General features: G+C 45.2%; 4 protein-coding genes across 7 annotated transcripts; 1 reads left to right on the top strand and 3 right to left on the bottom strand.

Moving 5' to 3' along the window:
- Positions 1–64,458: 64,458 nt before the first annotated feature.
- On the bottom strand, positions 64,459–70,423 carry LOC149439252 (NACHT, LRR and PYD domains-containing protein 3-like). Its single transcript, XM_089659257.1, has 3 exons — positions 70,288–70,423; positions 69,446–69,685; positions 64,459–66,178 (listed from the first exon to the last, which is right to left on the bottom strand). The coding sequence occupies exons 1-3, from the start codon at positions 70,421–70,423 to the stop codon at positions 64,467–64,469; spliced, it is 2,088 nt and encodes a 695-aa protein (XP_089515383.1). The 3' UTR covers positions 64,459–64,466.
- A 1,564-nt stretch (positions 70,424–71,987) lies between these two features.
- On the bottom strand, positions 71,988–103,853 carry LOC149439251 (uncharacterized). Its single transcript, XM_089659256.1, has 8 exons — positions 103,801–103,853; positions 89,875–89,963; positions 86,202–86,291; positions 84,614–84,774; positions 81,731–81,908; positions 75,507–75,572; positions 72,409–72,490; positions 71,988–72,192 (listed from the first exon to the last, which is right to left on the bottom strand). Exons 2-8 carry the CDS (start codon positions 89,906–89,908, stop codon positions 71,988–71,990), a joined length of 816 nt encoding a protein of 271 aa, XP_089515382.1. The 5' UTR covers positions 89,909–89,963; positions 103,801–103,853.
- Positions 103,854–109,967: 6,114 nt separating this feature from the next.
- Positions 109,968–181,194, bottom strand: LOC149439250 (NACHT, LRR and PYD domains-containing protein 10-like). Of its 4 annotated transcripts, XM_089659247.1 has the most exons (15): positions 181,078–181,194; positions 166,072–166,175; positions 162,604–162,764; positions 158,538–158,715; positions 155,053–155,118; positions 149,949–151,656; positions 145,827–145,991; positions 145,440–145,604; positions 142,487–142,651; positions 128,181–128,345; positions 127,816–127,980; positions 126,258–126,422; positions 120,935–121,099; positions 120,555–120,710; positions 109,968–110,472 (listed from the first exon to the last, which is right to left on the bottom strand). In XM_089659247.1, exons 2-15 carry the CDS (start codon positions 166,100–166,102, stop codon positions 110,397–110,399), a joined length of 3,531 nt encoding a protein of 1,176 aa, XP_089515373.1. In that variant the 5' UTR covers positions 166,103–166,175; positions 181,078–181,194; the 3' UTR covers positions 109,968–110,396. The 4 variants fall into 4 exon arrangements, with proteins under 4 accessions (XP_089515373.1, XP_089515374.1, XP_089515375.1 ...); XM_089659248.1 differs by lacking the exons at positions 145,440–145,604; positions 145,827–145,991; XM_089659249.1 differs by lacking the exons at positions 120,935–121,099; positions 126,258–126,422; positions 127,816–127,980; ... (2 more) ...; positions 145,440–145,604; positions 145,827–145,991.
- Positions 181,195–190,711: 9,517 nt separating this feature from the next.
- Positions 190,712–267,145, top strand: LOC149439249 (NACHT, LRR and PYD domains-containing protein 3-like). Its single transcript, XM_089659251.1, has 11 exons — positions 190,712–191,667; positions 196,141–196,293; positions 198,235–198,395; positions 215,403–215,574; positions 219,240–219,305; positions 223,092–224,796; positions 237,744–237,908; positions 245,104–245,268; positions 256,393–256,557; positions 261,608–261,772; positions 266,802–267,145. The coding sequence occupies exons 2-11, from the start codon at positions 196,251–196,253 to the stop codon at positions 266,887–266,889; spliced, it is 2,895 nt and encodes a 964-aa protein (XP_089515377.1). The 5' UTR covers positions 190,712–191,667; positions 196,141–196,250; the 3' UTR covers positions 266,890–267,145.
- Positions 267,146–288,358: the final 21,213 nt, after the last annotated feature.

The raw sequence follows: 288,358 nt of genomic DNA, 5'->3' as shown, positions 1-288,358 counted from the left end.
AGATTAAGGGGGGATATGATCTCCATGTATAATACATAAGGGGGGATATGATCTCCATGTATAATACATAAGGGGGGATATGATCTCCATGTATAATACATAAGGGGGATATGATCTCCATGTATAATACATAAGGGGGATATGATCTCCATGTATAATACATAAGGGGGGGGATATGATCACCATGTATAATACATAAGGGGGGGGATATGATCACCATGTATAATACATAAGGGGGGATGTGATCTCCATGTATAATACATAAGGGGGGATGTGATCTCCATGTATAATACATAAGGGGGGATGTGATCTCCATGTATAATACATAAGGGGGGATGTGATCTCCATGTATAATACATAAGGGGGGATGTGATCTCCATGTATAATACATAAGGGGGGGATGTGATCTCCATGTATAATACATAAGGGGGGGATGTGATCTCCATGTATAATACATAAGGGGGGGATGTGATCTCCATGTATAATACATAAGGGGGGATGTGATCTCCATGTATAATACATAAGGGGGGATGTGATCTCCATGTATAATACACAAGGGGGGATGTGATCTCCATGTATAATACATAAGGGGGGATGTGATCTCCATGTATAATACATAAGGGGGGATGTGATCTCCATGTATAATACATAAGGGGGGATATGATCACCATGTATAATACATAAGGGGGGGATATGATCTCCATGTATAATACATAAGGGGGGATATGATCACCATGTATAATACATAAGGGGGATATGATCACCATGTATAATACATAAGGGGGGATATGATCTCCATGTATAATACATAAGGGGGGATATGATCTCCATGTATAATACATAAGGGGGGATATGATCTCCATGTATAATACATAAGGGGGGATATGATCTCCATGTATAATACATAAGGGGGGATATGATCTCCATGTATAATACATAAGGGGGGATATGATCACCATGTATAATACATAAGGGGGGATATGATCTCCATGTATAATACATAAGGGGGGATGTGATCTCCATGTATAATATATAAGGGGGGATATGATCTCCATGTATAATACATAAGGGGGGATATGATCTCCATGTATAATACATAAGGGGGGGATGTGATCTCCATGTATAATACATAAGGGGGGGATGTGATCTCCATGTATAATACATAAGGGGGGATATGATCTCAATCATCTCACAGGCGTTTTGCACTTTCCATTTCTTCTCCTGTGATTGGCTGAGTGAAGACTCACCATTTCCTTCAGAGCTGCCCCGCATCCAGTAATTAGCTGAGAGAGCTTCTCACCTGTTACCTCAGATGTTCCCGCCTCCCAAATACTCTCCTGTGATTGGCTGAGAGAGATTGTCACCTGTTACCTCAGGTGTTCCCACCTCCCAAATGCTCTCCTGTGATTGGCTGAAAGGAGTGTGTCATTTACCTCACAGGTGTACCAGTCTCCTAGTTCCTCTCCTGCAAATGGCTGAGGAAACCTGTAACTCACCTCACAGCCATCACAACTCCCATCTACTCTCCGGTAATTGGCTGGGAGAGCTTGTCACTCACCTCACAGCAGTTACCTCAGGTGTTCCCGCCTCCCAGATTCTCTCCTATGATTGGCTGAGGAGACCTGTCACTCCCTTTGGAGCTGCCCTGCCTCACACCTATTCTCCTGTAATTGGCTGAGAGCTTGTACCCTCACAGCTGTGTTCCCACCTCCCAGATACTCTCCATCACCCTCTTATAGTTATAACCTCAAATGTTCCCCCTCCCAACTGCTCTGTGGTAATTGGCTGAGCAGTTCTGTCACTCACCTCACAGCTGTTCCTTTAAGTGTTCCCGCATCTCAGCTCCTCTCCTGTCATTGGTTGAACAGTCCTGCAACCCCCCTCACAGTTCACAGCAATTCCCTCAAGTATTCCTTCGTCTCAGCTCCTCTTCTGTGATTGGCTCAGTCGTCATGTCACTCTCCTCACAGTAGTTCTCTTATGTACCTCTCAGTTCCTCTCCTCTGATTGGCTGAGCAGTGCTGTCGCTCACCTCACAGTTCCCAACATGTGTTCCCTCTTCTCAGCTCCCGTCCTGTGATTAGCGGAGCAGTCCTTGTCCCTCTCCTCACGGTTCCCAGCAGTTCCCGCCTCTCCTGTGATTGGCTGAACAGTGCTGTCACTCAACTCAATTCCCAGTAGTTCAGTGCATGTGTGCCCTATTCGCAACTTCTCTCCTGTGATTGGCTGAGCCATCATGTCCCTCCCCTCACGGTTCCCAGCAGTTCCCTCAAGTGTTCTCACCTATCTGCTCCTCTTCTGTGATTGATTGAGCAGTCCTGCAACTCCCCTCACAGTTCACAGCAGTTCCCGCCTCTCCTCTCATATGATTGGTTGAACAGTCCTGCCATTCACCTCACAGCAGTTCCCTCATATGCTCATATGTGCCCGCCTCTCAGCTCCTCGCCTGTGATTGACTGTCCTGTCACCTCACAGTTCCCTGCTGTTCTCTCATGTGTTCCCGCCTCTCAGCTCCAGAGGATCCCCCTCCCCTCCCATGACATCTTTTGGGTTACGGCGGTGCGTCACTTTAACCAACAATTGCGCGGTCATGCAACGCCGCACCCAAATGACATTTACGTCCTTTTTTTTTTCCACGAATTGAGCTTCGGTGGTATCTGACCGCCTGTGCGGTTTTTATTTTTTGCGCTATAAATAAGAAACAGACAATTTTGAGAAAAAAACAATATTTTTGACTTTTTGCTATTAAACATGTCCAAAAAAAATGTTAAAAATCAAATTTAGGCCAAAATGTATTCTGCTCCGTGTCTTTGCTGAAAAACAATCCCAATACGTGTAAATTAATTGTTTTATGTGAAAGTTATAGTGTTTACACATGGCGGTATATACACCAGAATTTTTTAATTTTTTTTCCTAGTAATGGTGGCGATGAACGACTTATAACGGGACTGCGGCAGGCATTCTGACACTGGGGGGGGAACTGACTTGGTGTCACTGATTGTATGTATTCTGCGTGTCTTTGCTGAAAACAATCCCAATACGTGTAAATTAATTGGTTTACGTGAAAGTTATAGCGTCTGCAAATGCCGGTATAGCCCCCGGAATTTTTTTTTCCTAGTAATGGCGGTGATCAACGACTTACAGCGGTACTGCGGGGGGGAACTGACCTGGTGTCACTGACATCCCCGGTGACACCAATACAGTGATCAGTGCTAAAAAAAAAGCCCTGACGCTGTACTAATGGCGCTGGGCGGGAAGGGGTTTACATCTGGGTCTACCAAAGCCTAGGGGCTTGATTGTATACACCTGTGTCCATGGAGGGGATTGGAACACCTTAATCACATGATATGGAGGGGATTGGAACACCTGAATCACATGCAGGGGCGGACTGACCAATTGAGCTCTCCGGCACTGCCCGAGGTCAGTAGGGGGCCCCATGAAATGCCCCTGGTACCATTTTTTATAGGCTTTTTTCGAGTGTGGGCAAGGACACAGGGGCCCCATGATCCCCTAGCGCCCCATGAGTTGTCAGTCTGCCACTGATCACATGATTGGGCCAATACTTTTGGAAATATATTGTACATTCACATCAGTCCCTTACCCTCAAGGGGCATACAATCTGAGGTCCCTAACTCACATTCATACATACACATACCGGGACCAATTCACCTCCCAGCATGTCTTTGGAGTGTGGGAGGAAACCGGAGTACCCGGAGGAAACGCACACATGCCATGGTTGGGATTTGAACCCTCATCCCTAGTGCTGATAGATGGAAGTGCTAACCAGCCACTTTGCTGCCCACAATATGGATTCTATGAAACGTTCATATTTTTAGTGGCGTTTTTATCTCCTTCCTCATTACAAAAACGAATCCCTCCCCGTCCTGTCCTGGTGTATTCGTTCATCTGTGATGATTCATTCTCCTCTGGGGTCAGGATTGCTCTTCTCTATATCTCATCCAGAGCGATGTCCCGGCTCCATGCACAGCTGTAGTCGAGTCTCCTCCCCCGGGGTCACCTCATGTATATATCTTCAGTTCTGGTCGGAGCGTTCCCGGCGTTTCTAGTTCTCTGCTTGCTTCCTCTGACAAGGAGTTGTTCCCAATCCTAGAAGAGACGATATAAACAGTCATGAGATCTCAGCAGAATGTTCTCACAGCATTTCCCAGCATCCTCCAGGATATCTGATAAACACCACACACCAGGGGTGGACTGATCATTTGGAAACTCGGGCACTGCCCGAGGGCCTGGGGTCAGTAGGGGGCCCCATGAGATGCCCCTGGTACCTTTTTCATAGGCTTTTTTGAGTTTGGGCAAGGACACAGGCCCCATGATCCCCTATTGCCCGGGGGCCCCATGAGTTGTCAGTCCGCCCCTGCCACACACATTACAATCTGATTGTACAATCTCTGTTAGATCTTCCAACAAGTCTGCAGAGTACGGTTCAATCTGATTGGATAGTTTAGGTGGGTCCTCATATTACATCGTTTTGGTAGATTGTAGAAGTTGATTGTACAGAGATTGTACGATGAGGTTGTACTGTGTGTGATGGACCTGACACCATCCTGTCACCTTCTTGTAGGACTTTAGTAACTGCACTATGGAGGCTGATGGGAGATATCAGACTATACAACAGGAAATATTCCTCCTCATTGGTCGATTCTCCAGTAAGATCTGTTCTGTGATGTCCCAATCCCACCAATCACATTCACACGTCTCTCTTTCTCCTCCAATGAGGGACACAGCGGCTCAGTTAAGTTCGGTATTAGCGATGGGCCCAACACCCCCCCTCCCCCTCATTCGATTCGCTGTCGAACATCCAAACCTACAGAATGTTCGACTGCAAACTCCGAACACGAACAATATAGCGAGCGATATCTTCCAGCATCTGAGTGTGAGGTGAGATATCGGCCGTTACTACAATCTGGCCGGAGTTCCATGATGAAGTCATTCGGTATTTTAGTAGTGAGACATTCATTCATGTTTCTGCTGTCAGTGGGGTTCCCTGCCGACAGCCGGATGTCAAAACAATTGTCGCCATTGCCCAACAATTACATTAAAAAAACAAAAAAACACACAGCCTGGGGTCCCCCCTCCCATCAATACCAAGCCCTTCAGGTCTGGTGTAAATTTTGAGGGGAACCCCAATGCCAAATTTAAAAAAAAAAATAGTGTGGGGGTCTCCCCCCTCAAATCCATACTAGACCCTTATCGAAGCATGTGGCTCGGCAGGCCAGAAAAGGGGGCACGACAAGTGAGTGCCACCCCCTCCTGAACCATCCCAGGCCACATGCCCTCAACATGGGGGGTGCTTTGGGGCAGGGGGCATGTTGATGGGGACAAGGGCCTCTTCCCCACCACCGTGGCTGTGGGGTCTGCAGGCAGGAGGCTTATCGGAATCTAGAAGCCCCCTTTAACAAGGTGGCCCCCAGATCCCGGCACCCCCCATGTGAATGAGTTGGTGGTACATGGTACCACTACCCATTCACAAAAAAAAAAAAAAAGTGTACTGTAAAAAACAGACAGAAGTCTCTGACAAATCATTAATCAAATTATTAAAAATAAAGACTTTAAAAATGTCCCCCAAAATAAATCCATCGTCAGTCATGATGCACGCCGCTACCTGAAAAAGGAAAAACCGCGATGCTGGCTCCCGCCTTCTGACAGCTGCGCCCCCCGATGACCGTTCTTAAATACTGTCATGATGTCACAAGTGGTGAACCCCGCCCCCTTGTGATATTATTCTATGCTGTGATTGGCCAAAGTATTGCACCTGACCTATGGTCAGGAGCATTGCTTTGACCAATCACAATGCACTGTCAGGGTGCAGTCCATTGCGGGGCACAGCGTGTGAATAGCCCGTCGAACGCCCGTACCATTCATGTGTTCGTCGAACACACGCATGACCCATGTTCCAGTCAAACTTCGGTTTAGCTCCACCATGTAGCCCATCACTATTGGGAATATATTGCCACCTAGAGGAAAATGTGACAATGGCATTCTAAAAAATTGGGGGCCAGGCCAGGATAATCCCTCCTACTCCCAGCATGCCTCAGTTTTCTGCTGGTGTCCTCGGGCGGATGAGGTCTTTACTCTGCTGAGACAAGTTTAAAGCAAACATTTCTTATATTGCAGCTGCCAAATCTTAGATGTGATGGCTGGAATACGTTTCCTTGTCTTCTATTTTCATCTGGTGAACCAGCCAGCAAGTCTTTTCAGAAGCACAAGCTCTCCAGCAGAATGTATCAGTTTACATGGATGAGACAAACCATTTACCACTGGCAGCGGTGATTACTATGATCAGCTTTTATTTATTCATGCCAAACCTTTATCATCCCGAACGCTGTTTGCTGTAAATGACTATAAAGTGTGAGCTGGAGGAGTTCGGAGTGTGAGCTGGAGGAATTCGGCTTCAATGTGATAGCGGTTCTAAATCTGCGAATACATTTAACACTACCCTTCCCCAGACTTACAATGCTGCTGTGCCGCCTGTGCTCATTACTCCAGAGTCGTGTCAGGAGGTGTCTTACTGACAGGATCACCAGGTGAAAACAGAGGAGAAAAAGACAAAACTAATGCAGCCACCACATCCAATGACTGGTGAGCTGCAATACAATACATTTAGGGTTTAGTACGGCTTTCACCTATTTGCAGCTTGTTTTTTTCATCAGACTTTCTTCCCTTCAGTAAAGATTGTTGCTCCATTATTGCTGAGTTGGTCTCTGCATGCAGCTACCCGGATCGCCCCCATGACACCGCACATGTATGAAGTATGTGCGTGCTCCAGGGTCTTGTCTCTGTCACCTCCTGTCTGCAGGAACTCTATCGCTTCGCTGGTCTGAAGTCACTCTGCAGGTTTTAGTGGTTTCCTCTCATCTGCTCTGCATTCCAGCTTTGGATATCTCAGAGTCGGTGCTGAATTATGTAAGAGCAAATCTAGTGGCTGAATGGCTGCTGGATCGCTTTCACATGTGGGAGAAGGGGGTCCCCACCCCCCACCACTTTCTGCTGGCGATCGCACCACAAATGTAAGGTGATCCCATTAATGTCATAGCGAGAGCGATAATCCCATCACCGGCCCTCCTGTGTGACTCTAATCTGCTCACCTGGAAAGGATGTTAAGGCGTGGCCGATGGAGATTTGTAAGAATTGTAATTTGTCACATTTCAGGAGTATGCGCAATTGTAACGCATGCTAGTTTGTGATCCATTCATTATCCCTGTATGGGGATTGTACCATACACACTCACACTGACCTCTCTAGGCTTTGAGGTCCATCCATCTGGTAAGTCTTGGATTCAGTTGTGGGGGATCACTGTGATGGTCACAGAAGTCTCACTCATGTTGTGGAAACTTGAAACAAAGTAACACAGTTGCACTTTGGGATTTTCTTTGAACGTTGTGATGGAGGATTTTTATATTGTAGTGTGGAGGAGTTTTCATTATTACCCGTTTTATTTGGAATTGTTTTTATTGAAGAGTCTCACTACTATTGCTGCACTATTTTATACACGCTGTTTATAAGTTCTTTCCGTTAGTTGCACACTGGATGTTTTTGCTCCTAGGGGTATCAGGCATTTTTCCTGCCTCTAAACCCCCCTCCAGTTAGCCAAGGAATGATGAAGTCATGTGACATCGTGGTGTAACGCGTGGGCTCGTGATGACACAACTTCCGACGTGCTGACTCAGCTTCCGGGGCGGACGCCATCTTGGAACTCCTATTGAGGTCAATGTATTAGTACACCCACAGCATGTGGATAGGTACTAAAAGCTTATAATTTCAAGTTAACTGTGAGTGGAATTTGATACTTTTTTTTTATCCATTTTGAGTCATTAAACGTTCATACACTATGGGAGCACTTTGCATTCTCTTTCTCGGGGCGAATGAGGAGCTATCACTTCTAGAATGTTGGTGGGTGGACTATCCACTGTTGATTTATGTTTGTGGATATACGGAAAGTGTGAAGCGGTGTGAAGTCACTTATTTTCATGCTTATTCAGAATCCCCATTTGGGGTCACAAATCACGTTAGTATCTATAGGCATTTAGCCTAATTTTTGGTGTTCACTTATACCCAGTAGGGGGTCACTAACGTTTTGTTTCACAAATCATTTTGAGCATATACATGTGTTTTACCTTTTTGATTCCTCTTTTTTTTTTTTTTTTTTTCTTATGTTTACCACAAGGAGTGGTGTCACTGATTCACTTTGATTTTTATCCCCTAGTGGGATCACTATTATTTCTTTCAACCTGCTTATCCAGGACATGTAAAGTTTACATGCGTTTTATGTCACTTTATTCACTGGTGTTGCCGTACAGGAGTTCATTCGGCATCACGGCATTTAATATATGTGTATAATTATTGTGTATGTATGTGTGGAATGTTTTGTTTATGTACTCACTTAGTAGGGATGGTGTAGAGGTATATATTGGGGTATATGTCGTATAAACAGTGGCACAGTGGCTAAATGGTTAGCACTTCTGCCTGGCAGTACTCGGGTCATTGGTTCGAATCCCAACCACGGCACCATCTGTCTGGAGTTTGCATGTTCTCTCTGTGCCTGCATGGGTTTCCTCTGGGTACTCCAGTTTCCTCCCACACTCCGAAGACATGCTGGTAGCTTAATTGGCTCCTGCCTTACACAGTGAATAACCCGCTGCCGATCAATCTCTTTACACGGTGAATACCCTGCTGCCAATCGATCTCCATACATGGTGATTACCCTTTTGGAAGGTCATTTACAATTAGCAAACAATATGAACCAAAGCAATATATAAAATATCAACAGTAAATGATCTTTATTATTAATAACCCTAAAAAATATGTTAAATATAAATAAAAATTAAACAAATATAATATAATGAAAAATAAATAAATTATATAAAATATATATAAATATTTAAAAAAATTAAATATATAAATGAATAAAACTAAAAAAATATAAAATAAACAAAAAAAAGTTAATAATCTCTCTCTCTCTCTCCCTTTCCCTCTCCCTCTCCCTCTCCCTCTCCCTAAAAATATAAATACAAATTTAAAGAAATAAATTTCATTCTTCAATCATGTAGAACTGATTATCCTGAGGAGGAAAAAGAAACTCAGAGTTTTAGAAGAAAAAATTCACGCTTTCAAAGAAAACAATTATGCCATTTGAGAACAACACCGACTTTACAGAGAGAATGAAATCATTGCAGGAGGAGAGTAAATAAGTGGAGGAGGAAACACAAAAGAAAAAGATGAAGAAGTATTATAGAGACACACAAGACTAGAAACAGAATGGAGTCTATAAACGGGCAGAAGATGGAGCTAAAGATAATGTGGGTTCAAGAGCATCCAGTGAGGAGAGAGATTGTCATAATGATAGAACCCGCCCTCCTTCACCACAGAAAAGTAGAGGTTCACAAAAGGAAACCCTCAGGAGACAGAGTGAGGGGAGTCATAAAGGTGAACGAACCCCTTTCTATAGGGTACCGCTGCAAAATAGATTTGAACCTCTAAATGGATGGAGGCAGTCACCATCCAGACCCTACCCCCACCCAAATGGAGGGGTTTTTCAGAGGAGAGAGTATGGGGGTCCTCCATGGAGGGGGAGGGGTCCATCATGGAGGAGGTCCTTACTTCAAGGGGAGGAGAGCCCCATTTTTCCAACCAAGGAGAGGAAGAGGGGGTTGGAGATCAGATCCCCAGATATCAGCAACAGGCCCCTATATGAGAAATGGAGAAAAAGGAGGGGGTGTAGAGGGGGGGGGGAAGAGGAAAAAGGAAAAGAGAGGTTGAAGTCGGCATGTTTAACCTGAGTGATGTAGAGGTCACTGAGGACCAACTGAACGTTTTAGAATGAGGATTGAAATTCGCCCCAGATAACCTATTGGACATGACAGATATAGAGATTTACAAAAATTCATTCACAAACTTAATGTTAGAACATTTTGGGATAAAAAGGGATCTAATGAGCATTAGGACGAGTGTCGGTATTTACACACCAATTTAGGGAATAAGTCGATGTTCAATCCCAAAATCAGCGATCATTTCTGTGTAGACACTTTTTTAAAAAATGAGTTGATGATTTGGAAGCTCTCACTATTTCCCTTACCAGGAAAAAAGAGATTTACTTCAGGGGATAGATCTTGTAGAAACAAATAAAGAGATTGTTATAAGAGCGGCAGACAAAGGGGGAGGGGGGGTGATTTTGAACAAAAAGGATTATTATGAAGAAGTCGAGGGATGACTTAATGATCAGGAAATCGATGAGGTTTTGAAAGGGAATCCAATTAATAAATACAAAACTAAATTACAGAAATGAATCACCAGGGGGGATAAAGAAGGCTTGTTGTACAAAAAAGAGAGAAGGTACCTTGTCCCTGATGCTCCCATTACTCCTGTTATATACCAACTGCCTAAAATACACAAAGATGTAATAAGCCCCCTGGGGGGACCCATAGTGAGTGGGGTGGGCTCTTTATCTGCGAGGGGAATATTTGAACCAATTTCTCTAGCCGCTTGTTCAGAATTTTCCAGCCTATATGAAGGACAGCGGAGATGTCAATAATATTTGGAGGGACATCGGGACTGACAAGCCTGTATGATGGCCAGTGTGGATGTGACCTCCCTATGTACTAATATCAGGCATGATAGCAGGGAGGGGGTAGAAGTGGCCGGTAGGCAGGGAGGGGGTAGAAGTGGCCGGTAGGCAGGGAGGGGGTGGAAGTGGCAAGTAGGCAGGGAGAGGGTAGAAGTGGCCAGTAGGCAGGGAGGGTGTAGAAGTGTCCGGTAGGCAGGAAGGGGGTAGAAGTGTCCGGTAGGCAGGAAGGGGGTAGAAGTGTCCGGTAGGCAGGGAGGGGGTCGAAGTGGCCGGTAGGCAGGGAGGGGGTAGAAGTGCCCGGTAGGCAGGAAGGGGGTAGAAGTGGCCGGTAGGCGAGAGGTGAAGGAGGTACACAGGAATGGATACATTCCAACCCATATCTGTCACTACCAAGGATGGCTTACAGCTTCCCAAAGGGTCAGTTCATGCCGATCAAACGGAACTGCAATGACCTCAGCGATTACCAGGAACAAACGGATATTCTGATTGGAAGATTTGAGGAGAAAGGGTATTGGGGTGGGGAATGGAGGAGCATCAGGGACAAAATAGCGAGTATGGAAAGAAATGATTTACTGAAGAAAAAAGATATAGAAGGGAATCATTTTGATTGAACCTTCATAACCGGCTTCTCCAGGCAACATAGGTTGGATGAGAACATCATTAGGAGTCATTGGTGGATTTTGCTGCATGATGAGGCCCTGGGGAAGGTCTTACCCAGACAACCAAAATTCATCTATAGAAGACGCCTCATCTTAGAACCAGATTGGTAACAAATGTCCCGGATCCGCCATCTAAGATGGTTACATTTGTAGATCAGATCGGATTTTACCAATGTTTGAGATGTATTGCATGTAGAACCACGGGAGCGAATAGTAACAACACGCTGCGATTCCAATCCCAGCCAAAAGGGAAGATTCACAAAATTCCTACATTTATTTCATGTGATAGTAATCATGTTACATACCTTATGGAGTGTCCTTGTGACTTGCAGTATGTGGGGAGAACAACAAGGAAACGTGCTGTAAGATTGGGGAACACATTAGGAGTTTTATAAAGGGCTTCAAATATCATAGTTTATCTTATCATTTCAGGAAGTTTCATAATAGAGATCCATCTTTGCTCAAATTCTGTGGGATCGACAGGGTCAAACCCCATTGGCGTGGTGGTGATATGAGGAAGTCGATCTCACAGAATGAGACAAAGTGGATTCTTCAATTAGGTTCTTTGGCCCCTAGGGAGCTGAATGTAGACATAGATCTAAATTGTTTTTTTTGTCCAGTTGGTAACTTGGGGTATTTTTTCTTGAAGGATTTTATAATTTTTTATTAGTTTTGTATTTCTTTTATCTTTTATTTTTTCTAATTTTTATTTATATTTCTTCATTTTTTTAATGTAAATTTTTTTTATTTGTATTTCTATTTTTTTTTCTATTTTATTATTCAAATATTTTTTATTAATTTATTTTATTTTCCATTTTTTATTTTTTTATTTTTTATTTTTATTCATCTATATATAGTCAGGTCCATAAATATTGGGACATCGACACAATTCTAACATTTTTGGCTCTATACACCACCACAGTGGATTTGAAATGAAACAAACAAGATGTGCTTTAACTGCAATAAGAATAATCATCCTAAATCAAACTTTCACTTTTTAATACTTGGTTGCAAATCCTTTGCAGTCAATTACAGCCTAAAGTCTGGAACGCATAGACATCACCAGACGCTGGGTTTCATCCCTGGTGATGCTCTGCCAGGTCTCTACTGCAACTGTCTTCCGTTCCTGCTTGTTCTTGGGGCATTTTCCCTTCAGTTTTGTCTTCAGCAAGTGAAATGCTCAATCGGATTCAGGTCAGGTGATTGACTTGGCCATTGCAGAACATTCCACTTCTTTGGTTGCTTTTGCAGTCTGCTTTGGGTCATTGTCCATCTGCACTGTGAAGCGTCCAATGAGTTGTGAAGCATTTGGCTGAATATGAGCAGATAATATTCCCGAAACACTTCATAATTCATCCGGCTGCTTCTGTCAGCAGTCACATCATCAATAAATACAAGAGAACCAGTTCCATTGGCAGCCATACATGCCCACGCCATGACACTACCACCACCATGCTTCACTGATGAGGTGGTATGCTTAGGATCATGAGCAGTTCCTTCTCCATACTCTTCTCTTCCCATCACTCTGGTACAAGTTGATGTTGGTCTCATCTGTCCATAGGATGTTGTTCCAGAACTGTTAAGGCTTTTTTACATGTCGTTTGGCAAACTCTAATCTGGCCTTCCTGTTTTTGAGGCTCACCAATGGTTTACATCTTGTGGTGAACCCTCTGTATTCACTCTGGTGAAGTCTTCTCTTGATTGGTGACTTTGACACACATACACCTTCCTCCTGGAGAGTGTTCTTGATCTGGCCAACTGTTGTGAAGGGTGTTTAATTCACCAGGGAAAGAATTCTTCGGTCATCCACCACAGTTGTTTTCCGTGGTCTTCTGGGTCTTTTGGTGTTGCTGAGCTCACCGGTGCGTTCCTTCTTTTTAAGAATGTTCCAAACAGTTGTTTTGGCCACGCCTAATGTTTTTGCTATCTCTCTGATGGGTTTGTTTTGTTTTTTCAGCCTAATGATGGCTTGCTTCACTGATAGTGACAGCTCTTTGGATCTCATCTTGAGAATTGACAGCAACAGATTCCAAATGCAAATAGCACACTTGAAATAAACTCTGGTCCTTTTATCTGCTCATTGTAATTGGGATAATGAGGGAATAACACACACCTGGCCATGGACCAGCTGAGAAGCCAATTGTCCCATTACTTTTAGTCCCTTAACAAGTGGGAGGTACATATGCAAACTGTTGTAATTCGTACACCGTTCACCTGATTTGGATGTAAATACCCTCAAATTAAAGCTGACAGTCTGCAGTTAGAGCCAAAAATGTTAGAATTGTGTCGATGTCCCAATATTTATGGACCTGACTGTATGTTTTTTAATTTTTAATTTGTTTTTTCTATATTTATTTTTATATAATTTTTTTATTTCTATTTATTTTTTTTATATTTATATATAAAAATAAGAATATATATATTTTTTTACAATTTATTTTATTTTTCATTATTATATTTTTTCTTTAATTTTTTAATTTATTTTTATATTTTTTATTTATGTAAATTTTTTTATTACATTTTTACATTTATATTCTATTTTTATTATTATTTTATATATATTTATATATATATATATATATATATATATATATATACATTTTTCTTAATTTTTTTTTATTTTAACTTTAATTTTTGCTTTTTTTTATTTTTATTTTATATTTTTTTATTAATTTATATAGATTTTTTTAATTTGTCACTTTTATATTTTAAAAAAAAAAAAAAAAATATATATATATATATATATATATATATATATATATATATATATATATATATATATATAAATTTCAATTTATTTCTTTTATTTTTCATTATATTTTTTATTTTTTATTTTTTTTTTTTTTATTTAACTTTTTTTAGGGTTATTAATAATAAAGATTATCATTTAATGTTGATATTTTATATATTGCTTTGGTTCATATTGTTTGATAATTGTAAATGACCTTCCAGCGGGGTATTCACCATGTAAGGAGATCGATTGGCAGCGGGGTGTTCACCATGTAAGGAGATCGATCGGCAGCGGGGTATTCATCATGTAAGGAGATCGATTGGCAGCAGGGTATTCGCCGTAAGGAGATCGATTGGCAGCGGGGTAATCACCATGTAAGGAGATCGATTGGCAGCAGGGTATTCGCCGTAAGGAGATCGATTGGCAGCGGGGTAATCACCATGTAAGGAGATCGATTGGCAGCAGGGTATTCGCCGTAAGGAGATCGATTGGCAGCGGGGTAATCACCGTGTAAGGAGATCGATCGGCAGCGGGGTATTCATCCTGTAAGGAGATGGATCGGCAGCAGTGTATTCACCATGTAAGGAGATCGATCGGCAGCAGGGTATTCACCAATCAGTGATCACATGCAAAGTAGTAAGCAAGATGTCACTTCTGACATCATTGCTTACTACATGTGAAATCTGTGAATGATCAGAGGTCACATGGTACAGGGCCATTCACAACAGCCTTGTACCATGTGACAAGCTGTGACCAATCACAGCTCACTCAATAGTTGAATAGTCATGAATGCAGACAGAGAGAAAAATGATTGCTTTTACATCCTATATGGGTGTAAAAGCAATCAGTGTTAAAAAAAAAAAATCTTCATCACCCCCCAAAATTAGTACAGTGTCACCATGATGACACTGTACTGCTAAGGTGACAGTATGTAAAAATAAATAAATAATAAAAAATTTAAAAAATGCTTAAAAATTATAATTTTTGGTTATAAACTAATTTGGCTTTTTTTTTTTTTACTAAAACGATAACAGAATACATTTTGGCCAAGATTTATGATGAAATATTATTTATTTGCAAAATTTTATAAGAAAAACACTTTTTTTCAAAAGTTTTGGACATTTACATAGTAAAAAAAATAAAAATCCCAGCGGTGAATAAATACCACCAAAATAAACTTTTATCTGTCTCAAAAAAATGGTAAAAAATTCATTTGGGTACAGTGTTGCACGAAAGCCCAATTGTCATTCAAAGTGTGATAGCGCTGAAAGCTGAAAATTGCCCTGGTCAGGAAGGGGGTGAAAGTGTCCGGACTGGAAGTGGTTAAAGATTTCATTAAGTTTGGTGATGTTATCCTCGGATTTCCTACATAGAACAACATGTCATCTGCGTAAGCTGCCACCTTATGCTCGATTTCTCCTACCCAGATTCCTTTTATATCTATATTATTCCTGATGGTAGCCAAAAGAGATTCCAAAGACAGTACATATAACAATGAGGACAAAGGGCATCCCTGTCTTGTTCCATTCTGCATCCCAATGTACTCGGATAATTCCCCATTTACCATTATTGCTGCCGAGGGTTGGCTATATAATTTCCTAATCCATTCTCTCATTCTAGGTCCCATGCCTATTACTTCTAAGGTGTCTAACATATATCCCCAATTTACTCTATCAAATGCTTTTTCAGCGTCAATCGCAAGTGCCAACACCGGAGTTCTTTCTTTCCTACTTTTTTTGTATAAGGAAGAAAGATCTTAAACCGTTGTCTCTGCCCTCTTTCCCTGGGACAAACCCCACTTGATCTATATTTGATTTCTATCACATGGCTGTGGAATGAAAACGTGAAGAATCCGTTTTCCTATTGGATATCATAAAGCTCATTTCCATGTGCTCTGAGGTGAGAGTTCTGTGAGCACTGAGGTGGCACTGTATGTTATGGGCACTATTCTACTGGATGGTGTTTGGGGATATCAGCACAAGAAGAAAACACATGAATTATGGAAGAATCTTTATTACAAATTGATTGATTTTACATCTATGGACTCATTATGAACGTTTTATTCAGTTATGTCACTCTTTTATTTTTGTAGCTATTATTTAGCAGCGCTACATCACTTATTTATTTATAATTTATGTACAAGCCTTTACAGCAACATTTTCTTCTGGAGTGCTAGCCAGCATGTCCTGTCACCAGCATCTCCGGTTGTACCACCCCAGATGAATCCTCTCCTCATCCACCTGTACTGGGTGAATCCCTGGGCAGGATCCAGTGCCTGCGATGCCACTGCAGTGTGAAACAGTCCCAGGTGAAAAGCTAATCTAGTTTCCCAGCAGAGTGCATCTTTCCCCTCACTGGCCCAAGGGTGCAAGTTTACTCACTCAGTCCTTCTCCTATGCCGCTGGTGGGTTAGTGGCTGCTACCAGGCCTTCTAGTTGGGCTGCTCCTTTCCTATTGCATAGGTGGTCCTCTTTCTGTGGGCTGGTGAAGTTCCAAGCTTTGCTTCCTCCAAGGTCCCCTGCCTGTAGGTGAGCCCTTCCCCAGCTGGCCCCTCTCCTAGGCTCCTCCACTCCAACCTTGCTTCTCCATCTTCCACCCGAACTCCCCTGCTGCTGAGCAGGCTCAGTTACTCTTAAAGGATGTCCTGGCCCCTTGCCATGCATCCTGTCAGGGATTGGCCAGGATCCTCTAAGACAATGGTTCTCAACCTGTGGGTCGCGACCCCTTTGGGGGTCGAACGACCCTTTCACAGGGGTCCCCTAAGACCATCAGAAAACACATATTTCCGATGTGTAAAGAGCAGCTACTGTGTAGAAAGCAGCTGCTGTGTTGAAAGCAGCTACTGTGTTGAAAACAGCTGTATTTGAGGTAAAACGACACATGAATTATAATTACTGGGTAAATCATTTTATGGTTGGGGGTCACCACAACATGAGGAACTTTATTAAAGGGTCACGGCATTAGGAAGGTTGAGAACCACTGCTCTAAGACTACAGACCAGGCACTCCTCACCTTCGCCCACTGCTTCCAGATCTTCCTCCAAAGTTCTAGTGCAGGGGGAAGTTCCAGAAAGCTGGTCTGCAGAGCCTCTCAGCCCTGACCAAAATTTGACCTCTCTCTGACTATCGCACCCAGGCTGCTACTCAGCCCTCCTCACTAACAATTAGAGCTAGAGCTCCCCCTAGCTGACAAGGAGGGTGCTACATTAAAAAATGTGCTGCACCAAATTGTCTGATACTGCAGTACTATGTGATTTGGTGGCTGCAAAATGTACATATTTTCTAGATGCATTAATATTTATTGTCATCTGCATGTGTCCAGCAAAGGCAGCGTATTCCTCTGCGGTGTGGAAAACGCACACAGAAATTTGCATTTCCTGCACTGCTGTGAACCTGCCCTAAATCAGCTTTCTCTTCCTTGGATACTTTAAATAAAATTAAATGAAAGAAAAAGTAAGGCACTTGTACAAATATTTGCTTTATTTATGTATCATATTCAAATGAAGATAACATTCCGATCTGAAGATGTTACTGCTTCTCTTATGACAAGTAAATCTGAACTATTACATCCATCCTACGCTCCCTCACCCACATCTTTAATCTCTCCCTCTCCTCCAGCACTTTCCCCTCCCCTCTGAAACATGCACACATCACCCCCATACTTAAAAAGCCCTCCCTGGACCCCAATGACCCGAACAACCTCAGACCCATCTCCCTGCTACCATTTACATCCAAAGTCCTCAAGCGCCTAGTCTACACCCGCCTAAGCTCCTACCTCAACGACAACAACCTCCTCGATCGCCTACAGTCCGGCTTCCGTCCCCTACACTCCACCGAAACTGCCTTACTCAAACTCTCCAATGACCTGCTAACCGCCAAAGCTAATGGCCACTATTCAGTGCTCCTACTCCTTGACCTCTCGGCGGCCTTCGACACAGTCGACCACCCCCTCCTCCTCAAAAAACTACACTCCTTCGGCCTCAGAGATTCTGCTCTCTCCTGGCTCTCATCCTACCTGTCACAACGCTCTTTCAGCGTTACCTATAATGCTACCACCTCCCCCCCACTCCCCCTCTCTGTTGGGGTCCCTCAAGGCTCCGTCCTCGGGTCCCTTCTCTGCTCCATCTACACCTCCTCCCTTGGCCAACTCATACACTCTCATGACTTCAACTACCACCTATATGCCGACGACACACAAATCTATCTCTCAACCCCTCGCCTCACCCCCTTGGTCTCTGCCCGAATCACACACCTACTGAGCGACATATCAGACTGGATGTCGCTCCACTTCCTGTAACTGAACCTCTCCAAAACCGAGTTTCTTATCTTCCCCCCAGCCCGGACACCCCCCCCCCCCCATTGACTTCTCCATCACATCCAACAACACCACCATCAAACCCGCCCCGCAGGCCACAGTACTTGGTGTCAATCTGGACTCCAACCTATCCTTCCAGCCCCAAGTCCAATCTTTAACAAACTCGTGCAGACTCCACCTCCGCAACATCACCAAAATCCGCACGTTCCTAACCCCAGAAACCACTAAACAGCTCATCCACTCCCTCATCATATCATGACTCGATTACTGCAACTCCCTCCTTACTGGCCTGCCTCGCCGCTGGCTATCCCCGCTTCAGTCGATCCTGAATACGGCTGCCAGACTCATTCACCTTTCCAACCGCTCCATTTCCGCCACCCCCCTCTGCCAATCCCTCCACTGGCTTCAGATTGCGCAACGGATCAAATTCAAAATCCTAACACTGACGTACAAAGCTGTCCACCATACTGCCCCGTACTACATCACTGACCTAATATCCAAGTACCACCCAGCACGCACACTCCGCTCCTCACAAGACCTCCTTCTCTCTAGTTCCCTGGTCTCCTCCTCTCATGCCCGCCTCCAGGACTTCTCCAGGGTGTCACCCATCCTCTGGAACTCCCTGCCCCAACCCATCAGATTATCACCTACTCTCCTCTCCTTTAGGCGCACCCTGAAAACCCACCTCTTCAGGGATGCCTACCCCACCCCCTGCTAACTTGCCAACCTCCTCCACTCTTCCTACCACTCCATCCCTCACAGCTATCTCCTCCTGTGCCACCATCCCCTCCCTCCTAGATTGTAAGCTTGAAAGAGCAGGGTCCTCAATCCCCTCATGTTTTGCATTGTATTGGTATTGTTCTGTCACATGTTCTGTCCCCCTTTGTAATGTACAGCGCTGAGCGAACTATTGGTGCTTTATAAATACTGTATAATAATAATATAAAAATATAATAATCTAAATATTTCATTAGAAATGTTTCTCATTTTTCCCTCTCTGGCAGACTAATCAAAGTGTCAAATGTCTTGTTTACTACAGTGCTGTGAATATACAGTGCCATGAAAAAGTATTCATACCCCTTGAAATGTTCCACATGTCATATTACAACCAAAACCGTCAATGTGTTTTATTGGGATTCTCTGTTTTAGACCGACACAAAGCAGCACCTAATTGTGAAGTGGCAGGAAAGTGATTAAATGATTTACAAAATGTTTTACAAATAAATATCTGAAAAGTGTGGCATGCATTTGTATTCAGCCCCCTTTACTCTGATAGCCCTAACTAAAATCTAGTGGAACCAATTGCCTTCAGAAGCCACCGAGTTAGTAAATAGAGTTCCTCTGTGTGTCATGTGATCTCAGTATGTCCTGTGAAGCCCTCAGAGGTTTGTTAGAGAACATTAGGGAACAAAGAGCATCATGAAGGCCAAGGAACACACCAGCCAGGTCAGGGATAACGTTGTGGTGAGGTTTAAAGCAAGATTAGGTTATAAAAAGATATCTCAAGCTTTGACCATCTCATGGAGCACTGTTCTATCCATCATCCGAAAATAGAGTACGGCACAACTGCAAACCTACCAAGACATAGCCGTCCACCTGAACTGACAGGCCAGGCATGGAGAGCATTCATCAGAGAAGCAGCCAAGAGGCCCATGGGAACTCTGGAGGAGCTGCAAATATCCACAGCTCAGGGGGGAGAATCTGTCCTCAGGACAACTATTAGTCGTGCGCGCCACAAATCTGGCCTTTATGGAAGAGTGGCAAGAAGAAAGCTATTGTTGGAAGAAAGCCATAAGAAGTCCCGTTTGAAGTTTGTGAGAAGCCATGTGGGGGACACAAAAAATATGTGGAAGAAGGTGCTCTGGTCAGAGGAGACCAAAATGGGACTTTTTGGCCTAAAAGCAAAACTAACAATATACATCACCCTGAACACACCATCCCCACTGTGAAACATGGTGGTGGCAGCGTCATGTTGTGGGGATTCTTTTCTTTAGCAGGGACAAGGAAGTTGGTCAGAGTTCATGGGGAGGTGGAGAGAGCCAAATACAGGGCAATATTAGGAGTCTGCAAAAGACTTGAGACTGGGGCGGAGGTTCACCTTCCAGCAGGACAACGACTCGAAACATCCAGCCAGAGCTACAGTGGAATGGTTTAGATCAAAGCATCTTCATGTGTTAGAATGGCCCAATCACAGTCCAGACCTAAATCCAATGGAGACTCTGTGGCCAGACCTGAAAATTGCTGTTCCCAGACGCTTTCCATCCAATCTGACAGAGCTTGAGTGATTCTGCAAAGAGGAATGGGCAGAAATGTCCCTCTCTAGATGTGCAAAGAGACATCCCCAAAAAGACTTGCAGCTGGAATTGCAGCCGAAGGGGGTCCTACAAAGTACTGACTTCGAATACAAATGTCGCCACACTTTTCACGGATTTATTCGTAAAAAATGTTGAAACCATTTATCACTTTCCTTCCACTTCACAATGATGTGTCGCTTTGTGTCGGTCTATCACATCCAATCCCAATAAAATACATTGACGGTTTTGTTTGTAACATGACAGAATGTGGAACATTTCAAGGGGTGTGAATGTAAGAATACTTTTTCAAGGCGCTGTAGACCTTCAATCTGCTATAGCAGTCAATGACAGAACTAGTGCTGGGCTCTCTTATTGGACAGCCTAGCATCCAACCCACAAACAGAATTATGAAAGAACGCAGTTATATTAGATTGTAAAATAAGGCTTTTGTATGAATAAAGTTTGGAAAAATGGCATTGGCACACAATTGGCGCCAATTTTTGTGTTTCCTAGGGCAGCCTAAAACCTAAATACACCACTGGTGCCATCTCTTCATCACTCCGCCTGTATTATCTCTGGATGAGCTGTGTAAGACGAATGCAAGGATGATCATTAGAGACAGCCGTGTCTCCCAAGTCACTTTATGGGGAAAATGTTCATGGCTGACTGGAGTGTCACCCCTTCATGTTCAGACGTATTGGGTACAAAACAGTAACAAAGTCCTCCCCCATCCTGTCCTGGGTGTATTAGTTAATTTTTGATGTTTCATTCCCCTCTTGGGTTGGGTTATTCGTATCGAAATCTTATTCTCCTCGTCATCCCGAGCAATGTCCCATTCAGAGCTGTAGCAGAGGTTCTTCCTTTGGATTCATCATGTATAAACTTTCAGTTCTGGTCGGAGGGATTTCAGATTTTTCAGTTCCCTTTCAGTTTCATCTGACAAGGAATTGTTCAAGATCCTAGAAGAGAGAATATAAAGCAGCCATCATTAAATGGCGGACCGCGGTCCGGACACCGACCAAGTGATGCTCCTGTCTGGACCATCAGCCCACCAAACTAAAGTGTCATATCCCCCCGCCCAGCATTCATTTGTTCCTGGGACCGTGGACATCCCAGCAACCAATGACGTCATGTGTGCCCCCTGTAGATCGGCATCTCTCCTGCTCCTTTTTTGCCCGCAGGGTACGATGTGACTTCATGCGGGCGCCTCTCCACCCTCACCAAGGTTCTCCGCCCCCTGCAGCTCGCTACCTCTTCCGGCTCCTGCTCCCTGTCTGCCCTCAAGGTAGGGTGTGTTTCTACTTCAAAAAAGATTCTCAGAGGCACGCCGATGGGCACATTTCATGGTAAATGGCACTCTGATGGGCACACTTTATGTTAGGATGCAGTAAATGTAATTTGAATGTATTTTTTTTTACTGAAAATATAGCTTTGAAAAACAGTTACCATAATATAATGTAACAAAAATGTGTAGCTACCATGTTTATATTCTACAGGTCGTCAGCTTTTGTAGGTTGTTTTGGGGTCCCTGCAGCAGGGAAGGAGTTAAATTATATCTACTGTATATCCAAGAGCAAAACTGTGACATATTGCAGCTTACCAGTCTTTAAGGTCCCATTCACACTTGAGCGTTTTACAGCGCGAAGTTCGAAGCTCAAAAACGCTCAGGGCGGAAAAAAAAAATCAATATTCCTCTATGGAGATGGTTCACATCTCCACTCCAAGTCGCTTGAAGCAGAACGGCTGAAGCACAAAAAGGTTTTGGAGCTATTTTTGTAGCTCAGATTGGGCAGATTTGCACGTCTTTGGCGCGTTTTTATTTCCATAGAAAGGAATAGAAACGTGCGATTGGCGCATTTTTGCAAGCTTTCGCACTTTTTTGTGCGATTTTCTGCTCAAATGAAAAAATGTAAACAAAAAAAAAAAGTAAAAATATATGATTAAATAAATAAAATAAGTACACATATAAACAAAAAAATCATGATAAATGAAAAACTAACTAAATAAATAATAATTAACCCTTAACCTTAAAATAAATATATGAAATAAATTATTCTTATTAATAATTTTATTATTAATAATGTATTTTTCCATGTGTTTATTATAACATTAATAAAAATTATTATTATTATTATTATTATAAACACCTGAACAAAAAATACATTAATAATAATAATAATAACAAATTGTTATATTTATTACTTTTTTAGTGTTAGGGGTTTATGGGTTAATTATTATTTTATTGTTACATAGTCTTTATGATTATTTTTATTTATTTGTGTATTTATTATCATTATTAATAATGTATTTTTATTCGGGTGTAGTTGTTTATTTTTTATTAATATTATTACTAATAATAAAGGCACAAAAATTGCTGTAAAAACGCTGAAAACCGCTACACTCAGATTTGAATGAAGCTCAAATGTGGTGGCTGGGCTGCATTAGTTGAATTTAATTTATTTATGTACTTTCTGTAACAAGCTGATCCTTCCTGAAATGCTTTGTCTTTCTACTCTTCTGATAAGCAAACAAACAACAGTAATTTCCTTACAAGAAAGTGTCTGTAAATGAATAATCCCCCCCCCCCCCCCTAATGAAGATGTAGACAGAAGATGTTTGTAGCCCAAATCAGTTGTGCAGGCTTGGGTGACAACTCTGCTTTTCCTACACACAGTGCAGTCAGTGAGTGTTGTCATCCTAGGACAGGAAGTGTGTTAAAGTGGTACTAAAGGTTCAAATTAAAAAAAGAGAAGCCCCAAAAAAAGATGTTATACTGCTGTGTGCAATACAATCCTCTTCTGGGGTCCCCCACTGGTGCTCCTCCCCCTTAACCAGTGCCCCCAATAGCAAGCCACTTGTGCATGCTCGCTCCTGAGACCTGCTTTCTGTGTCCATAAGACAGACAGAGCCATGGCTCGGCCTTGCCCTCTGCCCTCTCCTCATTGGCTCACTGGCTGCGATTGACAGTGGCTCCCATTGCTGTTTCAGTCAATGAGAAGAGGAAGTCCTGGGACAGCCAAGGCTCTCGGGCACATCATGGATCAAAAGGGGGCTCAGGTGAGTATTAGGGGGGCTGTGGGGGGAGGATTTTATCTTCATGCATAAAATGTACTGTATGAAGGTAAAAAACCTTCATCCTTTACAACCACTTTAAGCCTGATACACATGGGCAGAAAATCAGCTGGTTCAGGCGGTCTGTTGAGCTGCATGCTGGAAAGCCAATGGCTGCAAGCCCTGATCAGTGTAGTCAGGCTGGAGGGGAGTCCCCCTGTCAGAATATAATATCTCAGTGGGAGGAGAGATCCCTACATCATCATTTGTGTTGATCCAGGGATCTGTGTTTTTTTTTTTTCCTATCCCACTGGTTGAGCAAAAAAAAAAAACCTCCCTGTGTGTACACAGCTTTACTGGCAGGATCAATAGGAGAAGATAAAGGAAAAGCCTGAAAGAGGGAAATACATCTTAGGACAGGTAATCTGCTAGCAATGTGCACAGGAGCCTTGGCTTTCTGGAGATTCTCCCTCCTCATTGGCTATGACCACAGCAGGAGCAATTGGCTCCTGCTGCTGTCAATCACACCCAGTGACCCAAAGAGGAGAGAGAGGGGGAGGAGTTGGACAGCGGCTTTGTGTATGAATATATGTGCAGAGCAGCGGCTTAGAAGCGAGCCTGCTCAGATGCCCCCATACCGAGCTGCTTGCCTTGGGAGCACTTGGTAGGAAGGAGGAGCCAGCAGGGGACCTTGAGAAGAGGAACAAAATGACTGCACACAGCAGGTAGGTATCACATGTTTGTTAGTTTTTCTTTTTTAAAAATTGCCTTTATTATCACTTTAAAACATATGATCCATACAGGTCCCATTATATATATCATTCATCAACTTATCATCATGTGTGTCCTATTTATTGCCTACATAAGGTCGTGTTCAATTCTAATTATATATAAAGTTATAAAAACCAACCACCTTATTTTAATTCCAATTATAATCCTGTGTATAAGGCCCTGAAAACGGAGGAGGACTTACCCCCCTTACCCCCCCCCCCACATGTGCCGTATGTGAGGCTATTAGTCGTTAAACATTTTAAGAAACACTTTAAAGTGATGAGTTTTAGTAACAGGAGCTTCTCAATGCCTCCTCCAGGGTTCATTTTAATGACATTGCCAAATTTTAATTTTATTTGCCGTGCTTCCTCCAACATCTCCAACATCATATACACTATATGCCAAAAGTATTGTCCCCGCCCTCCCAATCATGTGATTCAGGTGTTCTTATCCCCTCCATGGTCACAGGTGTATACAATCAAGCCCCTAGGCATGCAGACGGCTTCTACAAACATTGGTGAAAGAATGGGTCGCTCTCAGGAGCTCAGTGACTCCAAGCGTGGTCCCGTGATAGGTGGCCACTTGTGCAATAAGTCCATCCGTGACATTTCCTGGCTACTAAATATTCCACGCTCAACTGTTAGTGGGATTATAACAAAGTGGAAGCAACTGGGAACAACAGCAACTCAGCCAGCAAGTGGTAGGCCATGTCACATGACAGAGCGGGGTCAGCGCATGCAGAAGCGCACAGTGCGCAGAAGTCGCCAACTGTCTGCAGAGTCAATAGTTAAAGACCTCCAAACTTGGTGTGGCCTTCAGATGAGCACAACAACAGTGTGTAGAGAGCTTCATGGAATGGGTTTCCATGGCCGAGCAGCTGCATCCAAGCCTTACATCAAGTGCAATGCAAAGCGTCGGATACTGTGGTGTAAAGCACGTTGCCGTTGGACTCTAGAGCAGTGGAGACATGTTCTCTGGAGTGACCAATCATGCTTCTCTGGCAATCCGAAGGACGTGTCTGGGTTTGGCGGTTTCCAGAAGAACAGTACTTGTCTGACTGCATTATTCCAAGAGTAAGGTTTGGTGGAGGGGGATTATGCTGTGGGGTTGTTTTGCAGGGATTGGGCTTGGCCCCCTAGTTCCAGTGAAGGGAACTCTTAAGGCGACATTTTGGACAATTTCATGCTCCCAACTTTGTGGGAAGAGTTTGGGGATGGCCCCTTCCTGTTCCAGCATGACTGCGCACCAGTGCACAAAGCACTTATCACAGAGTTGTTTGGCTCCTTTTTAAATCCTAATGATAACAGAAATCACCCAAATAGACCTGAGCAAAAGTTTCCCTCCCCTGGAATGTTCGGCCTTGGTACAGACACACAAAGGGACACACAGGTTACAATGGCAAATAAACTTTCATTTCCCGCATCTGTGGCTATTTCAATTGCAATCAGTGTCTGTGTATAAATAGTATATGAGTTAGTTAGCTCTCACATGGATGCACTGAGCAGGCTTGATACTGAGCCAAGGTGATCAGAAAGAACTGTCAAAGGACCAGCGTAACAAGGTAATGGATCTTTATAAAGACGGAAAAGCATATAAAGAGATATGCAAAGTCTTGAATATGCCAGTCAGTACTGTTCAATCACTTATTAAGGAGTGGAAAATTCAGGAAATACCAGGCCAAGGTCAGGTAGACTAAGTGACAGCAGCCACAACTGCCAGAATAATAATTTGGGAAACAAATTAAAACCCCCACGTAACCTCAAGAGCAATACAGGCTGCTGTGTAAAATGATAGAGTGTTTTTTTCTTAAGAAGCACAATGGGAAAATACTTGTACAAAAAAGAGCTGCATGGTCAAGTTGCCAGAAAAAAGCCTTTACTGCACCGACGCCACAAAAAAGCCGGTGAGGCGTGTCAGGTTGTTGTCAGGTGTATTGTAACCGGGCGTTTTTGTGGCATTGTCGCAGTAAAGGCTTCTTTCTGTCAACTCGACCATGAAGCTCAGTTCTGTTCATGTATTGTCTATGGTCACTGTTTTTAATGCACTCATTTTTTCTGTATCCTCCCCTATATCTGTATGATGTCATTTTTTTCTCTTGCATTGTAATTTTCTTCTATCCTTTCTGCAAGACCGGCACTGAAATGAGGAAGGAAATTTTACTCTAGATTACTCTATATAATGAATTCTTCCACATTGTAAAGTTTGCCGGAACGTCCTGCATACAAGAAAAATATTCAATTATCTCATGGAAAAATGTCTGCAGTGAATGTCTCTGCTCTGTTCAGGCCAGGCATAGAGGTCTCAGGAAGATTTCAATGGAAACTGTCCCAGAATATGATTGTCTCAGTCAGTCCTGTTATACTCACTGTAATCCCTCTATCCGGCTTGTTGTCAGAGCCGCCATCAGATCCCTGAAATGAGGACCCTCCAGATTGTTATCAGACAGGTCCAGTGTCCTCAGTGTCGGGTTATTTCTTATTCCAGATGCCAGGTGGGGGCAGGAACTGTCTGTCAGGTGATTATAGGACAATCTATAGAAGAAGAGAAGAATGTTACCAGAAGGAAATGAATCCCCCCCCCAGGAATGAATGGAACTATTCTCTACATGGATGGAACTCATTTCTCTTTATTGGAATCATTTATATTCCATCACTTTATAAATCTCCAGGAAATAGAATTTTCTAAGACAAATGTTATAATGGAGTAGACCCCCCAATATTGTCCTCCATTTGTAGAGACGGTGATATCTCCATACACAGGATGAGCACAGAATACCACTGACATGACTCGTATTGTGCTATCTTCTCCTTGTGTATGGAGCATGAATGGGATCAGTAGACAGTGGGAGGCCGGAATCAGCATTGCTAGTGATTGGACGGGAGGATTTTATCTGATATTCTATTTATCTCTGCTGATCAGAGCTCTGTACTCATAGGACGTCATGGCGCTAGGTAACTAATGTTCAGAGATCTTCCGGAAATCAATAGCACGCCACATGAAAAAAATGGACCCTGGACCCCGCATTCACTGTATCCGCTCTCTCTGGACCTCGCATTCACTATATCCGCTTTCTCAGGACCCCGCATTCACTATATCCGCTCTCCCCGGACCCCGCATTCACTATATCCGCTCTCCCCGGACCCCGCATTCACTATATCCGCTCTCCCCGGACCCCGCATTCACTATATCCGCTGTGCTGGACCCCGCATTCACTATATCCAGGGTCCCCGAACCCCGCATTCACTATATCTAGTGTCCCCAGACCCCGCATTCACTCTATCTGGTCTCCCACAGTATACACAACATGGAAATGCAATTACTTTAGTAAATATAAACTGCTAAATACCTTTTCTCATCAGCAGTATACAGCAGTCTTTTGATTTCTATCACTGTCCAGCAGAGCGCTGGTTAAAGCTTGTAGGAAGAGTTTTCTTTCTGTTCTAGGAGGATGCAGAACCCTTGATCTGTCTGGACAGCGCTGATTGGTCCTGTGCTGATCACATGCACCCTCCCAAGGAAAAAAAATAACCTCTCTAGCAATACACACTAAACTGAGCATGTATAAATGCCTATGGTTCAGTCTGTCTTATCAGAAGATATGAGGTGGTTGCTTGAAAAAGGGGAGGAACAGAGAATAAAGGATCAATTGGAATTTTTACACAATGCAGAGGATTAACCCCTTAGGTTCCACAGTGAGTATCACAAGCATGCTTTACTGCATCTACAGACTGATTGTACTGTTGTGGGTTTAGTAACACTTTAATGGTTACATTTTATAGTCTATAGGGTCACCATGTTACCATCTGATATTATGCTGTTTGTACAACTTTATATCATATGAGGACCTACCCAATGTATCCAGTCAGTTTGTATCCAATTAGGCAATGGAGGTAAAGAAGATTGTAAGATCAGACTGTACTGTGTGTGGGGAGCTTTAAGTAAGCTACAGACTATACAATATTCTTTCCTTCCACTACGGGTGGAAAGAAAGACAATTGCTCAATCCCCTCATCAACACAGTCAGAATGTCCGCCGCAGTCCTGCAATAAGTCGCTGATCGCCGCCATATGTCGCTGATCGCCGCCATTATTAGTATAAAAATTAAAAATCCCAGTATCTTTCCCGCCATTTGTAAACGCTATAACTTTCATGTAAACCAATTAATTTACACGTATTGGGATTTTTTTTAGCAAAGACATGTCGCAGAATGCATTTTGGATGAAATTTGTGACAAAGTTTGATTTTTTTACTGGACATGTTTTATAGCAAAAAGTCCAAAATATTGTTTTTTTTTTCTCAAAATTGTCAGCCTTTTTTTTCATAGCGCAAAAAATTAAAAAACGCACAGGCGATCAAATACCACCGAAAGAAAGCTCAATTTGAGGGAAAAAAAGGATGTAAATTTAATTTGGGTGCAGTGCTGCATGACCGCGCAATTGTCAGTTAAAGTAACGCAGCGCCGTAACACAAACCTCTTCTGTAACCGCTTCCTGACCACCCTACAGCAGAAATACTGCCACAGGGCGGCATGGGTACGCAAAATCACACATATATATACGTGATTCGCGCTCCCGTGGTTTTCACACCCCTCCCAGATAGCGTCAGATTGCCCTTCAGTACACCAGTCATCACATTTAACCCCTTGATTGCCAGGAGCACGCTCATGTACAATAAACCTTCATTGCTAGTATAGCGTCTGAACGGGTCAATATCTTTGATCAGGTCAGCACTATACCAGCGTTCACATTAGTATAGCGTCCCCAAAAACGCAGCATTAGTGGGATCAGCCCCGGCACCTGCCAACACCTGCGTTTAGCCCCTACATTTACCCCCCCTTCTTCCCCAGCAAGTGCAGTGTCAGTAGGTCACTGTCACTTGATACATTGCACACAAAACCGCAGTGTTCTCAGAATCAGGCCTGATCTCTGTTAGCACTTGTCGGTAAATTTTGATGACTCTCATATGCAGCAGAGTGCCAGTACTAGTGCCACGCTACCTTTTGGTGAACTGTCGAGTACCAGCGGTCTAGTACATTTTGGTCTTTCACATACCTCCTTGATTTTTGGAGCTGTTTTTCACGGAATATCTGTATGCGTTGATTGTGGATCAAAGCAGTTTATATGCACAACAATTTATTGCCACCAACCCAAATTCAAACTTTGCCAGACCATTCGCATGGAAACTCATTACGGTTTTCAAATTTACATTTTTTTTGGGCCTAACCCTCAACATGGGCATTACTAAAAGAAATCAATTGCAGTTTTATTGGTCCGCAGACCCGATTCTTCATATGCCGTTTTCTCTGCTGCCATGGCCAGGCAGAGATATGAGAGTATAATGTGTTTTATGCATTTCAGTGACAATACAATCTGTCATCCTCGGGGTAACCCTGAATTTGTCCGGCTCCACAAAATTCAGCCCCTCGCAAATCACCTTAACCTAAAATTTGCAGATGTCTATACTCCCCAGCAAAACATCTGCGTTGAGGAGTCCCTCATTAATTTTTCTGGCCGCCTTGCATTCAAACAATTTCTCCCCAGCAAGTGTGCCAGATATGGGGTCAAGATGTAGAAGACCTGTGAAAGGACAACAGGCTATACTTATAAGTTTCAGATTTATGAGGGAAAAGATAGTCACGTGGAGACCCCGGATGCCCAGACTACATGGGGAGCAGTGGCAAGATAGTTTGGGACTTGGTGTCATCATTTCTCCATATGGGGTACTACTTATACGTGGACAATTTTTATTCAAGCGTTGCCACTATTTAGACATTTATTCAATCTTGGAACTGGCACTTGTGGCAAAGTGTGACCTAATGTGTGCCCACCATTAGAAGTGGGTGGATGCAGGGCGGTATATTCTAATGATGGGCATACCACACACTTTTTTGGCAGAGATTTCTTCTCATTTTTTCATTCATTCCACAGGCTGCATACAAAAAAAAAAAAAAGAACATAGCATATATACCAACAAGGACCAGCGATGTACTGGTACATCACTGGATTTGAATGGTTATACCAGGATGATGCCTACAGCTGAAGGCATCATCCTGGTATCGTTTTATTTCAGCCGGCGATCGGCTTTCATGTAAATGCAATCCTAGTGGCTAATTAACTGCAAGATTGCTTTTACAAGCAGTGGGAGATGATGCCCCCCCTCCCCCGCTGCCTTCCACGGCCTTCTCGGGCAGTCCCGTGCCATCAGGGGAACCGGAGAATGCAGCCGGTGTTTCTGCCAGTTGACCATTGAGCTGATTGGAGACCAGAATGGTGCCAATCATCTCTATAGTCTAAGAATTCGGAAGCTACAAGCATTTCATCACTTCAGTTTCGCATGATATAAACAGCGCCATTTGTAAATTGGGAAAGCATCTGATCACACCGATTTTGGTTTGATTAGATAATGTAAGGGCAGAGGAGATATCTAGAGTCTGATAGACCCCAGATTTCTCAAAAAAGAATATGACAATGCCCATTGAAGTTATAGGGGTTATTTGCATTCCCTGTTTATAGCATTAACAGTGATAAAAAAAAAATATGAAAGGTACAATGTAAAAATAATAAAAAAAAAATATCAAAATAACTAAAAAAAAAAATATATTGCCCCTCCCATGCGCGCACACCTGTGTGCACAAGCCTTGGCCCTGTGCCATTATGTAAACAGCGGTTGAACCATACATGTGAGGTATAGCCGTTAACGTCAGATCAAGGGCAGTAATTCTAACACTAGACCTCCTCTGTAAATCTAAAATGGTAGCTTTTAAAGCGCTGCCTATGGATATTAAAATGTTTGCAGTTTGTCGCCATTGCACAGGGCATGCGCAGTTTTAATGCATGTCATGTTTGGTATCTATTTACTCGGCATACCATTATCTTTTATATTTTACCAAACAATTGGCCAATATATTGTGTTTTTGTGCATTAAAAGTAAAAACAGTGTTTTTTTTTTTAAAAATTGCTTTTGAAAAATCGCTGCGCGAGTACTATGTGCCATAAAAAATTGTAGTACCCACCATTTTATTCACTAGGGTGTCTGCTTTAAAAAAATATATAATGTTTGGGGGTTTAAATTAATTTCTTAGCAAAAAATACTGATTTTTTTCATGTGAACAAAAAGGTTTGGTCTTCAGGTGGTTAGAAGAGTGAATGATGTGTGGCATATACTTCTAATGCTGGGCATAAAATACCCCCACCCCCCAAAACAACCCCTTTTTGGAAATTTGTCACCCCAAACTATTTGCTGAGAGGCATGTTGAATCAATAGAAGAATTTTATTTTTTTACCGCAAGTTTTTGGAAAATGACAAAAATAAATATATATATTTTTTTACACAAAATTGTCACTTAAATGATTTATTGCTCACACATGCCATGGGTATATGTGGAATTACTCCCCAAAATACATTTTGCTACTTCTCCCGAGTATGGGGGTACCACATGTGAGACTTTTTGGCAGTCTAGCCCAGTACAGGACCCCAAAATCCAATAAGCACCTTCAGGCTTTTAAAGGGCTTTATTTCCTCATTACACTTCCAGACTACCTATCACAGTTTCGGAGGCCCTGAAATGCCAGGATAGCACCTAACCCCCCAAAATTACCCCTTTTTGGAAAGTAGATGCCCCAAGGAATTTGATAAAAAGCACGGTAAGTATTTTGCAGATCTCATTTGTTGCCACAAGTTTTTGGAAAATGAAGAACAAAAACATATTTTTTCTATTTTTTTTATATTTCAAAACCTTGTGAGAAAAAATGAGATCTGCAAAATACTCACCATGCCTCTTTTTAAATTCTTGGGGTGTCTACTTTCCAGAAAGGGGTCATTTGGGGGGGTTTGGGGCTATCCTGGCATGTCAGGGCCTTCGAAACTGTGATAGGTAGTGAGGAAGTGCAATGAGGAAGTTACGCACCTTCAGGCTTTTAAAGTGGTCATTGGATTTCAGGCTCCTGTATGTGGCTAGACTCCCAAAAAGTCTCACACATGTGGTATCCCCATACTAAGTAGAAGTAGCAGAATGTATTTTGGGGTGTAATTCCACATGTACCCATGGCTTGTGCAAAGAAAAAATAATTTAAATGACAACTTCGTGTAAAAAAAAAGTTTGTCATTTTCCAGAAATTTGTGGAAAAAAAAAATCTTCCATGGACTCAATATGCCTCTCAGCAGATAGCTTAGGGTGTCTAATTTCCGTAAAGGGGTCATTTGAGGGTGTTTGTACTATCCTGGTATTTTAGCACCTCAAGAAATGTGATGAGCAGTCAGAAAGTAAAAGCTGTGTAAATTCCATTATCTATACCATAGTTTGTAGACGCTATAACTTTCACAAAAAGTAATCAATATACACTTATTGGGATTTTTTTAACCAAAAACGTAGCAGAATACATTTTGCCCTAAATTTATGACGAAATTTTAGGGGTTTTTTTAGATATTTTTTATGACCAAAATGAGAAAATATTGTTCTTTTCAAAAAAATTTTTTTTTCTTCAAACATTTTCTGGTTATAGCGCCAAAAATAAAAAGTGCACAGGTGATCAAATACCACCAAAAGAATGCTCTATTTGTGTTAAAAAAAGGACATAAATTTCATTTATATACCGTATTGCATGACTGCGCAGTTGTCCGTTAAACTAGCGCAGCGCTGTATAGCAAAAAAAAAATGGCGTAAATTGCAGTATCTATACCATAGTTTGTAGACGCTATAACTTTCACACAAAGCAATCAATATACACTTTATTGGGATTTTTTTTTACCAAAAACATGGAGCAGAATACATTTTGGCCTAAATGTATAACTAACTTTGAGTTTACTATATATTTTTTATAGCTGAAAGTAAAAAATATTGTTTTTCTTCAAAATATTTGGTCTTTTTTTGTTTATAACGTAAAAAATAAAAAGCGCACAGGTGATCAAATACCACCAAAAGAAAGCTCTATTTGTGTGAAAAAAAGGACGTAAATTTCGTTTAGGTGCAGCATTGCATGACCGCACAATTATCAGTTGAATTAGTGCAGCGCCGAGTAGCAAAAAGAGGCCTGGTCATTAAGGGGGGTAAATCCTCAGGAGCTCAAGTGGTTAAGTAAGCTACAGACTATACAATATTCTTTCCTTCCACTACGGATGGAAAGAGACAATTGCTCAATCCCCCCATCAACACAGTCAGAATGGATGGGGGAATCACTCCTGCCGCACAACTGTGTTCTGCCAACAGGAAGCCTTCCCTGCCAGCAGAACACTGATCACTGTTAGCTGCTATAGACCTCCAGCAGTGATCGAATGCAAAAAGTCCCAGAGGATGGTTGTACTGAATGTGATTGACGGATCAACTTCAGTACAACCAGCCTGCCCATAGATGGGTCAGATCTCGGCTGGTCCTTACTAAACCTGTCCATATTTGATCCACTTATGGCCAGCTGTAGAAAAAGTCTAATTTATTGCTGATAACAGAGTTAGAGAAGATCCGAAGATTTAGACAGTTGAATGTTAATCTGTCCCAGAATATGATTGTCTCAGTCAGTCCTGTTATACTCACTGTAATCCCTCTATCCGGCTTGTTGTCAGAGCCGCCATCAGATCCCCGAAATGAGGACCCTCCAGATTGTTCCCAGACAGGTTCAGTGTCCTCAGTGTCGGGTTATTTCTTATTGCAGATGCCAGGTGGGGGCAGGAACTGTCTGTCAGGTGATTATAGGACAATCTGTAGAAGAAGAGAAGAATGTTACCAGAAGGAAATGACCCCCCCCCAGGAATGAATGGAACTATTCTCTACATGGATGGAGCTCATTTCTCTTTATTGGAATCATTTATATTCGATCACTTTATAAATCTCCAGGAAATAGAATTTTATAAGACAAATGTTATAATGGAGTAGACCCCCCAATATTGTCCTCCATGTGTAGAGACGGTGATATCTCCATACACAGGATGAGCACAGAATACCACTGACATGACTCGTATTGTGCTATCATCTCCTTGTGTATGGAGCATGAATGGGATCAGCAGTGTGAGGCCGGAAACAGCATTGCTAGTGATTGGACAGGAGGATTTTATCTGATATTCTATTTATCTCTGCTAATCAGAGCTCTGTACTCATAGGACGTCATGGCGCTAGGTAACAAATGTTCAGTAATGGGGATATCTTCCGGAACTGAATAGCACGCCAGATGAAAAGAATTTGATACTCTGATCACTCATTGCATTAAGATCAGATTCTCCCGTGTATGAGCATCTTTAATGTCATCTATTTATACAGATACCAAAATAAAGGCAGAGTGTTAATAAACCCCAGACCCCGCATTCACTATATCTGGCCTCCCACAGTACACACAACATGGAAATGCAATTATTTTAATAAATATATACTGCTGATGAGAAAAGGTATTTAGCAGTTTATATCAGTCATGTGATTATTATTATTATTATATAGTATATAGCGCCAACAGTTTGCTCAGCGCTGTACATTATAATGGGAGACAGTACAGTAACAATACAATACAGTACATGAGGGGTTCGAGGGCCTTTCTCCTTGGAGCTTACAATCTAGGAGGGAGGGGGTAGTGGTACAGGAGGAAATAGCTGTGGTGGATGGAGTGGTAGGAAGAGTGGTGGAGATCGGCTGTTAGGTGAGGACGGGGTAGGCTTCCCTGAAGAGATGGGTTTTCAGGGTGCGCCTAAAGGTGAGGAGGGTAGGTGACAGTCTGATGGATTGGGGTAGTGAGTTCCAGAGGATGGGGGAAGCCCTGGAGAAGTCCTGGAGACGGGCATGGGAGGAGGAGACCAGGGAACTAGAGAGTAGGAGGTCTTGTGAGGAGTGGAGAGTATGTTTTGGGTGATATATCGATATCAGGTCGGTGATGTAGTTTGGGGCAGTGTTATGAACAGCTTTGTATGTCAATGTTAGTAATTTGAATTTTATGCGTTGGGCAATCGGAAGCCATTGGAGGGATTAGCAGAGGGGGGTGGCGGATACCGAGCGGTTAATAAGGTGAATGAGTCTGGCCGCTGAGTTCAGGACAGACTGCAGCGGGGATAGCCTTTGATGAGGTAGGCCGGTTAGGAGGGAGCTACAGTAGTCAAGTCATGATATAATAAGGGAGTGAATGAGTTGCTTGGTAGTTTCTGGGGTTAGGAACGGACGTATTTTGGAGATGTTGCGGAGGTGGAGTTTGCATGAATTTGTCAGAGATTGGACCTGGGGCTGGAAAGACAGAGTGGAGTCTAGAATGACACCTAGTACTCTGTCTTGTGGTGTGGGACTGATGGTGGTGTTGTTGGTCGTGATGGAGAAGTCGGGGGGGAGCAGGCTGGGGGGAAAACTAGGAGCTCGGTTTTGGAAAGGTTTAATTTGAGGAAGTGGAGTGACATCCAATCTGATATGTCGTTCAGTAGGCTAGTGATTTGGGCGGAGACTGAAGGGGTGAGGCGAGGGGTAGAGAGATAGATTTGCGTGTCATCGGCATAGAGATGGTAGTTGAAGCCGTGGGAGTGTATCAGTTGGCCAAGAGAGGAGGTGTAGATGGAGAAGAGAAGGGGCCCGAGGACAGAACCTTGAGGGACCCCCAACAGAGAGGGGGAGTGAGGGGGAGGTGGCAGCGTTATAGGTAACACTGAAGGAGCGCTGTGATGGATAGAAAGAGAGCCAGGAGAGAGCAGAGTCTCTGAGGCCAAGAGAGTATAGTTTTTTGAGGAGGAGGGGGTGGTTGACCGTGTCGAAAGCCGCGGAGAGGTCGAGGAGTAGTAGCACTGAGTAGTGGCCATTAGCTTTGGCGGTTAGCAGGTCGTTGGTGAGTTTGAGTAGGGCGGTTTCGGTGGAGTGTAGGTGACGGAAGCCAGACTGTAGGGGATCAAGGAGGTTGTTGTCGATGAGGTGGGAACTCAGGCGATTATAGACTAAGCGCTCAAGTAGTTTTCATGTCAATGGCAGCATTGAGATGGGTTTAAGGTTGTTCAGGTCGGTGGGATCCAGGGAGGGTTTTTTAAGTATGGGAGTGATGTGCGCGTGCTTCAGAGGAGAGGGGAATGCGCCAGTAGAGAGGGAGAGATTAAAGATGTGAGTGAGGGAGCGTAGGATGGAGGAGGAGGGTGATCGTAGGAGTTGTGTGGGGACAGGGTCAAGGGGGCAGGTGGTGAGGCGGGCTTCAGAAAAGACCTTAGTGACCTCTTCAGTGGTAGTCGAAGGAGTGGAGTGTTGAGGGGGTTTTCGTGTGAGGGATGCTAGGTGGGGTGGAAGTCTGAGCAGTGGCGATGTCCCTACGAATTGCGTCGATCTTGCTTTGGAAGTGGATAGCAATCTCGTGGGCGGTGAGTGTGGTACTGGGTGGAGGTGGGGGCAGAGAGAGTAGAGAGTTAAAAGAGAAGAGCCAGCGAGGACTGGAGGAGAGTGAATTGATGAGGGTTACAAAGTAGGCTTGCTTGGCAGTGTGGAGGGAGGAAGTGTAGGTGAGGAAGGCAAATTTATATTGGGTGAACGCTTGTTGGGATCTGGTTTTTCGCCATAGTCGCTCTTGCGCACGACTGCGTCGTTTGAGATTTTTGGTATGGTCATTCTGTCAGGGTTGAAGCAGTCAGGGTCTAATGCTTCGTGTGGTTAGGGGTGCTAAGGAGTCTAGAGCGGCTGACAGCGAGTTGTTATAAACAGTAGTGGTCAGGGCAGGACAGGGGAAGGATACTGTTGTAAATTTGGTCAGCTGCAGAGTGGAAGGGGGCAGGGGTCAAGTTGCGGAGGTTTCGGTTGGTGATAGTTTGATGTTTGGAGGGGTAAGTGTTTGAGGACGAGGAGACGGAGAAGCTGATGAGGTTGTGGTCAGAGAGAGGAAAGGGGTGTTTGTGAGGTTGTGGGGAGTGCAGAGATGAGAGAAGACGAGGTCCAGGGTGTTCCCGTCGGAGTGGGAGGTGGACTGTATACACTGTGCGAGTGCAAAAGAAGAGGTTAAGTGGAGGAGTTGGGATGTAGCCGGGTTATTGATGTTGATAAGGATGTTGAAGTCCCCAAGGATGATGGTGGGTAGCTCGGAGGAGAGAAAGAAGGGTAACCATTTGGAGAAGTTATCGAGGAAGCGGTCCAGGAGGCTGATAGATTACTGCTATCCTCAGAGGGATTGGAGAGAATAGTTGGATGCAGTGGGCCTCAAAAGGAGGAGAAGGATAGAGGGGGGGGGGGGGGTTAGGGAGGACTTGGAAGGTGCTCAGCGGTGACCGAAGCATACCAATCCCACCACCTTTTCGACCGCTGGGTCTGGGTGAGTGGGTCCAGATGAGACCTCCATAGGAGAGTGCCACAGGGGAGGTAGAGTGTAAGGGATTTCCGGCAAGACGAACTGCGATCGGAAATGCATGATCGCGCACGGGGGGAAGATTGGCGCCAGACGGCCTATTTAAGGAGTGTCTCTGTTCATGTTCAGTGCTGACTGGTCTTCAGCTCCCCTGTGTCCTGCTTGTTCCTGTGTGATTCCTTTGTTGCTAACCCGGCTTGTTCCTCACCTGACTCTGATTGTTCGCCTGATTGATACTGGTTCCTGACTTCGGTTCTGCTCCTGACCTTGGCTTTCCTTTTGATTCTGTACCATGCTGCCCGACTGTTGATGACCCTGGCTATTCCCATGACACTGCTCCTGTCTCTTGTCCTCACTACCTGCCTTGCTCTGGTGCATGCCTGGAAATCTACAAGACCCGCTCTGCTTGTTACTACTGTGCCTGAATCAGAAGATCATCAGTCTTCCAGAGTCATCATCTGCAAGAGCTGCAAACAACAACTACTGGCACTCTTGTTCCCCTGGGTCCTAGACTCCCTCTGTTCCAACTCCAGTGGGGTCAGGGCTAGTGACACAAGTGAGGCCGACCTCGTCATTTCAGTCTCCCATCAGGTACGTGACATAGAGTCAGTGGCTTGGATCCTTGTGATTTCTATGAGTGTCCAGCATAGCACTAGTTAAAGCTTGTAGGAGGAGTTTTCCTTCTGCTCTAGGAGGATGCAGAACCCCTGATCTCTGTCTGGACAGCACTGATTGGCCCAGTGCTGATCACATGCACCCTCCCAAAGAAAAAAAAACCTCTCTAGCAATACACAGTAAACTGACCATGTGCAAAATGCCTATGGTTCAGTCTGTCTTATCAGAAGATAAGAGGTGGTCTCTGGAAAAAGGGGAGGAACAGAGTAGAAAGGATCAATCAGCCTCTTTACACAGTGCAGAGGATTAACCCCTTAGGTTCCACAGTGAGTATCACAAGCATGCTTTACTGCATCTATAGACTGATTGTATTGTTGTGGGTTTAGTAACACTTTAATGGTTACATTTTATAGTCTATAGGGTCACCATGTTACCATCTGATATTATGCTGTTTGTACAACTTTAAATCATATGAGGACCTACCCAATGTATCCAGTCAGTTTGTATCCAATTAGGCAATGGAGGTAAAGAAGATTGTAAGATCAGACTGTACTGTGTGTGGGGAGCTTTAAGTAAGCTACAGACTATACAATATTCTTTCCTTCCACTACGGGTGGAAAGAAAGACAATTGCTCAATCCCCCCATCAACACAGTCAGAATGGATGGGGGAATCACTCCTGCCGCACAACTGTGTTCTGCCAACAGGAAGCCTTCCCTGCCAGCAGAACACTGATCACTGTTAGCTGCTATAGACCTCCAGCAGTGATCGAATGCAAAAAGTCCCAGAGGATGGTTGTACTTAATGTGGTTGACGGATCAACTTCAGTACAACCAGCCTGCCCATAGGGTCAGATCTCGGCTGGTCCTTACTAAACCTGTCGATATTTGATCCACTTATGGCCAGCTGTAGAAAAAGTCTAATTTATTGCTGATATCAGAGTTAGAGAAGATCCGAAGATTTAGACAATTGAATGTTAATCTGTCCCAGAATATGATTGTCTCAGTCAGTCCTGTTATACTCACTGTAATATCTCTATCCGGCTTGTTGTCAGAGCCGCCATCAGATCCCTGAATAAAGGACCCCCCAGATTGTTCCTAGACAGGCCCAGTGTCCTCAGTGTCGGGTTATTTCTTATTCCAGATGCCAGGTGGGGGCAGGAACTGTTTGTCAGGTGAGTATAGGACAATCTGTAGAAGAGAAGAATGTTACTACATAGCACAGAGTTATCAGTAAATAAATATAAGGACTCGGGTATATGGTGCTACCTGAATGCAGCAAAGGGTTTGATACCTAAGCTTTGGTATAGACCAGAGGTGCCGAAGATAGAGGACTGGGTGGAAAGAACGAATCAAATCTGCAAGATGGAGAGATTGTGTTATATGCAGGAAGACAGGATGGGGTTGTTCTCTAGGAGGTGGAGAAAATGGGAAGAATTTATGGTGAAATATATGAAGTAGTAATGTGAGAAAGATGAAAGGATTTACATACCCCATATTCTTGGTGGGAAAAGAGATAATAGAATAATGCAGAGTGGGTGGGTTCATGGGGGGGGAGGGAGGTTTTTATTTAAGTGAGGAGGGGAAATTAGGTAGAGGGGGGGAGGTAAATGGGAATAAAGATAGTAAGAAATGTTATTAATGATATGGAAATGTTTTTTTTTGTATGAGAATAATGATGAAAAATGTATTATATATGGAAAATGAATAAAAAAAAAAAAAAAAGAATGTTACCAGAAGAAAATGAATCCCCCCCCCCCCCTTCCAGGAATGAATGGAACTATTCTCTACATGGATGGAACTCATTTCTCTTTATTGGAATCATTTATATTCGATCACTTTATATATCTCCAGGAAATAGAATTTTATAACACAAATGTTATAATGGAGTAGACCCCCCAATATTGTCCTCCATGTGTAGAGACGGTGATATCTCCATACACAGGATGAGCACAGAATACCACTGACATGACTCGTATTGTGCTATCATCTCCTTGTGTATGGAGCATGAATGGGATCAGCAGACAGTGTGAGGCCGGAATCAGCATTGCTAGTGATTGGACGGGAGGATTGTATCTGATATTCTATTTATCTCTGCTGATCAGAGCTCTGTACTCATAGGACGTCATGGCGCTAGGTAACAAATGTTCAGTAATGGGGAGATCTTCCGGAACTGAATAGCACGCCAGATGAAAAGAATTTGTTTGATGCTCTGATCACTCCTTGCATTAAGATCAGATTCTCCCATGTATGAGCATCTTTAATGTCATCTATTTATACAGATACCAAACTAAATGTAGAGTGTTACTAAACCCCAGACCCCGCATTCAGTATATCCGCTCTCCCCGAAACCCGCATTCACTATATCCGCTCTCCCCGGACCCCGCATGCACTATATCTGGTCTCCCCGGACCCCGCATTCACTATATCCGCTCTCCCCAGACCCCGCATTCACTATATCTGCTCTCCCCGAACCCCGCAATCACTATATTAGCTCTCCCCGAACCCCGCATTCACTATATCCGCTCTCCCCGGACCCCGCATTCATTATATCCGCTCTCCCCGGACCCCGCATTCACTATATCCGCTCTCCTCGAACCCCGCATTCACTATATCCGCTCTCCCTGAACCCCGCATTCACTATATCCGCTCTCCCCAAACTCCGCATTCACTATATCCGCTCTCCCCGAACCCCGCATTCACTATATCCGCTTTCCCCGAACCCCGCATTCACTATATCCGCTCTCCCCGAACCCCGCATTCACTATATCCGCTCTCACCGAACCCCGCATTCACTATATCCGCTCTCACCGGACCCCTCATTCACTATATCCGCTCTCACCGGACCCTGCATTCACTATATCCGCTCTCCCCAGACCCTGCATTCACCATATCTGGTCTCCCCTTACCCTGCATTCACCATATCTGGTCTCTCAGACCCTGCATTTACTATATCCGCTCTTCCCTGACCCCGCAATCACTATTTTCGGTCTCCACGGACAAAGCATTCACTATATCTGGCCTCCCACAGTACACACAACATGAAAATACAATTATTTTAGTAAATATATACTGCTGATGAGAAAAGGTATTTTGCTGTTTATAGCAGTCATGTGATTTTTATCAGTGTCCAGCAGAGCACTAGTTAAAGCTTGTAGGAGGAGTTTTCCTTCTGATTTAGGAGGATGCAGAACCCCTGATCTCTGTCTGGACAGTGTTGATTGGCTCTGTGTTGATTACATGCACCCTCTCAAATATTAAAAAAAAACCTCTCTAGCAATACACACTAAACTGAGCATGTGCAAAATGCCTACGGTTCAGTCTGTCTTATCAGAAGATAAGAGGTAGTTGCTTGAAAAAGGGGAGGAACAGAGTAGAAAGGATCAATCGGCCTTTTTGCACAATGCAGAGGATTAACCCGTTAGGTTCCACAGTGAGTATAACAAGCACGCTTTACTGCATCTACAGACTGATTGTACTGTTGTGGGTTTAGTAACACTTTAATGGTTACATTTTATAGTCTATAGGGTCACCATGTTACCATCTGATATTATGCTGTTTGTACAACTTTATATCATATGAGGACCTACCCAATGTATCCAGTCAGTTTGTATCCAATTAGGCAATGGAGGTAAAGAAGATTGTAAGATCAGACTGTACTGTGTGTGGGGAGCTTTAAGTAAGCTACAGACTATACAATATTCTTTCCTTCCACTACGGGTGGAAAGAAAGACAATTGCTCAATCCCCCCATCAACACAGTCAGAATGGATGGGGGAATCACTCCTGCCGCACAACTGTGTTCTGCCAACAGGAAGCCTTCCCTGCCAGCAGAACACTGATCACTGTTAGCTGTTATAGACCTCCAGCAGTGATCGAATGCAAAAAGTCCCAGAGGATGGTTGTACTGAATGTGATTGACGGATCAACTTCAGTACAACCAGCCTGCCCATAGATGGGTCAGATCTCGGCTGGTCCTTACTAAACCTGTCCATATTTGATCCACTTATGGCCAGATGTAGAAAAAGTCTAATTTATTGCTGATAACAGAGAAGATCCGAAGATTTAGACAATTGAATGTTAATCTGTCCCAGAATATGATTGTCTCAGTCAGTCCTGTTATACTCACTGTAATTCCTCTATCCGGCTTGTTGTCAGAGCCGCCATCAGATCCCTGAAATGAGGACCCTCCAGATTGTTCACAGACAGGTCCAGTGTCCTCAGTGTCGGGTTATTTCTTATTCCAAATGCCAGGTGGGGGCAGGAACTGTCTGTCAGGTGATTAGAGGACAATTTATAGAAGAAGAGAAGAATGTTACCAGAAGGAAATGAATCCCCCCCCCCATACCCCCCCCCCCCAGAATGAATGGAACTATTCTCTACATGGATGGAACTCATTTCTCTTTATTGGAATCATTTATATTCAATCACTTTATAAATCTCCAGGAAATAGAATTTTCTAAGACAAATGTTATAATGGAGTAGACCCCCCAATATTGTCCTCCATGTGTAGAGACGGTGATATCTCCATACACAGGATGAGCACAGAATACCACTGACATGACTCGTATTGTGCTATCATCTCCTTGTGTATGGAGCATGAATGGGATCAGCAGACAGTGTGAGGCCGGAATCAGCATTGCTAGTGATTGGACGGGAGGATTGTATCTGATATTCTATTTATCTCTGCTGATCAGAGCTCTGTACTCATAGGACGTAATGGCGCTAGGTAACAAATGTTCAGTAATGGGGAGATCTTCCGGAACTGAATAGCACGCCAGATGAAAAGAATGTGTTTGATGCTCTGATTAAGATCAGATTCTCCCATGTATGAGCATCTTTAATGTCATCTACAGTTGCAAGAAAAAGTATGTGAACCCCTTGGGATTATGTGGAGTTTTGCATGAATTGGCTATAAAATGTGCTCTGAACGTCATCTAAGTCACAACAATAGAAGAACACAGTCTGCTGAACATAATACTACACAAACATTAGATGTTGCCATGGTTTAATTGCACATAACATGTAAACACAGTGCAGGAAGGAAAAAGTATGTGAACCTTTGGACTTAATAACTGGTTGACCATCCTTTGGCAGCAATAACCTCAACCAAACATTTCCTGTAGTTGCAGATCAGACCTGCACAACGATCTGGAGTCATTTTGGACCACTCCTCTTCACAAAACTGTTTCAGTGTAGCAATATTCTTGGGATGTCTGGTGTGAATCGCCCTCTTAAGGTCATGCCACAGTATTTCAATCGGGTTGAGGTCAGGACTCTGACTGGGCCACTCCAGAAGGCGTATTCTGTGCTGTTGCAGCCATTGTTTTGTTGAATTACTTGTATGCTTTGGGTCATTGTCCTGTTGCATCACCCATCCTCTGCGGAGCTTCAGTTGGCGGACAGATGGTCGTACGTTTTCCTGCAAAATGTCTTGATAAACTCTGGAATTCATTTTCCCATCAATGACAACAATCCGTCCAAGCCCTGAGGCAGCAAAGCAGCCCCAAACCATGATGTTCCCTCCGCCATGTTTCACAGTGGGGATGAGGTTTTGATGTTGGTGTGCTGTGCCTTTTTTTCTCCACACAGTGTTGTGTGTTCTTCCCAAACAACTCAATCCTGGTTTCATCTGTCCACAGTATATTTTGCCAGTAGTGCTGTGGAACATCCAGGTGCTCTATTGCAAACTTGAAACGTGCTGCAATATTCTTTTTGGACAGCAATGGCTTCCTCCGTGGTGTCCTCCCATGTACTCCATTCTTGTTTAATGTTTTCCTTATTGTAGATGTGTCAACAAAAATGTTAGCATGTGCCAGAGATTTCTGTAGGTCTTTAGTTGACACTCTGGGATTCTTCTTTACCTCATGCAGCATTCTGCGCTGTGCTCTTGCAGTCATTTTTACAGGACGACCACGCCTAGGGAGAGTAGCAACAGTGCTAAACTTTCTCCATTTGTAGACAGTGTGTCTTACCGTGGACACATGAACATCAAGGCTTTTGGAGATACTTTTGTAACCCTTTCCAGCTTCATGCAAGTCAACAATTCTTGATCGCAGGTCTTCTGAGAGCTCTTTTCTGTGGGGCATGGTTCACATCAGACAGTGCTTCTAGAAACCAGTAAACCCAAAACAGGTGTGTGTTTTTTAAGGGCAGGACAGCTGTCAGCAACACATCCAATATCATCACACTGATTGGAGTCAAGGTTGGCTCACTCCTGGCTCCAATTAGCTCTGGGAGAAGTCATTAAGCTAGGGCCTCACATAATTTTTCCTCCCTGCACTGTGAATGTTTACATGTTATGTGCAATTAAACCATGGCAACATCTAATGTTTGTGTAGTATTATGTTCAGCAGACTGTGTTCTTCTATTGTTGTGACTTAGATGACGTTCAGAGCACATTTTATGCCCAATTCATGCAAAACTCCACGTAATCCCAAGGGGTTCACAGACTTTTTCTTGCAACTGTATTTATACAGATAGCAAACTAAATGTAGAGTGTTACTAAATCCCAGACCCCGCATTCACCATATCCGCTCTCCACGGACCCCGCATTCACCATATCCGCTCTCCACGGACCCCGCATTCACTATATCCACTCTCCCCGGACCCAACATTCACTATATTTGCTCTCCCCAGACCTGGCTTTCACTATATCCACTCTTCCCCGGACCCAACATTCACTTTATCCCCTCTCTCCGGACCCCGCATTCATTATATCCGGTCTCCCCGGACCCTGCATTCACCATATCTGGTCTCCCCCAGTACACACAACATGGAAATGCAATGATTTTAGTAATATAAACTGCTAAATACCTTTTCTCATCAGCAGTATATAGCAGTCTTTTGACTTCTATCAATGTCCAGCAGAGCACTGGTTAAAGCTTGTAGGAGGAGTTTTCCTTCTGCTCTAGGAGGATGCAGAACCCTTGATCTCGGTCTGGACAGTGCTGATTGGCCCAGTGCTGATCACATGCACCTTCCCAAAAAAAAAAAACCTCTCTAGCAATACACACTAAACTGACCATGTGCAAAATGCCTATGGTTCAGTCTGTCTTATCAGAAGATAAGAGGTAGTTGCTTGAAAAAGGGGAGGAACAGAGCAGAAAGGATCAATCTTTTTACACAATGCAGAGGATTAACCCCTTAGGTTCCACAGTGAGTATAACAATCATGCTTTACTGCATCTACAGACTGATTGTACTGTTGTGGGTTTAGTAACACTTTAACCAATACATGCCCGGCCAATAGCCAAAAGGCGGACGGCAAAATGTATTGGATTTCCGGGTTGGGCGCCACATGGCGTCCTCCCGCACATGTGCACTGGCGCGATCTGTCACCGGACGTGTACCTCGGACATGTTCGATGACAGATCTGAGTATCGGCCCCGTCGCCGGTACCATGTGACCTGCTGTGACCAATCACATGACAGTTGTATACAATGGATGGCTTCATTGATGCCATCCATTGTATACTACTGTCTAGCTGTGAATGGTCACAGCTAATCACATGCACATGTCATGTGATTAGCTGTGGCCAAATCACAGCTAAGCACAAAAAAAAAAAAACCCTGAATGAATCGATGTCATTCAGGTAAATGCTTGCTTATAGCAAAGTAATTCTTGCTATAAGTAAATTTTGTAAAAAACAAAAAAAAAACATTATACTACTTTGGACATAGTGAAATATGAAAAAAAATGTAATAAAAAATTAAAAATAAAAAAAATATATTTTTTTTTCCATACTGTCACCAGTCAGTGTCCCTGATCACCGCCATGCCAGTTATATGAAGACGCTGTACTGCACTGGTGACAGTATGTAAAAAAAAAATAGTGAAAATACTTTTTTGCATTTTTTCATTTTCTGAAAAATTATGACAAAAAAATATACAACTTCAAAAAACTCGCCATGCCTCTTATGAAATACGTTGGACTGTCTACTTTGCAAAAAGGGGTCATTTGGGGGATATCTGTACCGTTCTGACATTTGGGGGATATCTGTACTGTTCTGACATTTGGGGGATATCTGTACTGTCCTGACATTTGGAGGGATATCTGTACTGTCCTGACATTTGGGGGATATCTGTACTGTTCTGACATTTGGGGGATATCTGTACTATTCTGACATTTGGGGGATATCTGTACTGTCCTGACATTTGGGGGGATATCTGTACTGTCCTGACATTTGGGGGATATCTGTACTGTTCTGACATTTGGGGGATATCTGTACTGTCCTGACATTTGGGGGGATATCTGTACTGTCCTGACATTTGGGGGGATATCTGTACTGTCCTGACATTTGGGGGATATCTGTACTGTTCTGACATTTGGGGGATATCTGTACTGTCCTGACATTTGGGGGATATCTGTACTGTCCTGACATTTGGAGGGATATCTGTACTGTCCTGACATTTGGGGGATATCTGTACTGTCCTGACATTTGGGGGGATATCTGTACTGTCCTGACATTTGGGGGATATCTGTACTGTCCTGACATTTGGAGGGATATCTGTACTGTCCTGACATTTGGGGGATATCTGTACTGTTCTGACATTTGGGGGATATCTGTACTGTCCTGACATTTGGGGGGATATCTGTACTGTCCTGACATTTGGGGGGATATCTGTACTGTCCTGACATTTGGGGGGATATCTGTACTGTTCTGACATTCTTGGACCTCAAGAAATTAGATTGGCCGTCAGTACTTCAGGATTGATCAATATTCAGATCTATACCATAGTTTGTGAACTCTATAACTTTCCTACAAACTAAAAAATACATCCTAATTTGGGTTATTTTCACCAAAGACATGTAGCAGAAGACATCTCGGCCTAAATTCATGAAGAACAATTATTTATTTGCAAACTTTTATAACAGAAACAAAGAAAAACGTGTTTTTTTTTCAAAATTTTCGGTCTTTTTTTGATAATTTAGCAAAAAATAAAAACCCCGGCAGAGATTAAATACCACCAAAAGAAAGCTCTATTTGTGCGAAGAAAATAATACAATTTTAGTTTGGGTACAATGCTGTATGACCGCGCAATTGTCATTCAAAGTGTGAGAGCGCTGAAACCTGAAACATGGCCTGGGCAGGAAGGGTGAAAATTGCCCGGTATTGAAATGGTTAATATTTACATTTTATAGTCTATAGGGTCACCATGTTACCATCTGATATTATGCTGTTTGTACAACTTTATATCATATGAGGACCTACCCAATGTATCCAGTCAGTTTGTATCCAATTAGGCAATGGAGGTAAAGAAGATTGTAAGATCAGATTGTACTGTGTGTGGGGAGCTTTAAGTAAGCTACAGACTATACAAAATTCTTTCCTTCCACTACGGGTGGAAAGAAAGACAATTGCTCAATCCCCCCATCAACACAGTCAGAATGGATGGGGGAATCACTCCTGCCGCACAACTGTATTCTGCCAACAGGAAGCCTTCCCTGCCAGCAGAACACTGATCACTGTTAGCTGCTATAGACCTCCAGCAGTGATCGAATGCAAAAAGTCCCAGAGGACGGTTGTACTGAATGTGATTGACAGATCAACTTCAGTACAACCAGCCTGCCCATAGATGGGTCAGATCTCGGCTGGTCCTTACTAAACCTGTCCATATTTGATCCACTTATTGTCAGCTGTAGAAAAAGTCTATGTGACGGAAGCGTAGGCAGGACAGAACACACAAAGAAGATGGGGAACACACAAAGCTTTATTGAACTATGAAAGACAATCAGGACAGTTCATGGCACTCCGCGACATGTGGCCTGTAGGGACACCCACGGAAAGCGGGCTCACGGGGACTCAATGGGACCTTGGCGATAGGGTCTGACCTTAGCACAACACCCACACAGCTTTCTAGAGACAACATCAGGCTCAAGGGGACTCAGCGGGACCTTGGCTGTGGAGTCTAGTCTCAACACAGCTCCCACACAGCTTACTAGGGACAACATCAGGCTCACGGGGACTCAGAAGGAACTTGGCTGTGGAGTCTGGTCTCAGCAGCTCCCACACAGCTTGATAGGGACAACATCAGGCTCACGGGGACTCAGTGGGACTCTGACTGTGGGGCTGGCCTCAGCGTAGCTCCCACACAGCTTTCTAGGGACAACAGGCTCACGGGGACTCAGCAGGACCTTGACTAGGGGGGCTGACCTCAGCACAGCTTCCACCAGGCTTTCTAGGGACATCAGGCTCACGGGGACTCAGCAGGTAGCGATGGCTCACGCACTCAAGGGGGCAGTCCAGGTAGCTATACCCCGGGCACGCCATGGGGCAGTTCAAACAAGGGTAGTCTGAGCACGCAATAGGGACAGTTCATGACAAGGGTGGTCTGTGCGCACAATAGGGACAGTGCATGACAAGGGTGGTCTGTGCGCACACTAGGGACAGTGCATGACAAGGGTGGTCTGTGCGCACACTAGGGACAGTTCATGACAAGGATGGTCTGTGCGCACACTAGGGACAGTTCATGGCTTCTAGGGACATTCACGATAGGCGTCTTGCAGATGCTCAGCAGCAGGCGGCTTCCAGGGAGGAAGGTGGCTTGCGGACGCTTGGCAGCAGGCAGCTTCCAGGGACAAAGTGGTCAGCAGACAGGGCGGCTTCCCAGGGACCCTCAGCAACGGACAGCGGCCCTCACAGCGGCCGGCTTTTCCGGGACAGCAGCGATTAGCAGGCAGGGGCCCTCACAGCAGCCAGCTTTTCCAGGGACAGCAGCAATTAGGCAGGGGCCCTCACAGCGGCTAGCTTTTCCAGGGACAGCAGTGATTAGCAGGCAGGGGCCTTCACAGCGGCCAGCTTTTCCAGGGAGAGCAGCGATTAGCAGGCAGGTGACATCGCAGCGGCCAGCTTGCCAGGAACAGCAGCAGGAGTCCTGGCTGTGGGATCTGACCTTTTAGGAGGGGGCTCCTGCAGAGTGCTCAGCGGCGATGGCTGCGGAGGCCCGGTCCCCACCCGGACCTCCCACAACAGCGGTGGCGGCGGGCCGAGAGGGAGCAGCCATACAACGCAGGAGGAAGAGACCGGCCGGCTCCCGCGCCGGCCTTTTAAACTGCCCCGGACGCTTCCGGGTTGCCCCAGCAATGGCTGGCCCAGCACCGCTTTGCCGGGGCAATGAAGCACGCCACCTTGACTCTGGCCGCGCTTCTTGTGAGCGCGGCCTTTGTCACCAGTGGGCGCAGAGCACGGGAAGCCAGCTGTGCCCGTGCTGCGTCCACCGGGGCGCGCGGAGACATCTCGGCGGTCTGCTGCTGGGGTCTCCTGGTGGGGGGGTTCACAGCTCCGCCGCCTAGATTGCCGGATGAGCTGTGATCCTCACCGCAGGGGTCCCCTCCCCTCATCCTGCACAGCCTATCTTCAGAGGCTGTGTGCAGGATGAGGACGCGGTGAGGGGGGAAGGTGAAGGCACAACGTGACAGTCTAATTTATTGCTGATAACGGAGTTAGAGAAGATCCGAAGATTTAGACAATTGAATGTTAATCTGTCCCAGAATATGATTGTCTCAGTCAGTCCTGTTATACTCACCGTAATTCCTTTATCCGGCTTGTTGTCAGAGCCGCCATCAGATCCCAAAAATGAGGACCCTCCAGATTGTTCCCAGACAGGTGCAGTGTCCTCAGTGTCGGGTTATTTCTTATTCCAGATGCCAGGTGGGGGCAGGAACTGTCTGTCAGGTGATCATAGGACAATCTGTAGAAGAAGAGAAGAATGTTACCAGAAGATAATGAATTTTTATCTGATATTCTATTTATCTCTGCTGATCAGAGCTCTATACTCATAGGGAGTAATGGGGAGACCCCCTGACACTGAATAGTAGATGTGTAGTAATGGGGGATCTCCTGACACTGAATAGTAGATGTGTAGTAATGGGGGATCCCCTGACACTGAATAGTAGATGTGTATTAATGTGGGATTCCCTGACACTGAATAGTAGATGTGTAGTAATGGGTGATCCCCTGACACTGAAAAGTACATGTGGAGTAATGGGGGATCCCCTGTGTCAGGGATCCTGTTGCCATGCAGCCGTGCGACGGATCCCCTCGGGCCGTGGCGGTGCGCAGGAGCGTGCGCCTGCACATGCGCAGTAAGTGTACACGTCACACGGGGCAGGCTATTTAAACCTGCAGAACAGTAAAATCAATGCCTTTTGGTCTACAACGTTTCTGCACTATTACCTGATCCTGTTGTATTCTGATCTGACCCTGCTAGTGATAGCCGCCTCTGAACTCCGCCTGCTTAATACTGACCCGGCTTGTCTGACTCTTCTATATCCACTTACCTGCACCTGGCTCACATCCTGATGGCTGCCATATTTACCTGCCGCTGTACCCACGGTCTTCCACCTGGCCTGCATCCTGGTCACCGCCATACCTGCCTGCCACTGCATCCACTCTCCGGTGTCCGGTCCCAGTCTGCATCCTGATTGCCGCCATACCTGCCTGCTGCTGCACCTACGTTCCTGCACCCGCACCTGGCCTGCATCCGGATCTCCTGGGTCTCCAGCTACCTGCCGCCAGATCCACTCGGCACTCGTGCCACTCCTGGTTCTGCACCCTCTATTCCCACTATCAGGGGCTCCGACCGGGAGCCGCAAGAGGACACCCTCTCTCCACGTCAGGCTCCCCAACCAGGTACGTGACACCCTGACACTAAAATTGTAGATGTGTAGTAATGGGGGGACCCCCTGACACTGAATAGTAGATTTTTAGTAATGAGGGGATCCCCTGACACTGAATAGTAGATGTGTAGTAATGGTGGATCTCCTGACACTGAATAGTAGATGTGTAGTAATGGTGGATCTCCTGACACTGAATAGTAGATGTGTAGTAATGGGGGATCTCCTGACACTGAATAGTAGATCTGTAGTAATGGGGGATCTCCTGACACTGAATACTAGATGTGTAGTAATGGGGGGATCCCCTGACACTGAATAGTAGATGTTTAGTAATGATGGGACCCCCTGACACTGAATAGTAGATGTGTAGTAATGGTGGATCCCTGACACTGAATAGTAGATGTGTAGTAATGGTGGATCCCTGACACTGAATAGTAGATGTGTAGTAATGGGGGGATCCCTGACACTGAATAGTAGATGTGTAGTAATGGTGGATCCCTGACACTGAATAGTAGATGTGTAGTAATGGTGGATCCCTGACACTGAATAGTAGATGTGTAGTAATGGTGGATCCCTGACACTGAATAGTAGATGTGTAGTAATGGGGAACCCCTGATACTGAATAGTAGATGTGTAGTAATGGGGGGATCCCCTGACATTGAATAGGGGATGGTTGTGTCAGACAAAACAGCTCTGTATGAGGCTTTGGCTGATTTCTGTATTAGGATTAGATTCCTGTACGTATGTCCGCATATAATTTTATATATTTTCATAAATACCAGACTAAATGTAATTTGTAAATGTATAACAGTTTTACAAAAATACTTTTTTTACAGCTCATAACAGAGTTAAATAAGATTTTAAGATTTAGACAACAGTCATGTATTGGCTGCTTAGGGATTCCAAAACTTAGATCAATTATGTTTACAATATCAGAATTGTTTTATAGTTGGATCTGTCCCAGAATATGATGGTCTCAGTCAGTCCTGTTATACTCACTGTAATCCCTCTATCCGGCTTGTTGTCAGAGCCGCCATCAGATCCCTGAAATGAGGACCCTCCAGATTGTTCCCAGACAGGATCAGTGTCCTCAGTGTTGGGTTATTTCTTATTCCAAATGCCAGGTGGGGGCAGGAACTGTCTGTCAGGTGATTAATGGACAATCTGTAGAACAGAAAAATGTTACCAGATGGAAATTACCCCCCCTCAGGAATGAATGGAACAATTCTCTACATGGATGGAACTCATTTCTCTTTATTGGAATCATTTATATTCCATCACTTTATAAATCTCCAGGAAATAGAATTTTATAAGACAAATGTTATAATGGAGTAGACCCCCCAATATTGTCCTCCATGTGTAGAGACGGTGATATCTCCATACACAGGATGAGCACAGAATACCACTGACATGACTCGTATTGTGCTATCATCTCCTTGTGTATGGAGCATGAATGGGATCAGCAGACAGTGTGAGGCCGGAATCAGCATTGCTAGTGATTGGACGGGAGGATTGTATCTGATATTCTATTTATCTCTGCTGATCAGAGCTCTGTACTCATAGGAAGTCATGGGGAGACCCCCTGACACTGAATAGTAGATGTGTAGTAATGGGGGATCCCCTGACACTGAATAGTAGATGTGTAGTAATGGGGGATCCCTGACACTGAATAGTAGATATATAGTAATGGGGGGATTCCTGACACTGAATAGTGGGTGTAGTAATGGGGAGACCACCTGACACTGAATAGTAGATGTGTAGTAATGGGGGGATCCCCTGATATGATGTGTAGTAATGGAGGATTCCTGACACTGAATAGTGGATAGTTGTGACAGGAAGCTCATATGAGGCTCTTATTGCCAGTGGCGTAGCATGAGGGGGGAGCAGCTGACGCAGTCGCCCTATGCACAATATTTACTGGCGCGCAAAAATGAGTCCCTGGCCAGCGCCCGGGTGACATTGCATCGGCTGCAGAGACCCAAGGGCAGCACATTACTCTCACCATTCAGAGCAATTCTTGCCGGTGACACAGGCAGCTCCTCGGACAGAGTTGGGGGAAAATGGGAGGTGGGGGAGGCCATTATCTCTTGAAGTGGAGGCAGCAGCTTGTTCCTGGCCATCGTGCGGTGAGCAGTACTGAGCAGGTCTGTGCAACTGCAACATACTACAAATAATGACAGGAGTATAATGAGATGTGGGGGCAGGGACCCCACCCAACCCCATCACCTGTCATAGAGGGATCAAATTCTCCATCCACAGCTATGCCATCCTGGACATCCCAGTACACTGCACAGCACACCTCCACTACAAGGCAGGTCTCCTCTTCTAAGCCAGGATCCATGCAGGATGAGAGGGCACTCACTTCTGCTCTCCAGTACAGGCACCCAGAAGAGGGGCTGCATGTGCACAATACACACATACATGATACACACATATGATACATGCACACTGCGCAAACACTGTGCACACAATCCACACACGATACACACAACTCCTGCTGACACCACCAGTGAAGTAGTAGGTATGCCTCCCACTATGTCTGCTGGGGTGGATGGCTTGGGTTCCGGGGTTCCTTTCCTTGAACTCTCTGTGCTGCCATCAGGGTGGACTGGTCGAAACACCTGGCACCATCTCATTTTAGTAGAGGAAAAATTCCTTTTTTCCATTCTGTCAGTATCAAAACATTCAGAACATTTGGAAAACTTCTGATGTCGAGGATTCCCACACCCTGATCAGGGATGCAGGCTGTCAGCATCTGCTCGACCCGCTCTTCAGTCCAGTCATCTCCAGGGAGGCTCAGCACCACACACCATTCTGGCATTCTCCTCTTGGCACCAGGCAGTGATCTGTGTGGGTTCCATTCTTTCTTCCTGGGGTTCTGTAAGGGAATTCCTGTACGGCAACTGGCATAGAAATGAGCATAGGCTCAAGCATGCGCGCAAGAACGCGCGGGAGCGTGCGCACTGTTTCTGTCACCAGACAGACTATTTAAAGGAGGCTCCTACTCTGTCAGTGCTGACTGGTCTTAAGCTAACTTTTTGTTTCCTGCTGTATCCAGTGTGTATCAGTTACTGACCCGGCTTGCCATTGACCTGCTCTTGGATCCTGTTTAAGCTTCTGCTCATCGGTTTCTGATCCTGGCTTCCTCCTGACCACGTCTCTGTCTGATGTTCCGGTACCGCATCGCCTGCTCGTTCCTGACCCTGTCTATTACTCTGACTACGCTTCTGGCTCCAATTTTGGCTCTACAGTCCTGCCGAGTGCCTGTCCTGTCTGTCATTACATCAGCTACGGTTGTCACGGTGTGTTCCGGCTCACGCTTATCAGAGGTTCCGGCAAGCCACGTACACAGATCTTGCAGTTCCAGTGGAGCACGTCTTTAACCTCAGCTGGCTGTCCCGGCATCAACTGGATGCCCATCCAGCCGCAAGTTCCACAACCAATATCCACAGGCACTCGTGTTCCTCCTGTCCCTCGGCACCATCTGTTTCACCTTCAGTGTGGCCTGGGTTGGAGATACAAGAGAGGCTGACCTCGTCAATTCAGACTTCTATCAGGTACGTGACAGGTTCACAGACTCTCTGGACAGGGAAATCCTGGACAATCCCCCACATGTAGCACTACCCCCTTAGGAGTTGCTGAATTGTTTTAGGGGTCCCTGTGGATCTGGACCCCACTCTGAAAGCCCAACCCCCGCTGACATCGCAGTACACTCTTAACTGAAATAAATCACCACCAGAAAATACTCACACCGACTGAAGTAAACTAGTAAGAGGTTTATAGCAAATTTCAATATGGCTTGGTTACACAGCATAAACAGAATTAGAATGTGTAAAATTAATTATTACTTGTGTTGATTTGAACTTAAGGAAAACTAACCCACTAGTTTTCAGAAACTAACCCAATACCTTAAACCTGTGGTGGTCTTACAGTCACCAGTGAGCAGCTAGGACTATCATACAGGTAGACTAGCTCACTTTGGGCCCTCAGGACCTGATGGCAAGGAGATAGCCTTAAATAAGGAAAAGAGCTCTTTACCCCAAAACAATCATTGTTCTTTAAAGGCAATGAAGAGTCTTCTACGCACGTGATGGGGCCCAGTTTGTGCACTGTGAAGAGAAGTGTGGACTGTAACTCTCTGAGGAACAGTGTAATAACACTCCCCCTGCAAGCAGTAATTTTACAAATATAATGTTCTTTTAGGGCACTAGTCACTTCCGAGTATAAAGCAAGAAGTGGCCAATCTGGTAAAAGTAAGAAAAATTAATAATAGCGCCTATGGTCAAAATTATATCTCACTAATAGTGTACCAGCTGCAAAAATTCACCATATATAAAGTGTACAGACTCACAAAAAAAATTTTGCGCTAGTAAATAAATATAAATATATAAATAATCATCAAATCATAAGTCCAGCAAAAAATATCACAAAAAATATATATATAATAAAAAACTTTAAAGTGCAAAAAAAAAAAAAACTTTTGTGCAAAAAAATGTCTTAAATATGAAAAAATTCCACCAAAAACCTTGATAATAGCAGATCATCCATAAATGAATCTTCAGAAACGGAAACTTTGCAACACATCGATCCTCGTCGATCGAAATAACAGGATGAAAAACCTTGTATTTAATTGGAAATCCACTTCTCCAATAGATAAAGAACCACCTTCAAACGTATCCATGAGGGGAAATGCCAAGCACTCGGGAGAAACAGAAAGACTTCATGGTGCAATATTATAAAAACCAATTCCTTTATTAGGTACTCATTGCACTTACTCAAGAGGTGTCCCAGCCGACACCAGCATCAACAGCATAACAGCAAACACATAAACGAGCCTGGTTACTCAGCACATGCGCAGTAGCTGGTAGCCAAAAACGTAATAACGTCACATCAATCAAGCTCCGCCCTACGCGTTTCGTCATCGACGTCCTCACGTTCCGCTCCGTGAGGCCGTCGATGACGAAACGCGTAGGGCGGAGCTTGATTGATGTGACGTTATTACGTTTTTAGCTACCAGCTACTGCGCATGTGCTGAGTAACCAGGCTCGTTTATGTGTTTGCTGTTATGCTGTTGATGCTGGTGTCGGCTGGGACACCTCTTGAGCAAGTGCAATGAGTACCTAATAAAGGAATTGGTTTTTATAATATTGCACCATGAAGTCTTTCTGTTTCTCCCGAGTGCTTGGCATTTCCCCTCATGGATACGTTTGAAGGTGGTTCTTTATCTATTGGAGAAGTGGATTTCCAATTAAATACAAGGTTTTTCATCCTGTTATTTCGATCGATGAAGATCGATGTGTTGCAAAGTTTCCGTTTCTGAAGATTCTTTTATGGATGATCTGCTATTATCAAGGTTTTTGGTGGAATTTTTTCATATTTAAGACATTTTTTTGCACAAAAGTTTTTTTTTTTTTTGCACTTTAAAGTTTTTTATTATATATATATTTTTTGTGATATTTTTTGCTGGACTTATGATTTGATGATTATTTATATATTTATATTTATTTACTAGCGCAAAATTTTTTTTGTGAATCTGGTAAAAGTGATTGTTTGCAACTTTTCTTTAGGCTACAAGATTTTTGGAGCAATAGGGAAATAGCCTCCTTAGCAGAGTGAATTGATGATGATGGTGACACAGCGGTGGTTTGGCCTGTGGACCGACTGTCCTGCTATCAGTTTTGATGGCAAGGCTGTGCTAAGTGTAATCAGATGATAGTGGCTAAAGGAACTAGGCCGCAACTTCTAATAACTATGTGCAATTTCCGCAACTGTGTGCAGGAAAATGGAAGAGGTGGAGCAGGTGTCAGTGTTCCCTGTTCTGGATAATGATGGGATGGCTTTTGGTGAATTTTGGTGGTTTTTCTCTCTCCTTCGACAAGGCCTCCACACACTCTCCGGTCCTGCCTGCAGCATTCGTTCTGGTCACTGGCTAGCTGATTAGCTTTCTCCTGATGTGGCAAGGTCAGTGATCAGCAGACCCTCCTTGTCTCCTGTCTTTTTCTCTTTCCCCGGCCTGGTCCGGTCCTCCCACAGTCAATACACTCCTCTCTCCAGATCTCTCCCCTCTCACTTTTTATCTCATCTTGCAGGCTTTCATATATATACTGCCCCGCCCACACGCAAGCTCCTCTGGGAAATGTAGTTCTTTACTACACTTTTCCTTAGCAAGGTTTTGCAGTTCAGCATACAAGATCCACGGGCTGCTCTACAGAGTGTGAATGCCACTGTTCTGCAGGCCACACCAGAATGTGTTTGTTGGAACATCCTGTATCCACTTGTAGCAGGGTTTTAAAAAAAAAAACACATAGATGAGTTCTTGCAGGGAAAAAAAAACCTTTTAAGCAACAGACAGCATGGATTCATGAAAGACAGAAGTTGTAAGACAATCTGATTTCTTTTTATGAGGAAGTGAGCAAAACCTTAGACAAGGGAGTGGCTGTGGATGTGGTATACTTGGATTGAGGATTGGCTTGGATCCCTCAAGAGTACAAGCCAGCCACTCCTCAGATCCACCTACTGACTCTAGGCCTTCCTTCAAAGCTCTAGAGCAGGGGGAAATTCCAGAGGGACTGGCCTGTAGAGCCTCTCCATTCCTGACCACTATTGGACTTCCTGATTATTGCACCCAGGCTGCTACTCAGCCCTCCTCTCTATAAATCAGGACTCTAGCTCCCCCTAGCTATCTAGGATATCTAGGAGGGTACTGCACCAGTATATGTATGAATGTGATTTAGGGATCTTAAATTTTAAACTCCATGGGGGCAGGGACTGATGTGAATGTACTGTGTGTGTGTATGTATATATATATATATATATATATATATATATATACGCACATACACTACATTGGAGGACACCCCTCCCAATAATTGGGTACACCTCCAAGGCCACAGGTGTATAAAATCAAGCCCCTAGGCATACGGACTGTTTCTACAAACATTTGTGAAAGAATGGGTCACTCCCAGGAGCTCAGTGACTCCAAGCGTGGTCCCGAGATAGGTGGGCTCCTGTGCAATATAAGTCCATCCGTGACATTTCCTGGCTACTAAATATTCCACGCTCAACTGTTAGTGGGATTATAACAAAGTAGAAGCAACTGGGAACAACAGCAACTCGGCCACCAAGTGGTAGGCCACGTCACATGACAGAGCGGGGTCAGCGCATGCTGAAGCGCACATTGCGCAGAAGTCACCAACTGTCTGCAGAGTCAATAGCTAAAGACCTCCAAACTTGCTGTGGCCTTCAGATGAGCCCAACAACAGTGAGCTTCATGGAATGGCTTTCCATGTCCGAGCAGCTGCATCCAAGCCTTCCATCACCAAGTGCAATGCAAAGCATCGGATACCGTGGTGTAAAGCACGCCGCCACTGGACTCTAGAGCTGTGGAAACGTGATCTCTGGAGTGACCAATCATGCTTCTCTGTCTGGCAGTCCGATGGACGTGTCTGGGTTTGGTGGTTGCTAGGAAAATGGTACTTGCCTGACTGCATTGTGCCAAGTGTAAAGTTTGGTGGAGGAGGGATTATGGTGTGGGGTTGTTTTTCAGGGGTTGGGATCGGCCCCTAGTTCCAGTGAAGGGAACTCTTAAGGCATCAGCATACCAAGACATTTTGGACAATTTCATACTCCCAACTTTGTGGGAAGAGTTTGGGAATGGATCCTTCCTGCTAACATGACTGTGCACCAGTGCACAAAGCAAGGCCCAGAAAGCCATGAATGAGCAAGTTTGGGGTGGAGGAGCTTGATTGGCCTGCACAGAGTCCTGACCTCAACCTGACAGAACACCTTTGGGATGAATTAGAGCGGAGACTGCGAGCCTGGCCTTTTCGTCCGACATCATTGCCTGACCTGACAAATGTGCTTCTGGAAGAATGGTCAAACCTTCCCATAGACACCCTCCTAAACCTTGTGAACGGCCTTCCCAGAAGAGTTGAAGCTGTTATAGCTGGAAAGGGCGGGGCCAACTCAATATTGAACCCTACGGACTAAGACTGGGATGCCATTAAGGTTCATGTGCCTGTAAAGGCCAGCGGCCCAATACTTTTGGAAATATAGTGTAGTTGGTAAGGTTGAATAAAGACACCAGTCCAGTGTGTGTGTTGTTAAAACTCATATCACTGTATATTGTGTTTACTCTACAAACCAACTTTCCAATAAAAAGTGATCAGGCAGCTGTACAGCTTGCTTTTTGTGACCCCCAGAACTGTGGCCCTGTATGTACCATGTTTTCCAGGCTCTGTTGTCCTATCTGAGGGCATCGGACAAGGAAAGGAGGGAGACATCCATTCACTGGCTGCTAAGTAATTGTAAGCGATGCATATAATGTCACTTCCAGTTTCTGGTGATCTGCACTCCATTAGCTTCAATCAAGGGCAGGTGAGACATCAGTGTAGCAATCGTGCACACAAACATATGTCAGAGGTTGTGACAGCATACCTGGATTGGAAGTGTGAGGGGCCTGTTTGGAGTTGATAGCCGGCTCTCAGAGAGAGATCTGCGGACTTCAGCTCCAATTACCTCTCCTTTCTATTCAGGTACAGAAGCTGCTGGCAAGGCCTATAATAGATGGTGTCTGGGTTCAGGGAAACCCGGGGAGAGCTCACCGTGCTGTTCATGCGTTGGACGGCAGGGTGTATCCTTCCCTCATGCCTTCGGCCCACCTCACCTCACAGGAGGTGCAGACTGAACGGGCCAAAGAGACCGAGGGAGTATCACCATCAGGGATCCAGGGATCCCGCAGGGTCTGGGCATCACCGGTAGTCTTGGTCCCCAAACAGGATCAGATGACCAGGCTTTATGAGACCTGAAAACTGAGCGCCAGCCCTGTGGTTGTGGCCTACCCCATGCCCAGGAGCCATGAGGAAATGACGCATCCGGCAGGTGCTCACTGTCTAACCATCATGGACCTGAGCAGAGGGTATGGGCCACCATTTCTAACCCAGGAGGCTCAGGACAAGTCAGCCTTCACCACCCCATGTGGCTTGCCTAAATTCACGAAAAAGCTAGTTGAGGTGGAGAACGCACCAACCACCTCCCCAGGGGTCAGGAATGACCTACAATGCTGAGTGGAAATGTGTGCAGTTGCCCACTTTAGGGGCCTTGTAGTGTTTGGCCCTGTCTGGGAAGAGCAACTTGGGCCCGTCACCAGTCAGGAACAAACTGCCCGTGCCTAGTCTGACAGTCGAGAATGGTAACTGTCAGAGGGGCATGTCAGTGGTTCAGCCTTGGGAACCACCGGTAGGAAGAGACCCCCAGAGGTCTGGGAATGGGGAGACTGAGGCAGTTCTGGCCTAGCCTACTCCCCAGGCCAGAAAGCAGGTTACGTCAGTCTTGGATGCAGCTGGCTATGGTAAGACGCCTGGGTGCAACTATCATGGCTCAGCTGAACCTGTGACTGACCTAACAGACAGAAAACTGATGGAGATTGTGTCCTGGATGCTAGCAGGTAAAGAGGACTGTTCATCTTGGACGAAGGTACCTGTGGACACATCTGGGAGGCGAGTTCCAGAATTCGCCTGTCCGATTCCGGTACACACAGGCGCCACTACCTTCAGGTCAGATGTAGTCCTGGGCCTGAGAAAGGAGATGGGAGAGGGAAGTCTCATTCTCTACCTCAACAAGAAGCTATATCTCAATATGTTAGCATATGACACCCCTGAACAGAAGTGTTTTGTGAGTAGGTGGGAATCACGGCAGTTGCCACGATATCCGGATAGTCACAGCCGACTGGTGCTCACCCCTGACAACTCACTTGGTTGGCACAACAGTGTTGCTGGGGAGAATAGCACCCTTCTCAGAAGGAACCTGGTTCTGCCGCAGTGCAGTGGTACCAGATCACCCCAAGGTGAACCTCTGGGTACAATGGGTCTACGCCCTGGTCAGGCAAACCAGCGACAGGAGTCGGTTGTGTCAGGAGGGAAATTGCAGTTCCCTCCCATGCAACCACCTGAGGGGCAATGTGTAGCAATCGTGCACACAGAGATGGATGCGGTCATCCATTTTGCTCCAAACCCTCCATCTTGTATCTCTCTCTACTCCCAAATCCGCTTCCCTCATCCCCCCTCCCTCTCTGTGGAGTGACACGTGGTCCCTGATTGCGGAGTTCAAAAAGGCATCAAGGCCCAGAGGGGGAGCTCATGGCTATAAACCCCAATTAGCCTGGCCCCCATATGTCTGCGAAACTCTTGCTTGGAAAGGGATCGTAAAGCCATAAACCAAGCCTTCACTGAGTTCAAAGACATTCCAGCTAGCTGTGAAACAGACTTACATTTTAAAACCCAGTTTTCCATATAATTTTATATCTCCAAATAGGAAATACAGTTGTGTTCAAAATAATAGCAGTCAGACATCACTAACCTGATCAATCACTGTTTTTGGTAGAAATGATATTTCTACATGGCAAATAATTTACTAGCAGGTGTAGTAGAGTAATAGAAATCCAACAGACCCAACAGTCATGACATGCATGCTGCTGATTCTGTGTAATTGAATCATTAATTGAAAGAGGCAGGTTCAAAATAATAGCAGTGTGGAGTTCTATTAGTGAGGTCAGTCATTCTTTGATAAACAGGTGGCAATTATTGCCCTTATTTAAGGAAGGCAGGCAGCAAATGTTGTACATGCTGGTTACAGTGCAGTTCTCTCAAAAATTCTGAGGAAAATGGGTCGTTCCAGACATTGTTCAGAAGAACAGCGTACCTTGATTAAAAAGTTGATTGGTGAGGGGAAAACATATAAAGAAGTGCAGAAAATGATAGGCTGCTCAGCTAAAATGATCGCAAATGCTTTAAAATGGCAACCAAAACCTGAAAGGCGTGGAAGAAAGCGAAAAACTACCATTCAAATGGATAGAAGAATAGCCAAAATGACAAGGACTCAGCCAACAATCAGCTCCAGGAAGATCAAAGAAAGTCTAAAGTTACCTGTTAGTACTGTTACAATTAGAAGACACCTATGTGAAGCCAATCTATCTGCAAGAAGTCCCCGCAAAGTCCCACTGTTGAAAAAAAGACGTGCTGAAGAGGTTACAATTTGCCAAAGAGCACATTGACTGGCCTAAAGAGAAATGGCGCAACATTTTGTGGACTGATGAAAGTACGATTGTTCTTTTTGGGTCTAGTGGGCGGAGACAGTTTGTCAGACGGCCCCCAAACACTGAATTCAAGCCACAGTACACTGTGAAGACCGTGAAGCATGGTGGCGCAAGCATCATGATATGGGGATGTTTCTCATACTACGGTGTTGGGCCTATTTATCGCATACCAGGGATCATGGATCAGTTTGAATACATCAGAATACTTGAAGAGGTCATGCTGCCTTATGCTGAAGAGGAAATGCCCTTGAAATGGGTGTTCCAACAAGACAACGACCCCAAACACACCAGTAAACGTGCAACATCTTGGTTCCAGACCAACAAGATGGACGTTATGGAGTGGCCAGCCCAATCCCCGGATCTTAATCCAATAGAAAACTTGTGGGGTGACATCAAAAATGCAATTTCTGAGACAAAACCAAGAAATAGAGAAGAACTGTGGAATGTCGTCCAATCATCCTGGGCTGGAATACCTGTTCACAGGGGCCAGAAGTTGGGTGACTCCATGCAACACAGATGTACAGCAGTTCTCAGAAACAGTGCGACTACAACCAAATATTCATGAAGTCATTCAAAGGAAAGCAAAATCTTCAAACATTTCTCAGTTTATATAGTGAATGTTTGAGTTTGTAAAGAAGAATACAAACACTGCTATTTTTTTGAACCGTCTAATATTCACTTTTCTTCACTTTTTTTTAGAGGAACACCACAAATTTGATATATTTTTCTTCATGTTTTGATTTGGAATAGAATGTGTCGTGTTCCCAATGCATTTGTGTGGATGGAAACAAAAGCTATTAGAAGGATTTTGAGCTTTATTCACTTTTTTCAACACACTGCTATTATTTTGAACACAATTGTAAACATGGAGCACATATTCGGATGGCTCACTTTAATACAAATCACCTGATATATTGCACCCCCTAGCTGACAGCTCCAGGAAAGCAGAAAATTATATCTCCTTAACCGTCATAACAGGTATGACATATTTCATACCTAGACGTTCAGCAGATGCGTCTGCACATTAATCTACTAGTGGCAAGGCTGCTAAACACACCGAGGGTAACTTATGGGTCATGATATCAACTTGTGAGGGATTTTGGTCCTTGCTGGGGTCTCCACCTATACCTCCCTCCCCAAATGAGGCGATTGGTTCTCTGCTTTAAAGGAGACACCCTGCTGAGTTCCTAGAAAATCTGTTATGCTTGAAGCAGAAAGCAGAGTTGAGTTGAAGTTGAAGAAGCTCCCTTTTAACATCGGAAATAACTTTGGGCGATAAAGCACCCTTTTGGCTCAGAAAACTGGGAGCTGCTTAAACTAAGGCTTTTGGCAAGTACTTTATCAATATAAATTCCTTTCTGTTATCTCTTTTGCTGTGTTATTGTTATATATTGGTTACATCTTTTTCTCTAAATATTTTTATTGCACCCTTTTGACCTTTTAGTAATAAATCTTACTTTCTGAAAGTGTTGAACTGTTTCTAAAGCTCTTTAATGCAAACTAAGAACCCCTGCCTCTGAAGAGCGCTACCGTGTGTGTTTAAACCTCTGTATATCCTGTCTGTGGTGACAGTGAAATACAGACGATTATTCAACATCATAGTGTTATTGCTGATATTGCCGAGTTTCCTCTTTCTCTGTACAAAAAGGAGGTGGTGGCAGTGTGAAGGGTTAATTGCTTAATTAACCTGACCCAGTAACAATCGCTCTCCGGCTGCAGACACACAGATTGTGATCCATTAGCTGGAAAATCTTTGTGCATGGTGCAGCTGGGCGTGGCATTGTTACGCACGTGACAGCACTGTTTTAGATTGGCTAGTCCTTCGGTCACGATTTTGGTGAGAAGGCTGGGGTCTGACGCCGCGACCGTCACAATCAGGGGTCTGGTTTTCCTTGATGAGACCTCAGAGGTCTGTCACAAAGAGTATCACACAGAAGACAAAAGTGATATAAAGTTGTAGTGCAAAAAAGGAAGAACAAAATAGCACCCAAGCACTTAAAAACCCCCAAAAGTTTGACCCCTCACCAATTTAGAGTGTACTTAGGTTACACCTTAGATATGCTTTGGGGGTTTCACTGTCATATGATTTTTCACATTTATGTGTTCTATATATCTTTTTATATATAATTTGATATCTATTAGTCACCTACCTGCACATAGGTAACACTCCAGATCTAGTACTCTGGAGGTTCCACGGATATATATTATTTTCATGTGTATTCTATATTAATTTTGAGATTTATATGCTCTTTGTGATATTTTTCTGCTTTTTTTTATTCCAAAGGATTGCTAGCGCAGCACCAAATTACTATATTTCAATATTATCCATTGTGGTATGTGGTAGGGTGTTAGCGGCTATATTTAGAGGTTGACATTCTGAGTGCGGGAGAATTATATAAATATATAAATCCAATATACAGTAATAATAATAATTTCTCTGGATACATTTCTGAACATTTTATTATTCATAGTTAATATTTACCTCAGACTCTTGATGTTGTGTAGAGCCGGTACAAGTTTTCTCAATCCTTCACTCTGAATATTACATGAATGTAGATTTACTTCTCTCTCTCTGCCGGATTGAAGGATAAACGACAGCACAGAATAGTCCAGAGGGCTGAGGTGGACATCAGAAAAGTCAATGTTGTTTGATCCAATACATTGTGACACCAGAGCCTTATTCCTGCTCTCATGGAGATAGTAGAATACATTAAGAAGATCTCTTTTGTCTCTTATGGATGTGTCAGGTCTATGTTCTGTTATTTTCTCCTGGATCCAGGTGATGACATGTCTGGCAGCCTGAGTAGACAATTCTCCCACATGAGACTTTAACATGGATCTAGTAGAAGAGTCTGAGAAACCGCAGAGGAAACGGAGGAATATTTCAGTACGGCCATCTTTGTAAGATTCAGCCTTACCAAGTGTTTCCAGTAATCTGTCAGCATTATAGTCAATAAAATGGACTAAAGCAGCAAAGAACTCCTGAAGAGTGAGATGTAAAAAGGTGTAATCCACATCAGGAGGCTGACCAGATTCCATCAGAAAAGATGAAAAGAGATGTTTATCATTTCTCACACTGAATGACTCCAGGTGACGCTCATCAAATACAATCATGTGATTCATGACTCCGTGTTCTGCCATCCACCCCATAGATGTCAGCAGTTCCCGGGCAGTGTGTGCACCATCTGTAATCTGGCTGTGATTGGCCAGAATGTTGGAGACAAAAGTCACAAAGAGTCGTGTCACTGTTTTGGGTAATGATGTCATCAGCTGATCGGTGATTGTTGGTTGGGCTCTGAAGCACATTGATAACACTGTACAGATGATCCAGCAGTATGCTGGGATATAACAGAAAGTGTACAGCGTGTCATTCTCCTGCACATAATGAAAAGCCTTCTCTGACCATTCCTCATTTCCAAAGAAATTATTGAAGAAGATCCGTCTGTCTTCATGGAGAAATCCCATGATCTCCACTATTCTCTGGAAAACATCGGTATTAACTGATCCCAGTCTGGTTGGGCGGCTGGTCATCAGTACAGAGCAACCCTTAAGAAGACTCTGCCTCACCAAACTGACCACAATCTCACCAAAATGTGTTCTCTGCTTTGGACTGGACAGTTTACTTGATCTGAAATCCATTTGGTGAATACTTTCATCCAAGCCATCAAATATAAACAGAAGTCTCTCTGGATTTTGTAAAATATCTCCAATCAGACCCTCCAGATGTGGATATTGTTGAAGAATCATCTCCTCCAAGCTGATCTCTCCCCATCTATTAAGGTCCTGGAATCTGAAGAAGAAGACAAAGGCAAATCTCTGGTAGTGTTTTTCAGTCACCCAGTCATAGACAAACTTCTGCATCAGTGTGGTCTTCCCTATTCCTGGCACTCCGCTCACCATTACTGCACGTGGTACACATTGTGACTGGAGGTTCCATCGGAACAGCTTGTTGGGGGAAATATGTTCCAGTCTAGTCTGTGTTTCCTTCAAGCATTCCTCATGTTTTACCCCGGTCTGTATTAGCTCATGCTGGGGACGCTGCCGGAACTGATCAGTGGAGGCTACAATCAGCTTCACATAACGCTCATTGATGAGGAATCTTTGTGGTTCCAGGGTAGTTCCTGGAGGTCTATGCTCCATCAGAGTCTCAGTCTTCTCCATCAGATGTTGTTTGTGCTTTTTCTGAATATCTAGAAGGTGGTGAAATTTTTTTTATCAGATAAAATCAGAAGTTGAAATGTAAAATTAATTTTAAAGTGTTACTAAATCCAGGACCCTGCATTCACTATATCTGCTCTCCCACAGTACTCAGAACATGAAAATCAATTATTTTAGTAAATAGAAACTGCTAAATACCTTTTTCTCATCAGCAGTTAGAGCAGTCTTTTGACTTCAGCAGAGCACAGGTTAAAGCTTGTAGGAGGAGTTTTCTTTCTGCTCTAGGAGGATGTGAAACCCCTGACCCTCTGTCTGGACAGTGCTGATCACATGCACCCTCTCAAGAAAAAAAAAAAAAAAAACCTCTAGCAATACACACCAAACTGAGCATACACAGGTGACTACGGATTCAAAGGAATAACAGGCGCATGGAATAAGCAGTCTACATAGTCTTTTAGTTGGGTATGAGATCCAAAAGCTGACAGGAGGGTGGACAGTCTAAAATATCAGGGCAAGCTGTGGTAGAGTGAAGCAAAAACTCTAAAGTGGAAAAACAAGGAGAGAAACACAGCGCCTTTAAGTGTAGACTGTTTAGCAGTTTAATTAAACCGTACTTTCCAGTGACCTGCCAGGTCTTACTATCAGGCGCTCCTCCAACTTTCCAGCGCTCCCTGCTGTCCGGCCGGCCGGCCGGCATGCTCTCTCACTGTGGTTCCATTGTCTGGCGAAGATGCGCTGTGCACACTTAACCCTTATGAGCCTGTTTGTTGTTTCCAATATGTGAATTGTTAAACTTCCTGTTTTAATCATTAAACTGCTAAACAGTCTACACTTAGAGGCGCTGTGTGTCTCTCCTTGTTTTACTATGGATTGTCTGTAGCAGGTGGGCATCTAAACAAGAGGAGGGGCAGAGAAGATAGGATCAAACAGCTTTTTTGCACAATGCAAAGGATTAACCCCTTAGGTTCCACAGTGAATATAACAAGCAAGCTTTACTGCATCTACAGACTGATTGTACTGTTGTGGGTTTAGCAACACTTTAAACATGTTTTCTGAGTGTTTTCAAAATGCAAAATGCCAATAATACAGTTCATGATATTACTTTTCTTACTGCTACACACAGAAATATATAGAACCATCTGTAGTTTACTAAGCTGTCACTCAAGAGTAGGGCTTTCAGGAGATAGGATGCAACTATAAAATACCTGTAATGAAAAACGGTATTTTACTGACTGAATGCATGAACTTAAGAAATATGTAATTATAAGTTAATGCAACTATAATTACAGTTTTTCATGATTTAGGCAACATGCCCACTGGGCATTTATCCCCGGTACATGACAGTATGGCATGTAGGTGGAGGTCACATGATTCCCTTTTAGCTTCACTGCCAGCAGCCTGCCAAACTGTGGGATGAAAGCCAAAGTCTGCATTCCAGGCTCAAGAGGCTCACATTACCTTGATCGTTGAGGATCAAAAGGATCCTATCCAATGTTCTAGCTTTCATCCAATGTCATTAATTTGATTTGAAGAATTATACCAATATGATAGCAAATAGGACACCTACATACCACACCTAACCCATACAGAACACATCGGGCTGGATTTAATAAAGGCAAATAGACTGAATAGAAATACTTTTTCCCAGAACTTATTAACAGACGGAGGCCGAGAGGAGGCCCAATGGGATAGGGCCTACCTGGAGCCGGAAAGGAGGAAAAGCTCAGAGTTCCACTAGACCCCAGAGTGAAGACCACCTATATGGCAGTGAAGGAGCTGCCCAGCTGATAGGCCCGGTAGCAGCAGCCAACCCGCCAGCGGTACAAGACAGGATCTGAGTGAGTACACCTATACCCCCGGGGCGGATAGGGGAAGTGGCACTCTGGTGGGAAACCAAATTCGCCACCTACCTGGGACTTTTCATCTCCTAAAGTGGATCCCCTGTTCAGGAAGGAAGAGGAGCTCATTTAGGGTCTGGGGTGGTATATTAGGATATACTGGCTAGCTCTCTATTTCAGACTGTGCTATGTGTGAAAGCTTGTAAATAGTTCCAGGAAGTTGTCCTCAGTTCATCAGTTCCCTTGGGCATCATGTACACCCCTAACCCTATCCCAGTTCAAATCCCTGAAAAAAAAAAAAAAATAACCAAAAATACCAATCTCAAGGACTGATTTCTGACTCTGGATGCAAGCATGTGTGAAGATGCGTGTTGCCTGGCTGTGCAGGACTATGAGGGGACCCAAAATCTTTGCAACTCCTAAGGGGTAGTGCTACAGAAGCTTCACCACATTACATTTAGTAAGGAAAACAAGGGCAACTGCACAGTCTATTTTGCCTTTAGTAAATCAACCCCATTGGATTTATCCCATTGATAGAATCAAAAAATAGCATTATCATGACTAAGATATAAAATGTGAACCAGTTGCTTCACATGACCCTGTGGCGTAATGTGTAAGGGAGGAGTTTTGGTGACGTCATGGCGCTCGCGGGCAGCTGATCCACTCCAGAGAGAGATCACGAAGGGGAGAACTAATTACAGCCAGAAGGTAACAACTACATTATAATTTCTGCGTTTAATATTGGGTGCGATGGAGCACCTGAATCATGCGAGTTGCTTATTTATATTTTAATAAAATGGAAGTTTTTAGACGATAAAGCATTATTGGTTTGCCTGTGTATTTCTTACATGTATGCTGAGTGGAGGAGAAGGAGTCAGAAGAAGGAGCTGAATCAACAGTGAAGGAGAATCTTGGTAGAGGTCATACCATCACTATACGTCCACCTAGAGGACGCAAGCCATTTGTGACCAAACATAGTTGTGAGGTCAAACATTCCACGTGAGAGCACAATGTCACTGGTGGTGGAGGTGCACTATATATGAAAAAAGATTTTTGATGGAAAAACCAGAGTTAGGCTTACCGGTATGTCCTTTTCTACGAAACTTCCAGGACAGCCCCTTGAGACATAGAGCTCCACCCTCCGGGTCAGGACACACTCCATCCCCCATGCCTTTAAAAGGCGGACCTCCAGGCCTCCACCCCCAGTTTTACTCGAGAACTAGCTGAAAACACTGAAAGACACAAATATTTAGGTAACCACATATACATCACTTGTACATCTTCAGGGTGGGAAATCACGGCTGTCCCAGAAGACTCGTGGAAAAGGAGTTACTGGTAAGCCTAACTCTGGTTTTCTCCCTGCGTCTTCTAGGACAGCCCCTTGAGACGATAATCAAGAACCTAACTCTTAGGGCGGGCCCACTGCCTGAAGGACCTTGCGCCCGAATGCCTGCTCCTTACTTGACAGGATATCCAGATCGTAATGCTTCACAAAGGTAGAGAACTTGGACCAGGTGGCTGCCTTACATATTTCCTCTGGTGAAGCCCCGGCCCTCTCTGCCCAGGATGCGGATAAAGATCTAGTCAAGTGAACCTTAACAAAGGCCGGAGGAATCCCTAAAATCCTGTAAGATTCTATGATGGCTAATCTAATCCACCTACCTATAGTGGATTTGGATGCTGTGGAACCTTTCCTTGCACCTGCAAATAATACAAACAGGGAATCCGAATTTCTAAATTCCCCGGACCTATTGAGATAAACTATAAGACTCCTTACATCTAGCAAACTTAATCTTTCTTCTTCCTTACCGTCAGGAGAAGAACAAAAGGTCGGTAGGACTATATCCTGAGACCTATGAAAAGAGGAGGACACCTTAGGGAGAAAACCTGGATCCGTTTTGAGCACGACCCTGTCCTCAAAAATGGTCAGGTAAGGCTCCCTAATGGAAAGTGCTTGCAATTCACTTACCCGACGGGCTGACGTGATTGCTACCAAAAAAACTGTCTTTAAAGTAAAAAATTTAACAGAAGATTCTTCCAAAGGTTCAAAGGGTTCGAGGATCAAAGCCTTCAGGACTAGGGATAGATCCCAAATTGGACAAGACCTGACCTTAACCAGTCTGGACTTGGAAAGAGACCTGAAAAAGTCTACCACAAAGGGATCCTGCTGCAGGAGGACCTGCAGAAAAATACTGAGGGCCAAAGCCTGTACCTTTTTAAGGTGCTGATCGAGAGTCCCCGATCCGCCCCTTCCTGAAAAGAGTCCAAAACTGCCGGAATGTCTGGGGGCCCCTGCCACTTGCTTGATAACCAAGAATTGAACTTTTTCCAGACTTTTGCATAAATGGCTCTGGTTACCGGCTTGCGGCAGTTACCCAGAGTCTTTACCACTGTGTCTGAAAAACCCCTGGCTTTCAGGAGCTGCTCTTCAAAAAGCATGCCGTCAATTTCAAGGTCTTAATCCGCGGATGCAGAGCAGGACCTTGAAAAATCAGATCTTCCCTCTCTGGGAGGGGAAATGGGGGAGCTGAGATAAGACTGTTCAGAAGAGAAAACTAGGGGTTTTTTGGCCAGAAGGGTGCTATCAATATAGGATCCGTCTTCTCCCCCAAAAACTTTTGCAGGACCGCCAGGATTAGTCTCACCGGAGGGAATGCATAAGCTAGGCTGAAGTCCCATGAACTCATCAGGGCGTCTATCCCCAAGGCCTGCTCTTGTGAGTTCAGGGAAAAAAATTGACTGACCTTCCTGTTTTCCTGGGAAGCAAAAATATCGGCCTCCAGAACCCCCCACTTTCGAACTATATCCAGAAAGACCTTCTGGTTGAGAGACCAATCGTTGTGACTGATTGGCCGCCGACTCAGGAAGTCTGCTAGGGAGTTTTGCGATCCCTTTAGATGAACGGCAGAGGTTGAAAGATTTCGCTCAGCCCAAGATAGAATATTGTCTGCAATCCTCTGATTAGAGGGGCTCCGTGTACCTCCCTGTTTGTTTATATAATAAGCCACCGCTGCTTGTCCGACCGAATCTGTAAGTGACGGTTCAATAGGTTCGTTTCAAAGGCCTCCAATGCCCTCTGAACTGCCATCAGTTCCCTCTGATTCGAGGATCTCTGAGACTCCCTTCGAGACCACAGCCCCTGGGCTGCCATGTCTCCTAGATGGGCTCCCCAACCATAACTGCTGGCATCGGTTGTAACAATGAGCGGAGCCGGCTGGTTCCACTCTAGTCCTCTGGTCAGATTTACTTCATTCTGCCACCACCAGAGGGATCTTTTGACTCTGGACGGGAGCTGGACTGCTTGATCTAATGTAGAGCTGTCTCCATCCCAAACCCTCAGCAGGAATGCCTGAAGAGGCCTCTGGTGGAGCCTTGCCCACGGGACCGCTGGAAAACAAGAAGTCATAAGACCTACTGCTCTTGAAACCTCTCTTACTGACACCAACAGATTGCATTGCAATTCTGCCAGTGTGTGGTCCATCTTCAGGAATTTTTCCAGAGGAAGGAAAATTTTCCTTTCCAGCGACGAGATCTCGTATCCCAGGCAGACTACTCTTTGGGAGGGAGTTAATGCTGATTTATCCCTGTTCACGAGCCAACCTAGACTCTGAAGGAGACTCTGAGCCACCTGCAGCTCCTCGACCAACTGCTGGTAAGATTTGGCCACAAAGAGAAGGTCGTCTAAATAAGGAATGAGGGTGATAGACCTCATCCTTAGGGGAACTAGGGCCTCTGCCAACACCTTGGTAAAAATTCTCGGCGCTGAAGCCAGTCCAAAGGATAGGGCCTGACACTGCCAGTGGAGGACCTGAGAACCCATATTTACTGCTATCCTTAGGTACCTTTTTGCTTGCTTGATGAATGGGAATGTGAAAATACGCATTCCTTAGATCCAGTGTGGCCATAAAACAATCCTGAAAAAAGATATTCCTTACAGAATAAATTGACACCATTCTGAAGTGTTTGTACTTTAGTGACCGATTTAGAGGGCGCAGGTTCAAGATCAAGCGAAAATTTGCCCAAGGGTTTTCCCACGACAAATACGTGGGAATAACAGCCCCATACCCTGTTCGCTCTGAGGGACCTGAACCAGGACCTGCTGGTCCACTAAATCCCAAATTAGACCGCACAGAGCCTGAACCTTGATCCGGTCCTTGGGTAGATTGGTGACCAAGAATTTGTTTGGGGGACAGGAGTTGAATTCCAACCTGTAACCCTTCCGTATTAGGTCTAAAATGTAGGGGTTCGGGGAGATTGATGCCCACTGAGGGAGAAAGGTCCCCAATCTTCCCCCCACTGGGACGCTTAATCATTGCGACTTGGAGGGGCCTTGAGGAGGATTGAATAGAACCCTCCCTTTTCCCCTATTCTTGTGTCCTGTCCAATGTCTGTGATTTCGGACGAAAAATCTTCCTAGGAAATACCTTTTACTCTCTGGAAAGGCTTTCTTTTTGTCGGCCGTACGTTCTAGAGCTTCTTCTAAACCAGGCCCAAAAAGATTGTCACCTGAGAAAGGCAAGGTGCAAAGGCGTAATTTAGACGCTGAGTCCCCTGCCCAGGTTTTTAACCATAAGGCACGCCTGGCCGAATTTACGAAGGCCGAAGATCTTGCAGCCAGCTTAACTGATTCCGCCGAGGCATCCGCAAGGAACCCTACTACCTTAAATAGTAAAGGCAGAGATTTCAGAATTTGCTGCCTTGACGTTCCAGCTGCCAGATGGTTCTGAAACTTGGGTAAGCCAGCACTCCATATTTCTGGCTACACAAGTAGCCGATAGGGCCGGCTTAAGACTAACCGACAAGGATTCCCATGCCCTACGCAGCAAGACTTCTCGCCTTTTATCCATGGGGTCCTTTAGAGCCCCATTTCCTCAAAGGCCAAATCTCATAGCTTTCAGGAGATCATCCACATCCTCTAGGGCCAATTTATACCTAGAAGCCTACCTGAGAGGAGCCGGTGCCAGAACCGGGATCAGCTTGCTGCGATGAGCCAGCTTCCATGGCGTTCCGTCTGGCGTGCTCCACGGCCTCGGCTGGTTTCCGAGTCCCACCGACCGCCCGAGTGGAAGCCTGTGCCTTCTATCATCCTAGAGACTGGAACCAGTGTCTCCGGTGCTCGCCGATGGCGTCACCGCACTGGACCTCTGGTCTTTGGAACACAAGGCCCCGCCCACCGAAAGTCACGCCTGGCCTTCCTTCCGCCCTGCAGTGCCACTCTTCAGGGAAAGAAGTCCTCCCAGGCCCCAGAGAGCGGATGCCTCGAGCTCACCATCGGACACTCCCCGCTCCCCTGCGAGTGACATGTCAGCAGCGGTCCCTCACCTGAGGATGAAGGCTTCTACACCGCAGCCCCACTGCACTCACCGTGGAGGGATCATGTCAGGAGAGGAGGTAAGTGAACCCCTGGAGCTTACACTCTTCCAGGACTGCCCCGAGAGAGTGCAGAGAACCCTTAGGTTCCAACGTGTGTTCCTCCGGATCAGGAAACACTAGACACTGGGGATGGAGGCCTGGAGGTCCGCCTTTTAAAGGCGTGGGGGATGGCTTATTTGCTGACCCAGAGGGTGGAGCTCTACATCTCAAAGGGCTGTCCTGGAAGACGCAGGGAGAAAAGTTTTTTCTATATTTGGAAGGACTATGAATTAGTGATGGACTTATTAGTTTATTAGATTTGGGCATATTGTTTGTAGTGTTTGTTCCCTATTCAGTTTACATCGGGATTATTTATGTCACTATTTGAACTTGAGAATAGCGTGGCACTGTTCTCATATGATTTTAGCACTATTAGAACTATTACAATAATTGATAATGCAACTAAATGGAAACATCCCCCTTTGCCTACTTTCCTGATGCAGAAAATAACCTTGACTGGGGAATTTTCTGTGCAACATTACAAAAGATTGGCATGCCCCCACCCCTACTTCACAACATGATGACCCTTTATGATTTCCTAACTGCAGAAATGCATGCCAATTAATTATTTGAACTGGTACTGATTCATAATGTTGTGCATCAGGGCTTCTTGCAATTGATACTCAACAGACTCAAGGATTGGCCACAAAAGCAGCAGCATTTTTTAAAAGCCATTTGTGCTGGGAGAGGAGAGGGCTAGCAAGGGTGTGGATCTACCCTTTGCCATGGAATATCAGCAGCAGTCACACCCATTTTGTCATGTATACATTTTATGTTGTGAATTAAAAATTCCTCAGTGAAAGAAAAGCCCCAATGAAAGTATATGCAAATCCTCACGTTGTAAAACAACCTATTCAGTTAAAAAAAGAAATGAAAGGTAAAATATTTGTGTATAGATAAAAAAACAAAAACTATTTTCCCTGTTTAGAAAGTGATCACATTCCCTCTAAGCTCCTTATGCAGCTAAGAACAGAGAGGTGGAGAAACAGCAGTACAATGACTTTTTCAGTGAATGGCTGTGTAGGGGGGTGTAAGGACAAGTCTGATTGGAGGAGAGCAAGCTGAGTTCCCAGCATAGTTAGTGAACTGACCACGCTGTGCTCTCATGCCTAGAAAAGAAGCAATACAAAGAGAACAGGAGACTTCATACAGGTACATGGTTGTCATGGTGCTATTCAGAACAAACATGAGCATGTGCTGAAAAGGAGACAGCAGAATCAAAATGTGTGTGTGCCGAGGAAAAGACCTGGCATAGTCATCAATGCTTTACATGGTATAAAAGTTTGAGTCAGCATGAATATTTGCACGTTTACGCACACCTGCTGCCAGAACTGGTACCAAATGCCCTATATAAGGACAGTGGCTGCACTCAGACTTTGCTGGATGATCTTCGGCTACCGGTATTCCTTGCTCCTGTGATTCCTGTATTCCTTGGTTACCTGTTACCGACTCCACTTGCCTATAGACTTCTCTGCTGCCTGATCCCTGGTTTTGACCCCATCTTGCTTTAAGGGCTCTGCTTCTCTCCTTCTGCCATGCATGACTCTGGCTTGCTCTTGACTACTCATCTGCTTGCCTGTGAATGACCTCATCTCTGTTCTTGACCACGTTCTTGCCTACTCCCTGGCTTGCTTTCCAGTGTATGAGTTCAGCTACCATCCTGACTATGCTGTTTCAGTCCATTCCTGCCAGCCTGATCCTGGTTCTTCCTTGGGTGCCACCTTGCCTGTGGTCGCTGCCCTGGTCCCACTACCTCACCAGTGGTAACTGAGGTCCTGCCATCTGTCCTGACAGAAAAGCTGGCAGCTATCCGATTGACTTTACCGCAAGCAGTTTCCAGCAGATCTACCTAAACCGTACACATGCTTCTTTGAACTTAGCATTCCCTGTTCTAACCTTCAGGGGTGCTTGTCACTTAGCTGTAAGGGAAGCCCTCTCATCAAATCGGCCTCAGACTAGGTACGTGAGAATGGTACAGCAGGCACATATCAGGAATATGAAATGTTGTTTTTACATACTCTAAGTGAAAACATTTTAACAACATGTTTGAACATATTTAAACAAAATGAATCATATTTTTCATTGAAAACACAATATATGCTTTATTTACCTTTCAGCTCCGGAGTCAGTGAACAACTGTGTTCATCCAGCAGAATCTGCACCACCAGATGCTCACCTTAAAAAAGTAAATAATTATGATTATTTATATTCATCGAGAGGAGAATGGATTAGTGGTGCTGGATTTAACTTTTCCCCTAAATACAGCTCACAAATAGAATAATTTTAGCTAGTGTTCTCATTCAGGGTTTAAGACAGCCTACTAGCCCTTTATCCGCTGGCTACCATAAAGTCCCACTGACTGGGATAAAAGAGATAAAGTGGTTTAGAATTTGGCTGCAGTTTAGGAGGTTGAGCATGAGATGATCATGCTACACTGGAAGATTAGTTAGAGTGGGACTTGGCAAGCTAGTGGCACATAGGAGAAGGTGAATGTGGCTGGAGAAAGGAAGAACAAAGTAGCAACCAAGTTCATCATCCACAGAGTACACTATACTCTGCAGAAATTACAATCTTGGGGGAGAGCAGACTCCCTGTATTGTCCCTGATGTGCGACAGCTATCCTCATACACAGCTACGTTTACGAGTACCCTCGCTCTTGGGAGTCCATTTCAACCACCCTAAATACACTTTGCTCTACACATGTATTGCTTGACCCAAAAGTGGCTTTATTAGGAATGGTCCCAGATGATAGTCTCCCACCTGATGTCCACATAATATGGACGAGATCTTTATATTGAGCTTGCAACTCATATTACAGAAATGGATCTCGTCAACAGCAGCAATGCACAAACAGTGGATAGATGTGATTCATTTCAACCTACGGAGGGAGGAGCTGACATATAAACAAAAGGGTACGCTCCAAAACATTTCAGAAAACATGGGCCCAATGGCTAGGTTCAAATTTATCCACCCATTCCACATTGTCCTTGGGACCTGAACTAGAGAGTTAGGTGAACGTTCTGCCAATGGTTGGAGAGGATGACCGTCTTTTATTTAAATGAGATACATTATATACAGTTGTGTTCAAAATAATAGCAGTGTGTTGAAAAAAGTGAATAAAGCTCAAAATCCTTCTAATAGCTTTTATTTCCATCCACACAAATGCATTGGGAACACTACACATTCTATTCCAAATCAAAACTTGAAGAAAAATACATCAAATTTGTGTTGTTCCTCTAAAAAAATTTAACAAAAGTGAATATTAGACTGTTCAAAAAAATAGCAGTGTTTGTATTCTTCTTTACAAACTCAAACATTCACTATATAAACTGAAAATTGTTTGAAGATTTTGCTTTCCTTTGAATGACTTCATGAATATTTGGTTGTAGTCGCACTGTTTCTGAGAACTGCTGTACATCTGTGTTGCATGGAGTCAACCAACTTCTGGCCCCTGTGATCAGGTATTCCAGCCCAGGATGATTGGACTACATTCCACAGTTCTTCTCTATTTCTTGGTTTTGCCTCAGAAACGGCATTTTTTATGTCACCCCACAAGTTTTCTATTGGATTAAGATCCGGGGATTGGCCTGGCCACGCCATAACGTCAATCTTGTTGGTCTGGAACCAAGATGTTGCACGTTTACTGGTGTGTTTGGGGTCGTTGTCTTGTTGGAACACCCATTTCAAGGGCATTTCCTCTTCAGCATAAGGCAGCATGACCTCTTCAAGTATTCTGATGTATTTAAACTGATCCATGATCCCTGGTATGCGATAAATAGGCCCAACACCGTAGTAAGAGAAACATCCCCATATCATGATGCTTGCACCACCATGCTTCACGGTCTTCACAGTGTACTGTGGCTTGAATTCAGTGTTTGGGGGCCGTCTGACAAACTGTCTCCGCCCACTAGACCCAAAAAGAACAATCTTACTTTCATCAGTCCACAAAATGTTGCGCCATTTCTCTTTAGGCCAGTCAATGTGCTCTTTGGCAAATTGTAACCTCTTCAGCACGTCTTTTTTCCAACAGTGGGACTTTGCAGGGGGCTTCTTGCAGATAGCTTGGCTTCACATAGGCGTCTTCTAATTGTGACAGCACTCACAGGGAACTTTAGACCTTCTTTGATCTTCCTGGAGCAGATTATTGGCCATTGTCCTTGCCATTTTGGCTATTCTTCTATCCATTCGAATGGTAGTTTTTCGCTTTCTTCCACGTCTTTCAGGTTTTGTTTGCCATTTTAAAGCATTTGCGATCATTTTAGCTGAGCAGCTTATCATTTTCTACACTTCTTGATATGTTTTCCCCTCTCCAATCAATTTTTTAATCAATGTACGATGTTCTTCTGAACAATGTCTGGAACAACCCATTTTCCTCAGAATTTGAGAGAGAAATGCACTGTAACCAGCCTGTACAACTTTTGCTGCCTCCTTCCATAAATAAGGGCAATAAATGCCACCTGTTTTTCAAAGAATGAATGACCTCACTAATAGAACTCCACACTGCTATTATTTTGAACATGCCCCTTTCAATTAGTGATTCAATTACACAGAATCAGCAGCATGCATGTCATGACTGTTGGATTTCTATTACTCTACTACACCTGCTAGTAAATTATTTGCCATGTAGAAATATCATTTCTACCAAAAACAGTGATTGATCAGGTTAGTGATGTCTGTGTAAGGGACCGCCCGGCGGTACCACTAGCACTCCACTGAATAGATGCCCCCAGCGCACGGAATCTAAGTCCCAGAGTGCTTGTTCACCAGGGCCCCTGATGGTGGGGATGGACTTGGAGCACCCCGAGACCAGGTCATGGCTACTGGGTACGTCCGTCAGTGGTAGTGGTATGCGCCGAGGGCTCCCACGGGAAAGAGTCTGATATGAGGAGGTCAGAAGACCCCACTGCGAGGGATGGATGGATGGGCAAGGTCAGACAGGCCGGGTCGGTAACAGAGAGGACGGTAAGGTACAAGGCAGCGGGCAGAGAATGGTCGGGTCACACGCCAGGTCAGCAACAGCAGGTCAAATCCAATAGGGGGCATCCAGAAGAGAGGTCAGGCAAAGCAAGGGTCAGGACAGGAGAAATTAGCAAGGTCAGGTACAATCCGGGTCAATAACTTACAGGGCACAGGTTCACAGGATACAGGATGCAGGGAAGACCAGAAGGCACTGAATGACAGCTCAGGGCCATTTAAATATCCCGCCCTACGCTGCCATTGGTGCCCAACGGGCGGCCGCGGCTTTACTGCGCATGCGCGAACTCGAACGCCGCGGCCGGCCCGGACCTAGTGCCCGTGTCCCTGCACAGGGCGGCGCACTGCACCGGGGCCATCGCTGCGGGGATCGTGGAGATCCCTGACAGTCTGACTGCTGTTATTTTGAACACAACTGTAAGTGGTTAATTCTTTAATGTGACTCTTGGACAACTAACCTCTGTGAGAAGACTACTTAAACTCAAGGTTCCTTAAATCTGTTATGGCATGATCTAAAGATAGTATGCTTTATCTGTACTTTTTTGGATGCCTCAGTAATATTTCTACTTCTTAACCTTAACCTCCTAGCGATCATGGAAACCTGGATCCAGGCCACTGATTCTACCTCCCCTGCTGCACTCTCCTATGGAGGTCTTACCGGGACCCACTCACCCAGACCCAACGGTCGTAAAGGTGGTGGGGTTGATCTGCTCCTGTCACCACAGAGCACCTTCCGAGTCCTCCCAAACCCCCCCTCTCTATCCTTCTCCTCCTTCGAGGCCCACTGCATCTGACTATTCTCCCCAACCCCCCTGAAGATTGCCGTAATCTACCGGTCTCCTGGACCTGTATCCCGCTTCCTTGATGACTTTTCCTCCTGGTTACCCTTCTTTCTCTCCGAGCTACCCATCATCATTCTTGAGGATTTCAACATCCCTGTCAACATTGACAACCCGGCCACATCCCAACTCTTCCACTTAATCTCCTCCTTTGCACTTGCACAGTGCATACAATCCACCACCCACTCCGACGGAAATATCCTGGACCTTGTCTTCTCCAACCGCTGCGCTCCCCACAACCTCAATTACCCCCTTCCCTCTCTCTGACCACAACCTTATTACCTTCTCTATCTCCTCGTCCTCTAACACCTACCCCTCCAAATGTCATACTACCACCAGACGTAACCTCCGCAACCTGAACCCTGCCCCCCTACACTCTGCAGCTGATCAACTCCACGACAGCATCCTCCCCCTGTCCTGCCCTGACCTGGCTATGACTGCCTATAACAACGCGCTATAAACAGCCCTTGATTCACTAGCGCCTTTAACCACACGCAACATCAGACCCCGACCGCTCCAGCCCTGGCAGACTGATCACACCAAAATTCTTAAACGACACAGTCGTGCCCTGGAGTGACTATTGATCAAAACCAGGTCCCAAAAAGCCTTCACCCGCTATAAATCTGCCTTCTACACCTATACCCCCTCAGTCTCCGCCCGCATCACAAACCTACTGAATGACATATCAGACTGGATGTCGCTCAACTTCCTTAAACTGAACCTCTCCAAACCGAGCTCCTAGTCTTACCCCCAGCCCGCACACCCCCCCCCCCCATTGACGTCTCCATCACGTCCAACAATGCCACTATCAGGCCCACCCCGCAGGCCAGAGTACTTGGTGTCATTCTGGACTCCAACATATCCTTCCAGCCCCAAGTCCAATCATTAACAAACTCATACAGACTCCACCTTCCCAACATCACCAAAATCCGCACGTTCCTAACCCCAGAAACCACTAAACAACTCATCCACTCCCTCATCATATCACGACTCGATTACGGCAACTCCCTCCTTACTGGCCTGCCTTGCCACAGGCTATCCCCACTTCAGTCGATCCTGAATACGGCAGCCAGACTCATTCACCTTACCAACTGCTCCGTTTCCACCACTCCCCTCTGCCAATCTTTCTACTGGCTTCCGATTGCGCAACGGATCAAATTCAAAATCCTAACACTGACGTACAAAGCTGTCCATAATACTGCCCCAAATTACATCACCGACCTAATATCCAAGTACCACCCAACACACACTCTCCGCTCCTCACAAGACCTCCTTCTCTCTAGTTCCCTGGTCTCCTCCTCCCATGCCCGCCTCCAGGATTTCTCCAGGGTGTCACCCATCCTCTGGAACTCCCTGCCCCAACCCATCAGACTATCGCCTACTCTCCTCTCCTTTAGGCGTACCATGAAAACCCACCTCTTCAGGGAAGCCTACTCCACCCCCTGCTAATTTGCCAACCTCCTCCACTTTTCTTACCACTCCATCCCCCACAGCTATCTCCTCCTGTGCCACCATCCCCTCCCTCCTAGATTGTAAGCTCGAAAAAGCAGGGCCCTCGAACCCCTCGTGTATCGCATTGTATTGTTACTGTACTGTCGCATGTTCTGTCCCCCTTTGTAATGTACAGCGCTGAGTGAACTGCTGGCGCTTTATAAATACTGTATAATAATAATAATAATACTTCTGCTGTGGAAATATTTTTCTGTAAACTTTTTCGTTGTTAAATGAAAAACTGTTTACTAAAAATGACCTGGTTAAAAAAAAAAAAGGGTTTTTGTTACTGTATTCATTTCCAAACCCCCTGCCCCCGTGCCTAACCTGCAGGAATTTACCAGTTTGGGATTATTTAGTCATTTTGAGGTAAATACTCATAAATTGTTCACACTTGACATCTTCCTTCACAAGGCTGATAAACAACTTCCCACAGGCAACTTATCTTTTCAATGGGCGTCTAGGGCGATCGAGTGCACTAATAATAGTGCAAATCACTAAAAAAAAAACCTTGTCCATGTATGAACTCATGCAGCCCTTTGATATTTGAAGTGTGGCCCTTGGACCCCAGCAGTCAGTGGAGGAAGCATTGATTTGTAAAAGGGCCCTTAATAGTAGTAAAGTCTAGTGGTATCATGCCTCATGTCCCTAGTCTCTGACTGTCTCCTATAGCATGACGTCTGTAGAACAATCTCTGACCATTTCCTCCAACAAGTCTTCCATCTGTGACAGTTTTCTGTAGCATTAACTATATGCTGCACCGTTAGAGATATTGAGGTCTGCATTTAAGGCTCCCTTTAGCTTGAGAGTTGACAACCAATGCTATAAACAGTATCCAGGGCCGGATTACTCATACAGCCAATAGGCCATGATTTAAGGTGTCATGGCTGCCAGGGGTGGCATATTACAGGTTTGCTGGTTACTGTTACTTGTAGGCTTACATAGCCTGCCAGGCAAATCCGCTCTCCACTTCCTCCTGTGTATGGACTTACACAAAAAGCAAAATTAAATGCAGATAAAGCAGTGTTACCTTTCTGGCTGATTTCACGCAGAACGGCCAATAAATTAGGATGAGGATGATCTTCCTGTAGTGCATAGAGACATTCCCAGAATCCAATCACAGCTTCTCTTCCCCGATCCTGAATATCTTGTAACAAGGTGTGAGCGAAGGCAGAAACCCCCAGTCCTTCTTGTACTGACCTGTATTTCTAAGACATAGACATATTCTCCTTGTACATACAGGCAGTCCCCGGGTTACGTACAAGATAGGGACTGTAGGTTTGTTCATAAGTCGAATTTGTTCATAAGTTGAATCAGGCACTTTTATAAGCACTAACTACTAACCAAACGACAGGATATTAGATTACGTTTTTGTAATAAGGTTACAGAAAGCAGTAAAACCTCAAGAGGCTCTAAACTGGTGTTTTGCATAAGAACTGCAGCTTGGACACATGTTTGCCTTAACATATTTAACTTTTATGTGCATGTAAATGTTTAAACATCAAATTCAACATTCAAATATTATACTGTAAACTCTTGTACAGTGTAGAGTACAACTTTAAACTATCTTGGCTAAACTACACTGTACTGTAATGTACTGTATGAGAGAACTCTGCTCTCCTTTACACAGCACACGCTGCCCCCTCCCCCCTGCACAGACGGAGGATCACTTCAGTGAGCAGCCTGACAGCCTCTCCTTTCCTCTCCCCGGAGGTGCAGACAGACAGTCTTAAATCACTTTGGAGATAGTGGGCAGACACTGCTAGCCCCACAAGTAACGAGCAATGGATGTCTCTGTCTCTTATGTCTCTCTGATGTCTCTTATCAGCTAGTCTCTTATCAGCTTGCTGCACAAGAATGCTGACAGCTTGACTTCCGGTCCCGAGGGAAGTGTACGTAAGTATGAGTATTACGTAAGCCGAATGTACTTAACTCGGGGACTGCCTGTATATTCATATAATTCATTTTGTCAGCCAAAGTTTGTGTTTTGCATAATTATTCTAGCACAGATTTAGACAAAGCAACAAAAATTGACCCTACTTACTGAAGCTGGACTTAACCAAAGCTTAAAACTGAACTTCAGTCAGATATAAAGGAAAAATGTGTTATGTAGTTTTGTATTTATTCAAAAATATTTTTAAAAAATGTACTTTTAAAGACAGCTATGTCAATTTCTGAATTTGACTGGATATCAGCTTTATACAGTATAAACCCCTGTACAGTAGAACCTATACTGGTAGAAGAAGGGGCAGCCCTGAGACCCAATCAAGTGTGTTACAGTGCATATATGATGACAAGCTACATATTGACTGAAGGCAAGAGCAGAATGACCAGAGAAATGAGTTCTTCAGCGAGTTTCTGCTCATTCATTGTCCAATCACAGGCTGGGGGTAGGGTGGTGACCAAGTTTGCTTAAAGTGGTTGTAAAGGTTCAAGATGCATTCTATACATGAAGGTAAAAAACCTTCTCTGTGCAGCATCCCCCCCCCCCCCCCAGCATACTCACCTAACCCCCCCCCCCCCCGCTCGATCCAGCGATGTCTCGACTATCCCGGGACTCCTCCTCATTGGCTGAGGCAGAGGCAGAGGCAGCCAGGCGCAAAGCAACAGTCCATTCACTCCGGCTCACTAAACAGTCTAGGGGTTGTCTTTTTGAAGTTGCTGGTAGAACTTGTATGTTCTCCCTGTGGCTACATGGGTTTCCTCCGGATCCTCCAGTTTCCTCCCACTGGTGGAAAAACTGGCCCTAGTATGAGTTGGGAACCTTATTGGGTCATAAGCCCGTTGAGGGCAGGGGCTGAATGTACAATATATATGTAAAGTGCTGTGTAAATTGACAGTGCTATATAAGTACCTGAAATAATTACAGTGGTGAGCCAGTGAGCCAATGAGAAGAAAGAGGGGGTGGAGGTAAGCCACAGCTCTATGTGTGAATGGATACACAGCGGGTGCCCCCATAGCAAGCTGCTTGCTGTGAGGTCACCCGACAGGAGGGAGAGGCCAGGAGCGCCATAGGGGGACCTGAGAAGAGGGGGATCCGGGCTGCTCTTTGTAAAACCTTTGTAAGTATAGACATGTTTGTTATTTTTTATTTATTTATTTTAAATAAACCTTTAGAATCACTTTAACTGCAAAAGGAAATGTCAGGTCACCAGTCTGGCTCTGCTTTCTAGATGAGTGAACACAAATACAACACCTCCTGCACTCAGGGACCCAGATCAGTAGAGGGTCAATGGATCAATAGTATAAAGATGTATAGAAGTTCGTCCCAGACCAATCAAAGGCTGTGCAGCTCCAATACAAAGCTGGGGAAGCTTATTACAAACTGTAGTGAACAAAAACAGAGCGCTCAAACCTTGCACATTACCTCAGTAAACAGTTAGTAAATTTATTGATTTAGGAGATACAGATAGTTTTTATTACTACTTTTGTGAGTATATCTCCTAAATCAATACATTTACTAACTGTTTACTGAGGTAATGCGCAACGTTTGTGTGCTCTGCTTTCTAGATGTTCTGTGAAAATATCAAGACTTTGTTGGACAAAATTATAATTCATTTGACAGGTAACGCAGATCCAACATAGTTATTGTTATTATTATTATTATACAGAATTTATATAGCGCCAACAGTGTACGCATTACTTTATAACATAAGGCCATAATGTACTGTATGTATATCAACTATAAAATTAAATATTTGCCTGGAGCTTTACAAAGCAATAAGTGGAGAAGAGAAGGCGGTCAGCCTCATGTCCTGGAAGTTGGTCAGACCAGGAATTTTAAGATCTTCACCCCGTGTTCCACAGAGAAAGTCAGCTTTTATACATTTAATGAGAATTTTACATTTGATATGTTTGTAAAATTTTCATGCTTTTGTTAACACATGGTAGGTCTTTGCTATCATTATCTTACATCTGTGTTTAAGACATTCCGAGACTTTAGTTCTCTGAGAAGAGCTTTCATGTCCAAGTTCTCCAGGATGTAGATCAGATCATCTCTGTAATACTCGTATATTCTCCTCAGTGATGAATGTTCATACAGAGACAGCTGATGGCAGAACCTCTTGATGTCCTCTAAGAAACAGAAAATATATTTACAGGAATATTGATTTATATCAGAAACAAAATGATCATAGCGGAACAGATACAAATATATAGATTTCCTCATTTTTGTGCTTCCTTTAATAACAAGGTGTTGGTTTAGACCCACAAGCACCTGTAACCTATAAAGTAGGGTTTCTCAACCAGGGCACCATGGAACCCTAAGGTTCCTCCAGAGGTTGCTTGGGGTTTCTTGAGCGATGAGGAATTTATGGCTCTCAGGTAAGTTCCCACTGACACCATTGATCTTTTTAGCTATCTGTAAGGTGGTAATTTTTCCCAATGACCACAAATGTAAGGAACATTCTTCCCAATGACCATCACACTAATGTATCATGAGCTGTAGATATAGTCATTTTTAGCAGGGGTTCCCTGAGACCGGAATGTTATTTCAAAGGTTCCCCTGTGAAAAGGTTGAGAAAGGTTGATCTAATACCATCATTACTTCTAAATCAATAACTCTATAGTGGGGGTCAGCAACCAGTAGATCATGGCCAGGTGACTGGTAGATCACGGTCAGGGTTTGCTGACCCACCATCCCAGAGCATCAGAGTGCAATGCAGAGGGACTATTTGTAAAGTTGGAGCTGTAGTAGGGAGCGAGAGCCCCATAAGCCCATGCCTCCTCTGTAGTGCCGACTCCTACGCCCTGTCATGGTTGGTGGGTGTAGCACCTGCCAAGCATTACCTATTCAAGTGAATGAGGCCTCTCTGCAAGTGCCCTGAAACCTTGTGCAGCACAGCAAACAAGGGGTTAGACAGGCATCGGTGTATTGCTTTCTCACCACCTGCTTTAACTCCTCAGACCCCACAGAAGCATGCAGTTACGGGACACTTGCAGAGTGGCCCCATTTACTTGAATGGGTCTCAACTGACAAGGTGGTAGCACCCACCAAAAGCAACAGGGGGTGTAATTCCTGCTGTGGCATGAGTACAACTTTGGCTGCTGCCTCAGCAGCTAAAGGGGGGAGGGCGGTAAAACTGACGCAACTGCAGGATTTTACCCCCCCCAACTTTACATGTGAACAAGCCCTAAGAATGCCACTGCCAGATGCAACTAAGGACAGTTTCACAAGTGCAGCAGGCAGTGCTACTCCTCTGCAAAACGGTCCAGGTGTATTTGAAAAGTGGTGCGGAAGCGATATGTTACCCCCTCACCACCTGATTTGCTGTGCAATGTACATGATTGTGACACAGTAGTACGGCAATTAGAGAAACAACAAGAAGAGACAGAGTTACAAAACTCCACAGTGATTAGCAGCCGCCAGCCGGCTTGCATTAATCTCCCTGGCGGTATTCCCGAGTGTAGCTCGGGGTAAAGTTTCAGTACCAAAAGCGGTAACCCCGAGCTACACTTGGGCTTACCATGCAGCGTTGCTCCGGGATTTGTTCTTCACTTACCTTGTCCTGCGCTCTCGCGATGTCCCTCCTGCAGTGTCCGCGGCAATGTACTCCGGCCGATGCCAGCATCTGTCATCTGGGTTCCGTCCCCTGCGAGCGTCGGTACATATGGGGGACGGAACGGCGGGAAATTTGAAAATGACAAAAAGTGATATTCACTAAATACACTAAAATCACATAGTAAAACATTACTGTATCAAACCATTTCATATACATTTTGTCCCGAGTGCTTTGTCCGGCGCCCTGCCTTCCTTTTTACTGTTCTTATTGCCTGGAAACTGGCGTCCAAAAAGCGTTCCTTTAGGTCAAAATCGGTTTTAGACCGGCTAGAGAACAGCGATAGTAAATTAGAACCACTTGCAGAATTGAGTGATAAAGACTCGTGGGGAAATTCATCATCAGACACTGAAAACGATTTTGTGACTTTGCTCAGCGATGTGCGAACTTGGCGCTATATTACAAATTTCAGTGTTTTTGGTTTGATTATATTATTGAATTAAATTTATTATTATTATATTATTATTTTTTATGATTATTTATTAAATTATAATTTATGATTTCGTGTTTCAAATTTTATCATACCCAGGATGTTTACTAGACTCTTGTTCGGACAGATTTCAGTGAGTTATTCCTAAAAATTACAGGCCTCCAATAAAAAAAAATACATACTTCAATGCAAAAAATGTACCGCTTTGAGCACAGAAATATGAACATAATCAGACTGCAAGGGAGGTTAAGGGACTGAGTCTGAGAGGAACAACGGAAGGAGCTGAATCTGAGCTGCTACACTGGCCCCAGACACCTGGCATCTTCCGCTGCCCTTTCTTCATTCCCCTCTGCCACCCCTCCCCTCAGCTGAAGGATCATTCAGGACATGATGTAGAGTTCAACTCGATGAATCAGCATCTGCTCCCCTAACCCCGACCATTGTCCTCCTCTTGTCACCTCCATGACCCGCAATCCTGCTGGGCTCGGCTCACCATTCATGGCTCCTGCCAGAGTCCAAGCTGTGACTCTCAGTGAGGACAGGCAACCTCCCAGCACTACACTGCTTCCCTCTCATACACATCTGGCCCCAATCATCTTACATGGGGTTAACCCTGCAACCAGAGCACACCCCACCTATTAACTCTAGTGTTACATTCAGTGAATATTATGTACAGCTTTTTGGTGATGTCAGGAGCCACACGTGAGGTACACTTTAACAAGAAAGTTGACCACCACTGACACGGGGCTTAACCACTTGCCTACCGGGCACTTTCACCCCCTTCCTGCCCAGGCTAGTTTTTTTACTTTCAGTGCTTTCATACTTTGAATGGCAATTGTGCGGTCATGCAACACTGCACCCAAAATACATTTTGTTTGCACTATAAAAGAAAAAAGTGAACATTTTTAAAAATAAGGTTTTCTTTGTTTCTATTATTGTGATGGATATGGTAAAATGCCTATTTGGTTTCCTATTGAATATATATATATATATATATATATATATATATATATATATATATATATATACACACACACGTTTTTCTACACATTTTTCTACATATTTACTTTTACACTTTAATACTATCTTCATATTTATAAATGTTTAGTATGAATATATATGTTGTGTGAATATTTTCTGCCTGCTGGGCTTTGTGGTAGTTTAAGAAATCCTTGTTTAAGAAATGTTTGCTCACACGCACCGACCCCCTCCCATCGTGCCAACTTGAGACAAAGGAATGTTTTTCTTTCTATAGATAAGACCTGGAAGAAGATCACACCTATACCATGAAGGAGATTGTTTTCATGTGGAAATGACCAATCAAAGACTAATATAATGCTTATGCTGTTCTCACATGACTCTTGCATCATTTTGCATATACAAGCTCACTTTCTCATTATAATAAACTAGAAGTGTTCATAGACTGAACTTGTGTGTCAGCGTGAATCTCTTCCAGTGTGCGCACATTCCAAAACTAGAATGATAAATTAGGACAGGAGCAGATAAGCACGGACATTTTTTAGTCCTCAACTAAATCATTATTAAATTTAGAAAACAGGTAATTTTTCTCCTTCACTGATGTGCTTTGATGAGGCAGCACTGATGGCCACTGATAGGCTGCACTGATGTGGCAGTACTGGTGGGCACTGATGAGGAGGTACTGATGATGCTGCACTGATAGGCGGCAAGGATGGGTGTGATGGGAGTCACTTTGGGTGGGGGGCCCATGGAACACAGCTCACTTTGGAGAGGTGGGGAGACCCCTGTTTCAGCTCCCAATATCCCTAATATGTGTAAGATCACCCTGCACCCCTAACAGGCACAGGGTGAATGTCCTAATATTGTGTAGACATGTATAGGTGGGGTGGGGGGTTGTGGATTGTTTAATGCCATGTGGTTGCATCCCATTGTTCTATTGTGTGTCTTGCTTGGGAGCAAACTATTATGGGCTGTATGTGTTTATGTATTGGGTGGGGGGGGGTGTCTCCAACAGCCTCCCTCCTGATGGGACTATTTGTTGGTGTGTCTCTTGTTACTAAAGGTAGATTGCCCCACCCTGTGTCATTATGCAGGGAGGGGGGTTGTTCCCTTGAATGTATATATTTTGTATCTGTATTAAAATAAAGTAGTCTATTTCCTGGTTTTCTTCAAAGACTGGTGTCGTCTTGTATGGTCAGCGGTGGTGTCCGTGGTTGGTGTTCGGACAGGAAGTGGTATTATAACAGAAATACCCAAGTGCAGTTGGGGTCTGGTTCCGTTACAATGGGCACTAATAAGTGGCACTGATGGGCACTAATAAGTAGCACTGACGGGCACATATTGGGAGCACAGCTGGGCAGAACTGTTGAGAACTGATGGGCAGCACTGTTGGACGCTGATGGGCTGCACTGATAACCAGTGCCCTCATTATCAGTGCAGATGTATCCTTTAACATCTCACGCTGTGACAAAGTGAGGATAGTACTGCTGATAACCGGCAAGTGTATTTACAAGGTGGTCAGCTGTGATTGGACACAGCTGATCACATGGTACAAGGCCGCTTTAATTGGCCTTTTACTGTGTTGTGAGCATTTGTGTCCAAAGGACACAGTGATCACAGACTGTGCCAGGTGTGCGCTGCTACGGCGCGTTCTGTGAGATCATATGACGCTCTCCCAGAACTGGACGACTGGGCTTTAGTCATCATTTGGCTATAGCGTGGTAGGGAAGTGGTTAAAAGAGGCCTCTGACATCACCAAGGGACAACCCATTATATTTAGTGAACATAATGCTTCAGAGAGTTGTCAGAGACTGCAGGCATGCAGTAGGAGACAGTGAAAGACCAACGTGCTACAGGAGATGGTCAGAGACTGTGAACATGCTGTAAGAGTTATTAAAGACTGGGAACTGCTAGAGATCACTTTCTTTACAAGTCTATGATCCCACATGTTTGCCCCCCCCCCCCTTAAAAAAGTGGAAAAAAACAGAAGAAAAGGGAATGGATGGAATTTAAAAAAAAAAAAAAAAAAAAGACAGTGGGAAATAAACTAATCCAGAAAGAACCAAGGCAAAGAAAACAGATTTTTGTCTGCGGGGCCCCAAAACCTGCACAATGGGTGTCGAAGGGTTACTTGAAGCCCCTTGGCCAGAGGTTGGTACCAAAAGATATAAGTGAATAAAAAATAAGCAGCAACTGATCTCTATTTACCAGAACTGGCAGCTCCTCTCCGGCTCGTCTCCATCTTTTTGCTCTTTGTGAAGTCCTGTACAGCGGAATTAGTCCATCATAAGGTACACCTAAATGCACATCATCATTAACATTCCATTATTAGACAATAATAATATAATTAAGAAAAGAACTTCTTGAACTGCAAAATTTCACTTGAAAGGGTAACGCATTTTCTATGAATCAGTCACCGTACAAATAAATGTTCCATTGTGCAGCACTTCCCCCGCGGGGTCCTCTGTCATTTACACGGTTCTTTCCCAACACAGTGTGGAGGCAGCCAGGCACAAAGCAGCAGTCCATTCACTCCGGCTCATTGAACAGTCTAGGGGTTGTCTTTTTGAAGTGTATTTGCTGGTAGAACTTGAAAATAGGGGAGGACAATAGGGTATGGCATACTCAAAAACACTAGGTATTGTTAGCACAGGACACTTCTTGCTCAGTAAGAGCAACACAAGTGACAGGTAGACCGGAAAAGTCTATGTGGTCATCACAGTGGCTGTGGGCATCGCAGTAGCTAAGTGGTTAGCACCTCTACCCGGCAGTACTTGGGTCGTTGGTTCAAATCCAAAACATTGCAGTACCTGCCTGGAGTTTGCATGTTCTCCCTGTGCCTGCATGGGTTTCCTCTGGTTTCCTCCCACACTCCAAAGACACGCTGCTGAGTAAACTGGCCCTAGTAGGTGTATGTATGAATGTGACCTAGGGGCCTTATATTGTACACCCCTTGAGGGCGACAGCTGATGTAAATGTACAAAATATAATAAAGATCTCCTGCGCTACTATTACGTGATAAATTAGGTGAGTGGGAGCTGCTAGAAGCTAATTATTATTATACAGTATTTATAAAGCACCAATAGTTCGCTCAGCGCTGTACATTACAAAGGGGGACAGAACATGTGACAGAAAAATACCAATACAATGCAAAACATGAGGAGATTGAGGGCCCTGCTCTTTCGAGCTTACAATCTAGGAGGGAGGGGATGGTGGCACAGAAGGAGATAGCTGTGGGGGATGGAATGGTAGGAAGAGTGGAGGAGGTCGGCAAGTTAGCAGGAGGTGGGGTAGGCTTCGCTGAAGAGATGGGTTTTCAGGGTGCGCCTAAAGGAGAGGAGAGTAGGTGATAATCTGATGGGTTGGGGCAGGGAGTTCCAGAGGATGGGTGACACCCTGGAGAAGTCCTGGAGGAGGGCATGGGAGGAGGAGACCAGGGAACTAGAGAGAAGGAGGTCTTGTGAGGAGCGGAGTGTGCGTGCTGGGTGGTGCTTGGATATTAAGTCAGTGATGTAGTTCGGGGCAGTATGGTGGACAGCTTTGTACATCAGTGTTAGGACTTTGAATTTGATCCGTTGCGCAATTGGAAGCCAGTGGAGGGATTGGCAGAGGGGGGTGGTGGAGACGGAGCGTTTGGAAAGGTGAATGAGTCTGGCAGCCATATTCAGGGTCGACTGAAGCGGGGATAGCCAGCGGCGAGGCAGGCCGGTGAGGAGGGAGTTGCAGTATTTGAGTCGTGATATGATGAGGGAGTGGATGAGCTGTTTAGTGGTTTCTGGAGTTAGGAACGTGCGGATTTTGGCGATGTTGCGGAGGTGTAGTCTGCACGAGTTTGTTAAAGATTGGACTTGGGGCTGGAAGGATAGGTTGGAGTCCAGAATGACACCAAGTACTCTGGCCTGCGGGGCAGGTTTGATGGTAGCGTTGTTGGATGTGATAGAGAAGTCAATGGGGGGTGGTGTCCGGGCTGGGGGGAAGACAAGAAACTCGGTTTTGGAGAGGTTCAGTTTAAGGAAGTGGAGCGACATCAAGTCTGATATGTCGCTCAGCAGGTGTGTGATTCGGGCGCAGACCGAGGGGGTGAGGTGGGGGTTGAGAGATAGATTTGTGTGTCGCCGACATAGAGGTGGTAGTTGAAGCCGTGAGAGTGTATGAGTTGGCCAAGGGAGGAGGTGTAAATGGAGAAGAGAAGGGACCCTAGGACGGAGCCTTGAGGGACCCCAACAGAGAGGGGGAGGTGGTAGCATTATAGGTAACGCTGAAAGAGCGTTGTGACAGGTAGGATGAGAGCCAGGAGAGAGCAGAATGTCTGAGGCCGAGGGAGTGTAGTTTTTTGAGGAGGAGGGGGTGGTCGACTGTGTCGAAGGCCTCAGAGAGGTCAAGGAGTAGGAGCACTGAATAGTGGCCATTAGCTTTGGCGGTTAGCAGGTCGTTGGAGAGTTTGAGTAAGGCAGTTTCGGTGGAGTGTAGGGGACGGAAGCCGGACTGTAGGGGATCGAGGAGGTTGTTGTCGTTGAGGTGAGAGCTTAGGCGGGTGTAGACTAGGCGCTCGAGGAGTTTGGATGTAAATGGGAGCAGGGAGATGGGTCTGAGGTTGTTCGGGTCATTGGGGTCCAGGGAGGGCTTTTTAAGTATGGGGGTGATGTGTGCATGTTTCAGAGGGGAGGGGAAAGTGCCGGAGGAGAGGGAGAGATTAAAGATGTGGGTGAGGGAGCATAGGATGGAGGGGGAGGGAGGTCGTAGGAGTTGTGAGGGGATAGCGTCGAGGGGGCAGGTGGTGAGGCGGGCATCAGAGAGGATCTTGGAGACTTCCTCGATGGTAGTAGGGTCAAAGGTGTGAAGTGTTGGGGGGGCTTCAGTATGAGGAATGTAGGGTGGGGTGGAAGTGGAGGTCAGAGCAGTGGTGGGGCCGTGGGAGAGGGGTGATGAGGGGGTAGCTGAGTGAGGGGGAACGGGGTTGGAGGGAGTTTGAGCAGCGACGAGTCCCTGCGGGTTATGTCGAGGGAGAGGGGGGATGAGGGGGTAGCTTTGTGAGAGGGGATGGGTTGAGAGGGCGTATGAGTTGCGGCGATGTCCTTGCGAATTGTGTCAATTTTGTTTTTGAAGTGATTGGCTATCTCAAGGGCAGTGAGTGAGGTGCTGGGTGGAGGTGGGGGTGGCGAGAGTAGAGAGTTGAAGGTGGAGAAGAGTCGGTGAGGATTGGAGGAGAGGGCCTTGATGAGGGTCAGGAAGTAGGCTTGTTTGGCTGCGTGGAGGGAGGAGGTGTAGGTTTGGAAGGCAGATTTGTAGCGGGTGAAGGCTTGTTGGGATTTGGTTTTGCGCCATAGTCGCTCCAGGGCACGACTGTGTTGTTTGAGGGTTTTGGTGTGATCAGTCTGCCAGGGCTGGAGCGGTCAGGGTCTGATGTTGCGTGTGGTTAAAGGCGCTAGTGAGTCAAGGGCTGTTGACAGCACGTTGTTGTAGGCAGTCATAGCCAAGTCGTGGCAGGACAGGGGGAGGATGCTGTCGTGGAGTTGATCAGCTGCAGAGTGGAGGCGGGCAGGGTTAAGGTTGCGGAGGTTTACGGCTGGTAGTAGTGTGACATTTGGAGGGGTAGGCGTTGGAGGACGAGGAGATAGAGAAGGTAATCAGGTTGTGGTCAGAGAGAGGGAAGGGGGTGTTAGTGAGGTTGTGGGGAGCGCAGTGGTTGGAGAAGACAAGATCAAGGATATTACCGTCGGAGTGGGTGGTGGATTGTATGCACTGTGCAAGTGCAAAGGAGGAGGTTAAGTGAAGGAGATGGGATGTGTCCGGGTTGTCGAGGTTGACAGGGATGTTGAAATCCCCAAGGATGATGGTGGGTAGCTCAGAGGAGAGGAAGAAGGGTAGCCAGGAGGAAAGTCATCCAGGAAGCGGGATATGGATCCAAGAGGCCGGTATATCACAACAATCTTCAGGGGGGTTGGGGAGAATAGTCGGACGCAGTGGGCCTCGAAGGAGGAGAAGGATAGGGAGGGGGGGTTTGGGAGGACTTGGAAGGTGATCTGCGGTGACAGGAGCAGACCAACCTAATCATATACCATGTGGAAATAAAAACTAACGAAACCAAAATGATGCAGCGTTACCCTAATAATAAAGTAATACAATATGGCAAAAACAAAGTGACATAAATATATATATGTGACAAAAAAAATAAGTGGATTGATCCTCGCTGGGGATCTCAATATAAAGTGACATAAAATATATATACGTGCCAATAAATCAGTGGATTGAACCTCTCTGGGATCTCAAGTGAAAAAGTGATCACACCTGGTATAAAAAAAACAGGAACCCTCACTATCCAAAATCGGATCATGCACAAAATAAAACACAAATAAGAGTGAATCCCTAAATATGGATCACTAAATTCATGCAAATGATGGTGAAAATGAGACCGTGAACCCCTGACAGGGATCAACAATATCATGCAGATCGTGAAAAATAATGGCTAAATTAAGCCAAAAACTATTTTGTGCATGATCCGATTTTGGATAGAGGGGGTATTGGTTCCTGGTTTTTTATACCAGGTGTGATCACTTTTTCACTTGAGATCCCAGAGAGGATCAATCCACTGATTTATTGGCACGTATATATATTTTATGTCACTTTATATTGAGATCCCCAGTGAGGATCAATCCACTTATTTTTTGTCACATATATATATTTATGTCACTTTGTTTGTTTTTGCCATATTGTATTATTTTATTATTAGGGTAGCGCTGCATCATTTTGGTTTTGTTAATGTACAAAATATATGTACAGCGCTGCATCAACTGACAGAGATATATAAATAAAGTGGTTGTAAAGGTTGAAGATTTTACCTTAATACATTCTATGCATGAAGGTACAACACCTTCCCTGTGCAGCATCCCCCCCAGCCCTCCCAATACTCACCTAACCCCCTCTCGAGAGATGGCGGAAGAGCAAGATAATGGAGAGGAGAGGAGTAGGATATAGTGATGGGGGAAGAGCAGGATAATGGAGAGGAGAGGAGTAGGATATAGGGATGGGAGAGATGGAGGAAGAGCGGGAAAATGGAGAGGAGTAGGATATAGGGATGGGAGAGATGGAGGAAGAGCGGGAAAATGGAGAGGAGAGGAGTAGGATATAGGGATGGGAGAGATGGGGGAAGTGCGGGATAATGGAGAGGAGTAGGATATAGGGATGGAAGAGCGGGATAATGGAGAGGAGTAGGATATAGGGATGGGAGAGATGGAGGAAGAGCGGGATAATGGAAAGGAGAGGAGTAGGATATAGGGATGGGAGAGATGGAGGAAGAGCAGGATAATGGAGAGGAGTAGGATATAGGGATGGGAGAGATGGGGAAAGAGCGGGATAATGGAGAGGAGTAGGATATAGGGATGGGAGAGATGGGGGAAGAGCGGGATAATGGAGAGGAGTAGGATATAGGGATGGGAGAGATGGGGGAAGTGCGGGATAATGGAGAGGAGTAGGATATAGGGATGGAAGAGCGGGATAATGGAGAGGAGTAGGATATAGGGATGGGAGAGATGGGGGAAGAGCGGGATAATGGAGAGGAGTAGGATATAGGGATGGGAGAAATGGGGGAAGAGCAGGATAATGGAGAGGAGTTGGATATAGGGATGGGAGAGATGGGGGAAGAGCGGGATAATGGAGAGGAGTAGGATATAGAGATGGGGGAAGAGCGGGATAATGGAGAGGAGTAGGATATAGAGATGGTGGAAGAGCGGGATAATGGAGTGGAGTAGGATATAGGGATGGGGGAAGAGCGGGATAATGGAGAGGAGTAGGATATAGGGATGGGAGAGATGGGGGAAGAGCGGGATAATGGAGAGGAGTAGGATATAGGGATGGGAGAGATGGGGGAAGAGCGGGATGATGGAAAGGAGTAGGATATAGGGATGGGGAAAGAGTGGGATAATGGAGAGAAGTAGGATATAGGGATGGGAGAGATGGCAGAAGAGCGGGATAATGGAGAGGAGTAGGATATAGGGATGGGAGAGATGAAGGGAAGAGCGGGATAGTGGACAGGAGAGGAGTAGGATATAGGGATGGGGGAAGAGCGGGATAATGGAGAGGAGTAGGATATAGGGATGGGAAAGATGGGGGAAGAGCGGGATAATGGACAGGAGAGGAGTAGGATATAGGAATGGGAGAGATGGGGGAAGAGTGGGATAATGGACAGGAGAGGAGTAGGATATAGAGATGGGAGAGATAACGGAAGAGCGGGATAATGGAGAGGAGTAGGATATAGGGATGGGAGAGATGGGGGAAGAGCGGGATAATGGAGAGGAGTAGGATATAGGGATGGGGGAAGAGCGGGATAATGGAGAGGAGTAGGATATAGGGATGGGAGAGATGGAGGAAGAGCGGGATAATGGACAGGAGAGGAGTAGGATATAGGAATGGGAGAGATGGGGGATGAGTGGGATAATGGACAGGAGAGGAGTAGGATATAGAGATGGGAGAGATAACTGAAGAGCGGGATAATGGAGAGGAGTAGGATATAGGGATGGGAGAAATGGGGGAAGAGCGGGATAATGGAGAGGAGTTGGATATAGGGATGGGGGAAGAGCGGGATAATGGAGAGGAGTAGGATATAGGGATGGGGGAAGAGCGGGATAATGGAGAGGAGTAGGATATAGGGATGGGGGAAGAGCGGGATAATGGAGAGGAGTAGGATATAGGGATGGGAGAGATGGGGGAAGAGCGGGATAATGGAGAGGAGTAGGATATAGGGATGGGAGAGATGGCGGAAGAGTGGGATAATGGAGAGGAGTAGGATATAGGGATGGGAGAGATGGGGGAAGAGCGGGATAGTGGACAGGAGAGGAGTAGGATATAGGGATGGAAGAGATGACGGAAGAGCGGGATAATGGAGAGGAGAGGAGTAGGATATAGGGATGGGAGAGATGGGGGAAGATCGGGATAATGGAGAGGAGAAGAGTAGGATATAGGGATGAGGGAAGAGTGGGATAATGGAGAGGAGTAGGATATAGGGATGGGAGAAATGGGGGAAAAGTTGGATAATGGAGAGGAGTAAGATATAGGGATGGGAGAGATGGCGGAAGAGCGGTATAATGTAGAGGAGTAGGATATAGGGATGGGAGAGATGAGGGGAAGAGCGGGATAGTGGACAGGAGAGGAGTAGGATATAGGGATGGAAGAGATGACGGAAGAGCGGGATAATGGAGAGGAGAGGAGTAGGATATAGGGATGGGAGAGATGGGGGAAGAGCGGGATAATGGAGAGGAGAGGAGTAGGATATAGGGATGGGAGAGATGGGGGAAGAGCGGGATAATGGAGAGGAGTAGGATATAGGGATGGGAGAGATGAGGGGAAGAGCGGGATAGTGGAGAGGAGTAGGCTATAGGGATGGGGGAAGAGCGGGATAATGGAGAGGAGAAGAGTAGGATATAGGGATGGGGGAAGAGTGAGATAATGGAGAGGAGTAGGATATAGGGATGGGAGAGATGGTGGAAGAGCGGGATAATGGAGAGGAGTAGGATATAGGGATGGGAGAGATGAGGGGAAGAGCGGGATAGTGGAGAGGAGTAGGCTATAGGGATGGGGGAAGAGCGGGATAATGGAGAGGAGAAGAGTAGGATATAGGGATGGGGGAAGAGTGAGATAATGGAGAGGAGTAGGATATAGGGATGGGAGAGATGGTGGAAGAGCGGGATAATGGAGAGGAGTAGGATAAAGGGATAGGAGAGATGGGGAAAGAGCGGGATAATGGACAGGAGAGGAGTAGGATATAGGAATGGGAGAGATGGGGGAAGAGTGGGATAATGGACAGGAGAGGAATAGGATATAGAGATGGGGGAAGATCGGGATAATGGAGAGGAGTAGGATATAGGGATGGGAGAGTTGGCGGAAGAGCGGGATAATGGAAAGGAGTAGGATATAGGGATGGGAGAGATGGCGGAAGAGCGGGATAATGGAAAGGAGAGGAGTAGGATATAGAGATGGGGAAGAGCATGATAATGGACAAGAGAGGAGTAGGATATAGGGATGGGAGAGGTGGGGGGAGAGCGGGATAATGGAGAGGAGTAGGATATAGGGATGGGGGAAGAATGGGATAATGGAGAGGAGTAGGATATAGGGATGGGAGAGATGGGGGGAGAGCGGGATAATGGACAGGAGAGGAGTAGGATATAGGGATGGGAGAGATGGGGGGAGAGCGGGATATTGTAGAGGAGTAGGATATAGGGAAAGAACGGGATAATGGAGAGGAGTAGGACATAGGGAAAGAGTGGGATAATGGAGAGGAGAGGAGTAGGATATAGGAATGGGAGAGATCGGGGGAGAGCGGGATAATGGAGAGGAGTAGAATAGAGTGATGAGAGAGATGGGGAAAGAGCGGGATAATGGTTCTATCTATACCAACACTCCTTCAGCGTTACCTATAATGCTACCACCTCCCCCTCTCTGTTGGGGTCCCCCAAGGCTCGGTCCTCTTCTCTTCTCCATCTACACCTCCTCCTTCAGCAAACTGATACACTCCCACGGCTTCAACTATCACCTCTACGCCGATGACATACAAATTTACCTCTCCACCCCTCACCCCTTCAGTCTTCGCCCGTATCACCCACCTACTGAACGACATATCAGACTGGATGTCGCTCCATTTCCTCAAATTGAGCCTTTCCAAAACTGAGCTCCTAATTTTCCCCCCAGCCCACCCCCCCTCCCCCCCCATCCTCTCCATCACGACCAACAATGCCACCATCAGTCCCACCCCACAAGCCAAAGTCCTAGGTGTCACTCTAGACTCAAACCTGTCCTTCCAACCCCATGTTCAATCGTTGGCAAACTCACGCAGGCTCCACCTCCGCAACACTTCCAAGATACATACGTTCCTAACCCCAGACACTACTACTCGTTCACTCCCTTATTATCTCACGACTCAACTACTGTAACTCCCTCCTCACCGGCCTACCCCAACACAGGCTATCCCCGCTTCAGTCTATCCTGAACTCAGCAGCCAGACTCATCCACCTTACCAACTGCTCCGCTTCTGCCACCCCCCTCTGCCAATCCCTCCACTGGCCTCCACTCAGTGTCCCCCCCCCTCTGTCATTCCCCCACTGGCCTCCACTCAGTGTCCTCCCCCCCCCCTCTGTCATTCCCCCCACTGGCCTCCACTCAGTGTCCTCCATCCCCCTCTGTCATTCCTCCCACTGGCTCTCGATTGCCCAACGCATTAAATTCAAACTACTAACACAGACATACAAAGCCATTCATAACACTGCCCCAAACTACCTCACCGACCTGATACCCAAATACCACCCAACCCGTACTCTTCGCTCTTCACAAGACCTCCTACTTTCTAGCTCCTGGTCTCCTCCTCCCACGCCCAACTGCAGGACTTCTTCCATCCTCTGGAACTCACTACCCCAATCCATCAGACTGTCACCTACCCTCCTCACCTTTAGGCGCACCATGAAAACCCATCTCTTCAGGGAAGCCTACCCCACCCTCACTTAACAGCCGATCTCCCCCACTCCTCCCCCCACAGCCACTTCCTCCTGTACCACTATCCCCCCCCTCCTAGATTGTAAGCTCGAAAGAACAGGGCCCTCGAACCCCTCGTGTATTGTATTGTTACTGTATTGTCTCATATACCATCCGCCACTATAATGTACAGCACTGAGCAAACCTTTTGGCGCTATATAAATACTGTATAATAATGGAGAGGAGTAGGATATAGGGATGGGAGAGATGGGGGAAGAGCGGGATAATGGAGAGGAGTCGTATTTCCATCATCTGCAATTATTTTAGTTGTATTTTATTCAAATGTGCTTCTGGAAGAATGGTCCAACCTTCCCATAGACACCCTCCTAAACCTTGTGGACGGCCTTCCCAGAAGAGTTGAAGCTGTTATAGCTGAAAAGGGCGGGGCCAACTCAATATTGAACCCTACGGACTAAGACTGGGAAGCCAATAACGTCTTGGTGTCGGTCGAACGCAAATGTGTGGCCTCCCGGCGTCTGGGCCTAAACGGCGAGCGGCCTCACATTTGCATTCTATTAAAAAAACCATATGTGCTGAGAGCGTGCGCCCTGCGCACTCCCAGGACACACGTTCAGTACTCACAGAAAGGTCCCAATCTTTCAACGATCGGGACCTTTCCCAATCATGTGACCGCCGTGACAGCAAATCACGGCGGTCACATGACCCTAAAACCCCTCCCCACCTCCCTGCTTCTGGAACCCTTAAAGGGCCAGGAGGCGCCGGCGCCAAGAGGTTAAAGTTCATGTGCGTGGAAAGGCAGGCGACCCAATACTGCGGGCAATATAGTGTATAGACACACACATATATATAGTATATACAAACATATATATTTCTATACTGTGTGTATGTGTATATACATATATATTAGGGATACACCAATATCGGTATTCTCAAGACTACTCATACCCATAAAAAATGCTCCCAAAACCGATACTTTGCGGTGCGATTTGCGTCCATAGAAAATGAATAGGTGTAAATCACACTGCAAAAAAAATATTTTTTTTTAAATCGCATGCGATTTGAACAGGAACGCGGTGTGATGCCGGTCATCTCCTCGGGGGGATGACAGTACGAGCTAGATGGCTTCAGAATGGCCCATGTGCTGACCAATCAGAAGCCATCTGGCGCGCTGTGAGGAGAGAAAGCCGCAGAGATTTCAGATCCCCTGACCTGCGAAGCTGCTTTTCATTGTGTGACAGTGTGGGATCGGCACCACTATAGGTAGGTCATAGGTAGGTAGGTTCCTCTATGACAAGCCCGGGTTCACACAGGATCAGCGGGGAAACAGCATGCGATTCGGACACGAAGCACAACGCAGTCCTGTTCAAATTGCATGCAATTTTTTTTTTGTGGTAGTGCAATATGCGCCCATTCATTTTGTATGAACAAATCATGCAACAAAGGATCGGTATCGCCAATCAACAATTAGTATCCGTGTATGCCTAATATAAATATATATACAGTGCTGTGTAAACGTACATAGATTTACTTTTATTTTGTCCATTTGCAGCATCTGATAACAACACGTGACAGCTCTCCATTCTCCTCACCAATCACAGCTGTACACCATATATCACATTCCTAGGAGAAGTGACAGGGTCATGTGACTAGCCATGTCCTCCCCTGAGAGCTTTATACTGGATTACAGCCTTCATGTGACCAGACAGACACGATGACCGAGTCATACACCGACACCTCAGTACCCGCCACATTCCCTTCACAGACATCGCCTCAGGATTTCCCGCTCCTCAGGTCCTCACCTCTGATTGGCTGGGAGGATTCTGTCACTCACTTCACAGCCGCAAATCCCCGCTCAGGTGTTCCCACCTTCTATACCCTCTTTCCTCTGATTGGCTGTATGCGCTCCACCGATACCAATCACAGGAATGCACAGCGCAGGATCTTTCCAGAATCCAGGACAGGACTCCGCTCTCCACAGAGATGAGACTTCTCCATTCAGGTCCATTTCATTTCTTCCGAACATTTCACAGTATAAATCTTTCTGCAGATCCTGATATTTACCTTCATTATCCAGAATGTCTTCTCTGACTTCTCATAGGTGCTTCATACTTAGACCTGTCACTGCTGTGCCCATTATGAGGGGTTCCCACCATCCCTGTACTGAGTTCCCGGGTCTGTACCCCTGCTGTGCCCATTATGAGGGGTTCCCACCATCCCTGTGCCGAGTTCCCGGGTCTGTACCCCTGCTGTGCCCATTATGAGGGGTTCCCACCATCCCTGTGCAGAGTTCCCGGGTCTGTACCCCTGCTGTGCCCATTATGAGGGGTTCCCACCATCTCTGTGCCGAGTTCCCACGTCTGTACCCCTGCTGTGCCCATTATGAGGGGTTCCCACCATCCCTGTGCCGAGTTCCCGGGTCTGTACGCCCTCAGTGCCCATTATGAGGGATTCCCACCATCCCTGTGCCGGGTTCCCGGGTCTGTACGCCAGCTGTGCCCATTATGAGGGGTTCCCACCATCCCTGTTCCGGGTCTGTACGCCCGCTGTGCCCATTATGAGGGGTTCCCACCATCCCTGTGCTGAGTTCCCGGGTCTGTATATCTGCTGTGCCCATTATGAGGGGTTCCCACCATCCCTGTGCTGAGTTCCCGGGTCTGTACACCCGATGCGCCCATTATGAGGGGTTCACACCATCCCTGTGCTGAGTTCCCGGGTCTGTACACCCGTTGTGCCCACTATGAGGGGTTCCCACCATCCCTGTGCCGAATTCCCTGGTCTGTACACCCGATGCGCCCATTATGAGGGGTTCACACCATCCCTGTGCCGAGTTCCCGGGTCTGTACACCCTCTGTGCCCATTATGAGGGGTTCCCACCATCCCTGTGCAGAGTTCCCGGGTCTGTACGGCCGCTGTGCCCACTATGAGGGGTTCCCACCATCCCTGTGCTGAGTTCCCGGGTCTGTATGCCTGCTGTGCCCATTATGAGGGGTTCCCACCATCCATGTGCCGAGTTCCCGGGTCTGTACGCCCTCTGCGCCCATTATGAGGGGTTCCCACCATCCCTGTGCTGAGTTCCGGGGTCTGTACATCTGCTGTGCCCATTATGAGGGGTTCCCACCATCCCTGTGCCGGGTTCCCGAGTCTGTACACCTGCTGTGCCCATTATGAGGGGTTCCCACCATCCCCGTGCTGAGTTCCCGGGTCTGTAGGCCCGCTGTGCCCATTATGAGGTGTTCCCACCATTCTTCATGGATTTGCATTTATTTTATGTTAAATTAGAGAGGAGGAGCAATGACACCCAAAGCTCTGAGGTGGACAGAAATGAGGACCTGCATACAAGACATATCAGGAATCAGGGATGATGTCGCTCACCGAGCTCCTCCCACTAAATCTCATTCTTAGCTGGACTGATAATAGTTAGAGATACATTTCTATATGTGAATTATCTGGTTTAGACCCTCCCAGAGTACATATCCTGCTGCAGGGCGGCCCCTGTGCACAACGTCACGTATATATGTGATTCTGCATTTCCAGGTTAAGGGGCGCGCAACCGCCCTACCTGCCACCGATCGCGGCCCCAGGTGTCAATCACAGGATCCCGGCGCCCGGTGATTACTGGCGATCACTGACAGCGAAGAGGGCTGCATTGTTTACCAACAGCCCTCCTCCCTGTCAGTTTGGGCACACTGCTCAGGATGTCTCAGCACAGCCATCCCTGTCAGTGTGCTTACAGTGAAGCACACCCATCTCCCGCCCCCTAGTAAAACACTCCCATCACACAGTTAACCCTTTGATTGCCCCCAAATGTTAACTCCTTCCTGCCCAGTTCCAGCAGTACAGTGTCAGTGCTTCTTTTTAGCACTGATCACTGTATTGGTGTCACTGGGGATGTCAGTGACACCAAGTCAGTCTCCCCCCCCCGGTGTCAGAATGCCCGCCGCAGTCCTGCTATAAGTCGTTGATCACCGCCATTATTAGTATAAAAAAAACCTCCCAGTATCTATACCGCCATTTGTAGACGCTATAACTTTCACCTAAAGCAATTAATTTACACGGATCGGGATTTTCTTTCAGCAAACACACGGAGCAGAATATATTTTGGCCTAAATTTATTACAAAATTTGATTTTTAAATTCTTTTCCTGGACATGTTTTATAGCAAAAAGCCCCAAATGTTTTTTTAGTTCTCAAAATTGGCGGTCTTTTTTTTTATAGCGCAAAAAAACCGCACAGGTGATCAAATACTACCGAAAGAAAGCTCAATTCATGGGGAAAAAAAGGTCGTAAATTTAATTTGGGTGCAGCGTTGCATGACTGCGCAATTGTCAGTTGAAATAGTGTAGCGCCGAATAGCAAAAAGAGGCCTGGGCAGGAAGGGGGGGGGGGGAATCCTCAGGAGGGAGGGGGAATCCTCAGGTGGGCGAGGGGTTAATAACTCCCAAATCCCCTCCAGAGAACATGAAATGTAGGGAGGATGTAACAATGGCTGGTAAGTCCGAGTATTACATGTGACTACAAGGTGGGAAATGATTGGATGATAGGAAACATTTTATTAGAAGACAAATTAGGAGGAGAAGATGTATACAATCTCCATCATACCCCCCCTCCCCCCCCCATATATCATATTTATATATTGCAGAGTGAGAACCTCTCCTACCTGGTGGATCAGCTTCAGGATGCAGGCGGAGGAGAATACGGAAGAGGTCAGTGACTGTATACCATGGAAAACAAAGTCATAAACCACCACCAGTGTGAACTTTGTTCTCATAAAGACGAGATAAGGATTCATTCTCCCAATGAGATCGGCCGACTGCCGCTCCTTTCTTACCCGCTTACTTTCTTCCTTCCTTCCTTGTTTGTGCCGTATATTATATTTCAGGTTTTTATTGTAGGAATTTATATGATGCATCAAAACCTAAGTCTAGTAGAAAAGTTCTTCTAGAAACCAGCACAAGAGATGTTACTTACAGGCAATGAGAAGTGTCCCTTGTGCTGCTGGCTAAGGTTTTAGTTGAAGGCCTCATGCACATGGCCACCAACACCAGTACTCCCGGCCAATAGAAACATGACGGCCGAGCCGGACTCTCATCAATCCGGGAAGGTCACTTCCACCTTCAGTTCACTGAGCTCCTGAGAGCGACCCGTTCTTCCGCCAATGTTTGTAGAAGCAGTCTGCATGCCTAGGGGCTTGATTGTATACACCTGTGTCCATGGAGGGGATTGGAACACCTGAATCACATGATTGCAGGGGCGGACTGACCATTTGGAAATTCGGGCACTGCCCGAGGGCCCGGGGTCAGTAGGGGGCCCCATGAGATGCCCCTGGTACCTTTTTCATAGGCTTTTTTGAGTTTGGGCAAGGACACAGGGGCCCCATGATCCCCTATTGCCCGGGGGCCCCATGAGTTGTCAGTCCGCCCCTGCATGATTGGGTGGGCGGGGTCACAGGATCCAGAGGAGGGAGTTTCCACTTCAGGCTGTAAACACCCATCCATCTTATAAAGGGGACCTCTGGCAGAAATATATCCTTAAACATCCGCAGGGCTGCTCACCATCCAGAGGGAGGAGATTCCGTCGCTGGCTTACCTCATCCATTCCACCCTTAAAGGGGACCTTTGGCTATATATATATTACATGCATATTTAAAATGCGCATCTGGTGAGTGCGTATTTTTACCACACCTTATGGCACATCACTGAACACTGGAATAATCAGCAGTTTTGATTGGCACTTTAGCAGGAACTGTTGCATTTATGAACATTTAATATTTGAATAATATTTATCTTTATTTTATGATTCACATATCAGCACCTTTTAATATTGGACATATAGGATTTATTATTGATTTTTAGCGGCGCTGCACCTTTAAATTCTTACTCATGCAAATGCTCTAATACCTGAAACCGATACCTTCAGGCTCGGTTCTTTCAGATGTCAGTGAAATTCCCCCACTGACAGCTGAAATGTACATTTTAAAAAAAGCCATCAATTACCGGTTGTAAAGGAGGCGGACTGTTGTGTCCTTAACAGGGTTCCCTTGCTGACAGCTGAGGTGTAAAAAGTCCCAGCAACTGAAGCTGGCAAAATATAAAAAAAATCAGTCTGACAATGTTTATCAACAATGTTTCTCAGCCACTAAAACAGATAGATAAAAAGAAACATTGTCTCATTTTGTATCTTTCTGTTTATTTATCTGCAGATCAAAGAGATCAACTTCCATCTGCAGATGAAGTCAGGTAAAGGCAACCTGTCAAGTGAAACAAAAAGTTTTTATTTTTAATTAAACGTTTCTCTGTTTAACCCCTTATTAACCTTGAAATGAATCTAATCAGCCCTAATTAAATCCTTATTTTCCTTCTCCATGTAATCATTTTCCTGCTGATTTTTTTGTGTTCATTTCTTTTTTATAAACCATTAATTTTTGTTTTGGTTTGCTTTGTTTGTAAATATTTATACACCTTTTACATATATTTACATGTTTCACCTTTAACCAGTTTCCGTCCGCTATATAGCAGAAATACTGCTACAGGGCGGCAAAATCATGTGTGTATATATACGTGATTTTGCATATCCGGGTAAAGCGCACGAGGCTCACGGGCGCCCTACCTGCGCTGCCATTCGCGGCTGCAACTGTCAGTCACCGGGCCCTGGCTGGTAATTACTCGCCAGCGCCTAGTGATTTCTGATGATCACCAATGGGGAGGAGGACTGTTTTGTTTACTAACAGTCCTCCTCCCTGTCAGCTCGGGCACACTGCTGTGGATGACTGTGCACAATACAGCCATCCTTAGCAGTGTGAGTACAGTGAAGCACACACACACACCCCGCCCCCTATTAAAAAACTTCCAGCACACAGTTAACCCTTTGATCGCCCCTCATGTTAACTCCTTCCTGCCAGTGTCATTAGTACAGTGTCAGAGCTTTATTTTTTTTTTTTTAGCACTGATCACTGTATTGGTGTCACTGGGGATGTCAGTGACACCAAGTCAGTTCCCCCAGCAGAGTCAGAATGTACTCTGCAGTCCCACTGTAAGTCGCTGATCACCGCCATTACTAGTAAAAATGAAAACAAATAATCCCAGTATATATACACCACCATTTAGAAATGCTATAACTTTCATGTAAACCGATTCATTTATACGTATTGGAATTATTTTTTTTTTAAGCAAAGACATGGAACAGAATACATTTTGGCCGAAATTTATGAAGAAATTCGATTTTTTAAATTTTTTTTACTGGACATGTTTAATAGCAAAAAGTCGAAAATATTGTTTTTTTTCTCAAAATTGTCGGTCTTGTGTTACTTAGCGCAAAAAATAAAACACACAGGCGATCAAATAGGGGCACCGCAAGAAGGCTCAATTTGTGGGAAAAAAAGACGTAAATTTCAGTTGCATGACCGCGCAATTGTCAGTTAAAGTAATGCAGCGCCGTAATGTAAAAAATGGCCTGGTCAGAAAAGGGGGGGGGGGGGAATCCTCAGGAGGGCAAGTTTTAAAAAATGCAAAATTGAAAAAAATAAATGTACTTCTTTTGTAAATAACTTTTCAATGCTTTGCACCAGAATAATAATTTTAATGTAATTTTAAAAAGGACAAATTACAGAACAAAATGCAAACTTTCTATGTGCAGTAACACTATTTTTAAACTAACAGTGCTCAAAAAAAGTTTTGTTACATTTGTCTAAGGAGTGTGAAAAAAATATAATTGTTGCAAGAGAATATTCATTAAAAAAATCCTCATATATACATATGGACCTTGCTTTGTGCACTGGTGCGCAGTCATGTTGGAACAGGAAGGGGCTATCCCCAAACTCTTCCCACAAAGTTAAGGCAACATTTTGGACATTTTCATGCTCCTAAGAGTTCCTTTCACTGGAACTAGGAGGCCAAGCCCAACCCCTGAAAAACAACCCCACACCATAATCCTCCTTTCACCAAACTTTACACTTGACACAATGCAGTCAGGCAAGCACCGTTCTGGGAACCGCCAAACCCAGACACGTCCATTGGATTGCCAGACAGAGAAGCGTGATTGGTTACTCCAGAGAACACGTCTCCCCTGCTCTAGAGTCCAGTGGCGGCATGCTTTACACCACGGCATCCGACGCTTTGCATTGCACTTGGTGATGTAAGGCTTGGATGCAGCTGCTCGGCCATGGAAACCCATTCCATGAAGCTCTCTACGAACTGTTGTTGTGCCAATCTGAAGGCCACACCAAGTTTGGAGGTCTTTAGCTATTGACTCTGCAGACAGTTGGCGACTTCTGCACACTGTGTGCTTCAGCATGCGCTGACCCCGCCCTGTCATGTGACGTGGCCTACCACTTGGTGGCTGAGTTGCTGCTGTTCCCAGTGGCTTCCACTTTGTTATAACCCCACTAACAGCTGAGCGTGGAATATTTAGTAGTCAGGAAATGTCACGGATGGACTTATTGCCCAGGTGACCACCTATCACGGGACCACGCTTGGAGTCACTGAGCTCCTGAGAGCGACCCATTCTTTCACCAATGTTTGTAGAAGCCGTCTGCATGCCTAGGGGCTTGATTGTATACACCTGTGTCCATGGAGGGGATTGGAACACCTGAATCACATGATTGGGAGGGGATTGGAACACCTGAATCACATGATTGAGAGGGCGGGGACAATACTTCTGGCAATATAGTGTATATTGGATGTATATTTTGTTATTACTTCTGTATTTCTTGTGTTAGAATGCTATTTACGCCTCCATCTGAGAAGATTGCTTTCGATCTTTTGAGGCATTGTTCCCCCAAGGAACTACTGGAAGTAACATGGCTGAGTGAATGTCCATTACCACCTCAATAAATCCCACCTGAGACACAGATGGAACTTCAAAGAAAGTTATATAGCTAGGTCCCACCCACTAAAGGACACATAAAAGCAATTAGAAATCCTTACTTATACAGAGCAATACATTTGAATCCAATACTATGTATTATGCTGCTTTCCCTGCATCCTCGGACATACAATAACTACATTCAATTTTCAATTTGGCATCGGCAGTCAAAATTTATTTCAGGTACTTATACAGCGCCATCAATGTACGCAGCGCTTTACATATATATATTGTACATTCCCATCAGTCCCTAAGCCTTAAGGGGTGTACAATCTAAGGTCCCTAACCCTCAAGGGGTGTACAATCTAAGGTCCCTAACAATCAAGGGGCGTACAATCTAAGGTCCCTAACCCTCAAGGGGCGTACAATCTAAGGTCCCTAACTCACATTCATACATACAGTGGGGATCGAAAGTTTGGGCACCCCAGCTTAAAATTTGTATTAATGTGCATAAAGAAGCCAAGGAAAGATGGAAAAATCTCCAAAAGGCATCAAATTACAGATTAGACATTCTTATAATATGTCAACAAAAGTTAGATTTTATTTCCATCATTTACACTTTCAAAATAACAGAAAACAAAAAAATGGCGTCTGCAAAAGTTTGGGCCCCCTGCAGAGTTAATATCTTGTACTGCCCCCTTTGGCAAGTATCACAGCTTGTAAACGCTTTTTGTAGCCAGCCAAGAGTCTTTCAATTCTTGTTTGAGGTATCTTTGCCCATTCTTCCTTACAAAAGTCTTCCAGTTCTTTGAGATTTCTGGGCTGTCTGTCACGCACGGCTCTTTTAAGGTCTATCCATAGATTTTCAATTATGTTGAGGTCAGGAGATTGTGAAGGCCATGGCAAAACCTTCAGTTTACGCCTCTTGATGTAATCCCCCGTGGATTTCGAGGTGTGTTTAGGATCATTATCCATTTGTAGAAGCCATCCTCTCTTTAACTTCAGCTTTTTCACAGATGGCATCAAGTTACCATCCAAAATTTTCTGAAATGTTATTGAATCCATTTTTCCTTCTACTCGTGAGATGTTCCCTGTGCCACTGGCTGCAACACAACCCCAAAGCATGATTGATCCAACCCCATGCTTAGCAGTTGGACAGAGGTTCTTTTCATTAAATTCTGTGCCCCTTCTTCTCCAAACGTACCTTTGCTCATTCCGGCCAAAAAGTTCAATTTTAACCTCATCGGTCCACAGAACTTGTTTCCAAAATGCATCAGGCTTGTCTATATGTTCATTTGCAAAGTTCAAACGATGATTTTTGTGGTGAGGACGTAGAAGAGGTTTTCTTCTGATGACTCTTCCATGAAGACCATATTTGTACACGTATCTCTTTATAGTGGAATAGTGTACCACAACTCCAGTGTCTGCCAGATCTTTCTGGAGGGATCGTGCAGTCAAACGTGGGTTTTGAATTGTTTTTCTCACAATCCTGCGAGCTGTTCTGTCTGATATTTTTCTTGGTCTTCCAGATCTTGCTTTAACTTCCACTGTTCCTGATGACTGCCATTTCTTAATGACATTCCGAACAGAGGATATTGACATCTGAAAACGCTTTGCTATCTTCTTATAGCCTTCTCCAGCTTTGTGAGCGTCAACTATTTTCAGTTTCAGTTTTCTAGACAACTGCTTAGAAGAACCCATGGTGCTGATTGTTGGGGCAAGGTCAGATGAGTCTGGGCATTTAAAACCTTTGAGATTGACATCACCTGGTCTTCCCAGACGATGATTGAGAACAATCCATGACACTGGCAGGTCTCAGCTTTGCAAAGGGGGCAGTGCATGCTATAAATTCTGCAGGGTGCCCAAACTTTTGCAGACGCCATTTTTTTGTTTTCTGTTATTTTGAAAGTGTAAATGATGGAAATAAAATCTAACTTTTGTTGACATATTATAAGAATGTCTAATCTGTAATTTGATGCCTTTTGGAGATTTTTCCATCTTTCCTTGGCTTCTTTATGCACATTAATACAAATTTTTAGCTGGGGTGCCCAAATTTCGATCCCCACTGTACACATACCAAGAACAATTTAGACAGGAGCCAATTCACCTACCAGCATGTCTTTTGGAAGGAAACCCACGCAGGCACAGGGAGAACATGCAAACTTCAGACAGGTGGTGCCGTGGTTGGGATTCAAATCAACGACCTTAGTGCTGCCAGGAGGAAGTGCTGACCACTTAGCTACTGAGCTGCCCCCATGGTTACTGAAACCCATGAGTTTGGGTTTCCCTGTCACCACCCTTTCCTGGGTTTGCTAATCCATCTGCAATGATTCATTCTCTGCTGGAGTTGGATTTCTTATTTCTGAATTTCCTTCTTATCATCCAGAACAATGTCTTGGGTCCTTCCACAGCTGTAGCAGAGCTTCTTCCTCTTGGGTCACTAAATGATGACCTTCAGTCCTGGTCGGAGGGATTCCAACTTTTCAAGTTCTCCTTTAGTTTTTTATCTGACAAGTTACTGTCCCTGATCCTAGAAGAGAGGAAAATGGTCATCAGATTTCAGCAGATTAGTCTCACACTATTCCCCATTATTCTCTGGGGTGAAATAAAGAGGATCTGAATGCTTATTTTTGATATTATTATCAAGAGGTCTAAATACTTTGCTCTAGATCAGTGGTCTCCAAACTGCGGCCGTGGGCTAAATGCTACCCTTTGTCTGCCTCTATGCGACCCCCGGGGCACTATTCCTCCCACTGACGCTAAGAAGGAGGCACCTTTTCTTCCACTGGCACAAACTATGGGGCATTTTTGCTTCCACTGACACCAATGATGGGGCACTATTCCTCCAACTGATACCAATGATGGGGCACTATTCCTCTTACTAATACCAAAGATGGGGCACAATTCCTCCAACTGATACCAAGGATGGGGCACTGTTCCTCCCACTAATACAAAGGATGGGGCACTATTCCTTCTTCTGATACCAATGATGGGGCACTATTCCTCCCACTGATACCAAGGATAGGTACTATTCCTCCCACTGACACCAATGATGGGGCACTATTCCTCCCACTGATACCAATGATGGGGCACTATTCCTCCCACTGATACCAATGATGAGGCACTATTCCTCCCACTGATACCAGTGATGGGGTACTATTCCTCCCACTGATACCAATGATGGGGCACTGTCAACACCTGTGGTAGTGAGCTCTTAATCCACAGCTTGGGGTTCCCCAGGGCGCGGAGTCTAAGCCCCAGCCTGCTTGTTCATCAGAGCCCCTGATGGTGGGGATGGACTTGGAGCAGGCTGGGACCAGGTCGTGGCCCCCAGGTACACCCAGCTGAGGTAGAAGAGACCGCTAGCAGGAGCAGAGTACAATGGGAGTAGACAAAGGAGATCGAGTAGGCTAGCCAAGGTCAGGACAGGCGGAAGACAGGCAATGTCAGGAACGAAGCCGAGGTCAGTACACAGATATACTCAGAGGAACACAGGGGAGCTCAGACAACAAACGTTGCTCAGGCAAAGTGAGACAGACTGAGCATGTCTTAAATAGACAGGCCAGCTAGGAGGCGGGCCAGGAAGTGATGAAAGGGAAGCACATAAAACCCAGGGAATAGCAGACGACGCCCACATGTGAGCACAGAGAAAGACACATGTGAAGGAACAGCAAGGAGGTAAGATAAACAAGAGGCTGCAGGCTAACTTGTGACAGGCACTATTCCTCCCCCTGTCAACAATAATGGGGCACTATTCCTCCCACTGTCAACAATGATGAGGCACTATTCCTCCCACTGACACCAATGATGGGGCACTATTCCTCCCCCTGACACCAATGATGGGGCACTATTCCTCCCACTGTCAACAATGATGGGGCACTATTCCTCCCACTGTCAACAATGATGGGGCACTATTCCTCCCACTGTCAACAATGATGGGGCACTATTCCTCCCACTGATACCAATGATGGAGCACTATTCCTCCCACTGTCACCAATGATGGGGCACTATTCCTCCCACTGACCCCAATGATGGGCACTATTCCTCCCACTGATACCAATGATGGGACACTATTCATCCCACTGACCCCAATGATAGGACACTATTCATCCCACTGACCCCAATGATGGGCACTTTTCCTCCCACTTTCACCAATGATGGGGCACTATTCATCCACTATAGTTTCCCCCAGCTGTGGAATTACTCCACAGCTGGGGGAAACTATAGTCCCCAGGGAGATATACATCCTACGAGTAGAAGGGAAGGAGCCTCAGCAAACTTCTCCGGAAGGTTGAAGGCACTTGGCACTAGACTGGGGAAGAAAGCAGATGCCCAGGCTAGAGTACTGAGCTCTCCGATCACTCACCCTCCAGAGCAGCCTAACCAGCAGCATTCCAGCCTTACAGAGCGGGTTTGCCATTGTCCTTTCTGCATCTCCAGCATTACAGAGCTGGATCACCTGTCTCCTTTCGGCATCTCATGCAATACAAAGCAGGTTCACTGGAGTTAAAGGCATCGGCTCATGAGGGTACCGTTATTTATGGCTGAGACACAGCATTAGTGAGAGGGTTGTCAACCTATTGCATACACTGTACAACAGAAATCAAAATTGTAGACCCATCACATCCTTACCCTCCTACTTCCTAGAAATTATCCAGTTTTTTAGCCTACTGCTTGCATTACCATTTTATCCATCCAAGATTGCTTCATCAACACAGAAATACTTTTACTTCTCCCTGAACTTGTTGCACTTCTACCACTGTTTCAGCTTGTTTGCAGATTAAGTTATTATTATTTATCATTTCAGGTACTTATATAGTGCCGTCAATTTACGCAGCGCTTTACATATATATTGTACATTCACAGTAAGTTCATCCGATACCTTCTCTATAGTTGTTCTCCTAAACGGAAAGCAGGCGGAGGCCACCAAATTTTATAATTTGTGCACCACTGTAAGGGCCCCAACAAAGCCAGCAGAGATAATTATTTTCGGATTACCTCATTCTGTCCCACAGAAATTTTGCGTAGATCTTACCATCCATTTTTTGTGTTTTTTTCCCCTTGAGGATTTCTTTAACTCTTACTTAGTAAAGTCCTTCAAGCACGCCTGGACCTAGCCAGGTCACTCTAGGATTCTAACAGCAGTGTAGCTCTGGGGGGTTTATCCTATTCTTTGTCAAGCTGCTTTTATTGCATTCCTGGTGACTCTGTAACAGTTTAAACTGGTCAGTGCTGTATGGAAAAATCCAGGCCCAGTTTTCCCCTGGTGTTACTCTCCACATACAGCTTCAGAAGGTTTCTGTATAGGAGTAGGGCTTATTACTTTTTTTGGTCATAGTTCTGCAATATCCTGTCCTTATTTGACCGTTTCTAATATATATGGTGTCAATCTAATTTTGGTAAAAAGAGTTGAAATTAAAGTGCCACACCACTGCTAGGAGGTCCAGATACAACTTTATTCCATTACAGGTCAGGGGTACAATTCAAAAAGCCAACATGTTTCGGGGGTCTACGGCCCCCTTCATCAGGGCTTGACTGGCAACAAAGTGAACAAACCAGACGTGAACTGGACCTGCAATGGTATTGTTTCGAGTGCAAATTGAAAGCACAGGTCTACTCAGCAGCTTATTTGGCAGGAAAGTGGTTGGCCAGGAACCAGATCGTTTACACCAACGGTAATACCCTAAGATAACAATACCAGTAAAATAAACCTACACATCCAGTGCTATCTTTCCATTTTCCTCAACCAATCTAATTTTGGAGTTCCTCTTATTGAATAGGGTTGTGTCCGAGTGGTCAAGGCAGTAGATTAACTAACCTGGGAAATAAACCAGTTTCAGAGGGGACTTATCAATCTAGTGGCTCGTGCAAAGGTGTGCTACATATGGGAATACAACTGTATCCCTCAATCCAGATCATTTATCTCAGGGTGTATGTTATACTTTATAATACAACAAAACTTGCACAGGCCAATGGACAGAGACACCGAATGACATGAACTGATATGGCATGTGATATATTAAAACTGACCGATGGATATAGACTGGAAGGATGAACACACATGCATCGGCAGACAAACACACCTGGGGGAATTCTGGGTAAAATAAAGTTGAATGATCCCTATTTTCAGCACAGCCAAGAACATGGGACCAGGAGTCACAAGGGAACAAGGACTCAGTGTGGAGAAAGTCAGCGTGGAAAGGTTAAACTGTAGAAGATGATTTGGAGAAGAGGAGGACCACTAAGACAAATGGAGGCAAAGGATGGGTCCTCTTGCACGTCATGGCTCTATTTATCCTTATGGATGAGCTGTACTCCACTGAATGACTGGAGGCCACCATGAGTATGGCTCAACCACAGAACTGAAGTGGCCACAGGCACATTTGCAATAAGACCTGGCCGGTATGTTTTTACTGCAGAGACTGTGCAGTGGTGGACAGGTTTACACAGCGGAGATAACAGCAGTGGAGGAGATGGTTAGTATTTTACCAGACAGACTGAAGTCGGGGGGTTTATTAAAGGGCAACTTCACTTAATATACATTTGTCCTTTAACTCTTTTAGCGCCGCCAGCATATTACATCACAGCAGTATTGGGTTTTATACAAATTAATGCAGTCATGTGAATAATCTTTTCTCAGTTGACTTCAATCTCTGAAATAGAAGTGATTGTACAGCCACCAAATCACTTCTAAATGTTAAAGATGGTGCATCCTCTGTCCATTCTCCACTTGTGTCCTGCACTTGTCCCCTCTGTGACAGACCCAACCAGGACAGGGGCTTTTGGAGGGGACTGCAGGCTAGCCTGTTGCCTACTGACCATGGGCCTTGGCATTTGAGGGGGCTCTATTCTTTGGGAGGTGTGTGCCTGGGGGGACCTTTGGAGTAGTTTTTCAGATTCAAGTCCTTGTCTCCCCGAAACACACAGACTCAGAACTGGAGGACCCAGACACAGATTTGGGATCTCTGTGCATTGACTGCTTCAACCCCGTGCTAGACTGTTAATATAATCAACTCAGAACAACCTGATGCCGAAGTCCCCTGCTGTAATCTGTTTTTTAAGGGGTTATCTGTTTACTCTTACTGTCTTTCTCCCTTTGGTAATTGAGTTAATTGAGTCACCAATTGTTTCTGCCTGTTGGCTAATTCTCCTGGAGGTTCCTACATGATGGGATTAGTCTTGTGTCAACTTGACCTGGTTACCAAATCAGTGTGTGATGTTTATGCCAATATGTAATATTTATTTTATTATTCATATGGGGACTACTCCTATTTCTGAAGTGTATAAAAACCTGTATATCTGTTCAATAAAGGAGTTCCAGTTGCACCTAAGCTAGTGTTGTCTATCTCTTGGGTGCAATACCCAGCTATAATACCTTGGTCCTTTCTTCCAGAGTGGAGGAAGCTCTATCATTATGGAGGCACTCAAGCGGGGCACCAGGCAGTCCACCACATTTGGGGGCAAGCTGTGGCATTTACTTCCTACGGAGCAGTTCCACACTGGGATATATCTGTCGGAGTCCAGTGCAGAGTGGTGATTTTCCACACAGATGGAAGTGGCATTTCGGCGGCAGATTCAGCAAATGCTCACCCAGTTGGGCAGACCTGGTTCTGTACAGGATGCACTGGTATGGAGGGATGTCATTTGTCGGAAACTATGGAAAGAAGCGCTGCAGTTGGAACAGGAGCATTGTGGAAAGGATCTTGCTACCCCGGAGGAGCTATACTGTCTCCAATGGGACTTACGGATGTCCTTCCTGGGAGAGCAACCCCAGGAAGAATGGGTGACCTGATTGGAACATCTGGTCTGCCTCAAGATGATGTTGGGTGAAGGACACAGAGTGCTTAATTGGTATATTTCCCAAGTTTGTCCATGACTGAAGGATGATACGCCCATGGAGGGCTATGATTTTGATGGTCCAGAACTATTACTTGAGAGAATCCAGGAAGATCCGAACTTTAGAAGTACAGCTGAGTGGTGGAGATATGACATCCAGGATTTTAGGGAAATTGATATTCCAAACAATCTCAGAATGCTAGTAGATTTTTATAAAAATAAAGTAGTTCCTGTTTGCACCTAAGCTAGTGTCTGGTTGTTCTTGGGTGCAATGCCCAGCTATAATATCTTGTTCCTGTGTTCCAGCGGTGAGGAAGCAGCCATCTGATGGAGGCACCTGGGAGAGGTGCCAGGTGGTCCATCACACCCTCCATGGGTGCTGTCAGGATGTGAGTGGAGGGAAGACAAAAACATTAGTGTCTCTATCCTCCCTAGAAGCAATGAACCTGGAATCTCAAGGTATCTCAAAGTATGTCACAGGGAATAGAGCCAATCAAGTACAGTCTGTACTTGATCTAGCTGGTGGAGTGCAGAGGAGGCATGACGGGTCCAATTCTTAACCACAATGTGAAATAACTGAGAAACTCGGCCAGCAGTTCACAGTGCATTTAAATGACGACAGTCTTTATCAAACCCCAACATACTTTAGGTCTTCCATGACATCTCATCATGATCCACTGCTCAAGGCCTGAAGAACCAAGAGGCCTGAAAACACGTTGGCTGTATTTGAAGTTCTTAAGCAATAAATGTTTCATAAAAGGCTTTTAAGTGATGTGCGCTTTTTTAATATGTGCTTCTCAAGGTATTTTATTTGCTGTTCTGCTCAAGCAATTATATTGACAAAGTAATTTACACCGTGTTCCAAATTATTATGCAAATGATATTTTTCTCATTTACCTAAATAACTGATGTAAATAACAGTCAGCATAATTCTCATGTTATCAACTATTAAGAGACAATTCACATTTTATTGAACAAACCTCCTCATAACAGGATTTTTTTTCCAAATTATTACGTACAGTAAGTTTCAAAACACTTTTTATAGGTTGTAAAGAACTGAAAATTGTCATTTGTTGTGTTTGCAGCATATTTACTGAAATCAAAAGCTATTTCAATCAAACTTTTTAACAGGTCACGTTACATTGTAACATAGGAGCCCTTATCTGATAGCAGATCACAAGTCTTGCATCCATTGAACTTGGGAGTTTTTGGACAGTTTCTGCTTGAATTTGTTTGCAAGATGTCAGAATAGCCTCCCAGAGTTGCTCTTTGGATGTAAACTGCCTCCCACCCTCATAGATCTTTTGCTTGAGGATGCTCCAAAGGTTCTCAATAGGACTGAGGTCAGGGGAGGATGGAGGCCACACCATGACTTTCTCTCCTTTTATCCCCATAGCAGCCAATGATGCAGAGGTATTCTTTGCAGCATGAGATGGTGTATTGTCATGCATGAAGATGATTTTATTACGGAAAGCATAGTTCTTCCTTCTGTACCAGGGAAGAAAGTGGTCAGTCATAAACTCCACATACTTTGCAGAGGTCATCTTTACACCTTCAGGGACCATAAAGGGGCCGACCAGCTCTGTTCCCATGATTGTGGCCCAAAACATGACTCCACCACCGCCTTGCTGATGTCGCAGCCTTGTTGGAACAGGGTGGCCGTCCACCAACCATCCACTACTCCATCCATCTGGACCACCCAGGGTTGCACGGCACCCATCAGTGAACAGGACTGTTTGAAAATGAGTCTTCATGTATTTTTCTGCCCAATGCAGCAGTTTCTGTTTGTGAGCATTGGTTAGTGGTGGCCGAATAGAAGGTTTATGCACAGTTGCAAGACTCTGGAGGACTCTACACCTTGATGTCCGTGGGACTCCAGAGGCACCAGCAGCTTCAAATATCTGGTTCTTTCTCTGAAGATGTGCTTGGCACATAACGCGTAAGGAGGAGCCTACGCACGCCTTGACGTCACGCCGTCGGAGCATCGTGGAGCTCCGGCGGCCATCACATCTGACAAGACGGTTAGTCCTGTCTGTCTATTTTATGCCATTTCTGGATGCATCCTGTTAATCTTAATAAATTTGTTTTAACTTTACTTCACTATGGGCATTTTTTCTTGATCCCCTGTGGGGAGTACCTTTTCTCCCAGATATCGTTTTTGCACAGTGGAGGAATAGTGCTCTTTTGGTGGAACAGTGATCGTTTCTTATGTCCAGCTCTGTACCATCGTGAGGATCTTCTCTGACCAAGGGAATACATCTATCCTTCTCATGCTGATGACTACTCTATGAACTCCATCCTGGCTACATTGCACTTATAATGTGCACTTCTGGTTGGTGTGCATTGTTACCCTAGGTCACCATTGTTGGGACTTTTTTTGATCACTTATATTGATTGTGACATTTATATATTTTCCTAGCGCTGCACTTTTATTTTAGCTTCAAATATCTGTTTGCTGCTATGTAATGGTATTTTAGCAGCTGCTCTCTTGATCCGATGCATGGATCTGGCAGAAATCTTCCTCAATGTGCCTTTATCTGCACCAACCCGTCTGTGCTCTGAATCAGCCACAAATCTCTTCATAGTGCGATAATCACGCTTAAGTTTTCATGAAATATCGAATGTTTTCATACCTAGTCCAAGGCATGGAACTATTTCACTCTTTTCGGCAGCAGAGAGATCCTTTTTCTTCTACATATTGCTTGAAAATGGTGCTCTGCTTAATAATGTGGAACACCGTCCTTTAGTAGTTTTTCCTTAATTTGGGCTCACCGGCCAATCTAATTATCACAGGTGTCCAAGATTGTTTTCAGTGATCAAAAGAGCCCTGACACACAATGCCATCCATGAGTTACACTGAAAAACAAAATATTTCATCTTTGTGACACTTAAATAGAATTTGCATAATAATTTGGAACAGGGTGTATTTGTATGTATTTTCCACATACTGTGATTAATTTTGCACTTCATTATTGTACAATTTTTTTTGTATCCTTCCCTCTTGTGTGATGTAATTTCTTCTTTGCTCACTATAATTCCCTGCTATTATTCCTGCAAGGCACACACTGAGGTGTAAGGAAACATCACTTTTTAGTCTGAACCTTCTACATGCAAAAAAGATATTCTTGGATGCCAAGTGTTTGGTGAGTGCACCTATCTGATGAAGACTGTCTGTAGTGATGGTCTGCTCCATTCAGACCAGGCACAGAGGCCTCAAAAAGAAATAAGTCACTATTACAACAATTGGAATATTTACCAGTTTTGGATACACTATATAGCCAAACGTATTGGGCCGTCTGCCTTTACACAAACATGACCTTTAATGGCCCCCCAGTCTTAGTCCGTAGCTCTTCTGGGAATGCCGTGCACAAGGTTTAGGAGGGTGTCTATGGGAAGGTTGGACCATTCTTCCAGAAGCACATTTGTCAGGTCAGGCACTGATGTCGGGGGAGGAGGCCTGGCTGGCAGTCTCCGCTCTAATTCATCCCAAAGGTGTTCTATGGGGTTGAGGTCAGGACTCTGTGCAGGCCAGTCAAGTTCCTCCACCCCAAACTGGCTCATCCATGTCTTTATGGGCTTTGCTTTGTGCACTGGTGTGCAGTCATGTTGGAACAGGAAGGGGCCATTCCCAAACTCTTCTCACAAAGTTGGGGGCATGAAATTGTCGCCTTAAGAGTTCTTTCACTGAAACTAGGGGGCCAAGCCCAACCCCTGAAAAACACCCCCACACCATAATCCCCCCTCCACCAAACTTTACACTTGGCACAATGCAGTCAGGCAAGTACCATTCTCCTGGCCTACAACTTGGTGGCTGAGTGGCTGTTCCCAGTTGCTTCCACTTTGTTATAATCCCACTAACAGTTGAGCGTGGAATATTTAGTAGCCAGGAAATGTCACGGATGGACTTATTGCACAGGTGGAAACCTATCAAAGCACCACGCTTGGAGTCACTGAGCTCCTGAGAACGACCCATTCTTTCACCAATGTTTGTAGAAGCAGTCTGCATGCCTAGGGGCTTTATTGTATACACCTGGGACAATAGAGGTGATTGGAACTGTCAGGAATGGACTTGCCAATAATGGTGGGACTCACCTGCCTTGTGGGCTGCAGTACCAGGGCTGGCCAGCGGGTGCTCTCAGCAATCAGAGACTCAACCCTGCAGTCAGCCAAAACACCTGAGGCTGATTGCAGGTGTATTTAAGGGATGGCCAGACCTGCAGTCTGTGGCTTGGTGTGTGTTTTTCCATGGGCCCCTGTATCTTGTTACCTGCATTCCTGTTCCTGTTCCTGTCTGACTGATTTGTTGCCGACCCTGCCTGATCCGGACCTCTGCTGACTTCTCCTGTTTGTTCCCTGGCTTGTGACCCCGACCATTGTCTGCCTGACCCCCTGTACCTACCTGCCCGCTAGTTGCTGTACCCGGCTCGTGACCTGACTACTCTCTGCCTGCTCCTCCTGTTCCTACCTGCCCAATTGTTATTGACCCGGCCTGCCTGACTACGCTTGCATTGTATGTATTGTTATCTGTGGGTGGTTTGGTTCATTTGCACTGTGTTATGTTTTAGTATTGCACTGCGTTTATGTATTGTTAGTATTAATAAATTATATTGTTTATAACATATCTGAAGCCTGCGTCAGTTCACATACCTCTGGTCATACCCGGAGCCCTGACAGGAACACCTGAAACCAATGATTTGGAGGGGCTGCAATACTTTTGGCAATATAGTGTATATTGTCGCAGAATATGATTGTCTCAGTCAGTCCTGTTATACTCACTGTAATTCCTCTATCCGGCTTGTTGTCAGAGCCGCCATCAGATCACTGAAATGAGGACCCTCCAGCTTGTTCCCAGACAGGTTCAGTGTCGGGTTATTTCTTATTCCAGATGCCAGGTGGGGGCAGGAACTGTCTGTCAGGTGATTATCATCCAATCTGTAGAAGAAGAGGAGAATGCTCTCAGAAGAAATGAATTTCTTTCCCAGGAATGAATGTAATTATTCTCTACATGAATATTAGGTCACTTTATAAAACTCCAGTTAATATAATTTCATGAGTAAAATTTGATCACTTTTGTTTAAAATAATTAGGTTTTTTCATGGCTGGGATAATAAACTCTCCCAGAATATGATTGTCTCAGTCAGTCCTGTTATACTCACTGTAATTCGTCTATCTGGCTTGTTGTCAGAACTGCCGTCAGATCCCTGAAATGAGGACCCTCCAGCATGTTCCCAGACAGGTTCAGTGTCCTCAGTGTTGGGTTATTTCTTATTCCAGATGCCAGGTGGGGGCAGGATCTGTGTGTCAGCTGATTATTATCCAGACTGTAGGTGAAGAGAAGAATGTTACTAGAAAAAAAAAATTGTCCCCCAGTTATGAATGTAACTATCAGACATGTGAACTGGTGCCTAGGCACATCCTAGTCATCCCACGCAACATGCAGAGTGGCAGCGGGGTTACTCGCACATCTGAACCCTGCACTCTGTATGTAGCCCACTCCTGAGCCCTGCACCGTGCACGTAGCCCACTCCTGAGCCCTGCACCGTGCACGTAGCCCACTCCTGAGCCCTGCACCGTGCACGTAGCCCGCTCCTGAGCCCTGCACCGTGCACGTAGCCCACTCCTGAGCCCTTCACCGTGCACGTAGCCCACTCTTGAGCCCTGCACCGTGCACGTAGCCCACTCCTGAGCCCTGCACCGTGCACGTAGCCCACTCCTGAGCCCTGCACCGTGCACGTAGCCCACTCCTGAGCCCTGCACCGTGCACGTAGCCCACTCCTGAGCCCTGCACCGTGCACGTAGCCCGCTCCTGAGCCCTGCACCGTGCACGTAGCCCGCTCCTGAGCCCTGCACCGTGCACGTAGCCCGCTCCTGAGCCCTGCACCGTGCACGTAGCCCACTCCTGAGCCCTTCACCGTGCACGTAGCCCACTCTTGAGCCCTGCACCGTGCACGTAGCCCACTCCTGAGCCCTTCACCGTGCACGTAGCCCACTCTTGAGCCCTGCACCGTGCACGTAGCCCACTCCTGAGCCCTGCACCGTGCACGTAGCCCACTCCTGAGCCCTGCACCGTGCACGTAGCCCACTCCTGAGCCCTGCACCGTGCACGTAGCCCACTCCTGAGCCCTGCACCGTGCACGTAGCCCACTCCTGAGCCCTGCACCGTGCACGTAGCCCACTCCTGAGCCCTGCACCGTGCACGTAGCCCACTCCTGAGCCCTGCACCGTGCACGTAGCCCACTCCTGAGCCCTGCACCGTGCACGTAGCCCACTCCTGAGCCCTGCACCGTGCACGTAGCCCACTCCTGAGCCGTGCACGTAGCCCACTCCTGAGCCCTGCACCGTGCACGTAGCCCACTCCTGAGCCCTGCACCGTGCACGTAGCCCACTCCTGAGCCCTGCACCGTGCACGTAGCCCACTCCTGAGCCCTGCACCGTGCACGTAGCCCACTCCTGAGCCCTGCACCGTGCACGTAGCCCACTCCTGAGCCCTGCACCGTGCACGTAGCCCACTCTTGAGCCCTGCACCGTGCACGTAGCCCACTCCTGAGCCCTGCACCGTGCACGTAGCCCACTCCTGAGCCCTGCACCGTGTAAGTAGCACACTTCTGAGCCCCGAACTCTGTACGTAGCACACTCCTGAGCCCTGAACTCTGTACGTAGCACACTCCTGGGCCCTGAACTCTGTACGTAGCACACTCCTGAGCCCTGAACTCTGTATGTAGCACACTTTTGAACCCTGCTTCTGAACCACTTCTGTCTCTGGAAAAAGACCAGCAAGGCTGATATCTGAATCTTGAGCATACTCAGTCAGTCACAGATCAATTCCAGATTGGATAAAAGTCAGGATGTGACCACGACATACTTGTGAGGATAAAATCTTCTAGCCTCACACAAAGCAAAATAAGATTTCCAAGTTTTTTGGTAATCTTCCATGAAGTTGCCTTCTGAGCCTTCAGTAAGGTAGGAATAGTGAAATCAGAGACTTCCCTGTCTGTGAAGATCCTGGCTTCAACAGCCATGCCAGTAAAGCCAGCAACTGTAAAGAAGGATTGAAGATCATATCTTGCGACAGAAGGTTGGGCCATCCACAAGCTTTTAAAGGTTGACCTCATATGTTCACAATGTCAGAGTACCAATTTCTCTCAAAGAACTCTCAATACTCACAAATGCCATTTGGGTCTGAGATAAACTTTGACCCTGGAGTCCTTTAGGAGTACATTTCTCAGATGAGGATTCTTCTGTGTCCAACTCTACCAGCACATACTGTATTTCCTCTACCTTGTCCTCCACTAGTTCCTCCTCCACTACCAGGGAGTGCGGAGGAAAGGGGGAATGTTTTGTGACCAAGGTGGTCCAAGCCAGCAGGAATTCTGGAAAGCTTCTGATGTACTCCAATAATAATAAATGAGAATTCCTCCCTTGTCACAAAGGAAGTGGAGGAAGGTGCCCCAAAAGTATCTGGGCTATTCCACTGACCAACATTTCAGCTATAAGATCCGGCACACATGCATGGATAAGACCCAGGGATGTGAAAGTTGCTATATAGAGTCCTTTAGGATATCCACTGTGCAGCTAAGAACATGTGGAAAGCCTCCAGGTTTCTGCCTGATTCAGTATATCCACTAGTAGAATCCCTCTCTGCTGTCATGTGGCAAGGTCAGACTTTGAGGCTTTGACACACGCCAACAGCCATATTTGCTAGATGTAAAGTTGCTCCTATCAGCCCATATGAGGCCTTGGATAAAGCCTCCAGATATTTTTCCTAGGCATTCTTAAATACTGGGACCTCATCCACTGGGTACATGAGGGTCTTGTTAAAGTAAGAAACTGGGATTGACTGAAAGAATACTCGGGAAGCAGTAGCTTTAAAGCAACCTGGACAACTTCCATGAGAAAGCTCACAATCTTTTAGATTTGAGATATGACCCTGGAGTTCTTCAGGAGTAGATTCCTTGGACAAAGGTACTTCTGCATCCTCTTCTAGAGGAACATTATCTTCCTCTACCTCATCCTTTACCTATTCCTTCTGTTAACTGGGATGGAGGAGAATGGGAATGCTTCCATTTGTAACCAAAGCGGTCCATGCCAGCATGAATTCTGGAAAGCTGCTGCTGTACCACAGCAATTCCTCCCTTGTCACAAAGGAACTGTAGGACGGTACCCCAGACGTAGCAGATTTACCACATAGGAGGAGGGATCAGAGCTGCATAGAACAAACTGACCCCCCCAGAGAATTCATTATAAGTGGGGCCTTGCCCAGAAGGTTCCTCCTTGCCTGAAGATGGTATTTGGGAACCCTTACCACCTACACTCTTCCATTGGTAAGACATGGCCTGCTGACATGTTTGTAGGGATCCTTGCTGAGAACAGCAGTCCAATTCAGCCAAGAGGGCACTGAGCAATAAGCAACAGGGCTCTGGGTACCTTTTAGGCACCTAGAGCCTGCTAGAGCCTCCCAGACTGGTCCTAAACTCTGCTTGAGCTATGTAGCACCTGGGGCACACAGAGAAGCTACACAGAACCCACAAGTGAGGCATGTAGCAAACTGGCTCATCAGAGTTGGACGCGGAGTTCCCCTTTTCTATTGGAGGTATTCCTCGATCCTTCATTCCCTACCCCCTGACAGGCCCAGTGTCAGCTGGTGTGTGCTGGTTAGGGGGGGTCAACCGCAGGTTAAGGCATCCCTAGTTTGGTGCCGAGCAGTCTGCGATAGTGTATCTTTCCTCACCTAAGTCCTGATAAGGCCAGCATTTCTCAGTGAATTGGGAAGCACTGACCCGAGAAACTGGTGTAGACTCAACCATCATAAAACAGAAAAGGCAGCTTCTACCAGGAATTGAAAGAGATTGTAACCTCACAAAACCTAACAGTCAAAGATGACAGAGTGAAATGAACATTCCTCAAGTCAGGCTTTTCCCCGATGTTTCATGTCCTGGATTATGACAGATGTTGGCTCTAATTCAGAGTTCGCCCAACTGACCCCTCCCAAAACAGCGTAGTGGCCAGTGTTCAGAGCCGCACCCCCCCCCCCCCCTTTGCAGAGGGATTTTAAAAAGACAGGCTGACAAGCCTAAGTAAGCAAAGCAGATCTCCTGATCTTAACATCGTAACAGAGGAGATCAAAGACCCTTCCTGCTCTGCAACTTGGATCTGCTTACAAACCAAGGCATACTGGCAAGTAACTTAATCCTTTAACTTCCTTCCTATTATCTCTTTGCTGTGTTGTGGGTCATATATAATATATATATTTATATATATAACTAGTTACATTTTCTTTGTAAATATTTTATTGCACCTGTTTGACGCTTTTAGTAATAAATCTTTCTTTCTGAAAGTGTTAAACTGTTTCTAAGCGCTTACTTGCAGTTCACGAATTCCTGCCTTTGAAGAGACGCTACTGCGTTTGTTTAATCCTCTGCCCAATCGGCCTGCGGTGACCGTATTGGACAGGCGACTTTTCAATCATTATAGTGTATATTTGATAATGGGAGTTTCCCAGTCTCCGACAAAAGTATTGGTGGCAGTAGAGGGTTAGTTGCGTAATTAACCCGACCCAGTAACAAGCGCATTCAGGCTGCAGGCACCGATTGTAGCCTATTAGCTGGACAATCGCTGTGCAGGGTGCAGCTGGGTGTGGCCTTGTTACGCGCGTCAAACTGCGGTTTTAGATCGTCCGGTCCTTCGGTCACGAGTTTGGTGAGAAGGTCTGGGGTCTGACACCGCGGGTGTGATGTATTATTGTTGGTCACGGTCGTGCGATTGTCGCATGTTGGTGGCTGCGATCGTGACAAGGCATAAGTTAAAAAAATAAAGAATACTTCTGAGGCCCACACTCATGTCCTGCCCCAGGGAAAAGGTCATTGGGGTTACCAGCAAGGCTGCTGCCAAGACACCCTCTATTTCATGCCCCTGGGAGTCCATTCTTCACCGAGCATGGCGGGCTCTGCCACTAATGGCTTTCAGGGACTCCGCTACCTAGCAGAGAAACTTTATTTTGACCTATATAGCAAACTATAAGCAATGCAAAATATCATTGCACAGGGTCCAGTTTCGCAGTGTCCAGTGCTGATCGGAAACCTTACATTCCATCCCAATGTGTCCAGTGCGGGGTCTTAGTACCATTCTTCTTAGCATTCAAAAGCCATAGATAATAAATCTACAAAAAGCAAGTCTCCTAATTCCAGCTGGAATCATATTCTTTCATGCAGAGATTGAACAGACATAGCCATCGCCTAAACAAAGAAAAACGGAAACCTTGCCTGCTGGGAAAGGGTTATGCCTAGAAGGGGACTTTTTTTGCCAGTGTCCAATCACCTAAAGGTGGCATCATAACCTTATCATAATGGAAATGAAGATGCTCTGTGTCCCATGATGTATGATAAAGAAATGAGATTTGTATTCATTATTAGATTTTTTTCAAGGTTGGAATGTTAATCTGTCCCAGAATATGATTGTCTCAGTCAGTCCTGTTATACTCACTGTAATTCCTCTATCCGGCTTGTTGTCAGAGCCGCCATCAGATCCCTGAAATGAGGACCCTCCAGATTGTTCCCGGACAGGTCCAGTGTCCTCAGTGTCGGATTATTTCTTATTCCAGATGCCAGGTGGGGGCAGGAACTGTCTGTCAGGTGATTACCATCCAAACTGTAGAAGAAGAGAAGAATGTTACTAGAAGAAGATGAATTCCCCCCCCCCCCCAGCAATGAATGGAACTATTCTCTACATGGATGGAACTCATTTCTCTTTATTGGAATCATTTATATTCGATCACTTTATAAATCTCCAGGAAATAGAATTTTATAAGACAAATGTTATAATGGAGTAGACCCCCCAATATTGTCCTCCATGTATAGAGACAGTGATATCTACATACACAGGATGAGCACAGAATACCACTGACATGACTCGTATTGTGCTATCATCTCCTTGTGTATGGAGCATGAATGGGATCATCAGACAGTGTGAGGCCGGAATCAGCATTGCTAGTGATTGGATGGGAGGATTGTTATCTGATATTCTATTTATCTCTACTTCCAATGAGTACAGAGCTCTTATCAGCAATGGGGAGACCCCCGACACTGAATAGTAGATGTGTAGTAATGGGGGCTCCCCTGATACTGAATAGTAGATGTATAGGAATGGGGGACCCCTGACACTGAATAGATGTGTAGTAGTGAGGGATCCCTGACACTGAATAGCAGATGTATAGTAATGGGGGAACCCGTGACACTGAATAGTAGATGTGTAGTAATGGGGGATCTCCTGACACTGAATAGTAGATGTGTAGTAATGGGGGGATCTCCTGACACTGAATAGTAGATGTGTAGTAATGGGGGGATTTGCTGACACTGAATAGTAGATGTGTAGTAATGGGGGGATCCCCTGACACTGAATAGTAGATGTATAGAAATGGGGGGATCCCCTGACATAAAGTCAGCCAAAGGTGGATTGAAATGAGGCCATTTCAGCAGAAACTGGCCGAATTTCATCCATTTATGGGCAGGCTTGTTGTACCAAAGTCAATCTCGCGATCAGTGATCATTGTATTCTGCTGGTAGGGAAGGATCTCTGTGCTCCCTGCCGGCAGAATATAATAGAACTGCATGAGGGATTTTCCATCAACACTGTTTGTGCTAATGGGGGATCAAGAAATTTCCATGTCTTCACCCCGTGGTTGTATGTCCTGCCTAAAACACGGATGGATGTTCATGCCAAATAACACAAATGTGTACAGGGCACTGATTACTGATTGCAGTCGGATCGGAGTCCTGTATGTATGACCTCCTATACTCTCTTCTATTTTAATAAATATCAGGCTAAATTTAATTTTGACATTTATAAAAAACTTTTAAAAAGTCTATTTCATAGCTGATAACAGAGTGTGATAAGGTTCTAAGGTTAGACAGCTGTACATAATTGGCTACTTAGGAGGTCTAAAAATTGGATCGATTTTGTTTACAATATTAGAATTTTTTAATAGTTGGAATGTTAATCTGTCCCAGAATATGATTGTCTCAGTCAGTCCTGTTATACTCACTGTAATTCCTCTATCCTGCTTGTTGTCAGAGCCGCCATCAGATCCCTGAAATGAGGACCCTCCAGATTGTTATCAGACAGGTTCAGCGTCCTCAGTGTCGGGTTATCTCTTATTCCAGATGCCAGGTGGGGGCAGGAAATGTCTGTCAGGTCATTATCATCCAATCTGCAGAAGAAGAGAAGAATGTTACTAGAAGAGTGTAAATCCCCCCCCCCCCCCCCAGAAATGAATGGAATTAATTTCTCTTTATTGGAATCATTTATATTCGATCACTTTATAAATTCTAGGAAATAGAATTTTATAAGAAAAATGTTATAATGGAGTAGCCCCCCAATATTGTCCTCCATGTGTCCTGTTATACTCACTGTAATTCCTCTATCCGGCTTGTTGTCAGAGCCGCCATCAGATCCCTGAAATGAGGACCCTCCAGATTGTTCCTAGACAGGTTCAGTGTCCTCAGTGTCGGGTTATTTCTTATTCCAGATGCAAGGTGGGGGCAGGAACTGTCTGTCAGGTGATTAGAGGACAATCTGTAGAAGAGAAGAATGTTACCAGAAGGAAATGAATCCCCCCCCAGGAATGACTGGAACTATTCTCTACATGGATGGAACTCATTTCTCTTTATTGGAATCATTTATATTCGATCACTTTATAAATCTCCAAGAAATAGAGTTTTATAAGACAAATGTTATAATGGAGTAGACCCCCCAATATTGTCCTCCATGTGTAGATACGGTGATATCTCCATACACAGGATGAGCACAGAATACCACTGACATGACTTGTATTGTGCTATCATCTCCTTGTGTATGGAGCATGAATGGGATCAGCAGACAGTGTGAGGCCGGAATCAGCATTGCTAGTGATTGGACGGGAGGATTGTATCTGATATTCTATTTATCTCTGCTGATCAGAGCTCTGTACTCATTGGAAGTAATGGGGAGACCCCCTGACATTGAATAGTAGAGGTGTAGTAATGGGGAATCCCCTGACACTGAATAGTAGATGTGTAGTAATGGGGGATCTCCTGACAATGAATAGTAGATGTGTAGTAATGGGGGGATCTCCTGACACTGAATAGTAGATGTGTAGTAACGGGGAGATCCCCTGACACTGAATAGTAGATGTGTAGTAATGGGGGATCCCTGACACTGAATAGTAGATGTGTAGTAACGGGGGGATCCCCTGACACTGAATAGTAGATGTGTAGTAATGGGGGATCCCTGACACTGAATAGTAGATGTGTAGTAACGGGGGGACCCCCGACACTGAATAGTAGATGTGTAGTAACGGGGAGATCCCCTGACACTGAATAGTAGATGTGTAGTAATACGGAGATCCCCTGACACTGAATAGTAGATGTGTAGCAATGGGGGATCTCCTGACACTGAATAGTAGATGTGTAGCAATGGGAGACCCCCTGACACTGAATAGTAGATGTGTAGTAATGGGAGACCCCCTGACACTGAATAGTAGATGTGTAGTAATGTGAGATCCCTGACACTGAATAGTAGATGTGTAGTAATACAGAGATCTCCTGACACTGAATAGTAGATGTGTAGCAATGGGAGACCCCCTGACACTGAATAGTAGATGTGTAGTAATGGGGGGATCCCTGACACTGAATAGTAGATGTGTAGTAATTGGAGATCCCCTGACACTGAATAGTAGATGTGTAGTAATTGGAGATCCCCTGACACTGAATAGTAGATGTGTAGCAATGGGGGATCTCCTGACACTGAATAGTAGATGTGTAGCAATGGGAGACCCCCTGAAACTGAATAGTAGATGTGTAGTAATGGGGGGATCCCTGACACTGATTAGTAGATGTGTAGTAATTGGAGATCCCCTGACACTGAATAGTAGATGTGTAGTAATGGGAGATCCCCTGACACTGAATAGTAATGGGAGATCCCCTGACACTGAATAGTAGATGTGTAGTAATGGGGGGATCTCCTGAGAGAGGCACATCAAGCTGGGCAGAGGTACATCAAGCTGGGCAGCGGGCAGAGGCACATCAAGCTGGGTAGCAGGCACCGGGCCAACAGGCATCGGATCATCAGGCGGAGTAGCGGGCGCCGGATCATTAGGCTGAACAACGGGCATGGGTTCCTCAGGCTGAACAACGACCATGGGTTCCTCAGGCTGGATAGCCGGCGCTGGATCATTAGGCTGAACAACGGGCATGGGTTCCTCAGGCTGGACAGCCGGCACCGGGTCCTCAGGCTGGACAGCCGGCACCGGGTCCTCAGGCTGGACAGCTGGCACCGGGTCCTCAGGCTGGACAGCCGGCACCGGGTCCTCAGGCGGAGTAGCGGGCGCTGGATCATTAGGCTGGATAATGTTTTCCTCAGGCTGAACAGCGGGCATCGGTTCCTCAGGCTGAACAGCGGGCATCGGGTCATCAGGCTGAACAGCGGGCATCGGGTCATCAGGCAGGATAACGGGCATGGGGTCATCAGGCAGGATAGCGGGCACCAGAGCATCAGGCAGGATAGCGGGCACCAGGGCATCAGGCTGGATAGCCGGCTCCGGGTCATCAGGCTGGATAGCCGGCACCGGGTCATCAGGCAGAGTAGCGGGCGCTGGATCATTAGGCAGCAGGTCATCAGGCCAAATGGCAGGTATCGGTTCCTCAGGCTGAATAACGGGCACCGGGGCATCAGGCTGGATAGTGGGCACCAGATCATCAGGCTGGATAGTGGGCACCAGATCATCAGGCTGGATAGCGGGCACCAGATCATCAGGCTGGATAGTGGGCACCAGATCATCAGGCTGGATAGCGGTCACCAGATCATCAGGCTGGATAGCGGGCACCAGATCATTAGGCTGCATAATGGGCAGCGGGTCATCAGGTCGAATGGCAGGCATCGGTTCCTCAGGCTGAACGGGCATCGGATCATCAAGTTGGATAGCAGGCATCGGGTCATCAGTCTGAATAACTGGCATCGGGTTATCAAGCGGAGTAGCGTGCGCTGGATCATTAGGCTGAATGGCAGGTATCGGTTCCTCAGGCTGAACAACGGGCACCGGGTCATCAGGCTGAGTAGCGGGCGCTGGATTATTAGGTTGGATAATGGGGTCAGCAGGCTGGACGACAGGCACCGGGTCAGCAGGCTGGACGACAGGCATCGGGTCAGCAGGTGGGATAACAGAAGGCGGGTTCTCAGACAGCAGGTTGGCCGATTTGGATACTGGCAGGATGATACTGGTTGGAAAGAATTTTCGCTTCTTCTTGGGTTTAGTTACTGAAGCACTGCAAGTAAATTCAGGGCTGTAAATGGACGGAGCAGCTGAAGACAGAGAAGAGCTGGAGGATGGAACAGAGGAGGGAGCAGTTGCTACAGAGGACTTCTTGACGGGGATAAAGGCAGGATAGGTGCAGCGAGTGGGAACAGGGGACTGACATGTGGTTGATAGCAGGGTATACTGGGCTGTAACTGGGGGTGCTGTGGGGAATGGAGGAATAGAGCTTTGAGAAAATGGATTAGAAGCAGGACTGGGTTGTTCCAAGCTGACTGAGACTGGGTGTAAAAAATCTGACCATGTCTGTAATACCAGCTGAACAAAGCTCAGCTTACACATAGCCTGTCTGACCAAAGACTGCACTGCGTTTATACAGTCCACAAGCACGTGGTGAACATGCTGAATAATGCTCAAATAAGCAATCCGGATTATCCTCCAATAACCAGAACAGTGACTCTACTTGAACTGTACTGAATGGCGGAGAAAAGTAATTCCTGCTTTCAGGGGTACTGAATGAAGCCAACTCAGCACAACCCTGAATCAATGACTGGACCTCAGAGAACTCTGTGCCCTGATCTACTAGGGAATGAGCAACCTGCCTGCACTCTAGCAGCTGATCCCTGGCCCACTCCTTCAGAGTCTGATAGCCATATTCTCTGTCTTCTATTACTAGCCAAGAAAAGATCACAACCTCCTCAGGATGCATCCTTCACAAACAATAAGCCAAGATGGCTTCCCTGTGCAGTCACTTCTGGTCAGGACTTGGTGTTATGTCAGTAACCCGGATATGACCAGAGATGTGTGGACTGAAACAGGGAATATCAGGCTTCAGGAGCAATGTAAATAATATAATGTATTGTAAGTTACACCATTATACAAATCCGCACAGTGCAAACAAAGCCCAAATAATCAAAAACCTTCACCCAATATATAAGTACAGCAATCAAGCGTCGTCAGGCTAGCCGGGATCATACACAGGAGATCAAGCATGGGACGCAGAGGAAGATGGGACACAGAGCAGGTAACAGGTAGCAGAGGCTCATGGGAGCAAACACCAAGGCCCTGCTTGTAGGACTGGTTACTGTTTAAATACACCTACAATCAATCTCAGTTGATGACTTGATTGCAGGAGGTGAGATCATGGCTGCTGAAAAGGCACCCGCTCCTATGTCCCGATACTGCAACCAGCGGTGAGTCCTTTCCTGACACTGAATAGTAGATGTGTAGTAATGGGGAGACTCCCTGACACTGAATAGTAGATGTGTAGTAATGGGGGATCCCCTGACACTGAATAGTAGATCTGTAGTAGTGGAGGGATCTCCTGACACTGTATAGTAGATGTGTAGTAATGGCTGATCCCCTGACACTGAATAATAGATGTGTAGTAATGGGGATCTCCTGACACTGAATAGTAGATGTGTAGTAATGGGGCTCTCCTGACACTGATTAGTAGATGTGTAGTAATGGGGCTCTCCTGACACTGATTAGTAGATGTGTAGTAATGGGGGATCTCCTGACACTGAATAGCAGATGTGTAGTAATGGGGGATCTCCAGACACTGAATAGCAGATGTATTGTAATGGGGGGGGAGAATCCCCTGACACTGAATAGTAGATGTTTAGTAATGAGGAACCCCTGACACTGAATAGTAGATGTGTAGTAATGAGGAACCCCTGACACTGAATAGTAGATGTATAGTAATGGGGGGACCCCCTGACACTGAATAGTAGATGAGTAGTAATGGGGGATCTCCTGACACTGAACAGTAGATGTGTAGTAATGGGGGATCCCCTGACACAGAATAGTAGATGTGTAGTAATGGGGGGGATCTCCTGAAACTGAATAGTAGATGTGTAGTAATGGGGGATCTCCTGAAACTGAATAGTAGATGTGTAGTAATGGGGGATCTCCTGACACTGAATAGATGTATAGTAATGGGGGGGATCTCCTGACACTGAATAGTGGATGTACAGAAATGTGGGATCTCCTGACACTGAATAGTAGATGTGTAGTAATGGGGGGATCCCCTGACACAGAATAGTAGATGTGTAGTAATGGGGGGGATCTCCTGAAACTGAATAGTAGATGTGTAGTAATGGGGGATCCCTGACACTGAATAGTAGATGTGTAGTAATGGGGGATCTCCTTACACTGAATAGTAGATGTGTAGTAATGGGGGGATCTCCTGACACTGAATAGTAGATGTGTAGTAATGGGGGGATCTCCTGACACTGAATAGTAGATGTGTAGTAATGGGGGGGGGGGATTTCCTGACACTGAATAGCAGATGTGTAGTAATGGGGGGGGATCCCCTGACACAGAATAGATGTGTAGTAATGGGGGGATCCCCTGACACTGAATAGTAGATGTGAAGTAGTGGGGGATCTCCTGACACTGAATAGTAGATGTGTAGTAATGGGGATCCCCTGACACTGAATAGTAGATGTGTAGTAATGGGGGATCTCCTGACACTGAATAGTAGATGTGTAGTAATGGGGGGATCTCCTGACACTGAATAGTAGATGTGTAGTAATGGGGGGATCTCCTGACACTGAATAGTAGATGTGTAGTAATGGGGGGATCTCCTGACACTGAATAGTAGATGTGTAGTAATGGGGGATCTCCTGACACTGAGTAGTAGATGTGTAGTAATGGGGGGATCTCCTGACACTGAATAGTGGATGTACAGAAATGTGGGATCTCCTGACACTGAATAGTAGATGTGTAGTAATGGGGGGATCTCCTGACACTGAATAGTATACGTGTAGTAATGGGGGGGGGTGGGATCTCCTGACACTGAATAGTAGATGTGTAGTAATGGGGGGGATCTCCTGACACTGAATAGCAGATGTGTAGTAATGGGGGGGAATCCCCTGACACTGAATAGCAGATGTGTAGTAATGGGGGGGGGGGGAAATCCCCTGACACTGAATAGTAGATGTGTAGTAATGGGGGATCCCCTGACACAGAATAGATGTGTAGTAATGGGGGGATCCCCTGACACTGAATAGTAGATGTGTAGTAATGGGGGGATCCCCTGACACTGAATAGTAGATATGTAGTAATGGGGGAGATTCCCTGACACTGAATAGTAGATGTTTAGTAATGAGGAACCCCTGACACTGAATAGTAGATGTGTAGTAATGAGGAACCCCTGACACTGAATAGTAGATGTGTAGTAATGAGGAACCCCTGACACTGAATAGCAGATGTGTAGTAATTGGGGGGGGAATCCCCTGACACTTAATAGTACATGTGTAGTAATGGGGGATCTCCTGACACTGAATAGCAGATGTGTAGTAATGGGGGGGGGGAATCCCCTGACACTGAATAGTAGATGTGTAGTAATGGGGGGGGGGGATCTCTTGACACTGAATAGTAGATGTGTAGTAATGGGGGGATCTCCTGATACTGAATAGTAGATATGAAGTAGTGGGGGGATCTACTGACACTGAATAGTAGATGTATAGTAATGGGGGGGATCTTCTGACACTGAATAGTAGATGTGTAGTAATGGGGGGATCTCCTGACACTGAATAGTAGATGTGTAGTAATGGGGGGATCTACTGACACTGAATAGTAGATGTATAGTAATGGGGGGGATCTTCTGACACTGAATAGTGGCTGTACAGAAATGTGGGATCTCCCGACACTGAATAGTAGATTTATAATAATGGGGATCCCCTGACACTGAATTGTAGATGTGTAGTATGGGGGGTCTCCTGACACTGAATAGTAGATGTGTAGTAATGGGGATCTCCTGACACTGAATAGTAGATGTGTAGTAATGGGGGAATCCCTTGACACTGAATAGTAGATGTGTAGTAATGAGGAATCCCTGACACTGAATAGTAGATGTATAGTAATGGGGGGACCCCCTGACACTGAATAGTAGATGTGTAGTAATGGGGGATCTCCTGACACTGAATAGTAGATGTGTAGTAATGTGGTATCTCCTGACACTGAACAGTATATGTGTAGTAATGGGGGAACCCCTGACACTGAATAGCAGATGTGTAGTAATGGGGGATCCCCTGACACTGAATAATAGATGTGTAGTATTGGGGGATCCCCTGACACTGAATAGTAGATGTGTAGTAATGGGGGGGGGGATCTCCTGACACTGAATAGTAGATGTGTAGTAATGGGGGGATCTCCTGATACTGAATAGTAGATGTGAAGTAGTGGGGGATCTCCTGACACTGAATAGTAGATGTGTAGTAATGGGGGGATCTACTGACACTGAATAGTAGATGTATAGTAATGGGGGGGGATCTTCTGACACTGAATAGTGGCTGTACAGAAATGTGGGATCTCCTGACACTGAATAGTAGATTTATAATAATGGGGATCCCTTGACACTGAATTGTAGATGTGTAGTAATGGGGGATCTCCTGACACTGAATAGTAGATGTGTAGTAATGGGGGAGATCTCCGGACACTGAATAGTAGATGTGTAGAAATGGGGATCTCCTGACACTGAATAGCAGATGTGTAGTAATGGGGGGGTGGGAATCCCTTGACACTGAATAGTAGATGTGTAGTAATGGGAGATCCCCTGACACTGAATAGTAGATGTGTAGTAATGGGGGCATCTCCTGACACTGAATAGTAGATGTATAGTAATGGGGGGACCCCCTGACACCGAATAGTAGATGTGTAGTAATGGGGGATCTCCTGACACTGAATAGCAGATGTGTAGTAATGGGGGGGGGATCCCCTGACACTGAATAGTAGATGTGTAGTAATGGGGGATCCCCTGACATGCAATAGTAGATGTGTAGTAATGGGGGATCCCCTGACATGCAATAGTAGATGTGTAGTAATGGGGGATCTCCTGACACTGAATAGTACATGTGTAGTAATGGGGGATCTCCTGACACTGAATAGTACATGTGTAGTAATGGGGGATCTCCTGACACTGAATAGTACATGTATAGTAATGGGGGATCCCTTACACTGAATAGTAGATGTGTAGTAATGGGAGGATCACCTGACACTGAATAGTAGATGCGTAGTAATGGGGAGACCACCTGACACTGAATAGTAGATTTATAATAATGGGAATCCCCTGACACTGAATTGTTGATGTGTAGTAATGGGGGATCTCCTGACACTGAATAGTGGATGTACAGAAATGTGGGATCTCTTGACACTAATTAGTAGATTTATAATAATGGGGATCCCCTGACACTGAATAGTAGATGTGTAGTAATGGGGGGACCCTCTGACACTGAATAGTGGATGTGTAGTAATGGGGGATCTCCTGACACTGAATAGTAGATGTGTAGTAATGGGGGGATCCCCTGACACTGAATAGTGGATGTGTAGTAATGGGGGATCTCCTGACACTGAATAGTAGATGTGTAGTAATGGGGGATCCCCTGACACGGAATAGTAGATGTGATCACTGATGGGGGGGCACAGTCTCTGATGGGGGTGCTGCTTTTGGTTGAGTGCTGCGTTGAAGGAGTTGAAGCTTGTTGAACTAAAGGAAGAGAACTTAAGCTGCAGGAAGACACAACAACAGCAATAAGCTCTACTGCACGCTGGACAGACTGCAAGCAAGCACCCTGGGAAACATCTCCTACATGCCTTAGTCCCACTCCGTGTACCTTTATATAATATGCCCCTCTTCTCCTCTTCATATTACTATCCTCTGTTCCCAAATCTCATTTCTTTACCCCTCTACTCCACACCAAAACTTGTACATCTCCCCCTCATTGCCATCATCTCCCTACTATTGCTCTCATCACCTCCCCAAAATGCCTCTTCCACTCCTCCTTCCCATTTTCCTCTCCTCCGTTCCCCAAATCCATTCACTATATCCCTCTGCTCCTCCCAAACATTTGTATATTGTCTCCTCACTGCTTCCTTCACCCCTCTACGGCATCCACCACCTTCTCCTATTACTCCACTCTCCCACTGACCCGAACACCTCTACTAGGAGTTTCTCACGCTCCTGCACATCCCGCTCCCACGCCACCTTTCTCACCCTTCTCCTCCTAACCGCGGGGGACATCTCCCCGAATCCTGGCCCTCCACCACCTCCCTCACTGCACAACACCCTCCCGCCTCCATGTCCTGCCGCAACCCCCGCAACTTAGCATCTGTCCCCCTGCTCCCTAAAATCTCCCCCCGTTTTCATGTGCACTCCTGAACGCCCAATCGGTGTGCAACAAGCTTACCGCCATCCACGACCTCTTTGTTTCTCGCTCCCTCAACCTCTTAGCGATCACGAAAACCTGGATCCAGGCCACTGACTCTACCTCCCCTGCTGCACTCTCCTTCGGAGGTCTCACCTGGACCCACTCACCCAGGCCCAACGGTCGTAAAGGTGGTGGGGTTGGTGTGCTCCTGTCACCACAGAGGACCTTCCGAGTCCTCCCAAATCCCCCTCTCTATCCTTCTCCTTCGAGGCCCACTACTTCCGACTATTTTCCCCAACCCTTCTGAAGATTGCTGTGATATACCGGCCTCCTGGATCCATATCCCGCTTCCTGGATGACTTTTTCTCCTGGCTACCCTTCTTTCTCTCCTCTGAGTTACCATCATCCTTGGGGATTTCAACATCCCTGTCAACCTCAACAACCCAGACACATCCCATCTCCTCCACTTAACCTCCTCCTGTCAGGAATGGACTTGCCAATAATGGTGGGACTCACCTGCCTTGTGGGCTGCAGTACCAGGGCTGGCCAGTGGGTGCTCTCAGCAATCAGAGACTCAACCCTGCAGTCAGCCAAACACCTGAAGCTGATTGCGGGGGTTGTATTTAAGGAATGGCCAGACTAACAGTCAGGTCCTTGGTGTGTGTTTTTCCATGGGCCCCTGTATCTTGTTACCTGCATTCCTGTTTCTGCCTGACTTGTTGCCGACCCTGCCTGATCCTGACCTCTGCTGACTTCTCCTGTTTGATCCCTGGCTTGTGACCCTGACCATTCTCTGCCGGACCCCCTGTACCTACCTGCCCGTTAGTTGCTGTACCCGGCTCGTGACCTGACCACTCTCCACCTGCTCCTCCTGTACCTACCTGCCCAATAGTTATCGACCCAGCCTGCCTGACTACGCTTGCATTGTATGTATTGTTATCTGTGGGTGGTTTGGTTTGTTTGCACTGTGTTTATGTTTAGTATTGCACTGCGTTTTGTATTGTTAGTATTAATAAATTATATTGTTTATATCATATCTGAAGCCTGCGTTTCCCTGCATCAGTCCACAAACCTCTGGTCATACCCCGATTCCTGACACCTCCTTTGCACTTGCACAGTGCATACAATCCACCACCCGCTCCGACGGTAATATCCTTGATCTTGTCTTCTCCAACCGCTGCGTTCCCCACAACCTCACTAACACCCCCTTCCCTCTCTCTGACCACAACCTGATTACCTTCTCTATCTCCTCGTCCTCCAACGCCTACCCCTCCAAATGTCACACTACTACCAGCCGTAACCTCCGCAACCTTAACCCTGCCCCCCTCCACTCTGCAGCTGATCAACTCCATGACAGCATCCTCCCCCTGTCCTGCCCCGACCTGGCTATGACTACCTATAAGAACGTGCTGTCAACAGCCCTTGACTCACTAGCACCTTTAACCACACGCAACATCAGACCCCGACCGCTCCAGCCCTGGCAGACCGATCACACCAAAAGCCTCAAATGACACAGTCGTGCCCTGGAGCAACTATGGCGCAAAACCAAATCCCAACAAACCTTCACCCGCTACAAATCTGCCTTCCACACCTACACCTCCTCCCTCCACGCAGCCAAACAAGCCTACTTCCTGACCCTCATCAAGGCCCTCTCCTCCAATCCTCGCCGACTCTTCTCCACCTTCTACTCTCGCCACCCCCACCTCCACCCAGCACCTCACTCACTGCCCTTGAGATTGCCAATCACTTCAAAAAGAAGATTGACACAATTCGCAAGGACATCGCCGCAACTCACACGCCCTCTCAACCTGTCACCTCTCACACAGCTACCCCCTCATCCACCCTCCCCCTCGACATAACCCGCAGGGACTTTGTCGCTGCACAAACTCCCTCAAACCCCATTCCCCCTCACTCAGCTACGCCCTCATCACCCCTCTCCCACGGCCCCACCACTGCTCTGACCTCCACTTCCACACCACTCTACATTCCTCATACTGAAGTCCCCCCCCAAAACTCTGCACCTTTGACCTTACTACCATCGAGGAAGTCTCCAAGATCCTCTCTGATGCCCGCCTCACCACCTGCCCCCTCGACCCTATCCCCTCACAACTCCTACGACCTCCCTCCCCCTCCATCCTACGCTCCCTCACCCACATCTTCAATCTCTCCCTCTCCTCCGGCACTTTCCCCTCCCCTCTGAAACATCATCATCCCCATACTTAAAAAGCCCTCCCTGGACCCCAATGACCCAAACAACCTCAGACCCATCTCCCTGCTCCCATTTACATCTAAACTCCTCGAGCGCCTAGTCTACACCCGCCTAAGCTCTCACCTCAACGACAACAACCTCCTCGATCCCCTACAGTCCGGCTTCTGTCCCCTACACTCCACCGAAACTGCCTTACTCAAACTCTCCAACGACCTGCTAACCGCCAAAGCTAATGGCCACTATTCAGTGCTCCTACTCCTTGACCTCTCTGCAGCCTTTAACACAGTCGACCACCCCCTCCTCCTCAAAAAACTACACTCCCTCGGCCTCAGAGATTCTGCTCTCTCCCGGCTCTCATCCTACCTGTCACAATGCTCTTTCAGCGTTACCTATAATGCTACCACCTCCACTCTCACGGCTTCAACTACCACCTTTATGCCGACGACACACAAATCTATCTCTCAACCCCCAACCCTCACCCCCTCGGTCTCCGCCCGAATCATACACCTACTGAGCGAAATATCAGACTGGATGTTGCTCCTTTTCCTTAAACTGAACCTCTCCAAAACCGAGTTTCTTGTCTTCCCCCCCAGCCTGGACACCACCTGCCATTGACTTCTCCATCACATCCAACAACTCCACCATCAAACCCGCCCCGCAGGCCAGAGTACTTGGTGTCATTCTGGACTCCAACCTATCCTTCCAGCCCCAAGTCCAATCTTTAACAAGCTTGTGCAGACTCCACCTCCGCAACATCGCCAAAATACGCGTGTTCCTAACCACAGAAACTACTAAACAGCTCATCCACTCCCTCATCATATCACGACTCGATTACTGCAACTCCCTCCTTACTGGCCTGCCTCGCCGCTGGCTATCCCCGCTTCAGTCGATCCTGAATACGGCTGCCAGACTCATTCACCTTTCCAACCACTCTGTTTCTGCCTCCCCCCTCTGCCAATCCCTCCACTGGCTTCCGATTGCGCAACGGATAAAATTCAAAATCCTAACACTGATGTACAAAGCTGTCCACCATACTGCCCCGAACTACATCACTGACCTAATATCCAAGTAACGCCAAGCACGCACACGCTCCTCACAGGACCTCCTTCTCTCTAGTTCCCTGGTCTCCTCCTCACATGCCCGCCTCCAGGACTTCTCCAGGGTGTCACCCATCCTCTGGAACTCCCTGCCCCAACCCATCAGATTATCACCTACTCTCCTCTCCTTTAGGCGCACCCTGAAAACCGATCTCTTCAGGGAAGCCTACCCCACCCCCTGCTAACTTGCCTACCTCCTCCATTCTTCCTACCACTCCATCCGCCACAGCTATCTCCTTCTGTGCCACCATCCCCTCCCTCCTAGATTGTAAGCTCGAAAGAGCAGGGCCCTCAATCCCCTCATGTTTTGTATTGTATTGTTATTGTACTGTCACATGTTCTGTCCCCCTTTGTAATGCACAGCGCTGAGCGAACTATTGGTGCTTTATAAATACTGTATAATAATAATAATGTATAGTAATGGGGGATCCCCTGACACTGAATAGTAGATGTGTAGAAATGGGGGATCCCCTGACACTGAATAGTAGATGTGTAGTAATGGGGGATCTCCTGACACTGAATAGAAGATGTGTAGTAATGGGGGATCTCCTGACACTGAATAGTACATGTGTAGTAATGGGGGATCTCCTGACACTGAATAGTACATGTGTAGTAATGGGGGCATCTCCTGACACTGATTAGTAGATGCGTAGTAATGGGGAGACCACCTGACACTGAATAGTAGATTTATAATAATGGGGATCCCCTGACACTGAATAGTAGATGTGTAGTAATGGGGGATCTCCTGACACTGAATAGTAGATGTATAGTAATGGGGGGATCTCCTGACACTGAATAGTGGTTGTACAGAAATGTGGGATCTCCTGACACTGAATAATAGATTTATAATAATGGGGATCCCCTTACACTGAATAGTAGATGTGTAGTAATCAGGGATCCCCTGACACTGAATAGTAGATGTGTAGTAATGGGGGATCCCCTGACACTGAATAGTAGATGTGTAGTAATGGGGAGACCCCCTGACACTGAATAGTAGATGTGTAGTGATGGGGATCCCCTGACACCGAATAGTAGATGTGTAGTAATGGGGATCCCCTGACACCGAATAGTAGTAATGGGGGATCCCCTGACACTGAATAGTGGATGTGTAGTAATGGGGGGATCCCCTGACACTGAATAATAGATGTGTAGTAATGGAGAGACCCCCTGACACTGAATAGTAGATGTGTAGTAATGGGGGATCCCCTGACACTGAATAGTAGAGGTGTAGTAATGGGGGATCCCTGACACTGAATAGTAGATGTGTAGTAATGGGGGATCCCCTGACACTGAATAGTAGAGGTGTAGTAATGGGGGATCCCCTGACACTGAATAGTAGATGTACAGAAATGGGGAGATACCCTGACATAAAGCCAGCCAAAGGTGGATGGAATTGAAGCGGTTTCAGCAGGAACTGGACGAATTTCATCCATTTATGGACAGGCTTGTTGTACCAAAGTCAATCTCGCGATCAGTGATCTTTGTATTCTGCTGGTAGGGAAGGATCTCTGTGCTCCCTGCCGGCAGAATACAATAGAACTCCATGAGAGATTCTCCATCAACACTCTTTGTGTTAATGGGGAATCAAGCAATTTCCATGTCTTCACCCCGTGGATGTATGGCCTGCCTAAGGCACGGATGTTCATGCCAAATAACACAGATGTGTACAGGGCACTGAGTACTGATTGCAGTCGGATCGGAGTCCTTTATGTATGACCTACACTCTCTTCTATTTTAATAAATATCAGGATAAATTTAATTTTGACATCTATCAAACTTTTTTAAAAAGTCTATTTCATAGCTGATAACAGAGTGTGATAAGGTTCTAACATTAGACAGCTGTACATAATTGGCTACTTAGGAAGTCTAAAAATTGGATCGATTCTGTTTACAATATTAGAATTTTTTAATAGTTGGAATGTTAATCTGTCCCAGAATATGATTGTCTCAGTCAGTCCTGTTATACTCACTGTAATTCCTCTATCCGGCTTGTTGTCAGAGCCGCCATCAGATCCCTGAAATGAGGACCCTCCAGATTGTTCCCAGACAGGTTCAGTGTCCTCAGTGTCGGGTTATTTCTTATTCCAGATGCCAGGTGGGGGCAGGAACTGTCTGTCAGGTGATTATAGGACAATCTATAGAAGAAGAGAAGAATGTTACCAGAAGGAAATGAATTCCCCCCCCCCCCAGGAATGAATGGAACTATTCTCTACATGGATGGAACTAATTTCTCTTTATTAGAATCATTTATATTCGATCACTTTATAAATCTCCAGGAAATAGAATTTTATAAGACAAATGTTATAATGGAGTAGACCCCCCAATATTGTCCTCCATGTGTAGAGACGGTGATATCTCCATACACAAGATGAGCACAGAATACCACTGACATGACTCGTATTGTGCTATCATCTCCTTGTGTGTGGAGCATGAATGGGATCAGCAGACAGTGTGAGGCTGGAATCAGCATTGCTAGTGATTGGACGGGAGGATTATATCTGATATTCTATTTATCTCTGCTGATCAGAGCTCTGTACTCATAGGAAGTCATGGGGAGACCCCCGACACTGAATAGTAGATGTGTAGTAATGGGGGATCCCCGGACACTGAATAGTAGATGTGTAGTAATGGGGGATCCCATGACACTGAATAATAGATGTGTAATAATGGGGGATCCCCTGACACTGAATAGTAGATGTGTAGTAATGGGGGATCCCCTGACACTGAATAGTAGATGTGTAGTAATGGGGGATCCCCTTACACTGAATAGTAGCTGTGTAGTAATGGGGGGATCCCCTGACACTGAATTGTAGATGTGTAGTAATGGGGGATCCCTGACAATGAATAGTGGATGTACAGAAATGGGGGATCCCTTGACACTGAATAGTAGATGTGTAGTAATGGGGGATCCCATGACACTGAATAATAGATGTGTAATAATGGGGGATCCCCTGACACTGAATAGTAGATGCGTAGTAATGGGGGATCCCCTGACATTGAATAGTGGATGTGTAGTAATGGGGGATCCCCTGACACTGAATAGTAGATGTGTAGTAATGGGGGATCCCCTTACACTGAATAGTAGCTGTGTAGTAATGGGGGGATCCCCTGACACTGAATTGTAGATGTGTAGTAATGGGGGATCCCCTGACACTGAATAGTAGATGTGTAGTAATGGGGGATCCCCTTACACTGAATAGTAGCTGTGTAGTAATGGGGGGATCCCCTGACACTGAATTGTAGATGTGTAGTAATGGGGGATCCCCTGACACTGAATAGTAGATGTGTAGTAATGGGGGATCCCCTTACACTGAATAGTAGCTGTGTAGTAATGGGGGGATCCCCTGACACTGAATTGTAGATGTGTAGTAATGGGGGATCCCTGACAATGAATAGTGGATGTACAGAAATGGGGAGATCTCCTGACATAAAACCAGCCAAAGGTGGATCGAAATGAGGCTGTTTCAGCAGCAACTGGACGAAGTTCATCCATTTATGGACAGGCTTGTTGTGCCAAAGTCAATCTCGCGATCAGTGATCTTTGTATTCTGCTGGTAGGGAAGGATCTCTGTGCTCCCTGCCGGCAGAATATAATAGAACTGCATGAGAGATTCTCCATCAACACTCTTTGTGTTAATGGGGGATCAAGCAATTTCCATGTCTTCATCCCGTGGTTGTATGTCCTGCCTAAGACACGGATGTTCATGCCAAATAACACAGATGTGTACAGGGCACTGATTACTGATTGCAGTCGGATCGGAGTCCTGTATGTATGACCTCCTACACTCGCTTCTGTTTTAATAAATATCAGGATAAATTAAATTATGACATTTATAAAACTTTTTTAAAAAGTCTATTTCATAGCTGATAACAGAGTGTGATAAGGTTCTAACATTAGACAGCTGTACATAATTGGCTACTTAGGAAGTCTAAAAATTGGATCGATTTTGTTTACAATATTAGAATTTTTAACCACCTCCCGCCCGCCATATAGTAATATGATGGACGCAAGGTGGTTTTCTCCTCCCATTCTCAACCACGCATGCTCGGCTCAGGGAGCGCGCAACGGATCACTGATCACGGAAGGAGCCGAAGATGTCGGCTCGGTCATGTGATCAGCTGTGTCCAATCACAGCTGATCACATGTAAACAGGGAAATGCCAGGTATCGGCATTTCTCTCCTCTCGAGCTTTTACACTGACAGAGGAGAGCCGTTAATCGGCATTCCTCCGAGGGGACATGTATACTGATTATCGGGGAACTGATGATCAGTGTGCCCTGATGATCAGTGTAGCCCCAGCAGTGCCACCTGTCAGTGCCCATCAGTGCCTTGTGTCAGTGCCACATCAATGCCACATATCAGTGCCCATCTGAGATCCCTTTCAGTGTCACCCATCAGTGCCAGCCAGTGCCACCTATCAGTGCTGCCAATCAGTGCCACCTATCAGTGCCAGTCAGTGCTGCCTATCAGTGCTTGTCAGTGCCGCCTATCAGTGCCACCTAACAGTACCAGTCAGTGCCGCCTATCAGTGCTACCTATCAGTGTCCATCAGTGCAGCCTCATTAGCGCACATCAGTGAAGAAGAAAAATCACTTATTTGCAAAATTGTATAACAAAAACTAAGAAAATACTTTTTTTCTCAAATTTTCAGTGGTTTTTGGTTTAAGAAAAAATAAAAAACCCCAGACGTGATTAAAAACCACCAAAATAAAGCTCTATCTGTAACAAAAAAATGATAAAAATGTCATATGGGTACAGCGTTGCATGACCGCGCAATTATCATTCAAAGTGCGACAGCGCTGAAAGCTGGAAATTGGCCTGGACAGGAAGGGGGTAGAAGTGTCCGGTAGGCGAGGGGTTAATAGTTGGAATGTGAATATGTCCCAGAATATGATTGTCTCAGTCAGTCCTGTTATACTCACCGTAATTCCTCTATCCGGCTTGTTGTCAGAGCCGCCATCAGATCCCTGAAATGAGGACCCCCCAGATTGTTCATAGACAGGTCCAGTGTCCTCAGTGTCGGGTTATTTCGTATTCCAGATGCCAGGTGGGGGCAGGAACTGTCTGTCAGGTGATTAGAGGACAATCTGTAGAAGAGAAGAATGTTACCAGAAGGAAATGAATTCCACTGCCCCCCCCCCCAGGAATGAATGGAACTATTCTCTACATGGATGGAACTCATTTCTCTTTATTGGAATAATTTATATTCGATCACTTTATAAATCTCCAGGAAATAGACTTTTATAAGACAAATATTATAATGGAGTAGACCCCCCAATATTGTCCTCCATAAGTCCTGTTATACTCACTGTAATTCCTCTATCCGGCTTGTTGTCAGAGCCGCCATCAGATCCCTGAAATGAGGACCCTCCAGATTGTTCCCAGATAGGTCCAGTGTCCTCAGTGTCGGGTTTTTTCTTATTCCAGATGCCAGGTGGGGGCAGGAATTGTCTGTCAGGTGATTAGAGGACAATCTGTAGAAGAGAAGAATGTTACCAGAAGAGTATAAATCCCCCCCCCCAGGAATGAATGGAACTATTGTCTACATGGATGGAACTCATTTCTCTTTATTGGAATCATTTATATTCCATCACTTTATAAATCTCCAGGAAATCAAATTTTCTAAGACAAATGTTATAATGGAGTAGACCCCCCCAATATTGTCCTCCATGTGTAGAGACGGTGATATCTCCATACACAGGATGAGCACTGAATTATATCAACAAGACTCAAATTGTCCTAAAGTTTTCTCGAACCCCCCGAAGTATTGTATAAAGAGGCAAAAGATGTCATGATGGACATACAGTATACCAATGCCCAATGAAAAAAAAGCCCACAAGTTTAGGTTCTGTGCACCAGACTGCTGCTGGTGATGTGGATCAGGAAAAGGATCCCTGGTTCATGTTACTTTTTGAACCTCTCAAATATTTACAGACTACACAATCCAGCTGGATCTGCCTTTTTTCTCCTTCACCACAACTCCGTAAACTCAAAAATATACTGGAAATCAATCCTAAGACACCATATATATATAACCACCAGCCTACTCCAGTAAATGTGCAAATACCGAACGCAATAAAGCTCCAGAGGATACGTAGATAACCACAGTATGGGCAGCTCCAACAACTCATCTGACCAGCAATGGGACATGAGCACAAAACAACAAATAAAGGAGCGCTCCCAACCTTGTGGAAGTCAATAGAGTCACAAGCCCAGGAATAGTAATAATCGAAATTCACTTTAATGTCATGACGGGTGGGAGTGCCCAGATTGATACATCACCAAGCCAGTGGAGAGGAGAAACACATACTCCCAAAAGCTGAAGGATGACGCATGATCCTGGACCCAACAGTATGTAGCTCAGCCTAGGAGCCTCAGGACAGTGTGAAGGGTATATAGATGGAAGCCGCCGGGATCACTGAGATGGAGCATTTAGGTCACGTGTCCCAGATCCGGTTGTTATGTCATAGACCTGGCGAGAGACCACCTGAACAAGGGCTGTGAGGGCAAACTGGAAGCCTAGAGGAGCACTCAAACCATGTTAAACCAAAAGAGAGCAGCCAGTCATCATCATAACATGTTTCAGGAACTTGTCCCTTCCTCAGATCATGTTAATGTCATGTCAATCACTGGGTCCCGGCCGCCGATTTTCAGTCGGGACTCTGTGATTGTTGGCGAAGCGGAGAGGGGAGAGATCAGTGTGCAAACAACACAGGTCTCTCTCCCGCCAGCAAGGGCTGTGCTGCTTTCTATCTCTCTGCACAGCAGAGATCGCCGTATCGCAAAAAGTGGCCGGTCAGGAAGGGGGGTAAATCTTCCGGAGCTGATGTGGGTATAAAAGATTTTGAGGAGGAATGTAATGTCTCCTGCACGAGATTTAAAGCAAGAGGTTATCCAGATAAGGTCCCTAAATGGGCATATTATAGGGCAATAAACAAGAAACGAGATCACTTATTCGTAGAAAATATGAATAGGGATCAGAAGGACCTTATCTGAAATTATTGATGACTATTTAGCTCAGTCTTACAAGACATATGCCATCTTCTGGAAATACTGGCCACGCATATTACAAGACAAAAGATTTGAAAAAACACCTGGCAGAGAGTCCAATTATTACATATAGGAAAGAGAGGAATTGAAGTGGTGGACTGGGACATAGCCATTTGAACAAGATTTCGAGTAAAAAAAAAAAAAAAGAAGAGGTGACCGTGACAGAAACTGGCTGCCCGGCCCATCGACAGGATGACATAGATGTGGTCACTGCAAAGCATGCAAGTACATGCCGACAGTCCAGGACTTTGAAAGCCCAGTGCCCAAACAATCGGCTATATGTTGGCAAGACTATAAGGCCATTGGGAAAGAGAGTCTTGGAACATATTGGCGGTACAGCCCATACAAAGAATAAACCGATAGCATGTCACACGTGGGAAATACATGCAGGAAAAACAGATGATCTGAAATTCTGGGGACTTGAGCGTAATAAATTGGAACCCAGAAAAAGAAAATACATGAAAAGTTGTTAAAAAGCGAGGCTGAGTGTATTTTTCAGTTGAGGACAATGGGATTGATTTACTAAAGGAAAACAGACTGCAGACTTTTCCAAATGCAGTTGCTCCAGAGTGTTTAATGACCCCCATCATCCAGTCATGGGCAGCACAGTGGCTAAATGGTTGGCACTTCTGCCTGGCAGTACTAGGGCCGTTGGTTTCAATCCAAACCACGACACTACCTGCCTGGAGTTTTCATGTTCTCCCTGTGCCTGCATGGGTTTCCTCCAGGTACTCCGGTTTCCTCGCATACTCCAAAGACATGCAGGGAGGTGAATTGGATCCTGTCTAAATTGGCGCTAGTATGTGTATGTATGAATGTGCATTAGGGACCTTAGATTGTACGCTTGTTGAGGATTAGGGACTGATGTAAATGTCCTCAGTCCCCCCCATTAATGTCCTGCCCCCCTCTTACAGCACCAAATTACTGTCCTCAGCTCCCTCCTCCCCCCAGCACCCCATCACTGTCCTCAGCTTCCCCCACTAGTATGTGAATGTGAGTTAGGGACCTTAGATTGTAGGCCCCTTGAGGGTTAGGGACTGATGTGAATGTACAATATGTATGTAAAGTGCTGTGTAAATTGACGTCGCTATATAAGTACCTGAAATAAATACGAGTATGCAAAAAATCATTTTTTTTTATTTTTCTTGCATGTGAGTATTTTTTGTAAAGTGAAGCTTCACCTTATTTACTAAGCTCTGTAGCAACTGCACTTAGCAAAGTGCACAGTCTATTTGCCTTTAGTAAATCAAACCCAATGAATCTGAATGGTCTGAATGAGGGTTTAACGTTTTCCCCGTTCATTTGACATAAGGTTAAAAAACCCTGTTTCTGGTTAAATTCCATCTGGTGGTCTAAAATTGCTGAAAATGCAGCAAAACATGCAAATCAGTATATGGTAAATGGATAACAGAGATATGTGGGTCCCTTTATACCGGGGGCACTTTGAATGTATGATTTCTGAATATAACACTGTATAACGCTGTCACCACTGCAGGTCTGATATATATATATATATATATATATATATATTGTGGGAACTCGCTTCAAAGTGGTAGAGCTTTTAAACGCACACAGCTACTCGCTTTCTTTTTAAGGCCTTTTTTAGCCCACTTTTATTTAAATGAAAGTTCAAAACAGAAGTTTCCCACACAGGGGTATCGATCATCCACATAACAAAATTCAGCCTCCTGGCTCTCTCAGATATACAATCTTCCACTGGCCTTCCTCTTCAGGCTTACGTCTGACTCCTGCAGACCCTTTCAAAAACCATGGCTCTTGCACACAGCTGGCCACTAGCACATAGCTACTACCAAGCAGCTCCTTGCCGCTTTTGGCTTCCACCTCTCCTTGGTGAAGCCCACCTGACTTCCAGGCAGTGACCTCCTGCCTTCCAAGTGGAGCCCTCCTGACTCCTATCTGCCGGGGTGGAGCCCAGAACTCTGGTCCTGACTCTATCTAAAGGCCTGCACACAACTGTGCAATCAGTCTCCTGGCCATTCCCAAAACCTGGTCCCAGGATTGGAGATTTCATCCCTCCCAGATCTCTTTGAAATCTCCAGGCTCCAGATCCCAAAACAGACCTTACAAACAAAGGAGGAAAGTGAAAAGCCACTTTCCTCCATATCAAACCTTTACCCTGGAGCCCCTCAACCTGCCTTGTTGAGAATCCAGGGTGACAGATCGCCACACTGTCACAATATATATTTATAAATATATATATATATTCAATTAAGTGGATTCTGCTGCTTCTATTCTATTGTGCTCATATAAATACATATAAAATCCACATATAGAAAACCCCAATTAGTATATTTTTTGGGAAAATTTCAGATCATTCCAAATTAACACAGACGTGATTAATATTATTAGCCAAACTTTACCTCAGACTCTTGATGTTGTGTAGAGCCGGTACAAGTTTTCTCAATCCTTCACTCTGAATATTACATGAACTTAGATTTACTTCTCTCTCTCTGCAGGATTGAAGGATAAAGGACAGCACAGAGCAGTCCAGAGGGCTGAGGGGGACATTGTAAAAGTCAGTGTTGTTTGATCCAATACATTGTGACACCAGAGCCTTATTCCTGCTCTCATGGAGATAGTAGAATACATTAAGAAGATCTCTGTTGCCTCTTATGGATGTGTCAGGTCTTTGTTCTGGTATTTTCTTCTGGATCCAGGAGATGACATGTCTGGCAGCCTGAGTAGACAATTCTCCCACATGAGACTTTAACATGGATCTAGTAGAAGAGTCTGAGAAACCACAGAGGAAACGGAGGAATATTTCCGCACGGCCGTCTTTGTAAGATTCAGCTTTATCAAGTGTTTCCTGTAATCTGTCAGCATTATAGTCGATAAAATGGACTAAAGCAGCAATGAACTCCTGAAGAGTGAGATGTAAGAAGGTGTAATCCACATCAGGAGGCTGACCAGATTCCATCAGGAAAGATGAAAAGAAATGTTTATCATTTCTCACACTGAATGACTCCAGATGACGCTCATCAAATACAATCATGTGATTCATGACGCCATGTTCTGCCATCCGCCCCATAGATGTCAGCAGTTCCCGGGCAGTGTGAGCACCATCTGTATTCTGGCTGTGATTGGCCAGAATGTTGGAGACAAAAGTCACGAAGAGTTGTGTCACTGTTTTGGGTAATGATGTCATCAGCTGATCGGTGATTGTTGGTTGGGCTCTGAAGCACATTGATAACACTGTACAGATGATCCAGCAGTATGCTGGGATATAACAGAAAGTGTACAGCGTGTCATTCTCCTGCACATAATGAAAAGCCTTCTCTGACCATTCCTCATTTCCAAAGAAATTATTGAAGAAGATCCATCTGTCTTCATGGAGAAATCCCATGATCTCCGCTATTCTCTGGAAAACACCGGTATCAACCGATGCCAGTCTGGTTGGGCGGCTGGTCATCAGTATAGAGCAACCCTTAAGAAGACTCTGCCTCACCAAACTGACCACAATCTTATCAAAATGTGTTCTCTGCTTTGGATTGGACAGTTTACTTGATCTGAAATCTATTTGGTGAATACTTTCATCTAAGCCATCAAATATAAACAGAAGTCTCTCTGGATCTTGTAAAACATCTCCAATCGGACCCTCCAGATGTGGATATTGTTGAAGAATCATCTGCTCCAAGCTGACCTCTCCCAGTCTATTAAGGTCCCGGAATCTGAAGAAGAAGACAAAGGCAAATCTCTGGTAGTGTTTTCCGGTCACCCAGTCATAGACAAACTTCTGCATCAGTGTGGTCTTCCCTATTCCTGGCACTCCGCTCACCATTACTGCATGTGGTACACATTGGGACTGGTGGTTCCATTGGAATAGCCTATTGGGGGTAATATGTTCCAGTCCAGTTTGTGTTTCCTTCAAGCATTCCTCATGTTTTACCCCGGTCTGTATTATCTCATTCTGGGGACGTTGCCGGAACTGATCAGTGGAGACTACAATCAGCTTCACATAACGCTCATTGATGAGGAATCTTTGTGGTTCCAGGGTAGTTCCTGGGGGTCTATGCTCCACTAGAGTCTCAGTCTTCTCCATCAGATGATGTTTGTGCTTTTCCTGAATATCTGGGGATATAATGGAAATATTTTATGACTCAGGCTAAGTCAGACATTGACAATGTTATATTTAGCTCAAGCAAAACTTTGTGACATATTCTGTACATAGATATTTGGGAATGTACTACGAACACATATCATTTTAATTAATTGAAAAACGTAGTGTACAAACCTACATACTTAATCAATACCTGAGAAAAGATTAGTTGTATAAATTAGTTGATTGTAGTTCAAAATGTTTGTGATTGGCAAATCTTATCAACAGTTTTTCTTAACCACTTCCCGACCGGCCGTTGTATATAAACGGCCGGACGGTGGCACTGCAGGGTCGGGTGGCCGTTTATAAATGGCCTCCCCGCACCCTGCTTGTGCGCGCTCCCTGGGAGCTCGCAGCACCACGATCTGGTGCCCGCTGTGTCCTCCGGACACAGTGAAACACCGATCGTCGGACGGGACCTCTGTACGAGGTCCCGATCATGTGATCACTGATTGGCCAATCAGTGATCACATGCAAAGTAGTAAGCAAGATGTCACTTCTCACATCATTGCTTACTATGTGTGAAATCTGTGAATGATCACAGAGGTCACATGGTACAAGACTATTCACAAAAGCCTTGTACCATGTGACAAGCTGTGACCAATCACAGCTCACTCAGTTCTTCTCAATGAGTGCAAGAATGCACACAGAGAGAAAGAGAAATGATTGCTTTTACATCCTATATGGGTGTAAAAGCAATCAGTGTAAAAAAAAAAAAAAAATCTTCATCACCCCTCACAAGTAGTACAGTGTCACCATGGTGACACTGTACTGCTAGGGTGACAGTATGTTAAAAATAAAAATAAAAAATAATAATATAAAAAAATAAAATAAAAACTTAAAAAAAAATGTATAAAAATTATAATTTTTGCTTATAAACTAATTTGGATTTTTTTTTTTTACTAAAAAGATAAAGGAATAAATTTTGGCTAAGATTTATGATGAAATATTATTTATTAGCAAAATGTTATAAAAAAACACTTTTTTTCAAAGTTTATGGACATTTCATTTACATTGCAAAAAAAAAAAAAAATCCCAGTGGTGAATAAATACCACCAAAATAAAGCTTTATCTATCTAAAAAAAATGGTAAAAAATTAATTTGGGTACAGTGTTGCATGACCGCGCAATTGTCATTCAAAGTGTGATAGCGCTAAAAGCTGAAAATTGCCCTGGTCAGGAAAGGGGTAAAAGTGTCCGGTCTGGAAGTGGTTAAGGATATAAACTTTTTCTATATGAATTCTATTTTTCGAAATTAACTGTTACTCCAGATCTTCTGAGCTGTTGGTCTTCATGAATAGAAGTCTTGCTGCAATGGGGTTAATTTGCAAAAAGCATATATCCTGTTCACTCAGCGAAGTTAATTTCTACTTTGCAAGTGATTTATTTCTTAGTTTATTGAATTAGATGGAGTTCTGCTGACCTCCATCATCCAACCACAAGCTTTTTTAAAAGTGTCCCTTGCTTGTGATTTGATATTCTATATAAGATGAATGCTCACCACATTCACTAAGAAAATTCCATTGCAAAGTAAAAATGCTCTACCCCTTTAGTAAACCAACCCCAATGTGTCTGTGTTATATACAGCATTCAGAGGTCACTTTCCCAGTGCTGATTGGAACATTACAGGAATCTAACTGGTAGATATGTGATCTCTGCACACAATTTAAATCTGGAGAGTTACTTTAACTCATTCAACATGTACTTATTTATTATTTCTCTAAGAACATGCTTATGCAAGCACCTGTTTCATCTTTTCCAGCCCAACAAGGTAACAATAATTAAAGATTAACACTATATTGCCAAAAGTATTGTCCCCGCCCTCCCAATCATGTGATTCAGGTGTTCCAATCTTCTCCATGGACACAGGTGTATACAATCAAGCCCCTAGACATGCAGACTGCTTCTACAAACATTGGTGAAAGAATGGGTCGCTCTCAGGAGCTCAGTGACTCCAAGCGTGGTCCCATGATAGGTGGCCACCTGGGCAATAAGTCCATCCGTGACATTTCCTGGCTACTAAATATTCCACGCTCAACTGTTAGTGGGATTATAACAAAGTGGAAGCTACTGGGAACAACAGCCACTCAGCCACCAAGTGGTAGGCCACGTCACATGACAGAGCGGGGTCAGCGCATGCTGAAGCACACAGTGCACAGAAGTCACCAACTGTCTGCAGAGTCAATGGCTAAAGACCTCCAAACTTGGTGTGGCCTTCAGATGAGCCCAACAACAGTGCGTAGAGAGCTTCATGGAATGGGTTTCCATGGCCGAGCAGCTGCATCCAAGCCTTACATCACCAAGTGCAATGCAAAACGTTGAATGCAGTGGTGTAAAGCACGCCACCACTGGACTCTAGAGACGTGACCAATCATGCTTCTCTGTCTGGCAATCTGATGGATGTGTCTGGGTTTGTTGGTTGCCAGGAGAAAGGTACTTTCCTGACTGCATGGTGCCAAGTGTAAAGTTTGGATTATGGTGTGGGGTTGTTTTCCAGGGGTTGGGCTTGGCCCCCTAGTTCCAGTGAAGGGAACTTGCTTTGTGCACTGGTGTGCAGTCATGTTGCAACAGGAAGGGACCATCCCCAAACTCTTCCCACATAGTTGGGAGCATGAAATTGACCAAAATATTTTGGTATGCTGACACCTTAAGGTGTCTTTATCCGAATAAATGCATCTCTCTGGAAAAGAATTGTTCGTTGCTGCAGGAAAAGTACATATATAAATATACGCTGGTCATATGTCCTCCATCATTGATATAAGACAACAGATTTGTCTTATGAACTGTTCCTGTGTGCACTTCATATGAGAAGACAACAGATCCCAGCCCAGTTTGGTGCCAGATGGTCTTTATAAGGACGCCACTATCTCTCTGCCAGGGCCGGGACAAGGGGTGGGCAGGAGGGACAGCTGCCCCGGGAGCAGATGAGCAAGGGGGGATACATGCAGGATGGTACACCAATTCTAAGGCATGTATTAACAGTGTGGAAAAGGGGGGCAATTCTGGATTCTTGCCCTTGGTGCTAGACGACCCTGTCCCGTTATGGCTCTCTGCAATTGCTGGTTGATCTTCGGCTCTCCAGTGAGCTTGTTCCTGTGTTCTCTTTGCATCTGTGGATTCCTGTTACTGACTCGGATTGTCCCTAGACCCGTCTTCTGCCTGCCTCGTGACCTGACCATGGCTTTCTAACGGATCTTCTCTCTCTGCTCTCCTGTGTATGACCCCGGTTAGAATCCTAAGTACATGAATTGTATGACCTGAAGGGGAAAGTCTGAATTCAGGGAACACATAACAACCTCTGCACTTTGGAGGAAATTGATTTTTTTTAATCAAATATACTGCGTTATACTTTACTGTATAATTTTTCACCTCTCAGCTTTGGACTCAGTGAACATCCAAGTTCATCCAGCAGAATCTGCTCCACCAGACCCTCACCTAAAGAAAAATAAATACAATTTATGACGTGATCATATCCAGTTCAGGCAGACCCACATAATGATAAATTTTAAAGATATATAAACATGATGTCCAACATTGTTTTGCTTCCGCTGTGTGATGAGACACCTAGCTAACAGGTGGGAAGCCTCACGTTCTTCATTCACGGTGTGCGCCGCTAGTAATAAGGAGTCATGTCAGAGCTTACCGAGCTTCAAAGAGGGCCAAAATGTCTTTATGGACCTTGCTTTGTGCACTGGCGCGCAGTCATGTTGGAACAGGAAGGGGCCATCCCCAAACTCTTCCCACAATGTTGGGAGCATGAAATTGTCCATAATATCTTGGTATGCTGACGCCTTAAGAGTTTCCTTCACTGGAACTAGGGGGCCAAGCCCAACCCCTGAAAAACAACCCCACACCATAATCCCCCTCCACCAAACTTTACACTTGGCACAATGCAGTCAGGCAAGTACCGTTCTCCTGGCCACTGCCAAACCCAGACACGGCTAGCGGATTGCCAAAGAAGCGTGATTGGTCACTCCAGAGAACACGTCTCCACTGCTCTAGAGTCCCGTGGCGGCGTGCTTTACACCACGGCATCCAACGCTTTGCATTGCACTTGGTGATGTAAGGCTTGGCTGCAGCTGCTCGGCCATGGAAACCCATTCCATGAAGCTCTCTATGCACTGTTGTTGGGCTCATCTGAAGGCCACACCAAGTTTGGAGGTCTTTAGCTATTGACTCTGCAGGCAGTAGGCGACTTCTGCGCACTGTGCGCTTCAGCATGCGCTGACCCCGCCCTGTCATGTGACGTGACCTACCACTTGGTGGCTGAGTTGCTGTTGTTCCCAGTAGCTTCCACTTTGTTATATTCCCACTAACAGTTGAGCGTGGAATATTTAGTAGCCAGGAAATGTCACGGATGGACTTATTGCCCAGGTGGCCACCTATCACGGGACCACGCTTGGAGTCACTGAGCTCCTGAGAGCGACCCATTCTTTCACCAATGTTTGTAGAAGCAGTCTGCATGCCTAGGGGATGATTGTATACACCTGTGGCCATGGAGGGGATTGGAACACCTGAATCACATGATTGGGAGGGGATTGGAACACCTGAATCACATGATATGGAGGGGATTGGAACACCTGAATCACATGATTTGGAGGGCGGGGCCAATACTTTTGGCAATATAGTGTTAATCTTTAATTATTGTTACCTTGCTGGGCTGGAAAAGATTAAACAATTGCTTGCATAAGCATGTTCTTAGAGAAATAATAAATAAGTACATGTTGAATGAGTTAAAGTAACTCTCCAGATTTAAATTGTGTGCAGAGATCACATATCTACCAGTTAGATTCCTGTAATGTTCCAATCAGCACCGGGAAAGTGACCTCTGAATGCTGTATATAACACGGACACATTGGGGTTGGTTTACTAAAGGGGTAAAGCATTTTTACTTTGCAATGGCATTTTCCTAGTGAATGTGGTGAGCATTCATCTTATATAGAATATTCAATCACAAGCAAGGGACATTTTTAACCATTAGCCGCCCGGCCAATGGCCGTTTGGCGGCTTCAAATGTGTCTCTGCACTCCGGGTGCACGCCATTTGGCGTGCTCCCGCACATGCACAGTTTGCACTAATGCAGAGCGGCGCAGCAGTGCGATCTGTCACCGGCCGTGCACCTCGGACACGGCCGATGACAGATCCGAGTACCGGCTCCCGTTGTTGGTACCATGTGACCTGCTGTGACCAATCACAGCAGGTCACATGACAGTTGTATACAATGGATGGCTTCATTCATGATGCCATCCATTGTATACTAGTGCCTAGCTGTGAATGGTCACAGCTAATCACATGCACATGTCATGTGATTAGCTGTGACCAAATCACAGCTAAGCACAAAAAAAAAAAAAGCTGAATGAATCGATTTCATTCAGGTAAATGCTTGCTTATAGCAAAGTAATTCTTTGCTATAAGCAAATTGTGTAAAAAAAAAAAAAAAAAAATACTGATCACTTCCCCAAAGTAGTACAATGTTACTATGGTAACATTGTACTACTTTGGTCATAATAAAGTATGAAAAAAAAATCTTAAAAAATTAAAAAAAAATGTAATAAAAAATTAAATATAATAAAAAAAAAAAAAAAATATATATATATATATATATATATATATATATATTTTTTTTTTTTTCATACTGTCACCAGTCAGTGTCCCTGTTTACCGCCATGCCAGTTATATGATGACGCTGTACTGCACTGGTGACAGTATGTAGAAAAAAAAATAGTGAAAATAATTTTTTTAATTTTTTAATTTTCCGAAAAATTATGACAATAAAATACAACTTCAAAAAACTCGCCATTCCTCTTATGAAGTACGTCGGTCTGTCTACTCTGCAAAAAGGGGTCATTTGGGGGATATCTGTACTGTTCTGACATTCTTGGACCTCAAGAAATTAGATTGGCTGTCAGTACTTCAGGATTGATCAATATTCAGATCTATACCATAGTTTGTGAACTCTATAACTTTCCTACAAACTAAAAAATACATCTTAATTTGGGTTATTTTCATCAAAGACATGTAGCAGAATACATCTCGGCCTAAATTTATGAAGAACAATTATTTATTTGTAAACTTTTATAACAGAAACAAAGAAAAATGTGTTTTTTTTTCAAAATTTTTGGTCTTTTTTTGTTAATTTAGCAAAAAATAAAAACCCCGGCGGAGATTAAATACCACCAAAAGAAAGCTCTAGTTGTGTGAAGAAAATGATAAAATTTTAGTTTGGGTACAGTGTAGTATGACCGCACAATTGTCATTCAAAGTGTGAGAGCGCTGAAACCTGAAAAATGGCCTGGGCAGGAAGGTGTAAAATTGCACGGTATTGAAACGGTTAAAAAAGCTTGTGGTTGGATGATGGAGGTCAGTAGAACTCCATCTAATTCAACAAACTAAGAAACAAATCACTTGCAAAGTAGAAATTAACTTCGTTGAGTGAACAGGATATATGCTTTTTTGCAAATTAACCCCATTGCAGCAAGACTTCTATTCATGAGGACCAACAACTCAGAAGATCTGGAGTAATAGTACATTTCGAAAAATAAAATTCATATAGAAAAAGTTTATATCCTTAAGAAAAACTGTTGATAAGATTTGCTTGATGTACATGACATTACTCTCAATGAATGCCTCCCAATCGACCATCAAAAATGAATTCTTTTGGACATCGGGCGCTCCTTCTTTTCTACTATCCCCCAGGCAGAGGTATGATGGGACTTGTAGTTCTGTAACAGCTAGAGGGCCGTCAGTTTGACACCCCTGTTCTAGAGTGTTAGATGACCACATCCCCACTGTACAATGCGACTCTTCCCTCTGGCTGCACGGTTATCACAATTGCAAATATAAATTCCAGTTACCTTTCTGGCTGATTTCTCCCAGAACGGCTAATAAATTTGGATGAGGACAATTTTTCTGTACTGCACAGAGACATTTGCAGAGTCCGATCACAGCTTCTCTTCCCAGATCCTGAATACCTTGTAACAAGGTGTAAGAAAAGGCGGCCCGGCTCATGTGTTTTCTCTTCGCCAGGTAGGTCTGAAAAACACATGTATCTGGTTACATATAATATCTGCAGTACACAGCGAGATTTTTTTCTACACAATTCTTTTTAAAGTTTATGAAAAGATAAAGAAAAATAAAACTTATAATGAACTATTATAATTATTATAATTAACTAAAAAACTATTCTTATGCACTACATTCTTACAACGCAAACCATGATTTCCTTCAAGGGTTTGGCATGGATGGAATTATATTACCACTTGCCGCTCAGCCACTGTAGATATACGGCGGCAGGGCGGCACTCGCAGGCAAAACCACGTTTTAAAATGTGTGTTTTGTAAACAAATAGGGGGCGCGCCGCCGCCCTATCTGTCCCGCCGATCACCGCCGCAGATGTGAGTCGCCGGGTCACAGCCTGTCCTTAGCGGCTGTTTCCCGGCGATCGGCGGCAAACAGTGACAGAGAACACAGCTGCAGTAGCTGTGCTGTCTGTCACTTCCCTGTCAGCTCGAGGATGAGCTGATCGAGATAGAACAGTTTCTCTTTCTCGATCAGCCTTGTCCCGCCCAGTATACCCCCCCCGCCCCCTAGTAAAACACTCCCCTCACTCAGATACCCCTTCCCTGCTAAATAAAGTTAACCCCTTCCTCCCCATTGCCATTAGTACAGTGTCAGTGGTTTTATTTTTTACACTGATCACTGTATTAGTGTTTTTCGGGATGTCAGTGACCCCAAGTCAGCACCCCCCAATGTCAGAATGTCCGCCGCAGTCCCGCAGTTCCACCATAAGTCGCTGCCATAAGTCCCTGATCGCCGTCATAATTCACTGATCGCCGCCATTATTAGTATAAAAAAAACCCTAAAAATTCCAGTATCTTTCCAGCCATTTGTAAACGCTATAACTTTCACGTAAACCAATTAATTTACATGTATTGTTTTTTTTTTAGCAAAGACATGTCGCAGAATGCATTTTGGCCGAAATTTATGACTAAATTTGATTTTTGCATTTTTTTTTACTGGACATGTTTTATAGCAAAAAGTCCAAAATATTGTTTTTTTTTCATCAAAATTGTCAGCCTTTTTTTTTATAGCGCAAAAAATAAAAACCACACAGGCGATCAAATACCACCAAAAGAAAGCTCAATTTGTGGGGGAAAAAAAGATGTAAATTTCATTTATGTATCGTATTGCATGACCGCGCAATTGTCCGTTAAACTAGCGCAGCGCTGTATAGCAGAAAACTGGCGTAAATTGCAGTATCTATACCATAGTTTGTAGACGCTATAACTTCCACACAAAGCAATCAATATACACTTATTGGGATTTTTTTTACCAAAAACATGGAGCAGAATACATTTTGGCCTAAATTTATAACCAACTTTGAGTTTACTATATATTTTTTATAGCTGAAATTAAAAAATATTGTTTTTCTTCAAAATTTTTGGCCTTTTTTTGTTTATAGCGTGAAAAGTAAAAAGCGCACAGGTGATCAAATTACACCAAAAGAAAGCTCTATTTGTGTGAAAAAAAAGGACGTAAATTTCGTTTGGGTGCAGCATTGCATAACCGCGCAATTATCAGTTGAATTAGTGCAGCACTGAGTAGCAAAAAGAGGCGTGGTCATTAAGGGGGGTAAATCCTCTGGAGCTCAAGTGGTTAATAGTTTCATTAAGTCTTGGTTCACACTTATACAGGTTGCGTTTGAGCCATTTCTGCATTACATTTTTGCTGAGTTTTTGTGCCGTTTTTGCCGCGTTTTTCATGTTGTGCTTTTTTTTTTTTAACATTCTTCTTGTTGCTAGGCAGATTTAAAATGTAAAACGCATAAACAAAAGGCACAAAAACGCAGGAAATACACACTACATGTGTTTCTGCAGCGTTTCCACTGCAGTCTATAGAACCAAAAATGCAACTTTTGCATCCAAAAAAGTCCCTGACTCTTTCCAAAAAACGTACCGGGTGAAAACGCAAAGATTTGAACGTGTCCCATAGAAAATCATGTTAAATGGACTGTAGTGCATTTTTGTAAAATGCAAAGCGCTGCGGAGAACGCTTAGGTGTGGGAGAGAGGTAGAGGGTAGTAGATGCTGCAGGTCTAAAATACAAACACCTACCTGTAGCATAGCTCCCAAAAATCCCTGATTTCGAGGGATTGTCCCCGATTTCGAGGGACTATCCCTGATTTGGTCCCTCGTTCCTCCTCATTTGTCCCTCATTTTGGTCTGATCCCTATATTTATCTTTCAAAAAGTGTTTCCCAGTGCTAAACCTTCCTAAATTGCTGCATTTGTAAATTTCAAAAACCAGTATAAAGGAATAGTAGTGGTAAAAAAAAAAAAAAAGCACTTGTGGGTTTATTTAATCTTTTTTTTTGGTATAATTCTCCTTTAAGGGGGCGTGGCAGAGGGTGTGTGCTACGCCTACATATCTTTGCTAATAGGTATCCTTTGTTCCGATTTCAGAAATTTGGGAGCCATGCTGTAGCAGCCTGCCACACCTTCCTTCATGGCTGAATCCCGGACTGACCAGCAGAACTTCATCATTTCTGGCTTCACTGGTCATTAGGATTGGGAAGAACCAATCTTTTCATATTACAAATTAAGTTTAATGCAACCACTATTCAATATTTACTCCGATGTGTATATATATAATATTAATGTGAGTCCATCTCAAATGTCCATGTGAATTATTCAATAAAAGCCCCAGAACATGTGTCTTCCTTTATAGTTGTACATATCACCAGTGATAACCGTGTTGGACACGCATTAATATTCACCACAAATGCTGTGTTCCTCCATCTTTCAAAATATCTGCATACCAGACAAACATAACTTACTTTTCATTAAGGCCATAGAGAGCCTTGTCCTTTAAGTAGGGCCACCACTAATTTCCAAATCCAAAGGGGGATTAAGGAGAAGAGAGAATTTGTGGTGGGGCAAGGGGAGGTGGGAGAGGTGGGGGAGGAGGATTTATGATGGTAAGGAGACTTTGGGGGGATTTAGGATGGGAGGGTGGCATTTGGGGGGATTTGTAACTGGAAGGATAATTTAGAGGGATTTGGAATGGGAGGGTGGAATTTGGGGGGGGGGGGCGGGATTTGTGATAAGGATAATTTAGGGGGATTTGGGATGGGAGGGTGGAATTTAGGGGGGAGGATTTGTGATGGGAAGGAGAATGTTGGGGGATTTGGAATGGGAGGGGGGATTTGTGGGGTGAATATAGCTGTGAAGGTGCAGGAATTGGGGTGATCTGAGGTGTGAAGGTGCAGGAACTGGGTTGACGTGAAGTGTGAAGGTGCAGGAATTTGGGTGACCTGAGGAGTGAAGGTGCAGGAATTTGGGTGACCTGAGGTGGGAAGATGCAGGAATTGGGGTGACCTGAGGAGGGAAGGTTTAGGAATTGGGGCGATCTGAGGTGTGAAGGTGCAAGAATTGGTGCTTCTATGAGGTGTGAAGGTGCAGGAACTGGGTTGACGTGAAGTGTGAAGGTGCAGGAACTGGGTTGACGTGAGGTGTGAAGTTGCAGGAATTGGGGTGACCTGAGGTGGGAAGGTGCAGGAATTGGGGTGACCTGAGGTGGGAAGGTGCAGGAATTGGGGTGACCTGAGGTGGGAAGGTACAGGAATTGGAGTGACCTGAGGTGGGAAGGTACAGGAATTGGGGTGACCTGAGTTGGGAAGGTGCAGGAAGTGGTGCTTCTCTGAGGTCTGAAGGTGCAGGAATTGGCCTGAGCAGGAAGTGTGTGAAACAGTTCGGTCTAGAACTGGTTAACCTAGTAAGCTCAGGAGGTAGGGCGTCGGGTTAACCTTGACTTTCACAAAAGTCAAGATTTGCACATAACTTTATCAACAATTACAATCATGATATCTTATTCACTGATGTAGACAAATATTGTGTTTCATTTCAAAATATTTTTCTCTTACATCTGTGCTTAAGACTTTCTGAGATTTTAGCTCTTTCAGGAGGGCCTCAGTGTTCATGTTCTCCAGGATGTAGATCAGATCATCTCTGTAATACTCGTAAATCCTCCTCAGCGATGGATCGTCATACTCAGACAGCTGCTGAAGAAAGCTCCTGATGTCCTCTGCAGAAACACAGAAAACGTAAATACAGGATTGTGGCTTGAACTCAGAATCCTAACTATCACTGAGAAAGTCTATGGGGGTGATTTACTAAATCTGCAGAGAACAGTAAAATAATGCATGTAGGGAAAAAGGATTCCCTTAGAGCAGCGGTCTCCAAACTGCAGCTCTAAGGCCGGATGTGGTCCTTTGCTAGCCTTTATCCGGCCCTTGGGGCTCTGTTCCTCCCAATGATATGAAGCAGTATTCCACTGACACCATCGATGGGGCACTATTTCTTCCACCGATAACCCTTATTCAGTATTATTCCTCCCATTAATAGCAATGATGGGGCACTACTCTTCCTCCTACTGACCATCCCTGAGGCCATGTTTATTCTCACTGATGCTGTGCCCGGAACATTTTCCACCCCCACTGGCCACACTCCAGCCCTTTTAAAGTCTGAAGGACCATAAACTGGCCCTTTGAAAAGTTTGGAGACCCCTGCTTTAGATAGTACAACGCTAGGAGTCCATTGTTGGCCAGCACTACAGAGGGAAATAATTTGAGGGTACTTATTTCAGATGATGAAATTATTTCAAATGAGCAAACAGTGTGAACCAGGCAATAGGAGTTCTAGAATCCATCACTAGGGGGGTCACCAGCAGGAGGAAGGAGGTCCTGATTTCTCTATATAGATCTTTATATCACTAGAGTGGTCACCAGCGGGAGGACAAGTAGCAATCTCTTGTATGACTTTCAATGAAGCCGCTGGAAGGCTGGAACGGAGAGGAGGAGATGCGGCTTTCAGCTGCTTCATTGAAAGCCATACAGGAGATTGCTGGTTGTCACTGCCACCACCGCTGCACCGACCATCCCCGATCGTTACATTTCTTTCTGGGCCCTCCTCCCGCTAGATGTGTGCGTCCCAGTGCCCAGCCCCTCCCCCCATCCTCTGCACCAATAGGAGAAGAAGGGAGAGAGGCTGGATCTGCTCTGCCTCCCCTTGTTCCCGCCCACGATCCAGTCTGTGCAGTTTGAGGATGTGTGGGCTGGAGATGGAAAACAGAGCAGCCGACAGGTCTGATGCTTCTGACTGAGTCATGTGAGTCTGACATCCCTTCCTTCCACCCACCCCTCCCTTCCTTCCACCTCTCCTTCCTTCATTCCACCTCTCCTTCCACCCACTACTCCCTTCTTTCCACCCACCCCTCCCTGCCTCCCTACCACCCATCCCTCCCTTCTTTCCTTCCACTCCTCCCTGTCTTCCTTCCACCCACCCCTCTCTCCCTTCCTTCCACCTCTCCTTCCACCCTTCCCTTCCTTCACATCTCCCTTCTTCCCAACCTTCCTTCCCACCCCTTCCCTGTCTTCCTTCCACCGCTCTCGTCCTTCCTTCCACTCCTCCCTCCCACCCATCCTTTCCACACCTCTCTCCCTTCCCACCCCTTCCTTCCTTCCACACCTCCCTCCCCTACCTTCCTTCCACCCCTCCCTTCCACCCCTCTCTTCCTTTGCACCCCTACCTCCCTTCCTTGCACCCCTCCCTCTATTCCTTCCATCACTCCCATACTTCCACCTCTCCCTTCCTTCCCACCCACCTTTTCACCTCTCCCTTCCTTTACACCTCTCCCTTCTTTTTGACCCCTCCCTCCCTTCCTTCTTGCCATTTCCTTTCTTCCATATAAAACATTTAACAGTGCCATTTCATGAGATAATTGCATGTTTAGGGGCGGAATTAAGGGCGGGGCAGGATAGGGGTTGGGTGGGGCACCTAGTGGTGAGTAACTCTTAAGTCCTGGCTAGTTTTCAGGACTTGAAATTTTGAGCCCTGATAATACTATAAACTGCCGCTGTACTATACACCGGCTGGAAAGGGGTTAACATCTCGGGGTACTCAAGGGGTTAAATGTGTGCCTAACTATGGGTAATGTGTGTAAAGTGTGCTGCTTTTACTTAGTGATCTCTCAGTTACTCACCCCTGCTTTACAGAGATAAACAGACAGATCACTGCCCCTGTACAGAGCTCTGTGTTGTTGACCAGCACAGAGCTCTGGGCTGCGATCGCACACCGATCACCAGGTCCTGGCTGTGAATCAATGCTGACAGGCTCCTGCTGTGTACAATCACAGAGGGCACCACCCAACCCGGACGTGAGCAGGGGGTGTACGGGTACATCGCTTCACCTACAGCGCCCGCCCATCCTCATTACATTGCGGGCGGGTGGTTGCAAAGTGGTTAATAATCCAGATTGATCAGATTTGGGCGATATCCGGTGGCTATGAGGTAGACGCTACATTTATTTTACAAGACGCAGCAGCCTGCAGGTAACAGAGTACACATCATTACATATACTGTAACTGATGTGTTTGGTGTTGTACCCCTCCCCCCCCCAAAAAAAGCTTCAATATTCAAGTATATTTGAATATTAATTTTCTAGTCAATTATTTACTAGGTTATTTAGTTGCTTTTTAACCACTTCATGTCCGGACACTTTCACCCCCTTCCTGTCCAGGCCAATTTTCAGCTTTCAGTACTATCACACTTTGAATGACAATTGCGCGGTCATGCAACACTGTACCCATATACATTTTTTTGCGACAGATAAAACTTTATTTTGGTGGTATTTATTCACCACTGGGATTTTTTTTTTTGCTCTATAAATGAAAAAGTCCAAACATTTTGAAAAAAAAGTGTTTTTCTTATAAAATTTTGCAAATAAATAATATTTCTCCATAAATCTTGGCCAAAATTTATATTATTATTTATGTTTTTTTTTTTTACATACCATCACCCTAGCAGTACAATGTCACCATGGTGACACTGTACTACTTGTGGGGGGTGATGAAGTTTTTTTTTTCTTTTTTTACACTGATTGCTTTTATACCCATAAAGGCTGTAAAAGCAATCATTTCTCCTTCTCTCTGGCTGCATTCCTGCAGCCATTGAGAAATACTGTGTGAGCTGTGATTGGTCACTGCTTGTCACATGGTACAAGGCTGTTGATCTCTGTGATCATTCACAGTTTTCAATAGTAGTAAGCAATGATGTCAGGAAGCGACATCTTGCTTACTTGCTTACTACTATTCATGTGATCACTGGTAGACCAATCAGTGATCACATGATTAGGACCTCACACAGAGGTCCCATACAGCGGGTACCGGATCGCGGTTTCGCGCGCTCCGGGCAGGCAGAGAATGCGGAGGCAGTTTATAAACGGCCACCCGCTCCCGCACTGCTCCCGCCTGGCTGTTTATGTACATGGGCCGGACGGGAAGTGGTTAATGTAAAGATGATATAAAAAAAATAGAACAACTTATTGATGCTTACCAGGTAATTCCTGTTGGTTGGGTCTCTCCATTGGGGATAGCAGCAATCAGATTGTCGAGTACACGAGACACGGGACACAATCATCGCCTTTCTGATGATCTGCGCTGGTAATAGAGATCATGTGAATGTTGGTAAATGGATGAAAAAGAATTTATCAACAAATAATAAAAGCCATGTGAGAGTCCTCCAAGGCCTTGTTCACACTTCGTACAGCAACACGCGGGGTATGACGGCGGCGTGCAGAGCATTCATGTAAGCATGCGGGGGAGAATTCACAAAGCGGTATCTTACTGCATTCAAGTATGTGCTGAGATTAGGGCGGGGCTAGACTGTTGTGCATCCCCCCCCCCCAAAAAAAAATTATGAAACTTCACCTGTAGTTCTACTTCACCCCTCCTAGCACGCATCCCCTCCCCCAAATCCCCTCTCCTAGCTTAAATCCCCCCAATCCCACCTCCTAACACAAATCCCCTAAATCCCTGTCCAGCACAAATCCTTCCTCCCCACCCAAATCCCCCCTCTATGCCCAACCTCCCCCCAATTCCCCCTCCTTACACTAGTCCACCCCAATCCCCTCTCCTAGTACAACTGCCCCCCCCCCCAATTCCCCCTCTCAAGCACAATTCTCTCCCCAGTCTCCCCTCCTAACATAAATTCACCCCAATTCCCCCTCCCAACACAAATCCATCCCAATCCCCTTTCCTTGCACAATCTCCCCCCCCTCCAATCTCCCCCCCAATCCCCTCACATTAGTATAGTGTCCCCAAAAACGTAGCATTAGGGGGATCAGCCCCGACACCTGTCAGCACCTGCGTTTAGCCCCTACGCTTACCCCTCCCCTTCTCCCCCAGCAAGTGCAGTGTCAGTAGGTCACTATTACTTGATACATTGCACACAAAAAGGCAGTGTTTGCAGAATCAGGCCTGATCTCTGCTAGCACTTACCGGTAAATTTTGATGACTCTCATATGCAGCAGAGTGCTAGTACTAGTGCCACGCTACCTTTTGATGAACTCACGAGCACCAGTGGCCTAGTACATCCTGGTCTTTCACATACCAGCACTGCAGTATGACTTGGTGACGTGGCAAGTCCCATAAGTGCAGTACAAGTTGGTGCGGTGGTGAGCGCAAGTATTGTCCTGCAACCACCAAGAATTTGCACACAGGCCCGTAGAGCCCCTAGTATGCTTCCGGATGTACTTGCAAATCCCGATTGGCAGCCCAAAAAGTCTGCATTCACTTCCCGCATTCACTGCCCAACCTGGAATTCAGGTGGAAATGGCAAATTTAACTACTCCCCTTTTTTGGAGCTGTTTTTCATGGAAGATATGTATGCACTGATTGTGGATCAAAGCAATTTAGATGCACAACAATTTATCGCCGCTAACTCAAATTCAAACTTTGCCAGACCATTCACATGAAAACCCATTACGGTTTCCGAATTTAAATTTTTTTTTGGCCTAACACTCAACATGGGCATTACTAAAACAAATGAGTTGCAGTTGGAAAGCAGACACCCCAAGGAATTTGATAAGAAGCATGGTGAGTATTTTGCAGATCTCGTTTGCTGCCACAAAGAAAGAAAAAACACATTTTTTCTTTTTTTTTTATATATATTTCAAAACCTTGTAAGAAAAAAATCAGATCTGCAAAATACTCACCATGCCTCTTTTTAATTTCCTTGGGGTGTCTACTTTCCGAAAAGGGTTCATTTGGGGGGGGTTTGGTGCTATCCTAGCATTTCAGGGCTTCCGAAACTGTGATAGGTAGTGAGGAAGTGAAATGAGGAAGTTACGCACCTTCAGGCTTTCAAAGTGGTCATTGGATTTCAGGCTCCTGTATGTGGCTAGGCTCCCAAAAAGTCTCACACATGTGGTATCCTCATACAGGCCGCTGTGATTGGCCTTTTACCATATCACGTGATCAGCTGTGTCTGTAGGACACAGCGGTCACAGAGATTGCCGGGTGCGCACCCCCTGGGGCGTGCGGGAGGGCGTGTTCTTGTCAGGATGTCATATGACACCATCCCAGAACTGGGTAACCAAGCTGTAGCCGTCATTCGGCTATAGCCTGGTTGGCAAGTGGTTAAAAACTGTACTTTTTGAAAAATAATTTCACTGATTCATGTCCCTCAATGCAGAACCCGAGTCCCCATTCCCCTTTTATAACTAATAATTTGCATATAAGCCTTCAAGATGGGTGCTCTTCGAATCCCTTAGACTTGCTTTAAGTTTGAAGTTTGCATTACATTCGAATGTTTGACCGCAAATCGCACAGGGGGGTGTTCAGTCCATCGCTACTTAACGGGCTTAAGAGATTAGGTCTGTTAGGACTAAGCAGAATACAAAGAGAGAATCAAGGTTTGTATAACCTACAAATATCTATTATTACATATCAGGATGACCCGTCCTGCCTAATGTACTACTACTTCTGTTATATAGGGATACATGTCATCTTACCTTACAGATCAGACTGGTTTTTGAAGCCACATTCTAGCAGATCGAAGAAAAAACATGGAGACTTTTAGGTGAGGCCAAGTAACTGGAATGTGACTGTTCAAGTTGTTGTTCAAGACAGACTAAGAAGAACAACGCAGATTATTCTGGAGGTCGGATTCAGCAGTAGAGTTTGTAAAGGTTTTACTATGGATCTGCTCTCTGCATGGGATCATATGTGGAATCCAATCAGTACACTCGATGATGGCAACAGAGACTTCATTGATGTTTTTCGAATGCACTCCAAAATTGCATTTGCTTTTAAAATTCAATTTGGATTGAGTGAAATTTCCCAAATGAAAACCACATTCATGGTTAGAATTTCATTCAAGAAAAAAACAAAATTCTGACCTGCTCCTTCAATTATTTTTTTCATCACTACAGGTGAAAACGATGGTCAATTCAACCCTATTAACTAATACAAAATGTAGCAAATGTTCCGAACACAACATTTCTCTAAAATGCTAATGGAGTGCGGCCAGCTTTTTGCCGCCACACGTGGGATCATCTTCCAGACATCTTACCAGATCTATAATGGAATTGGGGAAAATTGGACGTGGTCACCACATTTTAGATGGCAAAACAATCATCTTATAAAATAAGAAATACAGGTCAAAGTTCCTTACAAAACACTATTATGCTCCAAGTACACTAGCGGGTTTTTAAGCTCAAAAAACGCTAGTAAAAACCCTGGATAAAAATCGCTGTTAATAACATTTTTTAGTGTTTTAGTATCATTGTAGTACCGTTTAGGAGCGTTGCCATTTTATTAGCATTTTTACACTACATGCAGAAAAAAAAAGAAGAAAAAGCTAAAAAAAAAAGTAACATTTAGCATTTTTTTCTTCTGGAAAAACACTGCAAAAAACTACAAAAACTATTTTGTTTTCTGCTCCAAGAAGCTGAAGCTCTAAAAACACTAATAGCCTAAAGCAGTGTGCATGGACACATAGGAGAACACTATTTAGCTTCTAGGAGCAGAAAAAAATTGCTCGTATTCATGGAGCCTTAAGGTGGGAATACACGATTAGAAAATCGACCGATCGGTCATCCAACGACCGAGAGGCATTTGTTCGTTGGTCAAAAACGTGGCCCACATTAACCAAAATTGTTCGTCGGGCAGTACATAGTGTTGACGTCTTCTGTACAAGTGGAAGTGAGGCGGTGTGCCCTTCCAGCCAGAACGAGCGATATACACATTTACCAGCAATGAGTATAATATCGTTTATTACATTCCCTATATACAGTACATAAATAGTGATACATACAATATAATATGAAGAATTCTGGTTTCATTATCTCATTAGGCCAATCTACTTTTAACATTTGGATTTTTCTTTCTTGTTTACGAAGATTCCTTGGACATAAAAATCTGGGACATCTTCTGTTTCCACTCATGTGTGATAGCACTTGATAGATTTTTTCGTACGGCCGTCATACCACTGCATAGAAAATCGGTCATTCGCATGCGAAACGACAAAATTTTTCACTGTCATTCAACCGGATTTTTTCGTTCACAATATCGTTAGCGGTTAAAACATCCTGCTCATCAACGAAGAGAAAATCTTTCGATCAGTGCTTCTGCAAAATTTTTCGGATGATTTTCTTATCATGTGTACGAAGGATTAGACTCTTCATCCCTCCAGCTTTGCAGCGCTGTATATCCAGTATGTGCGCAGAAATGGAGTCCATGAGTAGGACGGAGCACCAGGAGGCTTTAGTTAACCACTTGGTAACCGCGCTTTAGCCGAATGACGTCATCATATGACGTCCTCCCAGAACGCACCCTACCGCAAGCCCCTCAGTGGCGCGGCACCCGGCGATCTCCGTGATTGCTGTGTTCTATGGACACAGCTGATCACATGATGAGGTAAAAAGCCAATCACAGTGGACTTTTACCACGTGATCAGCTGTGTCAAATGACTGATCACGGAGTAAATACAAAAGTAAATTTAAGAAAAATCATTAACAGAAAACTCCACCATTTTTTAAGACCACATACACAAAAACATACACGCACATGGCTGTTGTGGTTACATACAAAATGCCAATTGCAGTATACATCATAAGTATTTCTGCACACAAAAGTGACAGCAATAACTGTAGGGCTGCCATTCATGGTTATCTCAAAACTAATGACCTATGAAGGCTTTTAGGGTAGATTCAGAAGTGCGTCTAAATCTCCCTTTACTCTGATGCCCGATCCGCATTCGGATTATGCTACAGAGGTTACTGTCAGGCAGTGAGGAAACAATGCGTTGCCTTCCCACCATCAGTTTTATCCCTATTATTGATGACAAACACACCGCATCCATGTGCATTGGACGCGTTGGTGGGGAATTTTCAGCTCTTAATCAATGGCTTAAATGTGTAGCGTTCGGGGGGCTTGGCACCCTCTGATCGCTACATGTTGGGTAAGCTTTGAAGCATCGTGACCGTGGCACGTAAACATCCCTGCCCACTGCCAATTACAGCTTAAGGGGGGCGGTGGGTGGGCTGCAAAAAACATGCATTTTTTCACCCCCCAACCACCAAAATGTGCATTGGATGCGTTGGTGGGGAATTTTCAGCTCTTACCCAATGGCTTGAATGTGTAGCGTTCGGGGGGCTTGGCACCCTCTGATCGCTACATGTTTGGTAAGCTTTGAAGCATCGTGACCGTGGAACGTAAACATCCCTGCCCACTGCCAATTACAGCTTAAGGGGGGGTGGTTTGTGGGTTGCAAAAAACATGCCTTTTTCCACCCCCCCCCCCAACCACCAAAAAGTGGAGCCTATGGACCTTTTCGTACACAGTGTTAACCTCCCTGGCGGTATGATTATTTCAGATTTTTGATGCTGAAAGCGGTACCATTATTTTGCATGGAAATATGTAGTTTTTTTATTGTAGGCTGTAATTTTTAGGAATAACTCACTGAAATCATTCCGAACAAGAGTCTAGTAAACATTCCGGATATGATAAAACTTGAAACACGAAATCATAAATTATAATTTAATAAATAATCATAAAAAAATAACAATATAATAATTAATTTTAATTCAATAATATAATCAACCCAAAAACACTGAAATTTGAAATAGAGCGCCAAGTTCGCACATTACTGAGCAAAGTCGTAGAATCGTTTTCAGTGTCTGATGACGAATTTCCCCCACGAATCATTATCACTCAATCCTGCAAGTGGTTCTGATTTACTATCGCTGTTCTCTAGCCGGTCTAAACCCGCTTTTGACCTAAAGGGACGCTTTTTGGACGCCATGGACGTTTCTCAGTTTCCAGGCAGAAAGAACAGTAAAAATGCAGGCAGGGCGCCGGACAAAGCACTCGGGACAAAATGTATGTGAAATGGTTTGAAACAGTTGTACTATATAATATTCGTTTATTAGAAAATGACAGTTTTTAAAATTTTTAAATTTGCCACTGGTTCCGGCCCCTGTACATCCCAACGTCAGAGGGACCGGAACACGTAAGCCGGATGCCGGAGGAGATGGCCGGGGACGCTGCAGGGGACGCATCGCGGGAGCGAAGGACAAGGTAAGCGCTGCAGGGAATCCCTGAGCAACACCACATGGTAAGCCCGAGTGTAGCTCAGGGTTACCTCTTGTGGTACTGAAACTTTACCCCGAACTACACTCGGGAATACCGCCAGGGGGGTTAAAGGAGTGTCGTGTCTTTTTTTTCCTACATCTATTTACGTGACACGAGCTCATCTGTTATATCTGGGGTCAGATTTTTATTGCTGTCAGTGTCCAAGCTGGGTAGAGTCTCTCTCTTTTTGTCCTGGTCACTATGAAGGAGCAATGGGCCCCCTCCAGTCATACTTGCCTCCAACATATTCATTTCTATATTTGTCCCAAATCAGCAGCTCTGTTAGACTACAGTTAGCCCCAGCTCACACTTATACAGTGCAGGAAATACTGCGTTTCCCGCACCGCATTGCAATCGCACTGTGTTTTGCGTTCTGCTGTGGGTGTCGATTTAAATTTACCGACACCCCAAAAGCAGGTTGCCTGTGCCTGCACCCAGGACAAGGGTTGGGCGGAAGGGGCGGTTGCCCTGGATTCAGTGGTATCATGTGAGGTGGGTGGGGGGCACCACATGGACAGTTCCTACATACAAACTGACAGGAGTAGTGACGGCAACTTCACTACTCCTGTCAGCTTAGCTCTGGAGGGGACAAGCCAGATCTGGAGAGGAGAAGAGAGTTGGAAGAAGGGACAGGTTGTGTTCTCTCTCCCCTTCAGCTCCACCTCTTGCCACTGCAGTCTTCCTGGACCAGGACTGCGGGATGGCCACTGTGCAGTGTTTGTTTACCCTCCCCCATCTCCTCCCAGCAAAGAATATGGATAGGGAGTGGGCAAGCAAACACTGCACAGTGGCAATCTAGCAGCCAGTGGCATCTGTAGTGTGGGGTCCCAATGCTGCGATCCTATAGCTCTCCTATAGTGCTTGAATTTTTGAGAGGGGGGCTGACACATAATACACATATATTTTGGGAAGAGGGTAGAGGCGCCATTTGGCATCTTCACCCTAGACGACCTTGTCCAGGCTGAAACTCACAGTTCACAGAGGGGTCTTGGAAAATCAGTATTTGAAGGGGGCAATGGGATTGATTTACTAAAGGCAAATAGCCTATTCACTGCAAGTTCAGTTTCTCTGGACCTAAGTAGTGATGTCCTCGGAAATCGGCCGTTTGTGTGTTCGGCGAACAGACAAATGGTACGGGCATTCGGCAGGCTGTTTGCCAGCCGTACTCCACAATGCACTGCGCTTTGACAGTGCATTGTGACTGGCCAAAGCAAAGCACATAACCACAGGTGCAATGCTTTGGCCAGTCACAGCACAGTTGCGCAGAGCTTGCAGTGGCGTCACCGCCAGCTCCGCCCAATTATTTACATCTGACTCACAAATGTCAGATAGCGGCAAGTGCTCAGCGGGTCTGCGAGCATCAGGTTTTTGTTTCCCGGCAAGTCAGCGTCATCATGACAACGCTGAACACCATGATTGACAATGGATTACAATAATGGAACCATTTTTTTAAATTAAATATAGACTTGTCAAAAACTGTTGTTGTGTTTTTATTCACATTTTACACTTTTTTGGTGAATGGGTATGGGTACCATGTATCTAGGAGAGGCATCAATGCTGGTTGGCAACCCTGCCTGATCCACTTTACAAGGGTAAAGTTGCAGAGCTCATCCAGTCTTCGCAGAGGGAGCAGAGGATAAAACATCTTGAGGACGCCTCGAAGAAAAATTTGCATAAGCACCTTTCCAGACAATGGGAGGTTACCATTTCCTGGACAACGTGTTTCTGAGGCTTCGATCGGTCAAAGGAAGAGCGGTGGAGAAGGCAGCTGGCTGACCGATGCCTTTAAACAATTCTTTAGTCCTGAGCACCCAGGGCTGTTAGGTATAAGCACTCATCGGCAGAGTCTGCATCATATAGTGCAGGATTATCTAAGGGCAAAAGCAGACTTGGAGACCTTTCCAACTGAGCATCCACTGGGTTACTGGGTATTGAGGATGGATCACTAGCCAGAACCTGCTCAATATGTCATCGAGCTACTGGCCTGTCCTGCATCCAGTGTTCTTTCCGAATGGATATTTATTGCTGCTGGATGTTCTGTGACAGATAAAAGAGTGCGTCTGTCCACAGACTCCGTTGACCAGCTGACATTTATCAAAATGAATCAATCCTGGATCAACAGCAACTATCTTGCCCCCGAAGCTGATGTAACTGATTACATTTGTTAGGGATCTGGGATCCCCTGAAGACTACCTATCTTATTCCTGAATCCTGATTATGCTTTCTTCCAATAATGTTTTTGGCTTAGGCCACCACCAACACCCAAGGCCCAATTTTTCTGCACCTGTTGGACAGGTGCATCTCATTTCAATTTTTTATCTAATTGTTAATTTTTAACAGCAGGGCCCATTCCTGGCAGGTAACAGTAACCTAATTAAACCGTAAGCTAATCAACAGCCAGGCACTTGTCTGGAGGAAACGAAAATGAATCTCCAAACATGGAAAGGTTTCTTCACAATAAGAGCTGTGAAAATGTGGAATAGACACCTCAAGAGTTGGTTCTGGCCAGCTCTGCGAATTGCTTTAAAAAAAGTCCTGGAATGTTTCTTAGATACACAGAATATAACTGGATACTAACATTTATAGGTAAAGTTGTTCCAGGGAATATCCAATTGTCTATCGGGGATCAGGAAGGAATTTTTTTCTCTGCAGAAGCGAATTGGATCGTGCTTTGCTGTGCCTTTTGCCTTCCTCTGGATCAACTGGGTATATGATTATAACTTTTAATTTTTTTTTTTAATAGTTGAACTGGATGGACATGTCTTTTTTCAGCCAGACTAACTATGTAACTATGTAGCACTCAGACCAGCTTTGATTTAGTCAGGGAGCCCACCAAGACAATCCAGCAAGAAGTCCACAGTTCTGGATATGCAAAGTACAGTACACATGTTGACTAGAGATGAGCGAATCGAATCAGGCGAAGTGGAATTCGTTTCGAATTTCAGGAAAAATTCGATTCGCGGCGAATCCGAATTTTTGCCGACTTCGGATGGTCGAATCGAATTTTTCCTGATCGGCCGTTTTCATCCCTTCAAAAGCCGGCAAAAATGTCCCTGCAGTGAGCTCCGCTATTTCTGACAGCTGTCTGACAGTTCTTTCACATTTACAGCGGTTGAAACATTGTATGTATTTGTTTCCATTTAGGATACAGATGTTTCAATCGCTGTAAATGTGAAAGAACTGTCAGAGAAATGTCAGAAATAGAGGAACTCTGCACATACACTTTTTGCTTTACTGGAATTATTCTTATTTTCATTCTTCTTCTTCTTCTTTTCATTCTTCTTTTCATTCTTCTTTTCATTCTTCTTCTTATTTTCATTCTTCTTTTCATTCTTTTCATTGTCAGAAATAGAGGAACTCTGCACATACACTTTTTGCTTTACTGGAATTATTCTTATTTTCATTCTTCTTCTTCTTATTTTCATTCTTCTTTTCATTCTTTTCATTCTTCTTTTCATTCTTTTCATTCTTCTTCTTTTCATTCTTCTTCTTATTTTCATTCTTCTTTTCATTCTTTTCATTCTTATTTTCATTCTTCTTTTCATTCTTCTTGTCATTCTTTTCATTCTTCTTTTCATTCTTTTCATTCTTCTTTTCATTCTTCTTCTTATTTTCATTCTTCTTTTCATTCTTCTTCTTCTTTTCATTCTTCTTTTCATTCTTCTTCTTCTTTTCATTCTTCTTTTCATTCTTTTCATTCTTCTTTTCATTCTTCTTCTTCTTTTCATTCTTCTTTTCATTCTTTTCATTCTTCTTCTTATTTTCATTCTCCTTTTCATTCTTTTCATTCTTCTTTTCATTCTTTTCATTCTTCTTTTCATTCTTCTTCTTATTTTCATTTTTCTTTTCATTCTTTTCATTCTTCTTTTCATTCTTCTTCTTATTTTCATTCTTCTTTTCATTCTTTTCATTCTTCTTTTCATTCTTCTTCTTATTTTCATTCTTCTTTTCATTCTTCTTCTTCTTTTCATTCTTCTTTTCATTCTTTTCATTCTTCTTCTTATTTTCATTCTTCTTTTCATTCTTTTCATTCTTCTTTTCATTCTTCTTCTTATTTTCATTCTTCTTTTCATTCTTTTCATTCTTCTTTTCATTCTTCTTATTTTCATTCTTCTTTTCATTCTTTTCATTCTTTTCATTCTTCTTTTCATTCTTCTTATTATTTTAATTTTTCTTTTCATTCTTTTCATTCTTCTTCTTATTTTCATTCTTCTTTTCATTCTTTTCATTCTTCTTTTCATTCTTCTTCTTATTTTCATTCTTCTTTTCATTCTTCTTCTTCTTTTCATTCTTCTTTTCATTCTTTTCATTCTTCTTTTCATTCTTCTTATTTTCATTCTTCTTTTCATTCTTTTCATTCTTCTTTTCATTCTTCTTCTTATTTTCATTCTTCTTTTCATTCTTTTCATTCTTCTTTTCATTCTTCTTCTTATTTTCATTCTTCTTTTCATTCTTTTCATTCTTCTTCTTATTTTCATTCTTCTTTTCATTCTTTTCATTCTTCTTTTCATTCTTTTCATTCTTCTTCCTCTTCTTTTCATTCTTTTCATTCTTCTTCTTCTTCTTCTCATTCTTTTCATTCTTCTTCTTCTTCTTTTCATTCTTTTCATTCTTCTTCTTCTTCTTCTTCTTCTCCTTCTTCTTCTTTGGCCCCGTGACTGCCCAAATGAGTGAAGTGTGCGGTGATTCTAAGATCGACGGCACTCATCTGCATGTCATACTGACTGACAGTATTATTTCTCTTCCCCAGCAGACTCCAAGGACATTTAAATTAAAGGTACAGTGTTCTGCACTAATATAAAGGCTCTCTGAAGCCTAGAAACCCTTTTTATAAGTAAAATTCGCGGCGAATAAATTCGAATCGAATCAAATTTTTTCGGAAAATTCGGCGAATCAGGCGAATCGAATTTTTGAAAAATTCGCTCATCTGTAATGTTGACTTTCAGGTATTTGGCTGTCACTTGAGAAATCTGTCCACTAAAAAAGTCAACAAAGGACAAAACTCATACAGTGTTCCAGCAGTCTGAAAAGTGTAATTAATTTATCTTCATAGATTTCTTGAAGGAGATTGTTGATAAATATTTCTGCCTCAAGTAAACGAGCTTCTCTTACTCAGTTTCCAGGAAGGCCACCATATTTCCTCTGACCATTAACCTGTCCAAGATAAATATACCTTTCTATCCACTTCAGAAGGGAAGCTTTATTGTCTTTATTTGGAGAATTACTGCAAGTCTCGCTCTCAACGTTCAACATGTTGTTGTCCACCATTAGAGATTGATCTGTCCGCTCCATCTGCTCGAGAGGCTGAACTAAGCTCTCTTTCGTGCTCTGACCAGGAGAAGCAGACAAAATCCCTGGTATCCTCCATGGGCCATAATCAGTGGGTAGAAGGCTAGCCCCTAGTCCCCTCCAAACCCCCTGTCCTGGTTGGGTCTGTCACATTTCTCCCCCCTCAAAGGTAGACTATCTAGATCTGCCATGGCCTATCACTGGGGAGAGATTAGAAGTGCTCTGCTCTGATGCCAGCTCTTCTGCTTGAGGTTCACTGGGTTGTTCCTTCTCAGCAGAAGTCTGTTAAATCCCCAGGAGCTGGTGGCGGGGGATAGAGATTCACTATCTCCTCTCCCTAGAGCTGCTGAAGGTGCTGGGCATAGGTTGGCAACACACTTCCCTGATGCCAGAACTTCTGCTGGGGACCCCACATCTTCCACTCCAGCTGGTTGTTGGGGAGGGAGGAAGGCTTTCTCTGCTCCCCGACTGTGAATGTGCCACTAGGGAGGGAGGATGATTACCAGTGCTAGGCCCCTATATATATGAGTGAATTCACCAGTGAATGAGCCCCTATACATGAGGGAGGTCACCGATGAATGGGTCTTTTCCTATAATTGCCACATATTACTTTCACAGATCATATCGCTGTTGTGTGATCTACACACATGCTGTCCATGCAATAGTCCAGCGGAGGGGACTTATCCATCCATGCTGTATAGTGTGGATGGAGGAAGCCTGCTGACTTTCACACTTCGGCGTTCTCAGAAATGAACTAAAAACATTGCAAAATGGACATCGAACTTGTGCTGCCATGAATTCTTAATAGCACTATAAAAGGGGTTAGCAAAGATGTCTTTTGTCCCGTGTTTTGCCATTCCCAGGACTGTATGGGTGGGTGGTCTCTCTAAGAAGATAAGACTCCTCATCCTAGTGAGGAGTCCCCCAGACTGCGGTATGTACCCCCCCCCCCCCCCCGGGGCAGTGCTCTGTGTCCTGGTACAGAAATCTCAGCAGCCCCGAAGTGGTCAAGTATGAGGATTGGACACACCTGACCACTAAGACATGTAGTATAAAGCATGCTATTTTTTGCACATGTTAATGTGCGCTGTGTTATGCAGTCTATTCAGAAGGACTGGACTGACATGCACCTCAGCATTCCAGAAATCAGATCTGAACCTTTTCTGACAGAGCACTGTACTGTACAGCATTACCACGCATTGCTCTGCTGTGCAGAGCCCCCTCTGGTGGTGAGGTGTATTGGGGTGCTATTCAGAATGAATGTCACTGAATCGCACCATCATAAGTATCATGCTGTGACTTGCATTGTGGTAATGCACGCAGGAACATACTCAGCAGGACAGTGTGAATAGGGCCTTATTTATAATACAGGTGAAACTCAAATAATTAGAATATCGTACAAAAGTTAATTTATTTCAGTAATGCAACTTAAAAGGTGAAACTAATATATGAGATAGACTCATTACATGCAAAGCAAGATAGTTCAAGCCGTGATTTGTCATCATTGTGATGATTATGGCTTACAGCTCATGAAAACCCCAAATCCACAATCTCAGAAAATTAGAATATTACGTGCAATCAATAAAGCAAGGATTGTACATAGAACAATATCGGACATCTGTAAATTATAAGCATGCATATGTACTCAGTACTTGGTTTGGGCCCCTTTTGCAGCATGAAAGCTATCAGCCTGTGGCACTGCTGAGGTGTTATGGAAGACCAGGATGCTTCAATAGCGGCCTTCAGCTCTTCTGCATTGTTCAGTCTCATGTCTCTCATCTTTCTCTTGGCAATGCCCCATAGATTCTCTGTGGGGTTCAGGTCAGGCGAGTTTGCTGGCCAATCAAGCACAGTAATCCCACGGTCATTGAACCAGGTTTTGGTGCTTTTTGCAGTGTGGGCAGGTTCCAAGTCCTGCTGGAAAATGAAGTCAGCATCCCCATAAAGCTCGTCTGTGGAAGGAAGCATGAAGTGCTCCAAAATCTCCTGGTAGACGACTGCGTTGACCCTGGACTTAATGAAGCACAGTGGACCAACACCAGCAGATGACATGGCTCCCCAAATCAACACAGACTGTGGAAACTTGCAGTGTGTGCCTCTCCATTCTTCCTCCATACTCGGGGTCCTTGGTTTCCAAATGAGATGCAAAAGTTGCTCTCATCAAAAAAGACGACTTTGGACCACTGATCAACAGACCAGGTCTGTTTTTCTTTGGCTGAGGTAAGACGCTTCTGACGTTGTTTGTTGTTCAGGAGCGGCTTGACAAGAGGAATACGACATTTGAAGCCCATGTCCAGGATTCGTCTGTGTGTGGTGGCTCTTGATGCACTGACTCCAGACTCAGTCCACTCCTTGTGAAAGTCCCCAACACTTTTGAATGGCCTTTTCCTGACAATCGTCTCCAGGCTGCGGTCATCCCTGCTGCTTGTGCACCTTTTTCTTCCACACTTTTCCCTTCCACATAACTTTCTATTAATGTGCTTTGATACAGCACTTTGGGAACATCCAACTTCTTCTGCAATTCCCTTTTGAGGCATTCCCTCCTTATGGAGGGTGTCAATGATGGTTTTCTGCACAACTGCTAGGTCAGCAGTCTTTCCCATGATTGTGATTCCTACTGAATCAGACTGAGAGACCATTTAAAGGCTCAGGAACCCTTTGCAGGTGTTATGGCTTAATTAGCTGATTAGAGTGGGACACTTTGAGACTAGAATATTGCACCTTTTCACAATATTCTCATTTTCTGAGATTGTGGATTTTGGGTTTTCATGGGCTGTAAGCCATAATCATCACAATATGTAAAAAAACAAAACCTCAGCGCTCAGGACTTCCTATTTACCATACAAATCCCCGTGAGATGCTGCTGTGCACAGGTACAAAAGACCAAAAACTTTTAACAATGAAAACCAGCGCAAACCCACATGATCAATTACATTACTCAGTTTAAAAAAACATTAATGTGCTAATAAAGATATATATAATAAATTATATATAAAATATATTGATATAAAAACATATATAAAAATTATAAGTCCAGTGACAAAAAAGCAAAGTGACAAAAAATCAAAAAAACCCCAGAAAATATATATATAAATATAATTACAGTCCCGTGACAAAATTACATCAAATTAAATTGTAATATATTTTCCATCTGATTCTTCCGTGTTACTGATCCCTTCACCATCCACCAGTGCAGAAATCAACATTAACCGCACTCACCAGATAATGGTGAGTCACACGCCTTTCAGGATTGTTAAGGGCTCCTGGACCCCCTTTACTTTGTCTGGGACCTCCAAGTGCTCTTTCCTCTTATGTCTAGGTACCTCTTCTGCTTACTCCTCTCACCGAATCCCCCAAAGGAAAATCAGGAAGAAGAAAAGACCATAGCGTGATACCGCAGTAACTTCTCCTCAAATTAATCTCTCCAGACCACTCACATTCTTTTGCGGGATATAGCCCACTTTTTATTCAAAACAACAGCGATTCTCTTCAGAAATGGTCCACTTTTCATGTACACCGATTATACAAGGACCTCACAGTTTAGTGTGCAGCAGGATGACAGACCTCAGCTACAGACTCTTCTACTTAGGCTAAGATGGCCCCTTGGAACGCACCGCTCAGCGTGCGCTCCACTCACCGGAAATGACGTCAGACGACGGACCAGGCAACCGGAAGTGCGTCAACGCGTTTCGCCCCACCCACAGGGCGTTATCAAGACGATAAGACGATGGTCAGCCATCCTAGAGGAGCTCTTTTAAAAAAACAAAAAACAAATTTTATATATATATGGGTGTGTTTTTCAACTATGTAAGTAAGTAAAAGGTCCAGAATCTCCCAGCTGCAGATGCTTGCCTTCCCATCGCTCACTGACTGCTGAGCTCGGTTTCTACAACACACGATTCGCCTGCTGGAATGTATTATCAGACTCTAGAAGTATCACTTTTAGGTTTCAAGATCCCTTAAATTATAACTTTACTTCTGTAACAGTTCAATTTAAAGGTCGAATTAAAAAGTTGGTTTTTCCTTTTCTCATACGTCATATAAGGATGAGAGGTACAAAAACTATGAAGCATGTCACAGAAATACTCCCATTCCATACAGGAGGTACTGGGGCAGGAAAACTACAATACTTTATACCAGTAAGAATACAGATTGCAGTTCAGTAACCCAGACCCACAGAGTGATTCTAAACCACACAGATCCCTTCTATTACACATCTGGGGGGGATCCCCCTGCCTCATGTAATACTATATCCAGGGCTTTCTTTCTGCCGGAACGCGGCGGTACTGCGTTCCGCCACCTTTTTCTTCTTGTCCCCGCTCACCGACTGCCTCTGCAGAGCTGACAAGCTATGCAGAGCAGCGAAAGTGACAGGTGCCGGACGCGGCTTGTTTATGTCATGCTTGCGCGTGCCCGGCACCTGTCACTGCCGCTGCTCACAGCCGGTGAGCGGGGACATGCACGCTTCACCCCCCCCCTCTACCGCCAGCGTGTAAACATCGGGGGCGCGCGGCCACCCCCATAGGAAAGGTGTATCTTAGTACACCCGGCGGTGCGCGCTGACGTCATCACGCCCTCTGCTCGTCGATCCTACCATAGCGCGGATCGTCAGCATCAGGTAAGGAGCGGCGATACAATTTTTCTCGCTTTTCTTGCTAATGTGGGGGGGGGGCAGTGTTACTCGCTATTCTTACTAATGTGGGGGGGGGGGCGGTGTTAATTCCATACATTTACTTTTATAGCCCCTCCCAAATTTTACTTGCATTCCTGTTCTCTAAAGGGGTGGTCCTAGGGTTTGATGGGGGCGTGGCCAGGTTTGGGTGGGGGAGTTCCACCACCTTTCCTCTGAGAAAAAAAGCCCTGACTATATCAGTATCCTATATACAGTGTTTGTGGTGGAGGGTTGGTGGACTGCACTTGGTGGCGCCTTCTCAATCTTTTTTTTTTCCATATGTGACATTGGAGACTCGCTTCTGTTCTGCCCTGAAGGCTGCCTTGAAGTACTAACCGTCCCGGTGTTCCTGTGGATCTTCTGCTGGATGTAGCAGTGGTCTCTCTTTCCCTCCCTCCTTCACCTTCTCCTTACCCTCCACCCATAGTGGGGATATGGAGCTGACAGTGGACATCTAACTTGAACCAACTCATCTCCATGTATGTATTGTAGCTGTAATGTCTGCCTTCATTTTGTAAAGCGCTGTGCAAACTGTTGGTGCTATATAAACCCTGTATAATAATAATAATATCAGATATATAGGGTAACATTTAGCCTTACCTTCCAGGTCCGACTTATTTCTTGAGACATTCAGGCTGCAGAACACAGAAACGATGGAGAATATTGGGTGTGTTGGAGACGTTGGAATGTAACTAAGGTGCTTTCGACTTCAAACAGGAAAGACTACATTTTTGATGTTCTAAAAAGAGACCAAAGATCCTTCCCTTTGTCATCTCAATGCCCTTGATGTCACCTGCAGTAAGGGGGCCACTTTCATGGGGACACCTGATGTAAGGGGGAACTCTCATGGGGACACCTGATGTAAGGGGGCCCTCTCATGGGGACACCTTATATAAGGGGGAACTCTCATGGGGACACCTGATGTAAGTGGGCACTCTGATTGGGACACCTGAGGTAAGGGGAGCACTCTCTTGGGGACACCTGAGGGAAAGGAAGCAGAACTCTCATGGGGACACCTGAGGGAAGGGGGGCATTTCCGGTATGACAGCTGCTTCGGCGCCTCATTGTGCGCCATAGCACTTTTCCCCTGCAGCGTGAATATATATCTGACATTGGTGAATATATGTTGTTTTGCAGTAAAGGGCCAAAGGCAACATAAATTGAAGGCCCAAATGATTAATGTTAAGAGGATTGTGTAAAAATAATAACTAGCTGCACATTGAACACGACCTATTCATTGGTACATAACATTCAGTCTGGTGGTGCAATAGGGGGCTTTTAGTTTGGCATTTTGCACATACTTGCATATGTGCACTGAAACAAGGAAGATTTGTGCATATTATATAGGTAGCAAAAAAAGTGGTAAGGGTGCGAGTACATTCAACTAGAACATGAAATAACCCAAGAAAAAAAAAATCAAACAATACCTAGTCCAAATGTTTATTGATCCAATACATATTAACCATTTATTTTGATGGTAGCAACAAGTAGGTAGTTAGGTACATTCAATTTCTTGGTGGAAAAAAAAAAAAGCAGAATTGATGTTGCTAGAATAGAACAGCCCTGCTCATAAGAGCTTACAATCTAAAAGATTATACCTTCTAATGAAGAGTGCTTGTACAGGGTACAGCAAACAAATGGTTAATATGAATCGGGGAACATTTTCAGGGCCATAAACTTAGCACACACCATCAGTTAGATGTAGGATTATCTATCCACAAAACAGGCCCCAGATCAAAATAAAAATACATAAAGTGCCATAAAAACAAACACCTCCCACCTCCCCAAATCCCCCACACACACATTTCTGATTATGTTTGTCCTAAAACTGCACTTCAGTCTAAATAAGCAAAATTATAGCCAAGTGCAGATTTGGAAGAGCAGAGCAATTGACGTTTGTTAGGATTACAAGGCGAAGATCATCAGATGCTCCCAAACCATAAACACACGACCATTGTACAATAATACACACCAAAACACACTTTAGAAGAACAAAATGCGAAACATATACAGCCCACATCAAAACATAGCCTGAGTGGGGTCTGGGGCAATTTGGCACAATATCTCCTCCTCCTCCCCCCTCAAAATCACCACAGGCAAGGACTTGCTGAAAATAACCCGGCCTATTACCAGGCCAAGCCACCCTGACTACCGCAGCCCTTTATATAACATAGGTTGGATTTGGAGCACGCCAAACAAGGCCCCACGCCCAATGAAGACTACACCCACCACTGTCATTTGGTCTGAGAAAGTGATTGCACCTGATTGGCCGGCACCAATCCCCTTTCCACCTGCGTTAACCCTTGGTTATGTGTCTATGTGCATCAATTCTGGTCTGCAGGCCCCACAAATCACAGTCCATTAGCATGGCCAGAAAGAAAGCAACAGTATAACAAGTGTACCTGTGCAGTATGCAACAGAACATTGAACAGGGATGTGAAGGGGAACCCCATGGCAGTATTTATTGGCGCTATGGGCACAATTCACTCCAGATTATCGCATGAGATAAGTCAGTCACATGACCACATCTCTCATGCAATACTGAAAATGTCAATTTACTTTTGTTAGCATGCGGTATTTCCCATAAATCGGAAAAACATTTGGGAAATCCAACATAAAAAGACCTTACACCCCGGTCACATCAGAGCCGACACGGAAATTGTGCGACTTACAGTGAAAGTCGCACGATTTCAAAATCGGATGAGATGCCGATTTCCATGCCATTTGTAAGACATCTGCCACAGATGTCTATGCAAATCGCCACAAAAGTAGTACATGTACTACTTTAGAAATCGTGCGGCTCTGACCAAGTCGGAATGCAAGTGTATAATCCAAACGCACACGTTCCTGCATTAAAAATGGCTGTGTGTATAAGTGGGTGCTGCAGTGACCGTCGGCTGGAACCGAACAAAATCAGCAAGGAAAAAATGTCACCAGCACACCAAGGATCACCAATCTGGGTCCAAAAGTTTTAATAAACGATCACATAGTTACAGCAAGGCAATGTTTCGAAGTCTCGCAGGACCCCTTCATCGGGCATGGTCACATGCCCGATGAAGGGGTCCTGTGAGACTCCGAAACGTTGCCTTTCTGTAACTATGTGATTGTTTATTAAACCTTTCTGATCAAGTTGGAAACGCACCGATATGACCACTCTAATAGCGAACAATAGGGTGCGACTTGACATATGATTTGCAAATCGCATGCCAAGTCGCACCCGATGTGACCGATATTAAAGCGGTCATATTGGTGCAGTTCTGAATTGGTCGGAGTGGCACCGATTTCTAAAGTAGTGAATGCACTACTTTTCGTGTGATTTGCTTAGACTTATGTGTCAGATGTCTTCTTGCACATCGCACTTGAAATCAGTGGGTCCCCCGACTTTGAAATCATGCGACTTCACTGTAAGTCACATGATTTCAAAGTCGGGCTTGATGTGAATGGGGTGTAAGTCGTGCGATTTCAAAATCGGCTTAGATGTGACCGGGGTGTTAGACGCCAGCTACAAATAGTGCTGTTTGTGAAATTCAGTTGACGTTCACGATTGCCGTCTTCCAGAGGACTCCACACAGAGATTTACTATTAAACACCGTCTAAAAGAAAAGCACCCACGGTAGACGGCTAAATGAAGTCCAGATATGTGGGAAAGCAAATTGCAATGTGAACATGTTTCTACAGCGATTTTTCATTCCTTTAGACGTGCTTCTAGGACGTCTAGTGTTTTTAGACGGATTCCTTTATTGTGTCGATTAGTAAATTCATTTTTGAGTCTGTTTGTTAGACGCTTTCTTCAGTAAATGTCTTTGCCGTCTAAAAGTAGACGGATTCCAATGAAAAGTAGACTTTAGCCTACGGAAATGCACCTAGATGCCGTCTATGTACATTAGTAAATCAGGGCCTTAGAGTCAATATTTGCAGTGTTGACCCTTCTTTTTCAAGATTTCTGCAATTCGCCCTGGTATGCTGTCAATCAACTTCTGGGCCACATCCTGACTGATGGCAGCCCAGTCTTGAATAACCAATGCTTGGAGTTTGTCAGAATTTGTGGGGGTTTTTTGTACACCCGCCTCTTGAGGTTTAACTGCAAGTTCTCAATGGGACCGAGGTCTGGGGAGTTTCCTGGCCATGGACCCAAAGTTTCGATGGTTTGTTCCACAAGCCACTTAGTTATGACTTTTGCCTTATGGCAAGGTGCTCCATCATGCAGGAAAAGGCATTGTTTTGCACCAAACTGTTCTTGGATGGTTGGGAGAAGTTACTCTCGGAGGATGTTTTTGGACCATTCTTTATTCATGGCTGTGTTCTTAGGCAGAATTGTGAGTGAGTCCACTCCCTTGGCTGAAAAGCAACCCCACACATGAATGGTCTCAGGATGCCTTACTGTTGGCATGACACGGGACTAATGGTAGCTCTCACTTTTTCTTCTGCGGACAAGGTTTTTTCCACATGTCCCAAACAATTGGAAGGTGGATTCAACAGACAAAATGACTTTCCCCCAGTCCTCAGCAGTCCAATCCCTGTACCTTTTGCAGAATATCAGTCTGTTCCTGATGTATTTTCTGGAGAGAAGTGGCGTTTTTGCTGCCTTTCTTGACGCCAGGCCATCTTCCAAAAGTCTTCGCCTCACTGTGCATGCAGATGGACTCACACCTGCCTGCCGTCATTCCTGAGCAAGCTCTGTACTAGTGATGTCCCGATCCTGCAGCTGAATCAATTTTAAGAGATGGTCCTGGCGCTTGCTGGACTTGCTGGACTTTCTTGGGGGCCCTGAAGCATTCTTTCCAACAATTGAACCGTTCTCCTTGAAGTTCTTGATAAATGGTTGATCTAGGTGCAATCTTGATAACAGCAATATCCTTGCCTGTGAATTCCTTTTTGTGCAAATCAATGATGACTGCACGTGTTTCCTTGCAGGTAACCATGGTTGACAGAGGAAGAACAATGATTTAAAGCATCACCCTCCTTTTAAAGCTTCCAGTCTGGTATTCTAACTCAGTCAGCATGGCAAAACGATCTCCAGCCTTGTCCTCTTCAACAATGACACCTGTGTTAATGAGAGAATCACTGACATGATGTCAGGTGGTCCTTTTGTGGCAGGGCTGAAATGCAGTGGAAATAGTTATTTTGGATTAAGTTCATTTTCATGGCAAAGGGGGGCTTTGCAAATAATTGCTATTCATCTGATCGCTCTTCATAACTTTCTGGAGTATATGGCAAATTGCCATCAGAAAAACGGAGGCAGCAGACTTTGTGAAAATTAATATTTGTGTCATTTTAAAAACTTTTGGCCAGGGCTGTACTACCGCCGTCATTAGTCATTAGGCCTCTTCTGTGCACCCCTCTCATTTACCATCTCTTACCTATTAGCCTAGAAAATGGCAATTACAGATTTCTCAGATTCATCTCCACATTGACGGCAATGGAGATTGGTTTCAGCAAACAAGCCTTAACCACTTCCACACTTTTACCCCCTTCCAGCCCAGGCCAATTTTCAGCTTTCAGCGCTATCACACTTTGAATGACAATTGTGCGGTCATGCAACACTGTACCCATATGAATTTTTTAGCATTTCTTTGACACAGATAAAGCTTTATTTTGGTGGTATTTATTCACCACTTGATTTTTATTTTTTTTTGCTATATAAATGAAAAAGTCCAAACATTTTTTTTTAAAAAGTGTTTTTCTTATAAAATTTTGCAAATAAATAATATATCATAAATCTTGGCCAAAATGTATTCAGTTATCTTTTTAGTAAACAAAATAACCCAAACTAGTTTATAATCAAAAATTATAATTAAAAAAATTTTTTTTTTTACATTTTTATTTTATTTTTTTATATTATTTGTTTTTTATTTTTTTTTACATACTGTCATCCTAGCAGTACAGTGTCACCATGGTGACACTGTACTACTTGTGGGGGCTGATAAAGATTTTTTTTTTTTTTTAGACTGATTGTTTTTACACCCATAAAGGCTGTAAAAGCAATCATTTCTCTTTCTCTCTGGCTGCATTCTTGCAGCCATTGAGAAATACTGTGTGAGCTGTGGTTGGTCACAGCTTGTCACATGGTACAAGGCTGTTGTGAATACTCTTGTACCATGTGACCTCTGTGATCATTCACGGATTTCACCCGTAGTAAGCAATGATGTCAGAAATGAGATCTTGCTTACTACTCTGCATGTGATCACTGATTGGCCAATCAGTGATCACATGATCGGGACCTCGTACAGAGGTCCTGTACAATGATCGTACAATGCCACCGTACGGCTGTTTATATACAACGGCCGGACGGGAGGTGGTTAAACTGAACCAAGGTACGTTTGTCTCATTTCTGTCACTCTATAAAATAAACTAAAATACACAATTACAATAAATAAAATAAGCTCTATTTATATAGATAATAACTATACTAATTGGTGGGAGAGGAAATATTTCTGGTAACATTCTTCCAGGGGTGTGGAAATTTTTGAAAAAACGACTTATCCAGGGACTAAATCGGGGCCCCATTCTACTTGTCCAGATAAAATAAGTTGTTTTTTTTTAACCAAAACTGTATTTAAATCGGAGGTGATTTTAGGAATGTCGGGGGCTTTTAAAAACAAAAGGGGCTTTATGGCGACCCAAATGTTTAATATTTTTAACATTGCGCTGTTTATCTCCTCCTCCCCTCCCTGCCTCTCTCCAGCACTGAACCTGGGGACTAGCAGGGAAAGGAGAGACCTTGCAGTGTGATGAGCACCTGTCAAGGTCCTACCTTTTCCCTGAAGTTTTGTTACTCCATGTGCTGGCGTCCATCTTGGATTCTGCTGTGCATGGTGGGAATCCTTTTATGCCTTCAGGTCTCTGAGGTCCATCCCCCAGAGGGGTGTGGCTGATGACATATAAGCCTGTGGCCCGCAAATGCTCTTTGCACTTGTGTCTTGTGTCTTCCTACAGCTCTGTGTATACGCTCGTGACTCTTCTGGTATTCTGACTTGGCTTGTGACTAAGACCATTCTCTGTGTTTTCCTTCGATCTGACCTTCCGTTGCTGAACCCGGCCCGTGACCTGTGATTCTCTGTCTACTGTTCTGTACCGTTTTGTCCCGTTGTTGTCGACCCAGCTTGCCTGACTACGCTATTGTCATTCTCACCAGCTACAAGCCATTGGCGGTGGCCATTACCGCAGCCGGGGTGTCTCGGGGGCCGCGACCTGGTACCTGGCTGCGTCAAGTCCATCCCCACCATCAGGGGCCCTGGTGAAGGGCAGCCTGGGACTTAGACTCCGCGCCGTGAGGGACTTCGGTCTGTTGGTGGTGGTTGTCGTCAGCCAGTGCGTTACCCTGCCACTAGGCCTACCTGTCCGTTCCACAGCCCTGCCCTGACAGCACCGATTAGCTGCTTGTCAGGAAAGGGGCGTGTCAGACTTATCCTTTATCCATTTCACTGCCAGAGCTGTTTTTGCGTTATTTGCTCACATTCAAAAAATAATTTTAGGCCTAAAGATTACATAAACCCTCCAAACATGATATATTCTCTGAAAGCAGAGATCCTAGAGAATACAATAGTGGTAGCTCCAATTTTTTATGTCCCACGAAACACAAAATTTCAGTAAAAAATACACTTTAGTTAATTTTAGGGCACAAAAAGCAATACATTCCCCAATGTCTTTATAAAAGATGAGGTTACAGCGAGTAAATAGATATCCAACATGTCAAACCTTAAATTTGCGTGCACTCCTGAAACGGCAGCAAATTTTAGTACCCTATATTTTCTATAGGCAACACTTTTAAAGCCCCTTATAGGTCATCAGTATAGTGTACGGAGTAGGTCTGGTGCTAGAATTATTGCTCTCATTCTGGCGTGTGCGGCGATATGCAACATGTATCGCAATCATCGTTTTCATGTGTAGTGTAGGCGTCCAAGCATGTGCTTTTACGTTTGTGTCTGCGTATATATGTGGGGTGAGGGGGCCTTGAAACATTTGGGGGTGTTGTATGCTTGGGTGTAACTTCCATTAAAAAAAAAAAGTTTAATTAACTTTTTTTTTTTTAAATCACATACGGGACAAAAGGTCCCCTTTGTGATAATTTTTGGTGACAGGTTCTCTTGTTTGAGACATCCAAGGTCTAAAAACCCTGCATGTCTCCCCTGTACTACACTTAATATAATGTGGTGCACATCGCACTGCACTACATTCTTTCCCGGCCTCAAAGACTGGGAATCTGTCGAACAGGGAACTGGAAGTGACATCACATCACCTCTGGGTCAGGAGAAGAAGAGGAGGGGAGTGGATGTGTCCGCTCTCCTCCTCCCTCCCCTATACCACATCCCACGGCACCCACCAAACCAGTCTCGGGTCCGCAGATGGGCAAGTGGAGCCTGGGAAATATAGCGGGGGAGAGGCTGACACTGTGGGCTTCTCCTTCCCCTCTAGCTGTCGGCGAGCCGGGCCTGCAGATAGGCAAGCGGAGCCTGGGAAACCTCACACCCGGGGCATGGAGAGGCTGGCACTGTATGAAAGCAATTGGCAGCAGCGCTGCCATCGATGGCTTCACCTGACAGATGAGTTCGCTGCTTGCCTGCAGCAGGGCTAAAGGAGGATAACAACTACCTGCCTGGTGCCCGGAACTACATGTCCCAGGCGTCGGGCGATAGGAATTGAACATCCCTGTTCTTCTCTTCTACAGATTGAAGAGTAATCAGCTGACAGACAGTTCCTGCCCCCACCTGGCATCTGGAATAAGAAATAACCCGACACTGAGGACACTGAACCTGTCTGGGAACAAGCTGGAGGGTCCTCACAACTTTAAAGCCAAAGTTTAGTTATTTTTTTCTTTCAATCAGCATAAGGTATGGTAAATACTACAAATGAGAAGTGTCCCTTGTGCTGCTCTCTTAGTCTAAATTTTCATTCCTCTGCCCCCCCTGAATATCCACCCAGCAGTAATCTTCCAGTGATATGGGAGTTAATACAATTGATTGGACCTTTCATAGACGCTCATCAAGACTTCTGACTATACCTGCCCTTTCCACCTGCTCCTTCATTCATAGAAGCTGCACATTAGCTTCCACCTATGAAAAGGGCTCTATGAATGGAGAGCTATGGATGGTTCGATCGGGTTCAACTAAAAAACTAACAGGCAGACCTGATTGGACCGTCAGTGTGAAAGGGGCCTTAGTGTGTTGCTTTCAATAAAGGTGTTTTTCACTTTATGAGGTGATCCTGCCCAGATCTGCAGGAGCTGCAGAGGTGAACCACGTTCCATCCATCCATCCAACTCTTCATCCACCCCTCTACCATTCATCTCCAATTGCAATAATTGCTGCTATACCACAGACTCTTTATTGTGTTTATCCATGAACAAATTGTTGTTACACAGTACAGAGGTCCAATTTGTGTAAATTTTAGACGTTTCTTTTGTTTTCGTTTCTACAGAAGAAGACTGAATCCATCTCTCACTCTTAGAGGGCAAGGTTCACCCTGTAAGCGGTTTATGACTTTGTTTTCCATAGTAATCAGTCACCGCTCTCTTCTGTATCCTCCTCCGTCTGCGTCCCGGAGCTGATCCAACAGGTAGGAATAGTTCTCACTCTTCTGATATACAGATTATTATTGTATATGTATACACTATTTTGCCAAAAGTATTGGGCCAGTCCTCCAAATCATTGGATTCAGGTGTTCCAATCCCCTCCACGGCCACAGGTGTATAAAATCAAGCCCCTCGGCATGCAGACTGCTTCTATAAACATTGATGAAAGAATGGGTCGCTTTCAGGAGCTCAGTGACTCCAAGCGTGGTCCCGTGATAGGTGGCCACCTGTGCTATAAGTCCATCCGTGACATTTCCTGGCTACTAAATATTCCACGCTCAACTGTTAGTGGGATTATAACAAAGTGGAAGCAATTGGGAACAACAGCAACTCAGCCACCAAGTGGTAGGCCACGTCACATGACAGAGCGGGGTCAGCGTATGCTGAAGCGCACAGTGCGCAGAAGTCGCCAACTGTCTGCAGAGTCAATAACTAAAGACCTCCAAACTTGGTGTGGCCTTCAGATGAGCACAACAGTGCGTAGTGAGCTTCACGGAATGGGTTTCCATGGCCGAGCAGCTGCATCCAAGCCTTCCATCACCAAGTGCAATGCAAAGCGTTGGATGCCGTGGTGTAAAACACGCCGCCACTGAGCTCTAGAGCAGTGGAGACGTGTTCTCTGGAGGGACCAATCACACTTCTCTGTCTGGAAATCCGATGGACGTGTCTGGGTTTGGTGGTTGCCACGAGAACGGTACTTGCCTGATGGCATTGTGCCAAGTGTAAAGTTTGGTGGAGGGAGGATTATGGTGTGGGGTCCATCTTCAGGGGTTGGGCTTGGCTGCCTAGTTCCAGTGAAGGGAACTCTTAAGTTGTCAGCATACCAAGACATTTTGGACAATTTCATGCTCCCAACTTTGTGGGAAGAGTTTGGGGATGTCCCATTCCTGTTCCAACATGACTGCGCACCAGTGCACAAAGCAAGGTCCATATTTTATATCACTGTATTGGTGTCAGTGGCAGTTAATCAGTTCCCCCCAGTGTCAGAATGTCCGCCGCAGTCCCACTATAAGTCACTGATTGCCGGCATGACTAGTATAAAAAAAAAATCCCACTTTATATACCGCCATTTGTAAACTCTATAACTTTCAACCAATTCATTTACACGTATTGGGATTTTTTTTTTAGCAAAGACATGGAGCAGAATACATTTCGGCCTAAATTTATGACGTAATTAGATTTTTTACATTTTTATATTGGACATATTATATAGCAAAACATCAAAATAATTTTTTTTAACTCAAAATTGTTGCTCTTTTTTTGTTTATAGCGCAAAAAATAAAAACCGCAGAGGCGATCAAATACCATAAGCTCTATTTGTGAGGGAAAAAAAGGACGTAAATTTCATTTGGCTGCAGCGTTGCATGACCACGCAATTGTCAGTTTAAGTAACGCAGCGCCGTATCGCAAAAAATGGCCTGGTCAGGAAGGGGGGGGGGGCGGGATCTTCTAAAGGCAAAACTTTTTTTTTTTAGAGATGGATTAGAACCCCTGTCAGTTTTATTGCTGTCTGTTCCCCTGTTAAGGAGATTCTCCCTCTCTATTTATCCCGTTTACCATTATCATTGAAAGTGAAAGTAAAAGAAAATCCCAAATTTTGGCTTGTCCCCAGAAAAATAATAGAGGGGAAATCAATGGGGACACTAATTCTGGTGACCTGGGGGTCCTCAAGAAATTCCATTAATCTGCAGGGGATTTCCTCTCACTTCCTTTTGGATTATCGCACAGGAAGTGAAGGGAAATCTCCACAATGGGGCAAAAAAAAAAAAAAAATCTGACCGGGGTTATAACTTTCGCTTACTCTATCCAAAAAGAAAAAAGAGTTTTGCCTAAAGTTCTACTTTAATGTAATGAACGTGACTTTAATACTCCTTTAATTGTGACTTACCGAAGTCATAAAGATACATTTAACCAGATGATACTAAGCTGTACTATGAACTGGGAGAATGTCCAGAAACAGCTTCAATTGCATTTTATTGAAGACACTGAGATAAGACTCAGACTTTGGACATGTAGGGGGATAATCATAGGTGTGCTCAGGAGGGTGTGTCGATTGTGCCTGGGCACACCCTAATCACTCTGTGCGCATTAGCATTAACGATGCCATGTGTGTGTGTGTATATATATATATATATGTGTGTGTGTGTGTATATATACAGTATATACACCATGTATTTGATGCATCTTGTTTCATATACAGTGAAGGAAATGCGTATTTGCTCCCCTGCTGATTTTGAATGTTTGCCCACTCACAAAAAAATGATCGGTCTAAAAATCGAATAGTATGTGTCAGGGGCGGACTGACCATTCGAGAACTCCGGCAATGCCCGAGGTCCCGGGGTCAGTAGAGGGCCCCATGAAATGCCCCTGGCCCCTGGTAGGCTTTTTTGAGTGTGGACAAGGATACAGGGGCCCCATGATCCCCTATTGCCTGGGGGAGGGGGCCCCATGAGTTGTCAGTCTGCCCCTGGTAGGTGTATTGTAACACTGAGAGACAGAATAGCAACAATGGTTTTGCACGAAGCAGGCCTGATTTTCCTCCTTCAGGGTCCCCCGCTGGTGCTCCTGGCTCCTATTGTTTGGTCAACCATAGAAAGCTGCTTTCTATGGAAGCACTTATGAAAGCTCGCTCCTGAGCCACATTGCCTCCAAATATTGACATTGATAGCGTGGCACAGCCCCACCCCATGCTCCCTCATTACAGAATTTGATTGGTAGCAGCAGGAGCCAATATATTTATAAACAATATAGGGTTTGGGATTATAAATCCCATTTCAGTCTTTGCAGATGACACCAAGCTGTCCAATGGAATAACGTCCTTACAGGATGTCTCCAATTTACAAGCCGACCTCAATGCTCGGTGTAATTGGGCAACTATGTGGCAAATGAGGTTTAATGTTGATAAATGTAAGGTTCTGCACTTGGGGGCTAAGAATATGCATGAATCATACATACTGGGGGGGGTAAAAATAGGGGGGTCAATGGTGAAGGATCTGGGGGTTCTGGTAGATCACAAGCTTAATAATGGCATGCAATGCCAAGCTGCAGGTTCTAACGCGAGCAAAATCCTCTCCTATTAAGAGAGATTATGGGGGGGGGGGGGATATGATCTCCATGTATAATACATAAGGGGGATATGATCTCCATGTATAATACATAAGGGGGATATGATCACCATATATAATACATAAGGGGGGATATGATCTCCATGTATAATACATAAGGGGGATATGATCTCCATGTATAATACATAAGGGGGATATGATCTTCATGTATAATACATAAGGGGGATATGATCTCCATGTATAATACATAAGGGGGGATATGATCTCCATGTATAATACATAAGGGGGGATATGATCTCCATGTATAATACATAAGGAGGGATATTATCTCCATGTATAATACATAAGGGGAGATATGATCTCCATGTATAATACATAAGGGGGGGATATGATCTCCATGTATAATACATAAGGGGGGATATGATCTCCATGTATAATACATAAGGGGGATATGATCTCCATGTATAATACATAAGGAGGGATATGATCTCCATGTATAATACATAAGGGGGATATGATCTCCATGTATAATACATAAGGGGGGATATGACCACCATGTATAATACATAAGGGGGGATATGATCTCCATGTATAATACATAAGGGGGGATATGACCACCATGTATAATACATAAGGGGGGATATGATCTCCATGTATAATACATAAGGGGGGATATGATCTTCATGTATGTTACATAAGGGAGGGGGGATACGATCAACATGTATAATTTCATCTTTTAAATTTTTTTACTGGACATATTTAATACCAAAAAGTCAAAAAATATAGGGTTTTTTTTTAAAGGGGAAAAAAGGAATTAAATTTAATTTGGAGGGCAAGTGGTTAAATTTTTTAATTTGTTTACCTATCTTTATTGCTACCATAGCACAGCAGGAGTGACACATCAGATGTCTATTAGTACAGAGATGTCCGCTTTTGTTTTTTAGTGTTTGAAGAGTCCAAAGTTTCATGTTTTGATTCAATTCTTACTTACAACATTGCTTGCATTTAAAATGTTCATTTAATGATGGACGAGTGTTAATCAGGGGCGGACTGACCATTTGGAAACTCAGACACTGCCCGAGGGCCCGGGGTCAGTAGGGGGCCACATGAGATGCCCCTGGTACCTTTTTCATAGGCTTTTTGAGTGTGGGCAAGGACACAGGGGCCCCATGATCCCCTATTGCCCAGGGGCCCCATGAGTTGTCAGTCCGCCCCTGGTGTTAATAACTACAGAGTTCTATTATTTTCTGTCTATTATATCTGCCTGAAGTTCACTAAAAGCTGTTTGTCTCCGGTTTTTAGTTTTGGATATATATCTATTAAAAAAAGAAAGTTCCATAGAAATTTTAATCTGCATCAGGAAATAAAGTCTCAGACATCTTACTTCCTCAGGGGGATCTGGACAACCTAGTAGCCATTAGACACAATGTATCTCTGTGTCTAGGTGTTCCGTGGCATGACTGGAATACGGCTGTAAAACAAACTAAGAGCAAGGAAAAAAGATGGAGGAGAGTTGGAGACGCCAGAGAAGAGTCATCGTTCCCGGTAATCAAGAGATCAGTCACGGTTTGCCTTTTATATATATCAGCCTTTCTCAGCCTTTTAAACACAGAGGAACCCTTGAAATACATTTCTGGTCTCAGGGAACCCCCGCTAAAAATGTCCATATCTAAAGGTCAGGTGGACCTGAGGGAGCCCACCCCTCCTAAAAAAAATTCCCAGCTCTAACCAGCCAGCCTGCAAATCCCAACTAATAGCAGGACTGCGGCGGGCATTCTGACACTGGGGGGAACTTACTTGGTGTCACTGACATCCCCAGTGACACCAATACAGTGATCAGCGCTAATGAAAAGCACTGACACTGTCACTGAGCAGGAAGGGGTTAACATCTGGGGTGATCAAAGGGTTAACTGTGCTGGTTTAAATACTGTTTTAAATACTGTGCTGTGTGTGTGCTTTACTGTAAACACACTTCTTTGTATGGCTGTGCTATGCAGAGGCATGTAAAGCAGTGTGCAAGAGCTGACGGGAAAGAACTGTTTTGTGTACAAACCGTTCTCCCCCCATCACAGGGCAGGACCTGGTGATTGACAAATGGTGACACGGGTAGGTTGCGCACGGTGTTCGCATGCGCCCCCTACCCGGAAATGCAAATTCACGTATATATATATATACACGTGATTTTGTGCACCCATGCCGCCCTGTAGCAGTACTTCTGCTATAGGGCAGATAGGAAGCGGTTAAGTAAAATTTAACATATACAGAAAATCCCGAATCCACCTTCATTTTCAGACTTCAAACTACCCCTACAATAACTCTCCCTACACCAACATAGTTCTCCAATCCAATCCCTTCACACTGTCCCTTTCACCGCCACCTATGCTCACCCTGAAAAACAAAAACAGAACAAACATTAATTTCATAAAGACAATTTTGATCAAATATACACAAATTAAACATTTTATATACAACATTGTTTCCATTCTTGCAATTCCCAGATGTTTCTTGCCTTAGTCTCACACAATTATTTTTTTCATAATCATGGTAAGCATAACCGTAGATCAGTAAGGATTCATAGTTGGTTGGCTTGGGATGTCCAAATATAAATCCCCAATCACAGGGCAATTCATGTAATGGTCCTTATAGTGATCCCCACCTCCTGTGCTCCTTATAGAAATGTCATGACAAGGGTAGATTATACGCCTTGCAACCTAACCCAGCCTGCTAGGCCACACCCTCCACCGACCCAGCTATACAAAATACACAAGCCAAGTTTTTGGAGTCAAAATGGCCATAGCAGCCACAACCCACCGGCTCGCGGACAATCCTACTCATCTCCAGCCGCAACCCACCGGCTCGCGGACAATCCTACTCATCTCCAGCCGCAAACCACCGACTCGGGGACAATCCTACTTTTCCCCAGCCGCAACCCACCGGCTCAGGGACAATCGTATTTATCCCCAGCCGCAACACACCTGCTCAGGGATAATCCTTCTTATCCTTAGTGACCACCATTTTACCTATTCCGAGTTAACCCCTTGGAATGTACCAAGGTCCCCATACCACTGATGGGTCCTGAATCCAGAATTCTTTCCTCATCCAAAGACCAACCACCGCCAAGTCCACCATGACAATCCAAACCAAAGCACGAAGGGGAGGGAAGGTGGGAAGCTTCTTCTTCCAAAATTCCCCCATTGGACTTCCTGAGGTCAGACACTCCTTTTTCTCCCTGGGAGAACCTCCCCAACATCCCTCATCCAATAAGGTAACCCATAATCCCCAAAAACTTCCCACCCATCATTTAACCCTCTGTTGTCCCTCTATTCCCCCTAGTCATGTCTTCCCTGTGCTTATTTTTTATTCTTTTGTTACATCCCTCCAATTGATCCAGCATAGAAGTAAAAGTTTGTGGTGGATGTAAATTCACAGCATTTATAAAGCTGGTTTTAGGAAAGCCAGAAAATGTTATTCTCTCTGCTTTTCTAGATGACATCAGAAACTTCTGCCGTCAGCTGTCTGAGTATGACGATCCATCACTGAGGAGGATATACGAGTATTACAGAGATGATCTGACCTACATCCTGGAGAACATGAACCCTCATTCCATCCTGGTAGAACTACAATCTCGGAGAGTTTTAAACACAGATGTAAGATATTTCTACATTTCATACAGTAAAATACAGTGTGTGGTACAGGGGAGCTCCATATAAAACATCCAATCCTTTATAATTGTACACCAAATCACTCCATACTGATCATAAATAACTGAACTTTATAATAAATCCACAAGATAAATGTGATCATATCAGCACTTCATTACATCCCACATACAACTTTTAAAGCCATTTACACAACTGTTGCCACCAGAATATAATTTTTTTTTTTTTTTAAACACCAAAGATGGCTGTATGAGTACGTTACCTGCGGTGTTATTTTGAATCTTTTCACATCCAGCCTCACATCCATAACTCCATATATAATTATTATTAATATACAGTATTTATATAGCGCCAATAGTTCATTCAGTGCTGTACATTACAATGGGAGACAATACATGAGACAGTACAATAACAATACAATGCGATACACGAGGGGTTTGAGGGCCCTGCTCCTTGGAGCTTACAATCTAGGAGGGATATATATATTAGATATGCCCACATGGAAGAAAAATATATTTGAAATATATTGAAAAAATATTCTTCCCAAATATATTGACATATATTTGAAATACTACAACTTTGGCCATATTCAATATATTTCAAGACATATATAAAAATTATATATGTGTATGTGTGTGTGTGTGTGTGTGTGTATATATATATATATATATATATATACATACAGTTGCAAGAAAAAGTATGTGAACCCCTTGGGATTACATGGAGTTTTGCATGAATTGGGCATAAAATGTGCTCTGAACATCATCTAAGTCACAACAATAGAAGAACACAGTCTGCTGAACATAATACTACACAAACATTAGATGTTGCCATGGTTTAATTGCACATAACATGTAAACATTCACAGTGCAGGGAGGAAAAAGTATGTGAACCTTTAGACTTAATAACTGGTTGACCCTCCTTTGGCAGCAATAACCTCAACCAAACGTTTCCTGTAGTTGCAGATCAGACCTCCACAATGATCTGGAGTAATTTTGGACCACTCCTCTTCACAAAACTGTTTCAGTGTAGCAATATTCTTGGGATGTCTGGTGTGAATCGCTCTCTTAAGGTCATGCCACAGCATTTCAATCGGGTTGAGGTCAGGCCACTCCAGAAGGTGTATTCTGTGCTGTTGCAGCCATTGTTTCGTTGAATTACTTGTATGCTTTGGGTCATTGTCCTGTTGCATCACCCATCCTCTGCGGAGCTTCAGCTGGCGGACAGATGGTCCTACGTTTTCCTGCAAAATGTCTTGATAAACTCTGGAATTCATTTTCCCATCAATGACAACAATCTGTCCAGGCCCTGAGGCAGCAAAGCAGCCCCAAACCATGATGCTCCCTCCACCATGTTTTACAGTGGGGATGAGGTTTTGATGTTGGTGCGCTGTGCCTTTTTTTCTCCACACATAGTGTTGTGTGTTCTTCCCAAACAACTCAAACTTGGTTTCATCTGTCCACAGTATATTTTGCCAGTAGTACCGTGGAACATCCAGGTGCTCTTTTGCAAACTTCAAACGTGCTGCAATATTCTTTTTGGACAGCAATGGCTTCCTCCGTGGTGTACTCCCATGTACTCCATTCTTGTTTAATGTTTTCCTTATTGTAGATGTGTCAACAAAAATGTTAGCATGTGTCAGAGATTTCTGTAGGTCTTTAGCTGACACTCTGGGATTCTTCTTTACCTCATGCAGCATTCTGCGCTGTGCTCTTGCAGTCATTTTTACAGGACAACCATGCCTAGTGAGAGTAGCAACAGTGCTAAACTTTCTCCATTTGTAGACAGTCTGTCTTACCGTGGACACATGAACATCAAGGCTTTTGGAGATACTTTTGTAACCCTTCCAGCTTCATGCAAGTCAACAATTCTTGATCGTAGGTCTTCTGAGAGCTCTTTTCTGCGAGGCATGGTTCACATCAGACAGTGCTTCTTGAAACCAGTAAACCCAAAACAGGTGTGTGTTTTTTAAGGGCAGGACAGCTGTCCGCAACACATCCAATATCATCACACTGATTGGAGTCAAGGTTGGCTCACTCCTGGCTCCAATTAGCTCTGGGAGAAATCATTAAGCTAGGGCCTCACATACTTTTTCCTCCCTGCACTGTGAATGTTTACATGTTATGTGCAATTAAACCATGGCAACATCTAATGTTTGTGTAGTATTATGTTCAGCAGACTGTGTTCTTCTATTGTTGTGACTTAGATGACGTTCAGAGCACATTTTATGCCCAATTCATGCAAAACTCCACATAATCCCAAGGGGTTCACATACTTTTTCTTGCAACTGTATATATATATATACACACTGTATGTTGAAATGCAGTTTTACTACAAAATATATAAAAAATATTTTAAAAAATACATTTTCAAATATACTGTATGTCTTTAAAAATACATTTTTGGATTGCATTTACAAATATATGTTAAAATTACTTTTTAATATGATAAAAAAAATCAGAGAATATATTTCAAAAATATATATTTTTAAAAATATTTTGAAATATATACTGAATATGGCAAAAATTGTAGTATTTCAAATACATGTCAATATATTTAGGAAGAATATTTTTCAAATATATTTAAAATATATTTTTCTTCCATGTGGGTGATACCTCTGTAGGCCGTGTACCGGGGTGGGCTCCCCAGGATACAGTGAAGTCACGAACGAGGAAAGCAACCCCAACACTAGCTTTTGCCACAACAGAATTTTACTTAGATGTGGCAAACACAACCCCAAATGCTGGAATACACAATAAATTTGCATACACTCAGCCCAAAGGCTGAGACCCTTGTGCTGCACAGCACGGCGCCTTCTGATGATGAAGGTAGAAAGAGTAGTAATTTACCTACTGGTGGGCACAACTAAGCTGCCACACCTTACCTGTTCTTACCCTAAAAGAGAAAGAGCAGGAATCAGTGTATGGGTGTATGGTATGGGCTAGCCTGCGGTGCAGCACAACAGCTTACAATCTTACACAAATCTACAGTATTCCCCCTCCCATAACTGGTCCTGTAGCACGTGCCTGAGTATTCCTTCTGAGCAAAACGCCAGTCTGGCTTGAGTTTGTAGGATTTTAACAGCTCTCCAATTAGAAATATCACTTTAAGTTGTGGAGTCCTTCCAATGATCAGTAATAACACTTGTGGCCTGACACAGAGACCCTAACTAACTATAGGCCTGGACTCAGTCTCAACACTGAAATGAGGTGCGTGCACGATCTTACCAACCCGGGTCTGCTTTGCATCCCTCTGAACAGAACAAATGTCTCTCCAACAAGCATGCGGTCTCGCAGTATATGTTGCTTAGTTCCTCTGCTCTCATTAGCATTCCTGGCAGCAATCTCATCAGCTTCATTTAACTGCAGCTCTGGTTACACAGGGATGCTCTCACACCTGGATGTCATCAGATTCTCAACTCACACGGCCCCCCTCATTCACCATTCTCCAGAAGGTGAATGAGGCTCCTCTCTCTTCTTCCTGTTCTTTCTCAACTCTGTGTGACAACTCCACCTCTTCATGAATATAGAAATATCTATGCAGTCTGAGGCTGTGTTAGAAAAACAGTGACATCTTGTGGCTAGCCTGCAGAATGTCAGTCAAACATTTAATTTACTCCACACAAGCAGTTTTCAAACAATGAGAGCTGTTTCCCCATCTCACATGCCACCCCACTAGAGGTTGTTGTCCTCGGCAACCCTCCCCATACAAGCTTATTCTGGGCATAATGCTGTGGGGGCACACCAGCATTGGGCCTTGTTGACCTTCATAGAGTAACAGGCTCATAAGCACTGGGGATGTCAGGCACATTTACTGGGAGAGGAGCTGCTGACCGCTCAACACTTTCCCTTGGTGGCAAACTTGCTATGGTTGGAGCCTCTGTGGGTACTGGGGCAGGGACAACTCACCATTCCTCCCCCTCCTCTAAGGAGACTTCCTCTGTACTCTGAGCAGGAGGAGCCATCCCCTCCACGCACACTGGTTCATCAAAATTACAACGCCTCAACATGTTACGGTGCAAGTTTCGTGAGGTCCCCCCGGTCCCTATTGGCTCTACCTCATAGACTGGGATGGCAGGGTATACCCTCCTCTTCACCATGCATGGGACCGCCTCCCACTGCCCATCCAACTTTCCAGACGGCCGCTTGGCTTTGACTATCACTTGATCACCCGGGGCATACCCCTCCTTCTGCACTGGTCTTCGATTGGGGTATACCACTTGTCTAAGGCGCTCCCCCACAACCTTGTGGATCGCTCTCAGCCGGCGGTGGTGCTCTTGCACCCATGCGGTAGTATTTCTTGGTGGTGGCTCCATCGGATCGGCTCTCCCAAACATGAGCATATATGGGGAGTATCCGGTGGTACTGTGCACCCTGTTATTATAGGCCCACATCAGTTCAGGTAGGTATTCGGGCCACCGAGCTTTTTGGAGGTCCTCCAGAGTCCGCAGCATCTGGAGCAAGGTGCGGTTGAACTGCTTGCACGCCCCGTTTCCCTGGGGGTGATACGGGGTGGTGTGGGAATGTTCGATCCCATACAGTTGGTACAACTCATTCATTAGAGTACCCTGAAAACATGCCCCCTGGTCTGAATGTATTCTCTGTGGACACCCGAACACCTGTATAAAGTGTTTGCAGACCGCTTCAGCGGCCGACTCTGCCGCCTGGTCTCTGGTGGGCACAGCCACCGCATACTTTGTGAAATGATCTGTCATGACTAGACAGTACGAGTGCCCCGAGGTAGAATACCCAATCTGTACATAGTCGATCATAAGGAGCTCTAGGGGTGCTGATGTCCGGATGGCCTGGACAGGAGCCCGCTGTTCAGTACTCTTACTCAGCCCCCAGGGCCGACACTTAAGACATGCTTTGGCCACCATGTCTGCCAAATCTGGACAGTACACGAGCTGTTGGAGCCACTTGAACGTTTTATTGCTCCCAAAATGGGCACTACTCTCATGGGCTTCCCCGGCAGCCTCTGGTCCCAATGACATGGGGATGACAATCTGTCGCCGGTACTGCAACTCTGACTGCAAGTATATTGTCCGACACTGGAGGCCCTGGGTAACAGTTAGCTTATCCCACTGCCTCAACAACTTTTGGCCCTCGGGAGTCAGGTGAGCCCGCTCTTCTGACCGAGGCCAGATCTTGATCCAGACCCATTCTTTCACTTTCCACAGGTCCGGGCAGCTATCCTGGACCCTCTCCCAATCAGCCAACGTCTTTCCCAGCACCATTGGCATCCCGGACGCCACCCCACTTGAATGTGCCACGTCCTGGAACATGGGTAATCGACCAAGAACAGGAGTTTCAGTGTCCTCTAGCTCCTCATCGGCACTCTGAGCCGACAACCCTACAGGGACTCGGGAGAGTGCGTCAGCGTTGCCGTTCTCCCTACCTGACCGGAACTTGATGCAGTATTGGTACTTAGAAAGGCGGGCCAACCACCTCTGCTCAAGCGCACCGAGTTTGGAATTTTCCAGATGTGCTAACGGGTTGTTGTCCGTCATCACGGTCACCTCTGCACCCGTCAGGTACTCCGTGAACTTTTCGGTCATGGCCCACACCAGTGCCAGTAGTTCCAATTTAAAGGAGCTATAGTTGTCAGGGTTGCGCTCTGACTCCCTCAGAGCCCGGCTGCCATAGGCAATGACTCTCTCACGTCCATCCAGGACTTGGGATAACACAGCCCCCAGACCATGTAGACTTCCGTCAGTGTACAGCAGGAATGGGGTGTTGAACCGCGCATAAGCCAGAATCACGGCACTGATCAGCGCCCCCTTCACTGCTTCAAAGGCCCCTTGGTGCCGGGGTCCCCATTTGATGGGACGTATTTTTGGGCCCCCTGCAGTGCCCCTTAATAACTCGTTTAACGGGCCCACCAAATGAGCAAACTTGGGTATAAAACTCCTGTAGAAGCCGGCCAGTCCAATGAACGCCCGCACCTCTCGTAGTGTACTCGGCTGGGGCCACTTCTGGATGGCCTCCACCTTGTCGGGGGTTGGCTTTACCCCCTCCTGGGTGACCAAATGTCCCAAATACTTTATCTGCTGTCGAAACAGTTGGCACTTCTTGGGCTTGAATTTGAGCCCATGGTCTCGCAGCCGTCCTAAGACCTGTCGCAGTTTCTGGAGGTGATCCTCAAAAGAAGCCCCAAACACTACTACGTCGTCCAGGTATATCAATACTGACTCGAAGTTGAGATCTCCCAGACAGTGCTCCATCAACTGCTGGATCGTTCCCGGGGCATTGGACAGGCCGAATGGCATCCGGTTGAACTCGTAGAGACCCATAGGTAGGATGAAGGCCGTCTTCGTTTTGTCCTTCTTGGCCACCAGTACCTGCCAATACCCACTGGCCAGGTCAAGAGTCGAGAAGAACTTCGCATTACTCAGGGCGGACAACGACTCCTCAATCCGCGGAAGGGGGTAGGCATCCCGGGCGGTCTGGGCATTCAGCTCTTGATAATCCACGCAGAAACGGAGACTCCCATCTTTCTACCGCACCAAGACTACTGGAGCAGCCCAAGGACTTTGACTCTCCTGGATCACCTGGTTTTCCAACATGCTGGCCACCATATCCTTCCCCTCCTGGTACATTTTAGGCGGGATTTGCCGGTAACGTTCCCTGATCGCTGCAGCATTGCCGGTGTGGATTTCGTGTTTGATGGTGGAGGCACCACCGAAATCCTCATCATGTCTCGAGAAGGCCTCCTGAAATTCCCAAAGGGTGTCTCCCAGCAACTTCTGTTGTCCTGGAGTCAGGATCTTGTAGTTCACCCCCACCCGGGCCATGATCACTCGTCCACTCCACTCTGCTGTCGGGGTCTCCCTTTGATGGACCTCTACAGCATAGGTCCAGGCTGATCTCCTATATGGCCGTAGCGTGAAGCACCTCCGTCGAGGAATATCCCCTTCGGACACATAAACTTCGGCCAGCAAGGTATTCCCAGGGGCGGTTAACTCACAGTCTTCAACATTGAGGCAGCGCATAGGCACACATCCATCCTTCACAATAGCGAGGGCCCGGGCTACCAGTGGATGAGTCTGCGTTTCTTCTTGGTAAGCGGGCTCGATCAGGACCTCCAGTCCATTCAGTTGTTGTCTAGCCCCAACCGGCAGCATCAATATTCGCTCTTGTCGAGGCGGGATCTTCACCGGGGTCCTCCGCGGCACCCTCACGTGTCCAATGGGTCGACCGGGCATGTCGCCCTTTTGTAGACTACTGCTCCTCACCATCTGCTGTAGAACCTTCTGGGTTGGCCGGTGTGTGGTGGCCCGTTGCCAATACCTTGGCCCTTCTTTGACATAAAGTTGGTGGTCTAGGTCTCTCAGCAGGTTCATACCTAGTGTCACGTTCATCCCTCTCCAGGACGAATGATCCACCAGCACGACCCCCTTCTTGCCCACACAGCCGGACCCGCATCCAGACTATTCCTCGGATGTCCATCTCTCTGTTATTGGCAGCCGTCAGCTTGATGATGCTCTTGTCTTCCGGCTCCATCATATGTCCAAAGTGTCTTTCGAAGAACTCCAAAGGCATAAGGGTGCACTCCGACCCTGTATCAACTAGGCAGCATACCTTCTGGCCTTCCAACTCGGCTTCCATAACGGGGCTGCTGGCATACAGGTCGTGTTCCTCATGCTTGGGCTTAGCTTCTGGTGTACCGCCGTAGGACGCCCAGCTACTGCGGCGGTCGGAAGTTTAATGTTGGCTCAGACTTCATCTGTTCTGGGCACTCTCTGGCCATGTGGCCGTACTGTCGACAAGCCCAACAGAGGTGGTCCCCGTTTGACGTGCCCCCGCAGCTGAGTTATCCTGAGTGGAGTGGCGCGAGGTGCTGAGGTCATTTCCGGAGACCGGGGAGATTCTGTCTTCATCTGGGACACTGCCAGCCGAAGTTCTCTTAATTCTGTCCGCAGGGCTTGGACCACATCCTTTAAGGATTCTGAGTCTTCAGATGCAGACTGACCTCTTGTACCATGGGTACTACTCACTGTTCTCGCTGCCACAGGTATGCACTCTTCCTCTCTCTCCATGGCAGCTAAGTAGATGCTGTAGAATGTCATGTTGGGCCCCGTACGGGTCATCTCTTGCAATTTGTCCTGTAAGAACTTGTTGGAGAGCCCCACTATGAACTGGTCTCGTAGTAGCCTCCCGGAAAGCTCCCATGGCCTCTGGATCTCACCGCTGTATTTCACTTAGCGTCTCCTGTAGGGCATTGGAGTACTGCATCAGGGTCTCGCCCTCTTGCTGTGGTCGGTTGAAGAAGTGGCTCCACAGCTGCACTACTTTAGCATGCCCCCCTTCGGGCTCTCTCCAGCAGGGATAATATTTTCTCTAGGGTGTCTCTCTCAGATTCGGGCCTTACCATTACTGTCCATCTGACGTCACCCTCTAGAGCCCTCAATGCAACCTCTGCCCGCAGCTCGGACGTCAGGTTACACATTCTAACCGCACTTCGCACTCTATCAGTCCAGTCCTGCAACGTCATATTTTTACCGTCAAATTTTGGCAGGTGACTCAACAGTGCCCCCACGGGAATGTACCATACTGGTACAGGCAGGGCGGGGGCAAGCTGTATCAGCGGTGTTGGGGCAACTTGGCCTTGCACCAGCGAACCCTGAGCTGGGTCCTGGACCGGTGCCATTGGCGCCGGGGGAAGATCTTCCGCCGCATTCCCGTCCATAACGGTCGCTGTATCCTGCCGACTATGCCAAGTTGTAGGCCGTGTGCCGGGGTGGGCTCCCCAGGATACAGTGAAGTCATGAACGAGGAAAGCAACCCCAACACTAGCTTTTCCCACAACAGAATTTAACTTAGATGTGGCAAATAAACACAACCACAAATGCTGGGAACATACAATAAATTTACATACTCCCAGCCCAAAGGCTGATACCCTTGTGCTGCACAGCACGGCGCCTTCTGATGATGAAGGTAGAAAGAATAGTAATTTACCTACTGGCAGGCACAACTAAGCTGCCACACCTTACCCATTATTATCCTAAAAGAGCAGGAATCAGTGTATGGGTGTATGGTATGGGCTAGCCTGCGGTGTAGCACAACAGCTTACAATCTTACACAAATCTACAGTATTCCCCCTCCCATAACTGGTCCTGTAGCACGTGCCTGAGTATTCCTTCTGAGCAAAACGCCAGTCTGGCTTGAGTTTGTAGGATTTTAGCAGCTCTCCAATTAGAAATGTCACTTTAAGTTGTGGAATCCTTCCAATGATCAGTAATAACACTTGTGGCCTGACACAGAGACCCTAACTAACTATAGGCCTGGACTCAGTCTCAACACTGAAATGAGGTGCGTGCACGATCTTACCAACCCGGGTCTGCTTTGCATCCCCTGGTGACTCTGAACAGAACAAATGTCTCTCCAACAAGCATGCGGTCTCGCAGTATACAGTCATGGCCGAAATTGTTGGCACCCTTGATATTTTTCCTGAAAATCAAGTATTTCACACAAAAAAGGTATTGCATTAACACATGTTTTGCTATACACATGTTTATTCCCTTTGTATGTATTGGAACAAATATAAAACAGAGGCAGAAAAGCAAATATGACATAATGTCACACAAAACCCCAAAAATGGGCTGGACAAAAGTATTGGCACCCTTAACTTAATATTTGGTTGCACACCCTTTGGAAAACATAACTGAAATCAGTCGCTTCCTATAACCATCAATAAGCTTCTGACACCTCTCACCCGGAATTTTGGACCACTCTTCCTTTGCAAACAGCTCCAGGTCTCTCTTATTGGAAGGACACCTTTTCCCAACAGCAATTTTAAGATCTCTCCACAGGTGTTCAATGGGATTTAGATCTGGGCTCATTGCTGGCCACTTCAGAACTCTCCAGCGCTTCTTTGCCATCCATTTCTGAGTGCTTTTTGACGTATGTTTGGGGTCATTGTCCTGCTGGAAGACCCAGGATCTTGGACGCAAACCCAGCTTTCTGACACTGGGCCCTACAGTGCGACCCAAAATCCTTTGGTAATCCTCAGATTTCATGATGCCTTGCACACAGTCAAGGCACCCAGTGCCAGAGGCAGCAAAACAACCCCAAAACATCATTGAACCTCCACCATATTTTACCGTAGGTACTGTGTTTTGTTCTTTGTAGGCCTCATTCCGTTTTCGGTAAACAGTAGAATGATGTGCTTTACCGAAAAGCTCTATCTTGGTCTCATCTGTCCACAAGACGTTTTCCCAGAAGGCTTTTGGCTTACTCAAGTACATTTTGGCAAACTGTAGTCTTGCTTTTTTATGTCTCTGTGTCAGCAGTGGGGTCCTCCTGGGTCTCCTGCCATAGCGTTTCATTTCATTTAAATGTCGACGGATAGTTCGCGCTGACACTGATGCTCCCTGAGCCTGCAGGACAGCTTGAATGTCTTTGGAACATGTTTGGGGCTGCTTATCCACCATCCGGACTATTCTGCGTTGCAATCTTTCATCAATTTTCCTCATCCGTCCACGACCAGGGAGATTAGCTACAGTGCCATGGGTTGCAAACTTCTTGATAATGTTGCGCACTGTGGACAAAGGCAAATCTAGTTCTCTGGAGATGGACTTGTAACCTTGAGATTGTTGATATTTTGCCACAATTTTGGTTCTCAGGTCCTCAGACAGTTCTCGTCTCCTCTTTCTGTTGTCCATGCTTAGTGTGGCACAGACAGACACACAATGCAAAGGTTAAGTGAACGTCTCTCCTTTTTATCTGCTTTCAGGTGTGATTTCTATATTGCCCACACCTGTTACTTGCCCCAGGTGAGTTTACAGGAGCATCACATGCTTGTAACATTCTTATTTATCCGCAGTTGTGAAAGGGTGCCAATACTTTTGTCCAGCCCATTTTTGGAGGTTTGTGTGACATTATGTCGAATTTGCTTTCTTTCCTCCCTTTTTTTGTTTTGTCCCAATACACACAAAGGGAATAAACATGTGTATAGCAAAACATGTGTTAATGCAATACGTTTCGTGAGAAATACATGATTTCCTGGAGAAATATCAAGGGTGCCAACAATTTCGGCCATGACTGTATGTTGCTTAGTTCCTCTGCTCTCATTAGCATTCCTGGCAGCAATCTCATCCGCTTCATTTAACTGCAGCTCTGGTTACGGAGGGATGCTCTCACACCTGGATGTCATCAGTTATGGAGTCCTTCCAATGATCAGTAAAACACTTGTGGCCTGACACAAACAAAGACCCTAACTAACTAACTATAGGCCTGGACTCAGTCTCAAGGTGCCAACACTGAAATGAGGTGCATGCACGATCTTACCGACCCGGGTCTGCTTTGCATCTGCTGGTGACTCTGAACAGAACAAATGTCACTCCAACAAGCATGCGGTCTTGCAGTATATGTTGCTTAGTTCCTCTGCTTTCATCAGCATTCCTGTTTGCAATCTCATCAGCATCCCTGTTTGCAATCTCATCAGCATTCCTGGCAGCAATCTCATCAGCTTCCTGGCAGCAATCTCATCAGCTTCCTGGCAGCAATCCCATCAGCTTCCTGGCAGCAATCTCATCAGCTTCACTTAGCTGCAGCTCTGGTTACGGAGGGATGCTCTCACACCTGGATGTCATCAGATTCTCAACTCACAAGGCCCCCCTCATTCACCATTCTCCAGAACATGGCTCCTCTCTCTTCTTCATGTTCTCTCTCAACTTTGTGTGAAAACTCCACCTCTTCATGAATATAGAAATATCTATGCAGTCTGAGGCTGTGTTAGAAAAACAGTGACATCTTGTGGCTAAACTGCAGAATGTCAGTCAAAACATTTAATTTACTCCACGCAAGCAGTATTCAAACAATGAGAGCTGTTTCCCCATCTCACATCTCTTTCTATCGCTCACTGCATGTTTATTGTGGACGAGCAGCAAATATCGGCCAACTTGATTTTGCTGTGAAATTTTTCCAAAAATTGTCTCAAAATATAAAAAAAAAAAGTTTTCTTTTGAAAGCTATGAGCATGACTGGCCTGGCAACATTGAATGTATGTTTTGTAGCATCTAGAATAAAAAGCTTGTAAAAAATTAAAAAAAGAAACAAAAATGTAATTTAACATATGCAAAAGAGGTATAAAAAAAAAAAGGCAGTCGAGTGATCATTATGTCTTTGCTTGACCTGCTGATCACATGCCTTATAATCAACTCCATGTAAAAGTGAGTAAGAAGTGAGATAATCACACTGACCTCCATGTTCCCAATTCTCTGATTTCTGAAAGTTCTGCTCTAAGCGATCTGCGGGAGTTGAACCTTTCTATTAAATGCTGTAAATCAATAAAATAATATATGCTTACAGTTAATTTTTTTTAACTTCTTGCCGACCAGCCACTGTAGAAATACGGTGGCAGGTCAGCATGGCTGCACAAAACCACATTTTAAAACGTGCTTTTGCAAAACAGGTAGGGGGCGTGCGCAAGGCGCGCCACCGCCCTACCTGCGCCGCCGATCGCGGCCGCGGGTGTCAGTCGCCGGGTCACAGCCAGTCATTACCGGCTGTGTCCCGCTGATTAGCAGCAATCACTGACAGAGAGCAGGGCTGCAGTAGCTCTGTTTTCTGTCAGTTCCCTGACAGCTCCTGACATGCTGATATGGAGAGAAGAGTTTATCTCAGAGTGTTCCCATGCAGTACACACCCCCGCCCCCTAGTAAACCACTCCCCTCACACAGTTAACTCTTTCAGTGAATAAAAAAGTTAACCCCTTCCTCCCCAGTGCCATTAGTACAGTGTCAGTGTTTTTTTTTTTTTGCACTGATCACTGTATTGGTGTCACTGGGGAGGTCAGTGACCCCAAGTCAGTTCCCCCCAGTGTCAGAATGTCCGCCGCAGTCCCGCAGTCCTGCCATAAGTTGCTGATCACCGCCATTATTAGTATAAAAAATTTTTTAAAATCCCAGTATCTTTCCCGCCATTTGTAAACGCTATAACTTTCACGTAAACCAATTAATTTACACGTATTGGGGTATTTTTTAGCAAAGACAAGTCGCAGAATGCATTTTGGGCGAAATTTATGACGAAATTTGATTTTGAAACTTTTTTTACTAGACATGTTTTATAGCAAAAAGTCCAAAATATAGCTTTTTTTCTCAAAATTGTCAGACTTTTTTTTATAGCGCAAAAAATAAAAAACGCACAGGCGATCAAATACCACTGAAAGAAAGCTCTATTTGTGTGAAAAAAGGGCATAAATTTAATTTGTGTACCGTATTGCATGACGGCACAATTGTCCGTTAAACTAGCGCAGCGCTGTATAGCAAAAAAATGGCGTAAATTGCAGTATCTATACCATAGTTTCTAGACGCTATAACTTTCACGCAAAGCAATCAATATACACTTATTGGGATTTTTTTACCAAAAACATGGAGCAGAATACATTTTGGCCTAAAGTTATGACTAACTTTGAGTTTACTATATATTTTTTATAGCTGAAAGTAAAAAATATCATTTTTCTTCAAAATTTTTGGTCTTTTTTCGTTTATAGCGTGAAAAATAAAAAGCGCACAGGTGATCAAATACCACCGAAAGAAAGCTCTATTTGTGTGAAAAAAAGGACGTAAATTTTGTTTGGGTGCAGCATTGCATGACCGCGCAATTATCAGTTGAATTAGTGCAGCGCCGAGTAGCAAAAAGAGGCCTGGTCATTAAGGGGGGTAAATCCTCAGGAAGGCAAGTGGTTAATAAAGCACTTCCAACTCCAACAACAACCTTTCTTTGGCCATTAGACAGAAGGACCCCTGTGACCCGTGTGGAAGCAGTGGTCTCTCTGCACAGATCAGACATGCCTTATGCTGAATCAGAGTTAGAACTGTCCAATCACAACACTCACACTCCCTGCTGACTGGGGAGCGCTACAGAGAGCACAGCAGCAATTATGTGAAATAGACCTGCAGTAAGAACAAATGAACAACCTCGGGACCCATTAGAAGAAAATCAGCTATGTGCTTCGTATTCTACACCAGAAAAATATGAAAGCCCTCCCCATACCATTCACTGAAAACCATTGAAGTCATCACCTTCTGATAGTTCAGATCAGGCTGACAATGGGAGTGTCTGCACTGGGTGCTAACAATGGTACAAATCCTGTCTACCATCTCTATCTTGCCTGCAGCTCTGGTAGTATCCTATTCAGGGCTTTTTTTCTCAGAGAATAGGTGCAGGAACCCCTTGTTTCTACCCCCTACCCACCTCTGAGCACTGTCCCCTGGTTCCACCCCCTACCCACCTCTGAGCACCATCCCTTGGTTCCACCCCCTACCCACCTCTGAGCACCGTCCCTTGTTTCCACCCCCTACCCACCTCTGAGCACCGTCTCTTGTTTCCACCCCCTACCCACCTCTGAGCACTGTCCCTTGGTTCCACCCCCTACCCACCTCTGAGCACCGTCCCTTGTTTCCACCCCCTACCCACCTCTGAGCACCGTGCCTTGTTTCCACCCCCTACCAACCTCTGAGCTCTGTCCCTTGTTTCCACCCCCTACCCACCTCTGAGCATCGTCCCTTGGTTCCACCCCCTACCCACCTCTGAGCATTGTCCCTTGGTTCCACCCCCTACCCACCTCTGAGCACCGTCCCTTGGTTCCACCCCCTACTCACCTTCCAAGTACTGCTCCTTTTAGAGAATACAGAGCCAAGTATTATTTTGTATGGAATTTGTTAATGATAACAAGAAAAACAGTAAAATACTCTACAGCCAGAAACATTATCCCCCCCCCAGCAACACTAGATTCCCCCAGCAACAATGGACCATCACAACAAAATTCCACCCCAGAAAGAATAGATTCACAGCAGCAAGCATCAATAGACTCCTCCCTCAACAGTACTGTAGATCTCTTCTGGCAACAGCTGACCTCCCAGCAACAATAGATCCCTCTCCAGCAACAATAAATCCCTCTCCAGCAACAATAGATCCCTCTCGATCAACAATAGATCCCTCTCCAGCAACAATAGACCACCATGCAAAAATGTATCCCCTCCAGTGATAACAGATCCCCAGCAGCCAACATCAATAGACCCTCCAGCCCCCCTTGCCATTACATACATTAAAGTGTTACTGAACCAACAAAAGTACAATCAGTCTGTAGATGCAGTAAAGCATGCTTGCTATACTCAATGTGGAATCTAAGGGTCAAAGGCCGTTTGATCCTGTCTTCTCTGTTCCTCCCCTTTTTCAAGTGACTAGCACTTATCTCCTGATAAGACAGACTGAACCATAGGCATTTTGCACATGCTCAGTTTGGTGTGTATTGCTAGAGAAGTTTTTTTTTTGCTTGGGAGAGTGCTCAGCACAGGGCCAATCAGCACTGGTCAGACAGAGGTCTGCATCCTCCTAGAGCAGAAAGAAAACTTTTCCTACAAGTTTTAACTAGTACTCTGCTGGACACTGATAGAAGTCCCAAGACTGCTATATACTGCTGATGTGAAAAGATATTTAGCAGTTTATATTTACTAAAATAATTGCATTTCCATGTTCTGTGTACTGTGGGAGAGCAGATATAGTGAATGCAGGGTCCGGGGAGAGCGGATATAGTGAATTCAGGGTCCAGGGAGACCAGATATAGTGAATGCAGGGTCTGGGTAGAGCAGATATAGTGAATGCAGGGTCCCGGGAAAGCAGATATAGTGAATGCAGGGTCCAGGGAGAGCGGATATTGTGAATGCGGGGTCCGGGGAGAGCGGATTTAGTGAATGCATGGTCCGGAGAGACCGGATATAGTGAATGCGGGGTCCGGGGAGACCGGATATAGTGAATGCAGGGTCCTGGGAGACTGGATATAGTGAATTCAGGGTCCTTGGAGACTGGATATAGTGAATGCAAGGTCTGGGAAGACCAGATATAGTGAATGCAGGGTCCGGGGAGAGCGGATATAGTGAATGCGGGGTCCGGGGAGAGCAGATATAGTGATTGCAGGGTCTGGGGGGATCGGATATAGTGAATGCAGGGTCCGGGGAGAGCAGATATAGTGATTGCAGGGTCTGGGGGGATCGGATATAGTGAATACAGGGTCCGGGGAGAGCTGATATAGTGAATGTGGGGTCCAGGGAGAGTGGATATAGTGAATGCGGGGTCCAGGGAGAGCGGATATAGTGAATGTGGTGTCCGCGGAGAGCAGATATAGTGATTGCAGGGTCTGGGGGGATCGGATATAGTGAATGCAGGGTCCGGGGAGAGCTGATATAGTGAATGTGGGGTCCAGGGAGAGTGGATATAGTGAATGCGGGGTCCAGGGAGAGCGGATATAGTGAATGTGGTGTCCAGGGAGAGCGGATATAGTGAATGCAGGGTCCGGGGAGATCGGATATAGTGAATGCTGGGTCCGGCGAGAGCGGATATAGTGAATGCAGGGTCCGGGGAGACTGGATATAGTGAATGCGGGGTCCGGGGAGACCGGATATAGTGAATACAGGGTCCTGGGAGACTGGATATAGTGATTGCAGGGTCCGGGGAGACCTGATATAATGAATGCAGGGTCCGGGGAGACCAGATATAGTGAATGTGGGGTCCGGGGAGAGTGCATATAGTGAATGCGGGATCCTTGGAGAGTGCATATAGTGAATGCAGGGTCCGAGGGGATCGGATATAGTGAATGCGGGGTCCGGGGAGAGAGGATATAGTGAATGCAGGGTCCAGGGAGAGTGGATGTAGTGAATGCAGGGTCCGGGGAGAGCGGATATAGTGAATGCGGGGTCCAGGGTTTAGTAACACTTTAAGTGCTAGAGATACCGGAACTGCGTTCTGCATTCTCGCTGACAGTCCTGATCCTATTACATCAACTGGTGTTAGGAGGAGGAACCATTCTGAAAAAGCACACAAAAGTCAGGCAGAGTTCATGCAGTATAACTTCACTATGACAGGATTTACTTTTCTGAACAGAGCGATCAGACCAACCAGAATTATTTTTTATGTTTTACCTAATAAAACACAATATATTGAAATTACATTTCTAAATGTGGTAATGGAACAATCATAAGATGTCTTTTTGCAGAAATACCTGTCAATGGAAAAAGATCGGTCTTCCTTCTCTCACACCTTGTTACAAGACATTCAGGATCGGGGAAGAGAAGCTGTGATTGGACTCTGGGAATGTCTCTATATGTTAAAGAAAGATCGTCCTCATCCGAATTTATTGGCCATTCTGGATGAGATCACACAGACAGGTAACAGGACTTTGTGTTATCAGTCAACACTGTGATAAAATAACGATCAACACCAATTATCCCAAAATAATGATTGACATCAATTACCCCAAAATAATAACTGACACCAATTACGCCAAAATATTGATGGACACCAGTTACCCTAAAATAATAACTGACACCAATTATGCCAAGTGTAACTCTATTGTTGCAAACTACACTATCATTGTTCTCCTGTTTTCCTCTCTGACAGAGTTTCTCTCCTTCCCATTTCCATACAGAAAACCTCGCTGTCACTAGTGAAAAGGCTCGATTATTATTACATAATATTTTATGTACTAGCCTTTTCACTAGTGATTTAAATCAAATCCTCCCTGATCCTGAAGGATCCTATTGTGTGTTGCAGCTACCGGTGGGAAGAATAGGAGGGAAGCCGGCAGCACTGCGGGGGTGGGGCACACGGGGGGGCCTGGCCAGCAGGGGGCAATGTATGGTGCACAGAGAAGGTGATCATTGGGTGCAGCAGAAGGCAATTACTATAACCAATCCCCTATATGGCTCTCTGTGCAGCAGCTGAAAGCCAGCAGAAGGTATAGAAGAAGAGGGCAGGCCAAAATGCGCCCCCCCCTCCCCCGCGGTTTATGATGTGTAAGCTTAAAGGATCCTATGCCCAGCTGTCACACACTTGTTAAAATCACTGCCACTACTCCTGTCAGACTTGTAACTGATGGAAGGTGCCCCCATCCCTACAGATAACCACTGTGCCCAGGGCAGCTGCCCCTCTTGCCCACCCCTTGTCCCAGCCCTGAGAGCCATGCAGGGGATTGGTTCAAGTAATTGCCCCCCTGCCATGCCGATCACCCTCTCTGCCCACATCCGATCCACCCAGCTGCTTAGGCTCCCCAGCTGGCTTGGGCCCCGTACAGGAGGACTGGTGGTACCCCCCCATCCACGGCCATGATAGATAGACTTTCTACCAATATTTTTTTTGTGGAATGTAAACTATGTGCACACATTACTCCTAAACCTCTATCTTCTGAAAAGCTTGTTTGGTCTCCTCACTACTTGTTCTGACTCGACTACAGGATGATAAACTTTATCTCCAACAATGTATACAGCTGTACCACATGGTGTTGAATATATCTCTTGCATCGGGTCAGACAGTTGAACCCAATGAATAAACTTACACGTTGAGGAAGTCAGATGAGGAAACCCATTTGAATGTTCCGTTTAATAGAGAATAATCATAGGTAGAAAAACGTTAACGTCGTAAGTCTTATGGAAGATGCATTCAGGAAGACAGGATACAGTGGAATGATTACCAGAGAGAGGCAGGAGGGAGGAGTATACACACGTATGGTGAGAGAAAGAGCTCCGCTTAGACAGGAGGAGGCAGCTTAACCGGTTCCCGCCCGGCCAATAGCACAAAGGCGGCCGGGCGAGCAGCTCGTCCCTCCGGGTGGACGCCATATGGCATCCTTTCAGTCATGCGCAGGGCCGCTCTGTGGCGCAATCTGTCATCGGCCGTGTACCTCGGACACGGCCGATGATAGATCTGTGTACCGGCCCTGTTTCCAGCACCATGTGACCTGCTGTGACCAATCACAGCAGGTCACATGACAGTTGTATACAATGGATGGCTTCCTTTCATGCCATCCATTGTATACTAGTGTGTCTGTCTAGCTGTGAATGGTCACAGCAATCACATGCTCAAGCTGGGCTAATCACAGCCCAGCTGTGTCATGTGATTAGCCGTGGCCAAATCACAGCTAACCACAAAAAAAAAACCCTGAATGAATCGATTTCATTAAGGTAAATGCTTGCTTATAGCAAAGTAATTCTTTGCTATAAGCAAATTGTGTAAAAAAAGAAAAATACTGATCACTTCCCCAAAGTAGTACAATGTTACTATGGTAACATTGTACTACTTTGGTCATAGTGAAATATGAAAAAAAAAAAATCTTAAACGAGAAAAAATTTAATAAAAAATGAAAACTAATAATAAAAAAAAAATTATAATTTTTTTTTTCATACTGTCACCAGTCAGTGTCCCTGATCACTGTCCATGCCAGTTATATGATGACGATGTACTGCACTGGTGACAGTATGTAAAAAAAAATAGTGAAAATAATTTTTTTAATTTTCCGAAAAATTATGACAAAAAAATTACAACTTCAAAAAACTCGGCATGCCTGTTATGAAATAGGCCGGACTGTCTACTTTGCAAAAAGGGGTCATTTGGGGGATATCTGTCCTGTCCTGACATTCTTGGACCTGAAAAAATTAGATTGGCTGTCAGTACTTCAGGATTGATCAATATTCAGATCTATACCATAATTTGTGAACTCTATAACTTTCCTACAAACTAAATAATACATCCTAATTTGGGTTATTTTCACCAAAGACATGTAGCAGAATACATCTCGGCCTAAATTTATGAAGAACAATTATTTATTTGCAAAATTTTATAAAAGAAACAAAGAAAAATGTTTTTTTATTTTCAAAATTTTCGGTCTTTTTTTGTTAATTTAGCAAAAAATAAAAATCCCTGCGGTGATTAAATACCACCAAAAGAAAGCTCTAGTTGTGTGAAGAATATGATAAAATTTAAGTTTGGGTACAATATTGTATGACCGCGCAATTGTCATTCAAAGTGTGAGAGCGCTGAAACCTGAAAAATGGCCCGGGGAGGAAGGGGGTAAAATTGCCCGGTATTGGAGCGGTTAAAGACACAGAGCAATAATAAACAATTGATGGTCACAAAGAAATAATAATGAATCAAATAGTGTAACACAACACTACTAAAATATTTTACTGTGACAATTGGTGCTATGCAGGCCATACATGGGTCAAATTCCGAACCAATTTTTTTTAGAAAATCAGAAATTTAATGCATTTTGTAATCCGATGGTGCCACCATTGATTTCAAAATTCGACCAATCAAGCCTTCAATTTCACCTCATTTTCTTTTCTTTCAAGATCACAGCTCATGCTCATTTCTTTTTCAATTATATTGCTCACACGATTCTCTCATCATTAATGACAAATTTGTTCGTTTTTCAAAAACATTTCCAACATGCCCGATCACTCAAATTTTATTCGGCCACTCAAATGGTCGCAAGAAAATCTGCTGTTTCTGTGGCCCCACAAATGGTGCGAATTTCGTATGAAAATTCTTAGAAAATTATTTCCTAAATCGACCTGTGTATGGCCGGCTTAATTTATTTTTTGATTCTCCTATCATTGATTAGAAATTTGTTCATTTTTTAAAAAATTTCCAACATGCCCAAGAACTCAAATCTGATGGTGGCACAAAAATCGGGCATTTCTGTGACCCACTAATGGTGCAAAATTAGAATATAAACTCTTAGAAAATGTTTTCAAGAGAAAATTCTTGTATGGCCGGCTTAGAGTAGAGGGAGCAGCAGTGAGCGGTCTTTATTACAGAAAACTGCACAGAGACTAAAGTCTCATACTGATTACTGCAAAGATCTGGAAGAACACAAAGCTACCAAGATTCAAGGAACAATACACAGGATGAATATATTCACACAATATTTCCTTATCCCCGAGTTCAGCTTTAATGTATTTTCTTTTGTTTGGACATAAATCTAATGTGTAGTTTGTGAAATGTCAGCTTCAATCATACATGACTCAGACCCGTCATCTTCTATTCCTCTGTATAGGTGATCGTCTGGTGGGTCAGATTCTGCTGGATGAACTCGGACACTCGCTGACTCCAGAGCTGAAAGGTAAAAAAAAAACAAAACACATTATATCTTATAAAACACGGGATCAGATTCTGCTGGATTCTCGGAATGAATGAATGAACTGCAAGTCCCAACAGCCTTAGCGGCCATGGGCTTGTAGTGTTCAATGAACTACCACGGCGCTCCACAGTTCATTCCGTACACCCCATGCACCCCATACATCTCCTAAATCCAGTACACCCCATACTTCCCCTAAATCCAGTACACCCCATACATCCCCTACACCCCGTACATTCCATACACCACGTACATGCCTGTACATCCCATACGCCCCGTACATGCCTGTACAGCCCATACACCCCGTACATCCAGTAAACCCCGTACAACCCATACATCCCTACACACCATACATCCCCTACATCCTGTACATCTCCTATATCCCCGTACATCTAGTACACCCCGTACATCCAGTACACCCCGTACATCCCCTACATTTGGTACACCCCGTACATCCCTACACACCATACATCCCCTACATCCTGTACATCTCCTATATCCCCGTACATCCCATACCACCCCGTACATCTAGTACACCCCGTACCTCCAGTACACCCCGTACATCCCCTACATTTGGTACACCCCGTACATCCCTACACCCCGTACATCCCATGCATCCCCTACATCCAGTACACTCCATACATCCCTACACCCCATACATCCCTACACACAGTACATCCCCTACATCCTGTACATCTCCTATATCCCCGTACATCCACTACACCCTGTACATCCCATACCCCCCATACATCCCGTACATCCAGTACACCCAGTAAATCCCTTATACCCTGTACCATCCCGTATGGCCAAGCACATATTTTGACAGGTCTGCAGGAGACCTGCATGATATCAGAGATCCACTGATCACCGGTGCAATGCTTTCCAGGCTCCTTTGGACAATAATAATAAATGCACATTTTTTTACCTGCAAAAAAATGTGCATTTATTATTTTTGTCCAAAAGGTGAACTTATCCTTTAACAGATCAAGCTGAAGTTAGAAGCTGATTGGCTCCCATGCACAGCTGCACCAGATTCTGCGTGTTCCAGTTTTAGTAAATCTCTCCCTATCATTCAACAGAACAGCACAAGTAAGAACACAAATTTAGGTAAAAAAAAATGCATATATTGAAAGACGCTCTGTCACGGGTCACCCACACGCCACGCTTACAGCGACTAGCTAACTGAGGCACGCACGTGCGGCCGTGACTTGGGGTAAGAGGGAATAAAGAGAACTTAACTTTGAATATATAAAACTGTATATAAGATCAGCCGTGATATCCTTTCACAGCCTGTGCTACCTTTTGGCCACCACCGGAGGGAGCCTCCACTCCAATCCAGCTGGCTGACCACACACTGGCAAATACAAATCTTGTATACAATCTGAAACCAATAGCTGTGCACACTCCCAACTAAAACTATAACATTCCTGACCCAGAAGAAAAGAAAAAAACTTTCACCCTTGAAAGTGATATAATGTGTGAAATCTCTCTTCAACGACACTCTACCCAATTCTAATATCTACACCTCAAACAATTGATTAAATAAATAAATCAAGTGAATAAATTCATAAATCAATAAATAAACCATAAATTCATAAAAAGTCCCACAAATGTCTCTGAAATCTCCAAATGTACAAATCACTTTCTTTTTCACCTTCAAATCACATCGTGTTATGCTGTATATGATACTCCAGCATGTTGTATTTCAGTGTTCTTGTACCTCAAAAAAACATAAACTAAAAATAGTGTATTACCTTTTACAAACAAACGCTTGTGCAAATATAAATGTGTCATGCACACTGCATATCATGTGTATAAAAAGTGCAAAGAGAAAAAAAAAATATATATATATATAAACAAAATAAATATACACAAATATGAACACACGTGGACAAAAGTAAACACTCCAAACACAATGACCGTGTTCACAGCTTAATGTGGTAGTAAACTCATTCACTGCAAAAATAAATAAAACCCAATAGTGAACTCCAAAGTGTGCAACTCAAGTGAAAACACTCCAACTGGTGCAGCAATGGGTAATTACCCTATGAAGGTAATGTCAAGCTTTTCCCACACAGTAGATGCTGGCACCTCCAGGCTCCTTTATATTCCTGTTAGCGTGTTCCCATATTCCTCATAAAGCAAATCAGATATTTAAAGGCTATAAAGTGTTAAAATATAACATTTTATTCATCAACTTACATCTAAAACTCCAACAAACTGCTTCTAGCATCTGAAATATTCCAATCAGGTCTTATCCTGGCAGAAACAGCATGTTCCTCAAACAAAGATGGCCACGATCGCACTTCCGACGCACGTCTGACGCACTTACGTTTTACTGGACGCATGTTCTTAGACAGGTCAATTTGGTTTTTAATAGTTGGCAAACTGGCTGGCAGTTTGAATTGGCTTTCTTATCCCCCTCTTTGATAAGTTATACCTATCTATGCTCCTTGCTGACAATAGCCATTATTATACTGGGGTAGGCTGGCAAGTTGAGCAAGATAGTCCTATTTTTATTTTATATTGCTACAGGTCAAATCTTATGTACTCAAATCTGTACATTCATGTCACATGTATGTCACATGCGCATCCTTAGGAAAAAATAATTTTTAATTATAAGTATTTCTTTATGACTGACAATGCTGGGGAGGAAGAAATAGGTTTGAAGTAATAAAGCAGAGGGACTGGTGGGAACACCAGGTATTTCTCACAAAGGAAGCAATACAAAGAGAACAGGAGACTTTATCACAAGTACTGCCTATGGTACAACAGACAAATATCGGGAATATGAAATGTTTGGGTAACATACACTTAAAATTAAAAATTAGAAGACAACATTCTCCTATGACCACTGATTCTCTTTAACCTTTCACCAACACCTCTTTATTGGGCTCTGAGGACAGAAGGCAGAAGTTGAATTCCTGGTAATGTGATCGCTGTGATTGGCTGTTATAGCAGTCACATGATTAGGAACCCCCACCACCTCCCATTTATAAATAGTGACTGCTCAGTCACGCTGGTAGTGCTTTCCGCACAGAACAGAGGTGCACCATAGATGCATATGTGTGACGCATGGACGATACGGCCCACCTACCTTGCTGGCACACATATATATTAGGTAGTTGGAAAGTGGCCAACATTCTTGGTTTTATTATTTTATATTCATAGAAATTCTTGGTCAAAGATGTATTTTGTATATCTGGATCATTGTATATCATTACAGTATATTCACATTTCATTTTATTAATTTGATTAATTTAAATTATATTGAGGTTACTGTAGAGGATGGGGGTCAGTGCTTTTTTGTACTTCTACCATACAAAGTGCAGTATTGTGGTTGGTTGGCATGGTGAAAGGTGGGAGTTCCTGAATAACGTGGCTTTTAGTGACACAACTTTTCAGCTTCCAGCATCATCTCCCTTTGAAGCTTATGGTATTCAAACATGACATCTCAGAGCTGCAAAAAGAGCTGTAATTAGCTGGAGGTCCTATTCTGATTAATGTCAGCATACTAAAGTATCTCCAGTCAGGTGTGATCTCACCTGAGACATCCTGGACCTGGAGATGCCAACACTAGCCACAGAGTATAGAAGAGGCAGCATAGGGTACTTATTGGAAATATGTGGGGAGGAGACCAAGGGGACACATTGAACTTTGAAGGGTGGTAAAGGAAGACCCTGACAGCACCCCTTCCACTGGGAGTACTGCTTATACTTTCTCAACTACTGTTTTAACCTGAATCAAAAAATATTTCTATTATATTCCCAGATATTCAGAAAAAGCACAAACAACATCTGATGGAGAAGACTGAGACTCTAGTGGAGCATAGACCCCCAGGAACTACCCTGGAACCACAAAGATTCCTCATCAATGAGCGTTATGTGAAGCTGATTGTAGTCTCCACTGATCAGTTCCGGCAGCGTCCCCAGAATGAGATAATACAGACCGGGGTAAAACATGAGGAATGCTTGAAGAAAAAACAAACTGGACTGGAACACATTTCCCCCAACAAGCTGTTTCGATGGAACCACCAGTCCCAATGTGTACCACATGCAGTGATGGTGAGTGGAGTACCAGGAATAGGGAAGACCACACTGATGCAGAAGTTTGTCTATGACTGGGTTACCGGAAAACACTACCAAAGATTTGCCTTTGTCTTCTTCTTCAGATACCGGGACCTTAATAGACTGGGAGAGGTCAGTTTAGAGGAGATGATTCTTCAACAATATCCACATCTGGAGGGTCAGATTGGAAATATTTTACAAGATCCAGAGAGACTTCTGTTTATATTTGATGGCTTGGATGAAAGTATTCACCAAATGGATTTCAGATCAAGTAAACTGTCCAATCCAAAGCAGAGAACACATTTTGGTGAGATTGTGGTCAGTTTGGTGAGGCAGAGTGTTCTTAAGGGTTGCTCTGTACTGATGACCAGCCGTCCAACCAGACTGACATCAGTTAATACCGATGTTTTCCAGAGAATAGCAGAGATTGTGGGATTTCTCCATGAAGACAGACGGATCTTCTTCAATAATTTCTTTGGAAATGAGGAATGGTCAGAGAAGGCTTTTCATTATGTGCAGGAGAATGACACGCTGTACACTTTCTGTTATATCCCAGCATACTGCTGGATCATCTGTACAGTGTTATCAATGTGCTTCAGAGTCCAACCAACAATCACCGATCAGCTGATGACATCATTACCCAAAACAGTGACACAACTCTTTGTGACTTTTTTCTCCAACATTCTGGGCAATCACAGCCAGAATACAGATGGTGCTCACACTGCCCGGGAACTGCTGACATCTATGGGGTGGATGGCAGAACATGGAGTCATGAATCACATGATTGTATTTGATGAGCGTCATCTGGAGTCATTCGGTGTGAGAAATGATAAACATCTCTTTTCATCTTTCCTGATGGAATCTGGTCAGCCTCCTGATGTGGATTACACCTTCTTACATCTCACTCTTCAGGAGTTTTCTGCTGCTTTAGTACATTTTATTGACTATAATGCTAACACATTACAGGAAACACTTGATGGGACTTACAAAGATGGCCGTGCTGAAATATTCCTCCGTTTCCTCTGTGGTTTTTCAGACTCTTCTACTAGATCCATGTTAAAGTCTCATGTGGGAGAATTGTCTACTCAGGCTGTCAGACACGTCATCACCTGGATCCGGGAGAAAATACCAGAACAAAGACCTGACACATCCATAAGAGGCAACAGAGATCTTCTTAATGTATTCTACTATCTCCATGAGAGCAGGAATAAGGCTCTGGTGTCACAATGTATTGGATCAAACAACATTGACTTTTCCAATGTCCCCCTCAGCCCTCTGGACTGCTCTGTGCTGTCCTTTATCCTTCAATCCTGCAGAGAGAAAGAAGAAGTAAATCTACGTTCATGTAATATTCAGAGTGAAGGATTGAGAAAACTTGTACCGGTTCTACACAACATCAAGAGTCTGGGGTAAATATTAACTATTAATAATAAAATTTTCAGAAATTTCCCCAGAGAAATTATTATTATTATATTGGATTTATATAGTGCCTACAGTTTATGCCGGGCTTCACAACATAAGGGCAGACAGCACAATTACAATACAATTTAATACAGGAAGGATCAGAGGGCCCAGCTTGTTAGAGCTTACAATCGAAGAGGGCGGGTAGAGAGATACAAGAGGTAATAACTGTGGTTGATGGGCTGATGGACAAAATCCATGTATAATTGTTAGGTGGGGGCAGGATAGGCCTCTCTGAAAAGATGAGTTTTCAGGGATCATCTAAACGTGGACAGAGTAGAAGATAGTCGGCATTGAGGAGTTTCAGAGGATGGGAGCAGCTCTGGAGAAGTTACAAATTGTTGGTGCTTCTTGTTGTCTGTTATATGTGGACTCTATAGGCATCTGTGTGAATGTATTAGATTGTTGCAGCAAATGTACAGATGAGTAGAGGCAGCAGAATCTGATCTATGGAATTTCTGTGTTAGACAAGTAGCAGTGACACCATTGGTCGTGTCTGTGGGGTCTCTGCTCTGACCTTAGAGTTCCATGAATCTTCAATGTTATATGTGACCCCAGCAGGAAATTCCCAATCCATTTATTGATAAGATCACTTAACCTCCCTGGCGGTATTCCTGAGTGTAGCTCGGAGTAAAGTTTCAGTACCACAAGCGGTAACCCCGAGCTACACTCGGGCTTACCATGCGGCGCTGCTCTGGGATCTGTTCTTCTCTTACCTTGTCCTGCGCTACCACGATGTCCCTCCTGCAGTGTCCCCTGTAATGTCCTCCGGCGGATGCCAGCATCTGTTTTCTGGGTTCCGTCCCCTGCGAGCGTTAGGACGTACGGGGGACAGAACGGTGGGAAATTTGAAAATGACAAACAGTGACATTCACTAAATACACTAAAATCACATAGTAAAACATTCCTGTATCAAACCATTTCACATACATTTTGTCCCGAGTGCTTTGTCCGGCGCCCTGCCTGCATTTTTACTGTTCTTTCTTCCTGGAAACTGAGAAATGTCCATGGCGTCCAAAAAGCGTCCCTTTAGGTCAAAAGCGGTTTTAGACCGGCTAGAGAACAGTGATAGTAAATTAGAACCACTTGCAGAATTGAGTGATAATGATTCGTGGGGGAAATTCGTCATCAGACACTGAAAACGATTTTGCGACTTTGCTCAGTGATGTGCGAACCTGGCGCTCTATTTCATATTTCAGTGTTTTTGTTTTGATTATATTATTGAATTAAATTTTTTATTATTTTATTATTATTTTTTATGATTATTTATTAAATTATAATTTATGATTTCGAGTTTCAAATTTTAACATACCCGGGATGTTTACTAGGCTCTTGTTCGGACAGATTTCAGTGAGTTATTTCTAAAAATTACAGGCCTACAATAAAAAAATACATATTTCCATGCAAAAAAATGTACCACTTTGAGCACAAATATGGACATAATCAGACCGCTAGGGAGGTTAATAATCAGCAAAGAAGATGAGTTCATTGAAATGCTGGTTTCAATCATTATTTTAACACTTTCATTGCCATCTTTGCATTTTTTTACACACGTTAAAAAGAATGTTCGGCCTGAAGATTAGTTAAACCCCCCAAAATTATATATTTTCTGAAAGTATATAGCCTGGAAAATAAAATAGTAGTTGTTTTTACGTCATGCAATTTTTGTGCAATGGTTTATCAAGTGCAAATTATCAGTAAAAAATATTGGAAAGATGAGGTGATGTTACATCAATAGATACCCAACATGTCAAGCTTTAGAATTGTGTACACCCACAAAATGAAGATGAACTTTGGTACACTATACTTTCCATAGGAGACACTTTAAAAGCCATGACAGGTCCTCACTTTAGAGTCAAATGTGAATAGTGGTCATAGAATCATTGATCTATTTCTGATGCGTGTGGTGATATGTAACACATAATGTAATCTATGTTTTTCTATGTAGGCTCCCCGATAGGTGTGCTCACACTTGTGTGTACATGGGGGCAGTGAGGTGTCAAAATTTGGAGGGTTTCTAAGTGCTTGGGTGCTATTTTTTTCTTCTTTTTTTTTTTCAGTAAAACTCTATATCACTTTTGTCTTCTGCGTGATACTCTTTTTGACAGATGGTATAATAAAATCCTCCTGCACTTATATGGGTATTCCTAATCACTATGCTGCTGGCACTGAAATACCTCACCCCAAGGTGTATGTGATGCAAAATATGTATAAAAATAGTGCAGCGCTGTATATAAATTCCCTCAGTGTAAAAACCAATGATATGCATACTACAGTGATACACGTGTTCAAACAATTCACAAAAAATGTGATAATATCCCCCTGCAGTCCACATCTGAGGGATCATTAAATATGAATAGTGCACATGCGTGTGTGCATCCCTAACCAGGGATGAATTCGCTAAAAATGTGAACTGTGAGCCACACTAAACAAAAAAACACAATAACCCCAAATACAAATAAGAATCCCCCACATATAAATACTCCAATAAATAAAGTCCAAAAACACATAAAATCGTGCTCCAAATGATCATAACTCATGCAGGTGATATTCGTGCGATCGTGGTCATAGGTGCAAAATCCTCAAATGGCCAAAATGCTCCCTCACCTCCTTAAAATTACCCCACAGGGCCAGCACACTTTTAGGATCCCCCACAATCCTCACAGGTAGTACTCTTTTTGGTCATCAATGGTGGCACTCTCTCCTTTCCTATTAGGTCTCCTCCAGCCACTGGCATCAGCAATACTCAAAACCCTCCAGACAGGACCCCAGTGATGAAACAAAACGATCCTCCATTGTGTGAAAACGTTTTTTTAATGAAGCCAAAAACACACAGGTAAAAAATGCCCACTCACTTGTTTGTAGTACAACAAACACTTTTACACCACACACTATGGGTGTACTGCATGGGTATAGGGTGCACCAAGATGGCGCCCACGCCGGAAGTGACATCACTGCGTACCAGAAGTTCCTCCCTGCGTACCTACGCGTTACGTCACGCTAAATCACTTGACTTCTTCAGGATATACCTCCTTGATGAGACATCAGAGGTCTATCAGACCCCTGTTGTCTTACCTGCCTAACCTGCCGTGGATTGAAGATAATGGAGTGCAGATCAGCAGAAATGCGAAGTGACATTATATGCATCACTTACAAGTACTTAACAGCCAGCGAATGTATGTCTCCCTCCTTTCCTTGTCCCATGCCCTCAGAAAATTGGTTTGTAGAGTAAACACAATATACAGGGATATGAGTTTTAACACCACACACACAGATTGAATTGGATAGACTGGTGTCTTTATTCAACCTTACCAACTACACTACATTGCCAAAAGTATTGGTCGGCCTGCCTTTACATGCACATGAACCTTAATGGCATCCCAGTCTTAGTCTGTAGGGCTCAATATTGAGTTGGCCCGCCCTTTGCAGCTATAACAGCTTCAACTCTTCAGGGAAGGCCGTCCACAAGGTTTAGGAGGGTGTCTATGGGAAGGTTTGACCATTCTTCCAGAAGTACATTTGTCAGGTCAGGCACTGATGTCGGGGGAGGAGGCCTGGCTTGCAGTCTCTGCTCTAATTCATTCCAAAGGTGTTCTATAATGTTGAGGACAGGACTCAGTCATGTTGGCAGGAAGAGGCCATCCCCAAACTCTTCCCACAAAGTTGGGAGCATGAAATTGTCCAAAGGTCTTGGTATGCTGACGCCTTAAGAGTTCCCTTCACTGGAACTAGGGGGCCAAGCCCAACCCCTGAAAAACAAGCCCACACCATAATCCCCCCTCCACCAAACTTTACACTTGTCACAATGCAATCAGGCAAGTACCGTTCTCCTGGCAACCTCCAAACCCAGACACGTCCATCGGATTGCCAGACAGAGAAGCGTGATTGGTCACTCCAGAGAACACGTCTCCTCTGCTCTAGAGTCCAGTGGCGGCATGCTTTACACCACTGCTTCTGACACTTTGCATTGCACTTAGTGATGGAAGGCTTGGATGCAGCTGCTCGGCCATGGAAACCCATTCCATGAAGCTCTCTACACACTGTTGTTGGACTCATCTGAAGGCCACACCCAGTTTGGAGGTCTTTAGCTACTGACTCTGCAGACAGTTGGCGACTTCTGCGCACTGTGCACTTCAACATGCACTGACCCCGCCCTGTCATGTGACGTGGCCTACCACTTGGTGGCTGAGTTGCTGTTGTTCCCAGTTGTTTCCACTTTGTTATAATCCCACTAACAGTTGAGCGTGGAATATTTAGTAGCCAGGAAATGTCACGGATGGACTTATTGCACAGGTGGCCACCTATCAAAGTACCACGCTTGGAGTCACTGAGCTCTTGAGAGTGACCCATTCATTCACCAATGTTTGTAGAAGCAGTCTGCAGGCCTAGGTGCTTCATTTTATACATCTGTGGCCATGGAGGTGAATCCAATAATTTGGAGGGGTGTCCCAATACCTTTGGCAGTGTAGTGTGTATATATATATTATTATTATACAGTATTTATATAGCGCCAGAAAGGTTTGCTCAGCGCTGTACATTAAAGTGGGGGGGACAGTACATGAGACAATACAGTAACAAAACAGAACACGAGGGATTCAAGGGCCCTGCTCTTTCGAGCTTACAATCTAGGAGGGAGGGGATAGTGGTACAGGAGGAAGTGGCTGTGGGGGATGGAGTGGTAGGAGGACTGGAGGAGATCGGCTGTTAGGTGAGGGCGGGGTAGGCTTCCCTGAAGAGATGGGTTTTCAGGGTGCGCCTAAAGGTGAAGAGGGTAGGTGACAGTCTGATGGATTGGGGTAGTGAGTTCCAGAGGATGGGGGAAGTTCTGGAGAAGTCCTGCAGTCGGGTGTGGGAGGTGGAGACCAGGGATCTAGAAAGTAGGAGGTCTTGTGAGGAGCGAAGAGTACGGGTTGGGTGGTATTTGGGTATCAGGTCGGTGAGGTAGTTTGGGGCAGCGTTATGAATGGCTTTGTATGTCAGTGTTAGTAGTTTGAATTTAATGCGTTGGGCAATCGGGAGCCAGTGGAGGGAATGACAGAGGGGGGTGGCAGAAGCGGAGCGGTTGGTAAGGTGGATGAGTCTGGCCGCTGAGTTCAGGATAGACTGAAGTGGGGATAGTCTGTGATGAGGTAGGTCAGTGAGAAGGGAGTTGCAGTAGTCCAGACGTGAGATAATAAGGGAGTGAATGAGGAGTTTAGTAGTGTCTGGGGTTAGGAACGTACGTATTTTGGAGATGTTGCAGAGGTGGAGCCAGCATGTGTTTGCCAACGATTGGACATGGGGTTGGAAGGACAGGTTTGAGTCTAGAGTGACACCTAGGACTTTGGTTTGCGGGGTGAGACTGATGGTGGCGTTGTTGGTCGTGATGGGGGGGGGGGGGTGGGCTGGGGGGAAAATCAGGAGCACAGTTTTGGAAAGGTTCACTTTGAGGAAATGAAGCGACATCCAGTCTGATATGTCGTTCAGTAGGTGGGTGATACGGGCGGAGACTGAAGGGGTGAGGCGAGGGGTGGAGAGGTGAATTTGCATGTCTTCGGCGTAGAGGTGATAGTTGAAGTCGTGGGAGTGTATCAGTTTGCCGAGGAAGGAGGTGTAGATGGAGAAGAGAAGGGGCCCGAGGACAGAGCCTTGGGGGACCCCAACAGAGAGGGGGAGAGAGGGATATATATATATATATATATATATATACATACATACACACATATATATATATATATATATATATACACATATATACACACACATACACATATGTATATACACACACACAATATTGTACATTCACATCAGTCCCTGCCCACATGGAGCTTAAAATCTAAGATCCCTAACTCACATTCATACATATACTAGTGCAGTACCCTCCTAGATTGCTGGGGGGAGCTAGAGTCCTGATTGATAGAGAGGAGGACTGAGCAGCAGCCTGGGTAAAATAATCAGGAAGTCAAATTGTGGTCAGGAGCGGAGAGAGGCTCTACAGGCCAGCCCCTCTGGAATTTTCCCCTGCTCTAGAGCTTTGGAGGAAGGCCTAGAGGCAATGGGTGGATCTGAGGAGTGGCTGGCTTGTACTCTTGAGGGATCCAAGCCAATCGCCAAAGGGGCTAGGACAACTCATAAAAGTAAGTCTGCTCAGATGCAGGAGAGTTTGGGTGGAAGACAGTGAGGAATATGTGGGGATGAAGGGCAGGAGCCTGAGAGGGAGGCCTAGAAGGAAAGAGGGGCTCACCTACAGGCAGCAGAGCTGTAAAGGAAGAAAGTTCAGAGCTTCCCTGGCCCCCAGAGCGAGGACCACATGTACAGTAGGGAAGGAGCAGTCTAGCTGATAGGCCTGGTAAGAGCCACCAACTCACCAGCAATACAAGAGAGGATCTGAGTGAGTACTCCTGCACCCCCAGGACAGATAGTGGAAGGTGCACTCTGGTGAAACACCATATTTGCCACCTGCCAGTGACTGTCTTAAAGTGACAGAAACTGGATCCCCTGTTCAGGGATATCTCCAGACTACTGGGTGAAGAAGAGGAATTCATCTAGGGTCTGGGGTGATACATTGGGAGGTTCTGGCTAGAGAGAGTGTTGCAGAGAAGGCTTGTAAATAGTTGCAGGAAGTTGTCCTTTTGTCCATCTGTACCCTTGGGCATCCTGTACACCCCTAACCCTGTCCCAGTTCAAATCCCCTAACTAAAAATAACAGAACCAAAGCTAAGGTACTGATTTCTAACTCTGGATGCAAGTCTATGTAAAGATGTGCATCACCTGGCTGTCCAGGGCTATAGGGCCCCAAATCGAAATTCGATCTTTAAGCCAGTTTTTTATCCATTTGCAAACTGATTTTTCCAGCCTGTAGACTTTACACATTAGCCGTGCGTTTGAAACTTTGTCAAATGCATTTGCAAAATCCAAATATATCACGTCCACCGCCACCCCTCTGTCCAAGTATACCACGTCCACCCCCCTGTCCCAATATACCACAACCACCACCACCCCTCTGTCCAAGTATACCATGTCCACCACCACCACCCCTTTGTCCAAGTATACCACGTCCACTGCCACCCCTCTGTCCAAGTATACCACGCCCACAGCCCCCCTCTGTCTCAATATACCACGTCCACCGACACCCCTCTGTCAAGGTATATGAAGTCCACAGCCCCCCCTCTGTCCCAATATACCACGTCCACCCCTCTGTCCAAGTATACCATGTCCACCGCCACCCCTCTATCCAAGTATACCACATCCACCCCTCTGTCCAAGTATACCACATCCACAGCCACCTCCCTGTCCCAAGTATACCACGTCCACAGCCCCCCTCTGTCCCAGTATACCATGTCCACAGCCACCCCTCTATCCAAGTATACCACATCCACAGCCACCCCTCTATCCAAGTATACCACATCCACAGCCACCCCTCTGTCCAAGTATACCACATCCACAGTCACCCCTCTGTCCAAGTATACCACATCCACAGCCACCCCTCTTTCCAAGTATAACACGTCCACAGCCACTCCCTTGTCTAAGGGTTTTCTCACTTCCTCATAAAAAGAAATCAGATTTGTGTCAAAACTTCTGTCTTTCATGAATCCATGCTGTCTGTTGCTCAGAATGTTTTTTTTTTTCCCCACAATAACTCATTTATGTGTTTTTTATTTTTTGTGACACCCAGCTACAAGTGGATGCAGGATGTTCAAACAAACACATACTGGCAGTGTCCTGCAAAACAGTGGCATTCACACTCTGTAGAGCAGCTCCATGGATCATGTATGCTGAACTGCAGGACTTTGCTAAGGAACAGTGTAGTAAAGAACAACATTTCCCAGAGGAGCTTGTGTGTGGGCGGGGCAGTATATGTGTGTGTGTGTATGTATATATATATATATATATATATATATATATATATATAAATAAAAGCCCGTGATAGGAGACAGAATGTGAGAGGGGAGAGATCTGGAGAGAGGAGTGCATTGGCTGCAGGAGGACCGGACCAGGCCGAGGAGAGAGAGGAGGCAAGGAGAGTCTGCTGATCACTGACCTTGCTGCATCATGGAGAAAACTAATCTGCTAGCAGGTGACCAGACGGAATGCTGAAGGCAGGACCGGAGAGTATCGAAGGAGAGAGAAAAACCGCCAAAAATTCACCAGATGCCATCCCGAATGTCAGGGCTCCAGGTATGACCAGAGGTGTGTGGACCAACCCAGGGAAACACAGACTTCAGGTATAGCGTGTAAAACAATATAATTTATTAAAGGCAACACAAACATAAATGCAGTGCAAACAAACCAAACTCAAAACACAAATACGTACAACAAACCCAAACCTTAACTGATATATATATATATATATATAAATAAATATGGAGCACAACATAGTCAGGCGGGCCGGGTCGGTAGCTAACGGGCAGACAAGGTACAAGGAGTAGGAAGAAGATTGGTCAGGAGTAGCCGAGGTCGGTGCAGACAGAGTTCAAGCAGAGTCAGGATCAAGCAGAGTCAGGATCAGGCAAGAAGGAGACAGGATGCAGGTACAGGGGCTCATGGGAACAATACACCAAGGACCTGACTGCAGGCCTGGCCATTCCTTAAATACACCTCCTGCAATCAGCCTCAGGTGATGGCTTGATTGCAGGAGTGAGCTTCTGGCTGCTGAGAGCACCCGCTGGCCAGCCCTGGTACTGCAGCCCACTAGGCAGGTGAGTCCCACCACCATTGGCGAATCCATTCCTGACAGTACCCCTCCTCAAGGAGCAGCCTCAGGACGCTCCAAACGGTATGTAATGGCACATCGGGCTGGGCAGCGGGCAGAGGCACATCGGGCTGGGCAGCGGTCACCGGGCCATCAGGCGGAGCAGCGGTCACCGGGCCATCAGGCAAGGCAGCGGTCACCGGGCCATCTGGCACGACAGCGGGCACCGGGCCATCAGACAGAACAGACAAGACAGTGGGCTCAGGGCGTCAGGCTGGACCGCGGGCACTGAGGCGTCAGGCTGGACAGCAGACACCGGGGTGCCAGGCTGGACCGCGGGCACCGGGGTGCCAGGCTGGATCGGGTCATCAGGCTGGATCGGGTCATCAGGCTGGATCGGGTACACTGGGTCATCAGGCATCCGAGCATCAGGCTGAACAGCGGGCACCGGGGCACCAGGCTGGATAACAGAAGGCGGGTTCTCAGACCGCAGGCTGACCGGTTTGGATACTGGCAGGATGTTAGTGGTTGGAAAGAATTTTCGCTTCTTCTTGGTTTTAGTTACTGGAGCACTGTAAGTAAATGCAGGTCTGTAAACGGAGGGAGCAGCTTCTACAGATGACTTCTTTACAGGGTTAAAGGCAGGATAGGTGCAGTGAGTGGGAACAGGGGACTAACATGTGGTTGATAGCAGGGCATACTGGGCTGTCACTGGGGGTGCTGTGGGGAATGGAGGAAGAGAGCTTTGAGCAGAGGAATGATTAGAAGCAGGACTGGGTTGTTGCAAGCTGACTGAGGCTGGGTGTAACAAATCTGTCCATGTCTGCAGTATGGGTTGAACAAAGCTCAGCTTACACAAAGCCTGTCTGACCAAAGACTGCACTGCGTTTATACAATCCACTAGCACCTGTTGTGAACATGCTGAATAATGCTCCAAGAAACAATCCACATCATCCTCCAATAACCATACCAGTGACTCTACTTGGTCTGCACTAAATGGCGGCAAAAAGTCATCCCTGCTTTCAGGGGTACTAGATGAAGCCAACTCCGCACAAGCCTGAATCAATGGTTGCACCTCAGAGAACTCTGTGCCCTGATCTACTAGGAAATGAGCGATCCGTATGCATTCTAGCAGCTGATCCCTGGCATACTCCTTCAGAGTCTGATAGGCATATTCACTGTCATCTAAGACTAGCAGAGACAAATACACAACCTCCTCAAGATGCATCCTTCACAACAAAAAGCCAAGATGGCTTCCATGTGCAGCCACTTCTGGTCAGGACTGACCTTGGTGTAATGTCAGGGCTCCAGGTATGACCAGAGGTGTGTGGACCGACCCAGGGAAACACAGACTTCAGGTATAGCGTGTAAAACAATATAATTTATTAAAGGCAACACAAACATAAACACAGTGCAAACAAACCAAACTCAAAACTAACACAAATACGTACAAGGTGCAACAAACCCAAACCTTAACTGACCACAAGGCAGGTGAGTCCCACCACCATTGGCGAGTCCATTCCTGACACCTCGGGTGAGAGAGTCCCAAGCATTATCAAAGACAGAGAACACTGACACCTGCTCCACCTTTGCTATTTTCCTGCACAAAGTTGCGGACATTGCACATAGTTATTTTGAAGTTGCGGCCTAGTTCCTTTAGCCACTATTATCTGATTACACTTAGCACAGCCTTACCATCAGAACTGATAGCAGGACAGACAATCCACAGGCCAAACCACCGCTGTGTCACCATCATCATCAATTCACTCTGCTAAGGAGGCCTTTTCCCTATTGCTCCAAAAGTCCTGTAGCCCAAAGAAAAGTTGCCCTGTACCAACAATCACTTTTATCAGATTAGCCACTTGTTTCTTTAGACTCAGAAGTGACTAGTGCCCTAAAGGAACATTACATTTATAAAATTTCTGCTTGCAAGGGGAGTGTTATTCTTTTCTCTCTTTATTACACTGTTCCTCAGAGAGTTAGAGTCCACACGTCTCTTCACTTCGCACCAACTGGGCCCCATCACGTGCGTGGAAGACTCTTCATTGCCTTTAAAGAACATTGGTTGTTTTGGGGTAAAGAGCTCTTTTCCTTATTTCAGGCTATCTCCTTGCCATCAGGTCCTGAGGGCCCAAAGGGAGCTAGTCTACCTGTTTGATAGTCCTAGCTGCTCACTGGGGACTGTAAGGCCACGTCAGGTTGAGGGTATTGGTTTAGTTTCTGAAAACTAGTGGGTTAGTTTTCCTTAACTTTAAATCAACACAAGTATCAATTGATTTTACACATTCTAATTCTGTTTATGCTGTGTAACCAAGCCATATTGAAGTTTGCTATAAACCTCTTACTAGTTTACTTCAATAGGTGTGAGAATTCACTTTCTGGTGGTGATTTATTTCAGTTAAGAGTGTACTGTGATGTCAGAGGGGGTTGGGCTTTCAGAGTGGGGTCCAGATCCACAGGGAACCTGAAAACAATTCAGCAACTCCTAACGGGGTAGTGGTACATGTGGGGGCTTGTCCGGGATCTCCCTGTCCAGAGAGTCTGTGAACCCCAGGAAGAAAGGATGGAACCCATGCAGATCACTGCATGGTACCAAGAGGAGAATGCCAGAATGGTGTGCGGTGCTGAGCCTCCCTGGAGATGACTGGACTGAAAACCGGGTCGAGCAGATGCTGACAGCCTGCATCCCTGATCAGAGAGGGAGAATCCTCGACATCAGAAGTATTTCAGATGTTCCGAATGTTTTGATACTGACAGAATGTAAAAAAGGAATTCATCCTCTACTAGAACGAGAGAATGTACACCTGTCTGATACAGTAATGGCCCAGGTGTTTCGACAAGTCCACCCTGATGGCAGCTTAGAGAGTTCAAGGAAAGGAACCCTGGAACACGAGCCATCCACCTCAGCAGACATAGTGGGAAGCATACCTGTTACCTCACTGCTGGTGCCAGCAGGGGTTGTGTGTGTCATGTGTGTATTGTGTGTGTGCAGAATGTGTGTATCATGTGTGTGCACAGTGTGTGTGTATCATGTATGTGTGTATTGTGCACATGCAGCCCCTCTTGTGGGTGCCTGCACTGGAGAGCAGAAGTGAGTGCCCTCTCATCCTGCATAGATCCTGGCTTAGAAGAGGAGACCTGCCTTGTAATGGAGGTGTGCTGTGCAGTGTACTGGAATGTCCAGGGTGGCATAGCTGTGGATGGAGAATTGGATCCCTCTATGACAGGTGATGGGGTTGGGTGGAGTCCCTGCCCCCCCCATTATACTCCTGTCATTATTTGTATGTTGCAGTTGCACAGACCTGCTCAGTACTGCTCACCACACAATGACCAGGAATAAGCTGCTGCCTCCACTTCCAGAGATAATGGCCTCCCCCACCTCCTATTTCCCCCCAACTCTGCCCAAGGCGCTGCCTGTGTCACCGGCAAGCACTGCTCTCAATGGTGAGAGTAGTGTGCTGCCCTTGGGTCTCTGCAGCCCGTGCAATGTCACCAGGGCGCTGGCCAGGGACTAATTTTTGCTCTCCTTTAAATGTTGCGCATGGGGCGACTGCATCGGCTGCCCCCCCTCATCCTACGCCACTGGCAATTAGAGCCTCATATGAGCTTCCGATCACCTAACACAACCATCCACTAGTCAGTGTCAAGGGATCCCCCATTACTACACATCTTATATTCAGTGTCAGGGGATCCCCCATTACTACACATCTACTATTCAGTGTCAGGGGATCCCCAATTACTACACATGTACTATTCAGTGTCAGGGGATCCCCCATTACTACACATCTACTATTCAGTGTCGGGGTCCCCCATGACTTCCTATGAGTACAGAGCTCTTATTAGCAGAGATAAATAGAATATCAGATAAAATCCTCCCGTCCAATCACTAGCAATGCTGATTCCGGCCTCACACTGTCTGCTGATCCCATTCATGCTCCATACACAAGGAGATGATAGCACAATACGAGTCATGTCAGTGGTATTCTGTGCTCATCCTGTGTATGGAGATATCACCGTCTGTACACATGGAGGACAATATTGGGGGGTCTACTCCATTATAACATTTGTCTTATAAAATTCTATTTCCTGGAGATTTATAAAGTGAATAGAAATGATTCCAATAAAGAGAAATGAGTTCCATCCATGTATAGAATAGTTCCATTCATTCCTGGGGGGGGGGGGGGATTCATTTTCTTCTGGTAACATTCTTTTCTTCTTCTACAGATTGTCCTATAATGACCTGACAGACAGTTCCTGCCCCCACCTGGCATCTGGAATAAGAAATAACCCGACACTGAGGACACTGGACCTGTCTGATAACAATCTGGAGGGTCCTCATTTCGGGGATCTGATGGCGGCTCTGACAACAAGCCGGATAGAGGAATTACGGTGAGTATAACAGGACTGACTGAGACAATTATATTCTGGGACAGATTAACATTCAATTGTCTAAATCTTCAGATCTTCTCTAACTCTTTTATCAGCAATAAATTAGACTTTTTCTACAGCTGGCCATAAGTGGATCAAATATGGACAGGTTTAGTAAGGACCAGCCGAGATCTGACCCATCTATGGGCAGGCTGGTTGTACTGAAGATGATCCGTCAATCACATTCAGTACAACCGTCCTCTGGGACTTTTTGCATTCGATCACTGCCGGAGGTCTATAGCAGCTAACAGGGATCAGTGTTCTGCTGGCAGGGAAGGTTTCCTGTTGGCAGAACACAGTTGTGCGGCAGGAGTGATTCCCCTATCCATTCGGACTGTGTTGATGGGGGGATTGAGCAATTGTCTTTTTTTCCACCCATAGTGGAAGGAAAGAATATTGTATAGTCTGTAGCTTACTTAAACCTCACCACACACAGTACAGTCTGTGGAACCTAAGGGGTTAATCCTCTGCATTGTATAAAAAGGCCAATTGATCCTTTCTGCTCTGTTCCTCCTTTTTTCTGTTTACAAACGATTTTATTGTATAAAAGTAGACTGTAAAACAACAGTACATTTTCGCATAGAACTTATAGCAAAAACAAGGCACTTCTGAATAGTACAATACAGAAAAGTATATTAATTTAAGAGAGAGAAGGGATAGAGAAAAAAAAAATAGATTGCGAGTACATGAAATGTGTAAATGATAAGGTAGATTAAATGATACATCTGTCAACAGTATATGCCATTCAGCTTTTACTGGGAATGTTATTAATCATGCAATAAATGTCTATAATCCCTCCATGACTCCCATTTTTTATCAAATAAGTGCATTTTATCCAGTAGGGTATAATGAATGCGTTCCATGAGCATTACATTATCAATTCTGTGTAAGACGGAGGTCAAGGGTACAACATTGGACTTCCAATGTAAGGCAATAGACCATAAAGTGGCAATACATATAGTATGTATCAATCTGATAATGGCATCAGAGACCCCCGGGATATGAGCCCCCAATAAACAGGTCTGCATAGACAATCGTATCTGGGTACCCGCCAGTGAGGTAGCCACCTCAGATATCTTGGACCAAATCAATGATATGATGGGGCAATCCCAAAATATATGAACCAAAGTTCCTGTGAGGCCGCAGCCCCGGAAACAGAAGGGGGACGTTTCTGGGAACAGAACATGTAGTCTTGATGGGGTGTAATACCATCTGGTTAAAACCTTAGGGGCCGTCTCACGAACAGAAAGAGATCTAGAACACTTACATATGTTATCCACCATGGAGTCCGTTGTGAGCGGTACAAAATAGATGAAGCAAAACGTGGACGCTTATTACCCCAGATAAAATTGTTAATAGTTCGCTGAAAGTGGTCCAAAAACGTTTTCGAGACCGGGACTGGAAGTACTCTAAAAAGATAAAGTAGTTTAGGCAAGATATTCATTTTAACCGCCGTGACTCTACCCAGAAAGGAAATATGGTAACCATGCCAAATCTTTAATAGAGTAGAGAGACGTGATACACATGGTGGATAATTAGCAGCAAACATGTCCGAGTATCTGGGAGTGAGATTAACACCCAAATAAGATATCCGATCTGTAGACCAGCGGAATGGAAAAGAACTACGGAGAGATGCACTTAGGTAATCAGGAACATTAACAGGCATAATCACCGATTTGGTAAAATTAACAGTGAGACCTGACGCTATAGCAAAATCATTCAATACGGCACATAAATTAGGCAATGAGGTTAATGGGTTAGTAAGAAACAGCATAACATCGTCAGCATACATGCTTATTTTGAAATGTGAAATTAATAATGGATAGCCAGAATTGTCTGGATGTGATTTAATCGCCACTGCCAGAGATGAGATGAAATAGCACCCGAGGTGGTGCGCAACTTATAGACATGTGGGGGGCGCAGAGAGTGGTTCAATTTCCTTGCAAACATAGTGGATGCTGAGTTGCTATGTAACAAGAACGAGGCCTTCGACCAGCAGAGAGCTTTTTCAGTCTTTTGGGAAAGCAGAGTATTCAATTCTAAACGCTTTTGAGACAACAACTGTTTATTAAGAAGAGATGGATTAGCAATATGACTTCTATAATGTGCTTCTAATTCTCGGGTAAGAAGTAGTATTTGTTGCCATCGTTTTCTATTCCTGGATGAGGCCATGGAGATAAGGCGGCCACGTAGGACCGCCTTATGGGCTACCCATAGTGTGGCTGAAGATATATCAGGAGTAGAGTTAGACTGAAAGTATTCCCAGATAGATGTAACCACCTCTTGGTGAGAGTCAATATCAGTAAGCATAGAGTCATTAAGTCTCCAAGAGAAGGGGGTAGGTGCCAATCCTATAAACGTGATAGATAAAGCCATAATATCGTGATCTGACTAGGGGCTCAGGTGAATGCAAGCTGTCCTAGAATTCGCTAATAAAATAGGGGTACAATATATATAGTCTAATCTGGCATAAGAGTCATGTGGGTGAGAGTAAAATGAATAATCCCTGGCTCCCACATTGTGCGCTCTCCAGGCGTCCACCAACTGGAGGGAATCTAGTTTCTTAGTAAGGGATTTTGGGAAAGCCTGGGAAGAGGAGCTCCGGTCCAGAAGAGGGTTTGCTACCAGGTTAAAATCCCCACCCACCAATAGATGGGGGGACAATAACCTATCTAGGACGTCAAAAAATTTTGAAAAAAAGGAAGCTTGTGCCGAATTCGGTGCATAGATATTTGCAATAGTAAGTTCTCGGCCTGAAAGGGTGCCTTTAAGAATGATAAATCTGTCCGGATCACGATAGACCTGTTGGACCTCAAAGGGAAATGAATTATGTAGAAAAATAGCTACTCCTCTACTTTTGGAGGAATATAAAGTATAATACCCCTGCCTATAGGATTTATGAAAATATGTCGGGTGTTTGGCGGCTGCAAAATGTGTTTCCTGTAATAAAATAATTTTAGCCCCTAATCGCTTATATTGAAGAAAGGCTGTTTTGCGCTTATTTGGTGAATTGAAACCCTGGACATTATGCGAAATACATTGAATTACCATAGTATACAAAAGTTGTAGCTATCAGCAGAAAAATACACATTGAAAAGACATCTCCCAGAATTATTTGGCTAGACAGGCAGTAGTACCAGCATAGGGGACATCCAGACCCCAATATGGGGGTCGTGATGTCCACAAACCGGCACAAAATCAACATTATGTACTAAAGCTTTGAAAAGAGAAAAAATAAAGAATAATAGAAGTGAAGCTTTATTAGCTCCTGTAATTAAAAGGGTAACTGAGAAACATGGATCAGGCAGGCAGTTTGTCATACCTGAAAAAACAAAAGGTTCAAACATCAAAGGGCCAAATGGGCCCAAACCCTGTCTCCGTAAAACATGGAAAACGGAGCTGCCACCCCACAATCGGGCGGTAACACCTCCGGCCATGTCAGGTGGCAGGGTGGGGGAACGTGCTCAAGAGTTGTAAAACCATGAATTAATGGGCAGTATTAAGAGGGTCCGAAGACCCTTGTTAAGCCTCAACACATCCAGCTATCAGTGAGAAAGCATACATAAGTCTCAGAAACACAGAAATATCACAGCAGTGACCACAAAATGCACATCCTTAAGATTTAAGAGGTACAAATGAGCATAATCCCTATATCCCGGTTTTTGTCTCAGTCATAAGAAACTGGGATCAGGACTAAGGGTTGTCAAAATAATGGGTAATAGGCAAGTGAGCATGGTCCCGTCAACCCGGTTCTTGTCGGACTCTCCTTTTATCCCTCTGTGGAGATGGAGTGTGCCAAATGGGAGAGACACCAGGGGTGGAGGGTGGACGTTGAGGTGATGGGGCGTCCGCCAGGCGCAACTTGGCCAAGATTTCTCTACCTTCGGGAAGGGATGTGGCTATATATGTGCTCCCATTATGTGGAACTAATCAGCTTAAAAGGGAAGCCCCATTTGTAGCGAATACGAGCTGAGAAAAATGCAGTTGTAACTTCTTTCATTTTTCTGCGTTTCTCCAACGTAGCCGGAGAAACATCTGGAAAGATTTGCAAAACCGAGCCATCGAAGGAGATCGTTGGGGTATTGCGAGCAGCTCTAAGAATATCTTCTTTGGTCAGGAAATCCTTCATATATTTCCTGAGAGAGAACATTTGTGCTTTTATGTAGTTCTAATTGGAATTTAGCGGCCAGCTTGGTGTACATAATTTCCAGGCAAGATTCCAAGTCCCCTTTTGTAAGCTGCTGTACATCTTCATTAACCAGAGCCAATGAAGGAGCTGTGGTATCCTGCGTGGGATCGGACAGGGATGCTCGTTCTGTATTTGGAGACATGCTGCGAATCTCGTGTGCCTTAAGTAGGTATGTCGTGAGGGACTTTTGAGCTCGTCCCTTTTTTTCTTGGTGGACGGCATACAGGGAGTCTCCTGGGGGTGATCAATTGGAAATTGGATAGCATAAAGAGATAACAACCCCAGGGGACCTATAACGCCCGAAACAGGTTTAGGATTGTAGTTACATAGATGCTATCCACAGAAACGTTGTATTGTAAAAATATTTAGCGAACCGTGAGGGCATAGAGAAGGCATAGGCCGTGGTATATCATTAATAGCTCACAGGAGCAAGATGATGGCTTCAGCTCCCACCTCAGGGCCCGAGAGGGACGAGGGGCACGTGTGGAACAGAGGTCCCCTAATGATGAGCTCTGGGCCCTCCAGGGCAGATCCAGGGGCCCCCGGCACTTTACCGGAGCACTATATAGGCCTCTGGGCCCAACAGGGGCCGTGGCAACAGAGGAAGGCAGCTTCTGGGGCAGTAAATGGAACCCCCGTTCCCTGAATCACTGGAGGGGGACCCGATGACCAATAGCCGCCAGCCCCCTTGCCTCCCGTACTCACTGTGACCCAGATGAGAGGAGGTCCGTATCGGGTGGAGCAGGCCGCAGACGTCCGGTGCCACGAGAGTGGCAACACCTAACACCTCCCAGACTCAGGGGGCACAGAAAATGCCTTTAATAATCCTCCGCTGCCCGGATGGCCGTGGATGTAGGTATTAGCCGACGGAGCCCTGGACCATGCGGCCGCGCCAGGCCTCGGATGACCACCGTCACAACGGGCAGAAATATCGCCCAGAGCCCATCTCCCAGGGACAGGAGATATGCCCAGGAGCCTCCGCTGCCCCGCTGTGGCCCGTAGCTGCCCAGATGGCAGTGGATTATATAGGGTTAGGCCGGAGCCCTGGATCTTGCGGCCCTGCTAGGCCGCGGATGTCCGCCGCTGCAGAGGGCGGAAATATCGTGCGGAGCCCCTCTCCCAGGAACAGGAGATGCCTCCAGGAGCCTTTGCTGCCCCGCTGCTGCCCAGATGGCAGTGGATTCGGCAGGTCGGTGCCGGAGCTCTGGATTATGCGGCCGCTCCGGTCGCCATCTTGGACACGCCCCGTTCCTCCTTTTTTCAAGAGACCACCTCTTATCTTATGATAAGACAGACTGAACCGTAGGCATTTTGCACATGCTCAATTTAGTATGTATTGCTAAAGAGGTTTATTTTTTTTTCCTTGGGAGGGTGCATGTGATCAGCACAGGGCCAATCAGCCCTTTCCGGACAGATCAAGGGTTCTGCATCCTCCTAGAACAGAAAGAAAACTCCTCCTACAAGCTTTAACCAGTGCTCTGCTGGACACTGATAGAAATCAAAACACTGCTATATACTGCTGATGAGAAAAGGTATTTAGCAGTTTATATTTACTAAAATAATTGCATTTCCATGTTGTGTGTACTGTGGGAGACCGGATATATTGAATGCAGGGTCCGGGGAGAGCAGATATAGTGAATGCAGTTTCCGGGGAGAGCAGATATTGTGAATGCGAGGTCCAGGGAGAGCAGATATAGTGAATGCAGGGTCTGGGGAGACCAGATATAGTGAATGCAGGGTCCGGGGAGATCAGATATAATGAATGCAGGGTCCGGGGAGACCAGATATAGTGAATGCAGGGTCCGGGGAGAGCAGATATAGTGAACGCAAGGTCCGGTGAGAGCGGATATAGTGAATGCAGGGTCCAGGGAGAGTAGATATAGTGAACGCAGGGTCTGGGGAGAGCAGATATAGTGAACGCAAGGTCCGGTGAGAGCAGATATAGTGAATGCAGGGTCTGGGGAGAGCGAAGATAGCGAATGCAGGGTCCGGAGAGAGCGTATATAGTGAATACAGGGTCCGGGGAGAGCGGATATAGTGAATGCAGGGTCCGGGGAGAGCGGATATAGTGAATGCGGGGTCTGGGGAGAGCGGATATAGTGAATGCGGGGTCTGGGGAGAGCAGATATAGTGAATGCAGGGTCCGGGAAGAGCGGATCTAGTGAATGCGGGGTCCGAGGGGAGCGGATATAGTGAATGCGGGGTGCAGGGAGAGCGGATATAGTGAATGCAAGGTCTGGGGAGAGCAGATATAGTGAATGCAGGGTCCGGGGAGAGCAAATATAATAAATGCGAGGTCCAAGGGGAGCGGATATAGTGAATGCCGGGTCCGGGGAGAGTGGATATAGTGAATGCAGGGTCGGGGGTTTAGTAACACTCTACATTTAGTTTGGTATCTGTATAAATAGATGACATTAAAGATGCTCATACATGGGAGAATCTGATCTTAATGCAATGAGTGATCAGACCATCAAACAAATTCTTTTCATCCGGCATGCTATTCAGTTCCGGAAGATCTCCCCATTACTGAACATTTGTTACCTAGCGCCATGACTTCCTATGAGTACAGAGCTCTGATCAGCAGAGATAAATAGAATATCAGATACAATCCTCCCGTCCAATCACTAGCAATGCTGATTCCGGCCTCACACTGTCTGCTGATCCCATTCATGCTCCATACACAAGGAGATGATAGCACAATACGAGTCATGTCAGTGGTATTCTGTGCTCATCCTGTGTATGGAGATATCACCGTCTCTACACATGGAGGACAATATTGGGGGGTCTACTCCATTATAACATTTGTCTTATAAAATTCTATTTCCTGGAGATTTATAAAGTGATGGAATATAAATGATTCCAATAAAGAGAAATGAGTTCCATCCATGTAGAGAATAGTTCTATTCATTCCTGGGGGGGGAGGGGGGTGTCATTATCTTCTGGTAACATTCTTCTCTTCTTTTACAGATTGTCCTCCAATCACCTGACAGACAGTTCCTGCCCCCACCTGGCATCTGGAATAAGAAATAACCCGACACTGAGGACACTGAACCTGTCTAGGAACAATCTGAAGGGTCCTCATTTCAGGGATCTGATGGCGGCTCTGACAACAAGCCGGATAGAGGAATTACAGTGAGTATAACAGGACTATTTAAATAAAACCACTTCCTAAATATACAAATTCAACTCCCCCACAGCACAATCAACACCTTCACCCCTGAAGATGTGTAAAATAATATAATACAGAAAATGCTGCTAAATAGTTGAAAACTCCTCAATAACACACTACAAGTGAAGTCCAATCTCTAATAGCCTTCCTGTGTAATCACGGTGAAAAATTGTGTCCAAAGGAAATATAAATCCTTACAACGATTTCCACGATAAATGTCCCCTCAAAAAAAGAAAAACATCACATATACAGTCTCCACGGCACTACCTGGATTCATCAGCCATAGTACTCCATGTGTCCCCATACACCTCTTGAAATGTGCTCTGAACGTCATCTAAGGCACATCAATAGAAGAACACAGTCTGTTGAACATAATACTACACAAACATTAGATGTTGCCATTGTTTAATTGCACATAACATGTAAACATTCACAGTGCAGGGAGGAAAAAGTATGTGAACCTTTGGACTTAATAACTGGTTGACCCTCCTTTGGCAGCAATAACCTCAACCAAACGTTTCCTGTAGTTGCAGATCAGACCTGCACAACGATCTGGAGTCATTTTGGACCACTCCTCTTCACAAAACTGTTTCAGTGTAGCAATATTCTTGGGATGTCTGGTGTGAATCGCTCTCTTAAGGTCATGCCACAGCATTTCAATTGGGTTGAGGTCAGGACTCTGACTGGGCCACTCCAGAAGGCGTATTCTGTGCTGTTGCAGCCATTGTTTTGTTGAATTACTTGTATGCTTTGAGTCATTGTCCTGTTGCATCACCCATACTCTGCGGAGCTTCAGTTGGAGCTTCAATGACAACAATCCGTCCAGGCCCTGAGGCAGCAAAGCAGCCCCAAACCATGATGCTCCCTCTGCCATGTTTCACAGTGGGGATGAGGTTTTGATGTTGGTGTGCTGTGCCTTTTTTTCTCCACACATAGTGTTGTGTGTTCTTCCCAAACAACTCAATCTTGGTTTCATCTGTCCACAGTATATTTTGCCAGTAGTGCTGTGGAACATCCAGGTGCTCTTTTGCAAACTTCAAACGTGCTGCAATATTCTTTTTGGACAGCAATGGCTTCCTCCGTGGTGTCCTCCCATGTACTCCATTCTTGTTTAATGTTTTCCTTATTGTAGATGTGTCAACAAAAATGTTAGCATGTGCCAGAGATTTCTGTAGGTATTTAGCTGACACTCTGGGATTATTCTTTACCTCATGCAGCCTTCTGCGCTGTGCTCTTGCAGTCATTTTTACAGGACGACCACGCCTAGGGAGAGTAGCAACAGTGCTAAACTTTCTCCATTTGTAGACAGTCTGTCTTACCGTGGACACATGAACATCAAGGCTTTTGGAGATACTTTTGTAACCCTTTCCAGCTTCATGCAAGTCAACAATTCTTGATGGTAGGTCTTCTGAGAGCTCTGACTACGCTCTGCCTGCTCCTTTGTACCTTGCCTGCCCGTTTGCTACCGACCCGGCCTGCCCGACTACGCCTAGTATTGTTCTTTTGTTATCTGTTGGGGGTTTTGGTTTGGTTTGTTTGCACTGTGTTTATGTTTAGTCTTGCACTGCGTTTATGTATTGTTTAGTCTTAAATAAATTATATTGTTTATACTATATCTGAAGCCTGCGTTTCCCTGTGTCAGTCCACACACCTCTGGTCATACCCGGAGCCCTGACATTACACCAAGGCCAATCCTGACCAGAAGGGGCTGCACAGGGAAGCCATCTTGGCTTATTGTTGCTGGGAAGGATGAATCTTGATGAGGTGGTGTATTTGTCTCTGCTAGTGTTTGATGACAGAGATTATGCTTATCAGACTCTGAAGAAGTATACCCGGGATCAACTACTAGAGTGCATAAGGATCGCTCATTGCATAGTAGATCAGGGCACAGAGTCCTCTGAGGTGCAACCATTGATTCAGGTTTGTGCTGAGTTGGTTTCATCTGGTACCCCCGAAAGCAGGGATGAATTTTTGCCACCATTTAGTGCCGACCAGGTAGAGTCCCTGGTATGGTTATTGGAGGATGACGTGGATTACTTTCTGGAGCGTTATTCTGCATGTTCACAACAGGTACTAAGAGACTGTATAAACGCAGTGCAGTCTTTGACCAGACAGGCTTTGTGTAAGCTGAGGTTTGTTCAACCCATAGTGCAGACATGGTCAGGCTTGTTGCACCGAGCCTCAGTCAGCTTGCAACGTCATTCCTCTGCTCAAGGCACTCTTCCTGCATCCCCGACAGCACCCCCAGTGACGGCCCAGTATACTCTGCTAACTACCACATATCAGTCCCCTGCTCCCACTCGCTGCACCTATCCTTTCTTTAACCCTGTAAAGAAGTCCTCTGTAGGAACTGCTCCCTCCTTTGTTCCATCCCCCAGCTCTTCTCTGCCTACAGCTGCTCTATCCACTTACAAACCTGCGCTTAATTCCTGTGCTCCAGTAACTAAAACCAGGAAAAAGCAAAAATTCTTTCCAACCAGTACCATCCTGCCAGTATCCAAACCGGTCAGCCTGCCGTCTGAGAACCCGCCTTCCGTGGTTCAGCCTGGTGCCCCAGCACCCGCAATTCAGCCTGATACCCTGATGCCTGATGACCCAGTGTACGGTACCCAGCCTGATGGTTCTACCCAGCCTGATGTTCCTACCCAGCCTGTTAAACTGATCGAGCCAGATGACCTGTTGCCAGATGACCCAGTGCCCGCAGTCTTGCCAGATGACTCGGCGCCCGCAGTCTTGCCAGATGACTCGGCGCCCGCAGTCTTGCCAGATGACTCGGCGCCCGCAGTCTTGCCAGATGACTCGGCGCCCGCAGTCTTGCCAGATGACTCGGCGCCCGCAGTCTTGCCAGATGACTCGGTGCCCGCTGTCGAGCTTAAAGACCCGATGCCCGCTGTTTTGCCAGATGACTCGGTGCCCGCTGTCTTGCTTGACGACCCGATGCCCGCTGTCTTGCCAGATGACCCGGTGCCCGCTGTTTTGCCAGATGACTCGGCGCCTGCTGTCTTGCTAGATGACTCGGTGCCCACTGTTGAGCTTGACGACCCGATGCCTGCTGTCTTGCCAGATGACCCGGTGCCCGCTGTTTTGCCAGATGACTCGGCGCCCGCTGTCTTGCTAGATGACTCGGTGCCCACTGTTGAGCTTGACGACCCGATGCCCGCTGTTTTGCCAGATGACTCGGTGCCCACAGTCTTGCCAGATGACTCGGTGCCCACTGTCTTGCTTGACGACCCGATGCCCGCTGTCTTGCCAGATGACCCGGTGCCCGCTGTTTTGCCAGCTGACCCAGTGCCCGCTGTGTTGCCAGATGACTCTGTGCCCGCAGTCTTGCCAGATGACTCGGTGCCCGCAGTCTTGCCAGATGACTCGGTGCCCACTGTGTTGCTTGTTGACCCGATGCCTGCTGTCTTGCTTGATGACCCAATGTCCGCTGTCTTGCCAGATGACCCGGTGCCCGCTGTTTTGCCAGATGACTTGGTACCCGCTGTCTTGCCAGATGACTCAGTGCCCGCTGCTCCGCCTGGTGGCCCGGTGCCCAGCCTGATGTGCCTCTGTCCGGTGCCCAGCCTGATGTGCCTCTGTCCGGTGCCCAGCCTGATGTGCCTCTGTCCGGTGCCCAGCCTGATGTGCCTCTGTCCGGTGCCCAGCCTGATGTGCCTCTGTCTGGAGCCCAGCCTGATGTGCCTCTGTCTGGAGCCCAGCCTGATGTGCCTCTGTCCGGTGCCCAGCCTGATGTGCCTCTGTCCGGTGCCCAGCCTGATGTGCCTCTGTCCGGTGTCCAGCCTGATGTGCCTCTGTCCGGTGTCCAGCCTGATGTGCCTCCGTCCGGTGCCCAGCCTGATGTGCCTCCGCCCGGTGCCCAGCCTGATGTGCCTCCGCCCGGTGCCAAGCCTGATGTGCCTCTGTCCAGTGTCCAGCCTGATGTGCCTCTGTCCGGTGTCCAGCCTGATGTGCCTCCGTCCGGTGCCCAGCCTGATGTGCCTCCGCCCGGTGCCCAGCCTGATGTACCAGTCCTTGATATCCCGCCAATTACCGGATCCGGGCGGTGGAACATTTTGCCCATTTAGGACGGTTTGGAGCATCCTGAGGCTACTCCTTGAGGGGGGGTACTGTCAGGAATGGACTCGCCAATAGTGGTGGGACTCACCTGCCTTGTGGGTTGCAGTACCAGGACTGGCCAGCGGGTGCTCTCAGCAACCAGAGGCTCACTCCTGCAGTCAGCCAAAACACCTGAGGCTGATTGCAGAAGGTGCATATAAGGAATGGCCAGGCCTGTGATCAGGGCCTTGGTGTATGTTTCCCAAAAGCCCCTGTACCTGCATCCTGTATGCTTCCTGTCTGATCCTGCTTGATCCCTGACTCTGATTGAACTCCGCCTGTCCTGACCTCTGCTATTCCTGACCACTCTCCAGTCTGCTCCTTTGTACCTTGTCTGCCTGATTGTTCCTGACCCGGCCCGTCTGACTACGCTCTGCCTGCTCCTTTGTACCTTGCCTGCCCGTTTGCTACCGACCCGGCCTGCCCGACTACGCTTAGTATTGTTCTTTTGTTATCTGTTGGGGGTTTTGGTTTGGTTTGTTTGCACTGTGTTTATGTTTAGTCTTGCACTGCGTTTATGTATTGTTTAGTCTTCAATAAATTATATTGTTTATGCTATATCTGAAGCCTGCGTTTCCCTGTGTCAGTCCACACACCTCTGGTCATGCCCGGAGCCCTGACACCTCACATACTTTTTCCTCCCTGCACTGTGAATGTTTACATGTTACTTACTTAACCTCCTCCTTTGCACTTGCACAGTGCATACAATCCACCACCCACATCGACGGTAATATCCTTGATCTTGTCTTCTCCAACCGCTGCGCTCCCCACAACCTCACTAACACCCCCTTCCCTCTCTCTGACCACAACCTGATTACCTTCTCTATCTCCTCGTCCTCCAATGCCTACCCCTCCATATGTCACACTACTACTAGCCGTAACCTCCGCAACCTTAACCCTGCCTCCCTCCTGTTAGGGATCCGGGTATGACCAGAAATGTGTGGACTGACACAGGGAAGTAGCAGGCTTCAAGAACACAGGCGTAGTCAGGCTGGAGAGGTGGAATGGTCAGGCAGGCCGTAAGGTACTGTCAGGTGCCACCTGGCAGTGTCTCTAGCAGCCCACAGCACGGATTTCCCCAGGGCGTGGGGTCTAAGTACCAGCCTGCTATTCATCAGGGCCCCTGATGGTGGGGATGGACTTGGTGCAGACTGGAACCAGATCGCGACCCCTGAGTGCGTCCGGCTGTGGTAGAGAGTACTGGCAGGGGAGTGCAGGAACACAGGATACCAGGTACAGGGGCTCATGGGAAACATACACCAAGGCCCAGATCACAGGCCTGGTCATTCCTTATATGCACCTCCTGCAATCAGCCTCAGGTGTTTTGGCTGATTGCAGGAATGAGCCTCTGGCTGCTGAGAGCACCCGCTGGCCAGCCCTGGTACTGCAACCCACAAGGCAGAAGAGACCCACCACTATTGGCAAGTCCTTTCCTGACACCTCCACTCTGCAGCTGATCAACTCCACGACCGCATCCTCCCCCTGTCCTGCCCCGACTTGGCTATGACCGCCTATAACAACGCGCTCTCAACAGCCCTTGACTCACTAGCGCCTTTAACCACACGCAACATCAGACCCCGACCGCTCCAGCCCTGGCAGACTGATCACACCAAATCCCTCAAACGACACAGTCGTGCCCTGGAGCGACTATGGCGCAAAACCAAATCCCAACAAGCCTTCACCCGCTACAAATCTGCCTTCCACACCTACACCTCCTCCCTCCATGCTGCCAAACAAGCCTACTTCCTGACCCTCATCAAGGCCCTCTCCTCCAATCCTCGCCGACTCTTCTCCACCTTCAACTCTCTACTCTCGCCACCCCCACCTCCACCCAGCACCTCACTCACTGCCCTTGAGATTGCCAATCACTTTAAAAACAAGATTGACACAATTCGCAAGGACATCGCCGCAACTCACACGCCCTCTCATCCCGTCCCCTCTCACACAGCTACCCCCTCATCCCCCCTCCCCCTCGACATAACCCGCAGGGACTTCATCGCTGCTCAAACTCCCTTCCAACCCCCTTCCCCCTCACTCAGCTACCCCCTCATCACCCCTCTCCCACGGCCCCACCACTGCTCTGACCTCCTCTTCCACCCCACCCTACATTCCTCATAGTGAAGGTCCCCCAACACTCCGCACCTTTGACCTTACTACCATCGAGGAAGTCTCCAAGATCCTCTCTGATGCCCGCCTCACCACCTGCCCCCTCGACCCTATCCCCTCACAACTCCTACGACCTCCCTCCCCCTCCATCCTACGCTCCCTCACCCACATCTTCAATCTCTCCCTCTCCTCCGGCACTTTCCCCTCCCCTCTGAAACATGCACACATCAGCCCCATACTTAAAAAGCCCTCCCTGGACCCCAATGACCCGAACAACCTCAGACCCATCTTCCTGCTCCCATTTACATCTAAACTCCTCGAGCGCCTAGTCTACACCCGCCTATGCTCTCACCTCAACGACAACAACCTCCTTGATCCCCTACAGTCCGGCTTCCGTCCCCTACACTCCACCGAAACTGCCTTACTCAAACTCTCCAACGACCTGCTAACCGCCAAAGCTAATGGCCACTATTCAGTGCTCCTACTCCTTGACCTTTCTGCGGCCTTCGACACTGTCGACCACCCCCTCCTCCTCAAAAAACTACACTCCCTCGGCCTCAGAGATTCTGCTCTCTCCTGGCTCTCATCCTACCTGTCACAACGCTCTTTCAGCGTTACCTATAATGCTACCACCTCCCTCTCACTCCCCCTCTCTGTTGGGGTCCCTCAAGGCTCTGTCCTCGGGCCCCTTCTCTTCTCCATCTACTCCTCCTCCCTTGGCCAACACATACACTCTCACGGCTTCAACTACCACCTCTATGACGATGACACACAAATCTATCTCTCAACCCCCCACCTCACCCCCTCGGTCTCCGCCCAAATCACACACCTGCTGAGCGACATATCAGACTGGATGTCGCTCCACTTCCTTAAACTGAACCTCTCCAAAACCGAGTTTCTTGTCTTCCCCCCAGCCCGGACACCACCCCCCATTGACTTCTCTATCACATCCAACAACGCTACAATCAAACCCGCCCCGCAGGCCAGAGTACTTGGTGTCATTCTGGACTCCAACCTATCCTTCCAGCCCCAAGTCTAATCTTTAACAAACTCGTGCAGACTCCACCTCCGCGACATTGCCAAAATCTGCACGTTCCTAACTCCAGAAACCACTAAACAGCTCATCCACTCCCTCATCATATCCCAACTTGACTACTGCAACTCCCTCCTCACTGGCCTGCCTCACTGCTGGCTATCCCCGCTTCAGTCGATCCTGAATACGGCAGCCAGACTCATTCACCTTTCCAACCGCGCTGTCTCCGCCACCCCCCTCTGCCAATCCCTCCACTGGCTTCCGATTGTGCAACGGATCAAATTCAAAATCCTAACACTGACGTACAAAACTGTCCACCACACTGCCCCGAACTACATCACCGACCTAATATCCAAATACCGCCCAGTACGTACACTCCGCTCCTCACAAGACCTCCTTCTCTCTAGTTCCCTGGTCTCCTCCTCCCATGCCTCCGGGACTTCTCCAGGGTGTCACCCATCCTCTGGAACTCCCTGCCCCAACCCATCAGATTATCACCTACTCTCCTCTCCTTTAGGCGCACCCTGAAAACCCATCTCTTCAGGGAAGCCTACCCCACCCCCTGCTAACTTGCCGACCTCCTCCACTCTTCCTACCACTCCATTCCCCACAGCTATCTCCTCCTGTGCCACCATCCCCTCCCTCCTAGATTGTAAGCTCGAAAGAGCAGGGCCTCATGTTTTGCATTGTATTGGTATTGTTCTGTCACATGTTCTGTCCCCCTCTGTAATGTACAGCGCTGAGCGAACTATTGGCGCTTTATAAATACTGTATAATAATAATAATAATAATAATGTGAAATTAAACCATGGCAACATCTAATGTTTGTGTAGTATTATGTTCAGCAGACTGTGTTCTTCTATTGTTGTGACTTAGATGACGTTCAGAGCACATTTCATGCCCAATTCATGCAAAACTCCACGTAATCCCAAGGGGTTCACATACTTTTTCTTGCAACTGTAGATTATAAAAGATAATGCACTATGTGGGGACATTTATCGTGGAAATCGTTGGAAGGATTTATATTTCCTTTGGACACAATTTTTCACTGTGATTACACAGGAAGGCTATGGTTTAAATTTTGTGGACTTATTAGGGATTGGACTTCACTTGTAGTGTGTTATTGAGGAGTTTTCAACTATTTAGTAGCATTTTCTGTATCATAGTATAACAGGACTGACAGAATCATATTCTGGGACAGATTAACATTCAATTGTCTAAATCTTCGGATCTTCTCTAAGTCTGTTATCAGCAATAAATTAGACTTTTTCTACAGCTGGCCATAAGTGGATCAAATATGGACAGGTTTAGTAAGGACCAGCCGAGATCTGACCCATCTATGGGCAGGCTGGTTGTACTGAAGTTGATCCGTCAATCACATTCCGTACAACCATCCTCTGGGACTTTTTGCATTCGATCACTGCCGGAGGTCTATAGCAGCTAACAGTGATCAGTGTTCTGCTGGCAGGGAAGGCTTCCTGTTGGCAGAACACAGTTGTGCGGCAGGAGTGATTCCCCCATCCATTCTGACTGTGTTGATGGGGGGATTGAGCAATTGTCTTTCTTTCCACCCGTAGTGGAAGGAAAGAATATTGTATAGTCTGTAGCTTACTTAAAGCTCCCCACACACAGTACAGTCTGATCTTACAATCTTCTTTACCTCCATTGCCTAATTGGATACAAACTGACTGGATACATTGGGTAGGTCCTCATATGATATAAAGTTGTACAAACAGCATAATATCAGATGGTAACATGGTGACCCTATAGACTATAAAATGTAACCATTAAAGTGTTACTAAACCCACAACAGTACAATCAGTCTGTAGATGCAGTAAAGCGTGCTTGTGATACTCACTGTGGAACCAAAGGGGTTAATCCTCTGCATTGTATAAAAAGGCTGATTGATCCTTTCTGCTCAGTTCTGCCGCTTTTTCAAAGGAACAACTCTTATCTTATGATAAGACAGACTGAACAGTACGCATTTTGCACATGCTCAGCTTAGTGTGTATTGCTAGAGGGTTTTTTTTTTGGGAGGGTACATGTGATCAGCACAGAGCCAATCAGATCTGTACAGACAGAGAGCAAGTGCTCTGCATCCTCCTAGAGCAGAAAGAAAACCCCTCCTACAAGCTTTAACCAGTGCTCTGCTGGACACTGATAGAAATCAAAAGACTGCTATATACTGCTGATGAGAAAAGTTATTTAGCAGTTTATATTTACTAAAATAATTGCATTTCCATGTTGTGTTTACTATGGGAGACCAGATATAGTAAATGCAGGGTCTGGGGAGGCCAGATATAGCGAACGCAGGGTCTGGGGAGAGTGGATATAGTGAATACAGGGTCCAAGGAGAGCGGATATAGTGAATGCGGGGTCCGGGGAGAGCGGATATAGTGAATGTGGGGTCCGGGGAGACCAGATATAGTGAACACAGAGTCCAGGGAGAGTGGATATATTGAATGCAGGGTACTGGGAGAGCGAATATATTGAATGCAGGGTCCTGGGAGAGCGGATATAGTGAATGCGGGGTCCGGGGAAAGCGGACATAGTGAATGCAGGGTACGGGGAGAGTGAACATAGTGAATGCAGGGTCCGGGGAGAGCGGATATAGTGAATGCGGGGTCTGGGGAGAGCGGATATAGTGAATGTGGGGTCCGGGGAGACCAGATATAGTGAACGCAGAGTCCAGGGATAGTGGATATATTGAATGCAGGGTACTGGGACAGCGGATATATTGAATGCAGGGTACTGGGAGAGAGGATATAGTGAATGCGGGGTCCGGGGAAAGCGGACATAGTGAATGCAGGGTACGGGGAGAGTGAACATAGTGAATGCAGGGTCCGGGGAGAGCGGATATAGTGAATGCGGGGTCAGGGGAGAGCGGATATAGTGAATGCGGGGCCGGGGAGAGCGGATATAGTGAATGCGGGGTCCGGGGAGAGCGGATATAGTGAATGCGGGGTCCGGGGAGAGCGGATATAGTGAATGCAGGGTCCGGGGAGAGCGGATATAGTGAATGCGGGGTCCGGGGAGAGCGAGGATACAGTGAATGCGGGGTCCGGGGAGAGCGAGGATACAGTGAATGTAGGGTCCGGGGTTTAGTATTATTATTATTATTATTATACAGTATTTATATAGCGCCAAAGGGTATGCTCAGCGCTGTACAGTAGCAAGGGGGACATAACATGAGACAAGACAGTAACAATACACTACACGAGGGGTTCGAGGGCCCTGCTCTTTCGAGCTTACAATCTAGTAACACTCTACATTTATTTTGGTATCTGTATAAATAGATGACACTAAAGATGCTCATAGATGGGAGAATCTGATCTTAATGCAATGAGTGATCAGAGCATCAAACAAATTCTTTTCATCTGACGTGCTATTCAGTTCCAGAAGATCTCCCCATTACTGAACATTTGTTACCTAGCGCCATGACGTCCTAGGAGTACAGAGCTCTGATCAGCAGAGATAAATAGAATATCAGATACAATCCTCCCGTCCAATCACTAGCAATGCTGATTCCGGCCTCACACTGTCTGCTGATCCCATTCATGCTCCATACACAAGGAGATGATAGCACAATACGAGTCATGTCAGTGGTATTCTATGCTCATCCTGTGTATGGAGATATCACCGTCTCTACACATGGAGGACAATATTGGGGGGTCTACTCCATTATAACATTTGTCTTAGAAAATTCTATTTCCTGAAGATTTATAAAGTGATCGAATATAAATGATTCCAATAAAGAGAAATGAGTTCCATCCATGTAGAGAATAGTTCCATTCATTCCTGGGGGGGGGGGGGATTCATTTCCTTCTGGTAACATTCTTCTCTTCTACAGATTGTATTATACTCACCTGACAGACAGTTCCTGCCCCCACCTGGCATCTGGAATAAGAAATAACCCGACACTGAGGACACTGGACCTCTCTAGGAACAATCTGGAGGGTCCTCATTTCGGGGATCTGATGGCGGCTCTGACAACAAGCCGGATAGAGGAATTACGGTGAGTATAACAGGACTGACTGAGACAATCATATTCTGGGACAGATTAACATTCAATTGTCTAAATCTTCGGATCTTCTCTAACTCTGTTATCAGCAATAAATTAGACTTTTTCTACATCTGGCCATAAGTGGATCAAATATGGACAGGTTTAGTAAGGACCAGCCGAGATCTGACCCATCTATTGGCAGGCTGGTTGTATTGAAGTTGATCCGTCAATCACATTCAGTACAACCATCCTCTGGGACTTTTTGCATTCGATCACTGCCGGAGGTCTATAGCAGCTAACAGTGATCAGTGTTCTGCTGGCAGGGAAGGCTTCCTGTTGGCAGAACACAGTTGTGTGGCAGGAGTGATTCCCCCATCCATTCTGACTGTGTTGATGGGGGGATTGAGCAATTGTCTTTCTTTCCACCCGTAGTGGAAGGAAAGAATATTGTATAGTCTGTAGCTTACTTAAAGCTCCCCACACACAGTACAGTCTGATCTTACAATCTTCTTTACCCCCATTGCCTAATTGGATACAAACTGACTGGATACATTGGGTAGGTCCTCATATGATATAAAGTTGTACAAACAGCATAATATCAGATGGTAACATGGTGACCCTATAGACTATAAAATGTAATCATTAAAGTGTTACTAAACCCACAACAGTACAATCAGTCTGTAGATGCAGTAAAGCGTGCTTGTGATACTCACTGTGGAACCTAAGGGGTTAATCCTCTGCATTGTGCAAAAATACTGATTGATCCTTTCTGCTCTGTTCCTCCCCTTTTTGAAGCAACCACCTCTTATCTTCTGATAAGACAGACTGAACCATAGGAATTTTGCACGTGCTCAGTTTAGTGTGTATTGCTAGAGATGTTTGTTTTTTTTTCCTTGGGAGGGTACATGTGATCAACACAGGGCCAATCAGCGCTGTCCAGACAGAGATCAGGGGTTCTGCATCCTCTAAGAGCAGAAAGAAAACTCCTCCTACAAGCTTTAACCAGTGATTTGCTGGACACTGATAGAAGATGTTGTGTGTACTGTGGGAGACCAGATATATTGAATTCCGGGTCCGGGGAGAGCAGACATAGTGAATGCGGGGTCCGGGGAGACCGGATATAGTGAATGCGGGGTCCGGGGAGACCAGATATAGTGAGTGCTGTGACGGACGCGGGATCGCTGCCACCAATATGCGACGATCCCACGATCGCTGTCACCAATATGTGACGACTGCAGCGTCAGACCCCAGCCCTTCTCACTAAACTCGTGACCGAAGGACTAGCCAATCTAAAACTGCGATGTCACATGCGTAACAATGCCACACCCAGCTGCACCCTGCACAACGATTTTCCAGCTAAATGGACCACAATCGATGTACTGGCAGCCTGAGCGATTGTTACTGGGTCAGGTTAATTACGCAATTAACCCTTCACACTGCCACCATATCCTTTTTGTACAGAGAAAGAGGAAACTCGGCGATATCCGCAATAACACTATAATGGTTGAGGTAATCGTCTGTATAACACGGTCACCGCAGGCCGGTTATACAGAGGGTTAAACAAACACTGTAGCATTCCCTTTAGAGGCAGGAATTCGTAAATTGCAATTAAGAGCTGTAGAAACAGTTCAACACTTTCAGAAGGAAAGATTTATTACTGAAAAGTCAAAAAGGGGTGCAATAAAAATTTTTACAGAAAAAGATGTAACTAATATATATATAAATATACAGAGAACAACAGCACAGCAAAGAGATAACAGAGAGAAGTTAAAGGGTTAAAGTACTTGCCAAAGTCCTGGGTTAGCAGATCAAGTTTCAGAGCGAAAGGGTATGGGTCTCCCCAGGTGGTATTGATGTTAAATGGGAGAATTCTTCAACTTAGCTCTCTTAGGCCTGAGAGCCCATTTTGTAGTCCCCCAGCAGGGAGTGTCTCTAAAGCCAAGGACCAATGCCTCAATTAGGGAGGGGTGGTCTGGGCGGACACCTCAACTAGAGCCAAAATCTCTCATACTCATATTTTGGCTCATAACTTTCCATATGCATAAGTGACATTCTACCCGCGGGTAGATTATTATGCAGACACGTCTGAGGATTGATTAGATATGAATTATGAAATTAATTACACTGAATGGTTTCCGAGATCTACTTTTCTGCTTTCCTATGTATTCGAGACAAGTGACCCACCAAATTGTTCGTCTCCTCTTAGCCAATCTAACGATATGTCTGGTTTTTATGTACGGCTCTCATATTCCATGATATGAGACATAGGGGAAAAATGGATTTTGAAAAGTGGTTATCTGGTTCGTGCTTCGCTGGAATGCCTTGAACTCCTGGGAAAGCTTGCCTTATCTTATCTTATACGAGGTGTTATATGGTACAGCTCGCCCAGCCAGGCACCTAGCTCCAAAATGTTTTATAGCTCTGGGGTTCCCTGCTGTGCCATAGCCTGCCAGTGACACACAACCAGCACACACACACTGGCAAAATGTCTCTGTGCCTCTCAGAGAGGGAGGGGGAGGGAGTGAGGGGAGAAAATAGAGATTCTTAAAAAAAATGGAGGCTACGTCCTGCCTCTGGTGCGCACGTTCGTGACAAGTGCGTTGTCCGGGGAGAGCGAATTTAGTGAATGCAGGGTCCAGGGAGAGCGGATATAGTGAATGCCGGGTCCGGGGAGAGCGGATATAGTGAATGCAGGGTCCAGGGTGACCGGATATAGTGAGGGTGGGGTCCGGGGAGAGCGGATATACTGAATGTAGGGTCCAGGGAGAGTGGATATAGTGAATGCAGGGTCCATGGAGAGCGGATATAGTGAATGCCGGGTCCGGGGAGACCGGATATAGTGAATGCAGGGTCCGAGGAGATCGGATATGGTGAATGCAGGGTCTGGGGAGATCAGATATAGTGAATGCAGGGTCTGGAAAACCAGATATGGTGAATACAGGGTCTGGGGAAAGAAAATATAGTGAATGCAAGGTTCGGGGAGAACAAATATAGTGAATGCGGAGTCCGGGGAGACCAGATATGTTGAATGCAGGGTACGTGGAGACCAGATATGGTCAATGCAGGGTGTGGGGAAACCAGATATAGTGAATGCGGGGTCCGGGGAGACCGGATATAGTGAAAGCGGAATCCGGGGAGACCAGATATAGTGAATGCAGGGTCCGGGGAGAGCGGATATAGTGAATGCAGGGTCCAAATAGAGCATATATAGTGAATGTAGGGTTCCAGGGAGAGCATATATAGTGAATGCAGGGTCCAGGGAGAGCGGATATAGTGAATGTAGGGTCCGTGGAGAGCGCATAAAGAATGCAGGGTCTGGGGAGAGCGGGTATAGTGAATGCGGGGTTCGGGTAGAGCGGATATAGTGAATGTAGGGTCAGGGGAGAGCGGATATAGTGAGTGCAGAGTACAGGAGTGTGGATGTATGAATGTATAGTCTGGGGAGACCGGATATAGTGAATGCGGAGTCCGGGGGGACCAGATATGGTGAATGCAGGGTCCGGAGAGACCGGATATAGTGAATGCGGGGTCCAAGGAGACAGGATATAGTGAATGCAGGGTCCGGGGAGACCAGATATGGTGACTGCAGGGTCCGGGGAGACCAGATATGGTGACTGTAGGGTCCGTGGAGACCAGATATGGTGAATGCAGGGTCCAGGGAGAGTGGATATAGTGAATGCATGGACCTGAGAGAGCGTATATAGTGAATACGGGGTCAGTGGAGAGCGGATATAGCGAATGTGGGGTCTGGGGAGAGCGGATATAGTGAATGAAGGTTCAGAGGAGAGCGGATATAGTGAATGCAGGGTACAGGGAGAGTGGATATAGTGAATGCAGAGTCTGGGGAGATCAGATATAGTAAATGCTGGGTCCGGGAAGAGCGGATATAGCGAATGTGGGGTCCGGGGAGACCAGATATAGTTAATGCAGGGTGCAGGGAGAGCAGATATAGTGTATGCGGGGTCCGGGGATAGCGGATATAGTAAATGCGGGTTCTTGGGAAAGCGAATATAGTGAAAGCAGGGGCCGGGAGACCAAATTTAGTTAATGCAGGGTCCAGGGATACCAGATATGGTGAATGCAAGGTCCGGGGAGAGCGGATATAGTGAATGCAGGGTCCAGGGAGAGCGGATATAGTGAATGTAGGGTCCAGGGAGAGCGGATATAGTGAATGCAGGGTCCAGGGAGAGCGGATATAGTGAATGCAGGGTCCAGAGAGAGTGGATATAGTGAATGCAGGGGCCGGGGACAGCGGATATAGTAAATGCAGGGTCTGGGGAGGGTGGATATGGTGAATGTAGGGTCCGGGGAGAGCGGATATAGTGAATGCAGGGTCCAGGGAGACAGGATATAGTGAATGCGGGGTCCGGGGAGAGCGGATATAGTGAATGCAGGGTCCAGGGAGACAGGATATAGTGAATGCAGGGTCCGGGGAGAGCGGATATAGTGAATGCAGGGTCCGGGGTTTAGTAACACTCTACATTTATTTTGGTATCTGTATAAATAGATGACATTAAAGATGCTCATACATGGGAGAATCTGATCTTAATGCAATGAGTGATCAGACCATCAAACAAATTCTTTTCATCTGGTGTGCTATTCAGTTCCGGAAGATCTCCCCATTACTGAACATTTGTTACCTAGCGCCATGACGTCCTATGAGTACAGAGCTCTGATCAGCAGAGATAAATAGAATATCAGATACAATCCTCCCGTCCAATCACTAGCAATGCTGATTCCGGCCTCACACTGTCTGCTGATCCCATTCATGCTCCATACACAAGGAGATGATAGCACAATACGAGTCATGTCAGTGGTATTCTGTGCTCATCCTGTGTATGGAGATATCACCGTCTCTACACATGGAGGACAATATTGGGGGGTCTACTCCAGTATAACATTTGTCTTAGAAAATTCTATTTCCTGAAGATTTATAAAGTGATTGAATATAAATGATTCCAATAAAGAGAAATGAGTTCCATCCATGTAGAGAATAGTTCCATTCATTCCGGGGGGGGAGGGGGGATTCATTTCCTTCTGGTAACATTCTTCTCTTCTACAGATTGTCCTATACTCACCTGACAGACAGTTCCTGCCCCGACCTGGCATCTGGAATAAGAAATAACCCGACACTGAGGACACTGAACCTGTCTGGGAACAATCTGGAGGGTCCTTATTTCGGGGATCTGATGGCGGCTCTGACAACAAGCCGGATAGAGGAATTACAGTGAGTATAACAGGACTGACTGAGACAATCATATTCTGGGACAGTTTCCATTGAAATCTTCCTGAGACCTCTATGCCTGGCCTGAACAGAGCAGAGACAATCACTGCAGACATTTTTCCATCAGATAATTGAACTCACCAGACACTTGGCAATCATGAATATTTTTCTTGTATGCAGGACGTTCCGGCAAACTATACAATGTGGAAGAATTTGGTATATATAGTGATATAGAGTAAAATTTCTGCCTCATTTCAGTGCCTGTCTTGCAGAAAGGATAGCAGGAAATTACAATGAAAGAGAAAAAAATTACATCATACAGATACAGGGGAAGATACAGAAAGAATGAGTGCATTAAAAACAGTGACCATAGACAATACGTGAACAAAACTGAGCTGCATGCTCGAGTTGCCAGAAAGAAGTCTTTACTGCACCAATGCCACAAAAAAGCCCGGTTACAATACGCCTGACAACACCTTGACACAATTCACCGGGCTTTTTAGCGGCATTGGAGCAGTAAAGGCTTCTTTCTGGAAACTTGACCATGCAGCTCTTTTTTGTACAAGTATTTTCCCATTGTGCTTCTTAAAAAAAACCCCACGCCATCTTTTTACACAGCATCCTGTATTTCTCCTGAGGTTACATGGGGGTTCTCTTTGTTTCCCAAATAATTATTCTGGAAGTTGTGGCTGCTGTTACTTGGTCTACCTGACCTTGGCCTGGTATTCCATGAATCTTCCACTCCTTAATAAGTGATTGAACAGTACTGACTGGCATATTCAAGACTTTGCATATATATACTGTATATATATATATATGCTTTTCTGTAAATCATTATACTATTTATACACAGACACTGATTGAAATTGAAATAGCCACAGTTGCAGGAAATGAACGTTTATTTGCCATTGTAACCTGTGTGTCCCTTTGTGTGTCTGTACCAAGGCCGAACATTCCAGGGGAGTGAAACATTTGCTCAGGTCTATTTGGGTGATTTCTGTTATCATTAGGATTTAAAAAGTAGCCAAACAACTCTGTGATAACGTTAAAAGAATAGAAGTGCAGCTCTACATGAATGGTGACTCAATACATAAAAATATGATAAACACAAATGACTTGGTGTCTGTGGATTAATAGAATGCCGGCGAGAGTTCATCAAAAGTGCTGTGGTGAAGTGTGCATACAGTCTCTGATATGCCAAAGACATAAGTAGTGACTTTTCGTGGTGAAAAAAGTAGTCAAATTATGCACTAACCAGATAGCGCATGGGGCACTTAAGACCTGCCCCTGGTACTCGGCCACTGTGTCACTGGAACAGAGAGGTGTCATCTGTAGGGCCACCACTAGATGTCATCTGTCCATGCAGAAGATGTATCCAGCCACTGAATTAATGGAGTAAGTAGGTGTCATCTATAGGGCGACCACTAGATATCATCTGTCCATGGAGAAGATGTCTCATAGATCCAGAGATGTCACTTGCAGATGTTATCTTAATGTGCAGGGCCCTCTGCTACAGGACCTTCAAAGTTACAGGCTCCCCAGAAATAAAGAGCCCGTGGAGAAAAGACCTCAAATAGTGTGATAACGTTTAATAAAGTATAAGCAATCAGAAATACACTTACAGTAAAGATATAGCTGCTGATGAATGGCTAAACCAGAGGTACATGTACAAGAGAGATTGGCACTTCCCTAACGCGTATCGTGTGAAAACACATCATCAGAGGGCCCTGCACATTAACCACTTGAGCTCCTGAGGATTTACCCCCCTTAATGACCAGGCCTCTTTTTGCTACTCAGCGCTGCACTAATTCAACTGATAATTGCGCGGTCATGCAATGCTGCACCCAAACGAAATTTACGTCCTTTTTTTCATACAAATAGAGCTTTCTTTCGGTGTAATTTGATCACCTTTTTATTTTTCACGCTATAAACAAAAAAATGCCAAAAATTTTGAAGAAAAACAATATTTTTTACTTTCAGCTATAAAAAATATATAGTAAACTCAAAGTTGGTTATAAATTTAGGCCAAAATGTATTCTGCTCCATGTTTTTGGTAAAAAAAATCCCAATAAGTGTATATTGATTGCTTTGTGTGAAGTTATAGCATCTACAAACTATGGTATAGATACTGCAATTTACGCCATTTTTCTGCTATACAGCGCTGCGCTAGTTTAACGGACAATTGCGCGGTCATGCAATACGGTACATAAATGAAATTTACATCCTTTTTTTCCCCACAAATTGAGCTTTCTTTTGGTGGTATTTGATCACCTGTGCGGTTTTTATTTTTTGCGCTATAAAAAAAAAGGCTGACAATTTTGAGGAAAAAAAAAACAATATTTTGGACTTTTTGCTATAAAACATGTCCATTAAAAAAAAATGCAAAAATCAAATTTAGTCATAAATTTCTGCCAAAATGCATTCTGCGACATGTCTTTGCTAAAAAAAAATCCCAATACGTGTAAATTAATTGGTTTACGTGAAAGTTATAGCGTTTTCAAATGGCGGGAAAGATACTGGAATTTTAAATTTTTATTTATACTAATAATGGCGCCGATCAGCGAATTATGGCGGCGATCAGCGACATATGACGGCGACCAGCGACTTATGGCGGGACAGGGGCGGACATTTTGACACTGGGGGGAGAACTGACTTGGGGTCACTGACATCCCCAGTGACACCAATACAGTGATCAGTGAAAAAAACCCACTGAAACTGTACTAATGTCACTGGGGAGGAAGGGGTTAACATTTTTAGAATTTGCTGTGTAAGGGGAGTGCTTTACTAGGGGGCGGGGGTGTGTACTGGACGGGGGGGGGGGGGAGGGAGTAGCTGATCGAGGGAGAGAAACTCTTCTCTCCCTCTGTAGCTTGTCGGCGAACTGTCACAGAGCAGGGCTGTGTGTAAACAATGCAGCCCTGCTCTGTGTCAGTAATCACCGCTCATCGCGGTAAAAACCGGCCGTGACCCAGCGGCGGAGACCCGCTGCTGCCACCCGCGGGACAGGTAGGGCGGGCGCGCGCCCCCTACCTGTTTTGAAGGCAGCCGTTTTAAAACGTGCTTTTGCCTATGAGCGCCGCCCTGCCACCGTTTATACGTGGTGGCTGGGCGGCAAGTGGTTAAGATAACATCTGCAAGTGACATCTCTACATCTATGAGACATCTTCTCCATGGACGGATGACATCTAGTGGTCACCCTATAGATGACACCTACTTACTCCATTAATTCAGTGGCTGGATACATCTTCTGCATGGACAGATGACATCTAGTGATGGCCCTACAGATGACACCTCTCTGTTCCAGTGACACAGCGGCCAAGTATCAGGGGCAGGTCTTAAGTGCCCCATGCGCTATCTGGTTAGTGCATAATTTGACTACTTTTTTCACCACGAGAAGTCACTACTTATGTCTTTGGCATATCAGAGACTGTATGCACACTTCACCACAGCACTTTTGATGAACTCTCGCCGGCATTCTATTAATCCACAGACACCAAGTCATTTGTGTTTATCATATTTTTATGTATTGAGTCACCATTCATGTAGCGCTGCACTTCTATTCTTTTAACATTTACTGTGGAGGTTCCCGAGGTGCCTTTTTTGTTGTTGCTAGCAGCTACCATATTTTATGCACTGCGCTCGATTTTTTATACATAACTCTGTGATAATAAATGGCTCCTCCATGTCTTTATGGACCTTGCTTTGTGCATTGGTGGACAGTCATGTTGGAACAGGAAGGGGCCATCCCCAAATTCTTCCCACAAAGTTGGGAGCATGAAATTGTCCAAAATGTTGCCTTAAGAGTTCCATTCACTGGAAATAAGGGGTCAAGCCCAACCCCTTGAAAAACAACCCCACACCATAATCCCCTCTCCACCAAACTTTACACTTAGAACAATGCAGTCGGGCAAGTACCGTTCTCCTGGCCACCGCCAAACCCAGACAAGTCCATCGGATTGGCAGACAGAGAAGCGTGATTGGTCACTCCAGAGAACACATCTCCTCTGCTCTAGAGTCCAGTGGCGGCGTGCTTTACACCATGGCATCCGACGGTTTGCATTGCACTTGGTGTAAGGCTTGGATGCAGCTGCTCGGCCATGGAAACCCATTCCATGAAGCTCTCTACGCACTGTTGTTGGGCTCATCTGAAGGCCACACCAAGTTTGGAGGTCTTTAGCTATTGACTCTGTAGACAGTTGGCGACTTCTGCTCACTGTGCGCTTCAGCATGCGCTGACCCCGCCCTGTCATGTGACGTGGAATGCACGAGCAGTCTGGGAGAGTTTAGCAGCAGGAGATTCGCCGGTTACAGCTCTGACCGGGGCATGCGGGGATCGTTTCTCAGGCTATTGCAGGCATGTTATCTATGTGGAGCATGTGAGTGGATTTTTATTTCATATATTGCACTTTTCAATAAAAACATTCATAGCTCTAGTCTTTGTGTTTCTTTTGTTTTTCTTTTTGTTGGAAGCTAGACTGAACCTACCTTATGTTCATATCTCTGATGAAAACCGGGATCGGTGATTTAGCCGTGCAATTTTATTTTACCCAAAATACCCCCAGGTGCCTGTCTGTCTGTCCATGTATGTGTGTTCATCCTCCCAATTGATGTCCACCAATCAGTGTTCATTATCATGTCATTTTGTGTCTCTGCCCATCAGTCTGTGTGGGTTTTGGTGTATTATGAAGAACAATCCTCTGATATAAACGAATATAGATGGAGAAATACAGTTGTAGTCCCAGGGATTCATATCATCACTAATTTTCTACATGTTCAGGGCCTCCTATACACCGTCTGACCTGCTATAGCATTAGGAAAGCCAGAACCTGATTGGCTAATGTAGTATATGTATAAATAGTTCTACAGACTTTTGGCAGGAGGTTCTTTATGATCTGGAGTGCAGTAATTAAGCCTGTGAATAAAATTAATATAAAAAAACAATAATAATCATCATACATTTCTCTCATTATTACACCTCAGCAAATTAAAGAAATGAGATTGATCTGATGACCATTTCTATCCTCTCTTCTAGGATCAGCAACAATCGTCTGTCAAATGAAGCTAAAAGAAACCTGGAAAGGCTGGAATCCCTCCGACCAGGACTGAAGGTTGTCATATGATGACCCTAGAGGAAGGATCTCTGCTACAGCTGTGAATGGAGCCGGGACATTGCATGGGATGACGAGGAGCATAAGATTCAGAAAAGGGAAACCCGACGCAGGAGGAGAATGAAACATACACTATGAAAAAGTGTCTATGCAGCGCACAAATAATGCTCTAATATACCAGTGTTATAAGTAGATGTACACCATAACATATATCATTGTGTGTAATAAACAGAAATACTCCAATAAATACCAAATATACATACAAAAACATGCAAATCCTTGTGTCATAAGTGACAAACGCATGTGCCCAAACGTGCGTTGAAATGATCCAAAATTAAACATATGTCCATCAAAAAAATTAGAACATATTACCGTATTTTTCGCTCCATAAGACGCACTTTTTTCCCCCCAAAAAAGGGGGGAAAATGTCAGTGCGTCTTATGGAGCGAATGTAAAGCGGCCGGTCCGGTATTTCTGCCGCCACCATGTCAAAATACCGGGCCGGCCGCTCAGCTCTTCTCTCCTGCAGGACCTTACCTGTTCCTCGCTCCAGCGCTGCAGTCTTCCCGAGGCGGCTTCTGTGACAGCCGAATAATAAGGGATCCTCCTGCGCTCATGGGAATAATTGACAAAATACAGCTGCTGTCACTTAGCTGATACCAATAAGTGCAAAATAAAATTAAAAATTAGTGAAGCGCTTGTATCACATGAATACAATCATGTATCTCCATATAGTGTAATTATAAATCAAAGTGACCACTATATATAATAAATGTGTGTTGACTCCCTCTAGTGGAAAGAAAAAATAGTGTCAACCAAAATAGCTAAATAACACACATTAGGAAACTAAATATATAGTGCATAAATCAAATATAATGAACAGAATATATATACGTGAAAACAGAATATTGGCCACATACAATGGTGTCTAAATCATACATAAATGATATATGCCATAGGTGAACAAGACAATATCAAAGGTGAAAAAAATATTCCATGCATGTGACTGTGCTTTAAGCTGGAACACACACGTGATCTCCACTTCTAAGTGCAAGTACTCTCCTTCAAATGGCAGCAATGCCTGCTCACCTCCCTTCCTCGACCCACACAGGGCCTCAAAGCAGTTACCACCTCAGTGGTGTATTCCTCTGGCAGACTCCTTATTCCTCCTCCTCTCTTATGCAACTCATAAAAAGACAAGAAAGCCTTCCATAGTGTAGTAAATTTAATAGGCAAAGTTAAAAATTACAAAGTTTTCCACTCACATGCTCCTTTCCATAAAAAAGCGTTTTTCCCAGCCTGTGGGTAGATATGCATGCACCTGGGGGAATCCAATATGGCCACTGTGTCCGGACATACGTCACCAGGAAGTAGACAAACCGACGCGTAGCGTCACGTGCGTCGTGACTTCATCAGGGTTTGTCTACTTCCTGGTGACGTATGTCCGGACACAATGCATATCTACCCACAGGCTGGGAAAAACTGGGAAAAACGCTTTTTTATGGAAAGGAGCATGTGAGTGGAAAACTTTGTAATTTTTAACTTTGCCTATTAAATTTACTACACTATGGAAGGCTTTCTTGTCTTTTTATGAGTTGCATAAGAGAGGAGGAGGAATAAGGAGTCTGCCAGAGGAATACACCACTGAGGTGGTAACTGCTTTGAGGCCCTGTGCGGGTCGAGGAAGGGAGGTGAGCAGGCATTGCTGCCATTTGAAGGAGAGTACTTGCACTTAGAAGTGGAGATCACGTGTGTGTTCCAGCTTAAAGCACAGTCACATGCATGGAATATTTTTTTCACCTTTGATATTGTCTTGTTCACCTATGGCATATATCATTTATGTATGATTTAGACACCATTGTATGTGGCCAATATTCTGTTTTCACGTATATATATTCTGTTCATTATATTTGATTTATGCACTATATATTTAGTTTCCTAATGTGTGTTATTTAGCTATTTTGGTTGACACTATTTTTTCTTTCCACTAGAGGGAGTCAACACACATTTATTATATATAGTGGTCACTTTGATTTATAATTACACTATATGGAGATACATGATTGTATTCATGTGATACAAGCGCTTCACTAATTTTTAATTTTTTTTTTTTTTTTTCTGTGACAGCCGGGTGCCCACTGCGCATGCGCGAGAAGCGCCGCGCTTTGTGAATGGTCCGGTGTCTTCTGGGATACATGGCAGGTCCCAGAAGGCTCCGGGCCATTTACAAAGCGTGGAGCTTCTCGCGCATGCGCAGTGGGCACCCGGCTGTCACAGAAACCGCCGCGGGAAGAAGGAGGAAGGAAAACTCAGCGGAAGTGGGAGCGGGTACCTGTCAAATTCAGGTACCCGTTCCCCCTCCCTCCCCAAAGGTCCGCAGTCTCTGATAATCTCCTTTGCTGTCTGCAGTCTCTGGTCATCCCCTGCACTGTTGCAGTCTCTGGTCTTCTGTACTATGTCCGCAGTCTCTGGTCATTCCCTGTACTGTGTCCGCAGTCTCTGGTCATCCCCTGTACTGTGTCCGCAGTCTCTGGTCATCCCCTGTACTGTGTCCGCAGTCTCTGGTCATCCCCTGTACTGTGTCCGCACTCTCTGGTCATCCCCTGTACTGTGTCCGCAGTCTCTGGTCATCCCCTGTACTGTGTCCGCAGTCTCTGGTCATCCCCTGTACTGTGTCCGCAGTCTCTGGTCATCCCCTGTACTGTGTCCGCAGTCTCTGGTCATCCCCTGTACTGTGTCCGCAGTCTCTGGTCATCCCCTGTACTGTGTCCGCAGTCTCTGGTCATCCCCTGTACTGTGTCCGCAGTCTCTGGTCATCCCCTGTACTGTGTCCGCAGTCTCTGGTCATCCCTTGTACTGTGTCCGCAGTCTCTGGTCATCCCCTGTACTGTGTCTGCAGTCCATTGGTTCAGAATATTTTTTTTCTTGTTTTTCTCCTCTAAAATCTAGGCGCATCTTATGGTCAGGTGCGTCTTATGGAGCGAAAAATACGGTAAGTTTCAAATTCATCATAAATCACTCATACATCCACGTGGTGAACTTGCTGTACATTGTGTTTGAATTTCACCATAAGCTATTAAACAGATTTTATAGTGAATTGTGCCTTTAATACGGCCGTGCGTCATGTGATCTTCAAATCCAACCGAAGTGCAATAGTGTCCCTCTTCAGTGTCCACACCCCCGACACACTATTGTGCTCACCTTAATGTCTGACTTGTATCCCAGGTCTAGCTGCGCTTTTCCCTTTTGACCGGGTAGGTATATAGATGTAACTGCTCTTCGACTGTCAGCTTACTATCTCCTCCAACTCCACTCCATACATATGAAAAAGATACTCCTCATAGTGTAGTATTGTAAATAAAACACCTTTATTAAAATAGAAAGATTTTCCAGAAGCACATTTGTCAGGTCAGGCACTGATGTCGGGGAAGGAGGCCTGGCTCGCAGTCTCCGCTCTAATTCATCCCAAAGGTGTTCTATGGGGTTGAGGTCAGGACTCTGTGCAGGACAGTCAAGTTCCTCCACCCCAAACTGGCTCCTCCATGTCTTTATGGACCTTGCTTTGTGCACTGGTGAGCAGTCATGTTGGAACAGGAAGGGGCCATCCCCAAACGCTTCCCACAAAGTTGGGGGCATGAAGGGGCATGAAATTGTCCAAAATGTTGCCTTAAGAGTTCCCTTCACTGGAACTAGGGGGCCAAGCCCAGCCCCTAAAAAACAACCCCACACCATAATCCCTCTTCCACCAAACTTTACACTTGGCACAATGCAGTCGCGCAAGTACCGTTCTCCTGGCAACCGCCAAACCCAGACATGTCCATTGGCTTGCCAGACAGAGAAGCGTGATTTGTCACTCCAGAGAAATTGTCTCCATTGCTCTAGAGTCCAGTAGTGGCATGCTTTACACCACAGCAGCTGACACTTTGCATTGCACTTGGTGATGTAAGGCTTGGATGCAGCTGCTCAGCCATGGAAATCCATTCCATGAAGCTCTCTACGCACTGTTGTTGTGCTCATCTGAAGGTCACACCAAGTTTGGAGGTCTTTAGCTATTGACTCTGCAGACAGTTGGTGACTTCTGCGCACTGTGCGCTTCAGCATGTGCTGACCCCGCTCTGTCATGTGACGTGCCTACCACTTGGTGGCTGAGTGGCTGTTGTTCCCAGTTGCTTCCACTTTGTTATAATCCCACTAACAGTTGAGCGTGGAATATTTAGTAGCCAGGAAATGTCACGGATGGACTTATTGCACAGGTGGCAACCTATCACGGGACCACGCTTGGAGTCACTGAGCTCCTGAGAACGACCCATTCTTTCACCAATGTATGTAGAAGCAGTCTGCATGCCTAGGAGCTTGATTGTATACACCTGTGTCCATGGAGGGGATTGGAACACCTGAATCACATGATTGGAAGGGCAAGTCAAATACGTTTGGCAATATAGTGTAGATATAATGTACTAATACACCAGGACAGGACTAGATAGGGAGGACTTTTAATATTGTTAAGTCTTCAGTACTTAAGAGATTGAAGGGGTTAAAGGTACACGTCATTCAAGCATGAACATTTTCCCCATAACATGACAGCTGTTTGATTGTTTCTAACTTAATCCCATTCATTTTACACAGTTAATAACGGGCAAATGGTGAAGAGACAACATGGATCTGTGGTATATACATTGTACGGCTCATAAGGTCTCACCTCCATACACTGACATTGTGGGTATCTGGGACAGGTTCCATGGCCTAGCAACCTCCCCCACCACCAGCACTGCACTCACTGGTAGAGATTTACTAAAACTGGTGCCCACAGAATCTGGTACAGCTTATTGTCAATGCTTAATTGAACAAGCTGAAGTTAGAAGCAGATTGGTTACCATGTACAGCTGCACCAAATTTTGTGTTCACCAGTTTTAGTAAATCCCCCCCCCCCCCAGTGAGTCAAACAAAAGATGCCTTATTGTTATTGCTGATTATCAGCAATGAGGAGCAGAGTGTCACCTATCGTTATGGTCCCTTGTTTTTCTTGAAGAGGTTTGGTGTCTGCTATTATGGATTCTGTTTGGTTAGTACCAGCATTAGCCAATCAGGAGTCAGAACAAACCCTTTGATGGGAAATAAGTGGACAATCTTAATATAGCTACTCTCTGTTGTGTTTTCAGAGTAGTAAAACTACTGGTGCTTGGACAATTTTTTTTTCTAGGATACATATATTTATAATGTGAATTTTACAATAATTAAAGTGGTTCTAAAGCCAAAACATTTATTCCCTTTATGTATTCCCTGCATTAACCACTTGGGGCCCGCCCACAATGTACCCGTACATCACTGCCTACTTTCTTCCTACTTTGTGATTGTACACAGCGGGAGCCTGTCAGCAAGTCACAGCCAATTATTCATGGCCCAGACATGCTGATCGGCTGTGTCCAATCACAGCCCAGAGCTCTGTACACAGGGAACAAGCTCTGTGGTTTCAGGGATGAGAAACTTAGAGATCAGTTAGTAAAAGCAGCACACATTACACATTGTTAGGCACACATTTAACCCCTTGATTGCCCTAGATGTTAACCCCTTCCCATTATACAGCTTATAATAGGACTGTGATATTGTGGTGGGCAATCTGACACTAAGGAGTTTATTTACTAAAGCTGGAGAGTCCAAAATCAGACTCCCTTCTGCATAGAAACCAATCAGCTTCCAGGTTTCATTGCCAAAGCTTCATTGAACAAGCTGAGGTTAGAAGCTGATTGGTTTCTATGCAGAAGGGAGTCTGATTTTTGACTCTCCAGCTTTAGTAAATAAACCCCTAACTGACACTGGGGGAGGAAGTAGCTAACTGCCAATGACATCACCAGTGACATTATTACAGTGAACACTGATAATACTATATATTGACACTGCACTGTCACTGGTGATGTCAGTGGCAGTTAGCCAGTTCCTCCCCAGCTACAGTTAATGTCAGCTTGCCCACTGCACTATCGCAGTCCCATTATAAGTTGTAAATCGCCGCCATGAGTAGTATTAAAATAAATAAATGATTCCAGTATATATACTGTACACCATAGTTTGTAGACGCTATAACTTTCACTCAAACCAATCAATATACACTTATTGGGATTTTTTTTTCTATCAAAGACATGTAGCAGGATACATTTTGCAAAATGCTGAAGAAATTTGGTTTTTGTTATTTTTTTTATTTGGATGTTTTGTAGCAGAAAGTAAAAAGTTTTTTTTTTTTGTACATTTGTGGTCTTTTTTTTGTTTGTTTGTTTATACCGCAAAAAAAATAAAAAAAAAACAGTGGTGATCAAACACCACCAAAAGAAAGCTCTATTAGTGTGAAGAAAATGATATAAATTTTGTTTGTGTACAGTGTTGCATGACCGCGCCATTACTAGTTAAAGTAGCGCAGTGCCAAATAGCAAAAAACCATAGTTAGGGCTACCGCTAATAGTCTTTCCAGGATGGCTAATATGGAGAGATACTGGCTCCGCCCTCTACAGGAAACACAATACAGAGATGGTTTAAAAAGCCCCTCCCTCCCCCTTGTCCTCAGTTGTTAGACAAAGAAGACTGCCACCAGTGTGCACGAGGGGAGATAAAACATGCAAACATAAATTCCATCAAAAATGAAATACTCAAAGCCACGTGGGAAAAAAGGACGCTGTCCTGGAAGACTCCTGGAAAGACGGTTAATAGTAAGAATAACTGTGGTTTTCCCAAAGGGTCTTCCAGGACAGCTAACATGGAGAGGATAAACAAGTAATACTACTACCTTACGGAGGGACCACCGCCAAATCCTGTCTTTCCATGAGCCATTGACACCAGGGGCGTAGATAAGGGGGTCTGAACCCCCCCAGAGAAGAGTTGACAACCATCCCTGGCTGCAGGCCCTCGAAATTTGGGTTGGATAGTGAGAAGAACACAGCGGCGGGCACACAGCGGTGGTGGAAGAGGGGAGCAGAAATAAAACTGTGCTGTGCAGCTATGGAGGCGGCGAGCAGCGCTGGGGCTAGGTGTGTGTGGGAGGGGTGGCGGTGGTTGTGGTGACAAGCAGCGATCTCCTGTATGGCTTTCAATGAAGCAGCTGAAAGCCACGGGAGGGAGAGATCGATCAGTCCTTCTAATGAACTGGGTACCCCCACTCTGGCTAATTCATCGTTTAGGGGTTCCGAGAGTCCCATGCAAAATTGATAACACAGGGCTGCATCGGTCCAGTCTGTGTCAGTACTCCAGTGTCTGAATTCAGTCACATATTCCTCAACAGCCCTGCGGCCTTTCTGGAGTGTGTAAAGGGCCGCCTCTGCCGAGGCTGAATGTTGAGGGTCATCATAGAGTTGTGCCATGGTATCAAAAAAAACCTTAAGAGTGGAATTGGGCATCTTCTTTTTCCAGGAGATGAGCCCAGGTCTGGGTTCTCCTTGTAGCAAGGAGATGACGAATCCCACCTTGGTGGCCTCTAATAAAAATGTGCGGGTTTGTAATGCAAAAAATAGCTGACATGCGTTGCGGAACGCACAAAACCTAGTTCGATCCCCTCAGAATCTCTCCGGTCTGGGCACTCTCGGTTCGGCATCATAATAGTGGAAGTGGCTGGAGCAGTGGCCTGGGAAGTAGAAGGAGCTGAGGTAGTACTGGCGGAGGATGCAGTATTTGGGTTCGTGGGTGCTGGCAGAGCCTGGAAGAGACTTCCGAGCTGCGTATAACCTTCCTGAAGACTTTTGATAGCTTGGGCCAGTGCAGTGATATCTTGGCAGATTTCCTCCAGCGGGGTGCCCCCTCTTTCAGGTTCCGACATGGCCATTTGGTACTGTCACGTACCTGATGGTGGAACCTGAAATGTTGAGGAGGGCCTCCCATGCGGCTCTGACTCGGGGCCCTGGTAAGGCGACAGGGAGCACCGGATCACGAGTGCCTGGTAGGAATCTGGGGATGGATGTGCGTCTGGAAATGCAGGAGCGGCTGGAGGAAGGCACACTGGCAGAGGTGCAGGATACTTGCATGGTAGCTGGTAGGAGGCAGGATCAGAGTAGGAAAAGGCAGGCGGTCCAGTCCAGCAACAAGCGGGCAAGGTCAGGCAAAATCGGCAGGCAGAAGAATAATCGGTGGTCAGTTAGAGGTCAAGGCAGGCAGCGTTCTAGCAAGGTCAATTGACAGGTCAGGATCAGCAATGCAAAACAAATAGCAGAGTATACTGGAGCACAGGATAGAGACCAAACGGCAATGTGGCAGAGTCTCATCGAAGTTTAAATAGCCTGCACGGCGCCAAAATGCCGCCAAGCACGCAACTGCGCACCCGCTGACCAGCCGCAAACGGAGCCGACCGGAGCCCCGAGACGGTGCACATCTGTGCGCCGTCCCTGACACAATAGCAGTGAATAGTATTTACTGCTATTGACAGGACTTCCTAAACTTATGTGCAGGGTCGGATTTAGGCAGAGTAGGCACGTGTCTAAGCGTCCTCCATAGAGGGACGCTATGCAGATGCCTTCTCTGCCTTTTTGCTGAGGTGTCTGGTGGTGTCCTGTGGTGCACTGACAGGACACCACACACCCCAGCATAAGGCTGCCCTATGCAATGCCTGTTCAGCGTTTTGGAAGAAAATTGACAGAGTGGCAGCTGTCGTTCCATCAATTTTCTTCCAAAACCTGGAAAATATATAACCGGTGGGGTCATCTTTTCCATTTAATAGTGTGTAGCAACAACCCTGAGGAAGGAAGAGTCTTTTCTCCTGAAACGCATTGGTTTGATGTACTTGTTGATAATCTCAATAAATGCCTCTTAACCTCCCTGGCGGTATGATTATTTCAGATTTTTGGTGCTGAAAGCGGTACCATTTTTTTGCATGGAAATATGTATTTTTTTTATTGTAGGCTGTAATTTTTAGGAAAAACTCACTGAAATCTGTCCGAACAAGAGTCTAGTAAACATCCCGGGTATGATAAAATTTGAAACACAAAATCATAAATTATAATTTAATAAATAATCATAAAAATAATATAAAAATAATAAAAAATTTAATTCAATAATATAATCAAACCAAAAACACTGAAATGTGAAATAGAGCGCCAAGTTCGCACATTGCTGAGCTCAGTCGCAAAATCGTTTTCAGTGTCTGATGACGAATTTCCCCCACGAATCATTATCACTCAATTCTGCAAGTGGTTCTGATTTACTATCGCTGTTCTCTAGATGGTCTAAACCGCTTTTGACCTAAAGGGACACTTTTTGGACGCCATGGACATTTCTCAGTTTCCAGGCAGAAAGAACAGACAAAATGCAGGCAGGGCGCAGGACAAAGCATTAGGGACAATATGTATGTGAAATTGGTTGAGACAGCAATGTTTTACTATGTAAAGTGTAAAAAAAAAAAAATGACATTTTTTAAAATTTTTAAATTTCCCGCCGCCGCCGCCGGCGGCGCCCGTACGTCCCGACGTCACAGGGACAGGACACAGAAGCCGGATGCCGGCATCAGCCGGAGGAGATGGCCGGGGACGCTGCAGGGGACACATCGTGGGAGCGCAGGGTAAGGTAAGTGAAGAATACATGCTGCAGCAGTGCCGCAGGGTAAGCCCGAGTGTAGCTCGGGGTTACCGCTTTTGGTACTGAAATGTTACCCCGAGCTACACTCGGGAATACCGCCAAGGAGGTTAATCTACCAGCAAAAGTGCAGTCTTCTGGACATCGGGCGCTCCTTCTTTCCTATTATTCCAAGTCTATGTGTGGAAACGACCTTAAGGCCGTACCAGAAAGGCAGAAGCCCAAACCCTAAAAGCGTTCACCACCAGTATCCACCATTGGGCACAACCGACCCACCTACAACCAATGACTGATCCAGTCAGTCCAGTGCGGTCTTCACCACAGACAAGATAGTGTGTTTTATAGGGCATCCTTACATCAGGGTCCTGCCCCTAGGGGAGTCTTAGTGTGATATTTACCTCTATTGTCAATGAGAGAGGAGATCGAGAGGGAGGAGAGGGAGAGGGGAGAGGAGAGAGGAGAGTTGATAAAAAGAGGTGATTCTTATAATCCACACTCTGATGCAGATGACTAAAATATGACTAAAATTAAAACTTTTGCAGATGACTAAAATATAACTGAAACTAAAACAATGGTAGACGACTAAAATCGACTAAAATTAACCGCTTTCCCGCTGCCCTATAGCAAAAATACTGCTACAGGGCGGCAGGGGTGCACAAAATTATGTGTATATATGCATTTTTTTGCATTTCCAGGTAGGGGGTGCGTGGCCTCGGCTGTCAATCACCAGATCCCAGGCGGTGATTACTCGCCAACACCCAGTGATCGCAGAGTAATAATGACAGGGGGAGAGAACTGTAAGTATACAATACAGATCTCTCCCCTGTCGGCTCCACCACACTTCTTTGTATGGCTCTGCATAGCACAGCCATACAGAGTGCTTACAATAGAAAGCACATACACAGCCCCATAGTAAAACACAAACAGCACACAGTTAACCCTTTGATCGCCCCAGATGTTAACCCCTTCCTGCCCAGTGCCATAAGTACAGTAAATAATAAATAAACTAAATACCCTACTACATATAGGGTCCCCACAAATGTGCACATACTACAATGCCCTATGTGCGGACAAATATATTCCTCCTGCCCAGTGACTACAGTGAATCATAAATAGGGAACCAATATATATACTCAGTGTGCTCAAACAACAATTGTGCTATAAAATAAATAATAGTAAATATACAATACCAACAAAATATATGTGCAGTGAACTTGTATGTAAAAGGCAATATGTATGTATATTAAAGTACCCATCAATGTGCAAACATATAAAAATTCCAATGTGGAAAAAAATCCCCATCTAATGTGAATACCCGGTGATACAATAGTTAATCTTCTTATCCATAGCAATCCTCTGTGCGAAGTGCTCCAATTAGAGCTCCCCCTCCAGAGCCACACTCACCACATCATTTACCACCATAATTTACCCCACTCACCACATAGTTTACCACCATAATTTACCCCACTCACCACATCATTTACCACCATAATTTACCTCACTCATCACATAATTTACCATGACCATCTTGAATGGTAGGTCAAATAGCACATTGGGTGTTGCAGCACTCTCCTGCAGCAAGTTGGCCGTCTGTGTGATCTTGATACCTCTATACGCTGGTAACGGACTTCAGAACATCCACAGCACTCCTCCACCACCAGACCTCCTGTGTAAATATAAATTGGTGACCTGTAAAGGCTTTTAAAGAGTTGCCTATCGATAATAAAAATGTATGTACTTTGTTGCGATTGCTCGGGCATGCGCAATTTTAAAGCACGTCATGTTGGGTATCTATTTACTCAGCGTCACATCATCTTTTATATTTTATCAAACAATTGGGCGATCTATTGTGTTTTTGTGCATTAAAATTCTAAAAAGTGTATTTTTCCCAAAAGATTAGCGTTTGAAAATTTGCTGCGCAAATACTGTGTGACGTTAAAAATTTCAACGCCCACCATTTTATTCTCTAGGGCCTCTGCTTTAAAAAATATATAATGTTTGGGGGTTCAAAGTAATTTTCTAGCAAAAAAACTGTTTTTTTCATGTGAACAAAAAGTGTCAGAAAAGGCTTGGTCTTCAAGATTGGGTGATGTGTGGCATAAGCTTCTAATGTTGGCCCTGAAATGCCCGGATAGTAGAAGCAACCCCTCCCCCCCCCTTCCAAAGGACCCCTTTTTTTGAGAATGGACACCCCAAGGTATTTACTAAGAGGCATGGTGAGTATATTGCAGATCTCTTTTGTTGCCACGTTTTTGGAAAATGAAGAAAGAAAACAAAAAATTTATTTTTTTATTATTATTTAAACCCTGTGACAAAAATGTTATCTGTAAAATACTCACCCTGACTCTTATCAAATTCCTTGGGGTGTCTACTTTTCAAAAAGAGGTCATTGGGGGGGGGGTTGTACTATTCTGGCATTTTAGAGCCTCCGAATCTCTGATAGGTAGTGGGGAAGTGATAGGAGGAAATATGCCTTTTGAAAGCCTGGAGGGGGCCACTGGATTTTGTGGGCTTGTATGTAGCTAGGCTGCCAATAAGTCTCTAACATGTGGTGCCCCCATACTCGGGAGAAGTAGGAGAATGTGTTTTGGGGTGTAATTCCACATCTACCCCTGGCATGCATGAGCAATATACCATTAAAGTGACAACTATGTGTAAGAAAAACAAATTGTCATATTGAAAAAATTTGTGCCAAAAAATAAAATGTTCCATGGATGCAACATGCCTCTCTGCAAAATCCTTGGGGTGTCTACTTTCCAAAAAAGGGGTCATTTTGGGGGGGGGGGGGTTGTACTGAGTGGCATTTTAGCATCTCAAGAAATGTGATAGGCAGACAGAAGTAAAAGCTGTGTAAATTCCAATATATATACCACAGTGTGTAGATGTTATACCTTTCACACAAACCTGTGAATATACACGTATTGAGATTTATTGTTACCAGAGATATGGAGCAGAATACATTTTAGCCTAAATTTATGACTAACTTTGAGTTTATTGGATATTTTCTTATAACCAAAAGTGAAAAATATAGTTTTTTTTCAAAATTTGTGGTCTTTTTTTGTTTATAGTGCAAAAATTAAAAACCACAGAGGTGATCAAACACCACCAAAAGAAAGTTCTATTTGTGTGAAAAAAAGGACATAAATTTTGTTTGGTTACAGCATTGCACGACCGCGCAATTACCAGTTGAGATATTCTTGCTGGAAAAAAACATTTTAAGCAACAGACAGCATGGATTCATGAAAGACAGAAGTTGTCAAACAAATCCAATTTCTTTTTGTGAGGAGGTGAGCAAAACCTTAGACAGAGGAGTGGCGGTGGACGTGGTATACTTGGACAGAGGGGTGGCGGTGGACGTGGTATACTTGGACAGAGGGGTGGCGGTGGACGTGGTATACTTGGACAGAGGGGTGGCGGTGGACGTGGTATACTTGGACAGAGGGGTGGCGGTGGACGTGGTATACTTGGACAGAGGGGTGGTGGTTGATGTGTCATCAGTGGTGTACCCCAAGGTTCAGTGTTATTAGTGGTGTACCCCAAGGTTCAGTGATATTAGTGGGGTACCCCAAGGTTCAGTGATATTAGTGGGGTACCCCAGGGTTCAGTTTTATTAGTGGGGTACCCCAGGGTTCAGTTTTATTAGTGGGGTACCCCAAGATTCAGTTTTATTAGTAGGATACCCCAAGGTTCAGTGATATTAGTGGTGTACCCAAAGGTTCAGTGATATTAGTGGGGTACCCCAGGGTTCAGTGTTATTAGTGGGGTACCCCAAGGTTCAGTGTTATTAGTGGGGTACCCCAAGGTTCAGTGTTATTAGTGGGGTACCCCAAGGTTCAGTGATATTAGTGGGGTACCCCAGGGTTCAGTGTTATTAGTGGGGTACCCCAGGGTTCAGTGTTATTAGTGGGATACCCCAAGGTTCAGTGATATTAGTGGTGTACCCCAAAGTTCAGTGATATTAGTGGTGTACCCCAAGGTTCAGTGTTATTAGTGGTGTACCCCAAGGTTCAGTGTTATTAGTGGTGTACCCCAGGGTTCAGTGTTGGGACCCTTACTTTTTAATATATTTATAAATGATATGGGGTTGGGGATTTCAGTCTTTGCAGATGACACCAAGCTGTGCCGGGGAATAACGTCCTTACAGGATGTCTCCAACTTACAAGCCGACCTCAAAGCTCTGTGTAATTGGGGGACTATGTGGCCAATGAGGTTTAATGCTGATAAATGTAAGGTTCTGCACTTGGGGGCTAAGAATATGCATACATCATACATACTAGGGGGGGATACAACTGGGGGGGTCAATGGTGGAGAAGGATCTGGGGGGAGTCAATGGTGGAGAAGGATCTGGGGATTCTGGTAGATCACAAGCTTAATAACGGATATCACTCCCCCCCCCCCCCCCGGAAAAATCATTAGTAAGACCTCATCTGGAATATGCAGTTCAGTTTTGGGCTCTAATTCACAAAAAGAACATTGGGGAACTGGAGAAAGTACAGAGAAGGGCAACCAAACTGAGAAGAGGCATGGAGGGGATATGATCTCCTTGTATAATACATAAGGGGGGGATATGATCTCCATGTATAATACATAAGGGGGGATATGATCTCCATGTATAATACATAAGGGGGGATATGATCTCCATGTATAATACATAAGGGGGGATATGATCTCCATGTATAATACATAAGGGGGGATATGATCTCCATGTATAATACATAAGAGGGGATATGATCACCATGTATAATACATAAGGGGGGATGTGATCTCCATGTATAATACATAAGGGGGGATATGATCTCCATATATAATACATAAGGGGGGATATGATCTCCATGTATAATACATAAGGGGGGGATATGATCACCATGTATAATACATAAGGGGGGATATGATTTCCATGTATAATACATAAGGGGGGATATGATCTCCATATATAATACATAAGGGGGGATATGATCTCCATATATAATACATAAGGGGGGATATGATCTCCACATATAATACATAAGGGGGGATATGATCTCCACATATAATACATAAGGGGGGATATGATCTCCATGTAGAATACATAAGGGGGGATATGATCTCCATGTATAATACATAATAGGGGGATATGATCTCTATGTAGAATACATAAGGGGGGATATGATCTCCATGTATAATACATAAGGGGGGATATGATCACCATGTATAATACATAAGGGGGGGATATGATCACCATGTATAATACATAAGGGGGGATATGATCTCCATGTATAATACATAAGGGGGATATGATCATCATGTATAATACATAAGGGGGGGATATGATCTCCATGTATAATACATAAGGGGGGGATATGATCATCGTGTATAATACATAAGGGGGGATAGGATCTCCATGTATAATACATAAGGGGGGATAGGATCTCCATGTATAATACATAAGGGGGGATAGGATCTCCATGTATAATACATAAGGGGGGATGTGATCTCCATGTATAATACATAATAGGGGGATATGATCTCCATGTAGAATACATAAGGGGGGATATGATCTCCATGTATAATACATAAGGGGGGATATGATCTCCATGTATAATACATAAGGGGGATATGATCTCCATGTATAATACATAAGGGGGGATATGAGCTCCATGTATAATACATAAGGGGGGATATGATCACCATGTATAATACATAAGGGGGGATATGATCACCATGTATAATACATAAGGGGGGATATGATCATCATGTATAATACATAAGGGGGGGATATGATCTCCATGTATAATACATAAGGGGGGGATATGATCTCCATGTATAATACATAAGGGGGGATATGATCACCATGTATAATACATAAGGGGGGTATGATCTCCATGTATAATACATAAGGGGGGATATGATCATCATGTATAATACATAAGGGGGGATATGATCTCCGTGTAGAATACATAAGGGGGGATATGATCTCCATGTATAATACATAAGGGGGATATGATCTCCATGTATAATACATAAGGGGGGATATGATCTCCATGTATAATACATAAGGGGGGGCTATGATCATCGTGTATAATACATAAGGGGGATATGATCTCCATGTATAATACATAAGGGGGATATGATCTCCATGTATAATACATAAGGGGGGGATATGATCTCCATGTATAATACATAAGGGGGGATATGATCACCATGTATAATACATAAGGGGGGATATGATCTCCATGTATAATACATAAGGGGGATATGATCTCCATGTATAATACATAAGGGGGATATGATCTCCATGTATAATACATAAGGGGGGATATGATCTCCATGTATAATACATAAGGGGGGATATGATCTCCATGTATATTACATAAGGGGGGGATATGATCTCCATGTATAATACATAAGGGGGGGATATGATCTCCATGTATAATACATAAGGAGGGATATGATCTCCATGTATAATACATAAGGGGGGATATGATCTCCATGTAGAATACATAAGGGGGATATGATCTCCATGTATAATACATAAGGGGGGATATGATCTCCATGTATAATACATAAGGGGGGATATGATCACCATGTATAATACATAAGGGGGGATATGATCTCCATGTATAAATACATCAGTGGTTCATATAGTGAACTCGGTGTAGTTATTCCCCCTGAGGTCATCACAGAGGACAAGGGGGCGCTCTTTATGTCTGGAGGAAAAGAAATGTAATCTACAGGAGCACATTGGATCGTGCTTTGCTGGGTTTTTTGCCTTCCTCTGGATCAGCTGAGGGTGTGGGATTATAACTTTTTTTTTTTTGGTTGAACTGGATGGACTTTTGTTTTTTTTCAGCCAAACTAACTATGTAACTCACAGCTGTTACTTAGGTCTTCCAGATTCTCCCCTTTGATTGGCTGAGGAGACCTGTCACTCCCATCACAGCTGTCCTGCCTCCCAGCTCCTCTCTTGTTATTGGCTGAGACAGTTTGTCAATCATCTCACAGGCGTTTTGCACCTTCCATTTCTTCTGTGATTTGCTTAGTGGAGACTCACCATTTCCTTCAGAGCTGCCCCGCCTCCAGTAATTAGCTGAGAGAGCTTGTCACCTGTTACCTCAGGTGTTCCCTCCTCCCAAATACTCTCCTGTGATTAGCTGAGATTGTCACCTGTTACCTCAGGTGTTCCCACCTCCCAAGTACTCTCCTGTGATAGGCTGAGAGAGATTGTCACCTGTTACCTCAGGTGTTCCCACCTCCCAAATACTCTCCTGTGATTGGCTGAAAGGAGTGTGTCATTTACTTCACAGGTGTTCCAGTCTCCTAGTTCCTCTCCTGCGATTGGCTGAGGAAGCCTGTCACTCACCTCACAGCCATCACAACTCCCATCTACTCTCCGGTAATTGGCTGGGAGAGCTTGTCACTCACCTCACAGCCGTTACCTCAGGTGTTCCCGCCCCCCAGATTCTCTCCTACGATTGGCTGAGGAGACCTGTCACTCCCTTTAGAGCTGCCCTGCCTCACACCTATTCTCCTGTAGTTGGCTGAGAGCTTGTGCCCTCACAGCTGTGTTCCCACCTCCCAGATACTCTCCTGTGATTGGCTGAGAGAGCTTTTGCCCTCACAGCTGTGTTCCCACCTCCCAGATAGTCTCCTGTGATTGGCTGAGAGAGCCTGTCCCCTCACAGCTGTGTTCCCACCTCCCAGATACTCTTCTGTGATTGGCTGAGAGAGCTTGCCCCCTCACAGCTGTGTTCCCACCTCCCAGATAGTCTCCTGTGATTGGCTGAGAGAGCTTGCCCCCTCACAGCTGTGTTCCCACCTCCCAGATACTCTCCTGTGATTGGCTGAGAGAGCTTGCCCCCTCACAGCTGTGTTCCCACCTCCCAGATAGTCTCCTGTGATTGGCTGAGAGAGCTTGCCCCCTCACAGCTGTGTTCCCACCTCCCAGATAGTCTCCTGTGATTGGCTGAGAGAGCTTGTCCCCTCACAGCTGTGTTCCCACCTCCCAGATACTCTCCTGTGATTGGCTGAGAGAGCTTTTGCCCTCACAGCTGTGTTCCCACCTCCCAGATACTCTCCTGTGATTGGCTGAGAGAGCTTTTGCCCTCACAGCTGTGTTCCCACCTCCCAGATAGTCTCCTGTGATTGGCTGAGAGAGCCTATCCCCTCACAGCTGTGTTCCCACCTCCCAGACACTCTCCTGTGATTGGCTGAGAGAGCTTGCCCCCTCACAGCTGTGTTCCCACCTCCCAGACACTCTCCTGTGATTGGCTGAGAGAGCTTGCCCCCACACAGCTGTGTTCCCACCTCCCAGATACTCTCCTGTGATTGGCTGAGAGAGCCTGTCCCCTCACAGCTGTGTTCCCAGATACTCTCCATCACCCTCTTATAGTTATAACCTCAATTGTTCCCCCTCCCAACTGCTCTGTGGTAATTGGCTGAGCAGTTCTGTCACTCACCTCACAGCTGTTCCTTTAAGTGTTCCCGCATCTCAGCTCCTCTCCTGTCATTGGTTGAACAGTCCTGCAACCCCCCTCACAGTTCACAGCAATTCCCTCAAGTATTCCTTCGTCTCAGCTCCTCTTCTGTGATTGGCTCAGTCGTCATGTCACTCTCCTCACAGTAGTTCTCTCATGTACCTCTCAGTTCCTCTCCTCTGATTGGCTGAGCAGTGCTGTCGCTCACCTCACAGTTCCCAACATGTGTTCCCTCTTCTCAGCTCCCGTCCTGTGATTAGCGGAGCAGTCCTTGTCCCTCTCCTCACGGTTCCCAGCAGTTCCCGCCTCTCCTGTGATTGGCTGAACAGTGCTGTCACTCAACTCAATTCCCAGTAGTTCAGTGCATGTGTGCCCTATTCGCAACTTCTCTCCTGTGATTGGCTGAGCCATCATGTCCCTCCCCTCACAGTTCCCAGCAGTTCCCTCAAGTGTTCTCACCTATCAGCTCCTCTTCTGTGATTGATTGAGCAGTCCTGCAACTCCCCTCACAGTTCACAGCAGTTCCCGCCTCTCCTCTCATATGATTGGTTGAACAGTCCTGCCATTCACCTCACAGCAGTTCCCTCATATGCTCATATGTGCCCGCCTCTCAGCTCCTCGCCTGTGATTGACTGTCCTGTCACCTCACAGTTCCCAGCAGCTCCCTCAGGTGTTCCCGCCTCTCAGCTCCTCACCTGTGATTGGCTGTCCTGTCCCTTCCAGCTTTCCCTCATGTGTTCCCGCCTCTCAGCTCCTCTCCTGTGATTGACTGTCCTGTCGTCTCACAGTTCCCTCATGTGTTCCCGCCTCTCAGCTCCTCTCCTGTGATTGGCTGTCCTGTCCCTTCCAGCTTTCCCTCAGGCAGACCTGCTCTGTGTTCCCGCCTTTTCCAGGCTGAGGGGAGGAGAATGGCGGCTGTGGGGTGTGAAGTCCTCTGTGAGATCTCCGGGTGTTACATCTACATGAGGCGGAGCTGCTGAAGTGTAGCCAGGTGGGGTAGCATTGTTGGTTATTGTATGTTGGAGAAGACCCCCTGCGTGGGGAATCCATGTTTGCTGTAATGTCATGTAATAGAAGTGTGCTGCTGATCCCTGAACTATAGATCCCGCCTGAGCCGGGCCCACTTTACACACATCACCATAAACGCCAAACATTTGCCGTATCACAGCAACCAATGTGACCTTAACTCCTCCCCCTCCAGAGGATCCCCCTCCCCTCCCATGACATCTTTTGGGTTACGGCGGTGCGTCACTTTAACCAACAATTGCGCGGTCATGCAACGCCGCACCCAAATGACATTTACGTCCTTTTTTTTTTCCACGAATTGAGCTTCGGTGGTATCTGACCGCCTGTGCGGTTTTTATTTTTTGCGCTATAAATAAGAAACAGACAATTTTGAGAAAAAAACAATATTTTTGACTTTTTGCTATTAAACATGTCCAAAAAAAATGTTAAAAATCAAATTTAGGCCAAAATGTATTCTGCTCCGTGTCTTTGCTGAAAAACAATCCCAATACGTGTAAATTAATTGTTTTATGTGAAAGTTATAGCGTTTACACATGGCGGTATATACACCAGAATTTTTTAATTTTTTTTCCTAGTAATGGTGGCAATGAACGACTTATAACGGGACTGCGGCAGGCATTCTGACACTGGGGGGGGGGGGGGGGGGAACTGATTTGGTGTCACTGATTGTATGTATTCTGCGTGTCTTTGCTGAAAACAATCCCAATACGTGTAAATTAATTGGTTTACGTGAAAGTTATAGTGTCTGCAAATGCCGGTATAGCCCCCGGAATTTTTTTTTCCTAGTAATGGCGGTGATCAACGACTTACAGCGGAACTGCGGGGGGGAACTGACCTAGTGTCACTGACATCCCCGGTGACACCAATACAGTGATCAGTGCTAAAAAAAAGCCCTGACGCTGTACTAATGGCGCTGGGCGGGAAGGGGTTTACATCTGGGTCTACCAAAGCCTAGGGGCTTGATTGTATACACCTGTGTCCATGGAGGGGATTGGAACACCTTAATCAGATGATATGGAGGGGATTGGAACACCTGAATCACATGCAGGGGCGGACTGACCAATTGAGCTCTCCGGCACTCCCCGAGGTCCCGAGGTCAGTAGGGGGCCCCATGAAATGCCCCTGGTACCATTTTTTTATAGGCTTTTTTCGAGTGTGGGCAAGGACACAGGGGCCCCATGATCCCCTAGGGCCCCATGAGTTGTCAGTCTGCCACTGATCACATGATTGGGCCAATACTTTTGGAAATATATTGTACATTCACATCAGTCCCTTACCCTCAAGGGGCATACAATCTGAGGTCCCTAACTCACATTCATACATACACATACCGGGACCAATTCACCTCCCAGCATGTCTTTGGAGTGTGGGAGGAAACCGGAGTACCCGGAGGAAACACACACATGCCATGGTTGGGATTTGAACCCTCATCCCTAGTGCTGATAGATGGAAGTGCTAACCAGCCACTTTGCTGCCCACAATATGGATTCTATGAAACGTTCATATTTTTAGTGGAGTTTTTATCTCCTTCCTCATTACAAAAACGAATCCCTCCCCGTCCTGTCCTGGTGTATTCGTTCATCTGTGATGATTCATTCTCCTCTGGGGTCAGGATTGCTCTTCTCTATATCTCATCCAGAGCGATGTCCCGGCTCCATGCACAGCTGTAGTCGAGTCTCCTCCCCCGGGGTCACCTCATGTATATATCTTCAGTTCTGGTCGGAGCGTTCCCGGCGTTTCTAGTTCTCTGCTTGCTTCCTCTGACAAGGAGTTGTTCCCAATCCTAGAAGAGACGATATAAACAGTCATGAGATCTCAGCAGAATGTTCTCACAGCATTTCCCAGCATCCTCCAGGATATCTGATAAACACCACACACCAGGGGTGGACTGATCATTTGGAAACTCGGGCACTGCCCGAGGGCCTGGGGTCAGTAGGGGGCCCCATGAGAGGCCCCTGGTACCTTTTTCATAGGCTTTTTTGAGTTTGGGCAAGGACACAGGCCCCATGATCCCCTATTGCCCGGGGGCCCCATGAGTTGTCAGTCCGCCCCTGCCACACACATTACAATCTGATTGTACAATCTCTGTTAGATCTTCCAACAAGTCTGCAGAGTACGGTTCAATCTGATTGGATAGTTTAGGTGGGTCCTCATATTACATCGTTTTGGTAGATTGTAGAAGTTGATTGTACAGAGATTGTACGATGAGGTTGTACTGTGTGTGATGGACCTGACACCATCCTGTCACCTTCTTGTAGGACTTTAGTAACTGCACTATGGAGGCTGATGGGAGATATCAGACTATACAACAGGAAATATTCCTCCTCATTGGTCGATTCTCCAGTAAGATCTGTTCTGTGATGTCCCAATCCCACCAATCACATTCACACGTCTCTCTTTCTCCTCCAATGAGGGACACAGCGGCTCAGTTAAGTTCGGTATTAGCGATGGGCCCAACACCC

The sequence above is a fragment of the Staurois parvus genome, unplaced genomic scaffold (genome assembly GCF_062004578.1).
Source record: "Staurois parvus isolate SC_StPar_1 unplaced genomic scaffold, SC_StPar_1.0 ptg001142l, whole genome shotgun sequence".
NCBI classification, from domain to species: Eukaryota; Metazoa; Chordata; class Amphibia; order Anura; family Ranidae; genus Staurois; species Staurois parvus.
Note: the sequence above shows the minus strand (reverse complement) of the source record. Positions and strands in the feature narration are given on the sequence as shown.

What these genes read in the sequence shown, in the direction of transcription:
- LOC149439252 (XM_089659257.1), bottom strand. Translation starts at nt 70,423, where the DNA reads ATGCTTTTTGAAGAGCAGCTCCTGAAAGCCAGGGGTTTTTCAGACACA. An exon ending in GTTCAATTCTTGGTTATCAA is followed by an intron (nt 69,686 to 70,287) that starts GCAAGTGGCAGG and finishes TATTATTTGCAG; the next exon opens with GTGCAAGGAAAGGTTCCACA. An exon ending in CGATCTGGATATCCTGTCAA is followed by an intron (nt 66,179 to 69,445) that starts GTAAGGAGCAGG and finishes ACCACCTTCTAG; the next exon opens with ATATTCAGAAAAAGCACAAA.
- LOC149439251 (XM_089659256.1), bottom strand. Translation starts at nt 89,908, where the DNA reads ATGGAGACGAGCCGGAGAGGAGCTGCCAGTTCTG. An exon ending in TCGCGAGAGCGCAGGACAAG is followed by an intron (nt 84,775 to 86,201) that starts GTAAGTGAAGAA and finishes TCTGTTTCTTAG; the next exon opens with AGGACATCAAGAGGTTCTGC. An exon ending in GCGTGAAATCAGCCAGAAAG is followed by an intron (nt 75,573 to 81,730) that starts GTAACACTGCTT and finishes TACTTTTTTAAG; the next exon opens with GTGAGCATCTGGTGGTGCAG.
- LOC149439250 (XM_089659247.1), bottom strand. Translation starts at nt 166,102, where the DNA reads ATGGAGAGACCCAACCAACAGGAATTACCTG. An exon ending in ACTGAGTCCAAAGCTGAGAG is followed by an intron (nt 151,657 to 155,052) that starts GTGAAAAATTAT and finishes TTATATCCCCAG; the next exon opens with ATATTCAGGAAAAGCACAAA. An exon ending in AGCCGGATAGAGGAATTACA is followed by an intron (nt 128,346 to 142,486) that starts GTGAGTATAACA and finishes TCTCTTCTACAG; the next exon opens with ATTGTCCTCTAATCACCTGA.
- LOC149439249 (XM_089659251.1), top strand. Translation starts at nt 196,251, where the DNA reads ATGGAGGAGAGTTGGAGACGCCAGAGAAGAGTCATCGTTCCCG. An exon ending in GAGAAGAGTCATCGTTCCCG is followed by an intron (nt 196,294 to 198,234) that starts GTAATCAAGAGA and finishes CTGCTTTTCTAG; the next exon opens with ATGACATCAGAAACTTCTGC. An exon ending in GGAGAGTTTTAAACACAGAT is followed by an intron (nt 198,396 to 215,402) that starts GTAAGATATTTC and finishes GTCTTTTTGCAG; the next exon opens with AAATACCTGTCAATGGAAAA.